Source organism: Rhea pennata, chromosome 14 (genome assembly GCF_028389875.1).
Source record: "Rhea pennata isolate bPtePen1 chromosome 14, bPtePen1.pri, whole genome shotgun sequence".
Taxonomy (NCBI): Eukaryota; Metazoa; Chordata; class Aves; order Rheiformes; family Rheidae; genus Rhea; species Rhea pennata.
This window is the reverse complement of record NC_084676.1, coordinates 12143073-12431430: the sequence shown is the minus strand read 5'-3', so window position 1 is coordinate 12431430 and position 288358 is coordinate 12143073. Positions and strand designations below refer to the sequence as shown.

At 41.2% G+C, this 288358-nt stretch overlaps 6 protein-coding genes and 1 long non-coding RNA gene across 12 annotated transcripts; 3 read left to right on the top strand and 4 right to left on the bottom strand.

The window, feature by feature from the left end:
• Positions 1-122193: 122193 nt before the first annotated feature.
• On the top strand, positions 122194-174952 carry CLINT1 (clathrin interactor 1). 3 transcript variants are annotated; one of them, XM_062587582.1, is made up of 12 exons: positions 122194-122374; positions 149358-149462; positions 150119-150215; positions 151672-151780; positions 152666-152830; positions 156148-156316; positions 161454-161691; positions 162835-162916; positions 167311-167388; positions 171443-171735; positions 172494-172698; positions 173198-174952. In XM_062587582.1, the coding sequence occupies exons 1-12, from the start codon at positions 122334-122336 to the stop codon at positions 173560-173562; spliced, it is 1947 nt and encodes a 648-aa protein (XP_062443566.1). In that variant the 5' UTR covers positions 122194-122333; the 3' UTR covers positions 173563-174952. The 3 variants fall into 3 exon arrangements, with proteins under 3 accessions (XP_062443566.1, XP_062443565.1, XP_062443567.1); XM_062587581.1 differs by having other exon boundaries at positions 156148-156322; XM_062587583.1 differs by lacking the exon at positions 122194-122374 and adding an exon at positions 122562-122708 and having other exon boundaries at positions 156148-156322.
• A 3213-nt stretch (positions 174953-178165) lies between these two features.
• Positions 178166-184103, bottom strand: LOC134146977 (uncharacterized). Of its 2 annotated transcripts, none has more exons than XR_009959933.1 (3): positions 184032-184103; positions 182138-182397; positions 178166-178272 (listed from the first exon to the last, which is right to left on the bottom strand). It is a non-coding gene; the product is annotated as an uncharacterized LOC134146977 (long non-coding RNA). The 2 variants fall into 2 exon arrangements; XR_009959934.1 differs by lacking the exon at positions 184032-184103 and adding an exon at positions 183143-183280.
• Positions 184104-190068: 5965 nt separating this feature from the next.
• LSM11 (LSM11, U7 small nuclear RNA associated) lies at positions 190069-205477 on the bottom strand. Its single transcript, XM_062587580.1, has 4 exons — positions 205033-205477; positions 200728-200867; positions 199883-199966; positions 190069-198282 (listed from the first exon to the last, which is right to left on the bottom strand). Exons 1-4 carry the CDS (start codon positions 205475-205477, stop codon positions 197878-197880), a joined length of 1074 nt encoding a protein of 357 aa, XP_062443564.1. The 3' UTR covers positions 190069-197877.
• Positions 205478-206073: 596 nt separating this feature from the next.
• THG1L (tRNA-histidine guanylyltransferase 1 like) lies at positions 206074-213603 on the bottom strand. 3 transcript variants are annotated; one of them, XM_062587287.1, is made up of 7 exons: positions 213456-213603; positions 212063-212239; positions 211446-211615; positions 210672-210760; positions 209863-209970; positions 208198-208560; positions 206074-206147 (listed from the first exon to the last, which is right to left on the bottom strand). In XM_062587287.1, exons 1-6 carry the CDS (start codon positions 213557-213559, stop codon positions 208399-208401), a joined length of 810 nt encoding a protein of 269 aa, XP_062443271.1. In that variant the 5' UTR covers positions 213560-213603; the 3' UTR covers positions 206074-206147; positions 208198-208398. The 3 variants fall into 3 exon arrangements, with proteins under 3 accessions (XP_062443271.1, XP_062443273.1, XP_062443272.1); XM_062587289.1 differs by lacking the exons at positions 206074-206147; positions 213456-213603 and having other exon boundaries at positions 206489-208560; positions 211446-211520; positions 212063-212221; XM_062587288.1 differs by lacking the exons at positions 206074-206147; positions 213456-213603 and having other exon boundaries at positions 206489-208560; positions 211446-211611; positions 212063-212121.
• A 938-nt stretch (positions 213604-214541) lies between these two features.
• SOX30 (SRY-box transcription factor 30) lies at positions 214542-223278 on the top strand. The gene is made up of 6 exons (XM_062587511.1): positions 214542-214932; positions 216143-216382; positions 217858-218033; positions 218496-218508; positions 219979-220459; positions 222560-223278. The coding sequence occupies exons 1-6, from the start codon at positions 214551-214553 to the stop codon at positions 222933-222935; spliced, it is 1668 nt and encodes a 555-aa protein (XP_062443495.1). The 5' UTR covers positions 214542-214550; the 3' UTR covers positions 222936-223278.
• A 6450-nt stretch (positions 223279-229728) lies between these two features.
• ADAM19 (ADAM metallopeptidase domain 19) lies at positions 229729-267847 on the top strand. Its single transcript, XM_062587427.1, has 23 exons — positions 229729-229799; positions 230013-230098; positions 233457-233527; positions 243283-243361; positions 244450-244526; positions 247675-247867; positions 248426-248491; positions 249832-249903; positions 250519-250685; positions 251885-251969; positions 252211-252350; positions 253927-254104; positions 254789-254878; positions 256291-256486; positions 257210-257318; positions 257881-258085; positions 258631-258711; positions 259936-260044; positions 260146-260281; positions 260511-260577; positions 261058-261273; positions 264219-264365; positions 265099-267847. Exons 1-23 carry the CDS (start codon positions 229733-229735, stop codon positions 265144-265146), a joined length of 2685 nt encoding a protein of 894 aa, XP_062443411.1. The 5' UTR covers positions 229729-229732; the 3' UTR covers positions 265147-267847.
• A 2258-nt stretch (positions 267848-270105) lies between these two features.
• On the bottom strand, positions 270106-278426 carry NIPAL4 (NIPA like domain containing 4). The gene is made up of 6 exons (XM_062587420.1): positions 278390-278426; positions 276283-276531; positions 273431-273487; positions 272322-272412; positions 271004-271164; positions 270106-270710 (listed from the first exon to the last, which is right to left on the bottom strand). The coding sequence occupies exons 1-6, from the start codon at positions 278424-278426 to the stop codon at positions 270106-270108; spliced, it is 1200 nt and encodes a 399-aa protein (XP_062443404.1).
• Between the last annotated feature and the right edge of the window lie 9932 nt (positions 278427-288358).

Here is a 288358-nt window from a genome sequence, read left to right as displayed (position 1 = left end):
ATCAGCTGTTTGTTATCCTCCTTGCTAATTTATTATCCCTTTTTAAAAAGTATTTACAATAATTTGAGAATAGTAAACAAACAAAGTCACTTTAAATGGGAGAAAATTGTGCATAACCCTTCTCCATGGGAAATTCCTTATTTTGACTTAACTGTTTCAATTCATCTGTCTCTTGGATAGCTAGCACATGAAGATCCTGCTAAAATGGGCTGCAGGAAATCACAGGAATATTACTGTATTTCCTTGCTTGCAGCTATCTTCACTGCTGTGGGGTTATTCTTTTCCTGTACTCCTACATGATTTGAAAATTTGAGCTGTTAAAAGTGATAGAACTGAAAACACACAGGCTAAAATTCAGAATTAAAACAGATGGAGAGACACTTTTGTGATAAGGTAGAGGGCAAGGACGCTACAGGATGGAGTTTGACTTTTGGTTTTGCCAAAAGCTCCTGAATTGACCTTAAATGAGCCATTGAATATGTCTGTGCTAATTATTCTCCCTTTCTGCTTTGCTTCTTTAGAACCAGATAGTTAACCTTTTGTCCCCATCAATATTCAGTTATTTGCACAACAAATGCACCTGCCTTTATTGGTAAAGTTATTCAGTTAATATTTTACTGATAGGAAAAAGGGCATTTAAACTAGAAATTCTTTAATTTTTATAGAGCACTTTTCCCCATGTAGAGCACCTAACACAAGGAAACTTAGATCTTGATTCAGAGCTTGCAAAAATCCCAAAATACAAATAGAAAATGATGATAGTACCAAGAAAAGACTGGAGAGATTTGGTCACAGAGGTTTGGTGGTACAGTCGGTTCTCATACCGCATGAGAATCCTGACTCAGCAATGGAAAGTGAGTTGCATGGTCACATCTCTCTAAAGCTTGCAGGTTACTCTGTGGTTTATTTCACATAAAGTTTGTGGGAAAATTTTATTCAGTTTCATGACACAAGTCATAGTGTTTCACTTCTCATGTTTCATTTTGGGCACAAAATGATGAACAGACCCAGAACCTCAAAGTGAAACTCATTGGAAACCACCACATTTCTCTGGTCTTTGTTACAAATCCAGGAAAATCCACAAAATACTCACACTTTCAATGCAAAACCATCAGCTGGCTTAAGGAAAGGTCCTAATCAAACCTGCCCCTGATTTCTGAGGGGAATTCCCAATTTATGCCATAGTAAGCAAGGAAGATTCATGTTGACAGCATCCAAGAACATTGCAGTCAGCCTGGTCTGGGTTTCATGTTCATAACAAAGCAGAGAAGTGAAAGTCAATGATTGAAACCAAGATATTTCTAAAACTGAGTGTCTTTCAGGTTTCGTAATGGGCATTTTTCACAAATGAAGTTACAGGACATTTTCTACTAAGCATTTATCTGCATTTCCACAAACCATAGTGGGTGCCAGAACACCCACTGGGATACGGAGGTAGGAATTCAGCGAACTGGCAAAAGTCTGAGGGTGTGCACAGAGCACCCAAATCTTGGACTTGGCTGATGAACTTTCTTTTGGTCCTTGACTTTCTGGAGTTATGTGTCAGCTCTGGAAATGCATGAACCACAGATTGGAAATGTGTATTTGTAGTGCTGCAATTTATGCACTTTATAAATATAAATTATAAATTAAAAATTATGCACTTTATAAATTTATGCAATTTATATTGCATATTGGCAATATAGAAGATACGGTCCTGCAGCACACCTCTGGGATGCACGGGGAGAGGCAAGACAGTCATTCTCCAGGCAAGCAGTGGTGGAGCTGCTTTTATCACCATTTGGAAAGCACTTGCAGAGTGGCTGACAGTAGTGTTCATATATGAAAAACATGTGAGGACACTGGAGTACATATGTGGCCTGGTTTGCACATTGCCTTGTCATTTTCTATTTTCTGGAAGACAAATGGAAGGAAGATGATGGATTTTTCACAGGCTGGAAAATTATTTTGGTGTTTTGCAATTGAGTTTTAACTTGTGGTGGAGATGGCACAGTATGGCATGGCAAGTGGGTTTGTATCAAACTTTTATAGCATACTCCTAAATAACCCTGATCTCAGATACCGATGCTAGTAGCATTAGTCCTAATCTTCCTATATATAGTGACTTATGGAAGAGAAAAGGTCTTGCTGTAAAACCGCTGCTGCTGCAAAATCACTGATGCTGAGTAATATGACCCGTGATATTTTATATTTACTAGAGCAGATCTACCTCATCCCTGCTCCATTTGATACTGCAACAAGAGAGATGTGTAATGAGTTAGTCACTGTGACTCACATAACCTCGGTCCTGATAAAGTAGCTGTGTTTCATGCTTTCTGTCTTTTTCTTAAAAAAAAAATAGTTCTAAGTGATTCAAGAGTAAAAGGAGGAGATGGTAGCAATCAGTTCCACCTAATGATTGATCAGTTTCTGAGGAATGCTGATCAATTCCAGATGTTGCATTCCAGCTTCAAAATGTGATCATCACTTCAGAACTCCCATCTGGCTTGTCTGACGCCAACGACTCAAGAAGTTTTCCAAGAAACTCTAAAAACAACTGTGGTCGTTGGGAGAATCTCTCTGCTCAGACCAGTAGATCTGCCAGTAGGATGGGGTAGAGCTCCCTTTTGCAAGGCTAACTCCTCTTGGTGTCCCCAAGTGACTGGTCTGTGGACTGTATCAGATGGAAAACGTTTGATTTTTGTCAAAGGTTTTGGAGGTATCTTTAGCCCACAAACTAACTTTCAAGGCCAGGACTTTCTGAACCCTGCTATCTCCAGCTGTGATGGAGGAGAACTGGGGATTATACTCTACAGTTAATGTCTTAACTCTCCCCCAAAAATCAGAAGATAATTTGATTCAGCCTTGCTGCCCATTTGCCAGATTGCACAGGAAGCAATGACTGCCAGCTCTTCATCAGTGTTTTGCATTTGCAAACACTTTGCAAATTCGCATTTGCCTTTTTTGCTTCCCCTATTTGTCACTGCCCTGCTTCCCCGATTTACTAACCTTCCTCATCCATTCTTTAAAGCTGTTGTACCTCTGGATAATCAGGTACCCAATTCAGTCCACATTTCCTGATTCACTGTTCCCAATGTCTGTGTATCCTCAAGATCAGCCTAGCTCCGACCCAAGTGTCTGTGCAGAAGTGGTCACTCCCATGCAGCAACGAGTTCCCCAGGGAGAGTACCTGGAGTGGGTTTGTTATCTACCTGAACCACAGGCAGGCAACGTACAGCCAAAATGCCCCTGTGAGTGAAGATGCAGAAGGAAGCCCCCCTCCTCAAAGCCACACAGAGCAGAAGGGGAAGGCAGCTACAGGAGCCCTGTGCACGTGCAGTGGTTATCTCCTTGCTGTGCTTGGCTGTGCCCCTGCAAACCAGATCTTTGGATTAAGTTTGCAATCACCTGCTTAAAGTTTAGACGAAAGGCAGGGCAGTCATGGTCTGGCATCCACATGCTTTTAGTCTCAGCTGTCCCCCCACAGCCAGCGAGCACTGGCACCCATCCTGCTCATATTGGGGCGAACGGGATGGAGAAATCAGAGTAGGCAAGAGCAAAATGCAAACCTTTCCATCAGTTTAACTACTTCCCTTAAAGGCAGAGGACTCCACGCAGGGCAAATAGAACCTTTTGCAACACCCGCGAGAGCCGGGTGAGAGCCGAAGCGCCGCAGGCAAGGCGCCCAGCGCAGCGTGGCAGCGCCGGCAGCCCCGCTGCCTGCCCAGCACAAAGAAACCTACAGAAAGGGGCCTGGGCCAACCAGCCGGGCTACTGAATAACCCGGGTAATTATCCGGGGGGACTTCAGCTGCCCACTGGAAAAACAGAAGCCGGGCTTGGAAACCAGTTGCATCATGACTGATAATGGTGCTGACAGTTTTAAAAGCACTCGGGGACTTTTTAAAACGCAGCTAACCAGTCTGAGAGAACCTTTCACAGGGCAGGAGCCGCAGCCGCGCAGGCAGGCAGAGCCAGCTTGCGCCGAGACAGCCGAGCGCTTTCGCCGGGTTGGGCCCTCCGCACGTCCAGATTTACTTCTCCTTGGGAAAGTACTGTACCAGGACAGTGCCCAAGGGCGCAGGCACGCTCGCAGGTCAGGGGAGGCCCCCAAAACGCAGCGTACGCTCCCTAAGGTAAAGCTAGCCGGTAGCAATTGCCTTCACTCGTCAAAGAGCGTCTTCGCTGCATCGAAGGGCTTCTACACGGCAAGGCAAAGGCAACGCCGGTGCCGAGACTGCCCGCGTGCGCCCGCACTGGATGGGTGCGTAAGGTTCCCCTGCACACTTAAACACCCTTCCCTGCTCAGTTCCCTGCGGTGCATTAATTTTTACTGATGGCTAATGGCTGCTTGGCTGTCACTAAGGCAACTGGCCCAGTTATTATTAATTTCCAGGGTAGAAGAACAACAGACACCCATTCACCAGCGAGGCACAAGGCAACTGCCATTTTTGGTTGTTGTTGCAAAGTATTTTTTAACTGTCGAAGTCCCACGCTGCTTGACTGCGCTTTGAGTCATTTCTTGACATAAAACGTCTTAACAGAGCAAACTCGGGGCAAGAATAAGAAAGTGAAATTGAAGCAGTGCTCAGGAGAAATTTCAGTCTTCTTCAGCGAATGAAGTGAGCGCAATTTTTCAGCTGTCACTGACCTATTTTAGACCCTCTCCCTGCCAAAAAACAGTCCCTAGGAAACTTCATTTGCCATAACATGATTTTCCAGGGAGATTCAGTAAAAAAAGTCAGAAGAGAAAGTTTAAATATAGGGTTCATGAGCTGTTATTCTGGACACAGGAATGGGGACAAGAAGAATAAATGGCCTTGTCGGTGCTATAACCATTTCTGTTTAGCCCGTAGGCCAGTGGGGAGAAAAAGCAACCCTGGCAAAAGTTAGTATGGCCTTAAATCTTTTCTAACATGCACTATCTAATAGAGGATCCTAAAATACATATACCCAGCTGGCTTTAAATGCATTCTCTTGTTTGTTTTGCAATGGAAATCTGTTGGATTTTGCAAACCATCGATTAGATATATTTTGGGGGACAAAGTCTCCACTAGCAAAACTATTCTGTGCCACTGGATTAATTCCCAAAGAGAACTGAGTCTGGTGTGTTAAATGCATGGTTAGCAGAACATAATCACGTGTTAGATTAAATTATTCCATAACACTATTTCTTGCCTTAGAATTGAGCTGAAAAGAAACATTTTACTAAGGACATAGTTGGAATGAACAGTGTTTGGGGTTACAAAATTCACTGTTCTAAGGCAATGTAGGGTTTTTTTTAAGAGTACTTAACTAAATATAATTTGTATGTTTGTTTTAATAATGACACTTATTACCTTGTGTCAGCTGACATACACAGACTAGTTTATAGTGTACAATATTGTATAGGATGGCGATATTTTAGCATAGCCACTCTTTACTAGGCTGCAGGATTTAGCAGTCCATGGGTAGTGCCTCAGATTCATATTTATACATAATTTTGCAAACTTGCAGAGGCTTCATTATTGCAGGGTGGGAACAGGAAACGCTGGGTAAGCAAGTGTAAAAGGCTATCAGAAAGTAGCAGGCTGCGCATTTCTTTCATTTTCAGAGATTCTAATGTGCGGATTTTTTTAAGTATTTTTTTGAAACTGTGACATTTCAGAAACTAAAGGCTAGTCTACAGGGAATGGAAGTGGCTAGCTAACTGTCACTGCTGATGCCCACTTGAAATCATAATTCTTAGTCTACCTTGAAATAATCTGAAGTATTCTCACATTTTTGTTACATTTCAAAACTCAGGCAAAAATGGAGAAGACAATCCAGTGTTTTATATTTTTTTGTTTTGTTTTTGAAGATGGGATATTAAATTTTTAATATCTCAAAATTTCAATGGAATCCAATTTTCACTTGTAAGAATATAATTTTTATTTCTAAGCCTCTTTCTCCTTTTTTTCAAACAAGTACGGATTTCCTATTCCCTTTGTTTTCTGCTCTATGTACTTCTGTGTATTCACTGTAAAATTGAGTTAATTATATACAGAGTGGTTTGTTTCGTTGTCAAATGCTTTGAGGAGCATTTGTTATACATGTTATATATGAAATTACTATCATTAACACTGATCTACTGGAGAACTTTGGGAATATTGATGTTGAATTTACATATTTAACTGTAATTTCAGTCTTGTTCATAAAGTTCTTCAATGTACATAACTTTGAACTGTTAATGATTTGCTTAAGTCCTGCACCAAGAAGAGACCTAGGTGAGACAGAGTTACAGATATAAAAGGGTTTGAAACTACGGGGTAATCCAGGCTTCTTTTGAACACAGTTATAATGCTACAAGGAATATATTAACAATCTCTATTTGCAAACAGCAGAGCCACTTTGCACAACATCAATGTAAGGTTCAGTCAAAACCTTTCTATAGCTGAGAGCATGTTTACCACCAGTGAAATTATCAGCGGATTCCAGTAGAAAAAAAAATGCTTTTGATACTACTCAGCACACATGTAATGAACCAGTTGGTGGTGGCTGAACCCAACCATACTGAAATTTAACCTAGAGCAATGTGTTTTCTTGTATTCGTCCACTAGCATAAATGCTCAAAACTCACTGCAAGCCAATTGCAAATTGTCTATTTGATTGTATATCACTCAATTTTTGCACTATGTCAGCCATGCAGGAAAGAGAAGTGATACTATACAATTTATTAAACTGACACAATACAATATATTCTGAAGTTTCAGTATTTGCTACAAAATAACCATGAGCTGTTCATAAAGGTAAAACGTCTCACTGTATAATTTAAACAGTCTCCACTGTTCTATGAAGAGTATACTTCAATAAACTTGCTCGCACATTCCAGATAACACAAAATGATGACAGAATATCCAGCAGGGCTCCTTAGGTTATTATTTGAGTATCTATATTCTCCCAATGTGTTACTTACTGCTACGCTGGGGTTCATCCTTCTAATATCTATGAGGGGGAATGAAGACTACTCAGAGTACTGATGCCTCATGCCAAGGATCTGGAAATCTTGACCAATTTAAGAATGCCCCACCAGACATGGGCAGTTTGGGGGGTTCAGGATGTTTTTCGGGGCTTCTGATAAGTAGGTTTTCCCCTGCCCCGTAAATTGTCTCTTCTTCTGACTCCAGTGGTGAAGGCATCCCCTTACTGCTCACCCCTCTCCAAACTCCCCATTTTCTGATGAAATAGCTCCCCGACAACTTTATAATCTCTTTCTCCCATCCGTAAAAATAAAGTTGGTCTGAAGTCCCATGGGTGATACTTTGTTAGGAAAGGCTTGGCAGTGAAAGGGGAGTTAAATCATTCACACTATTAGCTCCAGCAGATACTGCAGCTGGTCCAGCAAATGCCACCCCCCTCACCCAAACCTCAGTCATTTTCTCTGTTGCACACGTTCTGAATACTGAAACGAGAGGGTCTGCAGATTTATTAGCTTGTATATAAGACTAAATTGATGAAAACATCCTCTAGGCAACTTCATCCACTTTTCAGTTGGCATGTTCCCATGACAGTGACAACTTGTTGTGTTACAGCTGACCTGTCAGCCTCAGCTACTCCTTGCTCATCGGGGGCTGTCTGTCATGGGAGGGATATGAAATGGAAGGTGAGCAGAATACAACAGGCAGTTGTGCACGAATTCTCTCTGAGTAACATGCTTAAAAACTGGCAAGGCTGACAGGAGAGAGATTATTGTTGGACCTTCATATAGATTCATCCAACAGAAAAGTGTTCTTACAGACTAAAGCCATTACTGCAAACATTGTCACCTAGTTATAAATAAGAAAATTTCTTAAGCCGGTGGTCCAAAAATAACAGCGCTGGGCGTATTCTGCTTTTGCAAATCAGTGGTGAAAAGGGCATTCATTAGTTCCTCTTTTGCAGTTAGAAAGGTGACCAGCATAAAATCCCGCATCACGCAGCGTACATGTTCCTTTGTTATTGCAGATGTGTCAATCCCTGGAAACAAAAGAATCGACACCCGTCTAGGAACAAGCTCCCTATTAGTTAGCAATTCAGAATGACTTCCAAAAGCAATCCCTTAGTCTCCAATGATATCTGTCTGACAACTACTTAATCTCGGCAAGAGCTGCGTTAAACCAGCCTGTCATCATTGCTACCTCTCAGGTGTAGCTTGAAAAGAGAGAGAGAGAAAGAGAGAGATCTATGAGTTTCAATCACTTAGAAGAAATTATAACTTTTTAGAAGCCTGTATGCAGATAGCATTTACCATATTGAACGGAAGATGACAGTTACTATATAGACAGAGAGGTACAATGCAAAATGCCAACTTCCAGGTGATTCTATCCCATCTCTGAGGCTGTCGGGAGCTATCAAATTAATGTTGAAATAATTGTCACTTGTGAATACCTGCCAGTGTAACCAAGTCAGGTATTAAAAAAAAAAAAAAAAAACAATCCCAATTGATCAGCCTCACAAAATGTTCTGAATACTTAAAGAAAAAAGTTTTACTGAGGTGTGCCTCTGTTACATATTCATTTCAGCAGAAGGATTTTTTTCAAGAATACAAGCAAAAATGAAAGTGTTTAAGTTTCCTCTCTGAAGTAATGTTGATATCATCACTGATTCCTTGATTATTTGAAATTCAGCTACTTTTACGATAAAAGAAGCAAATAAAAATTAGCTAATGCCTGAACCCCTTGCTACTAGAGACATTTGCAATAAACCCTGATGTCCTCCTCTCTCAGTCTCATTGCTATAAAACTTCTAGTTTGGTGAAGTTCCCTTTTATCTCTGCATATTTTTATAGGGGTTTGGGGGGGTTAATAATTTTTCTAGGCCCTATTGCAGCAAATTGTTGAGTGTTCTTGGAGTCTAACCTAATAAAAAGCAGAGAGAGATCCTGTGTGTCACTCCAGTCCTATTCTTGTTAGCATTTGATAACAAATGACAGCATTGGGAACTGAGTTCTCTATTCATGGAACATATTGCAGCACCAGCAACAGCACTGCACATTTTCTCTATATTGACTTACCAATGTGCCTACAGGAAAGAAGAAAGGGATTCAGTTTCTGTGCTGTATCAGAATGCTTCCAGCTCCCACTGAAACCAAGCTCAGTACTTGGCAGGTTTGAATCTTTGACATTTCTTCTAAACCTCTTTAAGGCACCTGGTTTCAGTATTCACCAAGCACATCTTATTACATAGTACATGGCAAATGATTGCATCCTCCTCCTTTAGACATGTCTCTCACCCTTACATTCCTTTCCTTTATCATTTTGCAGAGGGCTAAATGCAGTGCACCCTGAAGCAGCTGCATTTGAAAGCTGCAATCAGTGCTCTATGGCCTGTGCTGGCACAAATGCCAGAAACAGTTTGGGGTCCCAGTGCACAACTACCACCTCTGAAGTCATTTGGTCTCCAGTTACCCAAGGAAATATAGCACCCTCACTAATAAAGCAACAACATGTTCAATATTATTTTCAATGGGAGGGCAATCAAATTTACTTCCCTCTTGCATAGGAGGAATATACGGTCCTCAGCTGAGATTTTTGATGAAACAGGAATTAGGCATTTAAATGTCTTTGCAGATTTGGATCTTGGTACTCTTAACATCAGACTGTTGCAGGGTAGAGTTCAGAGAAGGCTGAGAGCAACTGGTGTCTAAGCCTAGATCAAAGGGAAGCCAGGTATTATGAGAAGCGCTAATTCGCTCTCATGCTCACTGCTATCCAGTCCGTTGTTCTCTCACTTCTGTTTTTGACCTGAGCGTTGGCCGGACACGTCATGTCTTGTAAGCTGTTGGTTGTAGGAGTTTTAGTGGGCCATGAATCAAGTTACTGGATTGCACAGGTTACAGCCCATGTGCCAAATTACGACACAAGCTGAGATCACTGAACCATGCCAACAATCTCAGAGCCTTGCAGTCCTCTGATAAAGTTTCCCTGAGTCCCTTCACTTCTTACAAGCAGATCCCTAAATTCTGTTTTCTAACCTGGTAAACTGACTTCTCTGTATATATTAATTGCCAACCACCGGATATTTAGAGTAAATTAACTATCACTTCCCTATCTTGTTATATTTGCGTTAATGAGTACCTACAGCTATCTTCTCTTTTGTGATATGCTTAGATGTTTCTTATAACTCAAGCAACATTCTGATCTTCTGCATTCTGGAGCAAACTGGACTTGTTCCACATTTATACCAGTGTAAATGAAATAACGTATTGATCCTTATGTGTGTAAGTATGAGGATGGAAAAGAGAAAAGAACCTCTGCCTGCGGGTTATAGATTTGTGGATTTGTATGAAGTGTGTATGTATGCATACCCACATGTATCCACACGGTTAATACATGTTCTATTTGTTATATATACGTGCCTGTTTCTATGTCTGTTTACATGTATTTTATACTGTAACAGTGAAGCACAGTGAAGAAACTAAAAGGCACACTCAACATTTTTGTTTCAGGCTGTGTAGCTCCAAATTTTGGAGCAACCTTTGCCACGGGATGGGCGTACGCTTAGGTACTCTTCCCTTGGAAACTCTACCCCCACAAACACCCTGACGCTGTCAAGACAAAGACAGCAGCTGTTTTCCCAGGCCTTTACTGAATTATTTCAGCAGATTAAAATATACATGTATATATTTATGCCGACAAGAAGGAGAGAAAGTGCAACTTCTAGTCAGTGCCTAAATTTCCTGCCTCCGAAGCCCAGCTGGAGAGCAGGAGTTATAACAGAAAACAGCAGCACAATTAGCTGGAGTTCTGTAGCTGTCTGCAGCAGACTGCTTGCTCCTGTCTCTCTATAGGTGGTCTCCCAGTTCATCAGTTCATAAATAAGTAATTTGAAATGTGTTCCTGGGGGAAATTTTCCTCCTTCTCTCCTGAACAGACTGTACTCATCAGTTTTCCTGTTCTCCAGGTACCTGGCGTTCTCATTTATAATGGCCAGAGGAACTATGCTGTTCTAATTCTTGCTTCATTACATTTCCTAATGCTTGTTTTCAGCAGCTTCACAACTCCACATTTCTTTATATATTGATAAAAAAAACTCTTTGCATATATTATTTATTGGCACTTTCATGTTAGCTTTACTGCTGATTTAAATGGAATATTTTTACATACAAAGTAAGACTGTGAAGTTGGTTTCAGGTCTGAGGTTTAGATATTTTGATTTAAAATATGTGGGGAAAAAAACCAATCAGTGAGAGAAATCCTTGTCACTGGCCATTTCCCTCCGTTCCTCATCACTCATTATCCAGACAGATAGTTAGCACATACCAACGCATTAGTAGAAAGGAACATTTTGTACTTTAGAGAAAAACACGGAGGTCAGATCAAAAGCTTATGGAGCCAGTTTACAGAGGTCTTTAGGTAGTCAAGGATGCAGGACAAAACAACTTGTGAAGTGCTTAATCCTAAATGATCAGCAAAGGAAGTCAGGCACCTAATTCACTTAACTCTTTTGTAAATCCCTGAAAGCGCTTATTGCCAAGTGTCTATATTGTCTTGACAAGCTAGCTCTGTTGACACCTATGAGAAAAGCACAACCTACCCACTGGTGGAAGGGATAAAGATGTTAGTAAAATCACTCATACAAAACCAAGCAGTCGGAACCCCCAAAACGTGGCAGCAAGCAGCCAGGTTAAATATTTGGGGAGTTTTGTTGAATAAACTAATTATGTAAAAATAATGGCCCTTATCAGCACTCCCTGTAGATGAGCAATAGCTCTCACCGGTCACATCCCATTTTGCGTAGGGGATGTGCTAACGCCTGCTGGGACCACACACAGCCTTGCTGAAGACTGCAGCACTCAGGAGGACTCAAGGAAGAGCCGGTCATGACTTTGTCAGTGCAAAATATTGCACACAGATATCAAAACAGGCTACTTCACTGAAGCCAGAAGGTCTCCTGGAGATATGTTTCTGAGGGTTTCTGAGCTCCAGTTCACTTTCAGAGAGAGGGAAACCAAGGCCTTAGGACGCCACTGCCTCTGATGGCTGGAGATCTGAGGCCCTGACCTGGGAGGCTGCTTCTCTTCCGCGCTGCTGTGAATCAGCACCCCGGCTGCTAGCACCTGCGATGGGCTCTGCTCTGTGCACGTTACTGTAAATACTCTGGTTTTCATTCAGCAGAACAAAAGGAAAATGTCACAACCTCAAAAGCCTCCAGGAGATGGAATCATTCCTCCCCGGGAAGTCTAACAGACACTGAAGTGACGCAAACTAGGAGCACACCTCTGTCTTGCCTGGAATTATTGCGATTTTATAGTGTTCTTTTTGGACTTACTCAAAGACACCCATTGACTTCAATCGATGATCAATCAGGCTTCGCTTTTTGCTATATTACACTAATCAATGGCTCTAACAGATTAGATGGAACAGTTCATCAAATGACAGATTTAGAAACTATCTATCTTTCCCCTTAAGAAATTACCCTGAAAACATCTAATGAAGGAGCACTTATTAATACTTTCAGGTAGGCCAAATATTGCTCTTAATTAAATCAGTGGAAATTCAGAATCAAGCAGTTGAGTTCAATAATTGGCTTGTGAATTGTGGTGATAATTTTGATTTTTCTGTATTTCAGAAGCAGCTGGAAACCTTCACCAAAAAGATTTATTTTGTATAAGGGAACACTTATACTCAGCTTACCATTTTCTTTTAGTTCCTTGAAAAGTCTATAATAAATTAGATATATTACTGGTGCATTGGTAGATTGCTGGTCAGTTTATTTTTAAAGCAATATGAAAAATATTTTAACTTTTAAAAATAGAAAAGCTGCTCTGTAAACTGAACTGGGCAACCCTAAATAGCATGTTAGTATTTTTCTTTTGGTGAAAGACATCAATGTGTAGTTAGGCAGAATTCAAATCTTGTCCTTTTCCTGCTGTATTAGGCAAAAATCATATCACAATCAATGTAGTACTGTTAAGCTCAACTCTTCAGGCACCATGAATTAGGTCCTCAAATCTGATAAGCTTTGCTCAAAAAAGCATAATTTACAAAAGTTTAGAATTATTCTCTGCTTTATTTAAAGTCGCACAAGAATTAACAAATGTTTTTCCCCTCACGGCATATTTTCTGCGTCGCCACAAATGCAGGTATTCATGTGATGCCTGAAGCTGGAACTTTTAAGAAACAAATCAACCTTTGACATCTACGGTTACGGATTCTACCTGAATAACGACAGAAAGAACCCAAAGCCCAGGAATGGATGACAACCGCAATTTTCCAGTAGTGATTAAAATCATTCAGAGAGAGAGGTGAAGAGGGAATACTCGGTAAACTTTCTGAAAAATATCGTAATTAAAATAAAGTTCTTTTATCCTGGGATTTTTGATGGGGGAAGGGAATTTTGCCACCCAACTCATCCTGAATTTCAGTGGTAGCCTTAATTATGTGCTGCGAGCTGCAGAGCTTCGCAGTCACAACTGGGGCTAGACTTTTCAAAAGAGCTCCGTTCCCATTTTAGCACTTACAAGGAACTATACGCTATCGGATTCTGACTAAACTTGCAAAAATATTATTCTTAATGGGTACAGAAAAGAAAGTTGTTGTTTCTTCTAAAGGCTGAACTAGCAAGGAAAACAAACTCACAGAAAAAAGCGGGAAAGAAATGTTTTTAGCAGACTACTGCCTTGCAAAATGAAATCAAAACATATTCAGAGCTTTTCCTTGAAAGAGGTGGAGCGGGGGGAGGAGGGGGAGCAGGAGGCATAAAGACTCCAGCAAAGCCCGGCTGCTTTCTTCGGCAGCTCCCTGGGAACACAGCTCACTTGGGCCGCTGATTTTCCAGTTTCAGGGGCTCCCATATGACAGCGGTTCGACCTGTGCACGTGGGGCCTCTGCCAGCGAGGAAGTAAGACGGGCAGAGGGAGCATCGCCAAACTGGCACCCACCAAATCTTTCGGATCCCTGGCTCTGAACGCGGCGCAAACTGGCAAAAGCAGCAGTGCGAGCGGCGGCCGCACGGGCAGTCCCCTGGGCCGGCGGCCGGCAGCATCGCTCCCGCAGTTCAGTGCCGGCTCCTTGCTCCCCTCCTGCCGGCATCTTGCAGGCAGCGAAGATCCTGAACATCTCGAGCAGGTATACTTTGCTCCGGGAGCGCCTTATCTAAAGTCCTGCTCAAAAAAGGAAATGAGCCTATTTGCATTTTCCTACTGAAGCAGGGAGGAATGTTCCTCTTAACATTATACTGTAGTCTCAGGTTTGCCCCAGGCCTGCTTGTGGGCTAGAACAGCTCTGAAAACACCTGTATCCTTCCCATTTAAATGAACGCTTCAGACAAATCCTTTTGGAGGCTTTCAAAGGAGCTAGACTAATATTTTCCCATGCTCACATGTATTTTCTTTCTGAGGTCGCTGAAGACAGAAATTAACCACTTGATTCCCACCTCTCGCCCTTCTCTGGATAATTCATTCACCTGTAAAAGCTTTTCTTTAGGTTATACTTTGACTGAATGACTTCCTCTGCAGGATAAAAAGCCCTTGCAAATGCACCATAGCTCAGGCATGTCATACACCTGAATGAAAGATTCAAGGGGACATTTCTATTGGGAAAGACCTGGCACATTCCTTATTAGAAAATTCAAAATCCATTAAGCCATCCATCTCCTATGGATTTATTCTCTGTGTCGAAAACATGCTGAAAATTTATTACAGCAAGGAAATCTTCCACTTGAAATGTGGTCCTGGGCAGCTTCCCTTTGTGCAGGACTGTTCTTTACTGCAAAAGTTGCAGCTATCTTTAGGACTGGATCCCAACTGTACTGAAGTCAAGGCGACGATCCCCACATGAGTCCACGCACACCAGTCCCGAGCTGGCCAGAGGAGCAGCCTTTCTCTCTATGACTGATTGCAAACACCAAGAAATCTGCCTGGCTGAGAATAAAGGTGGCTGAAGCTCTGCAAAGGACCTGAGCTCAGAGATCAGCGATGCTGTTAATAAACAGTGCCCATGGAAAAAGCCAGGTGGTCTCCCCGCAGCACTGCAGGATGTGCTCCCCTGCACCGACGGATGTGCTGCCTCTCCGCACCTAGGAGACTCCCCAGGCTCGCCCGTGGCTCAGTTTCCCCTGATGCAAAACTGCAATGGTCCATCCGCTCCCTCAGACATACAGCGAGGGCTCCGTAAGCAGCATCGCTCGAGCGCTGCACACAGTTGTGAATATTATTATTTACACTTGGACTTAATTGCACGGTGTGTGGACGTGATTGTGCACGTGCACATGTGGTTACCTTGGTGACAGCTTATTCTGATATGAAGTCTCCATAAGAAAGCACCATAGGGGATTGGCAGGAATAAGTCCAAGAGGCAAATTAGTTCCCATCAGTATCAGCTAGTGATAGTCTGATGCCAAGTTATATAACAGGAGGTGAAAAGTCAGCGTTGCTTTCCTGTGTTTTTTTGGTAGAACACAAATGTCCCTAAGTCTTTCCTCTCCCACCACATTTTCAAGCATTTTCATTAAGCATAGAGAGAGGATTTTTCCAATGTGTTCAGTAATTTCTCTCTCTCTCCCCTAAACGATGATTTCATGTGTAACTGGCAGGAGATGAAATTTCGACAGATTGAATCTCTCTCTCTCTCCTCTGCGCGCGCACACACACATTCTTTCAGTTCCCCAGATAGAAACTGTAATTCTCCTATATAAAAATGGAGGAAAATATTTTTTTCTCCTTTTCAAATGTATAACATAGTTGTGAAGGCTAATTATAAAATAATGTTTATACCTTGGAGACCAAGATAGGAGGTTACGAAAATGCTTTAAAAGTCCCAGTGCTGCAATAGAAGAATTTCATTAACTGAAACAAAGCAGAGCTGGTGAAAGTTTGAAAAACAAAGTATGCAAAATATTATAAAAACGAAGCCAAATCTATTTACTGGTCTGGTACATATCAAACTTTCAAGGTTCATAGTGATTCTTTCACATTCCTAAGTGAAAAATGCAATTAAAAGGTTCATTTTGGTTCCTAAAATCTTGGCTTTGAACCACACAATGGGTTTTTCCTCTCAAGCCCCAAGGACGTGCAGCGCTCTCTGGTTCCCAAACCCATCTAGATTATCGCATCCCACCCTGCACCTTGCAGGATAAGATTCTGTGTCCCTCCAGCAGCAGCTCTCCCAGGAGATAATCCCCTGCCGTCGGCTCAGGGTGCACGCTCCGGGGAGCCAATCCTTTGCCCTGCGTTTAACAAGTTTGCCCTTCGTGACTGTCCAACGGACCTGGCGATGAGGTGACGAACCCTGACAGATGCGGTCTTTATCACAGAGTAAAATAGGCTCACAGCAGCGTCCCGCCACCACGAACGTCACGTTTTATGAATTGCCGTATCGCCTGCTGCAGTGAGCACTGCCTGCCTGGGCGCCAGACAGGCAGCAACAACTCATCGCGCCCCGCTCACAGCCGCCTGCGTCCTCCGAAAGCAGCAAACGAGAGCACAGCCATCAGCTTCTGCTTCTCCATGGACTCACCGTCCTGAACGTGCAGAAATAATACAAAATAATATGAGCAAATATAAACCATCATGGTTTAGCTTGGCAACAAGTGTAACGCAGGGCTAAGAGGAGGGAGCACGGACCCCAGCTCACAGTAGCACAAATCATGAAACAGAGAAGGGGGAGCTGCGTTCCTGTCCCCCTACCCACGGCACCCAGCTGCTCCCGCACCCCGGTTCAGCATGGTGCCAAAGACAGACGGGGTCCCATCAGTCCTCAGAAGGAAGATGGCATTAACATCACCTCCAGCAGCCACAGAGGGCTGAAATGCCATTCCAGTTATACAAAATGAAGATTGACTGGAGGCGATGAGTTGTGCTGACTCAGCTCTGACAGTCACTGCTCCATCATGTGTGTAACATCCGTATGCAAGACTGAGCCACCAGGGAGGGCGATGGCAGTGTTCACAGGGAGGCCTGCTGGTAACCCACCCTATTCATCCGTTTAAAGGATTCTTGAGTGGGAAAAGTGATCATGCAAGTCAGTGTTTAACTCAGTCAAGCCAAAGCTCTAATGCAGTGTGAGCAGAGGCTAAATCAAGCAAGAAGGAGAGGTTTGTTAAGGCATTCATTTAAAGTAGGCAAGCATCATTGTGTGATCAAATGAGGCAAAAATCTCGGCAGGGTGGAAGGCCTGGGTTTGTGTACGCTTCCACACAAACAATTCAGATGTGTTACGTTTGAAGTGGAAATAATAGTTTGGGAAAGACTTGAAAAATTAACAATGGTTGCATACCTTAAAGCTAGAAAGACCGAATTCAGCCTGAGGTGTCTTGAGAACGTGCTCTCCCTCAGCAATGCAGGCCCGAGGCACGGCAATATTAATAGCTGCTTAATGGCAGGATCATTCATGGTAAGGGAGCACTGGGTTTGTTGGGGGTCTGATGCTACTTCTCTTTTTGAGAAGCCTGCAGGTAAACTTGGAGCTTTCCTGGACTTCTTTTGTCTCTTAAATCACCTTTCCTACCTAAAAGAGAGGAAGTCCAACGGCTGGGGTCACAAGACTCTAAGCGCTGCTGTTCGTGCCAGAGAAGATTTGTGCTCGATGCCCTGCGCCACCATGGCCTTCCTATTTGCCCCCGAACCTCTCAGTTCCCCATCCACAGAAGAGGAAAAACAGCACTTTCTTAACTCCCACGGGAGCTATGAAGGTGAAAAGCACTGAAGCACGCATGCCATTCAGAGGCTTTGCAGCTGCAGTATCATAGATAGATACAGCATGGTACTATAAATGCAATGATGTATGCGTGTATACACACACACACACACACTTTTAAAAGTATTCAAAAGCATAAATCTAGTTTAAAATCTTGCCCTTGCCTTTAAGGTCTTTGACTACTGATTCCACCTAAAAATAAGTATTAGTAAAAGACCTCAGATCCCAAGCCAAGACAGTTTAAAAGTATTTAACTTCTTGCATATCAGAGAACTCGTTTTATTTTGGCTCACAAAGGACAGCCTTTTGACAAATATATCAAACTGCTTCCCTCTGCTAATCACAAGGGGCAGGCCGACCCATTAAAGGAGGAAGATGTACATCCATGTGACAAGTACAGTCGTTTTATGAAACCCAACTAACAAAGCTTCAAATCTCTAGCATAAAAGAAGCTCTGAATTTTTTGCTGATATATGAAGGGGACAAAATTGCATTCTTAATTCTAAATATAGTTCCACTAATGTTGAAAGCAAAGAAAGCAAGTTGTATGTTTTCAAAGGCACATTATTTTCCATACTTTTTTTCTGATACTTTTTGCTGATAATTTGATAGAATTGCTGAATATTTATTTGACATTAAAATTTGGGGTTTTTTTGTGAGAAAATTCAAAATTTGCTGGGGAAAGATTTTTGCTGCATTTCAATTAGTCCTTCGAACGAAGTTGAACACAGGCATTTTGCAAAGAGCAAAGCCAAAATCTCAAGAAGTTCAAACAAAACTTCTAGCACCTTGTGCTTTTAACATCTGAGGAAAACACTCTGGGGATAATAAAATATAAAGCAAATGGAAAAAAAGGTCGATAGTAACCAAACATTCCCATTCTTTCTACGAGAACTTTTAAATTCTTTGAAATTTTTATACTGTTGTCAGACATTACTTGAGCAACCATTTGGGTCTATTTGGATTTTATCAAGGCTACTGCACCTTACCCAAGTCTCAAGAGTTTTACCTTCTGTTCCTAAGGAGAGTACACACACCCTGGGAATGGCAGTGCCCTGGTGTCTTGTATTCAGACACTTGATTAATAAAGAAGAGCAAAAATGGTTTAAATTGGAGCATCTTATTTTGGGATCTGTGTCACATGAATGAGGAGAATTCTCTTCCTGAGCAGAGAATTTTCCTCCTTTTCAAGCAGCCTCCGTGACTTACTCCTGAGCTTACAGCAATTTCACATCCAGGCTACCTCATTAATACCTCTAGAGTTATTCCTAATAATTTACCTCTTCATCAGAAAAGAACCAGCCCTCAAACTGCCTTTTCTGGATACATTTGCTTTTGTATTCTTTCTCCTCTTCTACAAAATGGAAAAGCGAAGAGACATAAGAGAATTGTCCTCTGGAGAATGTGGCTTGGGAGTTACAGCTCCTCAGAGGGCTTGCACTGGAGTTCAATAAAACTTGCCATAGGCTTGCAGGCTACTGGAAGTATTATTTACAGTCAGAAGTGGGTGAACAACAGAATCCACCAAATGCAAGTCATTCCTCCCTTCCCCTTTCCACTTAAGAAAAAAATAAATAAATAAAAGTGAGGAAAAAATAAAAAGGATGACAGAGGGAATAATAATTAGTATAAAATACAAGACTGTGGAAGAATCTCTTTCTGCTCCAGTTGAACCGTGTGTCATTCATTTGGGCTAAACTGGGAGCTCAACGCCTACTGATTCAAGAGAAGAGAGCTCCTCTGGTGAGGGAAATGAGACATTCTCCTCGGAGATGTCTAGAGTTTCTTATGCAGGGAGCTGAGCAGGGTTTATATCACTTTGTGATAGGGGGCGTCCCTGTTATAGCAACCTGCTCTGTAACTAACTTGCAGTCCTCCTGCTAATTAAAAGCTTTTCCTTCTGACCCACCCACTGAGCTGCTCCTAGGCTGGCATGAATGGGAGAGACGGCTAGATTTCATTGGGGAGGAAGGACATTTACTGGGTTGGGCTTTGTCTGCTCAGTACAATTCCAGTGAGAAAAGTCATCAGCAGAAGAGAGGGCGAGTGACTGACACCCATCAGCGACAGGTCTGGCAAGCATTCGCATTCCTTCGAGCTCCCCACCCCTAACTGCACCTGCACAGCGGGGACTGCGAAGCCGTGGGGTTTTCACTGCCCCTGAGACCCCAGCCTTGGGTCACATGTCACTTCCAATCCAGATTACAGCAAACCAGGGTTTGAAGATTGCCCATAGTTGATTATTTGCTGATATTTCCTATTTAGCTTAAATCAACATGCTGATTGTATCAGCCATAAAGCTTTATGGAAGTTGGTTTATTCCCCCCTCCAAATGGACTGTTCTTCTCTGTCATAAAGTTAATTTTATAGTCTTTGTTCATTTTCCTAATCTGCAAATTACATCCTCCTGTACTCTGATAACTTACTATTGGAAAAACAGACCTTCTATATTTCCCTTCTGCTTCCAGTTTGAATATTCTTTGCATTATCTTGATGACCTTAATCTCTTTTTTTCCCCCCCACTGGCCTTTCAAGGAAGCAGCAAACGCACCAGCAACACTAAGTGTGTCAGCCAGAAAAAACAGTCTCAGCTCCTGCTCTGCGCTCAGTCAATCAGACTCTTTTTCCATCCCATCTTTTTCTTTCTTTTTTTCCCTCCTCTCCTCTTGCAGCAGCAAAGACTGTGGGAAGAAACGGAACTGTGGCAGGCAGGATTTGGAGTCCTTGTAGAAATCCTTCATTTCCTACTGGGAAGGAAGACAATTTCATATATTGGGAAACAAGGTATTAATCTGCCAGAATCTGGCCATTGAACAATTCTGCAACAAGCAGGTCATTTTCTATTTAAAGATACGTTCATTTTGTGAGAAGTGTAGTCATGCACGTGCTCATGAGCTTCTATTTAAAATGGCCACAACCCAGTGGCAGCACATGCAGCCCTAGGAACAAGAGGCATCTCATGGGAATTCACCCCGGGTACCACTCAGTCCTGCTTGAACCTCAAAAATAAGGCACATGTTATAAATAAGGCAAAAATAGGGCTTGCCTTAGGAAGGCTTGCCAAAGAACATTGTTCCTTGTCCTCATGCTACTTCTGTTCATTGGAAGAGCATCCCTAAAACAGATCCTGAGCTCCGGGTAGCTGTAAACCATAACAGTGAGCTTGGAGAAGGAAGCACTCAGGAGAGAGAACTGATAGATGAGGAGCTGTTACATGATGAGGCAGAAAGGGCACACGTGAGGGAATAAGAGATCTGCCAGGGAACATGAGCACTTAAGAGTGGTTCATCCCCAGCCCCCAGCTTTTCCTCACTGAGGGATACTATCTACCAGTGCTTTTCAACCTTGTTTTGATTGCAGAGTCTTAAAATTATTGCAGGGTAGGGCTGCATGTAAGCTGACTAGCAGTAGACTTGTTTTTCTTGATTTCTTTTTGCAGAACCCTTCGAAAGTTCCCGTGAATGCTGTGTGAGTCAACAACTGAGCGTCCCAGCACAACATCCATCTTCTCTATTGGACATAGCTACTCTTTATAGGCTATGAAGTGGGGAGAATGCACCACAGTTCTTACTGTCAAAAAGGTGCACCCTGATTACAGACCACTCTGCAGAGGGCATATCCTTCAGCATCTCTTGCAAAGCTCCCAATAACATATGAGACATTTGCCTTCAATGGAGACACTTGCATCCTCTTGGCTGGCCATATTGGGGCTATAAGCATAATGCCTAACCTCAGCATCTGGCCAGGAGGACCCCCCCCCCTCCAGCTCCTGCTCAGTTTTGCTCTTCTCTCTCCAGCTGCATTTCCCGCGCTGCTTGCGGCCGCCTCTGCTTCTCAGTGCCGTCCTCCCCCCAGCCAGGCTCCTTTCCTCTGCTCCCCAGTCAGCATCTTCTCCCTTGGGCTCATTTCCTCTCCCTCTTCTTTCCTCTAATCCCCTTTGCTCTTTTTCCTCTCACCTCTCCTCTGTCCCCTCTCTTCTGCAGACCTTCCCCTTCCCCAGAGGCTTCTTTGCATTTTAGATCCTTCTCCTGGGCAGTCTTCTCTCCCCGCCTTTCCCTCTCTTCCTTCTTACTCTCCGCTGTCTCTTTCCTTCCTGCTCCCTTCCCTCTTTGTCGGTGTAATACAGTGGGAGCTGCCGCTCACAGCCCTAATTTGCGATGCAGACGGTGGGACTGCTCATGTGGCCCTCGCTCACAAACAGCAGCTCCAGCCGGAAAAATAAGACACCAATTAATTCTAGCGGCCAACTTTCTGCTTAAAAACCTTGCATTATTTCACGTTAGAGACCAGCAGTCTCTGCCTGACTGCAGACTGCCCACTGCCAGGGACGTATTTATAGAGGGACCTCAGGAAGGGAGGATTTTTGGGTTCTCCACCACCACCCCGGCAGTAAACACAGAGATACGGTGATTGTTTCATTTCAAACGCATGTGCGAATTCTCCAGGGCGCAGCTCTAGACCAGAGCAGGAATGGGTCTTTATTTGTAAGCTGTTAGTCTTGGCAAGTCTGCAAAATGTTTTCCCCCAAATGTATTTTACACTCATAATTACTGCATGGTGGGTTTATATCAAATCCCTATAACTTTAGATGTGTGACACAATCTATTAAAACGTATACATAATTCACAGGCACACTTGAGGAGGGCTGGGGGGAGGCCTGCGAGGAATATGAAAAGGGGTTGAGGGTTCTTGTTGTTATTATTATTTTGTGGAAACGCAGAGGCTCCGGGGGCTGGGGCGGGCGGGCAGCAGCCCCGGTGGCCGGCCCGGCTTTCCTGGGGTGCCAGCGCCATCTAGCAGGGCAAAGCCTCCTCCAAAACTTCCCCAAAAGGCAGGGAGGGAGCTGCAGCTTCTCCACAAAGCTCCCTCACACCCAACCGACTGATTTCGACCCTCCTGCCCTCGCTCACGGCTACCGGGGCTCCCTAGCCGGGGCCCTCCGAAAGGCTGAGCCCGCGGTGGAAACGCAAACCCGCTCGCCCCGCCGACACGCGCCCTCGCCCGCGGCTCGCTCAACCCGCCAACGCTCAAGTATTTCCTAAGGGGTGGTTTTCCAACAGCCGGTTCTGCTCCAGCATCCGCAGCCGACATGGGCCGGCTCAGCACGACGGCTGTGTGAATGCTGGGAGCAGGGACAGAGCTCACATTTGATTCTCTTTTTTCTTTCCCAAGCAGTTACAGGCACAGAGGAACCAGCAGACTGATCAGACCTGTGGGGCCATCTGGTTGAGGAGCTTGTTGTAACAAATGCCCGGCGCATGCTGCAGAAGAGGGAAGGACAAGAAATGTCAAAGTAGGCACTTAATAATAAATAAAAAAAAAAAAAAAAAAAAAAAAAAAAAAAAAAAAAAGCCTTTGGACAACATTTTGCTTGACTGCTATCATCCAGAAGATGAACTGTGCCCTCTATTCAGATAAGGCAAAGAAGTGATTTTCAAATCATGTCAAACACCTGAGCCATCCCCCCTGAAGACAGTAAGGTGTTTGTTCATTGAGTTAGTGGGTTTTGGTGTGGATTCATCTGAGTACTTCATAATCTTTTTGCAGACAAATATTGAACAGGATGATTGAGGGGAGAGGAGGGAATTCATAGAAAGCAAGCTCAGGTCTCCCTAGGCTACAGAGCTGGGTAAGCTTTGAGAGGAACCACAAAAACTTTGTTAGCCATTTCAAATACTGAGTTGCCATTTCAAAAATACTTGCCTTAGAAATTAGAGTCACATTTTTAAAAAAGATATGAAACAATTGTGCAGGCAGTGACTTCCTTTCCACAGTCTGGCCCTGCTCTCTGGCACTCGTACCACGACGGAAGACAACACTTGAAGGCTTCAGACATCCTGGTTTGCTGCAGGATCCTGTGTGTTTTGGGGAGGGTGCTACAGGTCCAGAGCCACTAATGTAATCAGTTCCCATCACCTCATTGGGGTTGGGCAAGTTAAACACCTGAGAGCCTTAGAAAATGAGGCTCATGTCTGTGAGAACATCTCCTTTACTCACCACGCACTAGTGCCTTTACACTAACGAGTGGGAAATATTTAAGCATTGCAATGACAGAGCTGTTAAAGAGCCTTTGACAGATGTGTGCATTTGCCCATTGCTTTTCTTGCCTTTTGACTACAAGGTCTTAACATAGTAGTATAGCAAGTTAAACTGGCCTGACCTCCCATGCTTCAGAAAGCATTTATCAGGGATGCTGTTTCCAAGCTGGGTGCTACCAAACACAGTTGAATTTAACACATTTTCTTGGACCATTTCTCACCCTAAATGAAGGACACTGATGCAAATACTGGGACAAAGCTGATGTGGCTAGCACCCATTCCAGGCAGCATTAACACAATAACGATGTGGGAGTGATGGGTAAGCCACCATGTGACTGCCTATCTGCTTTGTCTGACTCCACTATAAATCAAATCATCTATACTTAGTATACTTTGCAGCCTGAAGAGACAAACAGGACATTTCATCATTTCTTGCTACAGGAGAGAGGCGCCCTATCTCTTATACTTCACTGGAGATAGCCAAAGGCCATGCTAGGCCTTGTGTGCATGCAGTGAATTGCCACGGATAGAAAGACCTTTCCAAACTCCATCTTGACCCTTGGAAACTAGAGATCTGGTAGCAGACAGAAAATTCACATTTGCTTGCTCCTTTTTGAAGAGACACATTGTCTGCAGGACAAAGTCCTCTGCTGAGAGAGTGGCCCTGAAACTCCTACCATCAGCCTCAGAAATAAAACACACTCACAATTTCCTTCCTGAGATGCCTGCTGACCTCTTCTCTCAAGTAACATAAAACTTTCACACTTCAACTTCTCTGGGTTTCTTAAAGTAACACTTGGAAACACAAACCAGTCAACACCTCGGGGAGCCAGGGCACTTGGCTGAGGCATTACACTGTTGTCATTAAGCCAGAACTCAACAACAGGAGCCAGATGACCAGGCAACAGAGATGCAGGACTTAGGCAGATAGGAGCTTCTTGCTAGGCAATACAACCCACACTTCTAGTGGCACTGAGCATCACTGCCTTCCCTAGGCATCTTTTAGGTAACTGTAGTTGAGTGTTTCACCTCTTCTGTGCCTCTGATTCCCTTGCAAACTTTTGCCTGTCCTGCTTATTTGCCTGTCGCTCCTCTCAGGCTTCTTCTCAAGTGAAGCCCAGAGATGCTCCAGTAACACTGCTGGCAGACCTACATGTGCCTCATGGGATTTACTTTGCTTTCAAAGACGTTGCTGAGCATAGATAACATAACTGGAGAAAATCTTGGAACCTGAGTGTCCTCAGCTTGCTAGCAGGAGAAAATGGATTGAGCTTGGGCTTAGCTGGGTTGTGATCAAAGTGCCTTGGCCATAGCTAGACCTATTATGAAAGATTATTTTGCAGTGTGGAAATTGGCATCCACATATAATTCTGAGGGAAATGAGAGTGAAAATATCAGTTGCACTGGGTTTCTGCATGCCATCATTTCATGGGATACTTCATGTGCCATGTCAATAGTGCTTAAATGGACAACAGAGCCACATGCTCAGTGGAGGAGGCACATCCTCGTCATTGCGTACGGTGCAGAGAATGCTCCTCCATGAGGGGACGCCAACGACGTTCCAGCTCTCCAGGGCTGGTGTAATTTTGTGGATTGCACTCCACAACGCCAGATGGGAGAACTGGCATCTGCACACACACCCCCACATACTTCTGTACAAACAAGGGACTGAATATTAATTCCCATATAACTATTTCATTACCAGACTTGTTTTTGATCTTCCGTTTCCTCATAAAGCCTGAATCCTAGCTCAAATCCCAGAATGATAGCTCTTACCAGCACTTTCAACTACAGCGAAAGTACAGTTTTGTTCTGAAAAGGTGCTCCAGAAATGCTATTACCAGGTTCTACATTTACTGTATCTTAGTGATTTTCCAGAAAATTGTCTTAGTTTGCACACAAAGGATTGCCTTTTTAGCTGCAAAGTAAACCTGAGATCTGAAAGTCACATTTAGTTCTTTCTGTCGCCACCAAGGATAAAAATTCTACAACTGTAGCTTTGTTAACTGTTCTGTTATTTACAGCAAATTAATTTGCTCGTATTTATTTATAACTACCAACACTGCACTCAGAATTATTCAATACACCAATAAAGACAGCCTTTGCTCTGGGAACTTTACAGATTTTGTATCTGCCTAGTCTCTACTGAACCTGCAAGGAAGGCAAAGGAGGTCAGGGCCTAATTCAGCATCCACTGGACTGGCATTAATGAGTTTTGGATCTGGCCTCTAAGAGATTAGGCTTCGATTAGGGAAACATAGCACATTTTTTAAGACAGTTTTTTATAAAGACCTTTTTTTTTTGCTGCAGTCCCATCTTTCTAAACAGGCAGAGAACAGAATTGGAAATTAGAAAACAAACTCCCTTAGCCAAATGAACTTCTTCCTTTTACTATAATTATGCCAGGACTGCTAGGTGAAGTCAGGTGAACAGTATATAAACACAGTTAATATAATAATGACACATGTGATTGTGTGTAATGTGGCAGGCAATTGTACACTAACCAGGAACATTAGTGGTCACTGCATATGATAACTCACTGTGACATCTCTTATTTTCCTGCTTAGAAAGAAAGAACACAGGATAATACACTTCCCCATGGCTCCCTGTATTTTTGAAAAAGCTTGTCATTAAAGAACTGTAATTTTCTATTCTGTTCTCAACAGACGGTTCTTTTGCATAAAATATTCTCTTGCTCTCTGCCCCTTACTCCCTAGAGCCTGGCTCCCAAAAGACATCAGTCCCCTTTAGAACAGCATCCATAGGAACAAGGCGCTCCAGTTCACCTAAAATTCAGGGATATCAAGTCTGACAGCTCCACAAGCTGAACTCCTCGTCTAAAATGCCCTCTGCTTTTCCAGAGCCCAAGAACTAAACTGTTCATTGACAAATTCTGGTTGTTTGCATGTTAAGAAACAATCAGAATCTATCAAATAAAATACCAATACAGAACTCTTTCTACTATAACTTATGTGTATGTGTATAAACATACCAGATATAAAATGTATAAAGCCTCACAGATAAACATTTTACCATGTATAACTATTGCTTAATACTAAAGAAATGATATATCTACTTACAGAGAAAAATAATTTCGTACAAAATATATAGTCTTTTCTTTACAGAAATATTTTGCACATACATTGAAATATTTGCAAGATACTCTTAATAAAACCAATCACCTTTTTTTTTTCCCCCCCAAAACAAAATTTGTCATTAAGGACTGTTAACTTCATTAACATAGCCCATTTTCCTTGTCACTCCTTGTGTCTGTTTCTGCTGATACTGTTATAAAAGGTTTGAGTAGAATTATGTTTCAAATTATTTTAAAATTTGTTTTCCAAATCCCATATTTTTCTCCTGGAAAGTTCCATAAAAAAGGAAAAAGAAACTTGAAAAAGGATTGGAAAAGGAATGGGAAAAGGAATTCCTGGAATTCCTGGAAAAGGAATGGGTTTTTTTTTTTCGAATATGTTGCAGAAAAATATTTTTAAAGATTTGGAGTATGTAATAATTATAAATCTAGTACTGGTAAACAGACAAAATACATCATTTTATACTATTTTCTTAAGATTTCTTTAGTTTTGACCAGTGCTCTGCATTTCTCTATCTGGGAAAGGCATGATTTGTTAGAACTTTTCAGAGCAGCTGTCATTTCACATATTATTGCTTTTTACAACAGCAAGGCTTACCTAGATTATTGCTGCTGAGAAATCACAAACACATTCATACAATAAGTGTTTATTTTAGTGCACCTTGTAGGTGTGCACATAGAAGAACATTCCACAGGAAGTGCACTCATAATATATAACTATATAATGCACTATATATAAAGCAATGCTTACTCATAGATAACTGTACATAGGAATGAGAGAGGCGAAACCCTTCATCTCTGTGCAATTTTGTTAGTGAAGGCTTTGCAAATGGAAGTTCAATATAGCCACCCTGACTGAAGCACAGCGCACGTCTGAACTGCACAATTCTTATCTCACCGGTGGCTCTTGCGAGGAAGATATGAAAGTCTCATTCTTTCATAAGAGAGCTGCATGGAATTGAGGATTGTATGGTTCTGGGAAGAGTTACTGTATAATATCAGAAATTGCTAGACATTTGAAGACAGAAATATTTTTCTCCTTTGAGTATTGCATCCTAAGTGCCAGCCAGAAATGATTTATACATGCTCATCCTTATTATGGACTATACATAATAAGGGCATGATAGAAATCATATCTGCATAGATTCAGGCAGTTCCAAGAGATCTGCTGCCAGTTTTGTTTGACAAGACACTCAATCAAGCAAAAAGGTTCAAAATATTTCACGAGGAACCTTCTGCATTTTTAAGACCCAATATTTGTATCCACATAACAGAAATCCTAAACGAGAGCAACATTAGTATATATTCAAACCTAAGTTGTATTTTGCAAAGAGGAAAATATTTTGAGCTTGGCTGCCAGCATTTTAAAACAAACATTTTATTCATTTCATCATTTTAATAAGATCCAATGTTTTCCTGTTACTTTTTTTTTCCTTGGAAGAATGTAAAATGGGATGATAAACACTGTGCTGGAAAATGGATCTCAGAACATATTTTATATATTATTTTATTAATTGGGCTAAGGGTGCTGCATTATACTTTTTAATGCCTCTACAGCTCTCTTACCTGATCTTTGAAATGCAGGTCATTTTCCAAAGAAACAGATGCATAAAGAAAAAGAGAGCACTTGAGAGAATTTTATGCAGAGAGAAATCACAGTGATGGGAATTCACATTCCTTAGAGTGCATCAGATTTTCCATGGAATGTTCCACTGCTCCCAGCAAGGCCCCGCTCTTCCAAACTTTAGAAATCCCACTACAGTCAATAAAATTACTCGTGTGAGTAAAGATTTACAGGTCTAGCTTCTGATGGACAAAATAGGAGGGCAGTTCTTATCCTAAAAGAGACACAAGTATCTCAGCCTGAGGGACCTGGCTTTACTATTTCTCCTGGAGTTAAACCTCTCCTTTGCCTCCTCCCTGCAGCTGAAAATCTGCAGATACACAAATTGTTAAGCTGCTATTATAAAACCTCTTGTTCTAAAGCAATGTTGGCAGCACAAAATGTGTCATGTGCAGGCCGAGAGGCTGCGCCATCGTGAAGCACTGAAAAGTAAAACATTCACTCTACCGGCACTTACTGCCCTGACAGTTTGATAGAATGGTTCAAGGCATAATGTTCAAACAGAGGAAGAAAAAAATTAAAAATGTAATAATAAAGTTAAATGTAACTGTTTTAAAGTATAATTCTTTGGAGAGCTCAGTTTTATGTTGGGCCGGCATTTGAAGTAGCACTAGTCATTATTAACGGGAAGCACAGATAGAGGAGATTTAAATCACTGAAGTAATAAAATCTGAACGAGGGCTAGCACCTTGAAAGGCTCTTGGAGAGAAGATTGCATACAAATGCAATTAAAACGATGCTTATAAAATACTAAGATGTTAATTGGGTTTAGTCCCAGAAGCCCCAGCAGTACAGTATGTCAGAAGTTAGCTGGTTTGAAGTTTAAAAAGAGTGGTTTAATTTGTACACCTTGTCCTAATTACGAAGCTTTCTGCAGCCTGTGTATCGGCATGGTTTATTGTAGCTTAGAGCTTTGTAAAACAAACACACACCAGTTAATTGGGTTATTGCAATGGAAAATTGGGCTGCAGAACTGAAACCTTCCTTGCTAGTGTTTTTTTACAGCTTGTAATGAACGCTCCAGCAATGTCAGGATAGACTGATTTGTAAGGTGTGCAGTTTACAACTTGGTTATACCGCTGCTCCGAAAAATAGGTGATACAGTGAAAACAAAGACTAGCACGATATAATGTTGCTGAGCTGGTGGGTTGAAGCCCCAGCTGGCTTATTTATATCTTCTGGTTCCTCCAAATACTCCACCAGGTCTGAACTCTACATTCCCACATTCGAGAAGGGACCGTAACAAGGCAGCGAGAGAATACCCCGGTTGTTCGAGGAGCCAGCGGAGCCTGGGAGCACCTGCTGGGGGTCCTGTGAGGTCGTGTGTTTTTTCTCATAATCAGTAAATAAATACTTAGAATACGAACAGAGTAATACAAAGGAAGTAGCAGAATGGGAGACATTACTGTTCAAGTGCTGCTCAGGACACTCTCTTTGGAGTTCATTTGTGCTGCTTAGCTGATACTCATTTCTTCTTATCAAGGAACACTTTGCAAAAGAAACTCCAGTCTCTCCTCTGCTTGCTTCAGTCCAAACTTCACAGAACTGGGGTCTCAGAGCAGGGTCTAGCAAAATCTTTACCCAGATCATGAGATCTCCAATATATGGTTTGCCATTATTTACTGTGGAACAGGGTATGAACCTGATTCGCCTCACATTCATGCTGTGGCAAATCAGAAGTAACTTTACTAGGATGAATTCATCCTAATGGAAAGCAGATACCAGGAGAGGAGACTGAGGCCCCTTGCAACCAGCTCAGCACTGAGCACCATCCGCCCGTCAGGGCCAAGCCCAAGGAAACAGCCTGGAAACCTCATGATGCCTCGTGTGCTGTGGGCGGTGGTGTGACAAGTTGACATGACTCTTACTTAGGTCCTCATTGGGGGGACTTCCCCGCAGCAAAGGAAATTTCCCCTCTGCCTCTCCACAGTAGTGCGCTTTGTGACTTTGGGACGTGCTTGTACTGAATACCAGCGAGCCGCTCAGGCTGAGGCGAGTGTGGACCTGCCTCGCTGCAGCAGGAACACTGAATTCAGGTCAGATCTTTTTCTATTCAGAGGAGCGTGGGAGTGTGCATGCCTAGAGGAAGCTGTCGACACATTGAGAAAGAGGAAGTTCTAGTTTCCTGCACATTTCCCAGAAGACTCGCTGCTTCCTGAAGCCCACAGCCCATCTCCGGGTTGAGGGCAAGTAAATACAACAGCAAGCCTTGCCTAAAGCCTCTAGATAAAAGGAATGAATGGTGCAGCAGGGACCTAAAGACACTGTACATTGATGTTTAAGTCCAGGCATAACAGAGAGAATTCAGTGTGTGACTAGTCCTACAATCAGCGGATTACGGGACAGAGGAATGAATGCACATTTGCACACCAGTATCCCATTTGTACATATTATTTAGGTGATTATGGGCACAGTTGGCCAGTTAGGCACCTAACAGACCACTTTAATGACCTTTCAGGTAGCAGATACATTGCTGAGAGTGAGGAACAACCATGCAATCAGAAATGTTAACTTTTTGCAGTCAGGATGGCATGACTGGCATCAACAGGTCCTACAAAAGGGGTCTAACCTTCTGCAGTCCTGACATACATCAGATGACTTAGAAAGGTGTAATGGTAAGTGCCTATGTGGATGAAGCTCTTACTATATAGAAAACTGACACTATTTATCATTCCCACTGATGATATTCGATGGGAAATGTATAGGAAAAGCAATGTGTTCAGTGGTAATTCCAGATTTTCAGGTCATCCTTACCCTCCTTCCCAGTAGTAGCCTGTCCACGTGGCTAGATATCACTTCAGTTTAAAGCTTTACAGAAACCTGCATTTTCCAGTCACAAGTAGTTGCCACACCAATTGCTGCATTTACATGCTAGTTAAGATACATCAGAGCATAATCTTACCTCATTGAGGAGGGGATTTACATACATAGTTCCCATTAGCATTTACAGGCAGTATGCTTATAACTCACAGCCTAACACAGAATGAAAATATAATTATCATAACCATTGCCACATTGCATGAGGCTTGGGCCATTCTGAGGCAGAGGTCTAATTAGCTCTAAGCTGCAGAAGATTTGAGTATAGTAGTTTCTTTTTGACTTACTGCTCAGTGCTTGATCTGAATATTCAAATGTATTGTTTCTTTTTCAAATAACTCCTTTGTGGCTCACTCTGTCATGTCAAAACTCCCCTATCTTAGTGACTTTTTGCAAAGGTCCCTGCAGGTGTATTCAGAAACATTTTTAGCCTATTCTGTTGATCTCTCTGTTCTTGCTTCATTGTTTATAAATGCAAGAAAATAACACTGCAATAGTTATACTTTTATTTTTTATTCACCAGGATTTGCTAGCAGTGAAGCTATGTAACACTGAAAGGAGAGTTACATATACTATTTCTAGACACTCAGAAAAAATGTTTTTTGTGTGTACTGAATCTACTTTAAAAAGTTTATGATATTTGTAACAACAGTAGCTCAAGTCATTATCACATATCTCCACCAGTTTTTACTGCGTGCAATTGTTAATCAATATATTTTGCTCCCAGATTCTTCTTACAATTCAGGCACTCCCCTAAGTTAGGAAAAGTCATTCCAGGCTTTCTGTGTAGACAAAGATGAGAGAGATCCACCTCCAGGAGATGAACAAGATTTTAGGTGGACTGAATGAAGCTCAAGAGGCTCTTACTTCTCTTCATAGAGATGAGAAATTTATCCCACCATCTAAGCTTAGGGACCTAGCTGATGTACCTAGAGGCCCCTTTAAGGAGTATAGATTTTAGGATACCAGATCCATAATAGTCCTGAGGTAAAAGGCCATGTTTGTGGGAGCATACATCACAGAATAATTTCCTGTAATGCATTTCTGAGAGGCAAATGCTTGTAAACTAATTTTTTATACCAGGCTTAGTCTCAAGGTCCTTCTTTAGTTTCTGTGCAGGCAAAATCTCCTCTACAGAATGAGGGGTTTGCCTGGATATGTGATGAATAATGAGCAAGACCTTCAAGGTTCGGTCCGTCCTCTACAAAGAGCCACTACATGTTTTCCTGTATTCACTAGTTTAGCTCAAGTGGGCTACACATTATGCAGAGTGTTCCCAATGACACTTGAACTCTGAAGTGCATCTCCATCCTCAAACACATTTGCTGGTTCAAAAGCCTGCAAACAAGCTTAAAACCTTGGGCTTGGTCTTTGCTACTCCTAAGGGTGCATCTTCACATTATGGCTGAGTTGGTCAAAAGCCCCTGTTAGAAGGAAGGTCCCACTCCAGCCTCTATATACAGCCATGTGCCTCTGCTTCTGCCCTCCATGACGAATCTAGTCATCATATAGCTATTGGGCAACCTGTTCCATTCCTGCATTCCTGCAAAATAAATTAGTATTTTTCTGCTGGGTCAGACACTTAAATCAACTCATCCCACAGACACATAATTTCCAATTCTTATTCAAAAGGAAATTTCTGCATCATGCAGTAGTAAGTTGTCTTCTTGGGCACAACTCTTCCTCAGAGCTGTTGGCTGCAACATGAAAACTCACCCATGAATCGTCAGGTCTGGGGTAGAAGAAAGGAGAGAGGTGATAAGGGAAGATGACCTGCACATACATACAGTATTAATCATCACAGTAATTAAGGGTTTCATGGAAGATACAAGTGGATGAAGAAATACAAAATTAATGGAATTCTATCAGGAATTAATTAGGAATTACAGAGAGGATGTTTGAGTGGATGTTTACTCTATCCCACTGTTTAAGCATTCAAAAAGTCCATAGTGTGGTATTTGAAAAGCTTGGAGTAAAGCACTAAGCAGTGCATGACTTGTTTATCATTTTGCACTACATTTTGACATCCAAGTCTTACATACTATTGAATTTTACTTCTACTTCCATGTGAAGTTCTTGGTCATTAATTCTTCTCTTGGGGAATTGCAACAGCATGAGGAAAATGGTACTTTCCTTTTCTTTAGTTGTTCCAGGTAAGAGAGTGGGAAATGATGGAAGCGTGTCATTGTCTATGCATGGAATGTGTTCGTTTTACTAAAAAACACAAATAAAAGCACGAGCTATCTCTGTGGAACCCAAGAAAATGAAAGATACCCAACAAATTCTTCCTAAACTCAGCCATGCAAGGCCCAGCCAGGTCACTACCTACAGCTTCACCTGCCAGCCACCCAGCCTTATGCCAGTCCCATATATTGAGGAAGAACATAGGAAATTCTCTCTTATTCGCATCATATCCAATGGTGAAGGGCCAAAGATTGAAAAAACAGAGTTGCCTAATGGTCTATTTTTTCATTCATCATTGTGGTGCAACATATTTTGCTACATCTATCTCCATTTTTTGAGACTTAAATTTCCTTCAGTTTTTGGAGGCAGCCATCTAAAAAGGCAGGTCAAATCTGAATTCAAAATAATTCAATTTCTGGAAGTTTCTTGCCTCTTGTATTCAATCATTCCAGGAAAAAGAAAGAACTTGAAAAAAAAATAATTTGATTTTTCACAAAACTTTCTGTTTTCACCAAAAGTTGATAGTTGGAGAGAAGTGGATGTGGTGGTGGTGGTGGTGGGGAGCTGAATGGGAAATTTTCAACTAGCTATTCCTTGAGCTGCCCGCTTCTTATATACACACTGAGGACTGGGAACTGAAACCATCCATCACGTCAAGTGGTGTCCAAACTGGAAGAGACGTGCTCCTAGAGCCAGGACCTATCTTGAGAGAGACAGGAAACATATCACCATCTCCTTTTTCATCCTGGGAGTGTAGGTAGACTCCACTGTATTAGCAAATTAACCGAAAAAAGCTAGACAGAACTTAGAGAAAAATCCCTCTACTGTGGCAGCAGGGCCACTTCAGTCAACATCTGACTCCTTCAGAAACACATTGCTAGCCTCTTTGTTCCACTTCTGTTCTGGAAGCAGGGGATAAGTGACACACTCCAAGTTGCTGAGGGCTTTGGGAAAGTCATCTTGCTGGGGAAACTGTAGGAGAAGTCTCCCTGGGAATAGTGGCTCATATTTAGCCTCCTCTACATCATGTCAATGTGAGTCTAGAGACAACAGGTCTTTCATTTTTCTTCCTCAGTAAGCTACCATATGTACCTCATCCCCCACTTAAGCTAAGAGATTGATGGCTAAATTGCTTAACCCTGGTGTTTTTAATTAATTAGGTCTACTTCATAGAAGGTTTAATACAGTAGTTTAATTTAGACTTTGCTCAGTACATGATATAAAATCCAGATTTATTACTATTTTTTATCAATTTTTATTTTTATATGACTCAGTCACTCATATAAAAAGACTACTGTATGTTATAGACTTTAAAAAGTGATTCCCTGTAGGTATTGTAAAGTATAGGGTCTATTATATGACAGTAGTGTGTTTATTGCTAAGTTTTGGCGCATTGTTCAGGAATCCATTGAAAGATGGCATATAGAAAAGACACTTTATTCTGTAAAATAGTAAGCTAAAATAGATGTTCTTTTTAAATATCGCCCCACAGTGCTTTTACATAATACTGAAATGTATGGGATACCCACTGACTTAAAAACTCAATAACAAAAATAAAATTACTTCGAATCTTTAAAGAAAAAGCTACAACATTTTGTTGATAGTTCTTTCATAAAAGACCTGCAGAGCTGTAATCTGGTGAAATCCACTGCTACTCTTGGTTAATGATCAATTTGTTAGTTAACAGATGTTGTTATTAACATGAGAGGTACCTGGTTTATAACAGTAATACTTAATCATGGAGTGGGGTGGCAGAATCATTTATAAGAGCCAATGCAGTGGCATAGTGGCAACAGTAAGTGCTGCCATGTGGGAACACAAGGTGAGGGGGTCAGATACCTATTCTGGAGTATGCATTTGTGCTCTGTTTGGGGGGATTCTGGTTGCATTGTGCAAAATTCCAACAAAAAAATGACTTTAGAAGAACTGCAAGCAAATGTTGCGTGGAGCCCATCTAAGTCAGGAAATCAAGTATATTCTTCTGGTTTGAATCAAGTATATTCTATTGTGTACATCTGGTCACATGTACTTATAAAGCATAAAAGATCTTACTGTACTGAGATGACTCAGGAATGGAAGTCACACCTGCAATAGACCTGGACAACAGATAAATTGATAGGCCCATATTTCTATAATGTGTTACTGCCATAAACTTTCAGAAAGTTTTAGGGTGTTTCTCTTTTATGGAGTACTTAGCTTCCAGAGCCTGGTTTTCAGATGGATGCTTTTTGCTGAGAGTCACGCTTCTTCAGCTATGTCTGTGGTGTAAAGGGAAGAGCCTGGTCAAGGAGCTTGTCAGCCTTAAAGCCTGAGTAACCCGCGTCGCTAGCTGTGGCCCAGGTTTAACTCCCAGTATTTCAGCTATTAAAGGTATTTCAGAGTAAGCATCCAAAATCATTATCTTCCAATTTTGGCCTAAAGAGCCCAGACAGTTCACTTCTCAAGGAAATTGCACCAGAATATTGCTCTACCATATTTTTCCAGAGCACTGAAGAAATAAAAGGGCACGTGTGTTTCAAATGAAACATTTTTTTTACTTGGCAAACAGAGGAAAAGGTAGGTGGATGAAGCCACTAAGGAACTCTCATAGTGTCCTTTCTGCCCAACTGTAATCATGTCTACTCAAAGCATGGTAACATGAAGTCTCTCAGGGCATACACCAAGCAAAACCAAGTAAATGAAAATAGAAAAAAAAAAAAAAAAAAAAAAAAAAGCACCAAGCACCTTCAAAATATTACCCTGATTTCAAGCAGAGATTTAGATCCAGAAAATCTGAGTTTTTTTAAGGGAAATTTAAGCCCTTCAAGGTGCATTTGAACTCCAAAACACAAGCAGTAACCAAACTTCATAACACAATAATGCTTTGACATTGTGCCTGTAAGCCCAAATATAAAATACTACCTAGGAAAATCCTAAGAAAGGGAGTTGGAACACTTCATGTCACCAGATTTAACATGATGACTGCAGCAAATATTCAGGAAAGGAGAATTCAAACCCTCTTGCTGCCCTTTACTTCCAGTTCACCAGTCATTTCTTCCTTCTTGTAAGTATTAGCTATCTGACCCAAGCAGACCTTCAGCCAGATAAAATTTTGTCTTGGAGTCAGTCCTCTCAGCCACTGCACAGGCCCTATGAAAAGAAATGGCAGCTTGATGCAGGTTATCAATACGCTGAAGATAGACAACAAAAAGCTAGACCTAAATGCAAACTTTCTCATGGTTTGTAGCCACTTGGAGCTAAACCTCCTGCTAAGCTGTCAGAAAATAAAATTTATATATATATATATATATGTATGTATATATTCTGAATATTAAGAATGGACCTATATACTCATCCTATGCCTCACAGGTTTTGTTTCCTATTGTTTCTTAGGTAATGTCAACTCAAAATAAGAGTCCATAGTATTTCTTATGCAAATGCATAAGAACTGCAGGGCAGTTGACCATAAAGGCACAATAAATAATACGTAGGTTGAAAAAAACTCTATTAGAAGAAGGAATACAAGCATAGGTTAAAAGGTAAGCTTGCAGCTTAGATTCAAATCATCCTATTGACTCAGCTTTACAGATCCCCAACCCAAAATGAATTCCACATGATAACTAAGCAGTTGCCTTTCAAAGGTGTTAAGCCTATTTGTGTTTTGTTTGTTTTGGAAAGGCCAATAAAACAGCTTTAGATGATGCCAAACAGTGCTTAGGCCCATACAGAGGGAGACAGCTGCTGAGATAAATACTCAAACCCCAAACCATGTTCTGTTTTGTAAGTCACCAAAAGCTCTTTGAAAAACCACTCAATACGTAGCTGGGAGCTAATGCCACCTCCTCACGCCTGCCAGACCGCTCTGGGCAACTCAGAAGTCAGAAGCAGGCAGCAAACCTGCTCATCAGGTAGAGCTTGTGATGATTGTTTCTTTCCTCCAAAAGAAAGGTATAGAACCACGTCATATCTTCCTGAATAGTAGTCTCCATGTTACATTGCAATCACTAAGATCAGATGCTGCCAGTACTTCTTGGATCATAGAAGTGATAGTCATGAGCATGTAAAAAGGCTAAATGGACAACTTAATCTGCCTGAAGAAACTTGCAGTCATTTGCAGTCATTACTTAGTTGGTTGCTATTGCCAAGCAACTCCCTCACATAGTGCCTTCTCTACATACGTGCCCTTTTCTTTGCTGCTCCCTTTGACCTGTAATTAAAACCCTCTCAGACTTGAAATGTACCTTTAGTCTTTTGTTTTCAGACAAACATAACTACTGCACTTCCATTTTAATAGAAAAAAATCACTAAGTAGGCCCTGAAGAGAGAATCATTCTGGAGCTACTCTATTTTTAATTTGTGCAATGGGAGCTCGACCCAGTGCTTATAGCTATGATGCCAATGGCAGTTAGGAGTAATGCCATAAAAGCAAACGAAATCAACAGAGCTGAGTGAGGAAGATGTTCTGTGGTCCCACATTCAGCCCCAGTGACCATATGCAAAACCAAGTAGTTGAGAAGCTGCTACTCACTCTACATGCCAAGCAAAACAACGCAGATGCTCTAGGGCATAACAACACTCACTTGTCAAATCTTGAGGCCTCGTTTCAAACCACTCACTAGGAGAAACAGTAACTCCAAGGGACTTGTCCTAGTCTCCTGTCTATCTTTGCTATACATTTGAAAAAGGGAGGTAGGGAAAGGAGCAGATTGCTGAATGAGTGTTATGTTTCAGGAAATTAGACAGGGCTGAGCAAGAGTAATGTACCAGCTGCAGCAATATTCTCCTGGGCATGGAAGAAGGAAAAGCTGCCCAGAGATGTCTGTGAAGAAATATCCATAGGTGGGCTTCTTGCAAATGCTTTATTCCAACATCAGTCTGAGTCCTTTATGGGAATGCAAAGCCAAGATTTCAGGCATAATGTACACAATTTTGATCCTAGATTGCTTCATGTTGCAGGTTAGGAGAGATGGTTGGTTAATGAAAATTTGTGCAGATTCATATCTCTGCCTTTCCTTCAGGGGCTTGAACAAATGCTTCAAACAAGCCAGAAGAAGCAAAGATGGAAAAATAAAAGGAAGAGACCAGTGCCTCCTTTGACCAAAGTGGTCTCTGTGCTGTACCTTATCCAAAGAGTGGATCAGAACTGGTAGGATTCCTCAGAGTAACTGAAAACCAATACAGTTACTTCTTTCTGAAATGTTGATGAGCAGTAGAAATTTTCAGAGAAGGTGAAAATTAAGGCAGATTTTTTGATGGCAATAATGGCTTCTTCAATGCAATACAATTGTTTGCTTTTTATAAAGAGGAGAGAAAGAAGGCCAACATGGCCAACACCAATCAAACCATTTACAATGGCTAAAAGCGGTGGAGCTGAGGCCTTCAAGTACTACAAAGAAGCCAAGTAGGGTAAGGAGAAAGATGACAAGAAGTTGGATACAAGTGTAAAATTATTTCCTTTCCATTCAACATAATAATAGACCTACAGCTGACCTTGAAACTTCCAAAAGGTGCCCTTGTATTGAGGCCTGGAAACAGTAGAAACAGCAGAGGGCTTCTGATCTTTAGGAACTTCACTCACTCACTGAACTTTTGAGCTGTCATTTCCAATAAACTTGGCTGCAGATGAACCAGAACTTTTTTTTTTTTAAAGGAAAACTATTCATAGTTTGAAAAAAGAATTGTGGGGATTTTTTTCCTTTGTCGTTCCATTTGACGTCCAAAAAAACTACAATATCCTTGTGGAGTAGAAAGTGAAATAGATGGAAGAGGAAAAGCAGTAAGAATAATGTTACAATGAAACCACAAGCAATAGAAGAGGAAATGTTAAAGACCCCAAACCCAAAGAGAAAAATCAAGCTAAGAGCACACCTTTAAAGCAAGTGAGACCCAAATGTGCTTAGGGAAATTAAGCGATTCCCTATACGAGCTACTTTCTCATTCTGAAATGGCTTGATAATCATTAGCAACCAACATATTAAATGAAAATCACTTTCTACTATCAAAAGTTTTAACGTGTCTATACCAGACTTGACTCCTAAACCTAAGCAGTTCAGGAAGGTGACCTCAGACGACAGCATATGATGACACACTATTGACTACAGTGAAGTAGCAGGAGGAAAGAATGTGCCTATCAATTATTAAAGAGAGAGAAAAGAAGGACCCAGAGAATAACTAATACATGGAAGCCTCCATCTCTGTGCTCTGTTCAGATTTTGGAAGCCTACATTTATGAAAAGAGAAAGCATTATTGTAGATAAAATTTAAATGTAAAATGATTCAAATGTTTTTATTCAATTAAATTGTCTTTAAAAATGTTTGCTGACAATCTGATGGAAGGAAATGCAATGTTTGGAGTACTAGGCTAATGCACCCCACATCACCCTGAATGGGAAACACAGATGACAATTACATCGACAACTGAAATCCCGAGTCATTGGAAATCTCCACAAAATAATTGGTGACAGTGCTAATGTAGCCAGTTAAGAAAATCACAGCTGATGAATGGGAAGAGAAACAGTACAGCAATAAATTCCTGTGTCTACTCCACAGTCAATTGATTTGTCTTGTAGTATATTCAAGCTGCATGCACCTTGTGCAGAGAGTCAATGCAAAATTTAGGTTACATTTAAGTTTGTGTAAGCCAAAGCTTTCCAAAGCTTCCTGAGTGTTTCCTAACCGTTCCCCATGAGTTCTGTACATAATTTTTCATTTTCTAGCAGAGAAGGATTGCAATTATTAACTTGTTCCAATCCTGCTCCCCTTCCTGTCATTCTGTGCCTGCTCTGCATCTTGTATATTGACCTTTCTGATGTGGCAAAGATTTACAAGCAGAACCACCTTGCTGAGGCCCTTTAAGTCCCAGAAATAGAAAGAACCTTGCCAGAGGTAGATGCATGCATGAAACAAGATAGTATATTCTACATCTGATAAAGCATTCTTGATTCAGCTGTCTGAAAATCATTACCACTGTCTATTTCTGTAACATATATCGATCAAAAAAGTGCATGCTTCTTACTGGCTCCTGCAAAAATAAAGTTTTAGCCAGACATGATCTGAACTGACATGTCTACCAAAATGGTGATGTGCTACAAGAAAGTGAAGGAAAAAAACCTCCCTTCCATGATCCCTCATAAAACAGATGAAACAGCAAATGGCACCAAATCTATTTTCTTTAACTCCTAGAACTATTTCTAGGATTAGAAGTAGAATTTCCTTAATGGCCATTATAACACAGAAGTGAAAAAAGACTTCTGGACACAGAACTGGAATGTGCTCTTTGTTATGACAGGATTAGGTCAGAACCACCCCTCTGACTTTGGTGGTGTTACACCAGCCTTTTGCTGCTGCATCCAGAACTCCCTTGGCATCAGAGGAGCTGCAGCATGTTTCCTTTGCTGTCTCCAATCCAGATCAGGTCATAAATCTCAGGTTTCTTTTGGCCAGGGTAGAGGACATGATATTTTTCAAGTCTAACAGGAGTTTGCAGTGGCAGTTTTTAAAAAGGCTGTTGATACTTATATCTATCTCAGATGCACTGAAAACAACGGCCTCAGTGTGGGAAGGACCAGATCTGCTGCAAATTTGTTTTATGGGAGACCTTTTACACAGAATTTTGAACGGAACTTAGGAAAAGAACAAGTCAAGGGACTTCAGATCAGAGTTTTTATTTCTGACCCATCCTCAGTTGCTAATAATGTGGGAAGTCACCTACAGCATTGCAAGATCAAACGCAAAAGCTACTATTCAACTCGCAAGGTGCTGAGTGCTTCCAAATCGATTTCAAATCAGTGGGAAAAAATGGCAGCTTGTGGGATTGGGCGCAGCAGGTGCTCGGGAAGACCAACGGCCTTCTCCAGCTCCTGCAAAAGGATGAGAGGTCCTTGGTCCCACCAGAAACCTACCAAAGACTGGGCACAGGCAGGGCAGTGTAGGGTCATTTGCACAGGGATGCCTTACAGAACAGTTGGGGTTTTAATAGCCTAGCTATTTTCCTAGCATTTGTTATTCATTGATGATAATAGATCCTGGGTTTACTTACTGTATTTGCTGTTTAGGTAGATGATTCATGTTAAGCCACAGGCATTCAGTAGCAAACATCATTAGTTTAAATCGTATGAGAGAAAGGCCCAGGAAGAGGAGTCACAATCTGGCCTGTATCATAAACAGATGTGTTTCTAAATCACTATTTTCAGGTTGCTTCCTGTAGTTGTTGGTATATACTGTACACTTAAAATTAGGCCTCAAAAACACTTATTAAAAATTTATACAGCTTATGACAGGCTCTTTCAGAAACATAACCCTTAACTAATTCATGTTCACTTACCCTGCAGTTTTCTATTTATAATACTTTACAATTTCTATGTATTTGTATTATAAATTATTCAATGACATCAAGGTTTTTATTTTGATGAGAGAATTTTTGATGAATTTGACAGAGTAATTACTTCAAATCCTGTTCTGGATTGCTATGAAAATATTTAATTTTATTTACTCCAATAAATAATTAAAATGTGAGAGTAGTAAGCATACTTGCAGTGCCTTATAGCCTGTGACTTCTGTTTGCTTCTCCCTAATTAAAATAGCAATGTTTATATGTATACTGATTTAAAAAAATAATAAATTACCAACTGGAGAGGCACATCTAAAGGAGGACAAAAAAGATTCTTGTTGCAGCAGATACAATCTTAAATACAGAGAAAAATTACTCAGAAAAGTTATTGGTCCCCAACATTGTTAGATGGAGGCTTTCAGTTAGCATGAAATGCCATCCTCTCTCAGGATAGAATCTCAACTACCACTTTAGTAAAATGAAGATTATTCCTTTTGTGAATTAAAGGTTTAAGAAAGGACAGGCTTTTAGTATGCTCCCAGACTCATTTAGCAAATACTTTAAGCATGTGCTTAACTTGAAAACATGAGCAGTTTCACTTATTTCAAGATAGTTCATGCACAAATTTAAATTTTTTACTGAATTATTATTCTGGAAGCAGCCTGGGCCTTTTGCTAAATTAAAGAATAAAATCACATGTTGTGGTTTGTGCTATGGTGGCTCTTATTTCTCTGTAATTCAACCAGAAACAAGTATTCTTTGTCCCATTGAGGAACTCTCAGGTAGCAGTGGTCACCAGATTGCATGCAGCAATCCTCTCTCTCTCCTCCAAAGTACAGGGTCAAATCTATCTGTAAGTCTCGTAAGTAATTTTACTGCTTTTAGAGTAAGGAGGTCAAAGGGAGCAAAAACATATGTATAAAAAGAAAGAAAGAAAAGCCCAAACCCTCAGAACCTCTTAATTGTTTTACAGCTTACAAAGAAGCATGCATTAGAAGTTTTTAGTTACATTGAAGCCATCAAGCATGCAACTACATAGTCATTACAATATAATAACAGGCTAATTACCCCATTACTTGCCTTTTCTCCCCCTACATTAGAACTTGTTCATTATTGCCAGGTACGATTGCAATCTGGTTACCTATAGGCTCAGAAATGACAGAAATAGAAATTTCTTAACAAAATGACTATTTTTATTTCATAGGTTTGGAGTGCAAGGAGTGGGGACAGGACAGCAGTCAAACAAATGCAGACAAAAGCAGAAATATTTTGCTTTTCTCAGCCATTTGCACGACTGAAAGCAGTAAATTGCAACTGATCCTAACTGGCAGTGAAGGACAGAGCTTTTTGGTGTCCAAGTTGCAGGTAAGAAATTGGTAACCATCCATAAATGCTGGATGAAAATCAGTGCCATCTGTCGGCAGTTCACTGGACTATATGCAAAATGAACTGGTGATATCTCAGTCCAATTCCCCCTGGACAGGTGTTCATATCTCCCCCAAACCACTAACAGATTTGATACAAACCAGAACTCTGGGCAGCAGCATCAATGCAGAGGATGTAATCTGAATATTCATAGGGCTGGTAAAGAGCAGAAAACTAAATAGCAAAGACTTCAGGACACCACTACTCTCAGTTACCCTGTAACTTCAGCAGGGCTCTATATGGGCAACCTAGCCATGACTTGCACTCCCTCCTTCACTCCCAAAATGCCTTTCACAAAAGAAATAGTTCATATGCTGTACGCTGCAGGAGGAGTTTTCTAATCCTAAGCACAGGACATGACAGTTTATATCGCAAAGTACATTGCAAAGGGCTGTGGACGTGGTCCCGCAGCATGGAAACTCGCTCCCAGCTCCCGCATACATCGGCCGCTCTCTCTGTCCCTTGCAGCAATCATGCACACACACACAGGCACACGCACACATATGCACACACACACCCACCGTGGGCTGTGATGTGACTTAAAGTCACAGACAGTAATAAATCCTTGCTGCTAGTATCCAGCTGGATTGCCTGTCGGTGGATTAATCCAATAGTGAACCCTAATAACATGACTTTCAGCTGGCTGCAAAAGCAATTTATGTGCAACGTGCCACATTTCTGTGGCAGTGCCTCAAGTAGCAATGAGTAACACGTTCTGTCACAGGCTGTTGTAAACACTCCGGCTGCTCGGCATGTACCATGCACAATTCGTCTGAGCGGAGACCTAAAATCTTACACCTGACTGTTTCACTCACTATCAAGCCTAAGTAAAGCTTCAATGGCAGAAGCAAGCAAGGAACATAAACCAGTTGTGACTGGTGCTCAAAGTCTAATGCTTAGAAGCAGAAGATGAGGGTTTTTGCTTTTTGTGGAGATTGTGAAAGTGGCAGCGTAAGGGAGGGTCTAGCCCAAGAGGGGCACCAACCACTGACGGAGCCCTTCCAGGGAGTAAGAGAGAAGGAACTGGAGTTCATCCTTTCAGTGATGAAAATCCCAGTGCTTGCTCTGCTATGGCTTTGGGTGTAAGATGTTTTTGAACGGAAGGAGGTCTAGTAGCTAAAAGGAGAGTGGAAGGTCTATCCACGGAAGGCCTATCCATCTTTCTATTCCTGGCCCTCTCATCGATCTGTTTGCAGTCTCAGAAGAGCCTTGTCTGGGCCACAGTGTTCTTGGATTGGAAGCCGAAAGTTAATTTAAGATAATGCATCTATTAAATAAGCTTCCTGATTTTTAGAGGTGATAGGTAGCATGCATTCTCACTGATATCAAAGAACGGAAAAAAAAGAATGTGGTAAAATATACCTCTTCTGTTAATGTTCTACTTGCATTCATTCAAAGACTTATATCTACAGAATGCCAAGGTCCATGACATGCAAAACAATCTGTGGCACCTGGTTTTCCCTCCTTTCCCCTTTCCTTTTTTTATTTATAGTGTACTGCTAACACTTGAGGATTCCATTTTTCCTTTTTAATGGAGCGATTGCCATTGACTAGCTGGTGCCTCTGTTTGCAGGGTGGGAAAATAACCCAAAGAAATCTACTGAACCTAAAAATAAAAAACCCCAAACAACACCAGGAGCTCTCTGTATCATGTGGTCCTGGAAAAGGAGTGCTCTAATTTGTGCAGTCTATCATGCATTACGATACATGATACTGTACTGTGCTGAATAATAGACCTGGGTAAATTGCCTACTCACTGCCCCACTGCTCTGGACAACTCCACATAAGGGGTGAAATGCATGACTGGCAGAGCTTTTTCATAGATTTTCAAATACCCCTGTTCCCATAAATTTTTAGAAGTTTTGACAGCCTTTTCCAAAGAGCCCCTGACTTAGTCTAGGTTGGTCACAAACTGAGGAACAAGTTCCAACACTAAAGCCATATTAAAAGTCTGGGGCAACTTGCAATTAGGCCACTAAACTCATCTGGGCTTGAAGTCTGGCTTTGAAAGCTTTAAAAGTTTATGAAATTTTAAAAACATAACATTTAAGAAGTACCCCTCAGTATCAAGTCCTGTCCAGTACCTTCCAAAATCCATACCAATAAAACTTTCTTTGACACAATCCCAAGAACTAATTTACATTTGCAATTACTTCGCAGTGTATTTAGAAATATTCTCACTTTTGCTGGAATATTATTACTATTTACAATCACTAAATGTTGACTCAAAAGGAAATAGGTGTATATGGTAAAATTTCTATTTCAACCCAAGGTCTTTTGTGTTCCTCCTTTGAGAATAAGGGTACTAACTACACCAGGACATAGACAGCACAGGAGTCTTAGCATTAAAAATAATAAAGCAAATTCTAAGCTATCTGAAAAAAAAGGAAAGAAAAGTCCTTCTTCCAGAAACTTCTTGGGTGGGAAGTGACATCAGTCATATTAGAAAGACAGGAGGAGCAAGCACATTTTATTGGAAAATAAAGATGTAAGTAAATCCACTATGATGAATATAAAATGCCTCTTTTGGATTTAATTAGGAGTCACCTTTTTAGGTGACCAGGAATGCAACATCTCTTTTAAGGGCACCGCTTTGTACCTGACTTTCCACACAGAAAAGCATATGGTGAAAAAGCAGGAAGTGGGGATTAAGGTACATTTTAATGGGCGGCATGTTCAGCCAGATGGCCTTTTCTTTGCTCCTCAAGTTCTGTATGCTTTTTTCCCCTCCACAGTTATTTTGATTGGATTCTTTCCCCCAAATTAAAAAAAAAAAAAAACTCTTAAATGTCTATATTCCATGCTATTTTAATGCGTAATTCTCAGCCCACCTCACATACCTCCCAGCATATATGCTTTTTAAACATAATGTGGTGTAAAGGTACGCGAGATCCCTTATAGGCTTTGTGGACAACATCTCCTCAGGCATTAAAGCCTTTTCCAGTGAGCACCGTCTGCCTTTCACTCGTAATCAGAGTGGAAGAAGTGATGGCATCAAGGTGATTTTACATAAAATGCTGAAAATAGCAAAGGAGGGCAGGAAATGGACAGGGCTGGTAGAGAGGTGTAGCGCTACTCCCTGACTGCCACAGCCATTGCATCTCCAGAAAGTTTGAAAAAGGGATAAAAATCCTGGAGCAATTTTCTCTGCCAGAGGTCACTTTGCCTTTGTTTCTCACCTGCCCTGGCAGCTGCTTGCCCATCCCTCGTTAATAGCCACAAATATTCCAGAGGTGTCCCAAAAGGTTCTCCTCTCCACCCAAAAGGTTGGTCAGGATGAGCAGTTCCCATGCCGAAACCACCACAGATGGTATCAGTGAGCGATCAGAACAGAAAGATGAGACAAAAAAAGGGAAAGGAAGAAACTGGCAATTAAACACATTTGTTTGGATTCTCTTAAGAAAGTGCAACCAGAGGAGAATTGTGGTTCATAGGAAAGTTATGTCAGGGCATGCAAAAACTGTCTACTCTTACTATTTAAAGGTAACAACTAAGCTTGGGATAAAACGTCCTTCAGAATTAACAAGGGTGAAAATAACTGTCACTAGAGTATTTTCTCAGTATTACTGAGAAAACCTGTGAAGCAGGAAAAAAGGAGCACAGATTTCATGCTGAGGTTTGGACAGTCCTAGAATGGGTCACCTGGCTGACATATCCACCATGATGGCAATGAAGAGACATTGGTACCATTAGACAGTTTTCAGCAGCTGGGTGAATCAGTTCTGTTTCACTGAAGCGTTAAATGGACAGGTACCCAGGTCACAGGAAAGCAGGAGCTAGAACCAACAGTTGTCTTGACACTCTATGTTAAAGCTGCTTTGGACTTCTTGCACGTGCTGAGAAGAGAAACCGAGGATCTGACCATCACTGTAGCACCCTGGAGCGGTACTCCAGGCAGAACAAAGAACGAAAGGGAAAAATACCAACATCCAGTAACATATATATAACAGCCACTGATATATATATGTGCCTGTGTACACATATGTCTGTGTGTGAAAAAATATGAAGTAAGCAAGCAATCCCATTTTAAGAGAAATACGCTATTTTTATGGCATACAGAAAGGGGTAATGATGATTACACTTCCTCAGCTGAAGCCTTCATGAATACAACGTAAATTGTATGCTACAAATGCAAGAATAAGGCTTCAAAATTCTGACAAATAGCTACTGGAGAAATTTGGATGAAATGTCAAGGAGGGAGTAGTGGGAAACTTCCTGTGGCTGGACCTGGACAGTGTGTAATGAGCAAAATTCATTACCTTAAACTTTTGGCTATGATGTGTAATTGTTAACCTCTGTCGTTAGTTCAAGGCTCCTTTCAGTAAAATATATGGTTTGCCATCAAAGCTGATTTGGATTAGGAGGCAAGCATGTGCCCTCACTTTTAGGTTGTATTAATACACCAAAATCAATAACATGCCATAGCTTTCAGAAGTGGTAATAAAACACCCTAAAATATTCCCAGAATACTTCTATAAATTATTTGCTCAATGTACTTATGTTAAAAAGGTTGTCAGTTACAGTGCTCTGAAAGACTCTAAAATTACAAGTCATCGTATTTGTATTTGATAAACCTCCTGCTGTTTTGGGTCAGAAAAGGCTCCAGAATGGGGAAAAAAATCTTTTTTTTCCCCCCCTAATAAATAAATTACTTTCCTATGTATCACTAAAGCCTGCCAGTATTGAGGGCTTAAATAATAAATAACAAATAGCTCCATTCATTTATTAATAATAATGCATCTTTTCTTCCTCTAACCATATTTGCGGGCAATGGATTGAACAGTAGTCAGGTGGAAGGACAAATAGTTGGGCCACTGGGAACATTTAAAATTTTCCAGTGTAAGGTGAACATGTCAGCACTGACAGCCCTTTTAACTTTGTCAGCGGTGTGGTGCTTGGGCTATGCACTGTCTGTGGCAGGAGCATTTGAGCTTCAAAACTATAAACCCCCTTTGAAACGTGATTAGCTAATGGAGTTCACACATCTGAGTATTTCTCAAATGAAAACCCATTTTCAATTAGTCGTCATGCTACCTGTTTAACCTTGCCCAACAAAGCCTGTAGATATCTCCCTGCCTTTGGTAGATTTAATGTTCATAACGCCTCTAGGTAGCAGAGCAGCCTTGCCCCTGTCCGTGTAGGTGGGAAACACAGGCACAGGGCAGGAAACGTGGCAGTAAGTAGGTGGTCAATCCAGAGACTAACCTGAATGCCAGACCATGGAGCCTCTTGCTCCAACCCAACAAGGCTTGACTTACTAATGAATGCACAGCATTAGAGGAACACATAACTAAGCTGCCATCAATACCCTGGAGTAAATGACCATGGGCTGAAGCACATTACTGAGAATCAGCTGTCTGGTGGTATCTTGTCTCTGGGTGTCTGAGAGGCTGCTGACTCCTCCTGAGGCTCTGCAGATGCTGTTGGCAACTGCCACTGCCTAGCAGCACCTTGTTCCTGTGACGGCAGCCTGATCCATGTTGCCAGCACCAATGCAGTGGGAACTATCAACTGCAGCACTCCCAGAAACAAGATAGTGGCTTTCTCTGCACGTTAAAGCAAAAGTTCCCAGATCTGCAGGAACTCAGCAAGACCTGGGTGTGCTCATCAACTAAACCTTCCTTCCCAAAGCAGCCACTTTCAGATCCAGCTGAGATCCTGGACATTTCTGCGCTGCAGCTGCGGGATGCAGGGAAAGCCAGAACATAGCTACCACTTGAGGTTCTGGATGGGGCAAGCCAGGGAGGTTGGAGAAAGGCCTAGGCGAGTACTTGGATTACTGGGTAGGAGAGCTAGTGACTGGGAATGGGTTGTGAAAATAAAGATACACAGCTCTCCTATCTTCAACTAATCAGGTTGATTAGTGTTTTATTTGTATATGTTCTCAGGATAAGATGCTCATTCCGTTTCTGATATAATCCACATCCAACTCTATTTGACCATTTTTAGCAGTCATTCCTCTTTAGAGCTCTTTGATTTAAGGAAAAATAAAATGTAACCAGTTTACCAGAGAGTTGCAGAACACGGCCAGTTTTCTCAAGCTATGAAATCTCCAGAAAAGTATCTTCCTCCTACAGACAGGGTACTGCAGCTGACCTGCCACTGCTAGCAGAGGCACCAATGAATCCTAGAGACCAAATCCTTAACATTGTGAGCATCCCAGCCCGTAGGAAGTGAGATGACTGGATGAGCACAGATTACAAGATCATGCCTTAATCTAACATCTCCCAGGGACAGCTATGAGAATAGAGATGACCACCTCTACTACCTCCTTTTCTCCAGAAGAAGAAAGAGGGCTGGAACCTTTGTGCTCATGTAGGTCATGGCATCATTACTCCTGGTAAATTAACTCCTTTCTTTATCTAAACACCTGGTGGGAGCAGATGGGATGTAAGCAGCATCATATTAACCAGAAAGTAACCTTTGCCCCATACCTGGAGGGCTAATCTTTTTCAAGGGCTAGGAGGAAAGCACTTTGCATTCTCAAGTGTCCCCAGAGCAACCCACACCCCCTTTTTGACAAATAAAATAGAGAACTAAGAAAAAAGAGAAACACATTGCATCCTACCACACATCAGGCATGCACGTGAGAGACCGTGCTGAGATCTAGAAGCTCATGGCCTTGACTAGGAGGGTTGCCAGTGTTCCAGCTTTTCACCATTAAGCAGAGCAAATATGGTGGTGCTCAGTCAGGATGCAGAGTCTTCAAGAGCATGCCCTTCTATCCTCCAAAAGAATTTAATCACACAGTCAGCTACAGGAACTTCACTTCTAACTACCTACAGAGTGCACATTTGTGTTTAAAGCAGACTATTTCTTACAGCCCTACCCACTGTGAAGTGCAGTTATGTTTTTCCACAAGATTTAGCTACAGGGCAAAAGACTTCAAGCATCTAAAAATAAAGATGAGAGATCCAGCATGATACCGCTGACCCAGTCTAATGGGACCCTTGATAGCCGGATGGGTTGGGTCACATCCTACCTCTGGTTTCCTTATGCCCAGAGCACCACTGGCTCTTTTGTGACCTAGGTAAATTGCTTCTTTTCTTCTGGCTATTCCTTGATCTACCCTAGGCACCAAGTAAGGAAAGTAAACACATGGCAAAGACACAATAGGCAGAATGGACTTGATCTTTGTTTAAAGCACAGGGTCAGTTCCTCACTGTGAGCAGATTTTCCTCTTTGGAAACAGGTTCATGTTTATGTTTCAAGTTCCAGCAACATGCTCTGGATTTTCAACATGTGCAGCACATCTGCTCCAGCCCAGATTTATGAACAAATCTGCATATAATTGTACTGGGCCAGGGTGTTGTTGTTGTTGTATTCCCCCCCCCCCCCATTCCCACCCTTTAAATAAAATGGCTTTGTCCAGGGCTGTATAAATCCCTGATTCCAAGCCATATAATTTTATGGACAGGAAAAAAAAAAGTCCTTTTGTATTGCACCTGAGCTCATTAAAACCCCCAAATTCCATAATTTTACACTAACATGTGCTGCATATTGTATTTAGTACCTACCAGAGTAATTGCTTACAGTCCTTAGAGTGAGTGCACATAAGGTGGGGAAATGATGGAACAGGTGGGATAGCTGCCCTGTGCTTGGTAGGCGCAGGTTTACACCCCTGCACAGCTGATGTAGAGCTGTGTGGATGAACAGTTCAAAAGCCTGGATTATGGTCTTTTGTTAGATCTGTAATGGATGCCAAGTCCCGGATGTCAGCTTCCAGTGAATACAACGGCTTCTGTAATGGACCAGATAAAGCAAATTAGCATGTGGGATGCAGGCTGCGAGAAGGGAGAAGCCTTGGGTAAGAGGGTCAAGGTGAAAGATCCAACATACCAGAGGAACGAGTGATTTAAACAAAGTAACCAAACATCCTCAGAGAAAATACCCCTGGAAAATTCAAGAGAAAGTGAGCAGCCTGAGAACTGTTCTGTGGCAACTTTCAAGGTTTCAATACTTGGTTTGGAACAAAACCAAAACCTTTTGTGCATCCTTTCAAAGGGCATGATATCAACACGGCTGTTCCTAAATCAAGGATTTTCACACTTCCATTCTTCAGGAGCGAAACTCTGTGAGGCTGCTTTTGCCACCATACCTAGAGCACACAAGGATCTGCTGAGGTGGAAAAAGGAACAGGAGGTGCAAGCAGATTTATAGTGTGGTCACAACATGTCCTGTTTTGGGTAGCTGAACTCTTTAGAGACCAAATTCTCCCTATCTGGTGTTAAGGGCTTGCTCAAGCACCAAATGAGGATCCAGTTGCATCAGGTCCTTTCTCCAGAGTGTGGAGACACTCCACAATCTGCCAAGGGTGACTGCCAACCAAAGGCTTCTACTGCTCACATCCTAGACATGTTTATCTTAGTCTATGGACTACCCAGCCATCGAAGGATGGATTTAGGTCTCCAGCCTATATGAGAGAGTTTTTTTAAAAACAATCTCTGCATGGCTTACTCAACACATAGGAAGGGTGGAGCACAGCAAATAAATTCAGCCAAGTCTCTCAAGTCCCATCCAAGTGCCATAACCAGAAGACCTAAATCAGAGCTGATGATACGCTTTGACTGATTTCGCTATGGTTGGAACAACGTAAGTGCTCGCTGCTTGAGAGTTTCAGGTGTCTTATCTGCAGCCTTCCTGTGTTCACAAAAAAAACGTGAACATGAGGTAACTGAAATTAGCATATGTAGATGTACACCTACAGAGACAGTAGGTCCATGTAAGTTTTGCTTACTAGTCTGGCTTCCTGAGACAATGAAAAACAAAACAAAAATCTCTTGAAACCATTGAAACCAACAAGTAGATTTGCAATGGTCAGAGAAGATTAATAGTTTGGTAATAGCAAACAGAAAGGCACACAAATCACACATATCACTCTTCAGCCTTGAATAGTGGGAAAGGTGGAAGCCTCTAACCTCAACACTAGGAAACTTTTGACATTTAGCATTTTAGAAATCTTTTAGCAAGGAACAACTTGATTCCATTTTTTTATTGTAATCCCTTCTCATTTAAAATCTATAATGAACGCAAACAGTCATCAGTCTGTAAATACTGGTTTTAAGTTCACTAGAGCTTTGTTGAGATATTCCTCCTAGGTAACAAGTCTGTGGCTCATTAGTCTCTCATTAGCAAGATAGAAATAAAGATGCAAAAGAAAAAAAAAACTCTCTCCAAAGATATTGTTTCAGTCTAATTGCCTGCAAGGAATTCTTAATAATGTTTACTAATGCCTTTTCAGCATTGCCAATTTTATAATGTTCCAGATGTGACGTTGCTGTTCCCTGCTGTGATATTACTAAGTCTGCTAAGGCACCTACAGTACTAAGTTTGGAAAGATTTTAGCCCCATCTTATGTCACTGACACGAAACAACATCCATTGGGGCTTTCCAGCATGACATTTGTACTTTCGAAAATACTAGTCAGAAAAATCCTGTCCGATCCATTTTTTATAAAGAACTAAGTAAATTCAATCACAACATATGCTGGCTGAAGCCAACAGCCTTACAATGGACATTAGCAGCAACAGCAGTTACACAAAGTTTGGCGACATTTGCTTTCTTCTTTTTTTTTCATTTTTAATATATTGTTTTAGACTTTGTGACATTAATTGGTCCCTTATTTGTGGAGAAGTATCTTTTGTTTGGAATATGATTTTATGTTGTAAGCCATATTTGCAAAACAAAACAAGCAGATGTTAGCAAAGATCTGTAAGCAAGACACACTATATCAACATCATGTTATCATCTTGTTTTACAGCCAAGCTAAGGGAACAAAGCAGTCAGCATGCATGCAGATTTTGAAACAATAGAGCTTTTAACCTAAACTGCTCTGAAGTTTTGGTGTTTTGGGATCGAGTAGGTTGTCCATCTAAGTCAGACTTCTATGGCAATAGAAATAGGCCAATAAGCAGGTCTTTTGAGCCTGTTTTACTAATGAAAAAAAGCTCATGAGATCATGTCTCTGTCTGTCATTCTCCCCATCTGAGAGCTTCTGTATGTGCTGGCCAACTTCAGCCAAACTGGAAAAGTGGTGGGGGTCTCTGGGATATGAAATTTCTGGAAAGGAACTGGCTTGTTCTGTGTTTTTGAGATCTAGAGTGCCTGAGTTCCTCAGTATCATATTTGATATAACCTGCATGGTGACCAATACATGGTGTCTCCTGGTAAACTGATCATTCTCTCCATGTTCCAGCTAAATGAACAGTCTGACTGCTACTGATGCAGGTTAAGATGTTACCTTCTTCAGCTGCTTTCTGCAGCCTTTCCCCAGAGGTACCATCCTTCTTATCCAGCTGCATGTATTGCCACTCTCCAGCCTGGCTCTGTCAAAATGATCCAGATTAGCTACACTTTTCATAACAGTGGGGGGAAAGGGTACTCAGGGCCATTTTAGGAGTAGGTCAGGGAAGAAATACACAGCTATGCCAGCAGATTTACAGGAAATGGGAACATGGAAATGGAAACATGCTGCTTCAGGAGAGCAACTAGCGCCTGTGTAGCAGATTCAGCTGCAGTTGAAATGACAAATAAGACTATGTCTTAATGTGACATCAAGGAATAATCTCAAGATCAAAGAAAGTGTTATTTTGTACAGTGAGGGAGAGAAGAAGAGCCATATCATAGATCTATGATATCAAAAACTGAATGATTAGCAAAAGCAATCTGCTATCCAAGTAGCTGTCCAACCTGCTAAAGCTTATTCGTAAAAATTTACAGGGATATTGTTAATGACTGTACAGCTCATGGCCTTTTCTTAAATTTATCCTATTGCTGCTAAAATTATGCCTCCCTCAATTTGTTCTTTCTTCTGTTGGGGCTGGGGACAGTGACTGGTCTGAGGGTACATTGTATTCTGCTCTCTTCCCAGTTTCAGAGAACAGGAACTTGCTGCAGTCTGGCCACCTTGGCTCATGATGTTACACAGCTCGTGCTTCCAACTCTGAAGGTCCCCGGTTCATTTTCCCAGTACGTCAGCCAAGACGGTGGTCCTCACATTTGCACTCTTCTAATAGTTCCAAGCTTACATCACATTTCCCTTTATTTACTCTTTTTCCAAGATATATATATCCTTAGCCTTAATCACTGTTCAGCCAAGGTTTCTTCAAGCAGACCCAAATCTAGCAATCAGTGGAGCCAATGGGAGCCTTTCTATCGACTCCAGCGGACTCAGGATCATAAAGTCCTGAACCCACAAACATCTGTGAGATCTGGAGGCATTCCAGTATGGATTCAGATTGGACATCAGCCACTCAAGCCCATCTTAATTCGTAAATCAACATACCCAACTGACTTTCTCTTCTCTGGATCCCCTCCAATTTGTTAATACGTTTCTGTTAACGAGGTGCTTAGAACTAAGCACAATATCCCCAGTGCAGTCACATGAGAGCTGTTACATTCCTACTTCATAATGTTATGTCTCCACATACCCTGGCCAAAATTGCACTGACTTCACTAGCTACCATGCTTTGTTGCTGCCTTAAAATCCTGATCCTGTCACTCTTATTCACTGAGGGTTGTACTTTGCTCCACAGGTAATACTGGCAAAGTCAGCAGGACTCCTCACAAAGGACGGATGATGTATGCAAGGAAAGCAGAAACTGATCCGAGAGAAAAAATTCATATCTAGATTTTTGAACTCAGACAGCAGAATAATTGTAACAATGCGATCCTGCTGCTTTCCTGAGCAATAATCTATTTTCCTCATTGGGATAAATGACTTGGCCATCAGTCTCCCATTTTATCCATTTGGGAACTGGATTATTGCTTCATAAACTGTGCAACGCACTCCTATTACTGTTTAATTGCATTGGGCAGAGAAAGGGGGGAAAAAAGAGATTTTGCAATTTCTAACAAAAATCTCCCAGAAGCACTCTCTTTCTGAGTTACTTTCCTCAATAGTTAAGGCATTGAATTGCATTTCAATCCAAAAATTTCCTCTAAACAAATAGTATAATTTTTCTTCATACACCTCTGCCAACACAGCTCCTCTTTCCAACATACTACTTTCCTGGAGCTAGACATTCAATGCTCCTTACCAGCTCCTGTAGTAAGATTGTGCTGTCTTCAAGGCAGACTTTTTCTCTAAAATCTAAATCATATATTCTGTTCTGAATCTGCATCCAGATTTCCTATCACTATCTGCAGTTGTCTTGCACTTCTTTATTCTTTCATCCTTTTACTTTGTCGACTGTAAATGCTTCAGAGCAATGACCGCTTCCTAGTACACAGAGATCATCTAGCACAGAGGCCACTAGGTACTCCTGTAATTTAGATATACCTTAGTGATATCCTGTCTCCTAAAGCAGGATAAGGGGAGGGAAAAAAGGCCTGGTTTGCAATTTTTCATTCTTAAATAGTGCAGCATTCATTCCTGTCTCTAGCATGTTTCCCAACGCTAATCTCCATACTTTGACATAGCATTGAAAAGTGAAGACGAGTTCACAGAAGCTCTGTTTGAGAAAAGGCTGCTAGCCAGACAGCCCCTGGATTTTAATCATCCAACACTGACACTTGTTTTCCTTTAGGAAACTTTGGCAAATTTCTTTTATTATTTTTTCTTTCTAAATTCACAAGTTGGTTGAAATGTTTTCACCAGAATATTTTTCATGAAAAATGCTTTTCCAACAAACATGGAAAGCTTTATTAGTCAAAGCATTCACCGTGGTTAGTGTTTGTTGCAGATTTTTCCCTATGAAAATTGATAACGGAAATAAATTATCATAATTTCTTGGTGAAATGTTTTAATTTAAAAAATGCAATGTTCGGTTTTCAAAATGGTTTCATAAGAAGTCTGAAAACTTGTACCAAAAGATTTATTTTCAAATTTTGATCACTATAAATTTCACAGTAAATATAAAACAAAAACAAAGTCAGGAATCTTTTCTGAGCATCTGTGAAAAGGAATAGGTAGGGCTAAATCTGTTTTGAAAGAGCTGGTTTTTTCCTCTGCAGGAGAGAAGCTAGGAATTCTCCATCTGAGACAGCACTTCTGTCTCACACAAGTCTGAGAAGCTGCAAGCTAACTTCTGCCTTAAGCATTGCCATGCATTCTCCCACACTGCACCACCCATTTGTACCAAAAAACTGCCCAATTACCTATTCTACAGTAAATCATACCTTATCATTTACTTGTGCTCAGTGCTTACAGATGGTTCCCATTGCCTTCTATTAAGCAGACAGCAAGCTGACCTTTCTGCTAAACTCTGTGTATTCCATTGCAGTAAGCTTTTTCCAAACCACATTTGCCCAATTTGTCCAATTCGTCCATCTCTGCACTCCTTGGAGGGAAGCCTGTAAGCTCTCTGGGCTGAGCCTGCTTTCTACGGCACCTGGCCAGGGAGCTCCTTTCACTGTGGGGTTGCATGCCTCGACTGAGATTCCCAAGTGCTCTTCTAATACCAATCAAAGAACAACAAAAACTGCTAACTATATATGCAGGAACTGGAACAATGGAGAACTTTAGCAGAAGAACTAAGGCAACTCACATTCTGATTTTCAAAGCTGGCAATGTCTTTCTGCAGAATATTAAGCTATTATTACAATGAAACGGAAAATATTTGGCATTGGCGGTTAATTATTGGCAGGCATCGATTTTACACCTTGAGATCCCTAGGGACCCCTTAGCCACAGGCACAGGGTCCTTAATCGTACATAACTTGGGGAAGAAGATCCCTCTGAAAGAAAGCCCTATATGGAGAGGTTGATGGCTGAATTGCTGATGATCCATATACAGCCTGTGCCGGTTTATGGGTGACAGCTCACTGTGCATGGCACAGCTCCCAGCATCTCCATGTGTTTTGGCTCCCTGTGTATATCAGAGCTCACTAGCAGGATGTTCAGCCTTCTAGGAAACATGCTGGTATTTTTAATTGGGCAGGGGGAGGCAGAGACAAGGACAGAAGCAGGTCAGATTGAAGGCTGGACAGGCCAAGTTATCATATATGCTTTCCTCTACAGGCCAGTGAAATTCTGGCTGGAGACCAATCATCAGACTCTTTTCTCCTCACTTCTTGCTGTCGTTTCTGGGACATGCAATCCTGCTTCCCGCACAACTTTGCAGTTTCCTAGGAGACAGCATGCTGCTCACCCCACACCTCGGCTCAGATGACCGTGTGACTTCACTCGGTCAGGGAGACCATAAAACATTGCAGCCAAAACGATAGCGCTGCAGTTTGACTCATTGCGATATTAGTGAATCCTAAAGGACATATGAACCTAATGATGGGTTGTTCGGTTTGCTTTTTCATTAGGGCTGTTATGATGAGACCTAGACATGGTGTCACTGCTTGGAGACAGCCTAAAGAAAAAAAAATCCTGCAGAATCACAGGCTTCAAAGAACCGATTCATGTTACCCAGTTTCCTGAAAGCAGACAAATATGACAAGTCAATTTCATAATTGCAGCAGTACAAAAATACACTAAAAATTCAACATTTAAAACATCAAATAAGTTGTCTCCTTCCCTGGAGATATTCAAGGCCCGCCTGGATGCAACCCTGTCTAACTTGCTCTAGGTGACCCTGCTGAGCAGAGAGGTTGGACTAGATGATCTCCAGAGGTCTCATCCAACCTTACTGATTCTATGATTCTATGAAATAAGTTCACACCAAGATCAAAGATTAAAAATCAGATACATTCCTATGAGTATGAAATCCATTAATAAAGGAGTGTGGTTCAGTGTCAGGAGAGGTGAACCTAGTGCCTTTCCTGGTTATAGACTTACTGAACGACTTTAGAAAAGTCATACAGGACACAAATTGCATTGGCACTCTTGTAAGGCAATACTCAACTTCACCTGAAAATTAGGTTCCTAAAGTAGCATTTTCAGACCCCAAACAATTTTGTTTAGGAATCAAATAGGCACTAGACAGCCAGATGCCTTTGTGAATGTAGTCTTTATAATTTCTGTGGCCTTAATTCTCTATGTCTTAAGTATGAGTAGAGTTTATCTCACCAGAATGTGGTGAGAATAGATAATTTAAAGTAATTATGAAGCACACACTACAGTTATGGGAGCAATAGCTAGATAGTAGAGTTTCTATTACAGAAGTAATTAGGAAGGAGTCCTAATTCAGGACCACAAGAGAAGGAAGCAAAAATAATACATACACAGCAAGAGGGCTCATAGGTGACAGCAACCCAGCCAATAAGGAATGCTGTGTGATTGGCAGCATTCATTTTTTTCATCACACTGGATAAATCAGTTACAGCCAAAACAAGCAAAGGTCACCATTTACCCTAGTAAAATGTACAGCTGGTTAAAAAAACATTTCAACAACACTTTTTTGTTAAAATGTTTACAGAAAAAAAAATTGCAATTTTGTCAATCCTTTCACAAAGATTGCCCAAAATCCCACTGAAAAATTCTGGACACTAAAGAAAAACAATCAATGTTTGCATACATATTTTAGTGGAAATTACATCTCATCTTTCAGACTCCATTAGCCAGTTAGGAAGATAATGTCATTGCGTTTATGCAGCAGGAACCACTATTGAATGAAGAGACAATGAATAAGTTTATTTGGAGAGTCTCTCTTTCCTTTCCTTCTACATCTAATATGGGAAAACTAAACATTCACGTTCATACATAACAAACATGCTACTCTCTTGCCATTCAGATTATGTCTACATCAATGTTTATAGTCAACTTTGAGGTCATCTTGCATCAGCCTTGTCCACTCTGACCAACTTCCTGATGTATGTAGTATCTCAAAGCCTTTGTCAAAATTATTCATATAGTGTTTCTTGTCTGCAAAGTAGAGGTCTTCTAGAAACAGGCTTATGAGCTACTTCTAGGTTTGTCTTTATAGGATTCCTACTACTGTCCAGCACAATTTGATGAGTCCCCAGCCGAAGAAGCAAAACAGGAGGAGTGAAGGGCAGAAGTTCAATAGCATTCCTATCAACCTGTCTTAAAAGAATAGCCAGTCAATGCATCTGGTCCTTGGGGTGATTTTCCAGTTGGTCCCAACCATTACCATAGGACTGACAGTGAGCTGATTGGGTAAATAAGCAAATACAACAATTTTGCAATAACTGTGATGGCAAGATGCAGGTCTCAACTGCTCCTAACCATTGAGGATGGAAACAGAGCCATCTGCTCCTTAAGAGCTGTTCCTAGGTCTGGTGCAAGCATCAACTCTAAATGAATGCTTCCTCCACATGTTCCATCCTGCCTGACTTTTCTCTGAGACATTCCAAAATCATGATTTTGGACAATTGCAATAGCACACGCTGGAGAAACAGCAGAACAAAGCATGTCTATTACAATCATTTCAATATCCCTTTACTGTGCCAGTAAAGGAGATAGTTATTATGAGATAATGAAGGAAAACTGCTTCCAACTTAAATAAATAGAGGGTTAAAGAGAAAATAAGGTGAAGTGAACTTTCTGCAATGACACAAAGATTATCCTGGAAAAATCTTTAAAGTCTTAATTTATTCCTTCTTTCTGAATAGATTCTCTTTTAAAACCTGCATCCTGTTCTAAAAGTAATAAAGAGGAAAATCTACTTCATTCTTCTGTGATTAAGGAAATGGTTAATGGGTTCAGCAAAAGGTGGCAGTCTGAATCCTGGGGAGCTCCATTTACTTTTATAGTGACTGACATAACCCTCTCAATTTGTTGGATGAATTGTTTTTTGAAGACAAAATACTTTTCTTTTCAGTCTTTCAAATGTTGCTCCAGGAGTACAGATTACTCAAAAAATGTGCTGGATGCATCAGATATTGCAGCCCCAGGAAAACAGCCCTTGATAGAGTAGATTTTGTCTCTTGCTGTTAAGTTTCCCACGCTTCTCAGCCAGATTCTGCTGGCCACAGCTCAGAGCCTGACTCTTGCTGTGAAAGCACGGGAAACCAGTTCATCCTTAGAGCTTACAGCCTCTGGATGTTTGAGCTGCAAAAGAAAGAGTGGATGTCAGAGAAGACAGAGAGATGATGTAGAACAGCTCACTGTAATGCCAGGTATTGTAAGGTCTCCAAACTCCTGGCATGCCGGCCACTTTACAACAAGTAACATATTTATCCCCATATTGCCTACGTGAGGAGGGAAGGTCCCAGAAACGTTACTGTCCAGCCAGAGAGCAAACACAAGGTCACAATGGAAAAGGCAGAAGAGGAATATAACCTTGTGGCTTTTAATTCCCAGGCTGTATCCAACTCTCTCTTCTGCAGATCAACTTGCTCCTCCTCTTCCATCCACAAAAATGACACTGCAACTCCAAAGGCTTACGTTCAGCAGGCTTTGTCCACAGCCGTCTTTCTGCTATAACCAGAGATGATACACAATATACTGTTGTCTGTTTATTCAGTTCACCCTGGCTCCGGAATCAGTTACAAAACAGCATGCCTTTTTAGAGCACTTACAGACACACCTGAAGTAGGCACAGAGATACACTTGGGTGCCTGACAGCCAGGAAAGAGTTTAGGGTATGCGATCCTTGTCCTGGCCTCTCTCTGTTTTCAAATTGCAACTCTGACTGTTCTGTGGAGAATTTAGTGGAATTTTGTGGAAAACGGAAATATATTAATCAACTGATAAGTTGTAGGTGACTCTGAGGATTCTCAGAGTTATCTGTGTACATCAGTGCTCTTTAGAGGTCTTACCATGAACTGGCATCCCACTGTGTGCAGAACTATGAATGGTAGTACAATGGAACAAACACTGGCACATCTGCAGAAGCAATTGTGGATACCATTTTTAGAGTAAACCTCACTTTTTTCTTAACTATCCCACATTGCATTCAAAATATTCTGCAAAATCCCACTTCATGTCCTGCCCCCATGGCAAATGGGAATATGGAAATGAGAGAGAGCAGGAAATTCCACTCAAATTCCAGCTGCAATCATTTCTGTGAAGAGGCAGGACAAGAGGAAGCAGATTTAATGATGGATAAATGTCATGTGCCAAAAGAGACACCCATCAGAGAACAGAGTCTGGGATAGGATGCAGGTCACACATGGAAATGGAAGGAGATAACCATGATCTTTGTCTTATATTTGGATAACAACACTAGTTAAGACTTGATTTTACATAAGTAAGACTAATATTGGTAAAGGTGTGTGGATGAGTTTCTTGTGTCCAAGGACAGCTGGACAGAACTTCATTTCAGGTTTTGAGAGGTGGGGGGGGAGGCTGCAATTCATTGCTAGCAAAGTTTTTCCTTAGTTATTACTACAGATCTTACTGTTATAGATACCAGTAAGAATGCAACCCACCTATGTTTCCTGAAAAAAAGAAGAACTATCAGTTTTGCTTAAAGTCTTCAGTGGGCCTTTCTTGCACTATGAAACTGTCCTAAAAAACTCAGTCTTCTCCAGAAGCAGAAAAAGTAAGTACAGGACTTTGAATTCGGTGCCAGCACAGTAAGATACATATTTTCTGATCTCATTAGAAGCCTGATTTAGCTCAGAAGATTACCCTTTAATGTTTTAAATCTGAACTTAAAAATATTTAATTTCCATTAGTGAGCATACTTGTGCAAGACAGGCAAGAGAATCAGCTTTACCCTGGAAGGGATGTCTGCATATCAGTCTCCCATGTTTTAAACATATCCCTGATTTAAATGGTGCGAGCTCTATGCCTAGACAGATCTAAGAGTGAGGAACCATCCTGGCTACTTTGGAGATGATAGACCATCTCTTTCCAGCTCCCCTAAGGCTGTTCCTTTGCATACTGAAGCTAATGGAATCACCACCACTGCTACTTTCCCATTTGGTTGGGGATGTCACTAGGCCTTTCTCTGCCCTTTCCCTTTTCCATCTTCCCTAGGGACCTGCCAAAACAGTACAAAAGAAAAGGAGTCAACATCACTCTGACAAGTTGTCTCCTGCTACATTGCCAATAAAAATGATCTTCCTTACACCACACTTCTCTGAATCTGACATCTGTCCTAAATCTCAAGTCATACATATCTTTCTTCCATTAACATGAGTCATCCTACAGACATCCTTCTGCTACTCTTACAGTCATGTCAGAAAGAATCATTGACTTATTGTCAGCAAATTCAGCCTACCATGTTAATGGTGTCTGCAGAACCCTCTTCGCTGATCATCTTGTTCTTACATTCCCAAAACTGCTATAAATTACTTACTGAGCTCTAAGATGTCAGGAACAAGGAGAGAATAGTCTGCCCCTGACTGCTACGTTACCTGGAGTATATGGGATCATTTGCCAGATTTTTGAGTTCTCTACCCTAATGCAGAGCAGAGAAACTGTCTCTTCTTGGGATCTCACAAAGCCTCAAGCTGCCTATGTGGGCTAGCTGCGGATGCTCTTGAGATTTTTCAGGAAACATAATTGCCTTTCTCCATGTGGATTATGGGCGTTATGTCTATAGGAATTTCCTCTGATGTATTTAGCACAGGAGTCTATGCTGAACACTGCCTAATTCTAGATACTTCAGGGAAAAATACCAGGACTTCAGAGTGAAGAGTTACATAAAAAAAAAAAAAAAAAAAAAAAAAAAAAGAACATCTTAAGCCTTGAATCATGATGTATTTACATCCCCTCAATCCTTACAAGCAATAGGCCAAATAAGAAAGAGGCTTTCTTTATGGGGAAGGGCCCACAGCAAGTCCTGCTAGCTGCTTTCATTATTCCATCAACTTGGTGTCTTGAAAGATTTATTAACTCATTCTTCTTATTACTCTTTTCTTTCTATTTTTTTAAAGTCACTAATATTGCCTCTATTCTTATGCACTTCACAATAGCCTTTCTGCAAAGTCAGTGAAGATCAATCTCAGCCTCTCTCTTGTCCACAAATGGGAACTGAAATGTTTTCAGAGTGTGGGGATGGCTGTGGTTATGCTAAGATCCAGAGTCAAATCATTGAGCCAAATCCTTGGCTAGTGTAAATCAGCACCAGGAGGGACAGAAACTCTGCCTAATTATTTATAGGGAATAAAGAAATCCTTAAAGGATCAGACTGAAGGTCCACATATCCCATTTTCAGCATTGAGCTAATTTTTTGAGGGAGGTGCACAGAACCTTCTAAGAGTTAATTTTCGTCCTGCATTACTTCTACTCCCAAATCTTTAATGCTTAGTGACTGGTTTGAATTCTATGGTTTGAGCAAGATCTCCAGCAAAACTGACTTCCCAGCAGAGCTGGCAAGGAGACACACATTGGGACAGAGCTTATGTAGGTATCACCCTTAGCCCTGAGGATAAGTGGGGCCAGCCACAAGTAAAGGGGCCTTTATTCAATGACTGCCCTTTTTGCTCCCAGGTCACAGTGTCTGAGAGCCTCAGCTGCTAGCCCTGGACTTAGGACTCCCTCCAGTTAATCCCGTTTTGACCTTGCATTACATTCCCTGTTACAGTCTGTTTTCTCTGAACAGCACTTCTAACTAAATTGCACTACCTAGAATTGGCTTGCCTGCCCATGAAGGCTGGAGAGGAGACTGGGGTAGGCTGGGACCAGAGAAGTGAGGCTGCACAGCCTCTTGGTTTGCAGAGCTTTGTAGGTCCTCATGTGTGCCCATTTGCCTTGATGAGCTACACTCTTTTCCACCTTCTTATACTGCAGCTGATTGGTCTGGAGACATAAAATGCCTTTTCTACAAGAGCAGTAAGTTACTTAGGAATATATTTGTGTCCATAATTCCTTTCAGTTAGAACAGCCTAAGCACCAGAAAACTCTAGTACTTTCTTCTTTCTCCAGCATCTGTGTTTTCTCCCCAGAGTGCTCTCTTCTCACAGTGGAGGATTTCACTCGCACAGTGAACTCACACTAGAAATACACACAATAATCCCGGTGCACAGACAAAGGGTCAAGGCAGGGCTGGAGTCAAGACACAACATGAAAAGCAACTGTCTAGAATCTCTGAGAATCACTCAGATGTGTCAGAAGAGAACTTTTCCACCTAAGAACAGTAGAAGAGGGGTTGCAGGAAGGAGGTCAGCTCAATGCCAGCTGGGGAGGGATAAAGAAGAATAACACCCAGATAGGATATACAAGTAGGGAAATGGTGGCGGGGGGGGGGGGGGGGGGAATTTGCCCAAGGTGTTTCAAAAATGTGCCTGGGGTGTAACTACAACCTGGGTCCCTGAGCTGACTCATGAGAAAGCTCAAAAGCTGCGGGCAGGATGGCTTAATTAACATCAACAAAGAGTTTCTCCTCTCTTCCTCTTCCAGTTCCTCTGATATTCAGGTAATAGGAGGAACAATTAAAAACTTCCTCCTATCAGGTGGCCAAGTATTAATTAACACTGCCATATATAAAGCTGCTGTGGGCTGTCAGGCCTGGTTTCTATTTCCTTGGGCTACAGAAGCTAAGGGAGAGGCACCTCTCAGCTTTGGTAGGTTCTGGAGGGAGCCAAATTCCTTTCCTTCCTGGAGCAAAGCCTGAGGCTGTGGAGAATGACAGAGGTGTAGAGTGCTCCATTGCTCACCGTAACTCATCTTTGCTTAGGATGCAACAACCCCTTACAGTCTCATCCCAAATGCAAAAGTATACGATTGGGGCAATCACTATGGCTACTTGCACGTAAAAATATACAAAGCTTGGTGCTCCGGGATGTGCCCACATCCCACTGTCATCCAGAGAGGAGAATAACACATCAATGAGGTTCAGATGAATCAGTTCATTCCATTCCATCATTATGGTGGACAGCAGACTGCCATGAAACAGTTCCATCTCTGAGACAGACAGCCACCTTGGCTATAATTAAAGCTAATTATTCAAAGGCACCCTGTTCATGTAGCATTGCTCAGAAGCTCCCTGCATGAGCATGTAGGCAGTAGGGCTGTTTTTCTTCATAAAAACTTATGAGGAACGCTGCGCAGATTAACAGCTTTAATGACAAAAATTACCGCTTACAACACTGACTTCAAATCAAAGAACAATATCTGCAGACAGATATTTTCATGGTTTTCATAACAATTCATTATAGGTGGCACCAAGGGATTACATTTTTATTTCCCTTGTGTCATTTCTCTCAGACTCAGGTTCATTTCTCTTAATGAGGCAGCGGAAGATAAAGGGCAGTGAAGGCTCCTCCAATGCCTCTGCAGAGTGTGAGGAGTTTAGGGGCAAAGTGATAACTGATCCTCCAAAGGAAGAGGGAGGGCTTGGAAAGGGAGGGGGAGAGGGAGAGTGATGGGGTGGGATGCTCTCTGCCATAATGAACTAAAATTAAGACATAAATTCTCCTACCTTTGTTCTGACCAGAGCTAACAAAAGGGATTTGGCTTTTTAATGAAGAAGGGATCAGCTGCAAAATTATTAGCTAATTAATTGTAAAGAGAAGGCAGAGGAAGGGAAAGAAGGGGGAAGAAAATCTTCTCCCTGAAAGAACAGGACCAAAAGTTCTCCTTCTGGGTTCACAGAAGAGCAAGTAAGATCCCAATCCAGGGAGCTCTACTTAGACAGCAAGGCCCTTCCTCATGCATAGTTTTGGATGGCAAGGTAAAGGTCTAAGTGAATCACAGAATCAGTAAGGTTGGAAGGGACCTCTGGAGATCGTCTAGTCCAACCTCCCTGCTCAGCAGGGTCACCTAGAGCATGCTACACAGGGTTGCATCCAGGCGGGCCTTGAAGATCTCCAGAGAAGGAGAATCCACAACCTCTCTGGGCAACCTGGTCCAGTGCTCCATCACTCTCACAGGGAAGAAATTCCCCCTCACGTTCAGGCAGAACTCTCTGTGGTTCGATTTCTGCCCATTGCCTCTTGTCCTGTCACATGGGACAACTGAAAAGAGTTTGTCCCCGTTCCCTTGACACCCTCCCTTCAGGGACTTATACACATTGATCAGATCCCCCCTCAGTCTTCTCTTCCCAGGCTAAAGAGGCCCAGCTCTCATTAGTGAGAAGGAGTAAGAATCAGGTAGAGCTCAAAATAGGAGTATCAGGCTTGTCTAGGGCTGAGAAGAAGTTTCCAATGCAGCTGGATGGAAACTGTCCTGTGAAATAGTTTTCTAATGGAAAATAATGTGGAGGCAACACAAAAGGGTTCCAGGGAGTGGGGGACTCCTGGCATGGCCTCAAGAGACCAGACAGCTGGTTTTTTTCTAAAACCAAAATTGTCAGCCCAAATGCTTCAAAGTTTTCTGAGACAAAACAAACTGAGAACTGGCATTTCTGATTCATGGAAAGTCCTCTCATTCTTGAGTTTTGTTCCAGCATTTGTTCTAACAATTTCAGTTTCCTGTGAGTGGGGTATTCTGAGTTTCAGCAAGCTCTCTGCCCCTGAGTCTGGAGTCCCATCGCTCCCTGCATTTGCGGCTCTAAAGAACAAACAATGGGAATCCAGGGCTTCCTCTATTTTGGGGATCACACTGGCAGAGAAAAAATCTATTTAGATTTTCCCAAAGTAAAACAAACCTGAATTTGGGTCTATCAAAAAACCTCCACTAAAGATAATCGCTTTCTTTGGGCTAACTCTAACTCATATCCTTGTTCTGTCTGCTCTTAAGTGGTGCTTTCATGAAAACCATCATTTTAAGCACTGCTGGAGTTGGGCAAAAGTCTGGGAGCCTGGATGGGTAACTATATCTGACAAGTCACAGAGCCAGGAGTCAAAGGGGCTAGACAGGGGAAAGGAGAAACCAAGGATAAACGAGATAAAGTTAGTGACATGTATGTACGTTCAGCTATGGTGAAGGCAATCCTGAGGAAGAGGAAAGAAGAACTTTTTATTTTAGCCTCTCTCTGTCTACTTATCTTGGCTCTCAATTTTTCAGCTAGTCTAAATGAAACAGGAACAGCCATCCTTTTGGGACAGATAGGCTAGATTGAAATGGAGCCTTTATTTATGAAGTAAATATCTCTAGAGTATTTAGCCCACCCCCCTTCTGCCTCCTTCAAATGATGAGGAATCCTTCCCACCACGGCAGGGGACCCGAGTTGCACACAAAGAGGTGCTTCACACCCGCCTGACTGCTCTGCAGCCACACCAGGGAGCACAGACTTGCAGGTTGAGAAATGCGGGACTAAGTGACTTCCAAGGCTGTCTCCGAAGAGACTGGCTCCAAGAAAGTACAAAGCTGACCTTCCTTCCCCCAAATGTTTAATACATACATATATTATATATATACACATATATCTCAAGGAGCTAATTCTTTGCCTTCTGCTTCTCATATTTTTTAGTGTTTTCACTTGAAATCAACAGGGCTTGAAACATCTCTCTCATTTAATGAAGGCTGAGCTTCTTGTGGACTCCCATGACAGCAGGAGGTGCTGCTCCCTGAAAAGCCCAGAATGGTGGGAGACTTTGATAATATCACGAGAGTTGGTAACACGGGCAGGAGACTCTGAATAAAGCTGTCTGACCTCCTTGGCCCACGTGCTTTTACAGCCAAGCAAAACAATTTCTCTGGACTCTAATGAATAGAGTTCTGTCGTTGTTCATCATAATAATGCCCCGATCCTGGCTAGATTACCTAGATGCTACCATCACCCTGCTAATAAGTGATGATTATAAAAACCACACTTGAGGAAAAGGAAAGGTAGAATTTGGATCTTTTGCCCCAGTCTCTTCCCAAAGGAAAGCAGGATAATAAATGACTTCTGACTGTGATATATGACAAAGGGCCTTACCACATCAGAGTCTGCTACAGCAAAATTCAGCCAGCTCACTCAGTTTTGTCCATAAAAACACTGCACTATTCAGTGCAAGAGGCCTGATAAGTGTGTATGTGTTGGGGGGGGGACCATACTGGACACTTTGTGAGATTTTTTTCTTTATTTCTGGGGTAAACAGCTGGAGACAGAAAAAAAGATTAATTATTTTTATGAAACAAACATTTTTTCAAGCAGCAAAACTTCCTTGTAGTACTACAGAAATATACGATTCTCCAATCATGGGTTAATTCCTATCCTTTTTCATCTAGAGACTTCTGTTTGCTGGCAGAGTCCATTACCAAGTATTCTACCCACAGGTAAAAACAAATTGCTTAAGACAGCAAAGCATGACTGAGTGGACTAGAGAAATGAAAAAAACATAAAGTGGGCTAATTCTGACAATTTTCCTTTGGAAAACAGCATGTGTGGCTGTCCCTGCTGTCCCTCTGACTGGATTGCTGTCCCTTGACTAGGGATAGAACTGCAGGCCAGTTATCATGGTCACAGTATATGTTTTTTTTAAAACATGGTCATGTTTTCTTGCTCCAGAATTTGGTCCACAGTAGTTGATGGGAGACGCAGCACAGCAGAGTTTCTCATGCTTGTTTTATGTCTTACTGAAGCCTAACTACTGTTTCCAATGCTAACATAAAAGGATGGCTTCATGCAGAAGCATGAGCAATGCGTGTTACACAGGTAAAATTCTGTGACAGCCTCTTGCAGTACTCTGTATCCTTAGAAGTGGGAGTCAAAATCTTGGTACGTGCAAAGAATAAAGTAGCATTAAGATTGTTTGAATGGGAAACCTCACAAGTAGCACACAACCAGGTCTGGGCAAATTTCAGCACAGGAAACCTTTAGGTATTCTTACAAAATATGTGTTTTTGTTGCACCCATTGTTATGGTAGCAACATACATGTCACTTTGTTTTCACACTAAAAATAGCTTGTGTGCAAGCCAGCATGAATTCAGAAAACCTAATATATCACCAACTCAGCTACCACCTGAGCTAAAAATGCCTTTATCTTAGGAACAGAGCCTTTCTCTTCCTACTGGATTACATTTCAGTGGGAGTTGGGCCAGGAATTTGCTTTTATTTATATTCTCCACCCCTGGCAAAGTCCATAGCCTCATTACTCCACTGATGGGCCAGCCTCACGATGGAAACTAGAGATGGTGCAAGCCACATTGCCAGAGGAGTTGCCATTTCCCTCCTCTCCCCAGGCTTCATCTTGCTCCCAGCCTAAGCTCACCTTCAGTGCCCTCTTTCCAAACCTCAGAGCTCTTCCCACCATCTCCATTCCACCTGGATGGCTGCAATCTTGAAGACAGAAAGAAAATATGGCTTCAAAATCCATGTACACTCACATCTGCTGGTCTGAAAGGGGAAGGACTGAAATTAGAATGTTGCCTCTGGGATCAGGCCCAAATAAACCTTCACTGTCTTAAATATGTAATAAAACTGCAACACAGCCTATAGAAAATTAAGTGTTACACTGTCTACAGTGAATCCAGGGAACATTGCCTCCCTTTCAGACCACAGTTTAGCTGCTTGCTGATCTCCTGTTGGAGGAGCTGCTACCTTCTCACTTCTTTTCAACACATCTTTTTATGTAAAAAGTGTTTTTATCTATGGACTTTAATACTGTGACCAGCTTTGCTTTGACTTTTGTTTTGCACATAATCTGTCTTGCAGTAGAGGGACCGTTAACCAGTCAACAATGTTCAATCCCAATAACATTATTGCTTAACGGGAACACAGCAAAGATTTCTACTAACTAGTGGGCAGTAAATTTACTCTTCTAATAGGTTCATCCTTTATTAAGTATATATTTCAGGAGGTTAAACTATAATTAGATTGTGTTAGGAAGATGAACTAAAAAAAAAAAAAAAAAGGAATGGAGATTCCAACCTGGCAATTTTTTTATTTGCTCCTTGGATGTCCAAAGAAATTCTCAGTACAATCTGTATTCCTCCAGATAGGGGGTTGCACAACTAAACAGCTCCAATGTTTCTGCCAGGAGTTTGCATTTGTCTTTCCTGTACAAAAGTTATTGCCAAGCTGTAATCTTTCTCTGAAATACAGTGTGTGGAGCCAACACTGAACCCAATTTACTGTGGCAGATGAATATAGCCAAGGTGGTGGTCTGAATGTTTGGCCTAAAGGCACAATCCAATTTTCAACTGTTTCAAAGCTATTATGTCAAAGGCTGTTTGCATAAACATAACAATAGCAGAGAGCCCTGGCAGAGCAAGGCAGGAGAGGGAAAGCCTGCCCTCTCGTGTCTTCTGCCTGCATGTGTCTGGGAGCAGATTTACAGCTATACGGAAAGGTTGCTGTGGAGTTAAGAAATAGGTAGTATTATCAGAGCACAGTAGGCATGCATATGCACTTATGTACCCACAACCCGTCTATGGGTTCATGCTTGCCCATGGTGAATGTATGCACATGCAGAAAAAGGTGCTATTCGTCTATATGGAAGTATATGCAAACACACAAACATCGTTGTAAGCTGCAGGCACGCACATCCGCATGCACAGATATTTTTTCACATGCACACGTGTCCACACTGCTGAGATGCTGGTAAAAAAAAAGAAAAGTGGATTCTGCCAATGATGGAAATAGGAGAATGTTAATGACTTTTTAAACTTTTCTCAAGCTTGAGAAACAGATGTGATTATTCAATTCATTACAAGAAAAATGTCTTGCAGCAGCATGCATGTGATGAGCTGACTGATGATGTGGGAACCTATGAGAAAGCTGTTTCCCTTATTAGAACTGGAGAATTTTCAAGTCAATGTTCAATTTCTCTTTCCCATTATGTACGCACATACATACTTTTTAAACAACAGGAATCCAGACAAATCCTTAGATCCTTTAAGTCCATAATGAACAAAACCAAAATACCAGACTCAAAGGTTCTGTAGCCTGCATGGTTTTACACATGGATCAGAAATTCTCCCAAATTTGCTATGTTCAGACACTATATAGACTAGGCCTGGTACTGAGACTCATCTCTGATTTAAAAGATGGGAAGAGGATACACTTATCATTTTTCTGGAGAGTAGCTGGAGCAGGAAAATCATTAAATGACAGAAGCTGACAAAATAAACATCCTCTGCTTTAAAAATCCTCGCTCTACAGAACCTCCAATGCAAAGGGTTTATTAAGACATCTGGCAAATTATTTTTTCTGATGAAGAGAATTCTCAAGGCACCTCATTTAAGTGGTGAGCAAACCTAGAATAACAGAAGATGTCAAAGCAAAACCTATTTCCAGCATTAAAGCCATGCATCCCTTAGCTACTTCTAAGAGTCCAAGTTCACTGAAATCCAGCAGTTAAGGTAGGATTGAAGCCAAAATCAAGGGAAGCAACCTCACAGCCACCCTGCTCAAAATAAAGTCTTCTTCATCCAATATCTGATCTCATCAATACCTGTCACATCCAGCATTGGATGACACTGAGGAAGATGCTAGTGAGAAGACTGATGCATGTGACAGATGCTGAGTAACCTGTTCCAAAATTGAATCTCTTTCTAAACTCAGAGGTCTGGAGTCTTAGACCAAGATACGCATTGCTCCATACCTTTTATTTTTGCATGAACTACTTTACAAGCACATGTGTTTTCTAGAGCTCTGACTGGACATATCTAGCACCTTTCTAAGACACGGCATAGAATCCTACTCCAGTTTTGGAAGACTACCAAAGTATGCCTCATAAAGGCCAATTCTACTACTAAATTATGAAAAAAACGCAAACTTGTAACTATTATCACTCTTTCAAATAGCAAAGTGATAATACAAATACAACTGTAAGGAAATAAAACCATTTATACAGTCAAAAATAATAGCTAATGACTGCATAGTGTGAAGGGCATCTCAGGAGCAGAGTGGACGTTACATGATGGCACATAATCAGCTGACAGAAGGCAGGCCTTGTCCTAGAAAGCTAGTTGTCTCAAAAGGGTGAAAAAGATCAAAGTAGAGCAATGGACAAGTAAGTATTAAGTTAGAAATAAGAAAACAGTTATTTTTCTTCATAAGCAAAAGCATGTCATACTTTTCATCATGTATTTCATTCCAGAATTAAGGCTTGTAGATTAAGGTTTAAATGAAGGTTTGTAAATCCTGTCTTGCGCTTCACAGGCACATAGGTTTATTGAGATCAACAAAATACTGGTAAAATACAGCCAGGTATCTCCAGGGTTTTCCTTGCCTATGAAATGGGACAACGACAACTGAGATAATTACTTTTTTTTTCACAGGACATCATAATGATTAATTAGGTGCAGAGGGAACACAACGTACAGAAATTAAGAAGTAGATATTTTTATTTGATTGAAAAATATTTTTATACCTATGCAAGCTCTGCCCAAAGTTCACAAGTAAGAGCAGCAACCTTTTGAGCTACGTCCTGAACACTGTTCTCGAAGAGAGGTCCTGCCCAAGTGCCGCTCTTAGCCTGCCCACATGCCTCTCCTTACTCCTTTCTCACAAATGGAAACCCATTGAGTAAAGCTGCTGTTACTCACCTAGGTAAAGCTGAGAAGGGACTCAGGCATTTGGGAGTTAGGAGTGGCAAGAACCACAGGACAGGCACAGAGTGACAAGGAAAATGTGACAGCGCCTTTGCAGAACTCAGTAACAAAGATGCCCAATGCCCAGTCTGGTGCTTCACCAACAAGGGCACCTGCCTTCCAGGGAAGGGCCATCTGAACAGAAACAACTAAGACGAATTGAAATGGCAGTGGGAACAGCTGAAAGAGGCAGCTGAGAAACAGTTTAACAAAATCCAGCTTTGTTAGATATTTTTCTGCATCTTGTTGTTTTAAAGATATATTCCTGTTTACATTGTTTCGGTTGCAGCTTCGTCCTTGGCTTTCCTGGGCTCGCTGTTAGATCATCTCGCCGACACCAGGATGTTTGGAGTTGTCCTTCTGTTGCTATGACTCAGATGTTAGAATCCACTTAGGCATAAACAAACCTCCAACCTTCAGAGGCGCTCCCCCGAAAGAGGGCTCTGACAGTCATTGAGAAAAACATCCAAAGCCTGTTCTCAGCTTAACCATGACGCACTGGGTGCACCAACTTCAAACAGGGCATGTGCATACACTTAAGAGTCATTCTCTGAATAGATGCAAGATTATTTGCAGACTGAAGTTTTGGTGCTGTGCTGAGTAAGGAAAGTTCATGCATAAGCGTTTTGCTGAATTGGAGCTTGATCGAATGCAAGGAAGCAAGAAGCAACTGACCTCAGGAGGCAAAATATAAAAAGTTGAATGTTGTGAGGCAGATATGTGACTCCAGACTGGCCCCTGCTCTCATCTCAGTCCCCTGCACTGTCCTGTAATTCAGCCAAGGGGACAATCCAGAGAAAGTGGAACAGGAGGACTCAATGTGTGCAAAGGATGTGGGGAAGCCCAAGAACCAGAACTTCTGTGTAATCAATTGTTCCGTTACAGTTTGCTTCACAGTCTCTGTCAAGTCACCTAACTCTACATTTTTAATACCCTTGTGTTTTTGAAGGCCCAATACCAAGCTTTCTGAAGCTAGACTATGCTTAGATCAGAGGAAGCAAGAAGATCTTTGAGCTCCCTTATACATGTGGGTCCTGCTCCAGTCTCACGTTCTGATTTTCAAGCACATGGGTCAAAGAAGAGTTAAGATACAATGCAACAGACTTCTCATCTAGACAATGCGAGAAGCAGGCCTTCAGAAGGGTTGTGGCCTGCACCAGGAGGTCAGTTTAACTTTCATAGAAACTCTGGAATGGTAAACAACGGGAACTTGTAGAAACTGGAGGACCCCACTATTCCATGATTTAAACCATTGGAAAATGAGGATAACATCTGCCAACGAGGTGCAGACACAGCTTCCTGTGTGAAGCCAGTGAGTCCTAGCTTTGTCTGACGCTGGTCTTGCAAGGCTTCCTTAACATTTGTAAAATGTTTTGAGATCCTCAGATGAAAGATGATACTGGACAGCAAAGTAGCATTGTTCATTATTGTTAGAATTAAGCCTGCGTGCTGACAGCAAAGTAGATGGAATGAAAAATGTCAGCGACTCAAAAAAATTGCAAACTTCAAGATGCATAAAGGGAATAGCCTGTTTCTCCCCCCCTCCCCCTTCTTCCCATCACGCTCAGATGTAATAACTTTCCCTCGTTCCGCGGCTCTCACATAGCTAATGCTGTGTTCGGTTGCTGGAGTCTTTACAGATGCAATGCATTAGCAAAGCCTGCCAGTCGGCATCCTGTTTTTCCAATCACTCTTCTGAAACTCCTCCACTTTTCTCAGAGGTTTTATCAGAAAGATGTTCCTCTGAAACATTTCAGCAAGGGGATCTGACAGCTCTTCAAACACCAGCTGAAATTCATTTGTTTTCCACTGCTTCCTGTTTTTACAAGTTCATTAGTGTTTCACTAAGATAGACTAAAGATTAGTACTTTCACCAGCCATCCTGGATCTCTGACATAAAAAGTCATGGGAGACTATATCTCTGTGTTACATATACAAATACACAGAAATATACGTGCCTGTGTGCACATATATACACATTTTATATTTAAGTATAAACATACATGCATATGGGAAAATATATTGCAGTCCCTCAGAGTATCTCTGCATATATCTAGGTATGCATGTAGCTGTGGTGTGCATACACACACTCAGCAACACACATACCTAAAGGCAGCAAACTAAAGGCCTCATTGTGGGCAGCCTGACACAGATCTTTTTTTTTTTTTTTTTTTTTTTTTTTTTTTTTTTTTAATGGAATTTGAGGCCAACAAAGTAAATAAGTGTCTAAGTATCTCAGCTGTGGTCCATAGGTCAGGGCTGCTCTTAGGACAAGCAGGAGGCAGGGAGCATGTTGTACACGTACATTCCTGAGGACTCACAAGGGCTGAGCGTTAAAGCTCAATGAAGAAAGGATTGTGTGTGCTCAAGCATTCAGGCTTTTAGTATTATCTGTCTGGTACATTAATACGCTAATTGTAAGAGAAGAAACATGTAACTAATTCCATATATCATTCATGTAAGAGCATCTAGGTAGCACCGAGATAGAGTTGTATCAAAACAGACACAGTCACATTGCTCTTGATGTATTCTAGAGCAGGACTACACAGTATGTTCTCCTTTTTGAATAGGTTAACCAGATGTTTAGTTACAACAGCAGCAACAAAAACTGAAATCTATTTCTAATTTTCATACTGGAGCTGCTTTCTCTTATATCCCTGAAATGCATCTGTGCAGCCTCTTCCTATAAACTGCAATTGTGAAGAAAACAGCAAGAAGGAAGAGAGGCAGTTTTCAGATTAGTAGATCAGTTCATTTCCAAAATCACAAAACATGATTCTGTTGTTCTTGATGATTTAAGAGTTGGCACTTAAACTATTCATCTTCTGTTTGGGAATTTTTATTATTATTTTCTCAAAATCTCCTATAATTGATCAATTCAGCAATTATTAGAAAAGGAAAAAAGGCAAAGGAAAGCACGCATGCTTTGGTCTAGTGATTTTAAACAAGTCTGATGTGTCAGCCAACAGAAAGTGCTGTTGATATAATCATGAAAGGCACTGGGTAACTTACTGTACTTTTACATTAAACTAAATTTGAATGATTGCATTCTGGAAGCTAGAGCTTTCTAGCTGACTGCTAAGAAAATGTCAAATAACGTCATATTTTTAAAGTGGGTTCTGGGGCTGGTGGTGATTTACAGCCAAATGTTTATGATAAAATCAAAAATCCTTTCTGTTTGCTTTTCTTGCAGGTCAACTTGCATATTTTCAGGGCTCTCTGTCACGTGAATTAGACCAGCCTAACTTTGAAAATGGTTCCCTGGATGGCCAAAATATCAAATTCCTTTAAAATTGTCCTGAGCCTTTTACACCACAGAGCCATTATTAACTTATTGCCAGAGACCATAAAATAGAACATTATTGCTTGGTTACACACTGTATTTGTTGATTTGTCTCTTCATTTTTAAGTGAAGTAAAGCAACTGCTCCAGACCTACTCACTTTGGAACTTTCTGCCATTTGATGCTATTATTAATAGCATTAATTTAGTGACTAATGAATACTCTATTGTTATTAAGCTCCAACTTCACTAGTGTTTGCTGATTTTTTTGTATTTTCTCTAAGGTCTTTTGGCCTGTCAGACAGAGCTGGAAACATAATCAGGTGTTCTCATGCTCTTTTCATTACTGCTCTTGCCCTGGATGAACCAGTACTGCTGCAAGAATATTTTATTTGATGTATTTCACCTTCACCTTCAAGGTTTTGTGAAGACCACCACAAAGGGACACTCGAGGGAAAAGTAAGTTAGCAGAGGTTTCCTAGGCTTTGGGAAAGAGAAGGTCTACTGGTCAGTTCAAGCAATGGACAAAAGTTCAGATCATCACTAAGTTTATAATAAAAAATAATAACTACCACCACCACCACCCATCCATGTGAAGTCTTTTGCATCCTGACATGTCTGAAAATTTCATCCTAACAGCATGGCCCAGCCACGTAGCAAATAGACCATCTAAGAATAAGATCTTTGGCACAGTGCAAGGTATGTGACAATATTGATGTTTTTGTTGGTCATTTGTTCTGTGAAAAAAATGCAGATGTCTAGCCTGCAAAGGAAATAGCAAGCTTAACCTTCCTACCTGTTGGCTTTGTTTAGTTCCAGCCAGAATACTTTAATTTTCCTGACCTACATAACACAAGCGCCATGTTAGATGATATATAGACGGGTGGAGAAGACACCAATACCAGAGTAAGTCAACTTCAATATTTATCTCATTCTGACTTCTTTTATGAAGTTCTTCAGAGGAACAGTGTGTTCCCCACTAACACAAAGAATAGGATGGGCTGTGTTTTGTGGGAAGTGCCAACAAGGTTACTAACAGCAAGAAATCACCTTCTGCATTGAAGTAGGAGATCAAGATCTATTCTAAAGTCAGGTATGTTAATACAAAGCCCTATTTGCAGTCTTCATCTGTTAATTAGTTATTGTAAATGAGAAATGCAGCATATTTTCTTACAGACAATTTTTTCTATCTTTCAGGGTCTTAAATACAAGTGCCACCTTGGTGCTGGTATCCTTGAGTCTTAGTAAAGGCAATAGGAACAGAGTTAAAAAAGGAGGGGGAATAGGAGGACTTGAAGTGAGAGCAGCAAAGTCAGCATGTTTGGAAATCATGTCTATTGTTTTCCTTTCAAAAACCATAGATATTTAATCTGGAATATTATGACCATATAAATTACCTTTTGGAAGGAATGAGTTTTAATGATGTGCTTGACAAAGGGGAAGCATGAGGGCACAGGAGAAGCCATCCGGGAGAAGAACACAGCATGGCTTCAAAGAAAAAAGCCAAGAGCTGAGAGTAGGAAAATTCATCAGACAACTTGGCCAGGGCAGTGAAAAGCAGTGGAAAGAGATGAGAGAACGGAGTCAAGCTTCTGCAGATCTTCCTTCTGTATTGTTTTTCTTCTGCTGCTGACCCCTCCACCTCCTTTTTCTCCAAGCTGCCAAGGCAAGGTGAGACTGTCTGTTGTCTGCAGCCCAATTTCCAACCCCCCAACACCATCTGTGAATTTGCATTCCTAATGGAATTTCCAGATGTTTGTATCATCTTAGTGTTTCTGTCATTCTGGGCCTGGTCCTTCAGTTTGGATCTCCATGTCTCTGCCATGGCACTGCATGGGCATCAAAGCTTCACAATGCACAGAATAAATCACAGGAATCCCATGATAGATAAAAATATGCTGTAGATAGGGATGGCTGAGCCTTCATTATAGGTGTGCACGCAAACAGACTAGTGAACAGGCCAGTCTTACAGATAGATGTGCTAAATTATCTGTATACCACCCCAGTTCCCTGTAGGCTTGAGAACCATTCAGCTTTCAATGCATACCTCAGTTATCACTACTGGCTGGCCACTGCTTGGAAGAGATTTCAAAAAAGTACAGAAATCATTGCATCAGGTACTAGAGGAAACACTCCTATTAACCTGTTGGAGAAAATTTCATCTAATAGATTCTGCCTTCAACTTGCATGCTGTACTCTGCAGAGTTATTCCAGGTAATGGTACTGTGGGGATTCTCCCTGAACTTCTACACACAGAGGGTTACACACCAACCCAAGAGGTAGACCTTAATCCCTACACAGCTATAATTAAATTTTACTGGATTTAAAAACAGAACAATCTCAAATCTGTTTCCTCAGACTTACGAAAATTCTCTGCAAATGCCATTCAGATGTATGTTCCCATTGAGCCCGTAACAGACTTGCTTTGCCCAGCAGTCATTTGCTACTTTCACCCTTCTTGTTATCAAAACACTGGCAAACTGTTTTGCAATAGGTTTGAAGTAGACATAGCCTACAAGGCCGGTTTTTTTAGAACTACAGGAGACTGCCCTAGGAGAAGCAAACACCTGATGATGTGTTTTGCTGAAAGAAAAATGTATTAACTTTATTCTGTCTTTTAAAAGACAACAAATACATTGCGGCACTTCTAAGCAAGTATCTGTTTTGTTCTAATAAGGACTTGACTACACAGCAAAACTAGCACAAAACAAAGAACTTAAAACTACAGTAGCTATTCCAGGAAGTCCTGAACCCCATGCACCCTTTTGTATAGTTTAAATTAATCCACTTGCAAAGTGGATCAACTTAAGTTGCACAAAGGCACTTTCGTACAGAAGAACATCCGCTTTGGGAATTAACACAGAATAGTTGTAGTGCTTTAAACATACCCCCAAACTTATTCTGTACTAACTTCCTGCTCAGATAAGCCCTAATAGTTGAACTTTCTGCTCCTGATTTTCCCTGTTAAGCTGTGAGAAACCCAGAGTGTCAGGAGCATGTGCCTTAGAGTTCAGGAGTCAGAAAGAGAGAATCTATCCAATTGTTTTCTCATTTAAATAATAATAATAAAAGAATTCCCTTAGACTTCCAGCCAAAGAAGAAAGTAACTTGGCAAACAGGCTTCCTTTGAGTTCTTTTCCTGGAAAGATTTATATTTTGCTCACCACAAATATACAGAGCAGACATATAGCCCACTGCATGTTTGAGAGGTCGCCTGTGCTCCTTGTAGCAGAAGTTTTTGGCAGTCTTCTCTAGGATAAGTTTTAGAAAATACACACTCCTGGGGGCAACCTGACCATTGTGAAAGCCAAGAACAGCTTTTAATTGGATAAGTTACGGATTCAGGCATTCACAGATTTTAGGCCAGAAGGTATTACTGATCACCTGATCTAGTCTCCCACACAGCTCAGGCCAGAGTGCTTCTCCAAAATGAATTCCCCATTAAATCCAGTAACCACAGCTGAATTCAAGTATCTTTTAGAAAGACATCCAATTGCAATAGAAAATTTTCCAGTAATGGAGAACACCCCACATCACTGTATGTCTGTTCAGAATTTCTTGGACAACCTCACTGCACGTGTTCAGCCGTGCTGCAGCACGTCAGAAACTTTCAGAAAGCATCAGAGCTGCTGCTCACACACAGCAGTTACTGCAGCCTGTGCTTGCTGAGCGAGGCAGAGCTGCCTTCAGATGAGAGCTCCCACATACCTAGAAGCCCCAGACAAATACAGCCAGCCCTCAGATGAAATTAAGGTAGATTTTATACTTCACAGAGAAACCTCAGAAGAAAGCAAGAGAACACAGGCCTGTAGCACCCTAACTACAACCCTTACTATCTCTAAAAGAAGATCATCCTATCTAGAAAAAACATCTTACAGACATCCTAAGGAAAGCCACATAAAAGCTAAAAGAGAAAGAAAACTCTCATTAAACTGGTATAGTTCAGGCAAAATCCTCAATCCCTTTCCTTTGCTTTTTAAGCTGTTTCTTCCACAAAGTACTTAGGCAGATAACTTCCTACAGCTGCCCCATCCCCTGCCAGCACTCAGGGCTCACAGCTGTGAGTGCATTTTCTAGCCAATGGAACAGGGTTAACCCTTTCTCCACTGACCTCGTAAGCTAATTCCTTCTTTTGGTTTTGGGGTACACAAAAAGCTGTGTAAAGCCTTGCAAGACGTCAGGTGAAAGCAAGAAGAAAAAATAGCTGTTCTTTGAGGCTGTGCTGTTTGTGGCAATACATTTGCAAGTTAAGGTGCATTTGAGTGTACCTACACTTAAAGAATCAAGTGCATGACCAAGATTTAATTTCTTTGTCATTCATCATGCCAAATTTTAGGGCTTCTCTGGAGACTTTATCTCATGCCCCAAGAAGAAGGACCTAATTCCTGTTGACCTTTGCCTGCTCCAAGGTACATACTGAAAAGTTTGTTTGACTGAGTGACAATCCCAAGACCTTCCACAATGCCTACTGATTATAAGGACTTCCAGTCCAAGGATGCAAATAACTTAGTATGTTGTCAAGGAGAGTCCAGTATTCACTTTTGGAAACGCAGGCTTTTTTCAGCTACTTCATGTTGGACAAGCAAGTCACATAGGATGTCTGTTCCAAAGGTGTCTTTCCCAAGAAGGGGGTCTTCCAATTCACTCAGTACAGGCATAAAACTACCCTCTGTCGGAATTGCTCTCAGCTTCCAGTGAGGGCAGAATAAAGGCAGCAGTACCCTCTTTGGAAGGAATCTTGCAGGATTTTTCACTCCAAATATCAGTTCATCAACATAACAAAGCATATTTCCACACTGCATCATTTTTAGTCTTCCTGTTCACATGTTATTGCAGGGTTATGCATGAACCCAAGGCTGGGTACGCTGACAGACTAGAGCTGTGGAGGGGCACCGGGGACAACGCACACTGGTGCTTGCCGAAAAGTTTGGCTTTTTTGATTTTTTGATTTTTAGAAGTTGCATGCACTGAAAATAGATCCTGGCTCTTGTAGTAGTAACACAATTGCATAGACCTTCTCCCCTTCATACTCTGGCTGCACCCAGCCCAGCTAAGTCATATGGTTTGTACTGGAGTTTTAGCTATAGAAAATAGAGAATTGCACGGTCCTGCCACACAGAAGGACTGCACAAGGTCCGAGGTACTGAGAATATCTTTTAAGAACATCTCTGGGAAGAAGTTATACCATATACCTTAGAGTGAAGCAGAATTAGGAATACGTCAGGAAAACAAGTATTTTTTTCTCTCATTTTATCCTGTGTTTAGAAACAGAAGTTTACAGGCCTCCAGCCAACTGGTACAACATCCATTATTTACTCCTGTTGGAGTGGGAATTTCAGCAATCCCTAACACCAGTGATCTGACACTAGCAGCACAGAGAGTGGAGGCAAGAAAGATGCTCCTCGATGTCCCCAACAGACTGCTCCTGCTGTCTCAGCCAGATGAGGAGCACTGTGTTGCTCCTGTTTGAAAAGAAAGAAAAAAAGAAAGACTATTTATTTATTTATCCACCAGCATCTTAGAAGATTCATTCCCTACTCAATGGGGCTGATTTTCCATTGTTTCCCTACAAAGAAATAGGTTTTTTTACATCCATGTTGCATTATTTTTGCGGTGATTTAAATGCTGTTATTTTAGAAAATGAAGTGGTATAACATTTACATAGAACAAAGAGGTCAAATACCCCCAGGGGCGTAAGAGCCTTTCCACTTTTAGCTAAGAAGTCAAATCTATCCCAGAAACACTTCTCCTCAAATATTTGATATGTACATCTCAATCTGCTAGGACTCACACTGATTTCACCGGGTTCAGCTGAATCTAAAATTTCCTTTAATAGCACAAACTCAGTCTTCAAGAAAAAGCTGAAGGAAATAGAAGATGATATAAAGAAAGAAGCCACTTGTCCACAGAACACTGTTGTCTGCTTCTGGTTTATTTTCTAAGCAACCACTACCTCTGCAAGCCAAAACTTCTGGAGAGGGAGAAGCTTAAGCCCACTTAGTGCCATAACACAGGTTTAAACTCTCATTTACACAGTCCTGATAGAGGAAGAGATGAGTGAGCATGCAATGCTCTCCATGCCAGCAATACCATGGACTTCTTTTCTAAGCTTAATGTTGGTGGCCTTATGCTGCAGCTGGGCAGGCAAGCAGAAGAGTAGAAACTGCACCCTGCAGAACAGCCCACATGTGAGTCGCAGAAGAATACTGCTATCCACAGTAACTCAAGGAACCAAACAACTGGTTGCCCAAATTGTTCCTTTGACTTCTTTTTCCAAGCCCACTCCACCTGCACAGTTTTCAAACTATATCTGGTTACAACAATACTTAGAGTTTTTCCACACAGCCCCCAAAACAAGCATCAGCATTGGCAGAAAATGGACTGCAAAAGGATTTGTAACCCATGGGTGCTGCTGCAAGGTCAAATACAGTCTCAGCTCCTACTGTAGGTACTGCTGTCTTGTCAAAGCACACAGATGCAGAAGGAAGATGAGCTCAGAACTGTGGTCCTGAGCCAAACACATCTATAACTGTAATCTAATCTCTGAGCCTACAGGAGAAGTGGGATTTCTCATCACTCCCACTCATCCCCCAACCACCCATCCCCTATGTGGTAATGTTCAGCTTTGGCCATATATAGCATGTAAATTACAGTACAAGCAAAAAGGCTCCATTTGCTATTCAAAGAGTAAGAGTCATATCCCTAGGAGTTCACAATACAAATAAAATGGATTTTAAAGTAAAGGTTTCAAAGTTTGGGGAAGTTTAGAGGCCCAATACTATCACCCAGAACAATAACTGTCAGAACCAGAAATTGAACCAGATTTCCTGAAGTGCAGAATCTTTATTTAATAGCAAAGTTAGTCTGGAATAGAGAGAAATTCAGCTTCTAGTCAAAACACTTTCATTCATGGTCCTCAGACCTGGAAGCCTATGGGTAAGTCCTAAGGGAGCCTCAAACGGTACAAATCAAAATTCTACTGTCCATGTGCAAAAAGTAAAATTCATGATTCCCCAAAAGTTTAAAATTTGCTGCTTTGGGAGAATACTATAAGAACTAAGAAGCACAAACCGCAAGCCGATAACAGTATGTTTAACAAACATATGTATCCAATGAGCTCCAGAGTAAATACTTTTTTTTTTTTTTTTTTTTTTTTTTTACCCTGGATATTCCTCTTCCCAGCCCCCATCCCTGCAAAGATTTTCTTGCAGAACATGTCATTTGTGACCAGCTTTGGGTGTTTAAAACATTTATAGGGGGAGAAAGACAGATTGATGCCTTTAGTGCAGCCTGCACTCATCAGGTCTAAAGACAGGTCAGGGAGATGACAGGAATACTAAGCTTAAGGTGACGGGCTTGGCGCCATGCTACATTTAAGCCGAGACTGAGAGTCCAGAATTCCTGGACATCATAAAGAATCTATTATCATTGTGGTCGCTTTCAGCAACACTGGTTTCATTACCATCTGTCTTCATCCTCTGATGCTTAGGGAATAAATATTAAATATGGAACTTTTCCTGGATTCAAGTCACAGAAAGCAGAAGGCGAAGCAGTTCTCTAGTAATATGATCTCAGAACACCTTCGAGTAGGTGGAGGAAGATAAAGAAATCAGATAAGATCATTAGCTCTGTCGAGTTGAAAATAAGGGTTCAGTTTTCAGTTGAGCAATAATTCTCTTTTCAAGGTGGGCAATATTTAAGCAATCATCCCTAGAAAATTGGTCATTACCACTGGCTAATAACTGATTTGTTAGTTAATAGCCCAAGGTGAAACCAAGGGTACTAAATTCTCTGGAAAACCACCACTGACTGCAGTATTAACAGATTTCAAGGGCATCATTGCTATTATAAACCATGTTCATTGATTTATAACAACACTAATATGTTTTATAAAAGAGCAGTCAGTGTTCTGGAAAAATTAATCATTTCTCGCTAACCCACAGCTGACTGTCTACTACTCTCAGCCCTGTAGTAAGCTGGATACTGTCAAGTTTTGTCTTGCTTAGACGGACGAGCACAAGAAGTGGACTGGAGGAGGTGTCTCTTCCAGAGTAAGGAGCACACATTTGTGTCATCCTGGCAATGGCATGGCTGCCTAGTATCCACAACTCACTCTTGCATGCTTCTTCCACGGTCTATCTGGTATCACATTCACACCCCCACCACCTGTTTCTTTCATGCCATCCAAAGAGCCATTCAGAGATGGGGCCTCCTTCCTAAAGCTTTCACAGCTATGCTCGAGAGAAAATACAGACAACAGGCTCAGGTACACATTCATGCCACAGGTTCCTAGGGTCTGCTGAACTACAAGCTCAGCACTTACAAGCTCTTAGTCATCATCATCTGTGACTTAACCTTTGAGAGAGGTATTTAAATTAAACTACACTTCTTTGCCATTGGCGTATGCTAGGATTGCCTGTATGGATGTTACTATAGCTCGGCTGATAGGTTTTAACTTAAGTCATCGTAACTCAGGCATATCACTGAATCTTTGGATTCTGTGACTGAAAGCAGTATCAAAAAGCTAATTATATTAGAGCAAAGCCCAGGACACTCATGAACAACACAGGGCTAGCAGGCTGGAAAAAAAAATGCAGCTTCTATTCAATAGGTGTTGCAGTTCCCCCCAGCAGTACCCTTCCCACATTTCACCTAGAGGACTGTGCGCTAGCATTGACATATAGGTATTATCCTTGTCATCAGTTGAAAGGAATCTACAGACCTGAGCAAATGTCCTGCCTGGGCATAATCTGTTTCATCTGTATGCATTTGACTCTTGTGATCATGGTGAAGAATTCCAAGGAAAACACTTTGCAGGAGTTATACCTCTGGATTATTGTTACCACCTGGCATATAGCTAATTCCCAGTGCAGTCACAGGCCCTATGCGAGTCTTGATAGGACTCACATAGAAAGAAGGACAAAAAAAAAATCTGTTTATTCTTCCATTTTGGAAAATACCTGGATTTTCCCAATTGTAGTAATGCATGAATGGTAACTAGTCAGCTCACATAAGAAAACTCTAAGCAGGACTATTCCTGGTTAAGAAGGATACTGAAAGTTCATTCATTCATCCTTCTGTTAGTAAATCTGTTCTTTCTGTCACCAGTGCCCATCAAACATGAAGAAGCCTCCAGGTTTTCAAGGGCATGATATGGCCATTCATGCAAACTTTCCCAAGCTGCAGTATGAAAGCTTTAAAGAGAAACACTTGAAGGAGAATGAACTCAGTTTGCTGACTTTCAAATAGCCGGGAAAACTTCTACAATTTCTAGTCAAGCAGAAGTCTTACCTTTAAGTAGGTAAACTACTTGAAGCTCCATTAGAACAAAAGCTGAGATGCCCAGCTCCTCAGAGGTACTTACATACTATTGATCAAACATTTCAGCGGGAATTTGGTGCCTAAATACCGTTGAGTTCTGGAGCAAAGTCTCTTAGCAGAGAAGGACTTCACAACCCCAGCCTTCTGTTTCCCAAAGCAAATTTCAGTCTGAACCAAGCTCTGCTAAAAGAGACAGATAGATGAGCTAGAGCTACTATATGTACATACCTGCCTGTATATATATTAATCATAATAAGGATCTGGTGTGGACATTTCAACCCAGTAATTTTAATGGAAATGAGGCTCTAAATCTGTATTATTGCACCAAGAAAAATGGAGCTATTTTCACATCTCAGTTGCCTAATGGACTAGACACACATTTTCCTTTGTCTTGGGGAATGAGCTGTAAGTGACAGCCTCTCCCCTGGTTGTTAATGGTGCTTTCTTCTATTGGCTGGTCCATGACAACCTGCTGGGTACGTTGCTATAAGAAGTACCTCCACTTTATCTGCCAAAGCAGTTTGTACACACGTGTTTGTGCATGTGGTGTGTAATGCTGCATACAAAAATGCACAACTCTGTGACCAATGTTTTCTGCTTCTGAAATGAAGACGTTTCATGTGCTGGTATTTTCAATTAATGTCTGAACAGAAGGTAACATTTACTTAATATAGTAGCTAAGAACTCCAAGACATTTTCAGGAATCAATCTTCTTACACAGAAAACCTGTTGATCTCATAATGAGGACTGTGCAGAAACTGAGCCACAGCTTTGGGATTTGTCCCAGTTCTAATAGTCATTGGAAATGTGTTTCTAGGTATTACACAGGCTCACTCGGTGATATATTCTAAAGCTGGCCCTGCCCAACAGAACCAATAAAGATTGTCGACTGCAATAAAATTTCTTTGACAATTTAGGAAGAACAATTGGAAACATAAATTCATGCTGTGGATACAGCACCTCAGCAAACATTTGCTGCTTTTCTTTTTTGTCTTTCCCACAGAATGTTTAAAAAAAAAAGAGAAAGAAAGAAGAATGACAAAGAATTAGCTGTGTGTTTGTGGTTTATTGGTTTTCCTAGAATTTATTGCGATGCCAGAAATTAATTTATGAATAATAGCAAGCATGGGATCACAACAAACTTCATGTGAAGAAAAAAAACACCTCAAGAATGTTCTAGTTGGCAAGAAAAAGCCCCTGCATCAATTTGAATGCCAAAAAAGGAGGGTAAACCTCACATACCAGCTTTGGAAATCATTAGGGGTTTGTAAATTACGAGACAATGTTACATTGTCTTCCCAAGCGTTTTTTCCCATTTACTCCTCTGTGTGCTCGCAGTGTCCTGGAATTTTATTGCCTTATGGCCACCAATATGCACAGATTCAGGAAAATGTCGCTTTCTATTTTTTTTCAAAGTTGCTCTTTCCTTTTCTTTGAATGGAGATTGCTATGTATTACTCATTCCCATGTCTCTTTAACAAGGATCATTACTTTTGTTTATTATAAAAAGATGCTCTGCATTAGTGTCATATGGTTCCAGGATTTGTTATTATAATGTTGCAGAGTCCGGAAATGGCACAAAACAAAGGCCAGTTTTGTTTGGCATATTTGTAATAGTCTTTCACTGCCAAACTCCTCCTTAGTTGCTTCAGTACAAGCATCTCTGAGATTTAAAATAGAAAACTCATTTTGCATAGGGAACTAAAGCATAGACCAATTCTCATTTTGGAAAAACAGGTACAAAATCATAGGAACCACATATGGTAGGTTAAATTTGTTCACAGCACAGTTCAGCTTCGCATCCTACAGCCAAATGCATCCAGTTGTCCAGGGTTTGTAGTTAGTTAAATCCCACGAGTTCCAGGAGCTGTGTTTGTCCATCGTAAAAGCCCACCTTAGGCCTGGCATCCTTCACAGAGCTCAGCAGGGAAACCAGTGGCAGGGGACGCTAGATTATGGAGCTTAGAAGAACGTAGAGGTCAACAGGCGAAACCACACTGAGTAAGGCTTGCAGGCAGCCAGCATGTGCACCAGACGACTCTGCACTGATATGGACCTTCCTCCATCACACAACCAGAGTTACACCTTGCACCAAGAGAGCATAAGGGAAGAGGAGATACAGTCTCCTTAACTCTTCCTTTGACTTAGTAAATTTGTCCCAGGAGAAAATTTTCCCACTGAGGTGTGGTTACGGAAAGATGTCAGGGTGCTGCACAACACTACTCAAGAAACATTTGGGAAAGATATCAGAATTTGCTGAGGGCTGAGGTCTACATTCTGAGAAAATGGTGTAGGAAAGGCAGGTTGGTTAGATAGACTGAACTGGTGGTTCCTTTATTGAGATGTATCAGTTCTATTTTCACCTAGACAGGACTTTTAATATTGGCAAAGATATTGAATTGATAAACAGATATAATAATGCTTACCTGTGTCACAGACATACTAGGATCCCTAGTTAGACAGAGTTTCTACAGATCTTTACTACTCCAGCTAAATACTATACTGCATTTGTTAAAATGGAACTTTCTCAAATATTTCCAGGTATGGCTATGGGCTAGTAAATGCAATACAAGTATTATTTTAAAGGTTATGTTGGTCCTAATTACTAAAAAAAAAAAAAAAAAAAAAAAATCATGCAATAGCGTCTTGACCACTTAGATGGCAATATGATCAAGGTTTGCAGCCATTGGGGAAAAATAAAATTGTTCAAAATATAAAAATGTGACAAGAAAAATCAACATTTTGAAGCAGTGTTGCATTCTGAATTTGAAAGAAACCTTAAAACAAGAACTCTTTGTGAACTGAAACATTTCTCATTTAAACCGCATAAAAGTGTCTTCCTTCAGAAAGGTCAAATGTTGTCACATAGTATTTCCTGCTTCATTTTGTTCATATAAGACATTGTATTGAAATTGAAGTGACAATTTGAACCTTCTTGGACTTAAATGTCTTTTTCTTATCAAAATGAAGCGTTTCAGTCTTATCAAAATGAATTCTGAAATAACTTCTGATAAAAACGTTGATGCAACTGGTGCATTCCTAAAAATACCTCGGTTTTAACCGTTAAATGGTTATTTTCCATAGGACTAATTCTACTGCATTTTCCACACAAAAATACCTTGCATAGTAAAACAGGCAAAAAATTGAAATTCTTCTGCTTTTATAAGAGTAAAACAGCAACTTTGTCAATTCCTAATCAAGTATAATTTGAGAGATGTTTGATTATATTCATCAAAACAGTTAAAATTGTATTAGGGAACGAAACAGAAAAGTTGTGAGGTTTTGCACAAATCTAACAGCAACTTTCAAACAATAGCCACAGAAAAATCGTCGTCGCAGGCTCACTTACTGCAAAGCCACTTTGAAGAGGGTGCCCATCAGCATAAGATTTCTAGGCTTGTTCTGCAAAATCTTCCAAATATGGCTAAACACTGACTCCACATGCATAAGGCTGGGTAAAAGACAGCTAGATTTCAAGCTCCACAAGGGCTGTGCTAGAGAGATTTCAGCTCATGAATCAAAATTAGGTTTCACAGGCTTGTAGTCAGTGAATCCTGCAGCAGCTCTGCGGATGGCTGCTCTGAGAGTCGGGGGTGCTAATGAACAGTGAGCACAGTTAAGACTTCCTACATTGGAAGTAAATGACAGAGGTGGTTTATCTTATTGTTTCCAATGGGTGCATTTGACAGGAGTTCAACTGGAGCAGAGAAGTAAAAGAAAAAAAGAAAAATGTTAGGTCTGGACCAAAATAATAATGCCTGAGAATCACAGCACTTTCCTTTCAAGGATCTCCAAAGAAACTGTCATCTTAAACAGGGATATGTCTTACCAGAAATGGCAGCTATATAGGTGATGTAAATATAAATACTAGCTATAGGGTCACTAGAGTATAAAAAACACATTGAAAGGAGGTTTTCATTATACACTTGCTTTTGTCTTCTTTTGTCAGGTTAGTGTTGAATTTGCTCTGTTGTGTAGTAGCTATGACTTTCATTGATTTGTGTTTTTTATACTGTAAATGCTCCTGGCCAGGGGCTGTCATCATTGCTTGACATGACTATATTCTGTATAATATTTAGCATGAAATATATCAATAAAAATAGTGAAGCCCCCAGATGATACAGCTGTGGAGTGCTGAGCATAGCCCTGACACATCTAACCTCAGGATTCACAAAATAAGGATTCACAAAGGAATTCAAAATGAATGTTTTGCTGCATGTTCCTTTCTGAATGTCTCTGATCTCTGTGCAGTGTGGACAAGCAACAGCTTTCAGGAATCACAAGTCAAGCCCTACACGATTATATCAGCTTTCTTTTAATCTGCAACTCTAAGAATTAGACATTTATTTAAAAGAGATGGAGATAGAGATAGGGATTAGAGACAATGATAGTGATAGAGGCAGAGATAGAAAGGTTCCTAAAATCCCAGGACCTCAGAGACTATTTTTTAAGAAAAAAAAACCCGTTATCACAAGACTGCTGCTAATATAATGGAAGCCAGCAATGATCAGCTCAGGGCTTCCCTCATGAAATCTCCTTAGAGAAACTTTTCATCTTTACTACTTCCTCATGACCCAGTTCAGGATTTTCACTGTTATTCTCTGAGGGCTCTTATGCCACTGCTACTTGTCTAATTTAGGTCCTGAGTCAGCAAGTTACTTAAATCTCTGCCTAGTAGCCCCACTAGCTGTACTGGGATTACTCCCGCATTTAAAAGCAGTATCTTGCCAAATTGAAATCACATGCCCTACTTAAAGTCACTTAAACCATAATCTACCAAGCCCAGACCCTCAAACCATCAGGTGTCTTTACGTAGCTATTACCTAAGATCACTCGTAAGATCAGCCAGAATATGAGAGTCCTATCTCAAGCACTAGCTGTATGCAAAAAATGCGTATGTTTAAGTTTATTGCTTTTCACTTTCAGGTCCTTGGGGTACAGAAGATGACAAAATTTTTCTGCCAGAAAGAAGAAAAGGTCTTAACTGCTTTTAATTTAAGAGATTTCAATTCATTTATTTGTTAGAGTGATGGAAGGGTAATGTAGCAATCCTGTTTTACCCAGAAGAATTTCCCATGACAAATGATATTGGCTCATCATCTGTGGTCATGATTGAATTCCAGTATTTTCCTTGCTCTAAAGCATGGATAGGGCTGTAAAGAGCTCTTGTTTTCCTTGGGACATTTGTTTCCAATTTTGCAAACACTGAGAATGTGGTTATTTTTGTAGTGCTGTTATGAAAGCTTGGCATTTTCTTCTTCATGTTGGAGTTAATTATAAATCATTGGAGTTGCACTGCCCACAACAAAGTTCTCAGACCCAGAAACTGAATCATTGCTGATCACTGGTCTCCCACCCCTGCGTTCTCTCTCACTGTCAGTTACTCTTTGAGGAAGGGAGGGGGCGTTATTTTAAGATGTTTTTATTGGCTTCAAAATATAAAGTGTCAGTTCCAAGGTCTTTTTTTCCCAGAGCAAGATAAACTCCTTTGGGTCATACATCATGGGGCTTTCGCATAACTTGACAGGACCTCACATTTAAATGCCTTTGCAATACCATATCTGATGACTTATGGGAGGGCTGTAGTTTTTCAGGGGATGTATCATCAAAAGCCCCTTTCAGTAGCATTGGGCTTAGTCCCAGGTTTGCTTCTTTAACACTTTCAATAGCATCTTTTTTCTTTTTCAAGAAAGAAAGTACACTCACAAGAACACTCACACACACACACACACTTAACACTGTAACAGGCTGGCTGTCTACGGACCTAGATTGTGGTTTTGTGTTTGGTTGGGGACAATTGTTTTGTTGCTGTGTTGCTGTTGTTGTTTTAAATTAACAGCTTGGTTCTTTTGTGAATTTTACTGTCATTTTAGGCTAAAGTATGTTCTTTAAAGCAGATTAAATCTGAAAATCCAGGTCAGAGAATCACATCAAGTTCTGTTAAAGGAAATTTGTTAAAGCTCCCCTCCCACTAACCTACTTAGTGTCAGGTCTGATTTGAAAGTAGGGCACTTATAAGAGGAAAGAGTCTAATCAGGTTTCCTTTTTTATTAAAAAAGATGAAAATACAGCTTCTTTTTAAAATAAACTGCTCAATTTTTATTTGGGTCTTGGTCAAGGCAGTTTGTGTTCATTCCTAAGGATGAATGCATTTGCAGGAGCTGGCTGGTGCAGACTTGTGAAAGGGAATTGTCTCTGGAAACAAAATAATCATATTTAACTTAATTGGGCCCTAGTTCAGCAAAGCACTTAAGCACAAGTATAAATCTAATCTTACTCAAGACAAGACTTAAACAAGCACTTCAACCTGAAGTGCTTAATTTCCAATAGAGTCAATGGAGCATTCCAAAATCATGACTCAGATCCTAGAATCATTAGACTGGCATGACATTTGGAAAAAAAAAAAAAAAAAAAAAAAAAAAAAAGAAAGAAAAAAAAAGAAAGCATAACTGGATGTTATTTTTCCCTGTCACTAAGATGGCTAGAAAGTTTCTTAAAAATAAAGCTCCTTCCTTCAATCTTCAGGGCATGCCTAACTGCAAGATTTTTTTTTCTTTTCTGAATTAGGGATACGAAGCACTACGTCAATTTACTGCAGTATAATCTCCCGTCAAAGGATGATCCTTCTGAGATGTGAGGAATATACCTGTCATCAGAAGATGAATGCTGTGGTATAAAGAGATGTTTGTAGTAGGCTTCAGTGGAGGTGGGGTCAGAGACCAGAACCATTACATGGAGGTTACTGTTTAGCACAGTCCCCCATGGTGACAGTGAAAAAAACATAACCACTCATGTTTAGACTGATGTGGACAGTGGCTGGGAATAATTTACAAATCCTGTCACTACCTCCTTTGAAATAAAAGGGAATCAATGTTGAATGCAAATACCAATCCAAAATGCATGGCTATAAATGGCGCATTAAGTTCCCTTTCATTTAAATGAACAGCTTTGTGTTTGAAGAGAGGAAGGGCTAAAAAGGCACGTCTATTTTGCAGTTGCAGGTATATTGGTATTAAAAAACACCTTCTGGGAAATGAGCCTGTCAGCTTGCATACATTGTATGTTACCTAAATAATATATTCAGTGTTAAATTACCTCCTGGCATAGTATGTAGAATTCTATTGCTGTCCATACAGTGTCATGCTCATTTACACCAGTGGGTGTATTGACCTTAGTTCTACCATTCAGCAGGCTCATTTATTCCTATTTAAAAAGCCCAAACTCATGACAATAAACTTTGGTTGTAGTAGTTAAGTCTTTTTCTCACTTTTCCACGAGCTTCAGACATTTAATATTTCAAGTGACACCAATACTCTGTGTGCATCTGGGGTAAATCAGCCTGATTCCAGTGAAAACAAAGACGCAATGGCAAGTCCCTCTAGCTGAGAATCTGGCCCACAGTGCCTGCTAACTTCTCTAGAGAGGCTAATGGGGAAAATGCCTATCATTTTGCGGCTTCTTTCTCTCTACAAACACATTTAAGACAAGTTTGGTCAATTATCCCCATGTCTCCTATATCCATTTAGTGTAATTCCTATTAAGTGCAGTTCCACCTACAGCACTAATGGGAGAAATACTGATCAACCCCAGGTCCCTCTATGCTATATTTAGCAAGCCTAAACGCTTGTGATTCCAGTGCATTGCCAGGGAAATGAGATTGTTATAGACTATAGTGTTTCCATTTGACTTCCCAGGAGGATAGACCAGCATGGGCGAAATCCAGAAGTACAAATACTAATAGGCATAAGTGACTGTAGGCTCTGCAGTCACAACATCCTGAAAGCCAGGCAACAGAGCTGAAATGACATTAAACTAGGCATCAAGAGAGCTGGGTTCTACTTCTGTCACTATCCTGTTGCGTGACACAGAGCAAGCCCCTTCATCACTGTGAGGCTCTCGATCTTATTTCTTTTCTTCTTTTGTTTTCACTGTCCTGTGTCACTGCTCAGGTTTGCCTGGGAGAAGTGGTTCGTGGCCTTGCAGAGAGCCTCTGGAAGGCCTCAGTTAAACTGGGCTCTGCGTGCTCTCAGGCACATGCAGTGGCCTTGTCCGCAGGCTTCACATGTGCGCTCAGAAAGTCTGGTTCTCTCTAACAGTAGTCTGTGCCCTTGCTCTCTCCATAGCCATTGGTGCCTGGTATTCTCTGTGGTTCTCTATGCTAAAACACTTCGGCATTACTTCTCCAATGATGGCAAGAGAAGCCTGTGTGCTATGGTGGCAAAGTGGGGGAAAGGCAGTGAAGGAGAACCAACCCTCAAATGAGCTCGTCTCCTCCCCAGAGAGCTCTGGCATGACCAAAAGCACAGCTTGTGTTTTGACCCTTACAAGTACAAGCAGACATGGGTACAAGGCACAAACAAGAACCTGCTATAAGGCTCTGTTGTGCAAAACCGCATGAGCTGGCTGCACCCCAGGCTCACACCACAGTCAGAAACAAACTGGCTGCTCATTGCTTGTGATAATCTGAGCTTATTAGCTCAACCAAGTAATTAGGTCCTGCTATACACACAAATAAGTAAGAATACTAACTCAAACACCAGTCAGCTAAATGTGTGATTATAACTAGGGAGATTTTAAAAGCTTTGTAGAGATCAGCAGTCAGGCACGTCTGGCTCCAAAAGTGGGATTTTATTGGGCAGGAAAAGGATGTGGCAGATAAGCATGCAAAATCAAGCCAGTGTGCAGGAGGGAGAGAGATAAGGAATCAGACCTCTACAAGGAATGCAATGAAACTGTGTTTTAAAAATTTGTCCCCATATCTGTATACTAGTGGAAGGCCTGGGCAGTCTGTTCACACTGAGATATCAGGAACCTGCATATTCATTCTACCGTAGAGACTAGTCCAGGGTAATGGAGATGTATGGCAACAAAAAATATCAACCTAGGTAGATTTCTTGCTTCTCTCTCACACTGAGCACAAATAATGTGATTCTCAGGAATCATATACATGTACAAACAGTCATACATCTGTAGGTATATGTTCTGCTTCACTCTTACCACTTTTATAGCAAACTCATTACATGCTCATACACTCCTTCACAACATTTCCTAATTCACAGAGTGAGCACAATGCTAGACCAGAAATCACCAGGTGGAGGAAGTCAGAAAACTTTGGACAATGTGTTGCTGCTGCTTTATCTCTCTTAATTTTTCTGCCAAGCAATGGAAGAACAAGATTTGAAATAAACAGAATAGAGGGATGGGCAAGACTATCATGGAATCATAAAACAACTTGTTTGAGGAGCAAAGCAGCTAATGAAGCCCAGTTCCCTCCAGCCCTGTGTTCTGCATCCCCTAAGCCCTTGCCATGACCTACAGTGCTCCCATCTCCCTCACAGACTAGGGCTGGAAGAGACCTTGAGATCACCAGTCTATCTGCCTGCCCTAAGGCAGGAGCAACCATACCAACATCAGTCCTGACAGATGTTTGTCTGGCTTGTATCAGGCATAGCACACGCGCTTTGGAGCGTGCCCAAGAGATGAGAAAACTAGCTGTCTTCAAAATACCTGGCAAGCTCTTCCATGAGCTTGACACAGCATTTCTTAGCACCTGGAAACCTGAGAACATCTGCTTTCCACACAGGGAGAGCAGAGCTAAGTTACATCAAACCCTACTATCCGTATTTTAAGCTTATGCAGCTAACTAAGCTACAATCAGCACAATCAGCTCAAGAAGAATGGAGTAAAAGTGACTTCAAATCCCCTGCAAATTTCCCTCAGTCCCTGCCTGTGTGGCTGTTCTTCCTTATACTAACTGCCAATGAACTGTACTCCATTCTGGCAAGGGGGGTCGTTACAGAAGAATACAATACCTGAGTGGCTCTGGTCTAATGTATCTACTGCTTCACTTCATCCATGCACTCTGGCCCCAAATCAGTTTAACATACCACAAGGCCAGTTCTTGTAATGGCTAGTAGAGAGTCTATTAAGCCACTCCATCTTCCTCCTGCCAGAACAGTCAGAGATAGGAGTTAGAGACAGAGGAAAGGAGGTTTGACTGGGCTGTCCCTGGGCTGATGTTGGGCTTTCAGCACACCCAAGAGAGACCACACACCAGGCTGCTCTGACCACCGGATGAAAGTAGCATCAGAATTAATGTGAGGAAAAGCTTCAAAAACTCCTTTTCCAGATTACTGACTTGCTTTTTAATTTTCTGTTCTTCTTCATCATAAATTATGTCTCAGTCCATTTCGATGCTTGACAATTAGAAACAGAGAAGTTCAGCTAGGACAGAGTTCTCACCACTTTTCTCATGGGTTGCTGTGTGACTGCAGATCCAAATTCAGTCACATGCTAGGTTGGTTAGGAATCTACTCCAGGTCAAAAGTCTATACTATACATATGGGTCAGCCTGCCATCAAAAAGTGACCTCCATAATGCCAGTAACTCAGTACATGTCAGAAATACTCCTGAGCTTACTAAAGAATCTCTGTGGTTGGAAAAGGTTTTCACTCATCAATCACCGTTTTATTCACACACGATAACAGGCACATTAAATCATATGAGATTTGCAGGAGATTTTATATGCTAATTTAATATCATTGTAACCAATTACACTAACTTTACACAATATTTTTAAACAACCAAGTGGTTATTGAATTAGCATGTACTAAAATCTCAACTAATTCCTAATTTAAGACTAGTGCAGTGATCAATCTGCACAAATCCTAAATAAACCCACCAGAAGAACCAGCAATGTGCCCCTGTGGCCAGGGAGGCCAATGATATTCTGGGGTGCATTAGGAAGAGTGTTGCCAGCAGATCAAGGGAGATTATCCTGCTCTACTCAGCCATAGTGAGGCCTGAGTCTGAAGTACTGTGTCCAATTCTGGGCTCCCCAGTACAAGACAGATATAGAACTACTGGAGAGAGTCCAGCATAGGGCTACAAAGATGATTAGAGGACTGGAGCATCTCTCTTATGAGGAAAGGCTGCAAGAACTGGGCCTGTTTAGCCTGGAGAAGAGAAGACTGAGATGGGGGTCTTATCAAAGTATACAAATATCTTAAGGAAGGATGTGAAGAGAACGAGGCTGGACTCTTTTCAGTGGTGCCAAGAGACAGGATGAGAGGCAACAGGCACAAACTGAAACACAGGTAGTTCCATCTGAATATGAGGAAAAACTCTTTTCTGTGAGGGTGACAGAGTGCTTGAACACGTTGCCCAGAGAGGTTGTGGAGTCTCCTTCTCCAGAGATATTCAAAACTTGCCTAGATGTGATCCTGTGCAGTGTGCTTTAGGTGACCCTGCTTGAATGGGGGGTGTGAACCAGATGATCTACAGAGGTCCCTTCCAATCTCAACCATTTTGTGATTCTGTGAGAAGCCATGGCCCTGAGACAATAGCACTGCCCAACACATAAGCAGTAGGGATACGATAGTTCTACAGGAGCTCTCTAAAACTGCTTCTCCCTCTTCACACAGGGCAGCCAGTATGTCTACCAGCACTATATACCTCTGCACCATTTGATGGAGAATCAAGTAGCAAAACTCAGAGTACAAAAGCTTTGGCTCTGATTTCACTTCAGCTGTCTCAGATCAGACTGGTAGGGTCTAGACACACAGCCTAAAGCAGTTTAACAAGTTTTCAACCATTAACAGAGCCACAGTAGTCAACTCTGCCCACATCAGTGGGGTAGTAAGATGTTCCTCACAAGCAGAGGACTCAAATGATAGGCAATAACTTGTTTCTATGGTAGTTTGACCAGATATTTTGAAGAAAGTCTCTGAGAAGTCCTCTAGCCCTGGACTGAAAATTTCTGGGGCAGTTCAAGGCCCTCCTGCCCTTTGCTCTGTGCCACTGTTGGAAGCCCTTGCCCCCATGCAGGGGTAGTAGGACAGTCATGCTGTCCCACTTCTTGGCTGTTGTGATTCACAGCTAAGTGCACTTGTGAAAACTAAAGCCAACAGTTGTGATGACTTGCCAGCCATCCTGCCTCTCTGAGTTGGGGCTGCCCATTCTGCAAGAGTCACTCGCACCTGAGATGCTGTGTCCTGACTGAACCCTCTGAGCCAATTAAGACAGCCAGCAAGCCACCTGTCTTGCCTAATAGCTCATCTCATTCAGGCTTTGGCCTCACACACTATTAGCTTCAGCGACTACCTTCATTTCTTAGGAGCTGTCATGCTCCCCTACTCCATCCTATCTTCTGAACCTTCCCAATATCAGAGCTCTCTTCTTGCTGCAAGAAGGAAAGAGGAATTCTGCATATGGCTGCCAGAAGCCCACCCACTCCTGCCATTCCCACAGCAAAGAGGTAGCAGATGTATTGTTATGACTGCTTTCATTCTGATTCACTTAATAACAGTTTTGCTCAAGCTTTTGCAAACTGTGTCCTAGAGAGCAGAGACTGGACACAATGGACTAGAAACAGACCTTTCTAGTGATACCTGCTCCAATGCAGAGGGTGGCATTGCAATGGGTCCTGGAAGGGAAGCAGGTCTGGAATCAGACCTTATATGGCTGGAGAGGGGCAGGCTGTGACCCACAACAGAGCTTCCTTCAGCTGAAGGCCAGATACACAGCACACACCATGCCTGTATGGCACATTGTCCCCTTCTTGTTCCATGATCTCACATGCCAGGAGCAGGCAGATAGTAGAAACGCAACCCTGACAGCCAGGGTCACAAGGGAAGAGGCTCTCAGCCTTACTGCATAAAAATGTCAGAAACATTCCTAGCTGCAGAAGTACATAAAGCAGGAGCTGAACAGATGAGTTTAGGCCTTTGTGAAGATCTGGCACACCTGTGGGAGGGCCACAACCAACCTGTGTTTTGAGTAGGCATGAACCCTGCAGACCCTACCCATTGCAGGGCTGTCTGGCCATAAGAAACTCAGTTTGTCTGTGCTTGATGATCAAGCACCACAAAGGCATAGCCACTAAATCTTACAAATAAAGATCCCTCTATGACCACAAGAGCAGCAAGTCACCTTTGCTGTCACTATCATCACAATGTTTTTAGCTCCTACACAGTGGGGACCCCAAACATTCAATAAACACCATTCCCAGAGCGAAAAATCACATCCTTATACAGGACAATTATGTGCATCGCTTTCAACTGAGCAGTTGAAAATCCTCCTCATATCTGCAGAATGTTTCCTTGCCTCCTTTCTCACCTGTGAAAATAGAGCATGGGTTGCATGTGCAGGCAGTTGTACTTACAAGTGGCACAGCTGTGTTCTGAGAAGCTGGGTGGAAAATTTAGCCCATAGCTATTTTGTATTTTTCACAGGGATTATTACGAGCTCTCCGACAGTTTTACTCTATAGTCTCTTGAGATCATGTCACATTTGGGTTTCATTTAATGGTGTTAATCACGAAGCAACTGTGAAACTGATGTTTGTCAGTGCTGCAGCTAGAAGACCATTCACCTAGCAGCAAAAAAGAGCACATATTCAGAGGAAAAGGAAAAAACAACTACCCATAAGGTTTGCCCTTTGTTCATGCTGGGGCTGTCTTCTTTCTCCCGCAGCAAATTCCTTGGCAATATTAAGTGCAATAAAATAAACCAGCTTAAGGTGGAAATGATTGCTCCATTGAACACCACAGTGAAGCAAACCCTTGTCTCTTCTGCTCAGCTTCTTAAATGCTTTAGTGCAATTGTTCCACTAGATGTCAGGGACGAGCATGAAGCAACCAGAAAAGACTAAGTTCATCCAGCTAGTCTTGTAAAACAACTGCTGTTCTTCATCGTCACAGCACTTACCGTCAGCTCTGTGTAGCCTAGGTCAGCTTAGAAGGAAAATCGCTCTTCATGCTGCTGAAGAAAGGCACAAGAAACCGGAGGAGGCTCTTCCAGGTTGTTGTCCTGTTTTCCTTAATCTTTAAGAAGAGATTTGCAAGGTTGATTGGCTTAGTGGAGGAAAGCAGAGTTAAAAGTGAGGCTTGAATGTGCCACTGCATTACTGTGCCACGTGCAACCTGTGACCTATGCATCCACCAACACTTGCAAGTGTTTCTGGAAGGTTACTAAGGGTGCAGCTCTGCAGCAGCTTAAAGAAGATCTAAAGGGGAATGAAGGAAAGGTTCCTGGGAAAAGCATACTTGGTATGATGTAGAATAAGCATCGTTCAGCTCCTCACTTGCGGCCACACAAAGCAGTCTGTGGCCTGTTACACACTGGAAGATACGTGCTGTGTATCACATGCCAAGATGGGGGAATGGACAGAGCTGTCAGCTGTGGCGTAGAAAGGCAGCCCTGAGAGCAACAGTGCATGGACTTCATTTCCCCTTTCCCTACCCTGAGCTGCTGTTCACATCCTCAGCTTCCAGGCATGACTACCACAGTGTAAGGTTGAGAATGTACATGGTGTAGACACAGTGCTGCACTGGCTTACCTACAGGTAGACATGACAGGGGATTCAGTCATTTGAGTCTGGAGATCAAGCCATGAGGTTTCAGCACTGGAGAATGGTGGCTCAAGGAGTCAGAAAAGTCTTGGGACAGACACTGTGAAGAAAGGCTGTCTGAGTGTCAGAGCCTGGGCGGGAGCTTCAAGGTGCTGGATGGGATATCAAAAGAATGAACCACAAGAAGGATTCACACAGTTCTCCCTGTAACTGCCGGCACCCATCTTAAGTCAGATCCTCTGAAGTCATGTTGGTCTTTAACAGCTTCCTCTGTTTGGACTGGGAGTTACTGGGCTCCCAGCTAGAATGACAAAAGAGCTCGTGGCAGTGTATGAGGTCCATTCTCCTGCTAAAGGGAGGGAACATGGCCCATGGTTTCATCAGAGACACTTGCCTAAAATGGCTGGACCAGGCCTGGGTGTAGGTGTGTCTCCTTGAATACATGAGCATGTCTTTAGAAGAGATGCAGACCCACCCTGACTGGTTAGACTGGCTTTTCTCTGGATTTCTGACAAATGCTTTGTATTCAAAAGGTTAGACAGCAATGGCACCTCACACTCTGGAGCACAGAATCATTCCTCACTGTTTCTCTCTGCTTATGCCTGGCTGCCCAAGCTTGCTCCATCTCCCCTGCATCAGACATCCAAACCCCTCTCAATGCAGGGGACATGCAGCCACTTCCTGGTATCAACTGTCAACTCAAATAGAGGGGAACAGCACAATGACATCAAAAATGTGTTCATGGATATTACCCCTTTACCCAAGTCCTGCCTGCAAATCCTACACAAGAGAGTGAAATTTTTGTTTTCCAGCAAGGATCCTATTCTTTTGGTGAGACAATAGCTCACAATCCAAATTTTGGAAGGGAAACAGGGAGGCTCTGTTACGGTCTTCCTCAAATCCCCTATTAAACAGCTGCAGTTCTTGCAAAAGATCCTTATTGTCTTTTGCACACATTTGTTAGACAGAAGGAAGCAGAGATGCAATGCTTAGAAGGTGGATATGCTCCTAAGAAGAGGACTCCTCCTCCCTGCAGCAATCTCTTCCCATGGACTGTATTTCATGCCAGGAAGCACCCACTATGTTTTACCTCTTTTCACTTCCAAGAGAGAAACATTCCCTCCTATGACCTGTTTTGATGACTCCCCCATTAGCAGGTGTGAAACTGCCTCAAGCAACCCTTTTCTCTTTGTACTGGCAACCCTGGGGAGTCTCTGATGACTCTGTAAGCAGAAGAAAATGCACTGGCAACTGTCAGAGACCAGGGAGTAGACAAGAAAAATAGATGTTTAAACAAAAAGACAAATACAAGTGTGTTTGCAATTTTACTGGGTAATTTAGTCCTAGAGTGAATGACTCAATCAGCCATATTTCTCATGCTGAAGTTCTAATACCATCAAAGCCATGCTAATAAATATTGAACTCTTGTGCATGCTCCCATTTCTTTCTTTGCATAGGCAGAGGTGCTCACTGGATCCCCCACTGCATGAGCCCATTGAGTGCACTGAGCTGTCAGAACACTAACCCTACAAAAAGAGAAGTGGGATTAGTTTCTGCTAAGCTGAAGTCTGTGAACCAGCTCGTGTTAAGAGCAGACAAATGCCAGTGTGGAAAGCATGCGCAACCAGGAGCTTGGCCAGTCTGAGCGGAGCTATTGTGGAAACATGTCCCAGGTGATCCTTACTTTTCCAACAGACTTGTTCCTCTACCTGCCTGACCACTCACAAGGGAGGAATTGAGAACATATGGCCAGCAACAGGGACAGGAGAGCAAAGCTAGCCTTCTTGGCATCCTACAGACTTAGATCAGTTTAAGATGATTCTGAAACTGTTCCCCAAGTGGAATTTTACAGTAAGTATTTCTATGATTTGATACTCTATGAAGAGTCCTTCCTAAAGATGAGGGAACAGTGGTTAGAGCTACACAAACGCACAACCGAGGCTCACTGGGAGCTAGGTAGCTCCAAATACCCATGCAAAGCTTTTAACATAATGAAGGCTTTCTTTATGAACCAAATTGATTATAGGCAAAGAAATGAAGGAGGATAACCCAGACTTCAAGTAAGAGGAATAAAGCTGCTCACCCTTTCTCCAGAAGACTGAAGTTGATTGCCTAACAGGAATCCAACCTAGACAGTTTATTTTTCAAAACAGTTGGCAGCTGGAGCCATTACACAACTGGTTTGGAGACACAAACTTGTTGAAAGAGGGAACCTTGCACCAAACTGTTCAAATGAAACTTTTGGCATCTTTCGTCATTGGCATTTTTAACAAAAAAACTTCTCATGCCTTTTAAAATATTTTTTCAAATCTTTTTGTCAAAAAATTTTTTTTCTCCGTATCTCCTCTACAACAGTGTTTATTATCCAGGCATCGAGGAGACAAAAATATTCATAATGTCTTTATCAGCATGTTGGTTAAAAATTTGAAAAAGAGTATTTGGAGGGAAGTGTAAGAAACCGAAAACATCTTTTCAAACTCTTTGAAGATAGATTTTTTTTCCACACGAACATTTTTATTAGATGACATAACAGTGCAAAAGGAGGCCTTTCAGAGTTTGGGATCAGATCCTACTCTCATCTGTATCAACATAAATAAGGAATATAGCTAAGCTATATTGGTATGTATGAAAAAATACTACCTGGCCATTGTCCTTTCGTGAGCTATCGAAATTTTGTCTCAGACTAAAGCACAACAGTATCACTGTTGTTGAAAACTGATCTTATTTGATATTATAATGAGGCTGTGATTTTTTTCAGATGATTATTTTATATGTATCACTGAAGGATTACAGTCACAGAGAGATCTTATTTATAGTTTCCAATAACTTATGCTAAAATTTAACACAGTACTTACAGATTTCAGCTGTGATATCTATCTGAATACCAAAGACAGTTATAAGGACTGACGCTATTACAGTGCATAGAAAATGAATCTGGAATGATGAGACTCCTCAGATAAATTATCACATGGCATTTTAAAATTGCCTTCATTTATCTTTTTTGGATCATCTTAATTGTTTTGTCATCTTCATTGGGTAAAAGGGACTGTAGAAAAGTTGGTTTGTGGGATTACATGAACTTGCACCAGAGAACCTCCAAAAACCTAGAGCTTCTCAATCCTTTAACCTTTTCTTGTCACAGTAGCTCTGTTCCTGCAGACATACAGGGCCATGTTAGGTCCCATTAGTGATGCATCTGGAAAACAAGAGATGCCAATGGCATTCCTACATAACTACTACTTGAAGGGTTCACCTAAAATTTTTGTGTTTTCTAACACATGAAATTTCTAAATCCAGGAGAAAAGTAAATAAATTAAAAAATAAGGATTCAGAGTATGATCAGACAAAACAGTTCCATATTGGTAGCAATTTGCACATACAGAATTGGCCTGATCTGCCTCTTTAAGGACTGAAATTTAGCCACTGGCAAAGTCCTACACAAACATTTTATTAGGGGTAGGGCTACCACTCCTGTCTAATATTACATCTAATTCTTGTTCTATTGGAGATTCATCAACAGTCACTTTCTTAAAATAGAAAAGATGCATAAGGTTCCTTTTAAAAAATTCCAGTTATGGTAATGGTGATCATGATGAATGGGTGAAATCCGCACTTTTCTATCATTCCTAGGCAAAGTTTTCATGGGGTTATGCTGTATGGGAGTACTCCACCATGTGTCTGGCTCAGGGAAAAGTAAACAGTCTCATTTCATCTATTCATCTCAGACACTGAGGAACACATGACATCGGATCATCTTTACTGCTTTGACTAGAGCAACCTAGAGCTGGCTAAAGATTGTGGGCTTTGAATAACTGGAGCAAATAAGTATAATGCATTCTTCTTTTAAAAAGACGCACTATGAGCCTCAGCTCAGCTCCTTAATAGTAGTCTCTCTGGGTTTTGGTAAAGCCAGTCTCTGAAACTTTTACAAATATAAATGTCATACAGGGTTGAAAATCATAATTATTGACATACTTCATCAGTAACAGTAATTGAACAACAAACTCAGCAGGCCTCCCTTAAATGGTTTAATGGCTTATTATGTCTCCAGGCTGCCAATCTATCTCTTTTTCTCTCCATACTTCAGTCACTTTTATGTTTGCAGTCCACATACAACATATTGCATTTTTTTTTCTTTTTATCTTTTCTCTTTCTGTGGCATCACAGTGTGGCCATCCTAGGAACACAGATTCAATAAATATGCAAATCAGTTCAAATACATTTCAAATACCTCTTTTTCAGGTGGGAAAAAGTGAGGAATATGGTCAAGTATCACTTTAAATTATCTTCTCAGTGAAAAACAACAACACGCTAAGGAAACAAAAAAAAAAAGGAGGAAAGTGACTAAAACTAATATTCTTTTTCTTAGAAATTTCTCATGACTTTGGTCACAACCAGCACACAAGGACCTCAGCTTCAAATTGGAACAGACTGGGACTGATCTGATGAGAATTACAAACACATTAGGCAAAATGTTGTATCTCCACATTTGTGAAAACCATGTAAAGCCAGAACAGCCCCACTGACCTCAAGACTGCCCCAGTGTAACTCAGATCAGATTCTCCCTCAGTGGGACAGAGGAGGAAATACTTTGCTAGTAACCTTTACTGATGTTCATTTTTCAGTTAAGAGATCAGATTCTGAGATCTTCCTATTGGCTCCTGCTATAAATGAAAGACAGAGATTGTGCCCCAGAGTTTAACGAAGGCCTCAGAGGAACTTAGTGGAATAACAGTAGTATGATTTAGAAAGCAGAAAACCTGCTAATGCTGCTGTGGAGTCAGAGGGCCCAATTCTGCTTTCAGTTACATCTGTGTAAATGGACAGAAAGCTCCACTCAGATAAATGGAATTAGTCCACATTTTATTAAGATAAATAAGCCAGCTCTTGACAAGTCATCTACCAAGTTGACACTCTGAAGATTTATTCTCCTTGATATTTAAATAAATACATAATAAAAATGTACCATCAGCACAAATGGGAACCGATAGCAGTGTGGCAGACAACTGGCTCCCTCTCTTCCTTGCCATAGAGAGGGTCAAGAAAATCCCTGGTGGGGATCAAGCTGCAAGGAGGCATCCTAATTCGCTGTGGCTCTGCTCCTAATCTGTTTTATAATTTTAGAAGCTTTTTTCCCCTCCGTACCTCTATCTCCTCTTTCATCATGCTTAGGTAGCCCGTCAGTTATTCCGTGTAATAAGACTGGGGATTCAGTTTAGACTGTGACCCTCCAAAACAACCTAATAAATAAGGCCCTGTGTAAAAATGGAGAGAGGTTTTTATTCCTGAGAATCTGTAAGCAATGACACAAGGCTTGGAGTACATCATTTTCAGCAATTAACGCCACAGATCCACCAAGTCTTAAAGCCAGCATATGCCTGCACTACCGCTAAAGGAAGTGGCTCTTCCTTCCCCTCACCCCAAGCCCACATTCCTCCTTTCTCCCTCTGCTACTCCCTCTCTTGCGCCAACACAAGTGTTCTTGTGGCCCTGCAGTGAACCAGATCAGGGAATTTATCCAGGTTAAAACTAACCTGGGGAAAAGGAAATTGTTTAGTTTTAACCTGGCAGAGTTCCCTGGACTGGTTCATTGCACAATCATGTATGTGCTGGTGCCAGCACAGGGAAAGCGGCAGCCCTGGTCCAGGAAGGAAGAGGCAGAGGAATGGGAACAGTGGTGGACCTCCCTCTGATAAAGGCTGTTGCAGGGCTGGCTTATGCCAGCTTAAGTGTTTGTAGAAATATGGCAAATATTTAAAATTTCTGTCTTCAAGGAATATTTGTCTTCAAAGAATTAATGCTTCCCAGGATATTCCAGCCTTAGGCCATCTGTGGAGCATTGCTTCTCCCTCTATCCCACCCCACCCCAGTATACTGGCATGGAATTAAAGCCCTGGGAAACATGAAAGCAACAGGCCTGGGGATTTTGTGACAAATGCAAAAATGTTCATATTTGTTAAACCATTAGCAAAGGGGTACAGCTGTTTTGAAAGCCTTGACCTCATGCCAAGTGCAGTCAGGCCTGCTTAAGGTTGCATGCCTGAGTCGTACTCACTTTGGCAACTCCCATTCAGTTCCCTTCTGCATCCCCATGACAGGTGCCCAGACAAACGCAGGTGACTCCAAATTGTACAGAGGCAGATTATTCAGGCTGCACCTCACCTGAGCCACAGATATTGGCTATGCGGCTCCAGCACTTTCAGCTGCATTTGCCAACATGGAGCCCAAATGAAAAAGCCCTGCCAGACAAGAGCCAGCTTCTATGGAGCCAAGCAGGGCAGCTCTGCGCTGTGTGACTCAACCCATGGCACTAAGGGCAGCGACAGCCGAGACCAAGCCCAGGCACACTGATGGCCCTGGAATTGGAGGCAGTAGCTGCAATCGCAAAGCTGGAAGAAGGCAAAAAGAAGTCACAGCCTTCCCTTGTTGGGTTGATAATGGGGTGGGGGAACAAGGAGCAACATTGAGGATGGGGAGGAAGAAAAGAGGAGGTGTAAGTTGGTAAGTCCAGTGGTGAGGACTGGGTTACAACATGTGTCTCTGTAGCACTGTTTCAGGACATCGTTTATTTTGTAGGTTCTTTCACTAACTGCATTTACCCTAAGAGAGCTAGGTAAAAACCCAAAGCAGAGATCTGATAGCCTAGGCCTGCTCTACTAGAGACAAGGGCAAGGCTGATATGAATCAGTCAGACTTACTGGCTTTGCATCAAGCTGATTGGTGTTCAAATTTCATAGCACAGAGCTACAGACATTAATAACTAAATAACATTAATAGCTAAACCCAAAGCATTTTATTTTGACTAATCATCCAAAGTTCAGGGCCGATTCCAATGTCTTTGGTCAGCAAATCTGGCTAAAACTGTCGTGCGATTTGGCCTCTACCAGATTCCCAGAAATTTTTGGGCTGGAAATACCATGAGGATTAGGCAAAAGTTAAATCCTTCTCTTCATTTATCTAGATATATTTGTCCCTGCTCAACAGAGCAAACATTTGCTTTCCATATTTGCCCATCAGTTTAAGGCTTTCATTTTACTGCTGCCAACTTTTAGCTACTTTAAAGCCTGACAAATCTTTCCTCTTCTTCTGCACCATGTTATGTCTACTGGGAGCATTGATTAACCCCTTACCACTCTCACTCTTCCAAGAGCAACCCACACTTTATTCCTTTAGGAGGAGTGGCTGAACAAGCCAGATAGAGCAATGTTTGAGAATGGGGCTGAGTACTAAAAATAATCAGTTCTAATCCTGGCTGGTTTCCTCATCATTTGCTGACCTTTGGTCAGATTCTGCTACTTTCACTCATTCTGAAAATAAGCAAATTTTTCTTATCTCCAATGTTTGTACTTTCACAGTACTCCATAGGGTGAGATGAGTGCTAAGCATTTTGTATATGCAGAATGTATACAGAGTGAGAGACACTGTCAAAAGTTCTACTCCAACCAGATCGTGAAGACTCAGGGAGGGATGTGAAGTAGAAACTGAGAAAGGTTATGTTATGACTTAAGCCAAGGGCCTTCTCCACCCAGCTGTGCTAGTGTGAGACACTGCCCCCAGCTGTGTGCCACTGACCTTCCTACGAGAGTTCACCACCTTTCCCTATTTAGACCTGCTGATGGAGCAGGCTCATGAGAGTGTGCTTTAATTTGTTTCCTGAAAAATCATTCATATCAACTCAAAAAAACCCAACTGCAATTCATTCACCCATCCATCCATCCACGTGTTATTGCCTGAATTTAAGACCACTTATGTGGGATGTTTCATTGGCAGACTGGCTGGGGCAGTAACCTCTGGCAATGTAGGTGATGATGACCTGCTGGGAATAGCATCATCTTCCACCAGCACAGCTGGATCTATCCACAGCTGCGTAAACTTTGACTAGCTAAATCCAGCTAGTCAAAAACAGACTCTCAAATCAATCCCAGGCCCCCTGAGCTAAACTCCAGTTGGGTGAAGCCTCCTCTATGTCACACAGTCCTTCAGCTGCTGGGAACAGAGCTCCAACAATTAAAAACTACTGAATATGCAAGGGGGAAGGAGGGGGCATTAGGCCTTGTAAAGCCTCATATCTCACTGTTCCCTCTGCAAAATGGGACATTGTCCTGTCTCTTACAGGACAATCTGAGTAAAAAACACTAAAACTGTTGCAGCGCTTTAGAGATCTAACATGGTCAAGAAATGGTAAGGTTGATAAATCCAGAGGCCCAGGCACAGCTCAAAAGCAAAGCAGAACTCTCAGGACAGGAGGTTCAAATGGCAATAAACAAGCAACTTTAAACTTTCCCTTGGCCTCTGCAGCAGTGGCTCCTTTAAGACCTCTGGGTAAGCAAGTTACTCTTTACAGCTACAGGTAAGCAAGTTTTTTAAATATTAATCGCATCACATGAATGTCAGATTTTTCCCTCGTGTACAGTAATTAATGTCTTTGCAGTTGGCAGTCAATGTGCTGTGATGTGCAGTTCAAACAGCAGAGGTGAGAGAGAGAGATGTTTCACTGACGTGCTTCTTCCTGCACATACATGTACACGTCCACATTCACACACACACATAGATTCAACTATGTGACTAGATCAGCAAATAAGCACTCTTTCAAGGACATCCCCCCCCCCTCCCCCCAAAAAAATTAAAAAAAAAAAAAAAAAGATTCAGGACAGAAAAAAACACAGGGAATTAAAACTATCTGGGCAGGTTTTCCCAGCTGCCAGCTAACTTTTCCTTACTAATTAGAGGAAGAAGTGGATGAAAAGAAAGGAGAAGAAAATAATTTATGAAACATTACAAGTCTGATGTTTAAGAGGCATTTTCAGAAGACGGGTTACAAACCTCTTGCTAGACAGGGGAGTTATTTCTGTAGCTGGTTAATCAAAACAGACAGAAAGTCAGGTAGAGTGTGAATTATTGCCGTGATGATTACCGAGAGGGAAAGGATGAAGACCAACTAGAAGCATTGCTTTCTCTATGCTGTGTATACACCTCAGTCAAGACTTTCTTGGAGTCACTAGAAACATGTCCATTCTTTTCAAGGGGTGCTGAATCAGACTAACAGAAAAAAAAAATAAAATAAAAAGAGAGAGGGAGAGAGAAATGGGAAGGAACAGGAATCACTAAGTAAAAAGTAAAACTCATCTACAGCATACTTAGGGACATCTGAAATTCCAGAGCCTGAAGGAGAGGGGTCATTTAGTGAGAACTGGTTTTTTTTTCACAGCAGTGCTCACCTACTATTAGGCTGAAGATTCCTTTTATTTGATTTCCTTTTATTCAGAAAATTAAAAAATATCTAAGAAAAATGTTGATGAAAGGAAAAAAAAATGTCAGTGAAATATTTTCCACTGGAAAAAAGGGAACAGAGCCATTTGTCTGCCGGCTGCTAGTTCTGTTCGCTCATCCCATTTGAACTAATTCTCTGTACCCACCTGATGCCTCTTCACTTCCACTGCAGACTGGTCTCCTAAAATGGCAGTGCAACTCAACCCCCGGCCTGAGATCATGTGGAGAACAACATAGTCTTTCCAGTCTGCCCCAGCTCCCCAGGTAATTTGGCAGAGTTTCACCAATGCAGGCCTTTTCACTTGTAGAAAAATTCAGGACTGGAAAACTAGAGATATTTGAGGTCAGAACCAAGCATGTCAGCAAAGCTAAGCTGAAAGGAATCTTGCACAATGTCTATGTACTCTGTGCCATGAAGCAGTTAGTTCTAATACCCCTGCAGTTCATTAGCATCAAATAGACTTGGAAGAGAAAAAGAAAAAAAGAAAAAAACAGAAAAAAAAGAAGCTTGCTGCCCTTATTCCTGCAGATCAATTGGCTCCTCTACTTCCACCTCCCCTCTCCTCTCTGTAATGATGTATTCCCCTTGCACCTAAATGCCATTGCCTCTGGCAAGGGTGTCCCTTTCACATGAGGGATTATACTGCTAAATTGCCTTTAGCTAGGAAAACCTAACATTCTGCTGGGTCTGCAAAGCTCCTTTCACATTCATCTCATCATCCTTTCCAGTGCAGCTGGTGTGTTTCTCAAGAGCCAGACTGGGCTGATCCCATTCTCTGGAAAAGGACACACATTGTTGCTCAGCAATGGGTGTGTTGAGAAGAAATTCCAGCTGTGGCAAGATTTCAGCAAGCAGTTATACTCAGCAGTAAAACTGAACTCAGCTGGCTGCAGCCAAGCCTTATGTGGGTTCCTGTGACTGTTCAGACAATCAGTCCCCAGTGCTGACTTCACCTAAGCACTTGCCTGTTTTAACCACTCTCTATGCGTTATTAAAAGTAACATTTGCAAAGATATTTTCAAACACTCTGAAGTTCCAACTCACTTTCTCTTTCAAGAACTTACTGTCTCTTCTAGAAGTCCTCAGCTTCCCTCCTTGTCCACTGTCCAATGAGACATGACAAACAGTTCATAATCATGTGCTTGAAGATGGGGGCCAGATTCTCAGCCAATTTAAACCATTTAAAATCCCACCTATTTTGTATAAGGTCTACTAGCTATGCGTATACAGCATGTTGGCATCTTGGTCAAGGAAACCACTAACTACATGTATTTCTCACCCAGAAATACATGTAACATTTTAAAATAATTTTCATTTTTATTTTCGATGTCAAAATATTCTTAATAAATGCAATGTTTATATTAGCAACAGGTTAATATAAATATTAGCAAAAAGCTAACATAAACAGGCTAACAGGTGTTTTCGAACTGCACTGATCTCAAAAAGCATCTTGTTCTATTCATATACATTTATGGAAACACTGGAAATAATCAGCATCTTATTGTAGCCCCAGACAATCTAGAAAACTGTCCCAGCTACTTCCTACCTGAAGCACTCACTCAGATCCTTTCTTGTGCTGAGCCGACTTTCACAACTCTGAGCATGTAAAATTAAGTGAGTAAACAAAGTTGGATTTAATGAAGTTTACTTCCTATGGAAATCAATTTTGGCAGCTTTTGAACAGTAATTTGGGTATAGGAGTTTTGGTTATTGTTTTGTGTCCAAGCCTGACAAGGAAAAGGGACAGGAATAGGCTGTTGTTTAGTTAAACTCTGCATTGCAGCTCTGTGTCTCTGCCTGGGTTGCCTGAGCAAAAGAGGAGAACCAAAGACTTCTTGTACTGCCCAAAGCTGTGAATTCTCTTCAGTATCAGATGGGACTTAATTCAGTCCGTGCAGTGGTGAGAAGATTCCAATGCTGTTCTTTGCAAGAAAAATGAAACCCTTTCAACTGGCTAGTCACAGCCTCTGGGCACTTACGATTTCTGTTTTCTTTATTACTTTGGTGTGGGTGAGCAGAATTTCCCTTCACCAAGAAACTCACAACTTTTACATAACACGCATTAAAACCAACCTGACCAATACACAAAACCCTCGAGAGTTCTCTGGACTAGTTGCAACCACACTACTGGTACGAAGACTGTTGCAGTAGCTTAGTTATTCTTTCCTGAAACTTCACATCTACAGCACTCATCCATGCTTGGGGACAGATAGTTTTTCCTAGGGAAGCTGCCTCTGAGCCTTCATGCCAATATCAGTGTTTTAGGAAATGAAACCAAGTATAATAATAATTCTATTCATTAAGGCTAAGGCTTGTAATGGTACTTAGTCATGAAAAGATGCAGCCAGTGGGATTTTCAAATTGTGTAAGTAGATTACACATCTAATTCCCATTGACAGCCAATGGGAATTAGGTCCCAAACTCCCTGAGGCACTTTTCTAAATCCTATTAGGTGCCTGTCAGCATCTTTGGGTGCTTAAATACCTTTATAAACCTGGACAAGGGTATGCTCCCATGCTCCAGAGGTTGTGTTTCTGGGTTTTGGTATAGCAATCCACCTAATGGAATAAAGTCAATGCCAGACCATCAGGCTTACTTTGCAGATCTCAAAATTTGGAATATGGACCACAAATTAGGCCTTTCCTACCTTTCAGACCTCCCAAGTTAGAGCAATAGACCTGCTCAGATGTGTTCAGAGGTTGCTCACTAGTGTTGACTCATCACTGCTGGAGAAACTCTTTTAGAATCAGCTGCCCTTCCTGTCAGCGTTGCTAGAACAGGTTAGAGAGCCCAGAGCAGAGCCAGAAAGCTCAAGCCTTGTGGCATTCAGCCAAAACACTCAAAGGTGCTTCCTCCTTTATTTCATCCTGCTTTAAATGCAGATGCAGGAGATTACGATGAAGATGCAATTGATTTGAATTTTGTTGTAGCTGCAGCTGGTTTCTGTGCTTCTGGCTGACATGCATGTGGAATTTGTGCAGAGTTCTAATCAGATTAAGCTGATTCTGTGGAAGCACAATGGTGCAATTTTTAAAAGAGCACAGCCATGTTTTTTCTCAGTCTTTGAGAGTGCATCCTTTACAGAAATGGCTTTGTCACAATGTGAAATTAAACAGGCCAAGGCGAAAGCAAACATTCCACTCTTCTGAAAGGCGACAGTGTGATCACAATAATACCAGCTGAATCCTACTCCAAGCTAGAGCAGTGCTGATGACTATTTAGAAAATAATTAATTGAACTTTACATGACATTCAGTTGTTTCTTGGCTCAAATACCCATCTATTCCTTTGCTGAATTCTAGGGATTCTGCAAGCAATGAAAAATATTTGCTTAATGACAGACTTGCAAACAATATTCTTGTTGTATTAAATCACAGTATTTGTGAAGGCACAATGTAAAAAGGGTGCTAGATACATAAACAATTTTGTTAGATAGATTTTGAGTGTGATGAAGATAGATCTTAAATATAGAACAAATATAGTGTGGTTTTAGAAAAAGGGGGTCACAGGCATGCTTTTCAGCTCTGGCAGGAAATACTTCAAAGAATGTGGGATTTATTTTGTTGAAATAGTATTGCTCATATAACTGCTATAAATGTTAAAGGATCTTTGGCTCTGATTACATCAGAATTGAAAAGTAGGCTTGAGAGAGGACTTAAGCTTGCTAGGCCGTGTGACCCCTTGCATTTTCCATCTGCACTGCTGGCTATGGATTGGGACAAAGCACCCATGTAATGCCTCGGAAGTTCTGGATACCTGCTGCTGGGCAAGAGTCACATTCAATAACACACTCATATCCACATACACATTATGAATAAAACATGTCCTCTGCCAAGATGCTAAACAGTTTTCTTCAGCTCTCAGGCTGGGATCATGTAGACTTGATTGTTTACAGAGTGCATGACGACTCTGGTCTTGACAGTGGGCTCAAACTTATGTCAGGCTTACTGTGTAAATAGACGTGCTACATTTTTCTGTGAAAATCTGAATGAGAAACGTGTTGCTTGACAGCAAGAGAGTATTCCAAGTCCAAATTCTCAACCCAGAAAAAGTGGAGAGTTTACAAAGAAACCTTAATTGACACAATGGGACTGAGAGAAGAAGACAGAAGAAAGAACAGCTAAGTCCCCAGGACATTTTTCCTTTTACTGATGGATGGAAATGCAGATGTTTCTGTGTGCACATGTACGTACATGTGTATACACACTGCTGGAACTGGAATTTCACATTTCTGAGGGAAACTGCATTCTGAACTTTCATGAAAAACTGGATATAAAATTTATTCCAGAGAAAAAGACATTTTCTAAAAATATCATCACAGACCTATCAAAACAAACATAGCAGAGAGCTAGATGGCTGGGAAAAGAAGCAAAGGTTTCAGATTTGACCACAGAAAATAGCTGGATTTCTGAAACACTTGCACCTACTATCTATGTTCTTAAAAGCATGTGCCAGTCACTGGTGCCTGTTTTTAGTAAACAACAGTTGCAATTTTTATACAAAGTGTTTCAGTTTCACAAAAATATTTTTGTTGTAGAACAAATACAGGTGTAGGTGCATTCCAAAGCAAATAGCTAGGATGCCAATTGTAAGGCTGGCTTTCATTTATGAAGCAGAAAACCAAAAGTGACCCAAAATGTGTCTTTCACTAAGAATGATTTATTCATGATCATAACTGTGGCTGTGTGGAAATCAAGAAGATGGCAAATAAAAAGTACACAGATTGTGTAAAAGATAATGTAATCTCAAAAGGGAGAGAGAGGACACCTAGGAGATATTGGCACGGAAAGATAAACTCAAAGCAGCAGCTGCATGCCAGACTCTTCATCATTCAAAATGGAAGACTGCCTTACTGACTTGGAGCTTGCAAGCTTCTTATTTAATGGAGCCTTGACTGACACTCTCTGGACTAAACCATTTAACAAAATCTTTTTAGCTTTAAATAGCTCCAAATGCTAGTTTCATAAAAATAGCCCCAAACACGAAAGCATCCTTCATATGTATTTAATACAAACTGTAACTGTAAAAGCTAAGTCAGACTTCTACTCAGCAGGGTTTCAGAAACTCCTTTGAGTGGCCTGTGCAGGATGTGCCTGCGCTCAAGAACAGCTCAGAATGGCTCAGCACTTCTAACCAGCTAGTCGAAGAGCCAAGCAGGTTCGTAGGGAAGTACACATCACTTCAAGCAGGTGCTCAGTGGCAAAAAGCTAAACAGTTTTTGAAAGATCTGATTACTAAACAGTTCCCTTTTACTGGCCATGTGCTTTCTCCATGAATGGATTCATTGGATGTGCAACTATAATTGAGTTTCATCCCATGGGAGAGGTCCATTTGGCGACTTAAGTGCAGTCACTTGTCAGGATGGATTTTTCCACAAATGTACATTTTTCAAGTTTGCATGTCTTTTGTCAATACCTTGGCTCTCCAAGGGACAGCAATGTCAAGTTCCTACACTCTTGCATTTGACTGGTACTGAAAATCCGTCTGTTATGGTTCTCTGAAGCCTGTCTGATGAGGAAGGCTTTTTGACAACTCTTGCCTCTCTAGAGCTCTTACCTCTTTGTTTTTGCTGTAGTCCTTTCCTTTCCCAGCAGAAACCTTGTATACAGGCTAGCAGCATTTACATTCTCTTTTTCCCTTCCCAGCCTTCTGAAATAGTGAACAGTTCAGAATTCAAACTGTTCATCAGTCCAAACTGTAAGTATGGACTTAGATATTTTACATACATTCCAAAAGTATGACACAGGGGAGCCAGCAAATAGAAGCCACACCAATGGAAACAATGGAGGAATTGAAACTATTGCAAATGAAGGAAGCAGTAGAGCAACTGGTAGAAAAGTAACCAGGCCACAACATTCTGGTCTTGTGCAACATACTTGTTTTACCAGGTGGTACTGCTTGAAAGGCAAAATTTTCAGTCGATCTGGCATGTATTCCAGAAGGAGGAGACAGACAGTTGGAAATGAGCATCATTTTGTTCTGAAAGCTTTCCTCAAGATCAGAGAAAAAGTAGATGGTAGTTCTAACTTTCTTTGCAGGGGTACAAGAACTGAAGGACTCAGTCATGATAACTTCAATACTGAATGTACCTCACTGAAGAACTTAGGAACTGGAGATTATCAGTCCATTTAATTCATTGTTTTTTACCTGAAGGTTGTCAATACCAAATAATTCTGAGAAAGAAATGTGTACTAAATGATAGCGTTATAAGGTTATTCATCCCTTCAAGAAAATGTGCCCTTAAGTTGCAATGGATCAAGTCTGGTTCTTGTAGATAATGCTTGAAATACATACTGTTAATTTATGCTATTTTTTCTTATCTGATATTCCTTCCAGCTTAGACAGCAAATATAGCTTCATCAGCTTCACCTCTGAGATAGATTTTGTTCTTTCAAGGTTTCTTTTAATTCACTAAAACATTTGGGTTCACTTCAGTAGCTTTTTTTGTTGGTATGGTTCTTGTGGTTTGCTTTGGTAAACTACTAATAGTCAACATCAGATTTTAAAGCCTTACTTCTGTAAACAACATAAACCAAAAGAACCATATTCCAAGCAACTGAAATGGAAAAGGATGAGTGAAGCATGAAAGGAAACGTTGCTGAAGCACCATTGCCTCTCTCAAATGGGAGTTACTCAAGTGGGAACCCTCTGTTCCAGGACTTGCATTTGCGGTTCTCCTGGTAATGAATATAAATTATTACCTGACAGAGAGAAAAGAAACTCACTAAACAGCTTGCTTTTTTTCTTTTTTTTTTTCATGTACAAAAATCAGCAGCACTTTCCATCATTATTTTCTTTTCTTTGGAACATGATTTAATTGAAATCTGTGGAGGGTAAAAAAAAAAAAAAGTATTTTAAAGCATCTTTTCTCCCATTTTGGGATAGAAAGATAGTTTCTCTGACTAAAATTGCCTCGATAAGGACGGCCTGGAGATTCCCAACCTGTCAGGCTGTGGAAATGTTTCCACTAGTGTGTTTTGATTCAAGTCCAACTAATCACTCAGAAAAAAAGGAATTCAAAAATTATCTTGTGAAGTGTTGCCACAGAAGTTTTATTTTCAGCAAAATAAAAATGAGAATAATTGTTGGCCATTCAAATATTATTTTCATTTCTATTTTGTTTGTTTGTTAGCCTGCACCCATAAAAATGGTATATATGACCTTCAAGCAAAAAAAATTTGCAGTGGTTTCATGGATCATGCTTTAATAGCTTATTAAGCATTAGTTGTTCCGGAGCACAGCCTAAAGATGGTACTGATTTGCCATTTCTTTTACGTGTTTAGGGGCTATTTAGTAGTGTTAAGGGGAGAATGTGACCACAGCTCTGTCCTCTGGTTGTCCACGGCTGATGGAAAGCCCTACAAAGGTCTTTATCTGATGTGACATTTAAGATATTTGTTATTGGTTATTATACAGCATAACAGTCAGAATTCAGAGAAACAAGGCCTTCAGCAAGCAGCTGATGGAAGGAAATCTGTTCTCCTATAGTTTTGTGTCTTGTGGTTGAATTCTCCCGTGCTTAAGAACATACAAACTCCCTCAGAAGCTGCAACATTGATAACAGTGCATTCTCAAGTTATTCATTGCTGTCTAACCGAACTCCCATTTCAGCCACTCCCAAGAGAGGGGCATTCATACGGTCTCCTTCTCTACAGAGCTGTGTATTTTCACAAAAACTATAACTGCATATCCTTACGCCTGCCACCCCTCTAGCTAAACAAATTTGGTTGAAATTGGCCAATGAGTCCAACAGTAATGACAAGAGGACTGAGAGAGAAAAACACATAGATGGCAACATCTCATAAGCTTTGTGTCCTTAGGAAATTAGGCAATCAATACTTTCCTGGCTTGGGATCTAGCACAAAGCTCAGTGACTTGGACTATACTCAGACAACATAACAAATGGGAACACTTACTGGCTGCAGCCATATCCAAGAATTCTGACCTCAGTAGTCTGGCATGTGCTTCTGGTTCAGCCCTGTTCTGCCTCCAGTTATCTAACCCTGGCCACTGTCACAGGAATTTTGAAACTTGAAATGCAGACTCCTAACCAAGACAAACCTGTCAAGGGCTGTGTGTTACAAAAACCAGACAGCAGCATGTCCTTTCTTCCTCCTTCTGTGTTGTTCAGATGCTAATAAGAGCTGGATTTTTGTCAGTGGACAAAATAACTTCCGGGAAGAGCTGCATTGCAGAGTAGTAAATAGCAACAATGATCCAGGCTCTAAATTCTTAGGATATACTGGAGATAAAGAAAAAGGCTGAGAAATCTGGAGATGAATTGCTGTAGGAAGGAGGATCATGGCTGACTCATCTGAGGGAAGTATATTATATTCTGAAAACCACTTCTCAAAAACAAACTCTTAAATTCCCCTTGTAAAGTACCACAACCAAGTAATGGAGATGTCGAGGGACATGAAGGAAATAGTTGTGACAACAGAGGTTTTTTTCTCCACATTTTGCACTTCTAACAGTGGGAACACACTTTCAAAAACACATTTCCAAAGCCTCCCCAAGTATTGGATAATGCTATTTCATCAGCATGAAGGAAAGCTCAGAACATCTAGTATCAGTCGTGAGCTGACAATCCCCAGACTCCACATTTTCGTCCTAATTCGAAACCCAGCACCCACAGCCAATTGCTAGTGCAGGAGAAACAAAAACAAACAAACAAAACCCCCAAGTAACTCTGTAAAAAGTGGAACTAATGATGCCTGCTTCCTTGGAGACATGTGTCTCACAGTTGATTGATTTAACAATTAAGCAATAATATTTTGGGAGCAGGAGTTCACTCCTTCCTAGACATCAGGGAATCCACACCAAAGAGTAACATCATGAATGCTGTAGGCACAGGAAAGCCAGAGTTTACTACTCACTGGACACCAGGGAACCCAGAGAAGATAGCCTTGATCTCAAATGCTTAAGGGCTAAGCTCAAGTTGCATTTGTCTTCCAGGAGCAATAGTAATAATAAAGTCTCTCCTATTCTGTCACCTATTCTCAAGAAGCCTGTGAGAATTTTGCAAAACTTTGTAATTCACTTTGAGAGGTTACCATCTTTGCCTAATCTAGGTAAAATGGGTTTGATTGTTTCAAAAGATTGTGAGGAGACAGGCAGCATAAAAACCACATGCCCACAGTATGGAATCAGCCTTCATTTCTTCAGGCCAGAAATGAGAACAGCATTAGGGCTGAATGTAGACTGAGGTTAATACTCAATACAGCCTCCCTATGGGGACTTTTCACAAAAAAACTGCTAGTGTTATGTTGGCTGTCTGAGTGGCTTAGAGACAAATCACCACTTCTGCACCGCACTTCCCATCTTTTGCAAGGATAGTATGGCAGCAGTTGCAGTCTTGGCTCTTAAGTTTAAAATAGGATAATTATCACTTCTTAGAAAACTTTGAAGAAGTTTTCTGCTTAGAACATTCCTTTATAATGAATCAGACATGTCCTGGGCATGAAACTGCTGTTAGTAAAAGGATATACTACCTCAGAGCAGGGGTGAAAAGGCCAGTGTTAGAAGGGATATAGCTGGAACAGCATACATCACTACCAGATTCTCCTTTTTATTCTCCTTATACTTATTACATGGAACATTCACATCTCCTGTTATTACCTGCACCCCAAGCCTCTCTCCTTGAGTTAAGGAGTGTGAAATGAGCTTAGGTGACGAGCATTAGAAGGTCTGCAAGCAGACTGATGATCATGGAAGTGACCAGAGGGTTTTGCCACTTCTGTTTGCCAGAAGCAGAATGTTTTGTGACAGAACAGGGAGACAGTTTCCAAAACAGCCCATCTAGAGGCCTTCCGTTTATAACAGTGTATGTGTATAAGTTTGCATGTATGGCATATGTTAAAGAAAGACAGAGATTTGGATTTGGAGAGATGTGACTGTTTAGAAAAGCCTGAGGCACTAACCAGTCTCAAATGGAGAAAATTATTTCAGTGTTTCTTCTGCGCTACCAATTCTTAAAAAAATGTATATTTTAGGAAATTCAGATTTCAGCTCCATAACTGGGTAAAAAGTGGAGTTTGATGAAATCATGAAAACAAATATTATTTAAGTGAAAAGTTTGTCTCAATCTCTGCCACTGCCTCTGTTCCCAGACCCTAATGTGTTTTCTCTTGATACTTCTCTTTTTCTTTTCATTTTAATTACAAATTAATCACTGACTTGGATATATCTCTGCTGTACATTAATTGGTTGAGATTAACAACAATATTGCTCTTCAGACGTTTGGAATGTGCAAGACATTTTGTGCACCAAATGGCTCATATTAACTTCTGTAATATCCAGGTGCAAACTCTATTGCAGTGTTCAAATTAGTTCAATTTCTCTAACGGCTCCTCCTGTAATTGATGGCTCAAATTATAATAAAATACAGTTCCTCTACATGATATATGTTACAACTGCTACCTGTTATGCTGAATATTGCATTGCTTTGAAACTGCATTATCCTCTACCTACATGGATCAGATCTTTCTTTAAAGCAACTACTTATGCACCAGAAAGCATCTTCACATCATTCAGAAATTATACATATGCTCATGCACTTTATCAGTAGCTGACAGAATGGGGATGGCAAAATTACTGTCAGTCATGTTGCATTCAATCTTACATAAAGACCTGCTTTTTACTATACCCTAAAATTGACAATAAATGCCGTTCGTCTCTCCTTGCCCCATTAGTGCATCCAGACATAGCTAGTAATGCTTAAAAGACCTGCACCTTCATCTTAACTGCTTTTTAATTCCAGCTTTATTTTCTTTCTTCTGCATATACTGTTACTCTGCTATGCCTAAAATACTATCTACTAAATCTAAATGCTAAAATACTCTCTCCCTATTCATTCTCTTTTTCTGAAGCATATAATTACAGCAGGACTTTATTTTTTTATGATGGAAAGAAAGATTTGTTAAAAAAAACCCAAACAAATTAATCAGTCAAATCCTGAGGGTTCACTGACCTCCAACTGTTTCATTCCAAATGTTAGCCGTGATGGAAAGAAAGGAGGGGGTGGATTTGGCTCTGGGACATGTGCACCTGCCAAGTGTGGCCAGAGATGGGTCCCTGCAAACTGCCTCTTGCAGCCTATCAGACCTGCCAATTCACGGCAGGTCTGTTCCAGCACTCAGGACTCTGGGAGCTGCCTGAAGCCGCTCGAGGAAATCAGCATGGACAAAAACATCAATTTCATTGCACCATAGCAGAATCTGGGGAACTTGCAGATCATCAGAAATATATTTAGAAATTTGATTTTGATCCAAAATGGACTGAAGCCAAATTTCAAAATAACAATAGTAAGTCAGAAACTTTGCTTATTAGCTACCTCCAGTTGAAATACTTAATTCTTCTTCTTCTCTCCCATTCCTGAAGACCAGTGTCCTTGGTTTATTCACAAAAATTGAAAGGCAGATAACGAAGAACAAGGGTCCTCACCCTGCTTTCTTTGCCAGGTGTTACCATGTGAAATTAAGGATCTTATCACTCCTAGTCCCTGATGGAAAGGCACATAGCAGAGGGGACAATGAGCACAGGAAAACTGGCACTGAGTTCAGTCAAACACAAAATTACAACAGCCACAAACAGCCACCATAGATGTTGTTTTCCAGTTTAAAATACTAGCTTGGTGTTCTGTAGCATTCAAAAAGGTAAGCAGCATTAAGAACTCTTATGAGGGGAACTGTCAACGCAAAAGAAAATATTATTAGGGTGATCTTTATATTGAATACAACATGTAGCGTTATTTCCTCCCCTTCAGTTTCAAAAAAGATACAGTAGAACTGAAAAGGTATGGTTAGCACAACTTTTGCACAACAAAAAACTAGGTATAACAAGAGTCACAGTCACAGAAACAATGAAGAAAACAGTATGGTAGCAAATATCATAAGATCTATCTTAAAAATTCACAACTGCCAAGAAAATGAGCAATAGGAAATTATTATACACTAATTCTCATAATACTTGAACAAGCAATACTATTAAGCAGAAAATTGAAGGGAATCATTTTTTCACACAACTCTATATTGTAGAATTCATTGCCACAAAATGTTGTGGAAGTTAAAAATATAAATAGGTTCAAAAAGCAATCAGTTAAATTCATAAAACCAAATTTAAAACCAAATTTTATCAAGTGCTCTTAAACATAAAGCTTTAGCACCAATACTCTGGTATCAAATCCCTGAGCCACAGAAAACTGGAAATCCGAAAAAAAACAAGAATGGGAAATCTGTACGTGGGGAAAGATCCATCCACACTCGCCACTTCCTACAAGTCTGGAAAAAAACATAGAAGTACCTATGTAAAAAGATATAGCAGGATGTCAGAAAGTGGGCAGTTGATCAGCTGTTTGCTTTTGCACCTTTTCCTGATTAGTTCAAAGAGCAACCAATTTTCAGAAGAATTCACTGTAATTTGATCATTAAGTGAAGTCACAGCTCATCTTTCAAATGCTGTTGTGCCTGAAAACATAATTAAAATGTAAGGTAAAAATTTACAGATATATGTCTTTAGGCAAAACACATTCATTTATGTTTTCTGTAATTTTCTTAAAATGAAACACAGGCTGGATATTAAAATTCTCTCTTACAATTTGGTCCATATAGTATGCCTACAAGAAGAATTGTAGTCCTACCTCACAAGCAAGAAATACACATCAGGAATGTATTATAGACTAACCATAATATCCAGGCACTCTGTTCATGTCCTGTAACTTGCAAACAGATAGCGGACTGACTTTCATCTCTTCTGAGAAAAAAGTCCCTCAGGACTAGTCATTCAAAATTCATGCTGAAAACAAGTTGATAGATAATAAAACTAAATGTATAATGAAACTGCCTGACAATCTTGATTATAAAATCACTTCCCTGGCTTCACTGTTTTCATTATACCAAGGGAGTTGTGATTCCTGTTCAATACAACATTTGAAGATGGTATTGTAACACTTGTTGACAAGTATGTTATAACAGTTACTATTCTCCTGAGGCAGCTTTAATGCATATGATTCTTCTTTGGCTTTCTCTCAGTTGACTTGATCTTTCTTCAGCGGCGGAGACAAGGTTCCTGCACTCGCGTTGCCCGGTGGGTCACGCTGCCCTCCGCACGCTTCACCCCGCCGCCGCAGCAGGCCGTGCCCGCGGAGGCCGCTGGCGCCCACCCACGGCTCAGGGAGGCCGCACGTACATCGTCAGCAGCAAGCAAGAAGTCATAAAGACAGAATTCTCCTCTTACACGAGTTCCTCATAATAAAAGTGGGGTATAAAACCATATTCAAACGTGATTTTTATGTCTGTGTTTTGTAGTTTAACCGGCTGTTTGCACTGACTCTCCCCCTCCGGTGCCTTTGTTGGCTGCGAGTCAAGAAGCTAACCCGGCATTAGACAGGGCCGCAAGGCGGCAGCAGGTCAGGCCGGGCTGCAGCCCAAGCCGCGGAGAGCAGAAACCTCGGTCCCAGCGCAGGGCTCGGGCCGGGCCGGGCCGGGCCAGGCGGCCACCGCGCCCCCCGGGCAAGGCCGCCACACTACGACTCCCAGAAAGCCTTGCGTTGAGAGGCCGCGCTCTTCACCGGGGACTAAACTTCCCAGCAGGCTCCGCGCCCCGCCGGCTTTCGGCTCCCAGCAGGCTTTGCGAGGCCAGCCCGGCCTCCGCGCCCGGTCGGCGCGGAAACTACATATCCCATGAGGCGTCGCGGCAGGGAGTCCTCCATTTCCGGGAGTGGCGCCGAGTGCCGCGGCTGGCAGAGGCGGCGGCCAGCCGGAGCGGGCCTGGCGCGGTGGTGGCTGCCCGGAGCGCGGTGAGCGGGGCCTCGTGGGGCCGGCGGCGGAGGGCAGCGAGGCCGGGGAGGTCTCCGCGCGGTCAGCGCCATGCTCAACATGTGGAAAGTGCGGGAGCTGGTGGACAAGGCGTGAGTACGGCGGGGAGCGGGCGGGGCGGGGGGCCGGGGCGGCTCGAGCCCCCTCAGCGGGGCCCGCGCTCCCCCCGCAACATGGCCGCTGCCCTCCCCCGCCGGGGCGGCCGCCGCCTCACGCCCCCTCGTGATCCTCCTTCCTCGCCCGCCTCTGTCCCGGCCCCTGCGCCCTCGCCGGGGTGGCTGCCCCGCGCGGCCCCTGCCCGCCCACCCGCCGCGGCGTGGGCCCCTCTGACAGCCGGGGCCTGCCCTGCGGGTGCTCCGTGGCCTTCCCGCTGCGGCTGGTCCGTTCCCTTCTCTCTCCGGCTCTTGTGGGCCCTGGCAGGTCTTGGTAAGCTTCTTTTGGGCACCCCCTTCCCTGCCTGGGTTCTGCTGGACGTGTGCCCATTCTGGGACTTGAGCCGTTAAAATCAGCTGGATCGCCGCCTGTCATGGCCACAGGGCTCCTTAGGAAGAAACAGGAGTGTCACACTAGAAAGAAGGAGGGGCGTCGGGAACCACCTGTACAGCAGTCAGTTTTTAGAGTGCTTCCAAAGTCACCACATTCTCCTTTGAGTTTTTTTCTTCCTCCCTAAAGACGTGTCCCTGCTGCAACCACGATTGACTCACTGCCCTTGGGCCTCTTAGAGGTGGAGCATGATAGAGGGGTGAAATACTCTGTCCCAGCCCTTAAACGTTTAAATAGTTCAGGTGTTTGCAGACTGGTTTCCTTGAGTAGAACCTCCTCCCACTGTAAACTTGGCAGTAGTGGTAATAATCATGATCACTGTGTTGCTCTGAGAACATGACATTATCATTTTGTTTCTCTGCCACTTCTTGATTAAAGGCATGAGGAAATTTTGTTATGGTGGCCAAAAAATATATATTTTGCCCCATTAAATAATCTTTGGATTATTTAATATTAGGCATAAATTCAGAACACTTTTCCCTGAGTTTGTGGACCTCTTAGAGGAATAACTGGCTGACACTTTGTAGATGAGTATGTACCAGATCAGATTACGTGATCTAATAGTTGTGCCTAGATTTGGAAGTTAAGGTGAGTCTTTCAAAATTGAGGTCCTACATTGATTTTTTTTTTTTTTTACTTTTTTTTCCCCCAAACAATACTTAAACTTGTATGTAGAATGGTTAGTTTAAGGGCAACAAACTGGAGAAAAATGATAACTTATATCAATCATGAATACTATCATGAATAACATTGCTACACCCTATCACTATGTTTAAAATATTTACTTTAAAAATATTTCATAAGTCAAACAATGCATCGAAATCTGTATTGGAAAAGACTTATAATTTTTAAATCAAGCACAAGAAGCGAGTAATTTCAAATGACGGAAAAATACTTCTGGACAGTCTTCAATTTCAGAGGCTAACATTATCCAAGGGAAGTGGACTGTATAGCATTTAGAGGCATCAAAATCAATAGTCCCAACTGTGTTCAGTACAGATCTGTCATAATGTCTTCTGTCTTAAAGCCTCGAGATACAAAATTATCTGTAGAAGGGGCTATGTCATGTTAGCCTCTTCTTAAATAACCGCAGATGCTGTGGCAGGGACATACTGAACTTTAAGAATGACTTTTTCTTTCCTTAAGAAAAAAAAAAAAAAAGAAAAACATAATTAAATAGTAGTTTTGAAAATGCAAATAGCCTTAAAATGTAAATTTTGATAGTTTGGGGGAGGGGAGATGGTGGTGTTAACTCTACATCTTGGTTTTGTATTCAGCTGATGCTTATCATAGTACTTCAGCTTGCTCATCTGTTTTCAATTTGCCATTACGTGGGCTTTTAGGTGGCTGTTAGCTTGGTTAGATTGGAGATGTGACAAGTTGGAGAACTTGTATTAAACAATTCTCGGATTTTTTGGTGTGTAAAAGTTCAGAAAACCGTAATATGATTAAGTCACTGTTAAGTTTGATGTCTGTGGGCAAATATGTGTGTATATATATATGCATGTATGTATGTATTTTAAAAAGAAGTAGAAACAGTAAGTGAAATAAGCTGTTAAAGTCTTTAGAGGTTTTATGAACCTAAAAATGTTAAGAAACAACTGCAAGGTATGAAATAAAAATAGAGGTTTGTAGTTGATATTACTGAAATTTTTAGTATTCATGCTTTCTTCAATTTAATAGAAACTGAGCAATCAAGTTTAGGTCAGTTCTGCTTCCTAGTTCTCCCACACTAGAATCACCACTATTACTTTTATTGTAGCATTTCCTAGAAATTCAAAGTATAGGTCAGCATCCTTTTCTGCATAAGATGTAATTATTTGTATTATAAAATCATAGCCCTTATCTATTTAAAATTTAGAAAGACTACATGATAGAGTATTAGATTTAAACTGTTCTAAGATGTGACAAGATAGTGTGATCTGTATTGTTCTCCCTCTTTTTAACCTCACTGTTCAATAGTTGATAATGTAACTAACCTTCCTTTTTAGTTTTAAAGTGCCTTGATTAGAATTTGGTGCAATTGAACAGTAATATCTCTCTCTCTCTTTTTTTTTTTTTAAGTTAGATATTGTGAAGTAGTTTGAGACTTAAAGCTTGTCTGCACCTAGTAAGAGTTGTTTTATTCTAACTTTATTCTTCTGGTTTCTAAACAAATGTCAAAGTTCTTTCTACCCTTGTTCTTCCTAGGTATTGCAATCTGCACAAGCATTCTTCTCATGTGGAATTAGATCAAGTTTCTGTCTGGCTAGCTTGTAGTTTAGAGGGTAGAGATCTAAATTTTCTCTTTTTTTCAGGAATAAACTCTGTATTTCACATTATTTTATGAATAAAGGCTTTTCACTTTTTAAAACATTCACTTGTATAGTTTCTTTTTTTGCCCAGTAGGTCAAAACTGAATCGGGAAGTAGACTGAATAAATGCAGCCCTCTAATGAACTTCTGCATGCTGTAGCAGTAGATTCTGCATTTTCCTTGAGCAGTGGCAAACTAAACCTATGCCACTTCAACAGTGTTGTGTGATGCAGAGATGGTGAGTCAGGTGGCAATTTTGAGTCATTGCTGAAGTAGTGTAGTAGACTTCTTGTTAAATTCTGTGTTGCCATAGGCTTAAGTTAGGTCAACCACATAAACACATAGCCCGTGTGGCTTAAATTGGCCACCTCCTGCACAGTGCTTTTCTGATCTCATGAGCTACATACCGCACTCTATGTAAGTGTGCCACATACTTCTGATAGCTGGTGGGAATATGAGTTCTAAGAACACTTTGCAGGTGGGAGGTACACTGCTATTGTAGGATGAATTTTGTAGCTTTGTCTCTGAGTGGCCAGGTAACAGCAGTCCTGGATATTCTGCTGTCTCCTGCAGCAGGGGGTTCAGATTACATAGGCGTCCCTGCTTGTGCACAGCCCTGCTGCTGTGATGCAGCTTGAGGGTAAGCCTTGTATTTGAGCAGCTTGCATGAGGCTTAAGAGGTAGGCTGGCCAGTCCTGAGCTCTGTAACCTTGGAAATACATGTCTGGTGTAGAAACAGTTTACAACAAAAATACCGTGTTTTTGTTGGTATAGGTGCATATGTGCTTTGAATGTCAAACCAACAAAGACTGCAACTAGCCTATTGTGTAATAACAGCTATGTTGGCAGAAGGTTTTGTAGTCCCTGACATCTAGTTTGGGAGTCCTGGATACAGAAGTCTAGAATTTTTGTGCACCTTGGAATATTCCTTCTTTAATCTTGTAAGAGAAGTATGTAGTGCTTGGATTCTATGTAGAATTTTTAGGGATGTTTTTCTGAAGAATGAAAACTTTTGAAGAAGAAACCAGGAAATATTAAGAAACCCCGTTAGAGTGATTTTTAACTTAACCATAGCACAGAGGTATTAACTTGGCTTTATTGGCCTATCTTTTGAACCTGGCATCACATCTCTCTTTGACTTTGAATATTCCCCTTTCCTTGAAGCAGAACCTGTTGTGATTCTTAGTTTATTTTCCTGAGTGAACTACTATTGCGGTGTTTCTGTACACTGTTACCCTAGCTCAGTGTTCTTATGCTGAACGTAGAAGACTGTGCATACATAGTTGGCAAAGCTGTTTGGAATTCTCTTAGAATTCCTCTGTCAGTAAAAGATGTTATAGCTTAATGTTTTGGCTAACTAGTTTCCGTCCCAAATATGTAGGATGTGCTGTAAGTAAGGTGGAGGGAAAAACTTAACCTTTGGACCCACAGAGATTAGATTGTTGCGTGTGTCACAAGGTGATGACTTTACAGCCATTTTCTTTAAAATTTCATTACCATACTTAGCTTTTGTGACCTAGAGTATGAGAGATCTTATTCTAAGCACCTTCCACACATTAGAGAGCAAAGAAATAGCCTAATTAAAAATCTGGTCAAGGTGATAGATGAGCATGTATAAAGGACTGTAATCTAGATGCTCATTTGAATTGGTTTAGGTGAGTGAAATAGTTGTAGCTGAGTTTTGGAGCTTCTTGGATAAGTATTGAAAAGAAGAGAGCCTGTGAATTTCTTTACAGTGTTAAGAACATGACAGCCATCCTACTATTTTTCCCTACCCCCTTTCAATTAAGTATGGTTAGGGTTAATTTGTCCCTATAGCTATGTCCTAACTTCTTTGCTGATACTGCTCTTGAGCACAGCTTTCTAGTACCTGAGCAGGAATGTATTTGTACTCCCTTATAAGATAGAATGGGATTTTTGTTACAGAGCTATATTTTCCTACATTTTGCAAGGTTGATGAATTGTCCGAATATTACATATTTTAAGTTATCTTGAAATGGAGACCAAGGTGTCTTTTCTCAGGTTAAAACTGATTGTAATGTTTATACACACATTAAATGGTAGAAGCACTTATTACCTTATTACCTTTGAGAATCTATATTCCTCGGGAATCTTTTTTTTTTAAGTTGGGCACTAGGGTCTTCTGCCAATTGTTCTGATGTTATGTCTGTACAAGGAGGAATTATTTTGAAGTAAGTGAAAAAAGAAGGATTGAAGCATTATAATCAGCTCTAATACAGCAAACTAAAAGAGAAATGCTTTTAGTTAACAGGGTATATTTTCCTTAGCTCATACCATTAGAAGCACTGTAAAGAGAAGGATAAATTCTTGGCAAAGTAGGGTAAATTACTGCTTTGGATAGTTGCAGATTCTAGCTGTTGTAGTTTAAAGCATAGCATGCAAACTAATCCATGTACTTCTGCTGAGGAGTAGAGATTTCTGGATTAGCCCTACTTCACCGATGTTGAAAAAGAAAATTGTCAAGTGAACCAAGTTGCAGTCAGTTGGTGAAGATTAAAACTAGATTTGCTGGCTTGTGGTCTCATGTTGTTGTGTGGCAGCTCATGTTATGTCTACATTGTGTTTATTAATATGGTAAATACATACTAGTAGTTAACTCTACAGTTACGTGACTTACATGTAACTTTCAGTTGCTTACTGCCTGTTGTATGCTTATGTTTGACCAATGTGTAAGTGGGATTATACTTATTACCCAGCTAGAAGTTTTAAATCATCTTGCCCAGCTACTTTCCTCTTTTCCAATGTGCTTGTAATTGTTCTTGTTTACAGGCACTTTTCTTTCTGTCCAGGGACCAAAAGTATCGTATGGTTTGGCTCAGTAATAACAGGTATAGTGGTAAATCATCTCTCTCCTGATTTATCCAGCACAGGGGTACATTACTGTCTAATACTAGTTTATTGCTGCCTGACCTTACTGTAAACTCATTTGCTCCTGTTCCAGGATCATTTAGTTTTCTTTGTATTGAAGGTTTATTTTGGTTTGCAAAAGCAAGATCTTCAGAGCAGTAAGCCCTTTCATTGTTTTATGTAAGGGATAGTTAACCTTCACTATCCTCCTGTTGCTGCTTAAGAGATGTCCTGCTGATAGCTGCTCTAACAACAGCATTTTGTATCGTTATTATGAGCAAGGTCATCATTATTATCTCCAGTCCTGTAATGACTTGTCCTCTGCTCAGTTATCAGGCAGTTTGAGAGAAACAGTACTCCTGGGAATGCAAAGAAAGACTATTTGAATGTATCATTTGGCTCTGCAGTAGTGTGTAGCTGTATCTAGTAAGCCACTGCCATAGCCCTTATTTCTTAGGGCATTCCTGCTTCACTTAACTTTGAAAAGAGTTGCTCTAACTATTTCTTTAAGAAGGAGTAAAAATAATTGTAGTTCCTAGAGCATATAATTTAGTATTGGCGATAAATATCTTTGAAATTATTATGCTCTGTTATCTCATGTACATGGATGCACCATTCTCCTGTTTGAATATTCAATCAGTAGAGTAATCAAAGTAAGCTAGTAATATAAGTTGAAGTATAAGGAAGTTGTGACCAAATACACAGGCTTCATCAGCACGCTCCTTGAAGTGGTGCTTTTGTTTGAGCTTTTTCAGGTGATTGTTGCCCTTTTACACACTATAAAACAGTTAGTATATTGCATAATACTAGTTAAGGCAATGGTCACGTGTTTTTGGAGAAACTAAATGGTATGTATCCTAGAACATTTATGGATTTGAAGTATTTTAAAATTTTGTGTCACTTTACTAGAAGTAAAGCTAGGTTTCTGCTTGATAAGAGCTGTACCTACAGCACTGTGTTCAGTTGTGGTCAAAAAGGTCAAAGTGTTCAACTCTCAGATCTCTGCTAATTTCTCTTGGTTGTATTGTGACGTACAGTGTATTAGAAAATACTAGATTATTTCTTACCCCAGATATAATTACAGAAGACAGTGGTGCATTTCACAACACTTTGGAAGTAATCAGGATTGCCTATTTAAAGAAGTAACTGTAACAGTAGTGGTCATAAAATATAATCTTTGATATTATAAATCTGATTCTTGAACTTCATTTATACCTCCATTTAAAGTTTCAACTAAATTTTTGTGTTTATGTAAAACAGCTTAGCTCTTGTAAGAACAGAAATACAAGATAGTGGAGAATGAATTAAGCTCTTTGCCTTGTTTGATGGCAGGTTTAGAATGCACAAATGTGGTGTTCCTTAGGAAAGTTGTGTGCTTCATTTTGAACTTCTCTCCTTTAATCTGAAGTTTGGGACATGGTTTGTCCACAAACCAGAGTACTAAGAAGCTCCATTTCAAGCTGGTAAACTCTTAACTTCTGTAGCATATTTAAAGCAACTATTTTTTCATATGTTCCAAATACTTTGCTAGAGTGCTGTTTGATGTATAACCCCAACTTCCAAACTACCGGTGTGTGTTCTGAGCTAATATTAAAACAGTATCAAAAATCTTGAGAATCCTTGACTTAAGTGAGTGACTTTAGAAAAAGTAGAGCAACTACTCCCTTTAGTAGCCTTTTTTCCTAAAACAAAGATGTATATAGAATAAATCTGTTTAAAGTTCCGTGTTTTACAGGCTGCTTTTTTTGTTTACATGCTTACTTCACTTTTTTTTATTCATAATGCAGAGCTAATACAGGGGAAGAAAAGGAAAGACTAAATTAGTAGCAAATGTACCAAGAGAATAATGTATTCAGTTTTGCAATTGATTTTTCTGCAGCTCCTTGTAGTATGCCTCATCTTCTGGGCATAGGTCAAGCAGAGGCACAGTTATAGACAAAGATTGATAGTTGTGGTCTTCAACTTGGAGCATGAGCTTTATTTACCCACTCCATTAGGAATAAACAGCTGCAGTGTAGCGGAAGTTTTATTTTAAGGATTAAGGATGCTCTTACAGTCTCTCTAAAGAGAACAGCACAACCCTTTCTTGAAGAAACAGTCCCTCTATTTTGCCTCTCTGAAAAGTAAGCTTAAATTTAGCTTGGGTACGTATTTAAAATGCAAGTGTTTGTGAAGATAGTTGTGTGAAACTATTAAAAAGTTGTTAGTTTGCTGTTTCTAGGAAGCTGTTCAGGCTGTGATTCTTCAAGCATTTTTTTTGGTAACGATATTAGATTAGATCTTCGTTATTTATTTATTCCTCTATCTTTTGCTATTAAGTATTGGCAATTTGGGTTGCCATGCAGTTAACTGGTTAGAGGAACATCCCAGAAGGATTTCAGAGTTTTTTTGTTTCTCAGTTAGACTGGTTCCCTAGTCTGGTTTACCATGCAGCTGCGTGTGTGCACCTGAGGGGACAGTGTCAAGGTGTGAGGGGAGAGAAGAGAGAGAGAGCTGAAGCTGGCATAACTGGAGGACACATGTTCTTATGTCTGAGTCTCCCTTCTTGGTTGCCCTGAAGTCTCAAACTGCCTCAGCAGCACTGTTGGAAATATGAAAACACAGCCTGAGCGATGAAAATCTTAGGTTATGGTTTCATAGTCAGTGTAGGCATAGACTGATACTGAAAGAGATTTCAGTCTGCCTCCTGCCACAGGCTGCACATTTCCACTGCCTCCCTTTGGCTGGCACTAGCATACTTTCTGCCTGATCAGAGAATATCTCCCCCAGACTAACCAGTTGTTTTTGCCAATTTAGTTCTCAGCTGGAACAGTTCCCTGGTATAGTTGATTCTATGGTCACACAAATATTTGTACTGGCATAAAGGAAGGAATGGTATTTGGGTAAGAATAAGTGGCTGAGGGCAAGGGAGGGCAGAGACAGGTTTAGCAGTTGAACTACACCCTTAGGATGTGGTTTCAAAAGTGGATGAAGAAGCTCTAAGATTATTCTGCTGTTGAAAAAAAAAAAAAAAAAAAGTCTCACTTTCATACCTGACCATTCAATGTTATTCCCTTCCTTGTGCTTCTGTTGTGTAGCTCAGTATTTGCTTTTACTAGCTTGCTGATACAGCCTAAAAAAAATCCTTTTATTTTGTATGGTTAGTTTACAAATGGATCTGCATGGTGCTGCATAAGCAGCTGTTTGTGGGGCTGCAAGTGCTTGCACTGATAACAGATAAGATAAGATGGGCTGGGACCATTTTTGATGATTATGCAATTTTTGGTAGCTTTAAGTCAGTTTTGAAACTGTGACATTAATGGTTTGTTACCTGCAAAAATGCTCTTAAAAGAAAATCACAAATTCTAAATGTAAATTTCTTAGTTGTTCCTCTCTTGTATGTCGCTCTATTTCAGGCTTATGAGCTAACCTTCCCATGTTCATATCATTGTATTTTCAAAGCTGTACATTCTGGTTTAATTCTCAGGTCCCTGATTTGTGAGAAAAGCTATAATTTGAAGTGCATAATTGTTTATCTGGCACGGTTCTACTTTAAATCTTTCAGGTTGAAAGTAGTCTCAGGATGCAACAACTATGCAGAACTGCAGTTACTCTGCAGGGTGCAGAGTAGCTAATTATACTAGAAATACTGGGGGCATTTATTTCAGATATAAAGTGGTAAAAGTGGTATTCTGTGCAGGGTATTAATTTCAAATAGATTAAATATTTCTAGATGTGGTTGATTTACAAATAAAAATCAAACTAATGAGACAATGCCAGCATCTCTAGTATGCGTTTGTATGTTTTAAGAAAATTGCATGAAAACTGCCATACTCACCCTTCCCTTCATCCAAATAGTGTGTTGTATAACCGGTTAAATACTGACTGCATGCTTAATAGATATTAACTGGCTCATTTGGGATACAATTAGAAATATTAATGTGTATCCAACTTGTTTAATGAGACTGACCTGCATGTTTTTTTAATCGGTTGTAATAATAATGAGACCCACTGGGAGTTAAGTATGTTGTTTTTTCTCTTCTCCATCCCAACTCATAACAATAATACGCTTTTGTTGGTGGTTCTTTCCCTCCCTCCTCCTGCTAGTTATCTAGAAACATCTTATGTATATACAGTAGATACTCAGTGTTTTCTCTCATGATAAAATTTTATATTTAATAAACAAATAAATCCCTGTGATCATTGGAAGCTGTTCTGTGTTTCATAAGACCATTTAGTTGAGGGTTTCTCTAAGTCCATTTTGAACTTAAAAGGCTTTTGATAACTTTTGGTAATTTTGTTGGAATTAATGTGGGTGGATTTCTGAAAAGTAAATTTCATTCTTGGTATCTTATTTCTGTTATTAGAGTTGATTTCTTAATGATTGCTGTCATCTTTAATAATTCTTCCTTGTGTTGATTATTTATTTTAATTACTCTTCCATCTGATCATGGAAAGAGGTGGAAAAAATTCTTTCTGTTCAAAGGTGTTTGTAGTGTCTAAGCGAGCTAACTTAGTAAGATGGCAGTTTCTTTGTCTCACCAAAGACATTACTGAATTGCTTTAGAGAATTTAAACTTAGTGTTGGTAGAGTTCCGATTGGAAAGTGGATTCTCTTAGCCTTTAAACTGCCAGCCTCAGTTTTTTATGTACAGAATAACTATAGTCTACTTCTATAGTTATAGACATTAGACTGTAAAAATCCAGTAACCTTGCTGTTAATCAGTGAGAAATACTTTTTTTTCTGTATTGAATCATACTGAAAAGTGCTTTGTGGTAAATTCATTGTTTAATTTGAAGACATCATCTGTATGTGGACAGAAATTGGAAACTGGGGCTCCTAGCAAAAGGAAACAGCTCTTGTTACCTTTTAGGCCTGAAGAGTTACTTGATCTCCTGGAGGAACCAGTTTAACAAACAATACCTATGAAAGGAGAGGAAACAGTGGGTCCTTATCATTCACAAATAAACATTGCTTGGCATTTTGAAAGCTAGTTTGTATGTGATTTGTCAGACACTTCCTGCAAAAAAGTGTTAGCTTAGAGTAAAAGATACGTTTTTGTTAACTTGCAGGTTTTTGCCAAGCTTCCCTTTTTATTTAATGTAAGCTACTAATCTAAAAATTTTAATAAAATATTGAATATTATAATGATGATATCTTGTTTCATGTGCCTTAAGCTTCATCTCTAATTTTTGTATCAGTTGAACTACTGTGATTTGGCCAAAGAGAATTACACACTTAAATAATCAAAGAAATAGTCCTTTTTCTTTCCTTTCATATGAATGCTATTGCTAAGATTTGAAAGTCTCCCTTACTGTTACAGCCCATCTTCCCAGCTGTGTGCATGCGAAGTGTCAGTGTTGTATCTTTACTGACGTAACTGAAAAAGTACATTTTTGGTGGCTTGCATTGTAATCTGTCCATGGAACTTATCTAAGCTCACAGGACCACACCAAAGAATTGAGTTTTCTGACACTGTTGGACCAGGTTAGGTACTTGCTGAACTTACCATTGCATAGTTACATGCTTAGCCTATGTAATAAGATGCTATAGGAGAAATGGTGGGAAACTGCTGATTGCCAGAGCTCGTTGTCCACATAAATTTGGTATAATCTTAATAAAGTTACTTGATCAGGAGATGCTAACTGATGTAATTTCACGGGAGGAAGGCCTCAAGCTTATAAAGAAAGAAATAATTCTATTGGGCCTATTATAAAAGATAGGTGTCTACAAACAAAAAACGATCTTGAGGTTAGGACTCCTGGTTAGAGATCCTGGGTGTACTGTAGGTGTGAACAATATAGTCACAAACACATTATTTATGCCAAAAAAAGACCTAGAATAACGGCTTGCCTGTTGCACAGGAAGATGACAGACTTTACAATGTACTTGGATAGGCTTTTAGGAAGTGTTGGAGAAAAGCTACTACTAATTTCAGTCTATGTGAGTAGCAGTGTCATTGGCAAGAGTAGGAGTGAGGTTCTTGAGCTCTTAGGCAGGAGGATAAAGATAAGAATTTAAGTGCAAGTAGTCTCGGAAATAATGCTAGCGATGTGTGCAGGATCAAATGGAGGAAAAACTGCCTTAATATGTGGTTAAGAAAATGATGTAAGCAGGAGGGTTTCAGATGTATCAGGATCTGTGGAATGGGGGAGTTTGTACAGGAAGAAGGAGTTGTATTGAAGCCAAAATGGAACCAAATTGATAAGAGGTTACAACAACCAACATCTTGAGACTCCTTTTGTGGATTCAAGTCACAAAAACTGAATCCCCCAGTAAAGAGGAGGAGGGGAAACTAAGGAGTCAAGTAAGGAACAGTTAGAAGATAAAATTTAAATGGGTGCAAATAGAAAATCTAAACTGACTGTGTGTTCATTTCTACACAAATTTTAGATTGAAGGATAAGGTAGATGAACTTAAATACTTTCTTTTCAGAAAACTTTGGATAGATCTGCTGTGACGGTGTCCTGTTTTAAAACAATGTGATTAGTGGGACTCTATCATATGCTGGGTACAAAATAACACAGGAAAGGCTGAAGAGAGAAACAGCAAGATTTGCTGTTAACCAAATCAATGAACAAACTGTGAATAAGTAAAGGTTTCTATGAACTGAATATTTGGGGCTAAAGGCTTTGGGCAGAGAGAATAGGAAGAGGGACTGTATCACTTGATATCCTCCCACCCAATGTGGCTGGCAGAGAGGCTGTGTGGGCAGGAAACACGATAGCGGTGAGTGACTTCGTTTACCCCATGTAGGTTAAACAACATCGCATCTGTGCATTATATTGAGGCTAAATATTTAGATGATCATCAGTTGCTTCATCGGACAGTTAGTCAAAAAGACGAAAGTAGAAAGACTTGACTTGATCCTGAGCAGTACGCTTATTCTGGTTTATGTTAATACCATTAGAGCTGCTTTGTAATAGTGAGCACTGCACGTTTACATTAAAAGTTTTTTTTTTTTCCTTCTGTTAGTCATGAAAAATTTTTGTGTTTCAGGACTTTATTTCAGAAAAATGTGAAATATTTTAAATAAAAGTTCTAAAAAGGCATTCAGAATAACGGAATATTTGCAGTGACATGCAGATTATGAAAATACTATGTTCGTGGCTCATAGCAAAGCTTTTAACACTGAAGTCTTATTTGCTGTTATTTTTAAGCTACGGGCTTTCTTGTTCTCACTTGTTAGCAAGATGAGGTGCAGGGGAGGCTTTAGCTTCCTTCCTAGGAAAAGTGAAATATTCTTGGAGATACTGAAATACAGAAGGGTCTCAGTTGTGTTCTTTTTTTATGGTTGTGTGGAGTAGAGTCAAGAAATAAGGCTCTTGGATCTGGATGTACTCAGTGCAGTCTTGCTTTAAGACCGCATCATTCTAAAATTGTTTGACAAGTGTAGTGGTCTTTTCTGGATTAGATTTTGGTACTGGCTGTGAAAGGAAACATTGACCCTAGATGTATTTCCGCTGGAGGGAATAACAGTTAATGTTCCATGGATTAGAGCACTACAATTCTTGCATTCAGCTTCTAGCTGTGAGTAAGCAGTAGACTGTAAGCAGTCAATTTTGAGAAAAGCTGATCAGTTTCTCTAGTGAGATCAATCAGCTCTAATTCTCTTAATTTAAGTTATTTTCAGGAAAAGGCCTGAAATCAGGAATGCTGAAGAGTTGAGGGGAAGGGGGGCTGTTTGTTTTGGCTTCTGGGGTGTGCGGTATGGCTTTTTCTGTTTTGTGGATTTTGTTTGCTTTTTTTTGTTTACAAACAGCAGGAACTGTGGAACTAAATCCATAATGTCTAGAAATAAGATCAGTAAATTACATATTTGTTTTTTAGATGAATACAAATACTGAAGAAATTAGTCTCCAGTGTATCTCTGTCCTACTGAGTATCTACTGTATTGCAGTTCTGCTGAAAGACACTCGATTAGATGAAGAAAAACAAACTAGTTATGAGCCTGTAATTTGATAACTTTGTGTAAATTATTGTCTTCTCCTTCCATTCTCCCACTCCAAAAAGTCCAGTGCATTATCTGCCTCTCTTTCAGATGTTTTCCAGGACATGAGGCTGTATTAAAACAGCTGCTGTAGGTTTTTGATTTTTGGTTGCTTCACTCAGTGCTCGAACCATACTTCTAGACTCTGGAGTTGATGAGATGCACGTCTCTGATTTTCTTAGGAAATACGACACTAATGCTTGACTCTGCCTCAGAGGAAGTTTGAAGCTGTACAGAGTCAAACCAGATTGAAGGCAGAAGGAATCTGCAACCCCTTTGGATCTGGTCTGGATGCTTAGGTTACAGTGCAAACTGCGTTGTGAACTCGGGAGTGTTTGGCATGTGTTGGGAGGATGCTGCTCTTCAGTTTTGACTCCTGTGCCGTCTCCCTGGTTGCCTTAGCCTAAAGGGGCAGGGAGAGGAATTGAAAGGAATTGAAGCCCTCATGCAGGCTAGAGGGAGCAAGGCTAGTGATTTTTAGGGCTGGACTTGGGGCAGGTCTGGTAAGCTTACCTGTATCTTGCCTGTGGATCTGATTGGAGAAGTTCTTGTAACAGATGCTTACTCTTTGCTTAGAGGTGTTATCTCTACTCAAGTTTATTTTTGTTGAGATGGTTGCAGAGGAAGTGTTCGTATTGCAAAATGCTGGGGCGCACTAGCACCAAAGTGATTACACAGAACAGAACAAGTCAGTGTGTTAAAAGCTTTAGCATTTGCGTTATTTAAACTTTAAACAACCTTCCCTAGTAGAACAGCTAGCTTATATTTAAAATGGTACTTAATTGATTTGAAACTCAGGCAATGTTTTAATGGTACTCAGCCTGTACTGAAGGGATAGCTGAAACTACAAGAATCATTAAGTGTAGTCCCTTTAATGTGAGGGTATTTTTGGCAATATTAAAGCCTGTATTGTTGCATATGCATTCCTTTCTTCTGTCTACACCAACTATTCTATCTGTCAATAAATACTCAAAACCAACTTAATTCCTGGAGTAAGGAAAGTTTGGATTATTTAGAATACAGTCTGATTAGCAACACCTAATAGTTTTGCACTCTTCATAGGTGAAGTAATTATCGAGTAGTTTTTCCTGCTTTTCAGAGTAAAATCTCTTATCTGTAACTATTCAGCTAGTATCTCTCAAGCATGTATGGCTTCAAGACTTTTACTTGACCAGCTGTGGTACTGTGAACTAATAATAGAAATATGACATGCTCTTTTTATGGTGTTAGAAAACCCTAGTAGGAATTTTGTAGTGAACACATTTCAAGTGAATAGTGACTGAACTGTTACAAATAGCTCAGAGTTGCAGTTTTGGAATTGAGGGGACTTTCTAAAGGAGTTTTTGTGTCTGTGAGGTCATTCTAAAGTAGTAATGGCAGAGATTTTTTTGATACTCTGAAGAGTAAGGATTTTTTGAAAGTAGGAGGAAAATGGTTGTGTAATGAGCTCTGTACTTAAGATGTTCTAGAGTTTTGGGAGTGTGATAGCTAGCTACTGATAGAATATTCTTTTCACTGATTTTCTTCTCCTCTTCTTCCTCTGTCCCAAGATCACTCCCAAAATTCATTATGGTCAAGAAGAGGAAGTCTAGAGTACGCAAGTGAGCTGAAGTTTTATGCAGCCTGAAAGTTTAGTGTTAGCTCAAAAATAAATGTTGACTGTAAATACAACTTGAATGACCTCTGAAAAAATATATAATTTTTTACCTCTTTATTTTTTGTTCTGAAAGGAGGATAAGGCTTGTCATAATAATAATAAATCTGTGCCCTAATCCTGAAAGCTCATGGACTGTGAGTACAGTCTTTTTGTCTGTTGGTTTTCTGTACGTGCGTGAAACACTTGAGGTGTGGGCTTGAAAATGGTATCTTTGTATGAACAAAGAAGGAAGTAGTATTAGATATTTTATTCAGAAAGTGGCTTATGCAAGTCATTATGAACACTTGAAACTGGAGCTTTTTATTTTCAGGGAAGGTTACTGCTGAAATTGTATACAGTGCAAGAAAATACAGACTAAAAACAGTTGATTGAATGCAGCATTTGGAAAATATCTAGTGATTATGGCTCAGTTTTGAAGGAAGTGAGATCTGACTGAATTCTATAAGCAGATGCAACTAACTATATTTTTTGTTAATGGCAACTTTTTACAGAGTAAAATATGAAAAATAATGAGCAAAGCAGGTGAATAAGTCTGAGGGCTGAGCAGAAATAAATGTCATCTGGTTGCAAAATACATACGGTATCTTTAGTTCTGCAATTACAGAAAGTTATTCAAGTTCTGTAGTTCCACTTTTTGATCAAATAAATGCTCTTGTTTAAACATATTGTCTCTCAACTCTGGGAACAGTTAAATCTAAAGGAATAGGGCCCACTAAGCAGTGACTTCAATCTAATAAGCCAGGTGCATGTTCACATCGGTACAAGGAGACAGAAGTCTTGCAGAGGACCAGAAAAGCCTTGCTTTTCTGTCCGGAAAATGGTTACTGTTTTAGCGTGTAATTGTTCCACCAAAGTGTAAAAATGTTGCCTTGAAAAGAGGAACTTTTGAAAGGCAGCTGTTTACATTTGTTTGTGAAATTGTTGTTTGTGCTTAAGATAACCCTGATTTCTCATAAGAATGATTTATTTGTACTCTTAATTTCAACTACATTTTGATTGATTCTACTTGCTAGCATAACAAAATGTTAAGTCACCTTTATAAAGGTTTAATATGAAGCATAGTAAATAAAATCACACCACCTATTAAGCCTCTAAAAATGAGGCCTGCTGAAAGGTGTGTTTGAAGTGAAGATTGTCTAATCATTAGGGATTGAAGAATGTCATGGATATGCGTGTTTGGGACCAAAAATCCCTCTAGGAATGGGGAAATAAACATAAGTTTTAGATGAAGAAAAGCTGTTTATAGGAGTGGTCGAAACCTCTATTGATAGTATTAACTTGGCAAAATTCTGTGTGTTAGGGAAGTTATTTGCCACCATATATTGGTACCCTACAATTGTTAACACATTCACATATTTAAAGCAGTCATGTATCTGTTGGTGTAAACCATATAATATGGTTTTATATAATAACTTGAAAGTATTTACAGCACTTACAGGGGTTCTGTAATAGATGGAACCACTCTTGATAAACTATGGAAAATTTTCTTAACCCAAATACGCTTTAAACCTACTGCATAATTGGTCACCTCATGTTCCCAGCATCTGTAAAAACTACTCCAACTATAGCATAGCAATTTAAAAAAGAAATTAAGAATATAGCAAACCACAGTTGGGTAATTTCTGATGGAGAAGAACTTTGAAAGGGAAGACTTCAGCACATGCAATGGTAACTTCTGAGTAACAGATCTTCTGAGTGCTGTAACAGACTGCAGTTCTTACAGTCGCTGTCCTTTTTTGAAAGTGTGTGGTGGATTTTAGGTTATCTTGTTTACTTGGTACTCTTTTGTGATTAAAAGTTGTACAGTGCAGGAAATAGCTTTATAGTTCCTTCCTCCCACAAGTTATAATTCATTTGTGGACATCAGGATGTTTTTCTTGGCTTATCTTTTTCTGTGCAGTTTGCCTTGCACATCTGCCACAAATTATGAAACTGTTAACTTGGAAAAACTGCAAATGTATTTAGGGTTGTATTGTACTGCAATAAAGGTGATAGTATTGGTCAGAAAAAAGTGTAATTGTAACTTGCCTAGAAGGTCTGTAATACCATGTATTTAAGTACTAAGTTATCTGTTGTGCTATTTGTAATACTTCTGAGCACTTTTTTTTTTAAGTAACTTTAAATGGTCAAGTATCACTTAATGTTGAGCTGTTACCTCAGTATAACCTGTGGTATTTTAGCAGATGGGTACCCATCTGTTTCTTAGCTGAATGTGGACTACTGGCTTCATATTTGGTATCCATGTTTCATCTGTAAGACTCTAAATCTAAGCTGTATGTTTTATAACAGAAGTGACAGTACTGACAAGAGCAAAATGAAAATGGACAAAATTTGTTACTTTTTTTTTTTAGTTAGTTTCCCTTTGCTAAGACAAACAGTTGTTGACTAAAATCTAGCATCTGAGTTAACTGAAGGGAAGAGCAACACTGTCTTTATTTTGTGGATGATTAGTATCTTTTTCTGTATAATTGGCAGTAACATTAGGTACATTTCTGATTTGTCATTATGCTATTTGGGAAAACAGATGGTTACGTGATGTCTTTCTTTCTGTCCTCTATCCATGAATCAGTCTGCTTACTGAACTCTCTAAGGTAGTGACATGGAGTAACAGCAGGCACTAACAGGGTGGTGCTGAGATGCATCTTCTGGATTTGGGTTTGTTTTCAGTATTAGATCCTTTCATTTTCTTGAATCACAAGTCTGAATCAGTGATCAACTTGAATCTCTCAGAGTTTAAAGCAAATGATGCTAGTAGAAATAAATGTAGTTGATGTGATCCAACTTTTTATGCAATGTTTCTTGCATGGTGTGCTGGCCCCTAGCGGTTTGTGAGGCAGTGCTCTGAGGATCTGAATCATTTGTTTTTTGGGGTTACCAGTTCAAATGCTCTGGTAAAAGTATTTCATGCCCTGATAAGTATTAAATGACCTTTTTTTTTTAAATTGGCAAATAAAAACACTTCTAGAAATTAACTAACTTCATAGATACTGAGTATTCTACATCTGGGAGTGAGAAAGATGTATCCTATATTCAAATGTTTGGGGGTATTATTATTATTATTTCACTGTGTGCTGTCAGCAGTTAAAACCACCATAAGCTTGAGTCATTTAATATTAAAAGAACTTTTAAAACACTTTTGGAAAGCTTTTCATCTAATTCCACTCCTGCAGTGTAAGAACCTTTTAATTTAAATACTAAAAATACTTTAGATGCATGACTCAATGTGAATGATGGAGGTAAAGGTATGTTTCCCCTCTCCAAAGGCTTAATCTTAAATGCAAGTATACATATTGGCTAGGGTCTTTTGGATAATTACTTATTGTCAAAGTGTTATTGGTATCTGCGTTGTCTTCTGTCCAGCTGTTGAATGTTCACTTTCCTTGCATTATTTCATAGTGTTTCCATTCATTCTTTTAAAAAATAAATATGGGTGCTGCAATCCTAAACTTCTAAAAGCAAAGCTATATACTTCCCTCCTCACCACTTCTAAGTTTTCAGCCCTGTACGGTGTTTTGGGAAATCCAAAAACCTGCTGTTCTTTTGTTTTATGAACACTATCCAAACAGACACTGTGTATCAGGTAACAGTACTTAGTTGATGCTGTCTAGTCTTATGGTGGAAGACTACCAGCTTCTCATATGAAAGACAACTCAACATTTAGGAGGAAAGTTGTTGCCGTAAGAGAAGATATGCATTTTAATTGTAGGAGCAGAGACTCAGCTCAGCCTCGGACAGAAGTTGCTGCTGGGTTTGTTCAGTGGCTTGCTTTGAAGTTGCTGCCATACTGGCAACAAACCATCCTTGTGGAAAAAGTACTCCTGTTTTTATGCATGTACCTCACTGTAAAAATCTTATTAAGATTTGGATGGAGGTATTGAAAATGAATAAATGACCCAGCTGTGTATGTCTTTCCTTGTTCAGTTAGATTCAAAGCAAACTTTTCTTACGCTCTAACTTCAGGATTTCTTTACTGTGTATTTTTCAGATGCTATCATTCATTGTCCTATTTTGATTGGGAAAAGCAATCTTATTTGTTATTCAGTCTTGAGAAGCATAACATAGAGGTGTGTTAATATATTCTGACTGGGTTTGTGGATGTAGACTTTGAGACTGTTACCGTAATATCCTCCTTCACTATATCAACAAGTGAGGTTATAAACTTTTTTTTTCCTAAGTCAATGACATTCTGTTATGGACTAAATTTAAAGTTCATTTTGTTACTTTTGCTCAGTACTGAAGTCATAGGAGATGCAGAGAAGACTTTCTAAAAATAAAGAAGCTGCTAAGAAAATTACAGATAGCATGAGATTAAAATATTAGTATGTGAGACTGTTTAGCAGTATTAGCTTTTTAATAGGCACACATAGTAATCACTTAAAGGATAAAAATATTCTAGCTTTTAGTTATTTCAGATACCAAAGCAAATACAACATAATTTTATTTCTTCAAGACTTTCGTAGTATACTAGTACTGTATAGTAACAGCCCTTCTGCTGACCCGTGCTCATTCAGAGCACTCTCCTTCCAAGAGATCACAAGTTTTTACCAAAAAACAGAAACAGCAAAAAACCAAAACCCAAATACCAACATTAATTTTTTTAAAACAGCATTAACATTTAAGCTGTATATATGAAAGGTATGCATGTGAGTAATGCTCTTTTTTTTTCATGCTTTTAGTCTTTAAACAGGTATTTGCAGAATGATCTCTCATTGCAAACTGTTAATGATCGTAAAATGTAGAAAGTTTCTCATCTCAGTTTCTAGTGTTTTAGTGTTCCCAGCTGTAGAATTAAAAAAAAGGAGAAAAAAAAAAAAAAAAGGAAAACAGAAGGTGCCTAATCCAGTGATATCCTTGGAGTAATAGTTAAAGGCATAATATTATGCCTTTAGTATTCCCATGTATACATGGTATCATAATTGGTTTGAAATATACATTCGAAAAAAAAGAAAAAACTAACTGTGTAACCAGGTTTCTTGTTCCTGCTGCTCAGTCCCTCAGCACAGTGGGCAGCTTCCCAGAGGTTTGAGAAGTGTTCCTAATTAGGCTTACTCTGTCCAATCCAATACCTTTATCATTACTATAAAGAAACCGTTGTAATGTACCCTTTCTGTGACTTCTGTTTATTTTGGTTTTCACAAGATTGGACGTGGCATTTCACAAATCTTCTGTGGATCTAATGTACAGAATTGTACTTGTGTCCTCAGTGACACCACCCACATCAATAACAACTCTAATCCTAATGATGCTTTTAATGGAGTGGTCTGACTCTTGCCCTGGGGCATATTCAAGGCTTTTAAGTTTTTGCAGAAACATTGGCTAAGAGTTGTTAGGCTTTCTGATTCCTTAATATTAAAGTTCCATTCTGAGTAAATGGATATATTTATTTATTTATTACTCTTTCATTACATTTAATATATTAATATGTTTTTCTCACAGCATTTCTGGTATTGAGGTTTCTTACCTTTATGAAAATCAATTAGTAGTAGTAATTCACCATATTTTAGCACAGATGAATCTACCTTTGTTTACATAGAAGCAAAGACTGCCAAGTAACATATATGCTGATTGAAATGTACAGTAAAACTAAAACCCTTGTTTTCTGTACTTCAGGGTTTTTATACAAATGCTGTTTAAACTTTCCAGCAGGTTGAAGACTCTGTTGCTCTTTGAGCAGTGAGTGTGAATTACTCAGTTTGTCATTCAGGGGGTCTGAAATGTTGAGCTGTAGATATCTGTTCCCTGACCTGATGAACGTGCTTATTTTAGCAATGCTACCTTCAAAAGAACATTATTCCCCAAATCTAGCAGCGAGCTTTGAGCAGTGATTTCACACACTTGAATATATAGGCAGAGTGGCAGAAGAATAAAATGCTACTGACCATGGAAAAAGCTGAATAATACGAGATGCTGGGGACCATGAGACAGAGATACCTACCTGCATGAAGTCGTTTTGTGAATATTGTGGGCACTGAGCTATTTACTCTTATCAGGGTCATATGTTACATCCAAGGTCCTAACTAGAACATTTAATCAAGCTAATGAATGCAAAAATTGTTCTGCACCTTTCTCTTTAGCTGGTTTGCTAGAACTATGTATGAATCATAGTTATGTTTTTGTTGTTAGTTTGGCAATTAATTTTAGTGTTTGGGGAAAACTTTAGAATGGAGATGAGCTGAGAAAATAGATTTGATTCCCTGCTGGTAACTTTTCAGACCTGAGTTTGTCCCCAGTCCTGGGTCTTTTTCCATTGCTGACTATGTTCAGAGCCTTGTGCTTCCACATTCTGTTCAAAGCGTGCCTAGTTCCAGGGATGGGACAGAGATCCAGATTTTTCTGTTGTGGAACCAGCAGTGACTGAAGTGGGATAGTTCAGGTGCAACCTTGTATGAAACTGGCTGTAATGTTACCAGTCAGAACTTGTTACTAGAAGTAATATAGTTAATTTATGTAATACATAAGTGATGATAAGCTGCTTACAAATAACTGAGGAATCTACTTCAGTTACAGCACATGAATCTACAGAGAACATCTTATGATCTCATACAATGAAAAATGTTCACTCTGGAACAAAATGTTCAATATTGTGATTATTTTAAAAATTATAGGTGTGTGACTTTTGTGGTGTGTATCCTTTTGTTAAACTTCGTGTAGAAATACTGAGAAAATAGAATCATTGTGTATTGAAATTGTTTTTTTCCCTCCTTCTACCCTACAGAAACTCTTAAGTATTTGTTTTATGACTGTTTTATGGAAAAATACTTTGAAGAGGTGGTGATACATTACTGAGAGTGTAGTACACCTTAGCTTCTCTAGCACTACCCCTCTGAGCATTAATAGCTTGATTGATATGGTGCTGTGTAATGTGAGAAACCTTAGCAGAAGAGCCAAGATGCAGCTATCAGAGCTTTCTCATGGAGTACATTGAAATCAAGCATGCATATAAGAATGTTTCTGCAGGCAACTTTATTGCTCTTGGTAGTCTGTTTCCTGTGTGAACGTTGTAGGCTATGTTCAGCATCTCTGATGGGGGTGGGAGGAAGCCTATTAAGGTGCATCTTTTGTATGACATCCTGTGAAGTGGTCCTGCAGTCTGCAAGCCTTGCTTTTCGAGTAGGCAGTCCACAAGCTGTATTTCACTGGCATAAAGGATAGTGTTCTGAAGACTATCTCAGACCTATAGGGTTTTTTTCTCCTCTTATCCTTGAAAGCTAATGTGGATCCTTGCAACCATACAGATTTTTGGATGGACCACATCGGTTTCTCTGATCCCCTTAGTTTTGTATGACTAGTGTAGGCCTTCTTGTTCCCTCTTCCTTGCCTGCTCAGTCTCCCTAACACTAAATTACAGTTTTGCTTCAAATCATAAATTTGAGTTGCATACTGTATTCCTCTCACCACTCACATTTGCCCCTGCTTCTTTCTTTCTTTCTTTCTTTCTCTCTCTTTTTTTTCTTTTTTTTAAGAACACTATAGGATGTGGCAACTGGATCCAGATGACAGCTGTATCTCAATTTACAAATCTCAAAATGTAACTATTAAAGGAGTTTGTAGTTACTTACAAATTGTTGAATCCTTTGAAAGTGAGGTGGGTTCGCCCCATTGCAAAATGCAGATGAGATTTGGGTCAAACTAGTATGTTGAGAATGTTTTATCTATGCTACATCTATTCTATTGCAAAATATGTTAATATAATTTATAAGAAGCATTCACAACTATTTCTTTTAAACACAGGAAGAATCTCTTATTGTCTGATCTAGTCCAAGATGACTGCATATTTATAACTGTTGACCATTCCTCACTAATGTCTTTTTATACATGTGGAGAAATTTAGTCTTCACACTTGAGCTAACTTTTTAATATTGCTGTAAATTGTAGATGTGAGCATTTAATGTTGAGCATTCTCTTGCTGAGAGATTAAAACCCACCATTTCACTCACCATCACCACTGCTTATTGTTTCACAGAGATGTGACAGTGCCCCCTCTTGGCTTTTCTGAAATTAAAATTATATATATAAATTGAAACAATACAGATATAACTTTTTAGAGTATAATCAGGAATAAAAAGTTCATCAGTGCTTGTTGACAGTAGTCTATGATTTTAAATAGACTAGTAAATGTACCACAAACAGAAATGAATGTGACAGTTAAATGGATTGATACTAACATTGATTGGATATACCTTTATTTTGGGTGTAACTTTAAAAATACACTTTTTTACGTACACTGTCTTCATCGTGCCAAAAGTTCCCGCAAATCTTTCTGTTGAAAGATACCTGTTATGTAGGGTTTAAATTCACAGTTTGGGGTAAATCCAAATGTAGTCTGTTGGATAATAGTTTATTTTAAACACTGACTGCTAGAATAGCTTCTGCCAGTCTTAACTATTGTATCTCCATTTGTTTGCAAAGCGGACTGTGTCCATGAAATCCAGCACGATTCCCTGGAAGCTGCCCAGTATAAACTAATCAGAGAGCCCCCCCTGGTGTCTGAAAGTGTCCTCGGATATTAAATTTATATCAATCACAGGAAGTCTTGGCAATCAAACTAGTCACTTTTTCCCTTCACATCTGGACATAAATTATTTTTTTTTGTTGCAAAGGTCACAGGAATCATGGGTAGGGCTTGGAATGAGGGCCATAGAAAACATGGGAAAGGAAGAATAAAACTATATTTCCACCTTTTTAGAAACGGTTATTTTTAAGTGACCTGGAGTGGTGCCAAGCTATACAAGTTTTTCTTTTTCTTGAAGTTTACATTTGTTGCTGAATTAAATGCGGCTTAAAGATACTTTGTTTTGGAACGCTTTGTGCCATTAGATCTCATCTTGGCATTTATAAAGAGATTTCTCGTAGTTGAGAACAATATCTTTAATGCAAGATAGTTTTAAAAATACAGCATGTTTTCCTACTTAATGGGATTTAACTGCATCTCTTTTGAGGGGAGGAGGGGGGGATGCAAGTGGGGCATTACTTAATTTCCCTTGTTTCCCTTCAATTTCCACCTCTCAACCCCAATGGTGTTTTAGCCGTGCACTTTGAGTTCCTTCATAGCTAATGTTGGTATTTTTGCAGTAAGTTTGCACCTTTTTTTTTGTAATTTCCAATCTTAAATGTTTTTACTTAAGAAATGAAGGAAATGCTTCACTTTATAATCGCCCCCCACACCCTCCCTTCCCCCCCACCCCCCCAAATTCTCAAACAAGCGCTCAGGGAGTGGTTATAAAAACAAATAGAACCTTTCCATTGAACTTGCTGGCTTTTCTTGCCTTTGGATAAGGGAACTAGTGTGCTGAAAACTGCAATGCTGCTGAGGCCTGGCACCTTTTTTTTCCCAAGTTCCATGCATATGGGAAGTAAAGTTTACATCTTTATGCATAAGAAAGAAAATGTTGGTAACAGAAGTTTGAAGTTCATTTAGCATAAATTAATTTATTAAAACCTTAATAGCTGTTGTTCATACCTACTGCTGTGTTCCTTCATGCTTCTTTTGTAATAAATTCTGTTAGCTTGCTGATCAATTTTTTTAGTCTTGTAGCTTATACCCTTTTATATACAAAATTGAGTAAACATAATGCTTCAGATCAACAGCTGGAATTCTCATGCTGAGCATCCAAAAACATGTCCAGGAATTTTATTCTGTTTTAATAATCATCATCTGTGTCCCCTTTTGGACTTAAGGGGATCTCATTCTTGTTTTTACTGTTTAATACATCCTGTTCCAAGGTGTTTGCTGTGCTTATGCCTTATAAAGTTGAATGCTTGTTGTTTTGAATGCTGCTTTGTGCCAGCTCCTGTATGAGCAGAGGGATAACTATAAAGCATTCTGAAATGCTTCTAGTACTTTCAGGTTCAGAGGAGGGTTTTAAACACTGAAACCCTTCTCAACATGATATCACAGGATCTCCTCTACATTTTAATCATTTTGGCTTTATAGAATGGTTTAACAAGTTGACAACAGTCATTTTGCAGTGATGATGATGTTCTAGCTTCTGAAACTAATAGTATGATATACCTTAAGAATTAATTAACTCTTGATAGCGTAGGTATAAACAAGTAATTTGTAAATGCTTCATGTACACTACAGCAGATGTAGAGAAAGTAGAGACTACCAGGCTTCCGTTTATTGATGCTCCCTTACAATAGTGGGCTATTTCATTGTGCAATACATGTGAGTTAGAATTCCATTTTCCTGGTGATAGATTACTCCTTTAGTAAAGATCGGATTTTCTAGCATTCTGTGTTTGAATGGAGATGTAGACAAACACACTGGTCCCTCTCTCACCTGAACTTTTAGGTCATGACATTTTGTTATCAAATGTATTTGGATGTTTTTCGAAGGGCAAATAGAGTAGCTAGGCTTGTGATTGAATGTTACTAATTTGGGAGAGGTTCATTAAGAAATCACGTTTTGACTGTTCTAATATATCTGATACTGGAAAATCATGCTTCCTCTTTCAAAGTTACATTTTTCTATGAACTCTAGAAGATGCTTGAACTCCTCTTATTTGCATTGCTTTAATCAGCATGCAGAGTTCTGTAGCTTTTCTTCTTTTTCTGTTTTCCCTTGATTAAATAAGTTCAAGCTGGGAAATATACTTTTTAGTGAATCCCTCATCTGCCTTACTTTAGTCTTCTATAAGCATCATTTTGCTAACACCTGTTTGGTAGTGATACTCTTCAGATTTTGTTGCAGCACTTGTGATTCAAAAAAAAAAAAAAAAAAAAAAAAAGTAGTATCTGCTTCTGACTGAGTTATAAAGCTTCTTGCAAATAACTGTTCAGCAATGTGCCCTTTTGGCCAGGAAGGCCAATGGTCTCCTGGGGTGCATTAGGAAGACTGTTGCCAGCAGGTCGAGGGAGGTGATCCTGCCCCCTCTATCCAGCCCTGGGGAGGCCTCATCTCGAGTACTGCATCCAGTTCTGGGCTCCCCAGTACAAGAGAGACGTGGAGCTACTGGAGAGAGTCCAGCGCAGGGCTACAAAGATGATCAGAGGGCTGGAGCACCTGCTCTAGGAGGAACGGCTGCGAGAGCTGGGCCTCAGCCTAGGGAAGAGAAGACTGAGGGGGGATCTTATCAATGTGTAAAAAGTACCTGAAGGGAGGGTGTCAGGGGTATGGGGACAAACTCTTTTCAGTTGTCCCGTGTGACAGGACAAGAGGCAATGGGCAGGAATTGAACCATGGGAAGTTCCGCCCGAACGTGAGGGGGAATTTTCTTCACCGTGAGAGTGACAGAGCACTGGACCAGGTTGCCCAGAGAGGTTGTGGAGTCTCCTGCAAGCCTGCCTGGCTGCAACCCTGTGTAACATGCTCTAGGTGACCCTGCTGAGTGGGGAGGTTGGACTAGATGATCTCCAGAGGTCCCTTCCAACCTTACTGATTCTATGATACGAGCCTGTAAGCAACCCATATATTCTTAGGGAAGCTACCACTTGACTCTAGTTTTGGTATTTTGCTTTGGTTTTAATTTGACAAAAAGCAGTTTTTACTGGACTGAATTCCACTCTAATTCCTAGTTTCTTATCTGTATTATTGAAGGCTAATGGAATAGTAAAACCTTCTTAAAGATAACTTAAATACATTATATAGTGTTCTCAGGGTAACTTCTGCACTAAATATGTTTTCTTTCCCACCCTGTAGAGGTATCTCATTAAGGTATCCACTAGCGTCAGTATTAAGTTTTCATGTGTTTCTCAGTTTTGATGCTAATCTGTGTGTGTGTTAATTCTTTTTCCTTTGCAGCACCAATGTGGTTATGAATTATTCAGAAATAGAGTCTAAGGTTCGAGAAGCAACCAATGATGATCCATGGGGACCTTCAGGGCAACTCATGGGAGAGATTGCCAAGTAAGTGATAATTTGACTCGGTGGTGAAGAAAAGAATATACATACATGCATACAGGAATGCAAAACTTGCTGCTAGATAACTTTGCCATATGCTGACTGACAATGCTGGAAAGTTACTCCAGATCAAAATTTTTTAATACATAACCTTATAATTTATTAAAAATTCTTCAGCAGAAAATGTAGTCAAAGTATCTTTAATTCTTGATTTTTATTGTAGGTAGTCTAATAAGGCTTTTAGTGTATCTGATTTTTTGGGGGAGGATTTATTTGCAAATTGCTTTTTCAATGTTTTCCTGAATGGAGTCAAACAGGTCAAATTCTTCTTTGGACTTTCTTTAAAATGAGTTTGGAAGTTGCACATTTGACTGGTTGCTCTGGTTAGTAGACTACTCATGTTAAATAGTGTTTTCTTCATAAACTAGTGGAGGTTCTTTCACTGCCTCAGACTTACAGATTTTTTTTTTTTTTTGTACTGCTGGTATGCAGATTACTTCTGTGTGAGTAAGAAATACTGATAGCTTTTCACTTGTAATTTTATCAAACTTGAACAGACTTAGATCAAGCCTGCCATCTACTGTCAACCCTAACTCTTAACAAGCTGTCATGGCAAACCATTGTGAATATAAATTCTTTATTCCTTTTGTTTAATTCTTTAGGGCTACGTTTATGTACGAACAGTTTCCAGAACTTATGAACATGCTTTGGACTCGAATGTTGAAAGATAATAAAAAGAACTGGAGGAGAGTTTATAAGGTATGTATTTATACAAACTGGATGTATTCAAGACTTTATTGGCCTAAGGGCATAGTTTTTGCTTTGTTAGTACAACATTGTGATGTAGTATCTTCTTCAGATACTCCTATACCATTTACTCCACTAAAGTTTATAATTCTTTTTCCTAACCACCTGCTTAATTCTCTTACTGAAGTCAAAATTGTTTTTTGAAAGCTGCATATGGAAAAGCAAAACTTCTGGGTTTAGAAATCTTTCTAAGATGCTATTTAATGAACATAATAGGGCAATTATTTTGCTGATATTCAAGTATTGAAATAACATTCGCATTTTGAACCTACCCAAAGGAGTTCTTGCAGCGCTCCAAGAGAGAGACATGATAACATAATAATTTATCAGGAAAATGTTTTTGAAAGGATTTAAAGATAACTGAAATAAGATAGAAAGTAATCTGGATTTTTTTTTCTTTTTTCCTGACAACTCATAATTCTCTTTAAGAAAAAAGTGGATTTGCTTCTTGACTATCAGGGAAATTTGTGTTGTATGAGGCTTTTATTTTATGTCCTATTTGCATTTTTCTTGGCTTTAGCTAATTAGTGTAGTACAGAAACTTTTTGCTTAAGATTATCATGTTGCACTTCAAGTGGTGTTCAGTGTTCACTGAATAATGCAAATATAACCTCATTTTTTAGAACTGGTCTATTACATGGACTATGTTGTATTTTGTTTTTCTTGATGCTGGGATTGTAACAAGACAATTCTAAGGCAAGGTTTGTGCTTTTCACAGGTGCTTGATGTTTTGTATTCATAGTAATTGTTTTCCCTGATGTACAATGTAAATTAATATTTAATGCTATCACACATACTACTTAATGTTATAAAGACTGCTTGGAATTGCTTATCAGCTTTGAATAGGTTGCAATATAATGATACTTAGCTGATAAAGGCACTACTTTGCATAGAGCATTTTTCTTCTTTAAATAAAAATTATAAAGGAAAAAAAATTACAACTGAATTACGTAAACTTCATTTTTTGTAACTTGTTTAAAATTGTCCTGAATTGCAGTTTGGTATATCCATTGTATCCTGCAGAAGGCTTTATGTATTTCTGTAGGACTTACTTTTCAGTAAAACACTTAAGAATTATGCCTTACAAAAAGGCAAAAGAAAATGTTTCACTTCACTGTGACTTTGCAACTTTCTGTAAATTGCTGCAGCCATGTTTTAAGAGATAAAGGTAGCTGCTTGTGATGAGTAATAATTTGTTATTACTAGAACAAATACAATTTTGATATTCTAAAAAGGAAAAAGAGGGGGGAAGTATTGGGGTTTTTCTAGGTGAAGCCATATAGTAAACACTTAGGAGAAAATTTTATTATTTTCTAATTTGGTGGTGGGGGAGATCTGGTTTTCTATTGCACTAAAAAAAAAAAAAGCTTTTGTTCATGCAATCATAAGGTGCTTTGTATTTTTATAGTCTTTGCTGCTCCTAGCTTACCTCATAAGGAATGGATCAGAGCGTGTTGTTACAAGTGCCAGAGAACACATTTATGATTTGCGATCCCTGGAAAATTACCACTTTGTAGGTGAGCAATAGAAAAATCTTATAAGCAAATTAAAACAGTAGTTGGAGTTGTCAGTCACCTGAACCAGCTTAGAAGCTTCCCCAGTCTAATTAGAATGTGACTGTTGCCAGTTGTGTGAAGAGTGCAGAATCCAAGACGTGGGACCCTAGAGTATTAATTAGTGAAGACAAGAACTTGCAGAAAAGACTGGCTAATAACAACAGAACCAACACAACATGAGTGTTCGGGTTTATATTAAAATATGCACTAGAGACTGGTCCCCTGTGGTGTCCGTAAAGGAATAGCTTTAATCATATGGGAAGAAAAGGTTAGAGCTCCAAAACACACACACATCTGTTTGAAGCTGGGTTTCTTTCCTCCCACCAAATAATATTTACAGTGCAAAGGCAGCAAGGCCAGTGTGTGTTTTGAATGTGAAAAAGGCTGGGAAAGCAGCACGTTTAGCTTGTAGTGCATCCTAACTGAAAGCGTTTTTTCAAAACTTCAGTTTTGCAATGACAGGGAATTCTAGCAATTAAAGTTGCAAACACCAAAAAGACTAAGCGAAAGGGTTATAATTTGAAGGATTAAAATACTGAGGTGATGAATATAATTTCAATCTCAGTTGTCTTAATCTTCAGTGCTTCAGCAACTTTTAGATGTTTCTAAATACAGCGTTCAGTGAAAACTGTCTCATTTATCTAAGGATGAAAACTTGTGTGGAAACAAAGTATTTGGTTCCTTTTAAACAAATGCAGTGGACCTCAGTATCCATATGACCTTTTTTTCTTTACTGCTCATTATTTTTCTGTTGGTTTGTAATGTTCAGTATTACTGCCTCTGATTTACTTTCTTCATCCATTTTCTCCCCTTTTCCATCCCTTCTATCCTGCATTATCTATACAGATGAAAATGGCAAAGACCAGGGTATAAACATACGCCAGAAGGTAAAAGAAATGGTTGAATTTGCTCAAGATGATGATCGTCTTCGGGAAGAGAGGAAGAAGGCAAAGAAGAACAAAGACAAATACATTGGGGTTTCTTCGGACAGTGTTGGAGGGCTCAGATACAGTGAGTACTTGGTTGTGTTGGTCAAGGGTTAATAATCTTCACATTCAGCTTGGTTTAAGTGTGTAGGAAGAAACAGATAAACTGTTCAGGAATTTCCAAAATGCTCCTTTAGATGCTTTTCCTATAGAAGTCTTTAGCCGCCAGGATTGATACTATTGGTAAATTTATTTTGTCCTTTTTTTTAAACCTACATACAAATTTAAATGAATTACTTCAAATTTTTTTTTTCTTTCTAGAAACTTATTTAAAAGAAAGGACACTGATCCATTGGCTTAGCTAAAACTTTGCTATTTCATCTTTACCTGTAGATAGCATGTCATTCCAAAATGAATGCTGTTGTTGCAGAAGTCATTTTTTTTTAAGTTTGTCTAACTGCAGCTGCTAGTGAGGAGGTCGCAATTAAGTTAACAACATCAGAAATTTCTAAACTCTTTTTAACAAGCCAATTATGAATGTTTAAAATAGTGCAAAAGATGTGTGACGGGTCCCTTGGCAAGTCAAAAATCTATTCCCTCATCATTGTACAAGATGCTGATCTTGTATTCAACGTGGTCCTGGCACTTTCAATAGGATCTTCATCGCTAAGGCCTTTTATAGGGCGGTGGGGGGAAACACTTTAAGAACACCTTTCTGAAGACCTTTCTATTCTTGGGTGTCTTAGTAATTTAACTGAAGCATATTTATCTGTAGTACACTTGATCCGATGTGCACTTCCTCATGGAAGTAGTTTCTCCAAGTTTTTGAGTTACCTCTGCAGTGCAGCATGTGGTTTTGTCAGATCTGGGTTTTAGAGGATATAACACAACAAATTTAGAGAGGGCACAGCTTTGTCTGACACCCTTGGTTAGATAAAGGCATACAAACGGTACCATGTGTTTCCTTACCAAGTCCAAGTGTGCAGCTTCCTGCTTACTCCCCAATGCCTGCCGTAATGTGGAGCAGGGATCTGAGCTTGAACTTGCTTTTATGTCTTCTGTATCTCAGTGTGTTGTCCATGATCCAGCTGTCAGTCTTGATCTCTATCTGTGTTTTGTTTGGCCTGAACCTGTTTGATCCCTTTTATCAAGGGATGAATTCTCATATTCACAATGGCACAAGGCTCTGGTTTGCTAGAATCAGTGCAACTTTCTTGAGAGAAGAGTTTGGTATGAGATCTGTATAAGAAATAGCACCAAAGAGGGAGAAGTGATGGGTATGTGAATGTGTATATATTATGTATGTTTTATGTCTTCCTCTTCTGTGTGAGCCTTAGAAATGTAAAGATTTGGTCTCTACTGTTTTTGGCAGTTACCTTTCCATGTTCTTCTATTTTTCCTTATATGCTGTATAGATAGAAATCTCCATCCCCATGGCAGGATAAGTCTGTCTTATTTTATTATATTCTTTCAGGCTTATGCTATCTGCTTGAAAGTTTGGTACTTCTGTTTTAGGAAATACTTAAGCATCACTGTGTCAGTACTTTATGTAGGTCTCCCTCTGACTTTCTCTGAGATCTCCTTTTGATTTTTGTACAGAGTTCTGATCCATCCTCTGTGCTGGGTAGGTGTCTTTCTCCTTATGCTCTTTAGCTATCATACAAGTTTTGAACATAAAGGACTCGTTCCTTTACCATAAGAATGAAATACAAGATAAAAGTTTTCATTATTCCTTTAAGTCCTTAAACTTTCCAGCAGCCTTGAACAAGTTTTCTTTACTAGGTCAGACTTCTAAATTAAATTGTAGTCATTTAAATAGAGAACGTTTGTATTCTCACAGTTCTCTAGACTTTGTATCCTCAAAATACTGAGCTCTCAATTTTATTGTCTTTTATTTAAAATATTCCTAGTGCATAAAGAAATTTGTTAATAAAAGTGCTTGAGAGAGCCTGACATAAACCAAAATAAGACCGCTTCACACTCCTGTAAAAATTAACACTAGTACATTTCTTACCAATTTCTTCTTTCTCTATGATATCTCACTGAGTGTCTAGCTGATGTCTGATAGGTGGTAGACTTTGAATATGTTTCTGTCCTTTATGGATCTTAAATGCAAGTCTCTTTTTTTTTTTTTTATCCCTGATTAGAAAAATCTGTCCTCTGATACATGATGATATCAGACAGATAGTTCAAAATCTGTACCTTGCAGTGCTGAAACACATTTCCCTTTTTATTAAGGAAGACTTAATTGAAAGAATTTTGAACATTATCTGAGCCGCAATAAAACTTTTATATAACTTGAAGTAATGATTTTTTTTACTATTCTTGTTCTCTGCTGTTCAGTTTTACTCTGCTTAAATAGTAGAATTGAACTCATTTGTTTCCTGTTCATCAATAGTACAAGGAAAAAAAAAGGTTTCATGTGTATGATGTCCCAAAATATAAAATGTTCATGCCTAAAACTGTTACCTAGAAACTGAATCATACTGGATTACTTTATTTTTAACTGAAGTATGGTTTAAGATTACAATACCAGTCAGTAAAGTGTCCTGTAGTTCTAACAGTTAAGATAGAACTGAAACCAACAGTTTTAGTAGAATTTAAGTGCTGTTTTTTCTTCTAGATTATACTCAGGCTGGGGTAGTGTTTAAATAAACCCAGACTTAAATTCTTTATCAGTTTGCAACAGCAAATGTTCTAGTTTCAAATAAACCTGTCAGCTGTTTATAAGCTAAGATGTCAGTAGAGAGGTCTTGACACTGGTGTTCAGAAACATGTTCGGAGTACTTGATGGCTGTGGGAAAGGTAAGTTGCTTTAGTACTTCTTCTTTGGTTCATCTTTATAAAATGATTTCAAAATCACGGTGTGTAGAAAGGTACAGAAAGTCATTACCATACACTGAGATGCTTTTTACGCTTTTGTCCCAGTATTTTGGTATAGCTATGTGTTCATGAGTGTCAAAATGTATACAAGCCTTTGATTTACATTTTAGCATATAACTTGGCCAAGAATGGAATATCATTCATTAAGTGACTGTTAGTGGCATGTTGCATTTCTGGTAAGTTGTTTATACAGCATATATTGATTGTGTCTCTTGTGCTTCTCCAGCAGAGTCCAACAGTATCCTGATCTTGCACTATACTGTGCGCTGCATTAAGATTGTGTGATTATCATAAGCAAAAGTCTTTGAATCTGCATTCCTGCCACTTAATGATTGACATTACATGCTGTGCTGTGCTGTAATAGTGTTGATTCAGCACTGTGGGAGTTTTCGGATTGCTTTGAAAATTTGTGAGGTTTATGTATATGTGGGAGAGGGGCTTGAGAGGATTTCCAGAAAGACTACAGGCACTTTTTTTTGCTGCTACCTTCATTATTTCTTGTCTTAATGCCTTACACAGGTGAAAGATATGATCCTGAGCCCAAGTCAAAATGGGATGAAGAATGGGATAAAAAAACTGCGTTTCCATTCAGTGATAAATTAGGTGAGCTAAGTGACAAAATTGGAAGCACAATTGATGATACTATCAGCAAGTTCCGAAGGAAAGATAGAGAAGACTCTCCAGAAAGGTACAGGTACTAGAGCTGTTTTGATGTGAATTTATTCGGTAAAATTGTTTTTATAAAGCCCTTTGACATTTCTGATTGCTAGTTAGTCCTCTGCCATTCTTTTTCTCTGTATGGAAATGTCTTGAGGGTCAATACCTGGTTTCTGGACTTCTACGCAGCTCTTACTGGCCTTAGAGAATAACATAGCTCTGTTGAGAGTTAACTGCTCTTGGCTGCCTTCCATGACAACCCCTTGCTTAGAGGACTGCTGGTGAAGCAGGGAATTTGGCTGAAATTTCCTAAGCCCTTGCTTGTCTCAGCATTTCAGTGGTCTGTCTTGTGCCAGTATACTTGAGGCTGTCATTTCATTGCTACAGTTACTCTGAATGCTGAAGTGCAAATAAAGAAGGAGATATAAAACTGCTTCAGTCTACTTTGGCACCTTTTATTCTCTGTACTGCTTCTTCACTGAGCCCATCTCAAAGAACAGACTGCAGGTGATTTACTTCAATACTAAGAAAATAGTTTAAATTTCTGCTGAACCTCTGAACAAACCTGTCATATTTCACATCTGGATATTAATTATTTTCAGTATGGAAGAAAATTTGTACTGCCTTGCCTGCAGAAAGAACTTTAAATGCACTTTACTTCAACAGGTGCATTGAATTTTATTAACTGGAGATCCAGTCCAGACTCAAGAGAATCTGAAGTTGCTGTGGAGAAAGAGCCTAAGTATATTGAAATAATTCCCTTTTGAGAAGCAGCTTAAAATTCAAATTTGCATTGAGATTTGATTAGTATTTTTCTTCCAGTAATATGTTAAATATAAAAACATGTGGGGATACATATACCTATGCGCACACGTATGTATGTATGTCTACGTGCACACACACACACACACACACATATATATCAAAAAATAATCCTAATAGTAGCATTTCTGAGAAAAAGGCAATGTGGCCTTCTTGCTAGAACATTAATAAATCATAAAACTGGTACTTTTGCACACATCAGGGTTTCCTCTTAGAACTTATTATCAATAGACTACAAAGAAAAAGGATCAGAAGAAGAGTAAACAATTTCACGTTTAACAATGATACATTGCTTTATACTCTTCTGTACTTATCTTTCAAAGGCAACTTGTAATGTAAAGTCTGTAAAGCTCACTAGCCATATTTCATGTAAAGGATGTGCTGTAAACAAGTATTTATCTTACTTCCTTTGCCTTATGGAATGGCTTTTGGATTTTTGCTTGTGCTAGTAGTCTTGCATTTTCCAGTGTTTTAGACTATCCTTTTTGCAGTCTAATCTTTACTAACAGCAGATTATTTTGATTTTCCTACTGTACATCTCTACTTCAAGTTATATTGATCTTTTTGACTGACTAAAACTGCTTTTTTTTGGGGGGGGGTCTCAGTTTGGGTTTTGTAACTTTTGTTCTGTTTTCTTCAATTTTTGGAAGATGTCCAAAATGTCAGGTGCAGTGTTTGTCTTTGGAAATTGTAAAAGATCTGAAATAATAAACTAAGGATTTGAAATAAAAGGAGATTTTGAAGGACATGAATAAGCAAGAAGGTTGTTGGGAGTTGCAGGTTGTCCTGCTATAAGAAGGAATTCAAGATTGCTGTAGTATGTCTATTTAATACTGCTTAAGGTACAAGGCTGAGGGGTCCTTCTGGCTTCTCTTGGCATGCCGATTAGACAATATAGAAGGTATTTTACTGGGGAAATTGGAATTTGTGTGTCTTCCTACAGAAGGCCTCAGTTTGAGGTGTTACCATAAGGATCTAAGATGATTGAACTCTAGGTTATAGAATGTCTGTTTATAGATAAAGCTGCTATAAATAACAAACCTCAAAATTCATATTATAATGTATTAGCTGAATACTATATTTTGTACAAAGCTAAATATTGAAATTGTATTAAATAGAGAAAAAAAGTTAATATCTGACTTGAGCTCACAACAACATTTTGTTGTAAATACTTTATGAAATCCTTGTACTTCTGTTCTTTCCAGACTTGCAGCAAATTTGTTTTTCGAAAAACAGTGTCTCCAAAACATTTCCTAGTTTATTTGTAGCCTGCTAGTATGCCATGATGTTTTGTATTACTGTGATGTCTTCCTAGGAAAAGTGACTAAATGGTGACGCTCGCTCATCTAGCAAATCTACTTGTGTGTTCTGTTGTTTCTAACATAATGGCTTTATAAATCATTATTTCTTTAGTCCTGCAAAGCCAATAAAAGTCTTGAAGCACTAAGACAGAATAAACCCGATTTGCATATATTTTGAATGGTTAACAGAATTCAGATGACAGTCTCATATATATATTTATATATACATATACATATATATATACACACACACTAGAATTCTGCCTAACTTCTGCATTTCTAACTCTGCTTGCAAAGCTGGGAGTTGAATAGGGAAAAAAAGCCTGAAGTAACTCAACTGGTGATGTAGCCGGTATCAGTTTACAGCAGATTTAAGTGAAACTGCAGTTCACACAACTAACTGTAGAAACCTAATCTACAGTTTCTCATAGAAGAAAAATGTTTGCATTGCTGTGAAGGACTGAAGTCCTCTTCCAGTAATGTATCCCCTTGGAATTAGAGAAGACCAGGAAATGATACTCAGTGGGGAAGGAAGACCTCTGGTTTTCTTTCTTAGTGCTTGTTAGTTCATGGTTCTTAGACAAATAAACCAATTACTGGCCTAATTTTAGCCTTGTGTCTTGAAATTGTAGTTTTTAAATTTTTTGTGGATACACAGATGTGCTTATGAAACGTTACTTTTTTTCGTAACAACTCTTAAACTCTCATCAATCTTTGTTTTTCCAGTGTTCATAACAGTTAATACAGATAACAGGATAGAAAAGAAGCAAAACATTTTGTGGTACTCCTATAAAAGGATGCAACAGCTGTGTTTTTTTTTTTAAAGGTGACTTCCATGTGGAGCATTAGCTTTGCAGCAGGTTACATTTTAGATGGTCAAATCATAGAATCATAGAATGGTAAAATGGGAAGGGACCTCTGGAGATCTAGTCCAACCCTCAGCGTAGCCCATACGGGGATTGAACCCACAACCTTGGCATTAGCAGCATCATGTTCTAAGCACCTGAGCTAACCCTGCCCCCATAAATTATCTGTAAACTACTGCTTTAAGGAATGCTGTTCAAAACAACAGTTTGTAGCATATGCTTGGTACAGTACTACCTATAACTTTATTTTTTTTGTTCATTCTGCAATTCCTAGATGAAGCACTGCAATTTTACTATTCTGGGCATAATAAACACTTAAAGGGAACATTAATCTATAATGTTTCATTGCTGTTAATGTGACCATTAAAGAAGTGGGGAGGAAACACACGACAGATCTCCTGAGACAGTTTTGAAGCGGTACAGCTTGTCAGAGAAAATTGAGTATTGTAATGTTTGTCCTATATTCTGGCATACATGTTTAATTTCCTTTCTCAAAAGCTTTTAGACATTTTGCTGTAGATCACTAGAGTCACTCTCATTCTTACATTAGTGAGATTAATCGCTACCAGTTCTGTCGCAATAAATGTATTGATCAGAGTTTGATGCTTGTCAGTCACTTCCTCAAGCCACAGAATGCGTGTGCTGAGCAGGCAGCCTCTGCAGTGATGACAACTATATTGCAGCAGGTTTTAGGGGCTGAGTTTTCAATGCGACTGCCCTGGTCTTTGCCTTTTAAGAACGTGAAGTACCTTCCATCCTAAAAGCCTCAGAGGAGTGTGGGATGATGTACTTTGCTAATATGATGGGAGCTTTTATTAAAACCCTGATGTCTCAACCAAAATGTTGTTGGGGTCCCATCGTATTTATTTGAGCGCATAAGCAGTGAAAGTCTACGCGCAGGAACTGAGAACTGGATTAGCCTGTTAGCAAGTCAGGGTTGAAGTGCCTTGGATGTATAATGTTACATGGTGATGTTTGAGTCCACTTGTCTATGGCTGGCTCAAGCTAATGTTAGTAGTCACTCGGTTTGCCTGCAGCTGTACTTTTTCCTTTCTTTTTCTTTTTTAACAAATGGGAACATTGGGCATTTATATTCGCTAATGTTAATGAATTGAGCCATCCCCAGTGATGAGTAGGTAATATGCATAGAGGAAACAAGACACATGCAATGTATTCCAAAAAGCCCGCTATTGTTAATGGAGAACAAAGGCTACCCTCCAGAGTATATTGCAGTTACTGACGTATTCCTGCTGACAAAGGGACAGCCTTTCTTAAATTTTGCGGTTCTAGTATTCTGATGCATTATTAAAATAAAAAAACTTCCATTTTCAACTGTGTGCCCAAAAGGGAATTGCTATTTCAAAATAATTTTCAATATATTTTAGCTTTCTCTACAGCAATTTTCACTGTTATGTACAAATCTCATCCTGATGATAAAAGGCAATATGACTGTTGGGGAGTTGGGGGAGCATTGTGCCTTTTTTGTGATAAACAGGCTTAAAATGTAAGAGCAGAAAATTTAACAGACTAAACAAATATTACTCAGTGGTATCCAAAAAGTTTTCATGTAAAATGGTGATGCTTTTGTTCTTTTACATTCTAAGAATAAATGTGTGTTCTCTGGAAACTGAATAGCAGCATTGCCTGATTCTGTAAACACTTTTTCCACAAACATTCTAAAGAAAATAAAAGCCTGCTTACCTGAAAAGAGAAATGAGTTGGAATAGGAGTGGCTTTCTTGAAATTTGAAGGATAGTACCTTTTGTCTCACTGCTTTCTGTCTTGGTGCAAGTATTCAGCAAACTTGCCGACTTTACTTTTTATCTCTGAAGTGTTATATAAATGTGTGGGGGAGCTCCTGTCAGATGGTAACTAAAATAACTAGATTTAAACACTGATTTCCTATTACCTTCTGGCATGGACTTGCTGTGTAACACTGAACAGCACACCTTATTTCTTTCCCTTTATGTGTATAATAGGTGCAGTGCTATATTGTCTTTATGATGCATGATGGAAGGGTAAAACATTATTGAATGTAAGAAGTATTATTTCTTCTGATTATGAACCATCACTATATGGAACTACAGTAATCAAAACTCTTGTGACCTAATCAGAATTGTCCACTGAATTAACTGAGAAGTAATGAAAATGATTTTTTTTATTGCTTTTGTTTTTCTAGTGACAGTGATGAGGAAAAATCAAGAAGAGGTAAGTCTCCCAAAGCAGAATTTAAGGATGAAGAAGAGAGCGTAACAGCCAAGCATATCCATATTACACAGGCTACAGAAATTACTATCAGACAAAAACGCACAGCAAATCCTTCGAAAACCATTGACTTGGGAGCAGCGGCACATTATACAGGGGATAAAGCAAGCCCAGAACAGAATGCTGCTCATACTGCACAGCCTACAGGAAAGGTAAGGCAGCAGGAGAGCAGAATAAAACACGACTTTGGAATCTATTTTCTTCTAAACTCGGAGACAATGTTAGAAATACTTCCCCTGAATGCTTCATAGCAAAATTGTATTTTATCAAAAATAGTAAGGTGGGGTTCTTCAAAAGCTGTGAGATAATTATATAGATACCTCTTCTGTGTTTTAAGATGTAGCACACCTTTTTTGCATTTTGTTTTTTTTAATAAAGGCATTACCACATTTACTCTTTAGCAAAGTGAAAATCTTGGCCTTAACTGTGAAAGATTGCCTGAACCTGCAGACTTACTGCCAAATTATCAAGCTCTTCAGTTATCAGAAAGAAGACTGAGCCACTGGTTGTGTTGATCTGGATTTTAGGCAGGCTCCAGTGACTGGTTTCAAAGCCAAATCTGCCATCTCTCAAAAAAACTTCCCAGAAAGTCATTTAAGATAAGCGATGTTTGTTGGTTTTGTAATAGGCAAATACTTGGATTTCAAACTTCGTATTTCACAACAACTTACAACTACGTACCTTTTAGACTGCTGTAAGTCACTGCAAGTAATACATCTGGCATTTTAACAAAGTCATTTTGAGTTATCTGTGTAGCTTTCTGAACTTGTTTGAATTCAAACTTCCGTTCAGCATATCTTAATTACAGATATGCCTGGATTATTTTCACAGCATGTTTTGCTATGCTTGCTTGTATTAATCAAGTAGTTTTCCACTCGCATATATTTAGATATTCCAGGGGTTTTAAAACTATCATCAAGTGGAATATTCTGTCCTACTTGAATTTTATCTGCTTTTTTTTCAGGAGAGATTTAATCTTCATGATAGTAGAATAGATAAATTATTACTCTTTCCTCTGTTTCTTTGCACTCTTCTTAATCCTAATCACTGTGAGAAGAGCTGTACAAGTGCTAAATATTTTTCTATGGTCCTGTTTTCTGAATGGGAGAACTCTTATCCTTGAAGAAATGATGTATAAATTTAGTTCTGGATTTTTGATTTTTCTTGTACAAACTTTGGGCAGAAGTGGATGTGCAGTTTAAATGGCAAGCGCCAATAAAGGATGCACCAACTAGATTTCTTTCTTTAAAAGAGTTGGCTAGGGGTGAGAAAAGATTGTGCCATTTCTTCTTCAGGCTTCTGTACCCTCTGGCAGCAAATCATCTAATGACCTGGTTGATCTGCTGTTTGATGGAACCAGCCAGCCAGTCTCAACAGGTAAGCTGATTTTGGTTTTACATTCTTAATGCATATTTTGATGAACTAATTCTGAGGATAAACTTACTTTATCTGAGGAAAACTATTACATAAATAGAGGAATAAATAAATTGAAAAATCAATACTCTAGAGCTGCCTAGAACCTTTTGTAGTAAGCATTCTTTGTGCTGTTGCATGGGATTAAAGCTAGCAGCACAAAGATTAACTGCCTGATCAGTCTGTCAGAAACTGTTTGTAATGCAGTTATTCTTAATTAAATCTAAAAGCAAATGCAATCCACCTAGATTTAAGCATTCCTTATAGTGCAATTAAAGGGCTAGGCAGCTGTGGAAATGGATGATTTTCATATAAGCCTTCATCTTAAGTATAGACTTGTTTCTTTATCTTGTGTTATCTTGGCCATTGATTGATCCTAACCTTAATGCCAAAATAAAATTGCTGCCTGAAAGTAAAACTGTTCACTGTAAAATACTTTTACAAGTATTTTAACTCTTTAAATATAAAGCTGAATTTTTAAGGCTATTAATATTCATGTCAGCTTGCCCTTCAACTCTCAAACTGCAAGAGTTTTAGGAGTTTAGGTTTTGGTGTTTTGCTTACAGGATTGACAATGGATTTGGGGGAGTTTTTGCTTTTAAAAGTCCCAAATTTACAGACTTGTTACTGTGCTTGCATGTCATTAATATCAACAGTTTTATGGCTAGTATGCAACATTAAAGGTATTCTTTCATGCCTCTGTGATCTAATGGCACAGCTGGAAGATAGGTAACTGTGGGCAGAATCTTTATTAGAAGATTACTTTGAATAGAGAATTAAATATGAGTATGTGCCTTTTTTAGATAAGAGACCTATTATGTAACTTCTCTCCATTACAAGTAGCAGCTTCTATTACAAGGTATAGGACTTTATTCATACTGTTGGTAGAACTGCATGTGTGTGTTTATTGGATGATAAATACTCAAATCCAACATTTGTTAAGGAAAATCCAAAATTGTGTGAGATTTTGTACCAAAAATGACAGTCGAATGGTTTCATGCCAACGTGTACAAAGGTGGCTGAATTCATACATATGTAAAGACTACTTCTATCCTAAGTTATGTCACTTTTTGGTGTACTGTAGTGGGAACCCCTATAATATATCACACTAGATAGTTTCATTATAATGCCTGAAAAAAGGCAACGTTATGAGCATCTTAGGCAATGGGATTCCTTTCATTACTGGGATACCAAAATACTCTGTCAATATTTAATAAAACAAAATATATCAAAACCCTGTTGCTACAGGGGGGAGAATGGTGGGTGGTGCACAGGAGAATTATCATTTTAATTATAATTTGTATCTCAGTACCAAATACTAGCCTTAATCTTTTCTTTCCCATTAGATTTCTGGTTTCTGGCAGAGCCTTCAAGCTTTGTCGTACTTTATTTGGGAGAAATTAGATTAAGTTTATGTCTGTGGCTTAGAAAAATAAAATTTATTTCTGAAACATCAGGAAATAATACACCTCATGTATCTTGTTTTTTATGCTTAGAGAAAACACCCCCAAATTTGAAGAAGTTTGTGTTGTTTTTCTTTTTTTTCTTTAGGTTCATGTGCAAAGGTGTTCGTGTACATTAGAGTTACTGGAGTTCCATAGAATTTTAAGATCCAGGATCAGAATTGCTATCCCAAATCAATTCTGAAACTGCTCATATCCAGTGCTTTTGATCCCTTCTTGATTAGGGAAAAGCAGAAATGGGAGCCTCTTCTTTTTAAAGAAATCGCACTCAGAACAGAAATTTTCACTTCAAATTGAGCCTTCCTGTTTGTATTTCATACAAATAAAGCTAAGGCAGCTTTCATATTTCAGTGTATTTGAATCTTTGATCAGTTTGATTCTTTGCTGTAGAAAGCCTTTTATTATTTTCTTTGCCTTCACCCTCTCCTCTTTTTCACAGCAACATTTAGAAATAGTGTTGAGAGACGCATTACCAGCTGGTCCTGCTAAATAACCTCTTTGCTGACCTGGGAAGGCAGATGGAAAGGGTTCATTTATAGTGACAGATCTCACATGGGAATCTTTGAGGATAGCTCATGTTGAGAAGATTAGCACTGTCCTTCACGTGCAGGTCACTCATTATGACCACTGTTCCTTGCAGCACAGGGTGTGGGAACATTCCCAGAGTCATGCAAGACACAGGGAAGGGGTCAAATGCAGCCTTTGATCTATCCTGTGAAGAAACTGGCAGGGAAGTACTATGAATTCCAGGAACTCAGAATTTGTTCATCTATATATATTTTCAGGTGCAGAGATATGAATGAAAGGTGATGAGGTTTGGGGGTTTACGCATTACTAAAGCAACGCAATTTGTATGCGAGGGAAAAGACTGGCTACCATAAAAGCATAATTCTTGCAAGAAGATGCAGAATCTGTAATTAGACCTGCTGGAAGAAATTTTTGGTGATATTGGGAGATTACGTTCTCAGATCTTATCTGATGATACCTTTTCTTACAGAATTATTGCACTTAGATTATACTCTGCCACTTTCTCTGGATCTCTTTTTCATTTAAAAACAGCCAAATAAGAGATGGAGAATAAAGTTGCCTAGGCTGAGAATGTTAGGGGATTATTTTACGTTTGAACCTAGTTCTGGTTTCAAGATTAAATTAATCCCTAGACACTTTGACTAACAGCCCAGGAATAATAGGCATGCTATGAGAACGTTGATTTTGAGGATGTGGCCTGATAGAATTTGAGACTGCGGCATCTTTGCTCATTGTGCATATAAAACCCCCAAACCATTAACCTATTTTGAGCCCTGTAATAGGGATGCACACGAAAAAAAGCTATGAAAATGTTAATTGCACTGGACAGAGTAAACATAATCAACACAGCTTTTGGCTTAATATTTCACTGGCTTATCCTACCCTTTTCATTCTTAGGTTGTACTCAATGTAAAACTTCTATGTCGATTTACATAAGGTACTTATTAAATCACTTCAGAAATTATTATGACAAAATTTTTGTGTGAAATACCTTCCCTTTTGAAAAGGTGGTTAAAAACTACGGTAGTGATGTATCTCTGAAATTCAAGACTGTCCTTGCATTCCCTTCTCTCGTGTTTTATATCATATGCTACACACACTGCAAGAAAATGCCATTTCCCCTTGGAAGAATAGTCGCCTTGCTGGCACTGTCTACAGTAAAATAACATTAAAAAGAAATACAAGTACACATATATTAGAAAGTGAATGGTTCCTTTTATTACTGCTAGCCATTTATTAAAAAGGAGATGGTTCTAGTTTAATTAACCCAGTTGAGAGGAGCAGATGGGGCAGAATGTCTTGCAGCGATAAGACAATTCAGAAATGGCACCAGATGTTGGAAGCTGTCCCTGGTGGTGTTTGAGTGCAGCACAGATGTTCCAGTCCCACCTGGCTAGTTTCTAAGCACTGCAGGCTAAGCAGCTGTGATGTAACCTATATAATGTACGCATAACACTAAAAGCAAAATAATTGAACTGCTGCAGCTTCTTCTAAGGGTGGGGCTGTTTGGAGGTTAAATCTTTGAGGACAACAACTAAGGTCAACTTTTCTGGCTTTCTCAGGTCAGTGGAGTATCTGTTTAAAAGCAGTAGTGAGAATAATTGACTGATTGCTGTCAACTCTGTTTTAGGTTTAAAAAAACAGTGTTGTTTTCCAGTATATAATTTTTAGAGGAGGTTTTGCAGCTTGGCTTTTTTTTTTTTAATGAAAAAATATTACTATGCTGTATTCAGAAGTTAATAATTTATTTGCTAGTATAATAATGTTCCTGCTGTGGAAAGGAAGCAAACTTATTTAGGGAAGGAAAAAAAAAAAAAAAAAAAGGCAAAATGTAAATGCAAAGCTGTCCTTAAAATCCCAATTCAAGATCATTCCAAAATCATTCATGCTTTTAGTAACGTAACTAAGTATAAGACGACATTTAATTTTTCATGATATAGCAGCATAATAAATTAATGGTTTTCCCAATAAAGGTGTTTGGCTTTTACCTATTACACTTCCAAAGTTTTAATTTCATAAACTGCCACACTAGTGCCATTGCTATCTAGTTGAATCTATGTTAACCTTTTCAATCTTTCAAAACGTATTTTTAGAGGTAGGTAGCACAACTTGTATCTTTCATTTTTTTCCTAGGGGAAAAAAGATCCCAACTGTTGCAATACTGTTGGGAATAATCCAGTTTCGTGGTGTTCAGGCATGTGTATATAAAATATGGTGAATAGGAAAAACAGTGCAGACTTATAGAGCAGAATCAATAAATCCATTTGCCAAATACAGGACAGGTTTTCTTCATGAATCCCTCATGCACTTACAGCAGTGGATCTTTGCACACTCCTGTAACAGCAGTTCACTTCCTTCTGTTTCTAGGTGGATCAGCTGACCCATTTGGAGGATTTGCTGATTTTAGCTCAGCTGCTGCTTCAGCAAGTTTCCCATCATCACAAGGTAGGATTAATTTACAGATTGAAATGCTGTTTAGGGGAAGAAAGAGGGAGGGGTTGCAACGTGGCATTACTGAAAGTCATTTCCCTTTCTGGGGCAAACTGTTTTTCACATAACTGGCCACAGGTGCTAAATTCAGTAAGACCTGTTGTGGGGTACAGCACAATGTGTCCTGTCAGACCTGAAGCTTTTTCCAAACTTTGTCATAAAAATATATTGGTAGAAGTTTAAAATATAACCTTGTTCATATGAAGGCATATAATAAAACATAGCTCCAAATCTTACTTTGAAAAGTACTGAAAAAAGATGTGACTTCTAGGGTGAAAAAGTTACTAAAACTTGAAATATAGTGTGGATCTAAGTGCTGGCTGAAGAGTACTCATTACACAAAGTTTTAAAAAGAGCCTAATGCTTTCATTGGCATTCTACAGTATGATGAATGCTTCATGATGACAGTATTTGTGTTTCCAAACTGATTGGAAAATTGGTGATGTACTGATAGGATTTTTATATCAATCGTAGTCTTTGTAGTGCGTTATGTAAGGTTGTTCAACTAAACTGTTTGCAAGGAAAAAGTAGTCTCTTTTTCTAATGCTCCATCTGACAGTTTGTAAGGCTTTCAGATACAAGTAGGCTTTCTTAAAAAAAAAAAAAAAAGACTATTTGCTTTGTGGGATAACAAGACTTGCATGAAGTGCTTGGTAGTCCATTTTGCTTGGTTGTGACAATGCTGTGAACTGAAAAATGTTCAGAAAGGCTTTATGCTGCTGTTCATAGTTTCCAGATGTGTACAGAGGGTTCAGATTGGCCTTAAAAATTTTAATGATATTGGCCAGACAGTAAATTAAATAGTGATGAAAAATAGCAGTGGAATTTTTTGACTTTAGCTAAAAGTTCAAATTAAACTCTTGTACTGCTGGAAGCATGGAACCAAATCATAAAATAATTGCTTACTCCTACTTGCCGCCCATCTCTAAAAGTTGAACAAAAAGACAAGATCATGAGCAATGGGAAGCAGCAGTCCACCTGTGCTAGAAAAATGATAGTCCCTGAAGATAGCCTCAGATCCCACCTATTTCTTAAAAGAAAAAAAGAATTGTAATAGTTTAAAGGGATAAAATTGTCAGCTTTGTCAGAGGTGTAACGAGGTGAATAGACAAACTGTTTCCAAAGCTTCCAGTGAAGCATGGGTTACTGTTGAAGGCCTACTATGGTGCAGGGGGAAGTATTTCAAGTTACGGCTTTCATATGCAGTACAACCTCCCTGAAATGTTTTGAATTTACGTATATGCATCTGGGGGATGAAGATGACCAATACTTTCTTTTAGCTTGGCTAAATAACAATTTTTTTACTAAATTCTTTTCCCTTTTAAAAGAAACCTAGTAAGTGTATCTAGGTCTTATTTCAGTTAGATATGGACAAGTGCCTGCCAATCACAGAGCGAGGCTTTAGAAAGGCTTGTTAGATCAGTACTTAACCTGTACTCAGCTGGTTGCATGGCTCCAGTTCAGAGCTGCCATGTGTCCAGCTGGTTGGCTCTGTGCATGTCCAGTCACTTCGCATGCAAACATAAGCTATTTTGTAATCATCAGCACTGTCTGCCGAAAAATAGCATTTGGGCAGTTTCCCTTAAAATTGGACTTAACAGATTCTGAGAAGCTACCTAAAGTGATTGCCTTCCTATTGGCCAAATGTTTTGGGAACTTGCAGAATTACCCAGATAGGACAGTGCTGCAAAGGAACGTGGAGGGGAGGGGGGAAAGCTGGCTGCCATTGTGAGCTGAATTTGAGCAGTAGTAGTGTTGTGACTGGGAGTTCTCAGCAAGTGTAGGATTAGGTCTAGAAAGAGAAGAGAATAGTGAAAAAAATTATCAGCAAATCTACCTGCGAACCAGCTTTTAGTCAGCATGTTTGTATCTCTCTCTCGCTGTGTTAGGAAAACTATATCGGGCACTTATTAGTTAATATACCTTTAATTTGCTTGGCAGGAAAAAAAGTTCTAATTTTTTTACAGGCTTTCTTGGACAAAACTAAGTTGCTTTGCAAACACAAAGCCGCCTACTATGCAAATAATTTGTGTGTTAATACAGCCTAAATTGATACAATCCTTTATCTGCATTAACATGATTAATCTATTCCAATCGCCATTATGCAAGGGACAAGGAGTGCTGTGAAATGATTAATCATTCTTGAACAGCGTAAGCCCCTCTAGAAATCTTTTCCTTCTTGATTAATCATCTTTGAAGTTCTTCTGCAGGGGCAAAACCTTATCCTTTTTACCCCTGCTTCCATTAGTGCACAGGTTTGAACGTAGAAGCAGCATACTCAGCATTTACTTATCTATCAGGAATATTTAAAGTAGGTTTTAATTTTTAATATGTAATACTAATTGAAATACTCTAGTATAGCCCTTCTTTGTGAGGGAGATCAAAGCAAATATTCTAGTTAAGCCCAAAGCTAATGAATATTAGTCCACTCCATGTATTGAAATTGTTGGCAATACTTGGATTTTTGTGAACAGATTTACTCTCCTACTTCTCTATCTTTACCAGTGCATTAGAACTGAAAGATGACTAAAGTTGGTCTAGGCAGGTGTATGTTGGTAAGTATATAAATAGAGTGTAAAAGACTACTACAGCTACCTTTTGAGTAGATAAAATACAGTAGAAAATTGCCATAGATGACCATTATAAAACTAGTCAGTGTATAGATTAGACATGAAAACTGGCACTGGACTCAACTATCCCAACTTTACGTGCTTGAATCTTCCTTTGCTCATCTAAAGAAATTCAAAGGATGATTTAACTGTTCATTAGAATTCAGTTTACTTCACTGCAGTGATGATATTACTTCTGACTTAGTCATTTGAAGTGTATTGATACACAAGTGTATCAGTAACATAATCAAAAAGCTGACCTGTGCAGTGGCCCAGACTTGAAACAAGATTCATAATCTAGCAATGACAGCTCTGTGTTGCTTTATTCTTAGCATTCCCTGTGAATGCATTTTTGTAAGGTTCTCCTCCCTATCACTATTGTGAATAACACTTTTTAGTAGAAAAACAAGTGGGTTTTAAGGGAGATAATATGTATTCTCATTGACTCAAAGGTTGTGACACATTGGTAGTTAACTGTTTTGTGGCTGTGGACATCTGTTATCTTCAAGTAGGTAGCATTGCAGCTGTGCATATAGATATATACAGCTTATACTGTTAGGTGCTTCACAGTAGGATACAGATAAAGCTTTAAGTTGTGTTTTGATTTAAGCACTTGTTTAAAGAAACCCTAGTATATTGAAATGAAGCAAAGTTTTAGTGATGACCTAAGAGTACAGTGAAGCAACTACTGACAGATTTCTTAGATTCAAGATGGAATTTTTTCTTCAAGCCAAGAGATTTAGTTTAGGAATCCAGTTTGGAAAACTTATGTTTTACATTAACACTTAACAAGATGGAAATAAATTATTCCTTATTGCCTCAGATAAGAATTCTCTGGTAACTTACTTTCAAAGTTCTGCTTCTATTCCTCTCAATATTATTGTTTTATACAAAGAGCTTACTGATTATCTGTAGCCAAGTTTGTTTTGAACTAGTATGTTTTTATGATGGAATTTGCTTTCTTAACAATTGTTTTCTGAAAATATTAGAGTTCTGAATGAAAAAAATGGTAAATTTGGTCAGCTCTGTTTTTTCTTTTTTTTTTTTTTTTTTGACTAGAGCCTTCAATCTACTCCTAAGTAATCTTTCAATCATATTTTGATTAAATAAAACCTGTCCCTACTTGTCTTACATCTACAGGTGACATGTTATCAAGCATCCTTTTTCTGTCTGTGCGTGGGTGTTGCATATTTCCTTTGCTACCTTGTTAAAATTGTTGGAATATTCATGAGAGGGAATGATGTCCAGATGGAGGTTCTACCTGCAGATGTTAATCTGGACGGACACAGATCAGCTCTCATTTGTTTCAGTTCGAAGAATATGGCATTTGTTCTGTGCTTTGCTCTGTCTTCTACCTTTCTTTGTTATTGTCTTTCCTCTCACACTGTACGCTTTTTCAGGCACAACAAGTGGAAATGGAGACTTTGGTGACTGGAGTGCCTTCAACCAAGCTTCTCCTTGTCCCAGTGCTTCATCTGGAGAATTCTTCAGCAGCACTGCACAGCAGCCAGCTATAGAGCTCTTCAGTAGCTCACAGCCAGCTTCTGCCCAGCCTCCAGCTGCTTCAAATTCTACTGATCTCTTTGACTTGATGGGCCCATCCCAGGCAACCATGACCTCTTCACAAAGTATGAATTTCTCTATGATGAGCTCTAGTGCTGTGGGCATCAGTTTACCCATGTCAAGGTCACAGGTATGCTGCTGCTGTTACACAGTTTGCTAATGACTTTCCTGATTAATCTCTTGCGTTCTCTCTAATCACAACATTGAAATTGGATCCATCCCACTCTTTCTGGAGTCCATATAAGATGTTCTGATCAGTTTTCATAAGAGTGTTTTGTCCAAAAATGGTTTAGTAACCACCTAAAAAGAAAAGGTGTCAGATATTCTTGGAAAGTCATCTTTTATTAGCTAGTCTTCTCTGACATGGTCTTCATGGCTGTCTGAAGTGTTGCTGATTTGTTGGGGAAAAAGTGGTTGATGCTTTAAACCTTACAGCCATTAGTCACAGAATGTTATAGGTTTCTAACTTCAGGCAACTTTGCAGGCAGGTGGCTATGAGGACTGGTCTGTTGCCCAAAACCCAGAGGAGCTTGCTTCAATGAAGAGTAACTGGCTTTGGAAGCCAAAACACATTGACTTGGTGTTGGGCTTGGTGTTAGAAGGTGTGTGTGTGGGGAGTTTCTGAAGTTAAAACCTGTACTGCAGATGATCCCTTAGCTTGCATCCTGATACAGGAGCTTGGTGCTAGCTTAAGAAATGCTGTTTTAACCATTCTAATGGTGTATCAGCTAATGTCAGCACTGTTTTGAAGGAGTTGAAGTTCATGGCTAAAGATCATTTCTTTGGCTTTTTATCTTCTATGAAAAGATAAATTCTCATTGTTGTAGTCCTGAAGCCCACAGGTTTTGAGCATGTGGTATCCCAATAAACTTTCTTTTTCTCTTTTAGCCTCTGCAAAGTGTGAACACTATGATGCCAAAGCCTAACTCTCTTTATAACCCAAGCACAGAGATGGTCCAGAAAAATGCAAACAAAACTTTACCCTCAACTTGGTCAGATCCCAGTGTAAATATCAGTTTGGACAATTTAGTACCTGGGATGCAGCCTTCCAAACCTCAGCAGCCATCACTTAATACCATGATGCAGCAACAAAGTAAGTGATTGTTGATACATTCTTTTGCTTGCACATGGAGCTCTCTAGGGATTTAGTAGGTTACTCTAAAGATGGAATGTTTTGCTAATTACTGTTTTCCTACATTTAGTTAAAATTCTTAAACTACTATGTTAATGTTTCTTAAAATACTGTGGTGCTTCTGTCAAAAAGTGGTCTTTTGTAAATAGCTGGATACCTAGCTTGTCAATCTCTATGTAACTCTAGAGGGCTTTACTGTAGAACTTAACACCACTCCCGTGTCTTGATTTCAGGTTTCGTAATCCCTTGAACTCTTAATATGCATAGTAGTATGTGTTGCTATAAAATATGTTTAAAGGTTTTTGTAATGGCAGAAAACGTGGAAGTGAGCAAAATAGCCACATCCTTGACCTGCAAGTCTTTGAAAGATGCTTATGTATTTTAAGTAATTACATAAATAATTGCTGTGAACAACCAGAACCTGTTGATTAAAGTTTTTTTACATCCTTTGTTTTTATAGATATGCAACAACCTATGAATGTCATGACTCAAAATTTTGCAGCCGTGAACCTCAATCCTCAACCTAACATGATGCCTGTTCGACCCCAGACAAGCCCATTGATGGGAGGGTCCATTCCTGTGGGGATGGGAATGCCCAGTGTGATGACAGGTACAATGGGGATGACCTCTGTAGGACCTACACCTATGATGAACCAAGGAATGATGGGAATAAATGTGAACATGGGAGTGCCAGCCACAGGAATGGGTTTGACAGGCACAATAGGAATGGGGGTACCCAACATCACTATGACCTCTGCTATGACTCCGGGGACTGCACAACCCAAGCAAGATGCCTTTGCAAACTTTGCCAATTTTAGCAAATAAAGATTGTAATAAATAACAGGCAGACTGAATGAAGGATTTTTAGCTGCACAAATATAGCTGGGAAGGGATGGAAAAAACACTGATCAATACTCTTTTTCTTTTTTTTTTCCTTTATCAGTTACTTTAAAAGTATCTACGCAAAGAACCAAAAGCTATTTTCTAAATGTTGAAATAACTAGTATTCAAATTCTGGAGAAATGAAAGGTTCTTCTGAGAAATGTGTTAAATGATTTTGCAAAATAATTTGTATTGAGACCATCAAAAGCCTTTCCTAGGTAGAAGAACCAATTTTAATGTTGAAACTTGATGGAAGACTGGAATGGGGGTTGGGTAAAAATGTTTGAATCTAATTTTATACTTTTCTTTTTTCTTGAGGAGTTTGACTTTCTTTTTCCCCCTCTCCCTGATTGCTTTGTCATAATTGGATTATTCCTTTTACTACCACTCTGAATCGACAATTGAAGTCAGTCAAATACTATGATCAGTTTTTTATAAGAATATATATTTTTGTCCAAAAAGGCTTACATATGTGATTATGGCTAATTCAAAGGGACCTGGAATGTACATACACTTTTTGCTAATGTTCCAGCTACACTGCTATATTACCCAAATTTTTATTGTAAAAATCCTCTTTCAGTAATTTGGTGATCCATACGTTTCTGGGGCTCTACATGCCTCTACTGTTATAACTGATACCCAGTACAGGTCTGGGAGAAGCTTTATCCAAGACTGCTGTAAGGTTTCCTTTCTGGAAACTCCAGAAAATGCATTTTCATTTCTTTATACAGTGGCACTGAGCATCCTTTGTAACACCAATATCCCTATGGAGTCACTGATTTACAGTGTCAGCAGCAGTCAAATGGCAAAAATATTCATTTTTTTGCATCCTTACAAAAAATAACATGAATTACATTGTGTTAAGTTACATAAATCTATAACTCTACTTAATCCAGCAACATTGAATCTTAGCTTTTATACAACATTTGATGATCCTTTTGTGTAAATACGGCATTAGCAGCTGTGGAATCCAATAGAGGAGTAAAATATATATATATATTATTAAAGGAAACCTGTAGCAGTCACAGATTTTACTGATTTAATGAAAACAAAAGATTGAATTAAGGCTTGGGGGGGGGGTTGGTTTTTCCTTCTGTAATTTTGTGTTTAAGTTCACATGAATCATGATTCTAGAATCTGGAATACAAAGACATTGTTCTATTCACAAGCTGGGAATATTACTAAGGATAAGCACTATATTGTAGGTATGAAATTTATTGCCTCCCTTTTCTTATGTTGGATTTCTTTTTTATTATTAAATTGATAAAACTTTGTTTCCATTGTATTCATAATGTTCTGTTATATATAACATTAAAATGTTCATTAAAATCAATGTTGGGCTGCCTTTCCTTTCATTCCATTTGACGTTTATGAGAGCATTTGGGGAAAAAAAATAATTATAATTTGGGCAAAGTAATTTTTATAAATAATTTAAAATTGTTTAATGACTTCTTATCTGAAGCCTTTCCTATCTGGCTCTACTGTTAGGAATTAAAAATGAAGCAGGCAAGATATCCTGACCCGCTCCAGCCTTGCTAATGCTCCATCTACAACATTTCTAATTAGGCAGAAATTCATGTACTTCAGCTAAGTGGTAATGAAAAGTGATTCATTTGCTGAATAAGAGATGAGAGTGAGTGTAATTAGCTGACTGCGGTTTTTAATCTTTCAACAATTCAATGTGTTTAATTTAGTTTCAAAGAATAGGAGCTTTCAAGTGTTGTTACATCAAAGTAATCAAGGCAGGCTTTAACAGCCGAGTATGAGAGATCGCTCCGGTTCCCATTCTGAAACCTTTAAACTTTGGAATAATCACCTACAAAACCTCTAGTTCTAAATATGGAAAGATTTAACCTGGTTCCAAATATGCAAAATCATTAGAGGTGGCCAGTTGTGGAGGGCGGGTGGTTGGCAAGGAAAATTGAACTGTTAGAGCAGACCTGTAGTCTGTCATAAGCTTAGTGATGCTAAAGGGGCACAGATCCTTCTATTCGTAACTGTCCTTTTAAGCTAAGTTTAGCTGGCTAAATAGTTGGCTTTCAGTTTAAAGATATTCTTGTTTAGGTTGTTCAGATCTCTTCAGAGGAACTTCCATGACTTAGCTTCCAACCAAGAGACTAATTACAATGAAATATAGGTGTCAGGGTTTAGACTAACTCCAGTAAGAAAACATTTGGTCATTTTTCTGTGGTGGTTGACTAAGATGTAAGGGACACAGTGCCTATGGTTATGGACCAGTTGCTGTAGTACTGAACAGATTCATTGCCGTATTCATACATTGTTCTCATGAACCAATATCTTTAATTATGAAAAAGGTTATATGGCTTCTTAGAGCTTAGAAGTTTCTTATCCAACAAGCCTGTCTACAGGGGGGAAGAGAAGGATGTCCTTTAAATCAAAACAAACAAACAAAAAAAAAAATGGAGAGATTCCTGTGGAGCATGGGCCAAGTGCATTCCTGCTAAACTTCAGTCTGCAAAAAAGGGAATCCAGTTGCATGACAGTTTTATTTTTGCGTGTTTAGAGGAAAAGAATGTGATTCGTGTAGAAGGCACAGATCATAGGCAAAGGTAGTGCTTAGCTATAGGATAATCTTTAGGATAAAGTCTGGTTTTAAAGTGGATTGCAACTACTTACTTAAAACAACATTGGTTTTAATGGTCCACCATTTAAGGTGGACATCATAAAATGTGTAATCAGTAATCTTTCAGATATGAGCAAAATAATAAATACAGTAGAAATGACTTTCCAGGATGAAAATGAGAACAGGCTGCAATGTGAGTAGTGGCAAATTGTGCTGCCTAATAAAAACTGAATCTACAGCCTCAGTCATGCTGCTACATTAGTTAGTACAGTTAGAAGTCCTTCCCTCATTTTTGAATTTAAGTCCAGCTAAACTGCAAACTGACCAGAAGCCCAGGTGTGGCTGGCTAGTGTGCTGCGTAGTTCTATCATGGGCATGCATCTGGCTTCCTCCCATCACCCTATAGCAAAAATCTGGCTTTCTTGTGCTTTACCTGGCCTGTTCACAAGTTGTTTTCTGCATTTCTTAAAACTAGTATCTGTGTGTTCATATTATCATGGTAGTGTCAAAGTGCTCAAGGTTTAAAAACACAGGCTACCAGCACATTTCTGAAAGTTTTGTGACAAATGCCAGCATAGCTGCACGGTCTTTACACACCATACTGTAAAGCAGCAGCTGTCATGGGAGTTTTAGGTCTACAGGGAGTTATTTATCAGATGGAATTAACTCTTCTTGTCTGGTTTTAAGAGGCAAACTTTGCCACCTCTGCATTCAGGAGCTTTTAAACTTATTAAGAGTTCAGATAAAATTACGGAAATGCTTTGTAAAGGATGTCTGTACTTATGAAGAGGAGGAGGAAAAGGCTCTGAATTTATCTTTGCGTGTTTATGGAATCCTTTAAAAAAAATCTTAATGCTGTGTACAATAGAGTAATAAATTTCAGCACAGGTGCAGGTTCAGTGATAACTTGAGCATTCACTATGTTCTACAAAAGAAATTATATTCAGAACAGTTAAACAAGGGTATTTATAGCAGCATCTGTTTCAGCTCTATCTGTCAGCTAAGAACAGTCTGACACAGCTTAAGGGAGGTGGGGGAGGGATTTATCAATGAAGTGTTTACATAATGCAGGCAGGCGTTGTATGCTCAAGGTGATATCAACTATAACAGGATAACAAATATCTAAAGACACTTTTATTCTCTGAGGCCTTTGCTCCAGGAGTCACTCTACAAAATTGCCTCCACATTCATCTGTGTATGACTGTAAATACTTTTATAGCATATGACACTGTATAGTACCTTCACTTTGTTCTAATTCAAGGTTTTAATGGAAATGTGACTTCTTTTTGGTTTTCTTCAAAGCAATTGCTGAATACAATTCAGAATTATTTTAGGCAAACCCATACAGTCTTAGTGCGTGTTGAAACACTTTGCTTTGGTTTAAGCAAAATATTTAATTTGATGGCAAAGGAAACTTTTTCAGTTAATGTTCAGAACTGCCAGTTATTGTATAGTTCCAGTAGTTCCAGGTACAGATCTGACTGGCCAAAAAAAAAAGAAAAAAAGAAAAAAGGAATGAGATACTGCCTGTATGTTTCCAATTATTCCACCCAGGTGCTCTTCCTGCCACATCGGGTCAGCAGTTGCCCTCTTCTTCCTATATTAATAATTGGAGGGCAGCTCTGTCTTTGGGAGAAAGCAGCACCATATTGACTACTCCTTAGAAGCCATAGCTATGGGATGAGATGCAGCTTAAATTACCAAAAACCAAACGTATGGATGTGGAGCTGACCTAAAGTTTTGGACAAATGTTTCAGTGGGAGAATAGTTTCCTGGGGGTTGTGGGGGGAGATGGTTATGGTTCTAGCAGCACTCCTAGAACTTGCTTCTTAAAGCTCTAAGGGAAGAAAAATGAAAGGGGAAAAAAAAGGTGCAGAAGCAACTAAGTGAAGCCAGGTAAGACTGAAAAGCATTGCCTGCGGAATTCCTAAATTAACCTGGACAGCTTATTTAGGTGATCAGGTTATCATTTTATTTAGCTGGGGTGCTGTGGAAATTTTCTCTTCAGATACAGCAGCCTTTAAAAAGCAGAACCATTGTTTGTTTTCCTTTCTGATGTTCTTCTGTGGCTGCGGATTAGATAAGGAAGGAGAAGAGGTAAGACAGAATTCTGCAGTAGGTAAAAAAAATGAAACAGGTGCCTTTAACAAAACTTTGGTGTAGCTGAGAGTTCTTTACACCCACAGGAGTAATCTAAGTCTCTGCATGTATGTATGTTCTGCACACACACACAGTACAGAGAAGTGTCAGCTCATCTCTGATTTAAAAAAAGAAAGAAAAAAAAAACAGTCTTTACTCCTTAAAAATTTGCAGGATTTTTTTTTTTTTTTTTTTTTTTTTTTTTTAATCTTGTGCCATAAGGTACTGGTTCAGTAATTAACTGGCTCTTTAATAGAGCTACAATTACTTTGTTTCATGATAAGGAAAAAGAAAAAAAAAAAAAAAAAAAAAAAGCATTCCAAGACAGCGCTACTTTCGACATCTGGGAACCTCCTAACAGCTGGCTATCTAATGAATATGCATCTGCTTAAGAGGCTGTAGTCCATTAATAAACCAATAGATATAAAACAGAAACAATCTTTGTCAGCTTCAAATGAGATTGGATGCAATGTGCTGTGAAGTGTCACTGTCACATTGAATCGAGCTGGGGAGGTTAACAGTTGACTCTCTGGTACCAGTGTCTTTGTGGCTGAGAGGAGCAAGGGCTGCGGCTTTACAGGAAGGGGGATGGGGAAGAAGGCTGAAATCACAGCGCTTCGCAGGTGGTTTCTGCTGCGTTTTTGCTTCCCTATTTCTCCTGGTACCAGTTGTATTTGAGGCACTGGTGACCTTATATTTGCAAGTCCAACTAGTCTCTCTTGTTCAGTTTGACAAAGAAGGTGTGTTTTTTCCTACAGAAATGATTTGAGAAACATGATTTTATCATGTGCATAAATGACTGGGGAGACAGTTACAGGAAGCTGATAAAAATGCACCTATTTGAGAACTGGGGCTTTCTAAGGGGATTAAGAACAGTGAGAGCTGTGTTGTACAACAGGATTGTTGTAGAGTGAAATAAACACTCCTAAAAATCATGACAACGACCCCATTTGGCTGTATAAATATCTCTGACCCCTGAAGAGTTGTATCCATGCTTGTTCTAAGCTATGTAGCATCGTACATTGGCCCAGTCTATAGCAATTTTTGCATCTTACTATATTATCCTGCACCTTTATGTCCTGTGATGGCTGCTGTAAAATGTGGATTTAGCATTACTTTAAGCATCCAGATCCCCTTTATGGAGCTCTCAAATCCAGCAGGGGTTAGTCTAGTACCTGCGTCTTTTCAATGGTAATCACACTATATATTAGCCTCGTGAAGCAGTGGTAATTATTTCTGATGAAATGTGCTAACTAGTTGGAATTCTCTTTAGGGAAAAGTTAGAATTTCATCTTCATTCTCCTCTGTGGCATAGGTATGTATATCTTTTATTTCTGGTACTGTGGACCTGAGGTACCAATCTTGTACTTCGTGTGGCGTCATGCCTTAGAGATGGAGTTAGGCCATGTAAGTTTTAGTTCTCAGTTACTCTCTCTGTAAGTTGAAATTTAGACCTTTCCCTCCCACCCACCCTGCAGCTCTATCCATCTATTGTAAATAGTGGACTTGCATTTAGCAAAAAAAGATCAGCACAGGACAAAGCACTTTTTTTTTGAGTTATGGTTTTTGGTTAAGATAAAAAGAAGAAAAGTTAAAAGGGGAAGATAAGTTCTCTGTAATTACTGCAGGTTTTTTCTAGCAACTTCTCCAGAGGGAAAACTATTGTTCTCCCTCTTTATCATCATTTTGATGTAATTTCAGCTAAAATCTGTTAAAGAGATCAACTTAATTCCTAGAATAATATTCCTCATGCTCTTATTAGTAAGTTTTAGAACAGAAGAAAAATTCAAACTGTGTCCCAGAGTTGCTGCCGTACTGGTGACAAACTCTGCTTTTCAAACCTAAGGCGTTGCACAACAGGCTGGTGCGTACCAGAGGTGTAAACCTCTCTACTACCAGACAAGCATCTTTCTTTCTGGAGTACAATTTGCTATTCTTATTTCAGGTGCGGGTGCTGCTGCAGTGTCACGGCCTCTATTTCTGGCCAAGAGAAGCTGCTTTTCGGCTTGAGGACTAGCAGCTTAGGGAACCAGTGCTGGACCTTTGGTGCGTTCCTCTGTCATCCCAGCTCACAGTCAGCAGGCAGCAAAGACTGCCCCGCAACAGGGCATCTCCTTGCTTACAAAAATGTCCCAGTGGCACGTTCCACTGCCCTGCAGCAGTGGAGGGAAAAATCCCCCCCCCCCCCAAAAAAAAAAAAAAAAAAAAAAAAAAGTTCACAGCAAATGGTGGTAACAGTGGGGTTTGTTTTGCCAAGGTTAGGTTGCAGATTACGAGGTTAATTATTTTGATAGTGAGCTTAGATATATCCCATCAACTAAGCAGAATTTAAGATTGTTCAGGATAGGCTTTTAAGAGAGGTCAGGCACCTACGGCCTGTCTCTTGGTACATGTTGGGTTTTGCTGTCAACCGTTTCCCCCAGAATAAGAAGGAACATGCCCAGCCTCCAAACTTCTGCTGCAAGAAGGTTCTACCCTCCTCTCCCTCATCCCTCATTTTGGGATGCTCACATGGGACACCTGATCCACTGCATGTGTTGAGAGAGTCTGGACAGCTGATGCACAGAAGAGCCTTTGGAGGTTTTTAGAACCTACACTAGACTGACAGCATCCCTAGACAGGCTAGCCTAGCTTTTTCCTATTGGCATCAGGAGAAAGATTTTTTTCCTAAAACTCGTCAAAATCTAATCCTTGCCTTACCCCGACATGGAGAACAGGTGAATCTAGCCAGCAAAGTTCGACTTTCTCATGAGGATTGGAGACTGGCCGTTTTTGAATACCAGCAGGTAGGTCAGTGATTAGCAACCCACCTTCCTTCCCTCAGGAGCTCTGCTTTTCATCCCAGCATTAGCAGGACTAAGATGCTCTGGTTTTATCTTTTTTGAAACAGACAAAAGAGCAGGCTGTAAAGGAGGGCTGTCCTTTTAAATACTTTACTTTTCAAGGTCATTTGTGGAGCTTTTATCAATCAGAAAGCTAAATTCATACAAAAAGCATCTATAATGAACCAAGCATATCTTGAACCTTACTCTCAGCTGAATATGAATTAGGTAGGAAGGTACTTCAGTGGCCATATTCACTGAGTTCAGCATCCCTGTGAATGTTGAAAAAGCAAGCCAAGAAGCCATTGCAATTGTGGTTTGGCATCTATCAATTTTTTGTCTTTTTTCTATAATTGATGTATTAATTATAGTATCTTAATGATCTATTTAAAATAAATAAACCATTTACACCATTTCAAAGGTATTTTGTGATGTTCAGCTGATATTAAAATAGCACCAGCCTTATGTGCTTTTTCAGCAAGTGACCTAATTAGTTAATAAAGTAATTGAATATTAAAAAGGATGTTGCAAGTGATTAAAATTTAAGAGCCTTCAGAACATTATTAAAGCTATAAATCATACATCACTGTTTTAATTTGCATAGCTACAGAATTACTAATGGTCCCACATGCATAAGCTACTTGGCAATTAGTCTTTTAACAAACTGTTGGTGATACTATGAGGTTACCAAAATCTTTGCCTGTTTTTGATTTGCAAACAAAACCCAAGATGAGAGAACAATAAGGGTTAAATTCCTAAAAGCCAGGAAATTAAGTTCTTTCTTTTACATGTCTTTCTGCAGAAGCCTCTGTTCACTCATTGTCCCTAGCCCTTCCTGCCAGAGGACCACATCCTCTAAAATCATATCTAGGTGTAAAAAGGAGAAGAGGAAGTCTCTGTCTCCACTTTGAACTTCCTTGACTAACACTGAAGTGTTTTTCCAGGCTAGCTCAATGTGCAGGAATTTCCCTACCTGCTGGGACAGTTTCCATTTTTGTCTCCTGCAGACAACTGTCACAGTGAGACTTTTCTTCCTCATCACCTGTACTCCAATTCCATTAACAGCTCTGGTGGGACTGAGTGGAAGCAGAGCGCCACCAATGTGAGGTAGTGGGTTTTTTAACTTTGGCACATGGACATCTTTGGGCTGTGAGAAAGACAGTCAAAACCAGCTGTTTGTCACCTTCCACTTCTTAAGCCAGGGCTTGCAGCCTTTTTGGAAGTCTTAAATATCTGCAAAGAAACAAACACACACAAATTGGGAAAAAAAAAAAAAAAAAAAAAGATATATCACTAGTCTGGAGCTACCTGCTCTGCCCGTGTCGCTGGGTAGAGCCTGTTTCCTGGCGCATTGTGCCTCTAAGGGTCAGCCAGCCACAGCCTGTGTTGCACTTCTTGGGCTGGCTGCTGGCAGAAGGTAAGACAAGATGACAGCTTTGAACTTAATTAGAAGCAGACTGCTTTGGCCAAATGATCTCCCTCCGCCCTCCCCGTTAACCAACGCCCAGCATTTCCAGGCGTCAGGAACACAGTCCAGCTCCCGAACTCCAGTGGGATATGGGCACACTGCGCAGCGCAGCCAGCAGATCTGTCTCTATCTTTAGGGCCTACAGACTGACAAGAGAAAAGGTGGTGCTCTGGGCAAAACCAGCCACATACCAGTGAAGGACCGGGTGCATGACAGAGCGCAACCTCAACGTCGCTGAGCTAAACAGCGACAAGCTGAGGCAGCCGGAGCTATGGGCACAACCCAGGCAACCAGCAAGATCAGATCTCAAGAGAGGCTCAGCAGCCTCCTGCACCATAGATCAGTGCTGCACACTGCCTCCTCGCCCAGGGCTAAACCCCTGAGCTCAGTCTGGCCCATGCAGGACCTCAGACCCAGCAGGAAAGACCACAAAGATTGTTTGCTTGTTCCCACTCTATGGGCAAACTGACTCACAGCAAAGGAGGTGCTGGAGCCTCCACCATTTCTCACCTTTCCTTTGTTAGAAACGGCATCTTCTCTCCCCTTGGGGAGCTGGAACCTCAGTGGCCCAGCTCTCTCCAGGAAGGCAGGGACTGGAACCTAGGGAACTCCGGCTCTCCCATTCCTCCTTGCAAAACGCCCTGCTCATTTGCTGCAGTCAAACTGTTCGCATAAGCTGATATGTTCATCTTGTAAGTCACATGTCCTTGTTTTGAAACAAAAAAGATGCTGCAGAACAGTGTTTACATGTAAAACAAAGATGCCGTTTCCATCAAGGCAGCAGAAGCCTTGATGTAGTTTTAGCTATGAAAGTGCTCTGACTGCTACATTACAGAGAGAATTTCTTTTTTTGTGTGCGTGTGCTGCAAAACTTTGCAGGAGCTTTCTCTGAAGCCTTTATTGAGGTCAGAGGCTGCAGCCTATTGCAATCTCTCCATGTCAGCCCACAGCACTCTTTGAAAGCCCTTACACTGGATATTGTGACAAACGCCAGGTCTTTGTTCATTAGTTTACACTTGGTAATAGATGTGAGGCAGGGGGAGAGATGGCTCTCAGCAAGCGATTCACAGTCTGCTGCACTAACATTTACCATGTCTTGAATAGTTGGAGACAGCGCAATCCTCTTTTAAGGGTCTGTGTAATTAAAACAGCAAGCTAAGGAATGGATGGCTTCAGAGCATTTTGACCCAACAAGGAATGACAAGCACATGGTTGCTTTTAAAATAAATTAATTAATACCCACTATCTTACCAGTATAAGCCTGTCATCACATGAAAAGTGTATGCAAAGCCAGCTGCAAAGTAGTTTTGTAAACCATGCTACGAACATGCAAATGTTACTGTGATACAAGCAACACATTGGCCATCAAAGATGAGCTAGAAAAGAGTGAAATACATACCAATTTGCATCATTTGGCTGGTTTTAGGGCAAGTTAAATAGAGAATCCATCTCAGTGCACCTGGATTCTACCACTCAATTTCACTTCTGCATTGCAACATTACACAACAGTGTTTGCCAGCTGCTGGCAAGCGCTCAAAATGTCAACGTGAGAATGTGAACAAGAGCCCGTTCTGCAGTGTCACACCAGATCAGCTGGTGGCAGGTGTGCCCGTAGGTGGAGGCTAGGACAGGCATGTTCTGCACAATTAGAGGTTTTAGCTTTTAAACATCCAGTTAAAAAAAAAAAAACACCGAAAAACATGTGCAACCTGAGAAGCAGATGCAGCTGGTGCACCAGGTAACCCTTTCCCAACCCACTGTCTTCCTGATGAACCCACCAGGTAACTGTTTCACACACCATGTGGGATCCTAGCACTTCATTATGAAAAAAGTCTGTTCCATATAGGACCGTATCTCCCCGCGACAGTCTTCCAAAAGAGGACAAATCAAAGACGATTCCTTGCTCTCAGATTTAAACAATTCCATTTTTAGTGGTGGTTGCAAGAGGGCAAGTTGAGAATGTCCTTACACATATCTATTTCTGTGGCCCCAGCTCACATTCAGGCCTTAGAAACAGCGAACCCCAGCTGAAAACATTCAGGAGCACCTGGGCTCTAAGGGATGTCTGCTTTTTAGATTTGCCCATGCAAATTTGGCAGAAGGTTTTTAGCCACGAAGCTCGAATCCCTGAATGAGGTCCAAGAATAGCCCTGCCCACTAGACAAAACCAGTATTACATATACAAGTATCATTTTTTCAAGTATGCCAAAATACTGATTCAACCCAAAGACAAGTCAAAATGATACTGTAAGAGACTCTTTCCACAGCATCACTTCCAACAGCATCTGCACCAAGAACCTTAAGTTCCAAAAAGGACAGGCACATTCCAACCCTAGACATAATCACAAGGTGTTGCAGCAGCTAGCAGGAGAGGTGCTGCTTTGTCAAAGCATATTCCCTTCACTGTTTTTTGAACTTTTTTATCCAGGGGTTTGAAACTGCCTCCCAGCAAGCACATGGAGATTCTGCCAGGCTTCCCTATTTTCCTTCAGCATCCTATTGTTCTAATTTTGGAGCCTCCAAGCAACTAAAAATAAGTTCTCCTCTAGTCATTTCTTCCATCATTTTCAGAACTTTGTGATGTTACTTAACATTTGCCTGATGTTCCCCAGAAACCAACAAAGAACCTTTCTTCCCATCACAGAAGTGTAAGATCTGTATCTTTCTACAATACTTTCTGGTTCAGCTTTTTCTGCACTTGCAATACAGACTTCAGCTGACTCGAGCCTTCTCAGCCTCAGAGTTGTTTTGTATTCTTTCTGCCTAATGCAGCATAGTATCCTGTTTGCCATCCTTCCTGTTGCTATATGCTACTAGCACGATAGTATCAGTTTTTCCACTCAAACTCCCACATCCTTTTCCTGATCAACATGTTATATGATTGTTCCATTGACCACACTCTGATGGGAAAAACTTACTCCACTGGAGCCTTGCCCCCAAAAGGGTAGCACAGACTCCCCCCTAGGGAAGGGGGCTGGTTTCTTTCTTCAAGGTCTATACTGACGTTTTTACAGAAAACTCTATCAAAGCATCTATATCCTGAAAGAATATTGTCCTATAGCATTTACTCCGCTGTACTGCTCGCACATAAATGATACATGATTTCAGCCTTTAAGTAAACAAGCTATGGCCATACACGGTACACTAACTCCTACCTATTTTACAGCCGCAGGAGCATCTGCTCACAGTCTCAGTTTGTAGCTACTTTCCAGTATGTCTACCACCGTAGCAGTGCTGACTCCTGCTGCCCCACATCCCGTGTCTCTTTTAGACAGTGCCATCATCCACGCTGGGTGGCGATTGGACTCCCTGCTGCGGTTATCCCCAAACCAGTGTATAACTCCTACTGTTAGGAAACATACCTGAGACAGCCTTGCTGGCAAAGACCATTCCCCACTGCAGCTCCCTCCTCCACCTTGGCGCAGTGATGGCCTCCTCCACTAAGAGTTGCCTCCCAGAGAGGTCTTGGATTTCTGTCTTCACACATTCTACAGAAAACACAGTGATATTTTTCCTACCATGGTCTTTCTTTTGTGGGCCGTGCTGTAAGGTTCAACAGCCAGTTTGCAGAGAATACTCCTAAGCCAAAAGACAGCAACAAATTTTGGGTCGGTTCCTGCCAGCTCTGTTCATAATCCCCTGACCCAAAGGAAGAGGCTCTTTCACAATTACTTCAGCCATTCAGAACTATTTTTGCAGGGGAACTTGATCTATCCAATTGAGCTGGAAAGCGGCGTTTTGGGGGGTCTGCCGTACAAATAACATACAGAGTGTTGTGTCTGACACACACTCAAACTCTTGGGCCTGAGCTGTTTATTGGGCCTGCACACACCCCACAGAAACATTCAGGATTTCTGACTGCTCCGATATCACTGCCTCCCGGCTCCCAGAGCCGCAGGCAGGATCTGGAGGACACCTGGATTGGTTACTCCATCCATACTGATCCAACCACAGCAGTCAGGGAAAAGGGAAGGTGGTGAGACCACACCATGATTTGCCTGCACTCTTGGAGTTGGGCAGGTTGCACAAATTCCACACTAATAGGAGAGAGCAGCGTTGCAGCGGGGCTAGTGGTGCTGCCTGTGCCTTTCTGCCAGGCTCTGGCTGCAAGTGTACAGCACTGATTGCTGGTCGCTGGAGAACTCGTTCCCCAGCCGCAAAGCACACACGAATTTCCCTTCAACTTACTGCCACCTCGTGGAAAGTGAGCAGAGTGTGTAAGGGGGGAATATTTGAACAGGATCACAGTAACATTTCAAGTTTTTCCCTTGGTTGGAATAGGGAAAAGGAAAGCAAGCAGGTATTTTGCAATTGAAATTAAACACACTGCCACTGTCCTCCAAACGGCAATGAAAGTGCAGCAGAAGTATGTTCTCTTCATGTGGAAGCAAGGCTTCCTTCAGCCTTTTCTCTACAATCACCTTGAATTTATTTAACACTCCCTTTTCTTGGGGGAAACATCAACAGATTTGCTGCTCCTTAGAGCTGTCACAGGGCTTGGCAGGGTCGGTGAGACACTTTGCCATCACTGATTTTCCTCTGCTCAAAGGGAAGGTCTGGCCAATAAACTCCCCAATAAAGAGCAATCAAGAGCGGTAACATACGGGGGTTGTCTGAACAATCAGGGATTTAGTGCCCATGGAGGAGACCAAATTCAGAGCATCTGAAAATTTCTCCAGTCCTTTCCTACAAGACAGGTACAACATACAGCACCAGGAGTGCACTTATGAAGTCCCTTGCTGTGCCCGTCTATCCCCTCCTCAGGATGGGTTTCCCAGGGTGAGTGCTGGGGCTCTGTGCTCTCATTTTGGCCTACTCAGATTGCCAGTGGCAGGGAAAGATCTATAGGGTTTGGACACATCCCAGAAGAATCCAGACCATCAAAATTGTGCCATAAAAGCTGCTGGTAAATTAGCACAGATCATTCTTTACAAATACAATCTGGATTTGAACTACAATCAGAATCTGAACTGTTCACTCTCCCAAACCACCCTTAAAAAGAGGATCTGCACAAACAGCAATATCCAAAAGGGTTGGTTCTACAGCTAGACCTGTGAGCTTTTTGCGCAGTGTAAGGTGGTAAGGTGCTTGGGAAATAACCTATCCAGGCCTAGACTTACTTCTGCATCCAAATTTCGTTTAAGCATCAGGCAGCAGTGCTGCAGAGCTGCACTGAGCGAGTGACCTAAAGGACAGAATCATCCCAGAAGCAGCTACTTTTTGTAATGACACAAAAAAGCAGATGGAAGGGAAGCAATGGCAGAACCAGCAAACAGTGAAACAGAGGCTAGCAAATTAAATGCAATCTTAACTGCAAACCCCTCAGCTAGTCAGAGAGACTAATGGGGATGACTAGCACACAAAATAATTTTTAAGGTGATTCAGGAAGTTGTATTAAACATTTACTTTTACATTTGCCACATATTGCAAAGGGGGAAGGGGAGGAAGCTGAAAGCGGCCAAGGCACTAGCAAAGTGGAGTTAACTCCTCAAAGCTGCCAGCAGCCTCCAAAGAATTACCTTCTTCTGTTGAAAGCTGGAGGCTCCAGCCCAGCTGCTATGAAGGAAACTCATCTTGCGAGATGCTGCTCTCCTGATGAATCTTCACAAAAACTACATCTCCATCAGCAGAACTGAGGTAGACTGGTATTATCAGAAAATCCAACCTAGCTGGTGTCTTAGCAACTCTTCAGTTCATATTCATTGTCCTTTAATTCAGAAAACCAACAATACCTGTATTTTAAATATTAAAATATTCAAATACTTATTCAGATTCCAAACAGGCTATGAGTGTCACCCGGATTGATCCATAAACGTAGCACATGAATCAGCAACATACTTATCTGTATTATTAAAACTTCGTTTTTTGACATACTCTTCATCACACAGACTGTTTAAGAACTTACAGACCATAAGGGGCTGTGGAGAACAAAATCAAACCTAAAGATAGTCCCGTGTTATAAAAGATGAGAGAGAGATTCATAGATGCCAAGATGAGAGAGCTCTCCAAGGAGCATAAGGAACTGTGGGAAACAGGCTATTTGCTTGGCATAAAATATCACTCACTACAAGAATAGCATCAGGAAAATGTTGCCTCGGTATCACCAGGGAAGAGCTAACTTCTTATAGCTAAGAAGGATGTACCCTCCCCAAAGTTTTTCTTTTTAAAAACATCATCTCTTTTCCCAAAACAGGACAAACAACATCATAAACAGGAGGTATACGCTTTACAGAACTCCAGGCTACTAGCTACAATCAGGACTGGAATTCGTGACTGTTTCTTACCACTCTATCATTTTTGATTAATTTGAGCAAGTAGTCTCACTGGATATGACAAAAACAGTAGACAAAATTGTCTACTTAAATGCTATCAACTATATGTCATTTGCATGCAGAAAACCCCAGACTACAAACGACACTACTAAAGCAAATACCTCTGCTCTACAAAACAGCTGGAGCAACTTCAGAAATTATTGCACTTACAGTGGAGAAGGTGGGAAAGGCTGGATGAGCTCTTCACAACCACCTCAGGACTTAACCTGTCAATCTGACCTCACCCACTATACCAGAGAAAGTACATATATGCTTCAATCTGCTACGTTATCACAGAAGACTGAAGTTTCCAGTTCCGGTGGTATCATGTTTTAACAGGCTTTTTCACACTAGAAAACGTGTACACTTTTTAAACTTATGGGTAGAAAAACAATGAAGAAAGCTCAGTAAGTTTTTTTGGCAGTACAGAACTTGTCTCTCCAACAGCCTGACAACATAGCCATTGCAGTTTAATCAACTGCTTTGGCTCCAATTTGGGAAAGTATTTGAATGCATGCTTATCCTTAAGCACTTGCATGAGTATCAAAGAACAATTCATGTCCTTTGCATTTGTAAATTAAATGGACAGAACTGCAGCCCTGAAAAAAGCAAGAGTCTGCTGCCACATTGACTGTAAATCATCTTGTAAGACATCAGGCAAAAATCAGGCACGTGGAAGAAAGGGCAGACTCCTAGTGTAAAACAACACTTTAAAATGCAAATGAAAGTCAATGGGTTGTAGACCTCTTCTGTGAATTCTCTGTCTGATCCTTCTCATTACAGGCATCTTCACACTGCCACTCACAGCTTTACATTGCAGATTTTGTTTTCAAAAAACAAACATAATTAGCATCCATATAGTTAGCATCTCTGATTCAAATGCAACAAACATTATCAGACATGTATAATACTCTTATTTTGTACATTAACAAACCTTTGAACACAGATGAGCAGTTTGCCCCAAATCATTGACTAGATAGCAATGCCAGCATTCAAATCCTGCAGTCTCTGCATCCAAGCATCTGCCCAAACCACCACAACAGAAACTTCAACACTGACAAAACAAACATGTTGACAGAGCACAAAAAAACATGCTTTGAAACAATCTGTTACATGGATGTATTTATTGCATTGCAGTTTTAGCACTGTTAAATATAAATATTTATATCTAGAAAGCAGAATATTGCAAATTTCATATTATTCAGTGTGTTCATAGCAGCATCAGCTTCCTAATAAACAAAATATTTAGGAAGACAAAGGAATTACAAATGAGTTACACTCCCATTTACCACCATTTGTCCAAAACATGGTATTGCAGCTGTGAAACAGATATTGAAGTTACCAAATCTGACCTTGAAGACACAAGTAATTTCAAGACTCAAGTGTGTCATTGTACCTGATATTCTGCACATTTTAGTGTGTCGAGACATAAGGCTAACAGTCAAGTGCCTGAAGAGGGCAGATGATCTATGTATCTGCATTACCTGACGTATTATACTTTTGATAACAACACGTAGCGTTTTTACAGCACTCACTGCTCCCTAGAAACCCTTGCACAACAGGCAACGATTGCTCTCAGATGTGTTACAGCTGTGGAGCCTCAGGGAGAGAGAGGGAAGGTGACTTCCAAAGGCCATACAGTGAGCAAGTGGCAGTCGGGAGGTCAGAATTTGTCAGCACCTGACTCCAATCCCGTGCTGGTCTGGTAGGCCATGCTGTCCTTGGGTGTTTCATCTAGGAAGTTTTACAAATTACTGATCAGTTAACGAGTCCCAATCCATACAGCTATACTGGATGCATGCACCACCTGGAAAGAGGTCAGCACAACTACTCCCCTCATAATGCCCATTTTAGTCCTAAAGAAAGTGAACACTTCTCTCATTTTCTCATCTCAGAATGATCTGTCAAGCAGAAGATACAATGATACAGCTGCACTTTGCTCTGAAGCAGTGGAAATCAGAAGCAATCGCTAAAGGAGCGGGAACAGCTTTCATTTCTTTCCTGAGGGAGAGCACTGATCTTCTGAGAGGAAAAAGGATGGATATGTTTTTACATAAGCTGATCAAACCACTTTTCATTCTAAACGAATACAAGACTGACTGAAAGTCTCAGGTGTACTAATTTTCTTCAGCTAAGTCACCCAATGTACACTATGAAGCTAGCAGCTAATGAAAGAGTTATCCAGGAACATCAGAAGCCATCTTCCTTCCCTGACAGGCCTTCATTTCTGTCAACTGAGAGCATGAGCACTTAGTGACATCTAACAGGACTTGTAAACATCATGAGAGAAGCCAGCTCTGACAGTCCTCCACTAAAGCAGTCCTTTCTCCTGCAGTTCCTGTTTCTCCAGGAAAGGAACAAGGATAACCAAGCCTCCTACCATCACTGCCTCAGAAGAGGAAATTTGCTTACTCGTTTTTTCTCCCACCGGGTTTCCTCTGCAAAACAGGAGAGGCAGGATCAAACACACCAGTTACTAGGGACGGAGCCTGGCAGTGACTCTGCGGGCACACCTCGCGTGCTGTGAAATGCTCACAAAATAACGTATACCAGATCTGTCTCTCTCCATCCTCCCCGCGCCATCTGTGCGGCACAACAGCCCAACGCTGGCTAAATTACACCGAAGTGTATAGCAAAACCTCCTCACGAGCAGCTTCACCGTTCTGCCCAGGCTGCTAATGGCCAACAAGGGTGGCGGCAAGAGCTGCTTTTGAACAGTAAGCTGCTTCCTCACATCACTTCTGCCATGTGACCATGGATGCTTTTTTCCTCCTGACACATCGGCAAAGCATGACAGAAAGAGTTGTGAATTTTTGGCAAGCGTTTGTCCTTTCCAAGTCAGTTTTAAGCTATACCCAGCTCTTGCTGATTCCATGGTGGCTACAGAGGCAGGACAGAAGAAAAGGTTTTTTCCTTCGAATGACAGTGGCTTTTAAAAGAACCTTTTTAGGTACGAAACGCACGTTACTGGCTACATGAGGAGTGCTGTAGTTTTTTAAGAAGTTGTAATGTTTATCTGACAGTGAGATACAGGCACTGCTGGAAAAAGTCTGAGCTACAGTTTCTGAATGAAAACTTAAGTGCATTTTTATCTTTTGGTCCAAGTATACCCTACCAGGGTATTAATATTTTTGGTAAATTAAAAAATAAGCTCAATGGGACAGCACTTCACGAGTCCTCGAATTTGCCATTTTGTTATTTGTGACGTTAATACCAAGAAAACTGCATGGAGCTAGTGCTGTAGACACCTGAGGACTGTAAACTCCAGGTGCTTCTTGCTAGAAACCCTCATTGTAAAGTTAGATTGTTTACACTCAAATCTGCAAACTGACCTGTGTCTCCTTGAGCTCTGTTTTTCTGTATGTGCACAACTGACCTTGGTCCATGGCCTGTTTGGCTCACTTGCCATCAAGTATGGGAGAAATAGCTTTGAAATGACTATCTCAGAATAGACAGATTACCTCAAATCTTCCCCTTCACTGGAAGGCAGAAAGTATTTCTTTAGCCTCTCTTCTTCCTACGGTGGCTTCATACATTTCCACTTGTGCATCTTGATAATAATCTTTTGAGAATAAATATAGATTTTTTGTTTGTAATATCTTAATTACAACAATATGACCTTAGTCACTGTATCAGGCAGTATCACATAATTCCACAAATTCTGTAATCCTTTCAATTTTCAATAACATTTCTAGTAAGTAATAGCTTATCATCATGTTTAACAAAGGTAGTCTTAGGATTGCTATAGTATAAGCTTCAGATATTGAGGCCAATCCCAAGAAGCAAAAGCATGAACGGAAGCAGTTCTGGGCTGTACTAGATGCATTGTAGCATTGACATTTTACACTTTGCAACACAAGCAGAAGAAAAAAAGTCTTTGTATTAATTCACAGTACTTTGCAGTCATGCTTTGAAGCAGACACCAACATATTACTCAACAGCTTCTCAGAAAAAAACTTCCCTGGCTTGCAGGGATCACTGCATCGCCTCTTAAAGGGCATAGCACTGTGCCTTGCAATTTTAACCAGTTGAAGAGCTTTCAGTTTAAGCTGGTGATTATAATTCTGATCCGTTTAATCAAAGACAGAAAGTTTATCTGGAGATATACATCTTCAGAAACTTAGTGTTTTCACAGTTTGCTATCCTACTGCATTTCAAGACTCTGGGTATTATCAGTGTTTCCACCTGGCTCATGTAGGTCTATCACAACAATTTAGGGCCTTAAGTCTGGGTTCTAAAGTCTACACAGAAATTTCTTATTCCAGAAGAACAACAGAAAGGATAATAATGTGTGCAGCATGTTGGACAGAATGTCATACTCAACAAAAATTAGACACCTTCTGTCTTTGCATTTTTTTTCCTGGAGACTTCTTCTGCTAGGTGCAAATGAATGCTTACAACAGCAAACTAGGAAAATCCAGAGCTGTAGGACGGAAAAAAGTGAAAAATCAGTTTACTCCAACAGACCCGAGATAAATAGTTCTTGTGACCAAATACTTAATTTCAAAAGTCTGCCAACTATTCTTGCAGAGAAACGTATGAATTTTAACAATTGCCTACAGCTATCAGGATGTAAAACTGAACTAGGTAAACTAGGTAACATTCGTTAGGGAGGAATAAAAAGTTGGCAGTCAAGCCTACTCCTGCTGAGAAACCTGCCCCTGCTTCCAAATGCTACAGAAGGGAAAGCTGCATCAGGAACAATGAATCCAAGAACTGAAAGACAAGAAACAGATGGAAAACAGTACTCACGGACTATTTCAGTAACAGCCTGGTGAGGAGATGCTAAGTACCTGTCTCTGGATCAGTGAAAACTTTCAGGCAATAACCAAAAGCTGGACTAGCCAGTTGAGAGAAAGAACAACAATCTCATTTTCTACAAGCTGTTTATTTTCCTTTGGCCTTATTTATTCTACTACCACAGGCCTATTTAAGAAGTGTTTGATAAAAATGAAGCACCTGTGCAAAAGGATTTCCCAAGAAATAATCCTATTCATGCTATCCATAACATAAAGCTATCACAGCAATTCTCAGCCCATCACCACTCAAATTTTTTTCCCTACTTTCCCACAGCACAGATGGATTTTACGCCATGGTCCCATGAACATCTCATTCAGACTATATTAGAAAGGTCTACAGAATTGTATCACCATACAAAGAAAACAGACATTCTTAAAGTAATCATGAGATTTTGCTCCCCACTGAACTGTGTTGGCAATGAAAAGATAACTGATGACACAGTAAGAAATAACTGACATCACACTTCAAGAGTATGTCATTAAGTCATTTCTGCAGGTGTCCGATATTTTAAAAACGAGTCTTAAAAATTCTCAAATTTTCACAACCCTTCTTTAGAGATAGTTCAGAAGATTTTGTTCCTTGCAATAACTTGGTACATCACAAGAAACATTCTTTAGGAATCACTGCTGTCCATCAGGCTGAAACATGTCCCAGAAATACTGAACAGAATGCAACCAGTTTATCAATCCTTTCCAGGAAGTTCTTTATACTTAGCCCAAAGCTTTTTTACTTTTACACAGTTCTTTGTTTCTTAAGACTACCTCTGCTGTTTATTCTTTAATGCAATAACTTCAGATATCTATGCTCCCATCATCTTGCTTATGACACTGCTGCAATAAAGGAATGGCAGCAGCAAACAGCTTTTTGAACAAAGAACTTGGATTTTATGCTGAGATTGGAGAAGGAAAATCAATGAAAGAAATAACCAGGAAAAAAAATTGTTTCCAAGTTTTTTTTTTTCCACAGCTTTACACGAATACTTAAGTGAGGTAGAAGACTTCATTCCAGAATATCACATTCACTTTTATTTAAAGAGCAACTTTATCTGAAGGATTAAACATGCAAGTGACAAAATACATACAAGCTCACTTGCTTAGTCACAATCAAATACTATGCTTCAAAGAGACAAATATCATAAAATAGCATTTTGAAAATGGGCTTTAAAATGATACGTCAGAAAAAGCAGGGAATAGGAAGACATGTCCAAAGATCCGAAGTTGTAGAATGGGCTGTATTTAGGAAGCAGTTTGGAAATAATGAGAGAGGTAGATAGGAAACTAGGAAACAAAGGAAGGACCATCAAATAAAACCTTAAGTCTAAAATGGAAGACAGAATTTTAATCAACTCCACAGGCAGATGAGAAAACAATGAGAAAAGAGGAGTAGTAGTTTAATAATGAGGTAGAGCAGGAAAGAGTAGACAAACTGTACAGTTCTGAACTGGATTTGCTAATGTAACCATTTTGGAAGAGCGGATCAGTGGTGATATAAAAATCAAGGCACAAATGCAAGTCTAAGCACCAGCAATTTTCATGAAACTTAAGAAAAAAACTTGTAGATGTGAAACAACATACACATGCAAGACTTCATGTTGGGAAGAGCAGAGAAAAAAATGTTCTGATGGAAGGAAACACTGAGATTTCTAGTAGCATCTGAAAACTTTCTGAAGCGTCAACTGAGAGGGAAACCAGGCAGTGTAGCTGCAAGAACACGTCTTATTTAATGCCCAAGGCAGTAAAATGGTGAGACAGAAAGAGAATTAAGAACATGAGGTCAAGAAACGCAAGAACTCACTTCGATGTCACAGTATGATGGGCCTAAGTGATAATACGACACCCTTTGGTCAAGTGTGAAAGAAAGGGGAGGTGTCAAAAGCAGTAGCCTTTGGCATACACTAACAGAAGAGACAGAGATGGTCATCCCAGCAACCGAAACAAAAACAAAGCATCAGAAAGCAGAGGGAAAAAAAACCCACAACCAAAAACATGATAAAAAAATGCTCCTTTGCAGTAAAAGCTGGTAAGTCAAGAGGAGAAATAAGTCCCTTGTTTCTAGCTTCCTAAGTTTCTAGTAATTTATGAGAGTCCTGGTCAGCTGATGACCGCACAGAAAGCCAACCAAGCAAGGTTCAGAAGGCCAAGAGAACTAAGGATAAATAAAACAACAACCTTCCTAAACCAGATTTTAGAAAGGAGTGTCCTGAGGACACAAAGTACTGAAGGAGGGGAAGTAAGGGGAGGGGGAAAGGGAGGGAAAAACAGCGGACTACACGAATACCCATAGGAACAGCCCAAGGGAGAGGAAGCAAGAGCCTCCAAGGGAAGAGACTTTTTGGTGCCTAGTTGTATTTCAGAGTAGGAAGTGATTACAGCAGTGAAGCTGTACATAGTAAGAAATTATAGATATTTATATTTATTCTACTCTTGATGGAACTGTCTCAAAATTACTTTTTATTTAGGCACTTCTTTCCCATGGTGAACTTGGGTTTGCAGCTCAGTGGCTAAGCTGATCAGTCACCAGGCCCCTAGCCATATGAAATGCTGACATAAAAGTTTCAGGCTCCCCCAGAGGCATACATCTGCTTTGTGTGTCCAGAAACTTGTGCTAAATGATTTCTGTAATTCACCCAAGCATCAGACATACTCCTAATGACAAGCAAACAGCGTGCTGCATTTGCAACAACAGAAATACATGTCATTGAAGAGTCCAGTCATTCAGTTTGAGGACTTATGGCATCGTTATGCAGTACGTGACATCTTACAAAGCATCTAAAAAGTTGTTTTACCCATTGCCAGTTCTAACCATTGCCCTAGCAATTCCTAACTTCATTTTAAACACAGGAGCTAATGCAAAGCTTAAGATAACTGAGATGAATATAACAACAGAAGGGTGAAATCTAGTGTTATTTGTTGTCCAAGAGGTCAGACTAGATATTAACAGCTTTATTTACCCTCAAACTTGGTATGTAGCTCTTGGAAAGCAGTTTGTACCTGCAGAAGCCTGGCCTGATCTACAGTACCTTAAGAGTACTGCTAAAATAGAACCACTAATGAGCTAGGCTTGACTTAAAACTTTTATACTTCGAAATAACCTCAGGCACACCTCTAAAGCTCAGTTCAACTGGAATTAGAAGACACATCATTTACACAGATAGGAAAGACTCACAAAGATTTCTGCTCCGTGAGAACCACTGGAGAGGCAGCACCTCTAGTTTCAACGGAGGGAAGTTGAAAGGCGCTTAGATACAATACAACCGTGCTTAGCACAAACACTCATATCTGAGAAAACCTACCTCTTTGCACACTTCACTATTACACCAAGTAGTAAATGGATGAAAGACAAAAATACAAATTTCAATATGCCTCCACAGCATTCACAGATAAAGTCCAAACATGGAGGTCCCTGGACCAGCTACATTAGCTGCTTGCTGGTGATACAGGGCAAAAGCACACCAAATAGGAGCATAAGCTTTGTCACTGAAAAATTAAAATCTTGCCATCATTCAGAGAAAAAAAACAATTTTCTATTAAAAGGTTTTCTATCATGCAGAGCATTACAGAGCTAACTATGAAGAAGAGGCTAATAGCCATCAGAAGTACATCATCCCACTTTTTTTATATACTATTTCAAAATTACTACTGGAATTACATCTGGAAAAAAACACATCCCTGTAACAACAGTACATAAACTGTTGGTTTCATCAGTAATCTTCTCTTGAGATTACTCGGAACACGTGAAATATACAGCATTATTGACTCACTTCTGGTGAAGGTCTAAATTTATGCTCCTTAAATACATGCCACAATTAGCTCCTCTAACCAACTACAGCAAAACTCTCTTCCAGCTCTCTTCATTTAGGTTTCTTTCCGGGAGCGCTGGGATCTGTGCTCATCTCCCTCATCTCACAGAAACAAGTGTGTTGCGGAACTTGTCCTGAGAACCACCCCCAACAAAGACCGAAGAAGGCTGCTTTGGCAACAAGCTCAGGATGCCCCAGTTCAAACCATCTCCCCTACCTTGTTATGGCAATGGGAAAACAGTCAGACTACCATGATATTTAACAAGAATGCTAAATAGCAATGAGAGCTACAATTCATGCTATCAAATAAATACACTGAAGAAGGCTCAGCCAAATCAGTGCGCTAAATGGACAAGCAAGACATTCTCTCCTCGAATAAAAATCTGGTTTATGTGGCGCGTGAACACCTGCTGATAATCCACCTTGGGCCTCTTCTTTCTCCGTGACTGGCTTCTTGCCTGGGTGCCACCAGCACTGGCACTCTCTGTGTGGACAGCCCCGCTACCCACATCAGCTTCACCTCTGATAGCCAGATGCAAACTGTCACCTGGCATCTTCTTTTCTCCAGCTCTGCTCAAGCGTTTTTGCCTCTCGTGCTCATCTTCTGTTCTCCCTCGTGCTGATCCCGCTTTCCATCCAAGCGTCTGAGAGTCATCTGTCAAGACTAGCTCCTCTGAGACAGTCTTTGAGTCAGCTCCCTTCTTTACTGAAGACTCCTGCAGTCTGAGTCTGTCAAACAGCTGTAAAGGAACATTTGTGTATATGACCACACTCATAAAACAAGCGAAGCCTCTTGTTCTGCACTTCAACATGGTGGTTGAATATATAATCCTGAATCAGAGGTCACAATACAGAATTAATGTGTTGTGCACTAGCAAGAGCAAAATTTATTACACTTGCAATAAATACTACTACTTGCCAAAGTCAGATCGTGATGTAAGGTGAATGGATCTCTTGCACACGCACAGGTATCTTTTGTGAGATCACTATGGAATATAATGTGGGGAGCAATATAGATGTCTAGTAGCATTTAACTTATGGCAGGAACAACAGAAATTTACCAAATTGCTTCATCAGTTTTCTTTCCACAACTTTCTTATAATGTTAACAGATAGTACTAGAGAGATTTCTCTCCTTTACTCCTTAGGCAGGACACAAATCCTTGTGAAAAGGAGCCTCCGTCATCAAGGAGCGCATACTGAGAAAATAATAGATCATTTGTGCTCCCTAAAACAAACTAAGGGAGGCCTTGAGGATATTCTGGAAGGTGAGCTGACCAAAAACAGTAGAAAAAAAATAGAACAGCAGATCCAAAGCATTATGTGAACTCATTAATCTAAGAGTACATGATGCTGATACTGGAAAAGAAACTGCTTTTATTCTGTCAGTAGGCAAGGTTTTTTTTATGAAATACTGACACATGGAAAGGATTCTGAGTGAGCCTGTCTCTTCCCAGCAACAGGATGGAAAGCCAGTCCTGTGAGAGAGGGCTAAAGAAACAATGACAAATGATTATTTTTAATTAATCTTTAAAAAAGGAGACGGTAGGCTCCATTAGAAAACAGATTAAAGTGGTATGAATTTAAAATCCAGTTCCTAACAATGAAATTGTAAATGTTTTTATGACGCTTCTCTGATTTTCAAAAGGCCCAAAGCTATATCATTCAACAGGCACAGCCCTGTCAAATTTTTTTATCATTTTATTGTTCAAAAGTTCTTCTATCATGTCTTCAGTTTTTGACTTTGTAAACATTGGTTTATGCAGCTGGTCCTAGAGAGTATCTTGCTTTGGAGCAGCAAAAGCTTGGTCTTCACAGTACTTAAGACACACTGTGTCATTGATTAGAGACAAACACCGTGGTTCAGATTCATGCACTGCCAAATCACCTCTCGGAACAAATTCGAACCAGCTCGCTCATGGGCACAAAAAAAAATCATTTGTGCCAAATTAGCTACGACACAAAATACTGAATTTACGCTTGGCTATGGGAAGAACGAAAACAGTTCCAGCTAGACAGTACAGAACGAATGCATCAAAAAGCATAAAGTGACTTTATAAAAGATCAGCACATTGTACTAAGTGGTGGCAGCAACTGTGATCTGATATTAGGAACCCTGAAAGTCAGAACTTTTATAACACTGAACTATGGCCAAAGTACCTCCAGAAAGGCCAGAACATTATTTTTTTTGTTTTTTTCAGTTCAAGCCATGTTTTAATCTTCTGTAATAAAAGCAAGTAAAACATTTCAAATGTAAATATAGCTTTCCAGTCAATGTTCCTCTTTTATTACTCTGAAAAATTAGATACTTCAAAAATTAAAATGGGAGATGGCTACCTACCCTGGTTAGAGTGAGCTGAGGTTCAACATAGAAAGCTTTGCCCAGTACTGGTTTCCTGTATGTCTCATCCACATCCGTCAGGGCCTAGAAGATTAAAAAAATTAAAAGTTCAAAATTAAAATAAAAGACATAAAAGGCCTTCAGACCAGCTTTGTGTCACAGCATTGTAAATTATGCTCTATCTCAGGGACAGTGCATCTCAGGAACAAGCTGTGCTTTGGAGCTGGCTTCTTAACATCTAAATTATAATGAGGTATAAAAGCAACAGAGCTGCAAAGCTTAGCATCCATTCTGCATTACTTGCAAAATCTCTGAGCAATGCCTGCAAAATCCTTCTATTTTTCCATCTATTTCCAAGTTTTTCACAGCTCCAGGCTCACAAGCTTTAATAGCTACTTTCTCCATCCTTTGTCTGTAAAATCTTTGTAAGATAGAAAAGAGTGGAAAAGAGACAATCCTCTGCTTTTATCTCTGACATGCAAGTGACTTGTTAGTGAAAGAAAACTGGCTACCGCTACGAGAAGTTTGGATTTTGCAGAGAAAGCTTTAGAAGCTTCTGATATTCTTCATATTCTACCTTGCTGGGTTCTAACCCAAAACCTTGAAACTATCAGGAACTCTTCAAATTTCCCCCTTACCCTCACCTAAAATCTCCTCTAAGATGGTTAAGCATTGCTAGGACATTCCAGTTCTACATCAGGCACTATTTAACTCTGAAACCCAGTGCTCAGTGAAAGGACAAATTAGCTTTATGGGCCACAATATCACACTCATTTTCTTAAAATGTGATTTGCTTAAACCTGTTGCAAATTCCTGTGTAAATCAAGGGCTGGAGCAATAATTACCATATTCCAGAACTTGTCAAATGCAACCAAAAACCCTGTGCAGACTCCACGAAGCCCTTTGAAAGTGCGGATATGGACATTGATTTTCACACCATCTCGGACACAGCGATGAAGCTCCCCCAGTGGGCTGCCTTCATGAACTAAAACAGAAAGAGAATGTCACCGTGTCACTTGTTTTCAACAAAATGTATTTCCATAGAAAGTATGTAGAAATCTGCTTTACTGTACAACAGACCTTGGAACAATGCTTGCTTTTACAGTAAAAGAAAACAGAAGCCCCAAAACACAGTAATGCACTGTGACTGTCATTACTAGATTACCAAACCGCTTTTACAGCAAGGACAACAAAGACTGTAGAAAATATTAAGGTTTCGCTTTGCATAACAAATAGCCAAATCAGCCTTAGCATAAAAATGTTGCTATATTCAAAAAGTATTCTAGGTAATCCTCATTTTAAATAAACATGGTTCAGAGGAAACAAAAAACTCATGGAGGCAGAGAGCGGTTTCCAGAAAAAAGACACTATCTAATTAAGAACACCCCAAATTAGTTATGTGTTGTTAAAAAGAATAGTATCGGATCCATCACACAGATGTGCTCCTTTCTTTACAAGGAGATTCTGAAACAACAGATGACTAGGACTTCTTCTAACTAACTAAATTGGATCATTTTAAATTGATGAAAATGTATTGTTTCAGTTAAGTCTTTGAGCAGCCAGCACCATGAAAACACATCCTTCAAAGACAGGCAATTCTTTGGCAAAGAAATATAAAGACTATAACCAACAGACACCAATGAAACTATGCTAAATTGCAGAACAGTAACACTAGTAACACTTTTAACCAGGATAAAAACTCAGTAACTTACGTGGTACAGACAAGCCCCATCTACACACTATAAATCTTTGCATATAAATTATCTAGAAAGGTAGATACCATTTACGTTACAACTTCTACCCGAGCCATGGTGAAGTCATCTCAGCGATAATTTTTAGCTACTGGAAACACAACCGTGGAATTGCACAGCACTTACTGACAGTTGAGCAAAAGTATTTGTCTGAAACACGCCTCACACAATTCTTCAAATTAATAAAAACACCTGAAACAGGGATGAACTCTCCCCTTATGCTTTAGGGGCTAAACATTCAAGGTTTTAATTTGCACATTAGAAAATGCATACTGCAAAGCTAAAATGTTACTGCACGACAGCTGATCTGCATTATTTGGCTGCATGGTAATATCTAGACATGGCATGGAAATATAAAGCAGCTTCCTCTGAAGTAACTTATGTTACATTCATTACCTGCAATGCACAGTCTACTTTCCAGCTCTCCCAGCTGGAAAAAAAAATGCTTTAACACAGTGTATACCTCCCAACTTTATCTAGGGTGGTTATTTCATGGGTCTCGGTATTCTCTTCAGCTTAACTGATACTGAGCTCATTTTTTCAATTCACAAGCCCTCCAAAGAACTAGAGATGACACTGTCACCATATCAGATGGATGTTTTTAATCAGGTACAGCATTTTGCTTAAATCAATCTCGAGAATTTGCAGGATCATTTTAGACTTGGGTAAATACACTTTTACACTGGAAGTTTATCTAGTACTTCAATTTTACAATAAGTTAAATCTTTATTTCTGTCTGTGCCTTTGCTTATTAAGCCCCTATAAGGCCTAGTAGAAAAACATTATCTTTATGGCCCTACCAAATCTAGGTAACACATGCTGCTCCTACTTTTCCTTACTGTGCAAGGCTCCAACTTTACCAGATCAAGAGAGTAGAACACATTATTCAAGAAGCCATTCAATAATCAGACATCTACTTCCCAGAAAAATAAAACCAGCAATGTGAGTAATTTATCTCTGCAACATACCTCTTCTGCAAGCATTAAAGCCTGTTATGACCAGGCTCTGCATGCAGCCAGATTGGCCTGTAGCTTTTGATGCTGTAAATATCAGTGTTAATTTTTCAATCTGCAGGAAAGTTAGTTTTTCTCTATTTGTATGAGATAAACACACATTTAATATTTGGATTCTGAAGAATTATTAGGAAACTACTGTAAGCCAGGGGGCAAATACCTCAGGAGAGACTAAATAAAGATCCAAACTCTGGTTAAGTTCAAGTCCTGTCCTCAGGGTAGATTTTATTAAGAGATAAGATTCAAAAACAAAAGCAAAGCAAGTCAAAGCACTTGAAATAACTCAGAACACTATCAAATGTCTTTCTAACTGCTCCGCAATAACCGCTTGCACAAAGGTTCTTTACCCCTTGGTAAATTCAAGGTAATTTGGAATAGCTTCTGCTGTAATGAAGCAAAACAGGCACTGCTACAGTAGTTTCATTTTTACTTCTATAGCTGCACGTGAGACATGCATGTTTCCCCTTGTGACAGGCAAAATAATCTTACTCCATTCTACACCTTTGACACCCTGAATTTAAGAAACACAGCACATTACGTGTCGTACATACTTCTAGAGGAAGCTACCACCTTAGAGTCCAAGCTTCAAGCACAGTCCCATCTGCTGCGCAAACAGAGCCCCTACTTAGAGAGAAAGCACACAATTCTGGGTATAAGTTATTCTTAAAACTCTCCATACAACCGAGCAGCACTTCACACGCCAGTTACGGCAGTCTTCCTCAAAGTCCACATTGTTCCCTCACTCATTGCTCAGACATGCAGAGATTAAACATGTGCTCTGAATGGAAGTACCAAATTTATTTGCTAGACCACTATTAAAGCTAGTTCTTACAGAGTTTTTTCTAAGTTTCAGTCATCTAAATGTGAATTTTTTATGTGAAGATCCTAAATCAATATTTAAGGTCAATTCTTTGGGGAAGCCTACACAAACTGATTCTCTGCATTTGTGCAGAACCCCAAGCTCACACGATGAGTGAGATTTACAGTCATGTAGCACCTGTGGCAATGAATATATTACATTTTGGCATTTAAGCATAAAAAAGTTCTGCTTTGGACATTCAGACCTGAACAGTCTTGGGCTTTGCTTTTTTAGAAAAAGAGTATTAAGGCAGTATTGGTGGTTAGAAGAGATACTTGACTCCAATAAAGACGTGATATTTGTAATTAAGTGCACCTAAGTTACATCTCATTTGACAGCCGTATCATTTAGTTCTTGGTATAAGTGCACAAATTACACCCTTTAATATTTATAGGCTATTACCCTGACTGTGTACGTAACTTTTATATATGAAACTTGTATCGTCATCACAGATTTAGCAATATTTTATCTCCCTCCCACCTCAGTCCACTGTTCTATCATCACGTCTCTAGAAACACCAGCACTCTATTTATGTCCCCAGGATGTACAGTTAGCAAACCTAGATTTTTAACACTGCACTACAGACTCATGCTGTGGTTACGATTTAACTACTAGCTGCATGGGTTGAAATCTTGGTTTAAAAACAGTACTTTTGAAAGCCTAGCAGTTTATTTTCCCCTTTTCCTTGAAGTCAAGGGGATGAACGTAATCAGCCAAGTAACAAAGGAAGTCAGTATAGCAAAATCAGAGCCGCCTCTGAGTAACCAGTTCTGTGAAATGTGTTGTTGCCATTTCTGCGTATAATTTGCCCGGCTGCTCATCACTCATCGCCGCACAGTTACCATTTTCCAGCCAGGCTGCTTCCCTCTCCCTATCCCATCCGCAGAGCACTGTCACCCAGCCGCTTTCCTCCGGCCATTGCACTGCTTAGACCTCCAAACCCCACATTCCCCAGCCAACTTCTCTGCAATTCCAGGCAACTCCTCCGGATCTCAGGAAATCTCCCAGTCCTCCTCTCCCCGTGCCTGCCCCAGGAACCCCAACATCTCCTTCCCTAGCACTCCCACTTTACACCTTCTTTTCTCACCGATATCCACCTTCCTCTGCTACCCCAGCCCACGTTTTCCAGCTCCCACCTCCCATCCTGCAGCTCCGTGATCCACACACTGCTTTTGGGCACCTGGCCCAGCCGCCACCCTAACTCCACCACGTACCGGCCCCCCTAGGCCAGCCCACGGCCCTGCACTGATGCTGACCCCCCTGCCCAGAAAACGGCCCTCCCGCCGCCGCCCTGCTCCACCGCGTCCCAGCGCCTCTCCGCCCTGCTCCACCGCGTCCCAGGCTGGACCGCCCTAGCCCGGCCTGGGCCTCCAGGCCGCTCCCCAGCCCCCCTCCCTCTCTCCAGCCTCTCCGCACCCCAGCACACGGCCTGCCCCCCAGCCCGCCCCCCAGCCCCTCCCCAGGCCCCCCAGCCCCGCGGCCCCCTCCCAGCTCCGCACCCACCCCGCCCGCCGCCCGCGCCCTTACGCGGCATCCTGGTGAGCACGTTGCGCGGCGCCCTCCTGCGCCGGGCCGCCGCGCCGCCCTCGGCCGCGCCCTGCTCGGCGCCCGCGTTCACCATGAGGCTGCGGAGGCGCTGGATGCGCTCGGGGTCGGCGGCGGGCGGGCCGCGGCGGGCGGCGCGGGCCGCGGCGGCGGCGGGGCCGCGGCGGGCGGCGGGGCCGCGGCGGCCGCGCGGGCGGAGCAGGCCCCGCTGGAAGCTCTCGTACTCGGCCAGGTTGTTGAAGCAGGGCGCGCCGGGGAAGGGCAGCGGCGTGCTGGCCGAGTACAGCGCCAGCAGCGGGTCGAAGCGGCTGGAGCTCACGTCGAGGCGGCTGGGGCTGGGGGGCCGCGCGGGCGGCGGCGCGGGCGCGGGGCGCCGGTGGGGGCGCCGCGGCTCCCCGCCTCCGGCCACCCCCTCGTCCTCCTCCATGCTCGGCGGCGGGCGGCGGCGGCGCCGCCAGGGGCCGCTGCTGCCGCGCCCGGCGCGCGGGCCGAGCGGGTTCCGGGCCGCGCCGCGCCGCCCCCGCCTCGCCGGAGCGCTCGGCCTCGCCGGCGGCTCCTTTCGCTGCTGCATCTTCCAGTCACTTCGCGCCGCACCTTTAAATTAAGGGCCCGGGGCAGGGCCCTGCCCCTCCGCTCCGCTCCCGGCGGCGCTGCCCGCGGAGCCGCCTCGCGCTCCCTGCCGGGCCGGTGCTCCGCAGCCCTCGGCTCCCCGGGGGGGCGGCGGGGCCTAGATGGAAGCTGGGCAAAGGCTTCTGCAACAGCCTTTTCATTTTCCTCCCTAAAATAACATACAGGGCAGAAACGTTTCTCAAGAGCAAAGCAACACCGTGCTGTTAACACTGCAGACTACCTTGTTCCTGTTCATAATTAACCTTTTACCGTTAACCTCCCATAACTGGTTCCTGAAGGTCTTGTGATTCCTTCTGCGGAAACGTAGCATCAGTGAGAGTTCTCTGACCACCTTGAAAGGAAATACCTATTTCTTCGCTGGAGCTCAGAACGGGACTTTTCCAGCTACAGAAGGAGGAGTGTAAGCACCTGGCTGGGACATGGGTTTAGCTGCGGGTGCTGCTCCACTGCCAGTCCACATCTTGACCCTTGAGGGGGAAAAAAAATGTTTTCCCATACAGGTACTAGCTTATTTTTATGACCCTGTGCAAGATGACAGTGTGCAAAGTCCATTAAGTTTACATGGAGTTGCTTTTTTTAAAATTAAGATTAATAAAAATTAAAAGCCATAGCTGAAAACATATTCCATATCCATGTTCCAAAGTCTCCATCCACACGTTAACAGACATATTTACTTACTACATATTGTGTGAGGATGAATCAAATGGAAAACACTCCAAGGATGTAAGACTTTATATATACATTTTAAAAAGGAAGTCTATATTCATAATACACATAAATAGACATTTATCATAGTATGTATGTATCAAGTAGTCATAATATAGATATGATTAAAAAAGCTACATAATACTTTTCAGGCAGAAGCAGAATCATATTTGCTAAAAAAATCTTTTTTTATCTTTCCTTACACAGCAAAATCCAAGTATTACCAGCTCTGGAATGAAGATCATTTGTTCTATATGTAATGCTCTATATGCTCTTATGCAATGTCCAAAGTCAGGCACCATAGCACAGCAAAGTCAAGTGAAGTATATTTGTCTCACAGGACAAAGAAAGCCCATGTACAGTAGTATCAGGAAGTTCTTATTGCTAAATGACTACAGTATAATGATTCATTCAGAAACATCACTTCACAGTCCCTCATAGCCTCCTCCTGAGGACTAAACAGCCCTTTCTATGTACTAAAAGTAATATACATTCTCTTACCGCATGTACTTGTCTGCTCCGTATTAGGACACGGTAGTGGAGAGGGATTACTGTGCTTTTATAAATACAAAGATGCATTGTTCATTCTCAGAAAAAGGAAGAAACAGCCAAGTAGTATTTTACATCAATACCTATTTAATACAGTTTTTCAAATTAGATCTGAGTAAATAACTAGGAGGAAAGAAAAAAGAAACCACATTGCTTTAAATGTATAAATTCTTCCTGTGGGAAGAAAAGTATGAAAGCAGAGAGGAAGTTGCTTTGTCAACAAATGAGAGGCTAATTCCATGCTAATCTTCTTCAGTCACACTCAATCCTCTCTATATTTTTATGGCTTGTCTCAACTGTTGAGTTGAAACTTTCCCGTAACAACAGCTTGTCAGCTAGATTACTGTTTCTTTTTGAAACCAGTATGGTTAAAGCAGTAATAATATAGTATCATTATAGTTGCATTTCTATAATGATAGGTATTTATAATGAAAGTTTATTTCCTTAAAATTCCAATTACAGGGGGACAAGCCCCTTAATATTAGCAGAGATATTTCTGCTCTGAAAGATTGTATGATTTAACTGTTTTGTCAAAGAGTCTTCAACTGACACTTAAATGAGGCACACACATCCCCATCATACTTTTCTCTCTAACTATCAAGTATTGTCATCACTGCTATATCTGTATCAACCGTAACAGAACCAGAGACCACCACCACAAACTGTTGCTAGCATCCTCTCTGCAAGCACCAGGAATGTTCCCCTGTGTTGCTACTTTTCAGTCTACTGCACAGTATGAGTCAGATGGTTTCCCAGGCCACAGAAAAATGACAGTACAATGTTTACCCACGTCCTAATAGAATTCAAGTCTGTACAATGAATGTCTTTACTGTTAGCTTAACTATTTGAAGCTTCCACTGATTACCAATAAAAGTCACCATAACAAGAAAGTCCAAATAATAAACATAGGGAAGAAATTATTACTTTTAAATCTTTAAAAAAAGTATAAAAATTCTGTACAGCTGACAAAAGCTTTTAAATCAGTTGTAGGAAACTGACAGGCTACTCCAGAGGCATTAGGTAGTCAAGTATTTTGTCACTAACTTGACTAAACACAGTGGCCTTGAAATTTATTACCAATTGCCCACTGTAATAACCTGATCTGTCTCATAACTCAAAAAAAAAAAATATATTTTTTCCCTCCACTTTCAACTGTTCAAATACATAACCTTTTATACAGTCTTTTTGCAAATATGCATTTACAAGGAACAGTCTTTCAATTTATAATGAGTTCTTAACATTCAAAATATAATATGATTTTACCTTTTCCATATGGACATATCTTTTTATGTCAGAAAAGAGACCAGTGTTTGTTTCTCAGGCAACAATGGTGGGAAAAAAAAAAAAAAAAAGTTGTTGAAGAGGGTAACAAGTTAAACTCTGCCAGCCACAATCCATATTCCTCACTTTGCAACAATCCTAGCAGAACAAAACGTAAACTGCCAGTTACACCTGCTGCAGAAATCAACTATCCTCAGCCAGAATCTCAGGATATTCCTCCCAGAACTGGTCCCCTATAATGTCACAGTGCAGAGGAACAATTTTAGTCCTAGTTCGATTTACTTCAACTTCCTTTTCTTCTGTTTCCTCTGGCAGTTTTATTTTCTTTGTTATGACTTCATTAACCTGAAAATAAAGTTGTCACATTAGTAGACTTCAGTCACCTTTCATAAAGGAACAACACAGAAAACTGTAACAAAAGTAACTATCGTCCCTAGATGTACTAAGTAATTTGAATACTGAATCTTCTGAAAGAGAATCTATTTTATATTCAGTGGACTAGCATGACTAGTTCAAACTGCATGTCATCATCACATAGCTTGAAGAAATCACCTGCAAATTCATTAACTGATTACAAGTATTCTTGAATAAAATACAGTATTTAGATTGGAGCTATTTAAATCAAATGGGAAACCCTGCAAATGTCCTAAAAATACCAAGAAAAAAAATATGTAAAAGGAACAACTGGAATATAGTTCCAGGTTTGAGCTTCTAATTGTTCTAATAAGTTCAAATGAAGTAAAAAAAAAATCACTAACTGAAAAAAATCAAATTTTTCTACACAGAGAAGTCATAAGGCTGAATAAACTACAGAGAACTCTCAGCATAGACTAATCGGGTCCTGATCACTAGCAAGGTGCATATTTCTAACTAAAATTTCCAATATGGAAGAATACTAAAGCTAGAAACATTTATGATTTTCTGGGGTCTCATCTCATACAACACACAGGCCAGAAATTTCTTACACTAATTATGCATCAGTGATATAATCCTAGAATGATGAAAATTCCCACATTATTATTAAAAGAAATTCCTCATTAACAGCTGCACTCCTAACTACATTCCTTTACATATGAACAAAAGAGGATGGGCTGAGCTATCTTACTGAATGAAAGTTTATAATTATTTTGTCATGCAACCACTTAGGATCCAGTCCTGTGAAGGGTCTAGCACAGGCCCTAATGATTACTGAATCAAACTTTGATAATGATCATTAAACATAATTTTTCAGGAAGCTTCTTCAATTTTCAAAGCTGGTAGCAATAGGAGAACAACTGAATATTATTCATTAAACAAAGAATAGTTAGATACTTCAGTTAGTAGATACATCAGTCTTGTAAAATTCTACGTAAAATGTATACAGTCATCCATTGTTACATATACTAATGATCATAATTTATGTTTAAGCCCGACTTCAGAGACTAGTTTTTACACTATGTTCATAGACAGATACCTCAAAAACACTTCTAAAATAATCAGTAAATGATACATCATTATAAGGAAAATATTGTTAGTTTTAAAAGTTATTTATAGATGATGTCCACAGAGTTTTATTTCACATGTGGTGTTTTTACAGTACAGCTTGTATACTATTGTGAACCGTTTAAAACATGACCGTGAAGCCTAGTGTACTAATATAGTTTTTACCTTCTGCCATATTAGGACAGTTCCTTTTCTATACATCAAAGGCTCATTGTTGTAGTTGATGTTGAATTCAGAAAACAAAATTTCATTCTTATCTCCAGCCAAAGTTCCCTGATAGAAAAAGAAAAGTACTCTTATAGAAGAGGGGAGGGGGAAAATTTATATATATATATATATATATATAGATATATATATATAGATATAGATATATAAATAAGAAAAGGCAAGCAAACTGAATCTCTAGCACAAATGATAGGTAAATACTGGAAATACGAGTGGCATTTTACAGGTATTTCACCTTTAAGTTACTAAGTGTAATTACCTCTCAACAGAGAAACTATTTCCAACTGCCAAATGGTAATATTACAAGAGTTTCTTTCAAGTCAATTTTTACTTTTTTTCAAAAGAAGAGCAGAAGAAAGTCAACAGAATCCAGAAAAAAACAGATATAACGTGCTCAAGTCTGCAAAATCAGTCAGAACACTACAAAAGGACCTGGGTATCAACAGCATTTGAATCCTCTCATTTTATTTCTTGTTCAAAGATAAAATCAGACTTTATATAAATATCCATTAAGATTTTTGAACTCATTAATTATGAAATGAAAATCCTATTAACATGCCAGCTGAAATGCATATGCTAATCATCTTAACATCTGTACAATTCAAGAGGAAGTTGCTGAATGTACACCCATAAAATTATTACAATAAGAGCAGAAAAGATAGCCAGGGCTACTAGGTAAGCAAGATGTAGTTTAGCAAATTGTGTGATTCTGTTTGTACCTAGAGCAACATGACTCAAAAGATTCTTACCTGAAGTCTATCCTGTGCTTGTACTGGTGTCAAACCACTTCGTTGTACGAGCATCCAAAACACTGTATTATAAAGGTTATTAATATGGCCTACAGAAAAAGAGGGAAAGAGTGCTTACCAAATCTGAGCGATTACTCAGAAAAAAGCAACTTTATTGCCACAGTCACATATAAGAAATACTCAGTAATAAAGGAGCTTTAATAATATCAGTATTTGCAGAAGTTACAATCTTTATATGCAGTTCCTTAAAACAATGAATCAGAAGAATGACTAGAAGATTGACATTGTGCGAACAGAGAGAGAAGGATATTTATGAATACGGGAAGTTACCTTCATTTGACCAACAAGAGCCATCTATTAACAAAAGTCTAGAATAGAAGTCTAACAGCATGAAACATACAGTGCTCATGACTGCTCTGATTTTGCTACACAGTGAAGTTGTATTCAAGCATTCATATATCTTGGTTAAAGATTATCTTGGTTAAACACAACAGCATAGACAGTAACAAATGAACTCTATTAACAAATTCTAGTGTTTCCAGTGCCAAATTCACTCCCGGCACATGACGAATATAAAGTAATCTGAAGTCTCAGAACTTTAGGCTAAATTCTTGCATCCATACAAATCCCAGCACAATTTTAATAGTTTATTTAAAACTATGCCTTCCCTACCTGCTGTTCTTTCACTAATAAAATATATGCATACACTTGCAGTAAGGGCATCTGTGTTCAAAAAGAACAACAACTCAACTGTAAATTAAAAAAAAAGCTTACAATCTGCTTGTCTCCAGCTGAGGTAGTCCTTTAAGTTTTGGTTGCTGGGATACAACACGATTCGTCCATCAAATCCTGGTGGATACAGAAGTTGCTGGTCCTTAAAGTAATCCTTCCAATAGAAAACGTAACTTGAGGCAAACTGGGAGACCACATGAGTCATGAACTTACTTGCAAACACAAAGCAGAAAGAAAAAGAAAGCAATACATCAATATGATTATACTGTGATTATCTGGGCTACGAACAGCAATAATTTGGGGAAATGGCAGAATTTCTTAAATAATGGTCCACAGCAATAGCACAGAGTGTTTCGAAGAGTAAGAAGTATTGAGAATCATGTGACAGAGCTTGGAAAAGGAATCATTTTGTTAAAAGCAGTTGTGTTTAATCAAAACTTTTTCAAAACCCTGGATCAGTGAACATGTATTCCAGAAAGTTCACATGAAGAGCCTGAACGCTAATTTGCAGTGTATACATCCAAATACAATTCTACTCATGGCCTCTGCATATAGGTAAAGGCAAATCTAAGAGCGAGCAACAAATTCCAAGTTTAGAGAGAAGTATTAAGTGAAGTATTAAAAGTGAATACACTTCTTAGTATCAAAGCAGCTGTTACCTTGCTCTTCGCTTAAACCATCTACTCTTCTTTTTGAAAACAAAACTGTATTCATCGCTTTGTCCATAAGCAATAGCAATATCCTCCAATTCTTGCATCACTGTCTGGGCACACTTGGTCATCAGACGAAGAGCACGGTCATCATTTGGCTTTTTGAACTCATGTTGCTCAGCAAACCTTCAAAGCAAAAATAGTTGAATAAGAACTCTTTAAAAAGCTACCCATTAATTTTCATCACATTTATTTCTTATGAATATTGATTTCCAGTGTCCTGTCAATACTGACAGAATTCCCTCCAAGTATGAACAACAGTAACAACAAACTGTGCTTATACATCCCAGATAACCCATTCTCTTTCTCATCAGTATCTCATCCTAACGATATAGTCCATCAAAACAACTGCTTTCCCTATTTTACTTGTAATAAGAGGATAACAAATAATATTTTCTGCAATCTCACTTTGCACTAGGGTGCCTTTTACACTCTCTCCAAAGGTAACATTTCAGTCAATTGTCAAAGCTTGAGAGCTTTACTAGAACCAGACTTCACTAAACCACCATCCGGAAGAGCAACTTTCAGAGCCCAAAACCCCAGGAAGAATATGTGCCATCTTCCACTCTAGCGAACCACGGCCTATTTATCCTGAAAAAACCTGAATATCACATAGATATTCATGCCATACACAAATTAATATGCTTGCGTACCAGTTGCAGTCCTTCCCTCAACCCATCCAAGCCACTGTTATACCATTTACCTATCACACCACAGAAGCCACAGACCTTAAGCTGTGCATGGCTCAAAGACAAACACCAGTAGCAATGAGAAGCTCTGGAGAAGCTGAGTGAAAGGATTTTGAGGGCCTAACCACTGCTCCCATAGAATTCTCACAGCGCAAGCAAGGAACCGATGTGCTTCAGGAATCCATAGACATTTGCATGAAATCAGTTAGGACATCAGGGATCCACGTGCTTTGCCCTGGAGCCAGCACCCTGCTCCACACTGCACCCTGCAGCCTAGCACCCCTCCAACCACTGCCTAGACATGCCAGGGTGCCAGGCTAACCTTGGGGCCCAGCACCTCGCTCTGCACCGCTCTCTGGGGCCCAGCACCTTGCTCTGCACTACCTCCACGCTCCGGGGTGTCAAGCTAACCCTGGGGCCCAGCACCCCGCTCTGCACCGCTCCCTGGGGTCCAGCACCCCCACACCACGGCAGCACGCCGGGGAGCGCCCTCCACCCCCAACCGCGGGTCCAGCACCCCGGGGCCGCGTCCGCACCTCCACCAGGCCCATTAGGAGGAGACTTCCCCCCCCCCCCAACACGCATCCCAGCCCCTTCTCCTCCCCTCCCACTTGCTGAGGCATCATCGCCTGCCGGCCCGGCCCCGCCCCTACCGGTGGAAGTTGCGGCCGTCGAGCCGGACCACTATCCAGCAGTTGGGCAGGCACGCGTCGTCCGTCTCGAAGTCCCGCACGTACTCGAACTTGCTCTTCGCCATGGGGAGGCGGTGGCCACACAGACACCTCGCACCCGCCACCCAGATGGCCGCTGCGCTGTGCCAGCCGCGCAGCATGGCCGCTGCGGAAGCGGAAGCAGCGGCGCCCCCCGAGGGTGCAGCAGGGAGCCTTTCTGGGCCACAAGGCGGACCTCTCCATGGCTCCGATGGTCCTCCAGGCCGTGCGGCCGCAGTGCCGAGGCAGGGCTCGGCGCCGCGGGACCGGCGGCCGCCAGGTCTCCGCCCCGCGGAGCGAGAGGCGCTGTGCGGCGCCGGCGAGGCGTGTTTGTAGACGGGGAGGGCGCGGGCAGGAGGGGCTCGCAGCCCCGAGGGCCTGTCCCCTCAGCTGTGCCGGGGCCGCCATGCCGGGGGCGGGGCGGGGATGGCCGCGGCGAGCCCCGATTCGCGGTGTTGGGGGAGCGCAGGGCCGGGGCGGGGCGGGGCGAAGCGCCCGGCGCCGCCGCGGGCCCGCCGGGAGCGCGGGCTGCGGGCAGAAGCGTCTCCACGGCGACCGCATTGTGAGGTGCGGGGCGGCGCGCGCGGCCATTGGTGCGCGCGGCGCGGGCGGCGCGCGGCCATTGGCGGACGGCGCGGGCGCGGGAGGGCGTTGCGAGCGTTTGCGCACCAACCGCAGGCGGCAAACGGCCGCGGCGTCATGGCCATGGAGCGGGCGGCGGCGGGCGGCGCGGCCCGCTCGCACTGCCGGCAGCGCCCCCTGCCGCCCGCCTGCCTCGGCGCCGCCCGCCCGCCGCCCCGCGCCGGGCACCGCCGCGAGCCGCCGCGGCAGCCGGAGAAGGAGGAGGAGGCGGCGGCGGCGGCAGCCGAGGGGCCCCAGCAGGTGCTGCACATCAAAGTGGAGGAGGCCGAGCAGGAGGAGGCGGCCTGCGGCGGCAGGAAGAGGGGCGAGCCCAGGGGCCCCGCCGCCCCGTGGGGATGCGGGCAGGAGGCCCCCGGCACCGCCGCAGGGGACCGGGAAGGCCCCAGAGAGCTGAAGATGGACGGGGGGCCTGGGCCAGCAGGTGCCGTCAAGGTGGAGCTGCGCGAGGCAGCCCCTGAGGCCCGCGGCGTGAAGGAGGAGGCAGAGGCCGACGCAGCGGGACCCCTGAGCGGGGCCGCCCAGGGCGGCAGCGATGGCGGCCTGGCTCTGCCCCCCGGGGCCTTGGCCGTGCACCCCCCGGACCTGGCGGTCCCGCTGATGCTTCACCCCTTGCCGTCTGGGACCAGAATTCAGTTTCAAGGCCCTCCGCCTTCCGAGCTCATCCATGTGACTAAAGTGCCAGTGACCCCAGTGCCTCTTAAAATGCAGTCTTTACTGGAGCCGTCAGTAAAAATTGAAACTAAAAATGTGCCCCTCACAGTGCTGCCCTCCGATGCAGGTATTGCATTGTAAGACTGCTTAAAGTTTGCAAGGTTTCCGTAAGTGGCACACAGCTAGCAGGTTTTCTCAGATAGGAGAACACAAGTGTCGGAGAACTCGCCCTTTGGATACACTGTAGTTTGCACAACTTTTGTTTGGTTGTTTGGCTTAAGGTGTAAACATACAGGAGCAAAAAGTTCGCTAGTGGTCCATTAACATTAGGGCAGTTTTGTCTGCTCACACCCCATTTGTTTTAAAAGTCCTCATAGCTGGTTTCAAAATTGCAGTGAATAGTGGTTTCAAGTTCAGTTTAGGCATCCGCTTGATTTTTAAAGCTTTGAGCATTTGAACACCTCTCATAGAGAAAATTAGGAGATGTTAAATGATGAATACTTTTTTTGGATTAGGAAGCTTTTGTTTTTAAGAAATACAAGTTTTTAAAATTAACTGCAAATCCTAAAGACTAGTAGACATCCTTTATTGACTATGTAGAGGAGTTCATTTCTAAGTTTTTTTCATAGAGGAACCTGATTACTCAAAGTTCAGTTGTGAAGGAATTAAGGTTTATGTCACCAGCTCAGTGCAAATCTAGTCTTTGGTTATAAGGACCTAAAGCTGGGTGTCATGCAACAGTCATCTGGTGAAACAGGTTCCTCCAACAAGCGGGCATCTGAATCTGAGAAGAGAGGGGGGAAAAGAAGAATAAACAAAAGAGCAGTAACAACCTCAGAGAGGTCAGGGATTGCAAAGATGTAGGACTAAATGGCCATATCATCATCAGATCTGGTCTCTGCATTTAGGTCTCTTGCTCTGGGTTTGGATGCATAGTTGGAATGGTGATAAAGGATTTGCAGTGATATGGTCTGTTCTATATTATGTTTAATTTATAAATACAGAGGTATTACAGAAAGCAGTCTAGCCAAATGAAATCCAAACCAGTGTGTTTTTTAACAGTCATTTCTGTTTCATATAGAAAAGAAAGACTGTGACAAAAGCCATGTAAATGATTCTTTATGCAGTGTTTCAGTGGAGGCCAGTCTGATACTCCATTAGCCTTAGTTATTTTTCTAGGAACTGTTCTCCAAGTGTGCATTGAGTGTTGTGTGTTCCAAGGCTCTAATGATTCTTCTGAATATTGCTAAATACCCTTTGGAAACACTATATTGAATGTAACCTGTATTGTGTATGTTGCCTGGCAGATGATCTTCTTTCCTCATTTTATTACCTAGGGATACCAGATACTCCGTTTAGCAAGGACAAAAGTGGCCATGTAAAGCGTCCAATGAATGCGTTCATGGTATGGGCTAGGATTCATCGGCCAGCTCTAGCCAAAGCTAACCCAGCTGCCAATAATGCAGAAATCAGTGTTCAGCTTGGACTGGAATGGAACAAACTGACTGAAGAGCAGAAGAAGCCCTATTATGATGAAGCCCAGAAAATAAAAGAAAAGCACAGAGAAGAATTTCCTGGTAAACATATATTTATTTATCCAAATGCTTTAGAAGTGCAAGAATTGCAGGATAAAAAGTGATCTCTTTCATTAGAGCAAATAATAGAGTTGGAAGAAGTAATAGACTTTAAAGTATTTGATCCTTTCATTAGACTGAAAGCATATTCGTTTTTCTAAGTTGTCCATAAATGATGTTTCATCCTCCATAGTCTCTGAATTTCTTACATTCTTAGACCACCACATGTACAGCAGCTCTTCCAAATGCTTTACAGATCTAATGGCCAGATACACAATTTTGTGTGAATGTAGCATGTTGCAACATTTCACAGGCTTCAAAAGGAGTTGTCCAGGTGGCCTGTGATGACACATGCATCCACTCCTATAAAAGCAGGAAAGGGAAATGCCACAGGAAGCATGAGTGCCATTGTATCCTTTGGGACTCCTCCACTTGTGGCATTAGGATTCCCAAATCAAGATGTGGAAGAAAATGTTTCTCAGCCCTTTTTCCAAAGGGTTACGGATTTGCATCCTTAACGAGTTTGTTTCCCCGTAACACTGCAGTTCAGTTAAAAGGGCGCTACCGAAGGAGGAGGTTTTCTGCGCGTGCTCTGTAAGCGCCGCCGAGACGTCGCGGGCAGCCGAGGCGTCGCGGGCAGCCGAGGGTCGCGGGCGGCCGTGGGTGGCGGGCTGACGAGGCGTCGCGGGCGGCCGCGGGTGGCGGGCCGCCCTCCGTTCTGTGTGTAATGTCATCAATCCGCGAGTTCGCGAGCGCGAGCGGTTCGGGGAGGCGAGAGCTCGCTCGTGCAGCAGAAACAGGCAGGCGGGCAGAATCACTCCTTCTGTCTTTTCAGAGTTCAAAAAAAAGGGTTTCTTTAAAGTAGCCTAAGAGTTAGCCTGCCTAAGAAAACCAAGCTACTTGGTCCAAATTCCAAAAATATTTCTAGGTCTGTTAGTGTTTGACTAATGTTGTAAGTCAAAGACAAGTGTACTCCTTACTGCCAAAATTTAAGTAGGATTTCTAGTGGATCACATTTTTCATCATATCTTTTAACCTCCAGGTATAAGTGGGATTTAAGGGGCTAGGGAAACAATCAGGAAAGATCCACGTTTTGAATACTGTTGTTTTTCTCCAAACCAAAAGCCCATGGTACAGTATCATGTTCTCCTTTACATGCTTTCCTTTTTTGTGCAATGTCACTCCCCACTGTTTTGTGGTTCTTTGTCTCATAAACACTTTTGAATGGTGACTACATTGGTAACCTAACTGAAGTGGTAACAAAACAATGCCCAAACATGCTGATTTTAACTCTACCTCTGGTAAAATGCCCATTTGCTAGCCCACTGAAATGAATAAGAGTTTTGCCATTGAATTGTAGAGCAGTTTTTGGACTCATATTTTTTTTTAGATACTTCAGAATTACAAATATTTTAGCTTTACAGAAAGAAAGCGATCATCCCAAAAATGGGAAGTCTGCATCTTTCTCATCTCAACAGGTTGGGTTTATCAACCACGACCAGGCAAAAGGAAGCGTTTTCCATTGACTGTCTCCACTGTATTTTCCGGCACTTCTCAGAATATCATCACTACAAATCCAGCTGCCATTTATCCTTTCCGATCACCCGCTTACTCCGTTGTCATCCCCAATGTTCAGAACAATATTGGACATCCTGTCTGTGAGTTTTTAGAACTCTGAGTGAATGATTTTAAAAATATGGAATCTACCTATTATAGTAAAAGTTATGCACACGGTAGTGTAGATGTCGTTAAGATATGATTCCTCAGTCTTTTTGGACCCTCTGTATCTGTCAGTCCTCATTGACACTGCTGACTCGTAGTCTTTCGCCTCCTATTTCCTCAGCCTTCTCTCCCTTTGCTGCCCTTAAATTCTTCTGGCTACTTCTTTACTCTCCTACAGATCTCTGTTGTTGTCTTCTTATCGCCTGGTTCCCTCCTGCTATCTTTATCTTTCTACCTTTTGGGGGTCTCAGTTACTTAGTACTTGCTTCCTATTGAGCTAAGCTACAGCTCTCTTGTTTTTTTTTGTGGTTTTTGTGTTTTGTTTTTTACCTTGTTCTGTCCCCATCACAGACATATCTTACCCCACTGTTGCTGCTCAACCCACACTGCTAAGCCTGGCAAAACTTGTTAGCTTAGCCCCTGGCACCTCTCTGCTCCTGTGTTGGTGTGCCTTTCTAGTGAGGGCACCTTTGCTTTATAGCAAATGCTCAACAGCTTAGACTGATTACAAGAGGGAGCAGACAGAATTGTCAATAAAGGTATCAGAAAGGCGGATGTTAAGTAGGGAGTGTGTGGGCTGCAATTTTAAAGCAGTCTTTAAAACTGGAAGAGGTATTTTTCACTTGCACATTTTTCTATGATCATTACTTAGATATTTATGCCCATCTGAGATAGTTCTACGTGTATTTCTTCAATTTGTGCATGTCCACAGTTTGAACCCACAAAGCTCAGCTTTTATACGCACAATAACCTAGTTACAGAAGAAATACATTTAGAAATTGCACTTAACCTGGAAGGACCCTCCTTTTTATAGTAAGTCAATAATGTGCAGTATCATAGAGGGTAGCGTAAGAGCCCACCGGCAAATACAATGCCTGACTGCAGTCCCTCATGTGTCGTGATGAAAGAGCTCTGGCTCTGTCAGTGCATGAATGGTGGGTTTCAACAACAAAGGGCATAGATTCATTCACTGGCATTTTCTGTTTCAGGGTATGAACATTGGTCTTCAGGGGCTGTTCTCTTTGTAATGAGGAGAAAAACCTAAATGCTCGTTTATGCTCCATAGTAATACTTGGAAATATATAAGAGATCATTCTGCTTTGATTTGGCCAAGTTCTGAGTTAGCAATGCAATCATTTTCTAAGTCCCTGTGCAGATTTGATTAAATAAAATATTCAAAATTTCTTACTCTAATGTATCTTACAACATTATGGTCTCCTCACATGCTACTATGTTTCATTCTAGAGTTTACTATCTTTCTATTATAGATTAAGTGATTGTAAAGATTTAGAAGTATTGAAGTCCCATTAACATAGAATTTAGACTCTTAAATCAGGTAGTGTTTTTTGAAAATATTAACCTAAAGCGTTCTGAAATCTTTCTGTATAAAGGCAATCCTGTTAACATATAGTGTGATTTGAAAGTGCATGTCTGCAAAGCATTTCAAAGTAAATTGGCTGGTGGGTATGTTCATTAGTGAAACAAATGAGAAAACATGTTTGAGGGTAGGGTATTGTAGCTATTGCTTCTCCACCTTCACTGCTGCTTTAGCACCATGCAGGTTACTTAGGAAGAATTTGGCCATATTGGGACAAGACTGAGCTGTTACCTGCCTCATAGCCTCAACCCTCACCAAGTACTTCCTGCCTTACGTACTCACCCACCCTTGGGTTCCTGTAGAAGGGAGCTTGGGTATGTGGGCACCAAAACTGTCATATAGCCCAAGCGGTGTGTGACTGAATGCAGGGAAGTGATGCTAGAGGATGTTTTGGAGGAAATGGTTCTGGCTCTAGCTGTTGTCAGCTACATGGCTATTTTTGAAATCTCATGCGCTACTCATGACTGATAAATACCTTTTGTATTTCCTAAAGGTGAAGCTCCTGCCATCCAGCTGTCAGCCTCTTCCATTCAACATCCAGGTCCAATTACACTTTTCCAGCCTGCTATTGCAAGCACCACGTCAGTGTCTGTTCCAGCTCCAGCTCTGCCTCTGCACTCTGTAATTTCACCGCAGCATTTTGCTGTACCTACTCAGACAGAAACTCATGTATCACCTGGACCCAATTGCTCTGTGAAGAGATGTACATCAGCTTCTGCTGAGAGCTCCAGTAGGAACCCAAGTAACACAAGCACTGCTAATGCTAGATTTTCTGTCTCTGATAATCAGACTCCAAAGGAGTATTCGGAGATTTCTACTTGTCCTAGAAGTGCAGCTCTTCCCCAAGCTACCCCTCTCCCTCACTCGCATCTCTATGAGCCTTCTCCCATCGGTCATCCAACCAGTCTGTTTGGAGCCCCTCCACGATTTTCATTTCATCACCCTTACTTTGTGCCTGGACCTCACTATTTCCCTTCAAGGTAATGCAGTCCTTCACTTCAATCCCCATGAGAATGAGTACTAAAAAGCAGAGTCCTTTCATTTTCAGAAAGCAGGTGGACCATTCAGCTCTTGAGATAAGAGCTCTTCCCTGGGAGGGAAAAGCGCTCTTATGTTCCTATCGCAGTCCATTTTGGTGAGACCCAATGTCCTGAGGTTACTCGTAATGTATGCCCAGTTATTGAAGACTCTGTAGTACTATTTTAGTAATTGACACTCCCAAGCCTACAGTAAATAGAAGTATTTTCTCTCTGCTTCATGCACCTAAGTGCAGTTGATTTCTACAAAAAAAAAAAAAAAGTAGAAATAGTGTAAATACATTTTGAAAATGATCAGATATAATTAAAGTGGATGTTTGGGATTTGTCCCAGATACTCTGATTGCATCTGTCATAGCCACTAATATTTCTGAAATCTAACCTGATGGGAAATATCCTCAGAATTTTTATATAAATAGTAAGTCTTAGTTTATCCTTTGCAGTCTTGGAGTAGTCAGTCAGAGATCACCTGATCAAAGAATTCAGAAGCTAAACGTGGATATTTCTTAAGCTAACCATGCACAGAAAGGACCAGTGTCCTCCCAGCAGCTAGTTCTGAGGCATGCAGATGTGCTGCTCAAACACAGGAAGTCTGATAGCTTACTGATGTTCTCTCATTTCACACTGCAAAAACTCATGTCCATGCTTATTTGCTCTAAGGCACTGTTTTTCTTTCATGACCATGCAAACACAACAAATCATGATTTTTAGACTCATATTCTGACATTATACACTACTTGTTCCTACTCATAACAACAGCCGTTGTGTTCCTAAGGCAATAAGGCTACTCAGTCATAAATTAGGACTAATGATGACTACTGAAGCTTGCAAGGCCTTAGTAAGCAGCTAAGTGCAATAGAAGATACTGCTATTTTTGCAGTCATTTAATGAACACAGGACACATCTTCCTAGAATTGCTAAAGATGAGCTTTGCTTAGGCTCTTGGTATCAGACATTAGACAGTTCCGTGAGCTCTCTGAGGGAGGGAATTGTGCTTGTACTGTAAGACTGTTGAGATTCAAAGATAAATTGGACTTCTGAAGGTTGCCAGGTTTGCTAATGCCATGATCTTTCTAATACATTGACTTGTAAGTTCTTGTTCGTATTACCTCATTTCTTGTGTACAAAAATCATCATTTCTAGGTAGCATGTACAGTGCAAATGAATGTGTGCAATTTTATACACTAAAATATTAAATGTTAGTTGGAAAGATGAATGGTCATCTTGGAACCACGATAGACAGTGTATCAATGTCTTTCTGCTGTCAGCACTGCAGAACTCTATTACTTCTTTGCATACTATACTTTCTTAACAATGTAGTTTATTTCTGTAATACTATATTTCTATTACAACTGTATAGTCTATAATACTTCTTGCATCTTGTGTTCTGGATCAGAATAAAAATTCAAACTCAGGACACTGAAGGAAAATAGTTATATTTTGGTACAGTAACTTCTTACCATCTACTATATATTTTTTAAAAATTATCACTGTAAATTCTTTAAATGAGTAACATTGACAGCCACATATTGGGCACACGGATTCTCTGTCAAGCCTCCTGCTAATAACAACGTAGTAAATGGAAAAGATCACTCAATAAATAAGGCCATTTGTTTCCCATCTTTCTGACAAATTTTGGCATACAAAAACAACACAAACTGACTTTTGATGCTTTGTTTTACTGTTTTGAGTATGTAGGTTAACATACTGCAGGCTTATCATGTGCTGTTTTATCTGTTACATCGTTTCATTAAAAAATACAATTATTTGGGTGTTTTTTGTTTTTGAAGCAACTTCCTGTATGTGTGGAGTGTAAAGGAGTGCATATGCAGGCCTTCTTTGCTAACACGGAATCTGTGCATGATTCTTCTTACAGCCTCAGAGCTTAACTCAGGCATATTTTTATGTTAGGTGTATTTTTGAGTATTTCATCGGGATGAACTGACTAACATAGAACATTAGAGCCATTCTGTTTTTCTTGCCTAAATTGAAGTTCGAGCAATCTGGACTTGTATAAGACTATTTTCCATCTCTTTCATTGCAGCACGTGCCCATTCAGCCGGCCACCATTTGGGTATGGGAATTTCACCAGCTCAGTGCCTGAATGCCTTGGCTTTTATGAAGACCGGTACCAAAAGCATGAGGCGATGTTTTCGTCTCTGGACAGAGACTATCCCTTCAGGGAGTACCCAGAGGAACATGCACAGAGTGAGGACTCCCGCAGCTGTGAGAGCCTTGAAGGAGTGTCTTATTACAACAGCCACAGTGAGGAGAGGTATTTAAGCCCCATACCACAGCTGGACATTGGTGCATTGGAGAATGTTTTGTCAGCCACCCCATCTACCCCCTCCAGCATCCAGCAAGTTAATGTGACTGACAGTGAGGAGGAAGAAGAGGGGAAGGTGTTGCGAGAGTTGTAATTTTTAAAACAAATGATAATCCAGAGAAATATTACAGAATGTGAAATAAATGTTTTCCTCCAACACCATCTTTTCAGTCGGTGTGTTCAAAGGGAAGTCCATGTAGCTTGAGTGACCTGTGCAGGTCATTTTGAGAACTCTGATGATCTGTTTGTATTTTGAGAAATCAAATACAGACCTGGGGAGGTCCCAAAGGCCCTGGAGTTTCACCTGCTTCATCAAGGCATTGTTTGGGCTGGCTCAGGAAAGCACTTAGACAGGTACTCTGTTCTAAGTATGTGATAATGTGCTTTCCTGAGGAGAGATGTATTTAAGCACATCCTTTTAATGCTCTTCTGAATCAGGAAATTGCCTTTCTTTGTTCATAGACAACATTTTGATGGAATTTGCAATAATTTCATAGGTTTTACTTTAGGAATTTTAGCAAGTGAAATAATTCTGTTTTATGACTAAAATGTAACAGTTGCTGCAGTAAAATACTTTGAGGTCTTGAGAGTGAAGTCAAGACTGATTTTCCAATGTTTTATATTTTTCCTTTGATATAGAGAACAGTTTTAAGCTTAATTTAATTAATTTTTTATTGTAGGCTGCATTTGTGATACAAATGTTACGTAATGCACTGAATTTAGGTCAATTTCTGTAATATTTTATTCTGCAACTAGTTCCATTAATGAGAATGGGATTGTCCAGACGGTATGGTAGGACCCAGAGAGAGGAACATTGGTGGAATCTGGCTCTGTGACTTACACAAGTGGACTGTGACTTGATCCCTGAGCATAGTTAATACTGAATTCTCTAGAGAATACTGAAGGTGGTTGAAAGGGAAGAGTATCTGTGCTGAATGCAAAGACTAAGGAAATACAGATTTTTTTGCCAAAATTAGTAATTAATGTTACTAAACTATTTTTTTTCTGTTTGATGGGAAGGGGTGTCATTTCTTTCTGGGAATCCTGTTGTTCTGCTGTTGTTATATTTAAATAAAATCACCTGAACAATGTACTTACCCTTAGTGTTTCATTTTAAGCCATGGATATTGAGCTGAGTGGGAGCATGTAAATCATAATTCATATAGACTTATTGGGCGTGCACAGCGCAGCTGCACATGCCTAACGTGACTAGTTTAAGTCACTTTTTCAGAGAATTTGGGCTGCTAATAGAGACACGCATGCACAGTTATGTATGTATGTTTATGTGTGTTTCTGCCTGTTACTGCAGTAATATGGGGAAAACTGTATCCTCTGCTTTTAATGGGGGACCTGAAGTTTGACCATCTCATATAGGACACCCTGTCTTCTACAGGTTATCACACTGGATCTGGTGTGTTTTGAGTGTCCTGTCAAAATCTGAGGCCTGGGCCTTCCGTATCTATCCATTTAGTTAGTGTTATTGATAAAGACAGATACAAATACAATTTCCACATACTTCAAAAGATAGTCCTAAGTCAGTGTAAATGCGGTAGATGTCTACTGAGTTCTTTGCACTTTGTTAGCCTTATCAGGTATTTTTAAGCATTTCTGCTGCAGTGGGCTCATAACCTCATTTTCCAAGTATACAATCCCTTTTAAGATCAAAACCTCTCATTTGATAATTACTGCATTTTGTAGTCGAAAAACACAATTAAAATCAAGGGTAAATCTCGTCTACACTACACACTGCAGCTGTTGCTAACAGGCCCTGGCTCCACTGCATCTGCAGTGCAGATGAAACATTAAGAGGAAAGTCTTATAAATAGTAGAAAATGCCTGTTCCTAAATTATCTTCTCACTGCAAGCTGATCTGGCTTGTAGGAAAGCACGTGGGCAGATGTACTAATTCCTACACAAGTATGTTTCAGGGTGTAAAACAGCTGCTTGTGGGATTGTTCTCTAGATGTAATTTTCCTCTCCCCTTTTCCTTTTTGTACACTACGAGGTTGGATACAAGACATATTGCAGTGCGCCAGAATCTAGAACAGTTGCTTTCCAAGAGTAATTCAAATTTATTTCCTCCCATGTCAGGGGGTTTGGCAGTGTTTGAAGGGAGGTTCCTCAGAGCTGCTGCATTGTACCATGGGCTTATTGTGACCCTCAGCCCAGGCCCTTTAAAGACCTTTGTGTCATGTCCACTCAGAGCAGAGAAATAGGAGTGAAAATTATGGAAACACCTGATCCACCTGCTTCCTCTGAGGCATTCCTTAGCATGCTCTGCAGCCCAGCGTGGATGGACTTCTGTTGTGATAAAAGAGGCCTGTTGGCTCCTTTTCCTAGGTGATTTCCAACCCACATAAGAACTTACCTCCTAAATGCAGATTCCTAAAGTGCCAAATATCTCTACTGTTATTTCTCCTGTTGCAGTGTATAAAGGGGGTTGTAGACAGGGCCAGTCCTGTGTTCAGTGTATGCCCTCCTGCCATCCCGCTTCATGGCAGAACTAAGGGTATTTGACAGGTGAGAGAGACATATTCTACTCTTTTATAGAAGAAAATACATATTTCTTTCTCTGCTGTTTACTTTACTCTAAAGTAAAAATCACTCCTCCTGCTTCTGAACTTTAAAAACAAAACAGATGTAAGTTTTCCAAATCTGCCTCTGAAAAAGTCTGAAGACATGCTTCCTGTGGCTACCCTTTTCCAGAGATAATCTTCTTCTCCATTCTCTTTCTGCTTAGAGAATTTTACGGATTGTTTGTTATTAAAACTTGCGTCATTGTACCTGTTTCCCTTCTCTTAGGGGAATAAATTACTTCAGTGTAATCACTATGGTATGAGAATAGCTTGTACTAAATGTGGAGCGCGCTATGGTGCTTTAAATATACAAATACAGTTAAAAAGATGCAACAGTTGAGTATACACAAGCTTCTGCCATTAGGTTCACTTTTCTGTGGAAGAAGTAAAGGAAAAGCCACAGCACTGTCACACCCTTGAAGAAAAGCGTGGAGCGTGCTTTGATGTTATTTCACTAGCAGCACATCGGGACCAGCCTGTGTCTGATACCTGATCATCTTACAGCATTTCTCCCAGTTTGGCAGGACAGCTGCTCTAGGGCTCTTCCAAGTATTCCCACTATTCTACATGGATGGTGAAAAACCAAAGCTAAACAGAAGATTTGGGGTCAGCTGAAGCTGTTCCCAACTGTTAAAACTCAAAATAATGAAGTTTGCTGTCAAAACACCCGTTCCCTTCGCAGGTTTACAACCTTCCTCCTTTGATCATTTCAAATGATTTAACGGAGATAAGTATTCTGAAAAACAAAAGATTTCACATACCATTCAAGTCAGCCCAACATAAAGCCCAAAATTTCTTTCATCGGTGCAAGCAGAGGTTAGACAGGATCAAAAAAAAAAAAAAAAAAAGGAAAAAAGAAAATCTACCTTCTTTTTCTGAGACTTTGATTTTTGATAATATTTTCTCCAAAGTTGGTGGGAGGTTTTTAACAGCAGTTCATTCAACAACCTTTCCTAATTCTGAACAGAGTTCCGATGTTCCGATGAAATATTACAGAGCTTTTAGTCTGATATATGTCCCAGTCATTCTCTGAAGAAGTCTATTTAACAGGCATTCTCATCTGTAGGTCTATCTATTTCCTTCTAGGCAGGTAACTCCTAATTTACTATGAATGTAATAGGAGAACCATCACCTTTTGCTTTCCTGCCTGTGACAGTAGTTTTAAATCACCTTGCAAACTCTGTGTGGAGTTAAGTGCAGAAATCCAACTGCATAAGCAGTCTCACCAGCTTTGCAGCTGGGGAAACTGAAACTCCTAATTTTCAAAACCTGTTAACGACTGCGTACACCCATCCTCCATGTGGGTGCTACAGGGAAGCTGAAGCTCAGCTGTGTATCTTTGCCTTCATCACAGGCTATGCAGTAGATAAGGGAACAGAGCACAGATTTCCGTCTTCCCAGCTGAAGAGTTTTAATCAGGCAATTAGGATCCTGGAGGAAATGAGCCTAAGTCTGTGTAATTCCTAGATAACTTAAAGCCTGACTTTGCTCTGTGATTTAGACAAGTATCCTTATTAACTTCAGTAAGTTTTTTTTTCCTTTTTTTTCTTTTTAAAAAAGATGGGCATAAGGCAGGAGCTGACTGATCCTTTGCCAGAGGCAGGTAGTATCACAGCCTATGAATGCTGTTAATAAGGTTAGAATACCCTGAAACTTTCCATTCAACAATGACTGAGCAGTGTAAGTGATATATATATATAAAACTACATATAACAACTGCACAGCCTGTGATTATATTTTTATAGAGGGATTTTCTGGTGATTATAAATTAAGATATCAATTCTCATATTACCAAAATCCAATGATGAAAGTACTGCTGTATAACAAATGTGACTATTAAATGTGTTTTATTTTTAAAATGATAAAAATCACAAGCAGCTAGTCTTTGGCCAAAATAGTACAGTGATTTGAAGCTACTTTCATTTTACTATATGCTTTTTTTAAAGCTAATCTTCTAATAGAATAATATGTGAAGCAGTCACTGTGAAGGTTTGTTGTACTGGGAAGACTGACAGTCTTTCAGCGCAAACATCTTTGTTTCTTCTCAAAGTACTTTCTTTGCTTCTTTCTTTGTGTAGTCAGATGCTTTGTGCAGAGATAAAAGCAGAATAATCATCTAAACTTGGTGTATATTCTTGGTTTATTATAAAGGATCAGCAATAGTGCCATTGTTTTCTCTTATATTACAGGTAGCTATAAATAAATGGGAGAATTCTCCAGAGAAGACTCAAGGCTTCTGTTCAAGATGTTCTACGTGCCTAGCAAAGAGTTGAAATCTGGACCCTGGATTTGGGTCCAGATTGGATTTGGGATCTGGGAAATAATATTGATATAGTTGTGTGAAGAAAATTCTTGACCTGTTTGTAGGTTAAGTCATTTATAGCCAGTTCAGTCTGATGATTTCATTGAGGTCCCTCCAAGATGCCCTAACTTCCTTCTGCTATCATGATATCAAGAATAAGCTGAATGTGGCAAGATTACAAAGGTTTCTCAGGACAATATGTGAAATGCTGAGAATTGGTATATGCTACCTGGCAGAGAGGGGACAGATAAAAAAGTTGTAAGCCAGGACGGCCTTTACAAATGGAAACAGTTACGTTTTCTTTGGGCTCAATAGCAAGAGTCTGAGCTCTTTTACTGAAGGCCTTTCCAGTGATTTCAATAGAATATACAAACCTCTGGACAACATCCAAAATCATTACTATTGTCTAGCAAACCTTTATTCTAAATGGAGCATTAATTTCCTATCAGTCTGATTTCCTGATACACTCTGAAGCATAGCCAGGTGCAAATTCTCACTGTCTTTTAAAAGTTGTTTCCCTTGTTGTTCACATACACGGGCACTTTCAGTAGAGGGATGAATGGAAAAGGCTTTATGGGTAATGCAAATCAATAGCTGTCTGATGAGCATGACAAAGAGGCAATAACTTTGCTTGTCCTTCTGGGCCAACGCCACAATGATTGCTCTTCATGCATGTGCACAGCCCCCTTGATCCCTTGCTGGTGCATCTGCAGTTAGAGCTGGCTGGCAGTTTCAAGAGAAATAAGCTGAAGCAAAGAAGGGGAGCTACCTTGCATGGATGCAGTGTGTGCAAGGCCATCAGAGCACCTATGCCACCATAGAGGTCAGGGGCTTGCAGCTAGCAACCTTTCATTGGCCCCAATAACTTCTGCCATCTTCTCTGAGTGCTGACCCTGAGACACCTGGATGTCTAATCCCGCAGGAAGGAACTGCTACTGGTTGACTTCCAGGCACTCATTTGCAGTGCTAATCCCCTTACACTGTCTCTGGAGCAGTGCTGAGGGGGGGCTACCAGGATCTTTCACACAGGTGTCCCTGGACCACAGTGTCTCTGAGCCTGGGAACACTTGGAAAAGTGCTTATCCCCCCCGAAGAGCAGAGGACTAAAGAAACGATGCATGGACTGCAGGGAACAACCCTGAAGGATCCAAGATGAAAGAGATGCTCCTTTGCGAGCATCCCAGGGTGAGTGGTCACTCCTGAAGGGCAGTGCAGGGGCTATAGATGCCCCTGAGCCCTGCCCCTGCTCCAGCCCCTCTGTCTTCCCTGGGGGCAGAGGGACAGAGAACATCTCTATTTTGCTTTTTCCCACTTACCCCTACCCGCCTGCACGGCCGGTACGTACCCCAGCCTGAGTCCCTACAGCAGTCAGGGACAAGGCGTTTCCCAGGAGACAGCGGATTGAGGATGCTTCTGGAAACGCGGGTTCAGGCATGAAGGGTTTGATGAGATTAAATATACGTGTATGCATCTGCATAAAACCAGCACGGCTCCTCCCGGGACCTCTTAGCAGCGATTCGGCTATTCAGCTCTGCATGGTCTCCCCTCTTGCTCGCTCCGAGGCAGAGCGGTTCGTTTCTGCCCCGGCCGGCGGAGCGAGCGGCGGCACCGGCGCCCCACGGCCCTGGGGGGGCGCCCCACGGCCCTGGGGGGGCGCCCCACGGCCCTGGGGGGGCGCCCCACGGCCCTGGGGGGGCGCCCCACGGCCCTGGGGGGGCGCCCCACGGCCCTGGGGGGGCGCCCCACGGCCCTGGGGGGGCGCCCGGGCGCCGCCCGCCCCCGCGCCGGGGGCCGCGGCCGCAGCCCCCCGGGCAGAGCCGGGCTCGCTGCTCGGCGGGGCCGCCCCGGGAGGCGGAGGGGGGAAGGAGGAGGCGCCCGCGTCCCTCCCCGGGCAGGGGGCTGCGGGGGCGGATTTGGGGCCGGTGGTGGGAGGAGAAAGCCGGCCCCGGCGGTTTTATACCGCGGCGCTGAGCCGGGGCTGCAGCTCGGCAGCGCCGTCCCCTGCCCGGAGCCATGCGGGGCCGGGGGCTGCTCTGCGGCATCGCCCTCTCGCTGCTGCTGCGCCCTCCGCCGCGGCGCGGTGAGCCCGGGGTGGGGGGCGGCAAGTGGGTGTCCCCCCCCCCCCGCAGCCCGGGTGCACCGGCCACAGCGGGCAGGGTGGAGCGGCACTTCGGTGCGGGGGGCTTAAGGGCTTTATGCTGCCTGAGCCCCTTTGGGGGTGGAGGGAGGGAGCGCGGCCGGCGGGATGGGGTCTGGGGTCCGGGTGACGAGCAGCCTTGTCCCCCTTCTCCAGCCGCAGGGGCTGCCGCCGGTCTGGAGCTGCCGCACCAGGTGGTGATACCGCACTGGGAAACCCTGGGGAGCCCCAGCAGTGAGAAGGTAGGTTGTGCATGGTGCTGGGGCCATGAGAGCTCTATGTTTTGCTTTTAAAAGTGCATCATTTTCAGGGGAGGGACATGTCTTGGTTAGTAAAAAAAAAAAAAAAAAAAAAAAAAAAAAAGAGAGAGAGAAACCTTTTGATGTGCATTTCAGTCCTTTAAACTTGGTGACAAGCTGTAGGTACAAGGCAAAAAACCACCTGCAGAACAGGGAGCTGGTACTTCTCTCTAGAAACCAGAGAAAAGCTGGCAGAAGCAATTATCAAACCTCAGGTACTGAGCATGAGACTGCTCCTGGCCACTTTCATTTGCACAGCCCTGCAGTAACTCTTGCAATCACTTTGCCTCCATCCTGCATTAAAACCTCACCTTCAAGCTCACCTGATCTGTGTGTTCCTCACTGGGGAATGGAGATAATATCATCAATGATATTTAGGGAGCAACCTCATCCTACTTAAGGAGAGGAAGAATCATCTGTGAAGGTACTAAATAAGCCAACCAGCAGCTTGGATGAAGGCAAGTGTGTTTTAGATGCCACGTGTAGCTGTTTGAATCCCCCCTCTGCTTTTCTTATGCATAAGGATTAAGGGCTGTGCATATAGTCTGTGGCTGTTCTGAGAAGTCCTGGGATGCCAGGTTTCAACATCAGCCACAAACGGCAGCTCAGCTCCCCAGTAGTGGTGTTGCCACTATCAAGAAGTTACCAGTTGCATAACGAAATGAAAGAGGAAAATCCACTTGAATTGTCTGTGAACCAGAAAAAGGGAACCCATGGCATCTGTCTGTGGGGAAAAACATGGCATCACCTCACAAGTGTTGTTAGTTCTGGTTTTATGTCCTCTTCAAATGAGAATTTGTAAAATTCGTTTATTCTGTCATATAAGGAAAAAAGTGGTGATGATTTTCTAGTGCTGTTAATTCTCTTAAAAATGTTCTTGCAGTGTAGTCTGGATGTCTTGAATCTCTTCATTATTGATTGTGATACAAATACATCTGGACAGCATTTGTCCTTACATAAATTTGCTGGGTCTCAGGGGTCTTGCTTGTTTTGTTTCAGGCCAATTCCTGTTGGCTCCAAAACCCATGTTAGCAAAGCTTGCAAACTATTACAGCTGGGACATTTCAGCTGCAGTAATCGATGGATTACAGAGTAGTGGGATTATTGAAGGAAAGGAGAAAGCAATATCAATAACAGTTATGTTTGCACAACTTCATGAAGAGATTTGTTGATGGAGACCCTCAGATCCCCCAAAGTTATGGGCAGGACAACTTCCATTGCTATTGCTTGCGTGTTAGCAGAACAGACGAAACCTGAGACAAACTGAGCGCCTCCAATTCAAGTAAGCCAGAAACTAGCCCTGGGATTTGGCCATTCCTGCATATGCTAGATGTATGAACTTCTTTTGCATCATCTGCATGTGCTTGATGCAATGTCCTGGAAACTGAAGAAAAGATGGACAGAAAAATAGAATATCAGCAGGAAGCTGATGAAAGGAGAAGTTTGTAACTGAACATGGAATTGATGAAGTGACACCCAAGCATGCCCATGGGCTGACTTATCTTTTAACAAAATGCCTTATTCAGTCTGTCTTGCCTTAATTTGCTTTCAGTTGATTTGTTCTGCAAAATCCATTCCAACACTGAATAAGGGAAATAGCATGGGTTGATCGTCTCCCACCATTTTTTTTTTCTTGGTATGCAATTTCAGCTGAATAGAGAAGTCTGTTCTTATCAAATGGATTCTTTCTCTTTTATTTATCCATTTCCTTTTTCATAAAATGCTCAGACCCAGAAGTCCCCAGCTGACCTTGTCTAGTAGCCCTGCTTTTGAAAGGGAGGTGAGTTTAGAGACTTCCAGAGGCCCTACCATTTGGCATTTCTGGGATTATCAGGTTATTGCCAGCCTCTTGAATGTTTTTTCTTTTTAATGTTGGTTTTAGTACATATATTTGCCATTGTACTAAGACAGTCATCATTTTGAGGCATGGGGTATTTGGTTTGACATTATCACTTCTATTTTTAAATTGTCTCTGTCTAGTGCTAGAAACAGAATATTTTAATTCCTAAAAATTTCTTCCAGAAAATCTATACTAATACAGGCTCTTTAGCTAAGTACATGGGCTGAAAACACCAGCCACAGGTGCATGTTCTCATACATCATTTTATGTACAGCCATAGTAATGTATTTTATTAAATATCTGTACAGGCATGGAAGCTTCTGTACTCTGTAAATTTGGAGGTACCCTGGGTCTCAGAAGTCTTTCAATGTTAATGTAGATGATATGTTAGTGTCTTCCTGGAGATCCAGGCCTGAATCTGACTACAGCAGGGTTCCTTCATGCTTTCCCCAGGCAGTGCATGTATTTTGCTCTAGTATGTGGAGCAGATCAGTTGTTTCAGTGGATGACCAGTTGTTTTCCTGAACATTTTAGTTTTCCTGACTATATAGAAATTCCATATGATGGACAGTTATATTCAAAAATTTCTTTTTGTCTGTGAGCTGCAAGGGCTTCCCTTGAGGCAAAACCATCTCTCTAGTGCTTGGAGTACTTTCTGTAAACAGCAGTAGGACATGTGAGCCAGCTGTCCTGTGTCCTCTGTAAGCAGCCTGCAAGCCAGGACTGTATCCTGTGTCTTGAGCACACTAGAAAGTTGTTGTTCTGTTTTCCAGTCCCTTTGTAGCCTGAGACTAATACTAGAGCTGCTGTGAAGTACTATTGGTGGTGTATGTATTGACATTTACTCAGAGTAAAGGAGTTATTTGAAAATCTCTTAGAGATGTGAGTCCTCTTGTCCTGAGCTAGGTTTCTAAAAAATGCCTTTTGTTGCTGTGACAAGAGTTGAAGCTTTGGCTTGTATTTGACTTGTAAACCTCTAGGGCAATTTGGGATGTCCTCTAATATGGTCCAGACCTGTATTTCTAGTTTGAGACCAAAGCCCCAAGCCTTCCCGAGGTGTATAGGAGAAGAAGAGATACAGATGTATCCATCCAGCTGTCCCTGAGGAGCTCTAGCATTGAGGTTTAATGCCACATCAGAGCTTGTTGTGCACTTGAAGGAGCAGGGTCACTAACTCAGATGTGGTGCCTCACCAGTGTGGCTGTGCTGCATGCAGGCTCCATGGTTGTAACCCTGCACCGTGCGGCCACGGCAGTGGGCTTAGAGCCATGGTGATCCAGTTTCTCTTCCTTGGCCCTCTGGTTCCTTGAACTCTACCCACCTCACATGTGCTGAAGTGAGGCCCTCACCTGAGGAGGACAGTGAAGAGCTGTTTAAAGACAGTTCCAGTTTCTATTTTCCTGGCTGTTTCTGTATTTATGATGACATACAAGTAACAAACACCATCTCTTTTGCACACAGCATCCATTCAGAGCTGAAGTCAGGATAAAGGCAGAAGGACAAGACCTGATTTTAGATCTAGAGAAGAATGGGTAAGTGTGCTTGTGCACTGTGTTCAGACTTGTGTGCTTGCTAGAATAATGAATAAGGATCACAGTCAACAGGAAAACCTCCATTGACTTCAACAGGGTTTTGATAAAGACAGGATGAGGAAGTCCTTTTCTGGATTTCAAGGTTATTCCAGGTCTAAATCTCTGCTGCTGTTAATCAGAGAAGAAGCACTGGCTTCAACAGAGCTTTTTCAGCAAAAAGCAGATAGTGACCTGGCCTGCAGCATGTAAACTTATTTTTGCACCGCGATTCTTACGCTGACTGGAAAACGTCACTCCTATGAGGTGCAGTATTTACCAAGTGGCTCACTGCTTTAGAGTCAGTGCAACTCTAACAAGGAATTCATTTTCTCTGGTCAATAGAGGTTTTGCTCTGTTTCCTGGGACAAACCTGACAGTTGAATTCCATTAGTGCCCTTCAGGCTATAGTAGACCAAAAAATGCCTTTGTATTTACTGAAATGCAATCACCTCTCTGGTATGATAGAGCAATACTCTATGTGCATAGGATGTGATCTGTGTTGAATTCAGCTGAAAATGCGTGGGGATAAAGTAGGTGGGATGATTCTTGTCTGAAGGCTTGCTCTATCCCAGGTTGTTTAAGTGGATTAACTTCCAGTGATGGACAGCAGCTAGAAACCAATGCAATAAACTCTTCCTTGCTAAGCTCTCCCCTCACACTGTTTGGTTCTTTTTTGATTGTTTGTTTTCAATCTCTCTGAAGATTTTATATATGGAAGCCAAACCAAATATTTGTCTACCAGAACCAGCAGAGGGAATAATAACCCTTGTTATGTTCTAAATGTATTGAATGGACATCCCCAGACACCCAGAACTTGAGAGCTCAGTTTTCTTCCTACAAGAGTGGAGTGAAATACCAGAAAATGTTATTGGTTCTGATGGTGATACGCAAACCTAAACGACATTCAGGGTATCTTTGAGGAACGCCAGATTTTTCTTGGCACTCTCTGCGGTAAAGACTGAAATCGGATGAGTGATAAAAGATAAGTATATCCTACGAGGCATTTTCTGTAATAGGCCATATAAGCTACCGGGCATTTCAGAGTAGCAGAAGCTGGATATATTTCTCAGTCAGCACCATGTTGAACCAAACAGAAACAGCCATAAATTCTCTGTATTTTGGTATTTCTGAGCTGAGAAAATAGAGAAGTGGTAGAAGAGACCAGGTAGTATAAGAACTGCCTAAAGCAAGAAAATGAGCTGTTACTGTCAATAGTTGTCAAAAATGATAGTCTCTGACCCGAACCTGCAGGGAACTTAACTGCTGATGGGAGTCTCTTCCCTAGCAGAAAGATTATCAGGTCTTGAATACTCCACAGCAATTGCACAGAGGTGAGTTTTATTTCTAGCACGGTAGAAGCTGGCAAAAGCAAGGATCCTTGCTGAATTAATTTGTGCTCCAAGTGTGATGACATAACCCCCAGGTGCCTTCTTGGAATGGTTTTTCCACTGCAGACAAACTCATTGCTTGTGTTAGTAAACAGAATTATAATAATAGAGGGCTTCTATTGTGTTTATTTCCTGAAATGTGATTTCATTCATTGAGATGTACACACTCAGGCTTGTGTGCGCGCGCGCACACACACATACATGTCCACTGAAGGGTGAATTGCCTCACTGGGGCTGATGAAATATAGCAAGTGGTTTGAAGTTTTTGATTGCTATCTATGAATCACTTCTGTTTTCCACCGAGAGCAGTGCCTCAAGTGGGAGTTTTGCCAGGCTTCAAGTCCTTGCTCAAGAACGGCAATGGCACAATCCCAAAACACAGGTCTGTGAATTTCGTTAGATGAGAGCTCTAGAGAGCCACCACTTTCCAGAGACATACAAAGGTGCTAAAGTAGTTTATAGACACTCAGAGTAAAAAGAGGAATGATGAGGCAGATGGGGAAAAAGAAAAGTTGTTCTTGGGAGCTCTGTGGATGACTGTAGTAATCAGCATCTGTAAAGCACTTCTCACTGGAGTGGATGAAAATGGCATCTTCTTGCTGAAGTGTGCAGCAAGGCAGAGACAGCAGCACAGCAGCTCTGGTTCACAGCCCTGCACTGTGGGAGGCAGCTCCCTGCATCCACGAGCATGCTCATACACCACCACCTAGTAGTACTTTTTAGCAGAACCTAAGGTCCTAATCTGAGGTCTTCTACACAGAATAACGACCTTGTTAGATGATATGTTCCCAGCGGGTTTGTAAGGCTCCCAGAGAGCGTTAGAGAAGGCAGAACTGCCTTTTCTAACTTCTTGAGTAGGAAGTGCCTCTTCCAAGCAAATTTGAAACCAAGACCAGGCAGGTCCCAGACAGCTTTGGACTGGATAAAGCAGAACTACGACTTTAAGGAAGATACTTGGGGCTTTTTAAATTCAAACAAAGCCCAGAGTTCTGGGTCATTTAGTTGATCAGCTTCACAAAGCAGGAACCTTTGGAAACCAGCTCTGCTGAGGTTGGTGCTCTGCTCCAGGGACCAAGTGCTGAGCGAGTGCTGGGGTGTGAAGATGCCCCTTGGACTGTCATAACCACCTTACAGCCTTCCCCCACTCAAAGAAAGCAAGTAACAAGTGAGATAATCAGGTCCTGGCTGGCATCTGATTTACTGAATGATCCCAGGACTAGAAAGGAGATATTCCAAGCTGGAGAAACTGAGATTGTCATAAGCAATGCCCTCGGGATTAGGCAGCCTTGTTGCACACATTCAGCAGTCCTTACAGAGAGATAAAGATGATGAATGTGAACTGTGCTTTGAAGGAGGTTGAGAGGAGAAAATTATAATCTGGAGGGCTTTGGTAGAGGTGTAGAAGCTTTGAAAGAAATAGTCTATTTCCAATATGCGGAAGAAATTTTCGTAAGCATGTAATTTCATATTCCATATGAAAAGGACATTGCGTTCATCTGCAGAGGTAAAAAACAGAAATAATTGCATACACTTAGAACCCTGCACAACTCTCTATTTTGTAATACACTCAGCACACATCTGAGTTTAGGCTTCATGTGTTTAAGAATACAATTATTGCATTAGCAGCTAACATAATATTGCATTATTTCCTGTTTGAGTACTTAAGAAAGGTGGAACTACAGCACAGTTCCAGGCAAAGTTAACAACACTATATAACATTTCTGAGTAATGACAAAAGTATATTCCCCAAATGATTCAGACTTGTTTTAAATGACTCAAACCCATGTCCTGCAGCTGCAGGAGTGGAAAACTAAGCTGCACAAACAACAAATATATGGAGAGAAGCCTATAAAACAGTTTTAAATTTGGCTGAGGCTTAGTAACGGAAGAATGTGAGTTGCAAACCTTGGATGAAAAGTGACTTTTTTTTCCAAAGCATTTGCATTTGTTAATAAAAAGCAGCTTTGGGCCAAGCATGGAGGAGATGCTGGGACACTGTAGAGAAGCTCTGAATGTGTGTGGCAGAGCTGCCTGGTGAGAGTCTTCCCTTTCTAGCAAAGGGGAGAGCTGATGTTTTCACAGCAGAAATCTATGTGTAGTTTTCTCATCTGCAAGCAGGACAAGTGTCCCCCAAAAAACACCCCACCCCCTCCTCCTCCTATTCGTGCCTCCTATGGGGGAAAGCAGACTCAGAAAAGGTCTGGTCTCCTGCAAAGGGCAGCAGAGGATCCTACAGGAGAAGTTGCAGCTGAGGGCCAGGCAGGGAGAAGAGGCACCAGGCACTGGAGTGTGATGTTGGTCTGGACAGGGCATGTGAACTGAAGAGCTGTTAGGCTGCCACATGTGGGCTTGCAGGTGTTGGGTTAAGAAAGCTTTGTCCCTCTGAAGGGCAAGGGATGCCTTGAGCGACTTCCATCCCTTGGAGTCGGTGCCAGCTTATGCAGGGCCCCGGTGGTGCCAGTCGAGGTGTGTAGCAGTTAACTGAGGACAGTGAAAAGACAGCCCAGAGCTCATCTGATTTGAGCCCCTGACCAATTCACATAGTTATTTTTAGGCAACTGAATCTGATAAGGAAAAGCATAATTTCCAGTCTCCTCAGGTCGCATCTGTATAGCTGCCAAGTGCTCCGGCCCTGTTGATGCTCTCAGCTCTCTGATAACTGATCTGCATGTCACTTGTGTTTCACCGTTTCCTGCTTTTTCTCATTTCCAGTGCCTCTTTACTCAACTGAGCAAGAAAGAGGGGAGGTTGCTGTTCATCTCTGGGCAGGAAGGATATCTGAGATTATTCCACCAAAGGCCTACACATTATCAGTGTCTAATAGGCTTCCTGCACAGGGAGTTGAAGGGTTATGTAATGGAGAAAAATAGAGTTTATCCTGCTCTACTGTTTCTTAGAGTCATCAGAAAAACAAAGTTGGAGCCTGGAAAGCCATAGATGCTCTTCATCCTCCTGATTCTCTTGGGATGTTTAGCAATTTCTCTGTGTGGGGCAGGGAGGAAGAGTCAAGGAAATGGAGTCCTTTAAATTGTTTTCTCTCTGACTCTTATTATCAGCCAATTTCCTATTCATTTTCTTTCCTCTTTCCTCTCCAGGTGACTTTTATAGTTCCTATTGCTGAGCCTGGGGCTATGTGACAAATTTTGCTCTGTAGCACTGGTACTGTAAGATGATTCACACACCAAATGTCAGAGATAACCTGGATAGCTGAGGGGGTGGAGAGTCTTTAGCCTGTGATATTTTCCAAGGCATTGCAAATAGGTAGTTTAATTTTGCCTCCATATCTGGAAAGCTACTTTTACCTTTCAAATTACTATTAGAACAATAAACGGTCCAGGACATACCAGTGAAGGCTCTTGAGGAAGTGAGTCTAAGAGCTCCAGGTTTGCTCTGGACAAGACTCACCAACACCAAGAAAAAGATCTTGGATTTCAGTGACTTAATGAAGTGCTGGGTTTTGGCTTGAGGATTCAATCAGAGGTGGAATCTCTGATTTCTCTCTAGTGATGGATATAGAAAGCAAGCCTGCCTGCTTACTGTCAGCGGTCACATTTTCGTAGTGTTCAGGCTGGGGTCATCTGATGTTCTAATAATAAGCTCTTGCTTAATGTAAGATTTAAGTGAATGAGAGGTAAGAAGTCAAATTCCCCTTCTTACTCTAATTGGAAAATGTTGAAAAGCCACAGAGTAGGACCACAAATCATAGATGGAAATTTGATGTCTAAACTTTCTTGGGAGAATCAATTCCCTCCACCCGAGATGCTGGCAGCCAGGGTGGATAGATTTATTGTGAATTGAGGAAAGGGCCAGGGAAAGAGATGTAAAAGATTGCAGTCTGACTTCACTCTTCTGGGTCCCAAGACTAAACAAATTAAGAGTTGATATTTCTTACAAGAGTGTTGTGGACTATTTAGCTTTTTTTTTGAGGGGGTGGGTAAAAATATGTTTGTCTCCTTGTTACTCACGAGTATTAAACTGGCAGCTGTCTATGCAGCTAGCCCTTCTGCAGCATCAACCCAGACAAAGTTGCCAATGGGACGGAATAGTATTCCTGACTTTCCTTATGCTGTTTGTCAGGGCATTTGGGTGCCTAGTGTGGCTACCTTTGCCTCTGGTTGCTTCTCCTTTTCCTTTGGGTAGCTGGATGAGCAGGAGGCTGTGCTCTCACCATGTGCCACGTGGCAGCTGCCCACCAAGAAAGCTGAGTTTTTGCCCCATATGGGCTGGCCATGCCCCCAGCCTGTCTCTCCCGTTGGCTCATGTGTGAAGTATGCGACCTCCCCAACGCGACGCCTTCACACGGCAAACCATGGACACCCTGCCTTAGTGTCAGCTTTGCGTGGCAGGGCCTGCTCAGAGAGCAGCACAACAGCATGGAGAGGAGGGTTTTGTTTCAGACAATGATATCATTGACAGGCGGGAGTGGAGCCAAGATTGCTCCGTGTTGGTCATCAGCAGAAACGGTCTCAAGCCATCTGTACGTTATGGCACGGAGCCACCCTTCTTTCAGTCAGCTTCCTTGCTTGTACTGAAGCCTGGTCCCAAGGCTTTCTGCTGAGGGGTTACTGCCAAGAGCAGGCTATCACACCCAGCGTGCACACCCCGGATGAGAGGGCTCAGACTTGCAGAGCCAGGTCTTGGGGAACACTCGATCTTGCTGGAAGTCAATCACTATTGCAGAAGTGGGAGGCCTTCTCTAGGACATCCTGAGCTCTCCTGTAGTTTAAACTGACCTCAGAAAGCCTCCCACAGCTGGCAGCTGTGACCAAGATTTAGCAAAGGAGATTGATCCTGTCCAAAGACCACTTTTCCTCTGGCCTCATCTGTTCTTTGTGCTGATAACCCATCTAAACGTTTGACTCCTTGCTGCCTTTTATTCAGATGATATGTGCTAGCATTCTGCCAGCTGTATGACACTGTATCGCTGAAGCCTTTAAATGGTATTATTTTGCCTCCAAATGTTACAGGCATCTGCATCTTTATCTAGAGCTGCTGGAGAGGTAGACACTGAGCTGTGCAATGTAACAGGAAAACCAACAATAAAATCTTGTACTTTTTTCCTGGATTTTCGTCTTCCAGCAAGGTGCTGAGCTCTGTGCTCTGATGGAAATGGTGAATGTGTCTGTCAGTGATCTTCAGGGCTCTCCTGGAGTCAGCCCTTTACTCAGTGCAGCCTGGCAGTGATGCTCTGAGTCTTGAGATTATGTTTCAAGGTGTGTGGGGGGTGTGTGTGGGGGAGAGAGATGAGATTGGCTGATAGCTCTAATGCACTCTAAAACAGAAAGAAAGCTTCTTTTCTATTTATTTACAGTTTGGTGGAAAACTTAATGTGAGCTGAAGAAGTCAGCTGGGCTGGGAATGAACTTTCACAGGCTCTGAAGTGAGATAGCACCCCAAGTGTGTTGCAAAATGTTGTTGTTTTTCCTCTTTCCTCTTACCTTCCCCTCCATGTAACATGCAAAGGACTGTGATAACTCTTCTCAGCAGTGCTGCAAGAGCTCCAACACTAGAGCAAAATGGGGCTGTTGGAGCTCAAATAGAAGCCTGGGCTCGTGCGTGGAGCCCATCACCTCTGGCAGGAGTCAGCTGGTGGAGAGAGGATCGAAGGACTAAGGACAATCCTGGGCAGCCAGATGAGCCATACTTTCAGCTTGAGCTGCACAGGTACCTTCTGAAATCCAGACGGACCTCTTGGCCCCTCCATCCATTTGGAAGGGGTGATAGTCTGAATCTCCAGACTAGTCTCTGCTGTGACTGGGTAGGAGCAGTGGGCTCAGAGCAGCTTTCTGGGCCACCAGGAGACAAGCACTGAGGAATGCAATGGTAGCTGCTAAGGGTAAGAAAAAATAGCTATTTGTAGGGGATGCTTTCCAAGAGTAAAGGAGCAGGAAGAAAACACAAGCTTGCGTGTTTGTGAATGAAACAAGTCGGCTGTGCAGGCCCCAGCTCCTGGAAACCCTTGGGCCGGTATCTAATTCTGACTTTAGTAGCATTAGACAGATTTGCACCAGTTTAATGTCTGCTCTCAAGATGACAAGCTTTTACACAGACCAGATACCTGCCTGAGAACATTGCTCAAGGCAATTTCCTGTAAGTTAATGCAATCTGTTGATTAAACATTTGTTTCTTGCAGCTTCGTGCTGAGCAAGCTACTGTAGTTGTGGAGACTGAGGGAGTCATTTTCTGTGGTATGGCATTTCTGTGCTTATCTTCAGTTTACAAATTCAAAATAGCTGATAGCAGCAATCTTACTTTCTGGATCACCAACAAGATACCTAGTGATGAGAATCAGCACATCAGAAAAAAAAACGTAATGAGCTTTTCTGGGATACAGTAAACTTTGAAAGAGAAGATAAAAGCTGTTGTGTTTGTAACGTCAAATGGTATCAGATAAAACAGTGGCACAGACACAAGCTAAGTCATCGTTACTTGTTCAGATGTCTGAGCCTTTAAACTCAGGATGGGGGAAGCACTTCTAAACATTACAAGAAAAAGGTTCGTTTCTTTCCAGTCACTGAGGCCTAATTCGATTAGATCTCTGATATCAAAAACATTCAAGCCCTTATTCAAACACAGGGTCTTTCAAGGTAGATTAAATGCGAGTGTCACATATCAAAAACCAAGTCAAGTGGAAAAACCTTTAGTTTTGCATCTGAAACAGATTAATCTTTCAGGCCTTCTTTATTCAGCCTAAAGAAATCAAGTAGAGCAAAGAATGACACTTACTGCCTTCTTGCTATCTTGCAGGTCATATTTCAAAAATCCGCTACGTGGAATGTATTAAACAGCAATGTGGCAGGACAGAGTTGTAGCTGCCGTGTTGCCAGCTTTGCAATGCCAGTGCACAACATCCTAGTGCCAGTCAAGTGTGATGCTTTGGTAGCCTAATAACATCATGCAGGTTGCTATACATATGATAGTGGGATATGCGGTATGAACCTCCTCCCATTTTTTGGGGGAAATGAGGCAATTAGTTTAAAAAATTGTGTTTTAAAACTCTTAGTGCATCTGAGGTTGTGTGAGGTTGAAAGACACAGGATGTGACTTTCTTGGCTTGGCCAGCATTTGATTTGCTGTGCTTTTTTACATCACTGTTTAGCAAATACAGATGTTTGGGAAAGGAGGAAAGATGTTACCTCTGGAATAAAATCAGAATATTTACTATACAGTGGACAGGAATGCTTTTTATAGACTTTTGGCTGGTCCTGGGCTCAAGACAGGGAATCCTGGTATAAAGATGACAGGATCAAACTGAAATTGGGGAATCAGCATTTGCCTAGAACAAAGATATGATCTGGCTCATTGGCTGAACTTGAAATATAGAGTCAGACTGGTTTATAATTGTTTTCTCACACACAAGCTGGAGGACTACAGAGAGTCTAGATTTAAATGTGAATTTGCACCAGTTGCAATGCCCAGTGGTATCCTGGACTGGCCTTTGGTATGCTGGGCTTGGTGTGCTGAATCTAATCCCGGTACATTTGGACATAACTTTGCAGTAGAAAATGAATCCCAGAGATCTGTAACCATTAGGGAGGATGCTACTACAGGGTTTCTGGGTGCTCTCTCTCTCTCTCTCTCTCTCTCTCTCTCTCTCTCTCTCTCTCTCTCTCTTTTTAAATTCATCACATAAAAATTGAGTTGTTTACTTGAGGCTATAGCAACTGAATTTCAGGACCTGGTCAAACCTGGGGATGGGCTCTTTATTGTCCTTAATTTAATTTAATAAATTGCTTGAAAGAGCACTCAGGAAGATGACTAGCTGAACCCTTTTGGAAGTGAGTATATGGCATGGCATAAAGTGTGCAGTTTCTGTGCATAGAATCATAGATCGGTAAGATTGGAAGGGACTTCATATAGGTGCATGTGAAAAGGTCATATATACTTCCAGCTTCCAACCATCTCCCATTACAGCTCTCTGCACAGGGAAACACAATATTTGGGTTTTACAGAGCCTCTAATTGCTCCTGTGCCCTGAGCAAGCCATTAGCCTTTACCTCCCTGGGGAAAGTGTGTTAGCAAGTGCCTTGCAGATGGAAAGCACTGATTCAGAGCAGCGTGCAGAGACTCAGCAAAGTTCTCCGTGAATGTCTCCAAAATACCCATCTTCTCCTGGCCCTCTGCACATTTCGTTTTGGGCTGGAGGGCACAGCTTGTAATGAACAGTGACTGTCCTGAGTCCTGAGCCGTAGTTCACATCAACAGGAATATTTATACTGACTTCAGAAAGAGCTGGATCTAGCAGATTTTCTAGCACACCTGAGAAATACAGTTCCAGGTCTAAAGAAAGGTCTTACTGTCTTTTTTTCTTTTTTCCTGTGTCTGCAGAAACCTCTTTGCACCAGGCTACACTGAGACTCATTACAGCAGGACTGGAAGGCCCCAGACTGTGTCTCTGCCCCACACAGTAAGTACAGAGACTGCTTTCATTCCTGCAGTGTGCAGGGAGACCAGGGAGCTGGCCCAGAGAAGGGGGTCAGCTTCTCTCTCCAGAGCCTTTCCCTGGGGCCAGGGCTCCCCAGCTTTATGTCGAAGTGCAGGACAGCCTGGCTTCCTAAGCTGGGGGTTTTCAGCCAGAAAGCATCTTCTTTACCAAAAAGAGGTAAAAAATGTCTTCATATTTTGCCTGAATTCTGTTATGAGAGGTGAGGACAGCCTCTAGCATTGCTCCCCTCTGAGTGCTGGTGAATAAAGAGCTTATTTATTCACCCTCCTGCTCATCCCCTTCCTTTTGATTTTTGCTATAGGGTACTCCACGCTGGGGAAGTTCCCGGTCTTTGGAAAGACTGGCCAGCATAAACTGGCTCCTTTTCAGTAAAAATCCCATGAATTACTGATCTCATGCAGGCTCTCCACTGCAGTGGCACAAAGATATGCATTGGTTGTGGTTTAAAAATAGGAGAGAAAAAACTCATGAGATCATCTTTGCTGCTGCTGCCTGCTGCTCCCAGGCCCTGGGGCAAGGAGAAGGGACGCAATGGCATATGTCAGCATTGCTGCCCTGTGATCTCCTGGGTCTTGCCAGAGGCTGCCTTTGTCTTGCCCAGAGCCTCCAGATAGGGATTTTCTGCTGCGTGTGGTGTAACCCTTCCTTCCTAGTGTCAACCTCCTTTGGGGTCTGACCTAGGGCCAGTGGAATTGATAGGCAGCTCTTATTACATGCAAAAAGCTTTGGATGGGGCTTAATGCTGTAGCCACCTGAGTTGCTTCCTTGGGAATTCAAAGCTCTTGGTTTTTACTGACAGCAAGGAGCAGTTTCGTGCACTCCCACAGGCCATGAAAGGCAGCTGAAAGGCCAAATTTCAATACATAGACTCATGGAGATTAGTTATAATAGTCAGGTGCTTAATGAGGTGGAAGGTGGACAAATATTGGAGTATTGATACCTTGGCAGTGCTCAAATGGGACTCAGTGGCACCTATATGTAGCACACGTCCATCCTAAGACTGAATTTCCAGCCCTGCTCTCTGCGACCATGCTCTCTCTGCATTGCAGGACCACTGCTTTTACCATGGTGTTGTGAGGGGCAGGGAGCACTCCAGTGTCACGCTCAGCTCCTGCAAAGGGCTGCGGTAAGTGTCTAGCATTGCTGGTGGAAGCATTTGTTGCTGCAGGAATACTTTTGCTTTGCTCTTGCTCTGTTCCTTGCTGTGTCATGCTGCATGCAGGTTCTGCTCCCCAGCAGTGTGGCTGCCGTATTTCTTTCTGATTTTCCCCAGACAGAAATGGGAACAGCTGTGTTTGCCAGCATTGGGAGATCCTGGACAAACAAGCCAATTCTTAAATCCCACCCAGCCAGAAGTCCTGGGCACCAAAAGGAGTATGTCAGGGGAAAGCCAGAAGTTTGGGAGCCATTAGTAATCAGGGCCTCCCAGGCAGCACCTAGACTACTTCATCTGTGCTGGCAACATGAACTCATACATTAAAGGAGTTTAATTCATGAGTCCACTGGAGCAAAAGGTGCCTCCTGTTAGTGTCTCAGCACTATATCCCGTATGGAGATAGCGACAGGACTTGTGAGGTCCAAGACTAGTCCTCTGTACACTAAAAGAGAAACCAACTCCTTCTTCAAGCATCTTACAACTAGCATATTTTTATGTGCACTTTGGAGCTGTGTCTTCAGATCTGAACTTCCCTCTAGGTTGTCAGCCCTGCTTCCTTTCCCTTGCTCTCTGCTTTCTCCCTGGGTGGTGCAGGGATTGTATGTATTATGCCTTTAAAACCTTAGCTTTGGTAGTAATGGAGTCTTTGGCAGAAAAAGGATGATTGTATCCTCAGCAGGAGTAAATTAAATGGTTCATTGAGACCAACGAGCTACAATCATTTACACCAATTCAGCATTTGTTTCCAAAATGCCACGTATACTTTATTGACATTAGTGGTTATCTGCACTTGAGAACTGATCGGAAGCTGGGCTTGATGGGACTTGGTCCAACCAGGAAACGGGCCTTGCCAAAAAAACCCTGAGCACTCTTAAGTGAATGTAAAACAGGCCAAAGGACCTAGTGAGATAAACAGGGCAGTGTGGCCACCTGCAGTTTGTAATAAATAATCCAAAAGCAAAAGCAGTCACAGGTGTGCCCTGCTTCTGTCAGCTTGCATTTTCCTAGGCTCTCCAATCCTAGCAGCAGAGTAGAAAAAGATGTCTTGATGTGCACAGGCAGCAGTGCTCCTGCACCCTAGAGCTGTCAGACTGTGTGCTAGCCACTTCTTGACATCGTTTTGTAATTACTGGAAACTCATGGAAGCTGAGCACACACATCTGTTTTTACTATGAGCATTTGTAGGGAGGCATGCTGCCCTTCAAGCCACACATCTTTCAGCAGGCATTAAACACAGAAGCTTTCCAGCTCTCATGGCTCTAAAATGCTGATTGAGAAAAACAGAACCATATGGCTGTGTGCAAGTCCTAGAAAGACCCATACTTCTATCGCTCCTGATTACCACTGTGAGTGGTAAGAGACATCCTGGAGCATGGTTCAAAAGTGTGCACATGAGGAAAAGCCCTTCCATTATCAGCTTTTGCATTAGAAGTTGTCTTCCTGTGGTTTTCTTGTATGAGAAATATCTACTGCTGAGAAAGCAACCAATTCTTGACTCTGGATCACAGCAGTACTTCTGGCGTTACAGCCCCACCAAGGTTGCCTGAGTCAAGACCTGGCAAAGGGAGCACCCTAATGGCTTTGGACCCCTACAGGATACAATATCATTCATACAGTAGCCAGCTTTTTTTTGAGCAAAGTGTCTCTTGTTTCTACAGTGCCCGGCACCAAATCTCCTGTCATCCTGCAGCATTTACGCATAATAAGAGCAAGGTGTTCCTCAAACCCTGCAGGGAAGGGTCCATGCCATGGAGTAACTGCATGGACTTGCAAGTTAGGATTTATGAGAGCCCTCTGGGGAAGAGGTCAGTGAGCAGCCCAGCACAAGGGGCTGCTGGACCCCATACGCAGTATTGGGAATTCTGAGGGCCCCCAGGTCAACTCACTGCTTAGGCCTTTTGGGAACAGCTGCAGGAAAAATGGGGAAATGCTTAACAGCAGCTTCCTGGTCTCCTTGAGGCTGCACCGCTGGAGTGCTTTGAATACTTGCTTCACTAAGTAGCCACTGGATGGAAAAAGCAGGCTTATGAGATGTGGATAATTTATCTAATGTCTACCCCAGGGAAAGTGCTTTGAATATGATCCCAGATCGCGAGAAAAGCACTTTCCAGGGCCACATGTATTATTTATTGCTCCTTTTATAACTCTTTGTTGTCAGGCACTTACTGTCCTCAATGTGAAGCAGTTTTCCTTTCAAAGCAATGCTGTGCAGGGTGGCACAGGAGGAGACAGGCAGCTGGAGGAAGGTGGAGCAGAGAACGGGCTATTTGGGGAATGGAGACAATGTGCTTCAGACCTGGGCTGTCTATGGGGAGCGCAGCAGACCAAGGTGCCCAAGTCTCTGGGATCCCCTGGGCAGCTCTGATGTTCTCAGTATATGTGATACCATAAATAGCAAAACATATGATTTTGATTGCTGACTAGAAGTAGTCAAAAATGGTATTTTCTGAGAGAGAAGAAAAGTAAAAAATGGATTCTTAATTTTAAATTTGTTACACAGTCTTTCTTTTCAAGAGATGGAACAAAAGAAGAAAATACCTGGGTTGTGGTGCCCCCCGTTACTCATTCACGTGGACATTTTTATTTTCTTTCCTTTTTTTCCTACTATAAAATTGAGAGACGGAAAAGTAAAAGGAGACAGGAATTAAAAATCTATGAAGGAGGCAACAAAGACCCATGTCTTTCCATTGAAAAGCAAAGCCTTCACATTTTTTATTATACTAGTTCTATTAAAAACAAGGTTCTTCAATCAGTTGAAAAGCCTTCCCTCTCCCCTCAGCCCTGAAAGAAAAAAATGTGCTTTAAAGAAATCAATACTTCTCAGGTTAATTTGCACTATTACAGTACCTGCTCCAATAGCCTCTGTATTGAATGTCTGAGTCTATTTAAATACATTTTAATATGTGCAAGCTCAGTGACTCCCCATTCTGAGCTGAAAGTATTACTCTATTTATCTATTTATTTATTTATTTATTTTATTTTTTAAGTGAGCTGAAAGGCCTGGTAAAGATAAGTGACCTGCCAGGTTCAGCCAGGAATCATGTAGCAGAGGAAAGATTTGCCTCCTCTCACTGTAACAGTCAGTGACCTTCCCTCTCGTTGACTCCCATCTCAACAGAGGACTCATTGTACTGAGCCACAATTCCAGCTACGTCCTAGAGCCAGTCCACAACAGGCAGAACGAGCACTTGGTCTATAGGCTGGAAGACCTGAAGTTGTGGAGAGGAGCCTGTGGCTACCAGGGCACTGAGGCCATCGCTGGAGACTGGCTTAGGGGCTTCCCCCCTGAGGAGGCACCTGCTTATCACAGGGTGAGCAGGGCTTAGATGAGGGTGCTGGGAGGCTGTATGGGGTGCTCCACGTTTCCCACCACTGAGCCTAAGGAGCCTGCTGCTCTCTGGGATCACGTCTCAGAAAGGGAAAGGAAAGAAGATATCTAAAGAGGGTTTGTAGCAAGCTGGTTGCCAAACAGTGGCTCCAGCAGCGAAGCTAAATAAGCGCTGAGTAGCATGTGAGTTTGGGTCATGGCAGCAGAGCAAGTAAGAGCACCAGCTCAGCTGAACCTGTTCCTGCACAGGTTTGTGCATCTAATAGGTGAGGGTTGAACAAACCTGTCTTCAACCCCTTGCAAAGGTTTAAGCTAATCATAAGTGGTGTGGGCCAAGGACATGGCCACGGGCAATTGCAGTAGCTAAACTGGCTTGCAATACTGCATTGCTATAGCTCAATCTCTTCTCAAGGTCTATGTGGTGATGGGGTGGAGTGAATGGCTAGGGAAAAACAAACTGTGGAAAATGACCTTCACATATGTTTTGCAAAGAGTTTATTGGGGAATATTGGGGAAATAACTGGTGTTTTTGCTGCCACAGGTGAAGCGTGAGACTTTGCAGGGTACAAAATATGTGGAACTTCTGCTCGTAGCTGATTATGCAGAGGTAAGAAAAAAGATCATGTTTACATCAGCTATGCATGTGCCCAGAGCTGACATCCCAGGCAGGTGGAGGGCAGCCGAAGCTGGAGTTATTTTATTTTGCCATCTCCACAGCCATCGAGAAAGCTGGGAGTCTGAGTCACGTCTGTCCCAGCAGCCAGGACCCCTCCACCACCACCAGTCACTATGCTAGCTGTTGCTCAGGGAAGTGATGTAAATTGTGATTTGGATGAAGGATTAGGGTTGGGGCTCAATTCTTACCTCCCGAAGTGCCAGTGATCCATAACTGAAAACTCCCACCTCTTCCATGAGCATTCAGGAGCCTTTGGTCCCTGCCATAGTGTCCTAGTTGATGGCAGGAGAGGTTACTTTCAGCCTAGGGTGACTTGGGGTTTTCAAGAATGATCTAATTCTACCTCTACACTTTGTCTCTAGAGAAGGTAACCAAGAGAAGGTAACTCTGCTCTAAGACGGTAAATTAGGCCTTCACAACAGAGGTACCTACTGACAGTGCTAACTGTTAATATTTTATTGATCATCTAATCACCAGCACAGACTGGAGTTAGGCTGGTCCTATCCATAATTTACAACTTGAAACTCAAATGGTGAAAGCCATGTAGTGCTTCAGGTTATAATTTATTCTGAACAAAGGCAGAACCTGTTTCGTTCTTCTTAGTATCAGCAGGATACTAAGGAAACTATGAGAAAATGTTAAATCTAATTGGCAATTGCCAGCTATTTGTCACCGTTTCACTAGATAAGCTGGGTAGACACCCTTGCAGTAATAGTTGTAAACTGTCCTTACTTTCTCTCCCTCCCCAGCAGAAAAATCCCAGGTTTTGCAGGTTTCACAGTGTATTTAACAAAAATGTAAACATTTTGCAACTTAATTCTTTGAATCAAATGCTGTTTGCTAAAATTTATTCATTAATTATCAGGTGATTTAAATAAACAAATTCGTTCTTTTTGTGTTAGTGAAATGTATTGTCTTTGCTGTCTCTGGCAGCTGTGATCTCAGACATGAAGTGATGTTATTGTACATTTTACTTGATAAATTTGTTGTTTTTTTGTCAGCCCCAGACTCTGGGTGCTTTGACTTAGGGTGAGTTTGAGTTGCTCCATTCAGTTACTAATATCACTCCACATCACCTCGGTGTGATGCCAGTGAGGAATTATGAATATCGACATGTTCATATAGGCTTATAGTCAGATGTGAAATGAAGGAAGGCTTGTGGACTTCACCTGAGAGTTACTTTCTTATTCCCAGAATAATGTGACTTGGTTTAATGAATTTCATCTCTTCCTAGTTGTCCTTGTGCAGCCTGACATGTTTATTTTGTTCAGTTTCAGAAGCATCGCTTCAACATTGAAGAAACACGGCTTAAATTAGTGGAGGCGGCTAATTATGTAGATAAGGTGAGATCCAGGTGTCCATGAACAGAGGAAAGAAAAGTCAAAATCATGAATTAAGAGAATTAATTGTGACAGAGGAAGATTGCCTTGGGAGAGAGAACAATGTAGTTCTTATCAGAGATTTGAGGAATCGAGAACGTTTCCCAAACAATTCTGTTATTTGAACATCAGGGACAACGCGGGGGTGGGAGTCTCTGCTCCTTACTGAGGAGTCAACAGGAGCATCCCTGTATTTTAATACCTTTCCATATTAATTATATTCCCTAAATTCTCTCCCTCTTTTTTATTTTTTGACAAAGGCCAAGTTTGACATATCTGAAGAATGACAGAGAGAGCCTCTAATATTTGTTTTTCTGGAAATTTTATCTCTGCCATTCATTAAAAAAATGAAAGCTCAGGATCTCTAGTCCAGTCCAATTTAGGCTTGCACGTGGTGCTCTACTTCCAGAGCAGAGGCTGTTTAAGTTGTAATGTATTTCGAGAGAGAACATCTTCCCTGGACATGTGTGTTTGTAGAAGCATCCAGCAGTGTTCATAGACTTGGTTTAAAATGCTGTAAAACAAGCATTACTTACTGGTACTCAGTTTGTCATCTCTTTCTTCTTCTATATCTTTTAGTTTTACAGATCCCTGAATATCCGAATTGCCTTGGTGGGGCTGGAGATTTGGAGTCACAGGAATAAATGTGATGTAACTGAGAATCCCTACTCCACCCTGAGATCTTTTCTGGCTTGGAGTAGCAAGGAGAGAGTGTACAGAAAGCATGATAATGCCCAACTAATTACGTAGGTTTATTTTTCCTGAAATAATCTATTTCTGCCAAGTGGATTGGTTGATTGGGTGGGAAATCAATATGTAATCAATATTGTTCTAAGATTTGGTGTGGCAGATTTATGTAATGACTGCTCAGCCGGGAAAGTTCTGACTTTCAGAGTACAATCCCTTTAGGAAAAGTGCAAGTCCCAGGCTACGCTGCGATCTCAACTCATACGCATCAAAATGTGTATCAGAATCAAAAATTAAGTGCAGCTAGCGTATGCGTGTGTGTATCAAAAGCAACTGCACATACACTTTTACCCTTTCATTTTTTTGTACAACTTCATGAAAATCTGAACTAAAGGGAGGATCTGTAAAGGGGAACTGTGCACTTGATAGGAGGCATTAATTCCCAGCTCATCCTGCTGAGACATGGGGGACACGATGGTAGGATCTGACTGATGGTGTGAGACTCATCCTACTGATCTCATTAGGTGCAGTAGCTATGGCCAGCAATGCAGATGTCATTAGAAGAAAAATCTGCAGCAACTCATAGACCTCTTTGCCTCTTCCATGACAATTCATCCACCAGTAAATAGTGGTGAGTCAGAGAAGGAGCGTGTAGGAGCAAAATTTAGAGATAAAATATCTTTTCACTTGTGTTCTCCCTGTAACATTATTGTATTTTACCTTGATCAGGGTGTTTTGCCAGTCTCATACTGCACTATAACTCAGCACTATTTCCAGGGCTCCCAGTTAAGATAGTTCAGATATCCCATCAGGAACTGTGCAGAATTGCAGCTTGCCAGGTGGGAGCCACGCTGGCTGCACCATGAAGGTATTGTCTGTCACTCTGTCATGTCCCTGAATCCCAAGCTGGAAAATAGGTAAATTAAGTATTTGCAAATAGTATCCAATTAATGATTCAGAAATAATCTTTTCTGTGTTTGTTCCAAAGCTCAGAGGGGCGCTTTTTGGCACTAGACTTTCATGAAAAATAAGATTGGCTGGTTGGTTCATGAAGCAAAATACTAATCCAAGAAAAATAGGTATTAAGACTTGCAACTCTGCTGTAAGGCCCTGTACTTGTAAATGTCGCTAAAGAAAATGTATTCACCTGACATTCTGTACATGTATAGAGCCGTGGGTTAAAGGATGCATTTATTCCTCTGCCTCAGCTTCTCAAGATCCTCGGTGCCACTTCATGGTCTTTCTGGGTTGTTTTTAGGGGTGTTCCATTCCAAGGTACCACGGTTGGGTTGGCTCCTGTGATGGCCATGTGCTCTGATTTCCAGTCAGGAGGAGTAAACATGGTAAGTCATTGCTAATACCTGATAAGATGCTTCTGGTCAGCGGCAAATAATACATAGTATAAATGCCTCCTAAAACCTAGGAAGAAAATGTTTCCCATGAAGGCCTCTAGCTTGCCTGCTTAGAGGCAGGAATACCTTCAGTTGATATTTTCTGCATGTAGCAATGAGAAGTACCAAATACTTGATTGAGGTCAGGACTGGCATGGGTAAAATGCTGACACACCTTTTTGACTTTGCGCAGGATCACTCTGACAATGCCATTGGTGTTGCTGCTACCATTGCCCATGAGATGGGACACAATTTTGGCATGAATCATGATTCAGCTGGCTGCTGCACAACCAGTGCTGAGGATGGAGGCTGCATCATGGCTTCTGCAACTGGGTGAGTCCATTTCACAGGGTCTTCCCGGGAGAAGCAAAGGGCTTCATTACAAGAGGCTTGAGAAAGTAAAAGCTAGAAATGCAGAATGAACATGGATCTGTTGCTGCCTGTTATGCCCAGTGTATTTATAGAGAAACTACTGCTGGGCAAACCCTAGCTCATTTATCAGCAGCAGTCTGGTAAATTCTCATCTAAACTTATGCCTGAGGCTGGGCTTAGATAATGAGGAGACCTGGCAGCATTTAGAAGTGGACCTCTAAACTATCTGGTAAAAAGGAAAATCTGTCCTGAGCAACTGTCTTGAGGACCCCTCTAACCCCACATCTCTGAGTTCCCACTTCCTCCTGCGTTCTACCAAACAATTTGTCACCCCAAACCAGGCTCACAACTTCCACTGCGTACATGCATGCACCTCTCCAAAGCCTGAGGTGCTAACTGCTTGCAAGCACGGAGAAACAAAACGTGACCTGAACATGTCCTGGCACGTTGACTTTGCTTGTAGAGGTTTAAGCGGGTTTCATTACTGTGTTGCATGTGAAATGTACAGATAGGTGATATGGTCTCTAAAGCATCTCCTGCAAAAGACAATGTGCAATAGAATGTGCTAAAGAGGGGAAGAGGATTGCTCCTGGAAAAGACTGCTTTTGTTAAAAGGCACGGCAATAGGGATATATTTCTAAATCAGGAGACATGATAATTGTTCCATTCATTGCTTATTGTCTTAAGAATTCTGCTAGACTTCAGTGAGCAACTAAAAGCCTGCATTTAAAGGGGAAGGAAAACTGGCTTTGAGAGAAAGGGGAAGCGAAGAGCATCTGTGGAAACCCACAGGGATTCCTGAGCTCATTTTGCATGAGGAACCACAACAGCTTCCATATTTCAGTCACGTAAAAATGCCAAACCCATTCACTTAAAGCCACATGCCTTTCCTCAAGCCTTACTGTTTGGGCTTTTAGCAGATTTTTACAAAATCATTTCCCTAAAATGTCTTCCTTTTATGTCAATGATTTCCTCCAAGTAAGGAAAAATTTTCATGTGAAAAGTGAACATATATTGGCATGTATATAGAACATGTAACATGTAATATATCTATATGCATGCATGATCATGAACAGAGTTCAAATTCAAGCACTATAGCAAACAAAATTCATAATCCATGTAAAAGAAAATATTCAAACCTATTGTAATGAGACAAGAGATAGGAAAAATGAAACACTTTTTATCAGTTAAATTCACAAGCAGTTATTCACAGTCAGAGTTGTTCTAGCAGAGCTGCACATAGGCCACAACTTTAATAATGAGCAGGTAAGGACTGCCATACTTTTAAGCTGTCAAAGTTTACATTTTGTTTCAAGATTTTTTTTTTTTTTTAAAGCCCTTCTATTAGTAGACCTCATTTCCAAATGCAGTCCGGATACAAGATGGATTTGATTTTGAATAGGCACATAAAATCACGATCTGCTTGAAGCAGCAGTGCCCTTTGGCACTTGTTAGTACTTGCATGTGCTTGTATTTTTGTACTCTAAATCATTGCCCAGTTCTGTCATGATGTTTTTCTATACCTGTCCATATTCAGGCACCCGTTCCCCAAGGTGTTCAACCAGTGCAATAGAAAAGAGCTGGAGAAGTATCTGCAGTCTGGTGGAGGGATGTGTCTCTCCAACATGCCGGATACCAAAAAAATATATGGTGGGAAGAAATGTGGAAATGGCTACTTGGAAGAGGGGGAGGAATGTGACTGTGGAGAGGTGGAGGTAATATTTGTTTAGATCCAAACATTTGGGGTTTAGCTGGGACACAATGATTTTTGTTGCATACTCTACAAATAATATTATGGGATACATAAACAGCTTTGGTTTGTGCAGGAGATATGCACACCTGCTGTGCATGTAAATGTATTGCAATGTAAATCAAGGTTGTAAAGTATCATGTTTAGCTAAATTTACAGTGCCTAATTCTATGCATCCCAGAATTCAGGGATGGTGTAATCCGTGATTCAATACAGGCAATGACAGTATCATTAAAAAAAAGGATCTTCTTGCACGTTGTATTTTTGTATGTCTTTAACTTTGCTTTAACTACAACTATATTCTTGATAAGGATGATGCTTCTGTTAGAATCTCATCTTACTTTTCCATGTTATCCACATTTTGACTAATCAAGACAAAAAGGAGCTGGAACCAGCAGCTCAAATTCACCACAAGTGATGAGCACGACCTATCCTATCCAGTGTATTTAATAGAGGGTACAACTATGCAGTAGTGTAATCTGGCACATGCTGGGTGTAATGAACATATTGGAGAAGGAAGGATGATACTCTATTCAAATGTAACTCATCATGTACAAGAACAGATTAGGTTCACCTGCACACCTGGATGGTCACCTGGCACATCTTGAACATCTGCTTTCTAACTCTGCTGCATCTCACTGTCTTTCAGGAGTGCAATAACCCCTGCTGCAATGCCAACAACTGCTCACTGAAGCTGGGCGCTGAGTGTGCCCATGGCAGCTGCTGCCAGCAGTGTAAGGTGAGCGCTCTGGGTTTTTCTAAAAGAAGAGAGGGAATAACAGGGTAGTGGAAGCGTGAGACTGAAAGATAGAGGCAAAAGGGGAGCAAGTGTAGCCAAACACATAGTTTAGCTCGCTACCTCCAAGCAATGTGGTCTGATTTTTATGAACAACAGCTGTGAGTGTGATCATACCAATGGGATCCTTTTTTTCTAACTCTGGCTGTCTAATTTAAACTAGTTGTTTTGATTCCCATTATAACCTAGGATGAACAGTAAATGCTGCTTGAGTGAAGTCATGCTACTTCTTAAACAGCATAGGATGGGGTGAATCATATTTCTCTCATTTGGCTCTACAGGATATCTATACAGTGCTTTTAGAGTGAACACTTCCTCTCAGAATTAGGCTGGATGCTATCTTTGCTCCTAACCATCTTCTCTGGAATGAGGATGAATTTCTTTTTGCCCAGGTGCTTGCTGAAAAAATGTTAGCAAAGAAGGATGCATGTGTGTGACAGCTATCATTTTATCCCTTGGCTTTCTAAAGGGAGGCTGGGCCAAATAGTTCCATAGGTTTAACTCTTTCCACGTGTTGGCACAGAGAAAGGGGTAGGTCAGATCTATGATCCCCAAGTTGTAACTGTGTGGAGTAGCACAGGTGCAAGGACCAGTCTGTAGTTTGCACAGTGCTTTTGTATCACTAGAATTTGTGAAAAGGTTTTCCTGATTTTGGAGCCGAAGATTTCAAGCTTTAGCTACAAATTCTCTCAAAAATAAACATAGGCACACATTACCTCTTCAGCTCCTTTTTATGTATGCACATTGACTGCATGCTCTTATCAACCTATCTTGAGTATGTGAAAATCAGCAGGTTTCCTGAAATCCTCTGGTTTTCCTGAAATCCTCACCCCTTTCTCAAGAAAGGATAATCTGCTACATGTAACTGTGCAATGTCTTTCTGTTCTCCATCTTGAGGGTGGACAAGATAAGAATTAAAGTTGTAGGAAGGGAGATATAAATTAGATATTAGGAAAGTGTCTCTAGCAGACAAATCTGAAACAGACTTCCCAAGCAGGGAGGTTTCTGAGAATAGATTACACAACTGTCAAAAATTGTTTAGGTAAATCAGATCCTGCCCTAGGGCAGTGGAAGATTGAGCAGTATCCCCTTCAGATTTGTCAGCCTTATTTTCTGTGCATCATCTCATCCTTATCTAGGAAGTGACTTAGCCACTAATTTGATTCTACACAGCTCTCTCAGTTAATGAAATTACAGTGTCATTTGGATCACTGCTGACCTCAAAAAACCTAAGATGAAATGGTGAAGAGATGAATGCAAGATTGTTTTCCTTATCTGCACGGAAACATTGTGCAGACATGAAACCATCAAGAAGCCAACCAATATTTCTGTTTTTTCTTTTTGCATCCTTTCAGCTGATGTCTCCAGGAACTCTCTGCAGGGAAAGATCAGGACTTTGTGACCTCCCGGAATACTGCACTGGAGAGTCACCATTTTGCCCGCCCAACTCATACCAAATTGATGGGACTTCCTGTGAAGGAGAAAAGGCATATTGCTACAGTGGCATGTGTCTCACTTATAAAGACCAGTGTGTGCAGCTGTGGGGACCTGGTAAGCACACTTCTTGCAAAGAAACATATTGTCCTTTGAACAGCCAATATTATGTGGCATCCTACTATCATTCACTCTATGTATGACAATAACACCTTGGAACTGTAGAGTGTTTGTGCATGGTGCCGTCATGATATGGGACAAAGTCTGAAGAGCTTCAGCCTAAATTGACAAAGGAGATGAAATAGGAGGGATATGGCATGGGAGCAGTCACAGGACAGCAGCAGCAAATCAAAGATTAAACTTAGGTCTCCTAGACTGGACAAGGTGCCATCTATTATACCATACTATATCCCTAGAACTTTTCTCAGAGGTGTCTGAGAAAAGCCAACTTTATTTAGGGTCCCATGCAATAGCTTGTGATATCTTAGATCTCCAGAAGGATGAACCATGGTGTTGTGAGCATCAGGACTTTGACCTCACCACAAGGCCAAGCAGGAGCTAAGTGAGGTGAGAGGAAGCCCACAGCGAGCTGTGCTTTCTGTGTGTTAGCAGGTGACAATCAGAGAGTGCTAGCACTGCTCAGCATGCCACCCATTTGCATAGCCGTTATTGATGATGAAGCCTAAGGAGAGCTTTCTCCTACTGTGCTTGCTTGGAGGAGACAGAAAAAAATTCCCATGCTCACTGTTTCCCAGAAAAAGAGCAATCAAGTGGTTGGAGTGGGGTGAGATAGGCTGCCAGCCTCTGTAGGAATCAGTCATGTGAGTCTCTCCCACGCAGGAGCAAGGCCAGCACCGGACACCTGCTTTGAGAACGTTAATGCTGCTGGAGACATCTACGGGAACTGCGGGAAAGACATCAATGGCAACTACAGGAAGTGTGATGTGAGGTAGAAAGCAGACTGACAGTCAAGAATTGCTAGTTGGGGAACTGATATTTCTACATATCTATACTACATTCTATACTACAAATTTATGGGCCAGGAGATAAAACCAAGTCATGCACTCATTTCACTCCCTTTCTCTGCCTCCTGCAAAATCAGTTGCATCCTACTAGGATTTAGAATCCCTACAACGGAAGCATTAAGTTTATCATTTCCCCTGCCTCTTGCATTTTAAAACAACTAGTTGATATTTTTTTAATTCCAGCATAAAATAGGATTTTCAAATCTGTAAGCTCAAATGTGGCTTTCTAGCACACTAATGAGACAATTACTTTTTTGTTTTCTCTATGATTTTGTTGAGTCTGGCCTACTCAATGGGAACAGGCAAATGGCACCATTAGTACCCATCAAACAGTACTGCCTGGCAGCGTTCATGGGATGTGCTTGCCTTTTTTTCTGTTGAGCAGTGACTCAGTATTGCTGCTTTAGTTTACATATAGAGCTGCAGATGTCTGCAGAACATTTACCAGGCCAGAAACATTCACTTTAGCCTTTCTTTCAAAATTAGAGATGCTAAATGTGGGAAGATCCAGTGCCAGAGCTCTGCTTCCAAGCCACTGCAGTCCAATGCAGTTGCCATAGACACAACTATCCATATGGAGAGGATGCAGCTGAGGTGCCGTGGGACCCATGTGTACAGATCTGAGAGTGAAGAGAAGGAGATGCTGGACCCTGGCTTGGTGTTGACAGGAACAAAATGTGGGAGCCATCATGTAGGTACAGTCTTGCCCATAATGGTTTGGGGAAGTTCAAGGTATCCCACCTGGTTATCCTCCTGTGATTATTAAGCCATTCATTTCTGATGTCCAATGCCTTTATAGGGGATTTTTATGCATGTTAGAAAATTAACTTAATAGAGGCTTCTGACAAGTGTTGGAAGAACAAGCACCAAAGGCCATACCTTAACTCTTTGCCCTGTGAAGCCCAGGGCTGATCCTAAGTTTGAGTTTTGTAAGCTGAAGCCCTCTAGTTTAGAGGGGAGCCACACAATTAGAGGTCAAGGCACCAAAGAGGTCCCCTACTGATTTGCTACATGAGTTTGACTAAGCTATTGACTTTTGAGCTCCCATTCCTCTCTCTGATGTGTTTTGTCTGGGAGTTACGGGATGATTAAATATTTGCTCAGGAAACACCATTAACTTTATGGCCCTCTGTTCTGTCCGTGGTATTACCTGTATTGCTGAGATCTCTGGGAGCCTCAAAACACAAAATAAAACAAGACGATAAAGTAGCCCATAACGCCAATCTTTCTCTGCAGGTTTGCTTTGAGGGACGCTGCCAGAATACATCCATCATCTTTGAATCAGAAAGCTGTAACAAGAAGTGCCATGGGCATGGAGTAGGTATTTTCTTTTTTATATCCACTTCAGGCTGAGGTAGGGTGAACTATCTGTGGATAGTTTTTCAGCTCAGTTCTGATACTACTCTTACATTTGCTTCTGAGTTCTGCTTCTTAAATACTAATTTGCACCTCCCTTTCATGTTTGACGTATTTCCTGCTCCATGAATATTACTTTAACATAAGATTTTGCTTCTGGTAGGGGATTAGAGAGACAGAGAAGATCCAAAGGAAGGGATGAATGGCAATAAATGAAGAGCAAGAAGAAATAATCTGACAGAAAAATCCTCTGGACCCAGTTTATATTCAATCCAAGAAATAAGATTTCTTAAGGGAAAAACATACTGAAAAGTCTCATTTAGAACAGTTTATCTCAAACTGTGCTCTGCTGTTTGTCCAGGAGGTGGAAAGAGGAGGCTGCTAAGAATGTTTAGCTGTTCTGTTAATATTTCCAGCATAAAACATCAGCATCTTTTCATCTCCATGGTCTAGTGTAGGCATTGGAGAAGCACATAGGCCTTTGGCAGCTTGGAAGCCCTGTAGCACCCGCAGTACAGGGAGGGACTCACCCCACTTGTCCTTCCAGTCTACTTTCTCACTTGTGGTCCATGAGGCTGTAGCATGTGATCAACAACTGTTACACAGAATCAAATTAAATACTACAATTAGCGCGGGACATCCCTGATTGGGGAGGTTAGGGGATGCACTCAAGTGATGAGCATGCCAGCCCCCTTCAAAGTTAGGGCTTCTCTGAACATCATAAATTATGGTCTGTTCCAGGCTCCTCACTGGCAGGGTAGAGCTGCAACTGCTCCAGGGGTTGCCTAAAGGGCAAAACATGGAGGCTCCTTTGGCACAGAGCCAGGCAATAAAGCTCTGCAGTAAGAAATCTTCCCTGTATGGAAGGAGAGAATCCTGTCTTTCAGAGTGTGGATATAAAGAAAGGAAAAGAATTTTTAAATATTGCTTTTCTCCTGGTTTGGTGGCCCATCAGCACAAGCATCCTTGTCTTGTGGAGAGAGGGAGAATTTCCAAGGAAATAATAAGCACTTTCACCCCTGGAAAAGGAAACAGCACTTATCTCCTAGTTTGTGTTGATCAGTGTCCTGTGAAGCTTTTTATCTACCAAATATTTGGATTTGGGGGGGGGGTTGTTTGTTTGTTTGTTTAGCCTGCAAATTCTTTAGGACCTGGTGCTTAGCTCTCTGAGTCTTCCTATTCCAGGTTTGCAATAACAACAAGAACTGCCACTGCAACCCAGGATGGGCTCCCCCATTTTGCAACAAGGAGGGGATGGGAGGAAGCTTGGACAGTGGCCCCCCAGTATCAGAAGGTGAGGGGAACCAATTTTATCTTGGTGGCACTTCAGAAAGCCTTGGGTTAGGTTGGGAGCAGAGATTTTCCATTTGACTAACTATACTTTCTTGTCCTCAGGCTTTTCAGTGTTAGTGATAACACTAGCAATCCTGGCTCTCATTCTCCTTCTCATTGGAATTACGTTTCTATTTTACTGTCTGAAATGCCGGAATAAATTTGTTATCTGTTCTCTAAAGAAGACTCCACAGTTCAGGTAAGTAATCAGAGCTGTACTTTGTTTTCTTCCATCCACCCTTTTCAATGTCAAAACAGAAGAAAAAATGCAAGAGCTATTAGAATACAATTAAATAGGCTTGTTGGTATAGTCAATATTTACTTCTAATTTTTTAAGTAACTGTTCTGTTAAATTGTAGGAAAGAAAAAGGAGAAAGCATATCAAGAAAATAACATTTGCTCTTCCCTTTTATTTCTCTGATTGTCAGCGATACCTCTGGAAGCGGCCACGCAAACCCTGCCTTCAAGCTGAAAACCCCTCAGGAACAGAGGAAGGTAGAGGCAACATCACCTTACCCCTCTCTAGGGAGAGATGCAGTTGCCCTGCTAAGTGGGATTTGGTTCCCTCTCACTTTGTAATTAGAGGATGGCTTTTTCAGATGATGGGGAAAATGCAGATGTGCCTCCTGGCTGAAAGTCCTTAAATGCAGGAGTTGATGAGCTTGTATGGGCACTTGTTTCTCCAGATAGATTCTGTTCTGACATATCCTGCTCTCAGGAATGTAGAAACTGCAAAATGTGGATTTACTTGCAAGCTTTACTTACAGCCCTACTACCTGACTTTGTTCTTTTTACTCCTATTTTTGTCTCATGATCCCAAATTGCCTCAGACTATTTAATTAGGGCCTACAAGATTTACGTAATATACAGGTTTTAGCCAGTATTTTGTGATTTTGTGAATCTTAGAAGTGTGGAAGAGAATTAAAAAGGTGGCAGAAATAACTAAACCCTGGAATCTGTGGGTCTTCTACACAGGCTATTGGTTTCCCTGAAATCCCATCAAAACCTCCTCCCCAGCAAGCTCCAGGTCTCCAAATAAATACACAGCAGCCACCTACTTTCTCCACTGGCTCCAGCTGTGGTGTTGGGAAACCCTCACGGCCGGTGCATCAAGTCGTTGTGAAGGACATCGCCAGAAGGACACCTCCAAGCAGGCCAGCACCTCCTGCTCCCAAACCTCCAGTCTCTCAGGTAGGAAGACACTGTGCTGTCCCGCAGATGCAGTTTGATCAGGGAGTTTGTCCCGAGTGAGGATGGTGAAGCCTGTTTAACCCTGATTGCAGCATAGGTGTGCTCAAAGGCATCATGTGCAGCCAAGACTGTCCCCAGTGCCTGGTCATGCATTTGGGCTGTCCCTGAGCAGGATTAAGTCCAGATAGACAACACTGAGTTGGAAACAGCAGCTCTATGAGAGGGACTCCCCTTCCTCCAGGGGTTCAGTGCTGTACTGCTCTGATTTAATCTTAGTTTGGTATCCTAATGGGAAAGAGGGCATGAATGAGCTGAGCTGCACCACCTTGTTCCCCAGCATTTACAACACCTCTGAAAACCACAGAATCCCAGAATAACTGAGGTTGGAAAGGATCTTTATAGATCATCTAGTCCAACCGCCCTGCTCAAGCAGGATCACCTAGAGCAGGTTGCCCCAGACCTTGTCCAGACGGCTTTTGAACATCTCCAAGGATGGGGATTCCACAACTTGTCTGGACAACTCTCAGTAGGACAATTATGAGTGGTCCTCCTTGCTTTATACTGTAGCTGATAATGACTGTTGGATGCGAGTGCACACATTTTCCACCAAACAAGCATAGCATAGCTCTTCTTACCGTTTGCACGTATTTTATTGTCTGGAAACAAGTCCTTCTGAGATTACCAGTAAATGTTCAGTGCTGAATACAGAATCTCCATTCCTTGGACATGAACCCTACACAGAGATGTGCTGTGTACTGGCCATGCCTGGACTACAGCAGCAGTTTTTTGCAATGATAACTGAGCCTCAGGCACATCAGAGGTGTTTCTTTTTCTCAAATCAGTACAAACTCTTGCTTTGAAACTATTTACAGTTCTTTGAAAGTCCTTTTGTCAGTATCAGCAGCAAACAGAAATGTTGTTTCACAAAAAATATGTGGACCAAATGTTCTTTTCAAATTGCTGGAGAACAAAAATTGGACGTTTAACATGTTGCATGGGAAGCATAAGACTTAACTGAGAGTGACCCATCATACATGAGTGTCCTAACCACCAGGTTACCTTCAGGGTTATAAGGAAAGGGAGTGTTGATCTATTTCCCTCACTAGATATTTTATTTTAAGCTTAGTAAAAAAACCCCTCACATTATTATGAAAAAGATTGTAAATCAATCTGTTCTGACCTAAACCCTATTTACCAAAAATTTCTCAACCAGTTTTATTAGGTTAGTGCCAGCCCAGAAGGAAAAGGCACATGTTGCAGAGGACAGCAGCCGGCTAGCTCCCAGGCATAAAGTAAAACAACCGCATATAAAGGGTATAAGGGAAAACAACCACAAAGTGTTTTAGTGAATAGGGTTTGTTTCTAGCTCCATTGTTCCTGTGAACAGGGAACAGGAAAGAAAATCAAAACAAAAGCAGGAAGCAGAGTCTAATCAATAAGGAGTAGATATCCTTCCCAGCTGTTTTTGACAAGTTCCCCACAATCTTCACTGAGGTCCCTCTCCAACACATCCACTCTCTTTATATCAGTTAGACATCCTAGACACTTGCTCTCAGATTTCCAAAAGAATCCTTACCATTTCTGGGCTGGAGAAGAGCCATGAGATCTAGATGATACACAGGAAGTCATTAGTTTCACTGTTTGCCCGTGTCAGTATCTTCCTAGACAGTTGTACTATCTGCCAGATTCACTCCCTTGCTGCTCCTATTGGCGCTCCTTAGACCCTGCCCTCAGTAGGACTTTGTCTGTCTTGTCACTTCTGCAGCCACAGAGGCAGGGTCCTGGGGGAGTGATAGATCCCCAAGCATCAGCTGAAGTAGCCATTGAGCATCACATTTGCACATATTCTAAGGAGACTGCAGGGTGTTTGGGTGCCCTCCAATTTCTGAATGCAGCTGTGTTTATTAAATCAACACCTGTAAACCAATGACTTAGCACAGAAACTAAGCAACAACACACAGTTAGTACTTCCTTCTCCCCAGGGGCATGCTTTACACTGAAATTCATTAGACAAATGGAAAATATAATGCTCAGAGTATCCCACTAGGGACAGCTGTGTGCACAAACAAAGCAGTAATTGATGGTAGGCAGATGCAGAGGTGTGTGTGTGTATGTTTGTGTAAGCACACCACACGTATATGAACATGGCGTTTGCATGCTTTGTGTGTGCAGTCATGTAAGGGAGCATATGCACGGGCAACTCGCCCCAACCTCAAATGCGTTGATGAGCTGGATAACTGAGAAGCAGTAGAACATAACTTCCCTTTTCCTTGAAAAAATCAGTGCTCATCGAACTTCTGGATCCATAGTAAGGGGGGTGTATCATGCTTTCAATCTGCAGCTCCATTTAAGAGTCAGGGCAAGGTAGCTGTGTTACCTTGGTTTGAAGCCTGGTTTGAAGCCAGCTACCCAGCAGGCTAAGGCTGTCCAGCCTCAACAAAGGGTCAAAAACCTCTGTGGATAAAAAAAATCTCTAGATGTCAAAATCCCCATGTCACCTGCATAATGTGACAAGCAATAGCCACAGTTACCTGTGCTCCTAGTCTGCTTCAAGGACAGATTTTTGTTAAGTTATTAGGCAGTTTGGTTTTTTGCCTTTGTCTCTTCAGACTTTTGTCACAGGGAGAAATGCTACAAGCTGAATTTTAACAGGGACTCCTGCCCAGCCTGTAAGTTCTCTCCTGTTGTTCACCATGTTCACCTCCAGGCAGTCCTCAGATGGTAACGTTACTGAGGCTACCTGCAGACTGGAGACCTAGAGGTGAGGAGCAGCCTACCCTGCCTGCTGTCTCAGGCTCCCCAAAAGAACAAACCCAGGAGGTCTGAAGGACCTGTATCCATACTTTAAACCTCACACTATGTGAAGTAGGTGCAAATATTATCTCTGCTTTCAGGTTAGATAGCTGTCCTGGATGAAAATTCACATCTGTTTCTTTCTTTCTTAGGATATTTCTAGGCCCCGGCCACCCCAAAGAGCTTTGCCAGCTAACCCCGTCCCAGCCAGACCCAGAACCCGGCCAGGGGATGGCCCTGCAATTCCCCTGCCCCCAGCTCATGGGAGAAAACCAGGACAACTCTATCCAGCAACAGAGGTAGGCTGATACATGGTGACACAGAGTATGGCAGCATCCTCACACCACCAGGAAACAAAACTACCCCAAAGAGGGTAACTTTGCTATCGCATTGTGAAACACCTTCATGCACAGTCGTGGCTAATGGACCTGGAAGGGTTGTTGAGTTGATTCGCTTTATTGTGGGGACTTCTCTTCTCTCTCTCTCTTTTTTTTAAAAAAACCTATTAAGTGTATACTAGGTTAAACAAAGTATCTGACCCTAATTCTGCAGAATAACTAAATAACCCTAAATGAAAACAAGTACACAGCTGGGAGAAATGCTCAGGGTGGGCATATACGCAGCCCTGCTACGTTCTGAAACAATTAACCAATTTGATCCTCCACATCCTTGAGCACTTCCTAGGTTAGACATGAGTGGTGCTGAGTAATGACGGGGTGGATGTGTGCGTGACACAGAGTTAGCAGACTGCAACCCTTAAGAGAAAACACCTCCACTCTATACAGCACTGACGCTATCTCCATCCTAGAACATACTTGAAGTCAACTGTAAAAAAAACAATAAAAAAATCTGTTTGAGCTCTGATGTGCTACGGGGAGAGAGAGAGTTTTCTGTGTGAGGCGATAGTGTGGGAATACATATGAACCAAGGCAGACATCCCTGCCTTCTGCAACGCCGGCTCCAGGGGAGGGAGCAGGCAGTGTCTTCTTCCACCAGTGCTCACCTCCCCCTCTCTTGTTACCTGTCTTGCAGAGTACAGGAGTCGGGATGGCTGGAGCAGGGAGTGTCCTCAACGGGTGACACCACCATCCTACGGACTCTTGTGAACCACAGTTTGGTTCCTTACTGGCCCAGGACTTCACAAGGGATTGAATGACCTTTGTCACCCGAACAAATGTACATGGCCCCAAACAGTTTCTGAACACCTCTCTTCTAGATCTCTATCCGACTTGAGAAGCTACAGTCAGGTTTGGCAAGGTTATACCCAGGAACTGTACCGGTACATGCCAAGCTGAGCTCAACCACTGTGCTCATAGCTTTTTCTGTGTAGGGATGACTTGTGTATATGATATTTAAATATTATTGTGCAATATACAATGCAGGGATGGGGACGATGGGGGCTTCATGTGTTTTTATCAGTTATTTAAGTGTTTCCAGGAAGAATGAGCTGAGAGTCCAGGTGCTAGCTTTGATGGGTTTTTATTTAAGAAACAGGCCTGTTTGCTTCCCTCGGCCCATCCAAGCAGCTGCAGAAGCATATGTTGGTGCTATACAGAAACCACTGCGTCTTGGGAGAGCAGAACACAGCCATTGATAAACTTCAGTTTATTCTCTGTTTACAGTGGCTGGCAAGCTGGGCCATGACAGAGAGCAAGCACACCATGGAAATATTCCTGGTTGAAATAACTGGCGCGTCACTATGGATTTTGGTTAGTTGTAATAGAGCAGATTAAGCGTTTCCCCAATGTGACCAACTTCAGCAAGATCTTCAGAACATTTGTGTGCCCCCCGCCCCTGGCACTCAAGTGTCTCACCACGGTGCTGTAAGACCTAAGAGCGCTCCCAGCATGGCCTGCAAGCGCTCATCGGTGGCACTCGGACACAGATACGGTACAAGAGAGAAACTCTGGAACCAGGATACGGAGCAAATGGCCAGAAGGAGGTTTAGCAAAGTGCTGAAACCTTCTCTCCACAGCATGGTACTGCCGATAATCAGTAGACACTTTGCATGTCTCTCTCTCTCTTTTTTTTTTTTTTTTTTTTTTTTTTTGCCTTCAGCTGGCTGTTGGCTCCCCATATTATGAGAAACCTAAATAAATTTGCCCTATTGGTAAAACAGCAAAAATGTTAATATGACACATGGTGCTTTTGTAGGACAGCTTATTTCCTCCAGGCTTTTTTTTTCTAATGGAGAGAGCTGTCCATGTGCACTTTAAGCAGCTGATGGTTCTAACCCTGAGGACCTACTGTTGTGAACCTTTTTTTCTTTTTTCTTAATGGTTTGAGATTTCATACATTTTGTTTTCTCTCAGGATTTTAAATGAAGACCTTTTGCTAAGTTGAAATTATTCTGTTTTCCTTGAAAGTATTTCCTAGGAGAACACAGGGAGTTCTGGAGGAGAGGTTACACAACTGTCTTGTGTCTGTTCTAGCATGGACAAAAATCTTCCATGTAATTGCTGCTGAGCAATCAGCTGAGAAATCATAATACTGGCTTAAAGAAAAAAATATTTTTCTGGTGAGTTTGTTTCCCTAAGATCTACTCCTTCAAAAATGTCAGATGAATCTTGAGCACTCAGATTAAATTTTTAGTTGTATTTAACAGTAATTCTGTAGGATGACTTAAACCAAATGAGTTTTTGCAACACTACTACCTCTTTCTCCACAAGGAAACAGTACACACGGTGTATCTTGAATTTCCAATTGATTATTCACAAACTTGATCATTCTGGACCTTTTATTACCTTCTATAGGCCTAGAAACCAAATCGGCCTAAATTATTCCTTTCTGAAATAAGGGATGGCAAACAAAAGACATCAACGTTTTAAACTTTATTTATCTTTTTCTATATTTGGGGTCACTATCTTCAAAGACTCCTGCTGGTCTTGGTGCTTTGGTGCAATGATAAAACCAAAGGGTTTGTTCAAGTCCTCCTTGGTCAGCCATTTTCCTGGCAAAAGGATGTGAAGGGAAGCTGATGAGAGGGAAATTGTCCCTGCATCCCCTTAACCTTGAGCATTTTTCCCTCTGGTGCCACAGCAGCCCTCATTACCAGCTTCTCAACATTGAGATTAGTCAGCATCTGCCTGAGATGCTAAGAACAGATCCACCTCAACCTCAAACCACTAAATTTGTCATTCCTTTGGAGTCAGCTAAAGTGCCTGTGTAACAGCATGTTTTGCCGCTCACAGGTAGAGGTCTAGTTTTCATATGTGCTGGCCTCATAGAGCAGTTACCATAATATAGATTAAACCACTGTAACCTGATCCTGTATCTGAGCCCTCACTGACTTCTGAGGACAGCAACATACTTCTGCTACAGCCCTTGATTTTTATCACATGAACACCAAAAGCTGCTAAGAGCATTTTCATTGAACTTCATGTGAACATGGGCTCAGGTTTTTCAGAAATGCTCCTAGATACATAAAGCTCAGAAAACTGGACCTGCCCAAACCCTAATGGAAAACTTTAGTACTGGAATATCATAAAGCCTCCAAAAGGTAGTTTTAGTAAATCCTTTAAAATTCTCATATGTGTGCATGTTGGGTGAATGAGAACAAAGGAACTAGGGGAAGAGTAAGAGGTGACAGATGTGATTTTTTTTTTAAAGAAGACTATATTATTTGGGAGAACATGTATAAAAATATGTTTCACTTCCATTACATCCATATGTTACTGGTTTACAATAATGCTCTCTGTGCATCTATGCAAATACTTGAAGAATGCAATTCATTGTGCCTTCTGCCTACTTTTTAATAAATTTATCACTTGTCATTAACAAATATGCTGTCACTATGTGATATCATTACAGCAGTCCAACCTTTCTTTTTAAATGTGGCATGTCCATGCCTGGAGCTGACAGCTTCATGGAGGAATGGCCTTTCTGCAGTGCAGTTCTGGGCAGCAAGAATGCTGAGTCCAGTCGGCATGCTATTTCTAAAATAACGCATAAAGCAAAAAACCCCACACCTATTACGATGCCAAGATTTACTTGGATTATTTTCTGCTACCAAGGGAGGGCGCTGCTGTTTTACTTTCGGGCCACAATGCTCTCTTTGCAGCACTCAGGTTTCCTACAGTTTATTTATCCTTTACAGCTATACTAATAATACCAGAGAAATCATAAAACAAACAAACAAACAAACACTTTCAGATACACACTGAAATCTTTTTTTTTATAAAGAAATTCTTTATTTCCCTTTCCCATTTGAAAAAAAAAGTCCTGAAATGTTATTAAAATGAAAGATTGCAGCTTCCTCCCCACTCGTTAGCTAGACACAGAAACACTTCACAAGGTTGTTCTTGTTTCGCTCCTTCCAGACGTAGATAGTGGAGCTGCACTGTCTCAGGCCACGTCGGTGCTCACTGGGAGCCGGAAAGGCACGCTTACAGCACAGTCCGATACACGGTGCTAACAGACCATGCTGGTGGCAGCTCAAGCCAGGACCTGGATGGCAGACAACAAGTCCAGCTCTAAGTCAGGAGTTGCACAGCCACTGGCCTCTTGAAGGGTTTATTAGTCCAGCTGAAGCTCGAGGTGGCCCAACCAGGGCTACTTCCAGCCAGGGTAGCCCAGTAAAGCCAGCCCAGGCTTTGCTACTCCCCATTTGGGTCTTACTGTGAACGAGTGGGCTCTGATGTCCCCACGGCCCCTTCTACAAGTCCTAGCAGCACAATGGGATGAACTTTAACTGACTTAATGCCTTTTTTTCCCCTTCCTTCCCAGCTCCACATGTTAGCTCTCTCATCCTTCCATCCTTACCTTTAAGGCAAAGGTTGTTTTGAGGGTGAGCTGAGAGCAGTGTAGTTAGTGCAAGTACCATGTCCAGAGAGATGGAGAAGGTTGAAAGGGACCATTCTCAGATAAACTGCACCTTTACAGCCGTGCCAGGCTTCACTCATTTATACCCACTTTTGCCCCTGCTCAGACCTCCTCTTAAAGAAAAAAGCTTTGAGGCTTAATAACAACAAAATAGACTGTGAGAATGCTGACTGGCACTTGTGAATGCAACCTCTCCGAGCCAGGGACCCTCCAAGGTCAAGGCATTTACTAATAAAAGCAACCTTAATGCTTATAACTACTTGGTCTTCCAGGCTGAAAAGGCTTTCATAGACCACCAAGAAGTTTGGAGGAAGGTGGTGATCATCATGGGCAGAGAGCCTGTTTCTTCTGACATTTGGCTGACACTGCCAGAGCTCCCCTGCTTGAGCAGAGGCTGCCCCTCAGGTGAGGTTTGGATCAGGCCCTGCGGCTTCACCAAAACTGTTAGCACAGTCTGGGCACTATAGCTGCTATGGGAAAAAAAGAATAAATTTCATTTTAAACCAGTTAACACTGCTGCAGGAAAACTCTTGCACATCACAAAAGCTTAAATGATTTTCTCTGCCACAGTCCTGTAAAAACACTTTACAGCTTGGTCCTGCCGCTCAGCCGTAGTGGGCTTTTATTCCAGAATTCACCATATTGCCAGGTAATTAAAAAAAATGGATGAGCAGAATTTGAATAGCAGGAGTACACCATTCAGTCCCTGTCTTTCTTCACCATTTGTGATACTATTGTATATTTTAGATTTCATACAAGTGTCTAGAAAGGACTAATAATAATAATAAAAAATCACTAATCAATGAGTCAATCAATTAAAGTATTGATGTATATATATATTGATGTATTCAAGTAAATACATCAATATTATCTGCCCCAGGGGAAGAAGCGCAGAATAAACATTAAACTTCTCAACAGAGATCAGACTGGGCCTCAGAAAGGAGTTTTGTCCCAGCAGTATCATATTTCAAGAGGATTTTCATTTTCAGTAGATTAAGTCCAGTGATGATTAAACATAACCCTTGCTGACACACTATTATAATGACCCAATCCAAAGCATGGTGAAAGACTTCATTGACTCTACTAGGCTTTGGATATGATACTGTTGATTTTATTTTCTGCATCTCTTTTTTAAATTGCTCGATAGCATTCAGTGTACTAAAATCAACCCATTCAGAGCAGCTTTTACCCGGCCTTCAGATCATTGCGTATAATGCACTAGCTGTAGATCATGAATACTTTGGGTTTATCCTCTGGAACAATACTGGCGTTGTCCACATCTATCAGAATGTTCTTATCATCTTGAGTGACTGGTACCTGCTCTCCACTCTGGAGGACCTGTGGCAGGTTCCCTAAGTTGACATCCATGTCTTTGAAGGCATGGAGTAGAAAAACCCCCAAAATGATGGTGAGGAAGCCACAAACTGTCCCAATGATGTCCACTAGAGTCATGGTCACCCACTCCTTAAAGAGGATGATAGATGTTGTGATGACAATGGTGGTGAACAGCACATAGTAGATGGGAAACACCAAAGAGGTGCTGAAAATGTCTAGAGACTTATTGAGGTAGTTAATTTGTGTTGTGATGGATGCCACCAGTGTGATGACCAGGATCCAAGTCAATGGGTACTTCAGCACAGGTCGGCCAGCAAAGAAGCCTTTGATGGCAATACCCAGGCCTTTGACTGATGACACGGAGAAGGCCCCAATAAGAGAGCAGATGGTGAGGTAGATGAGGATGTTGCTCTGGCCATAGCGAGGAGCAAGGTAGAAGATCAGGAGGAGGCAAACTGCCAAGAGGATCGCAGCATAAGCGAGGAAACCTTGAAGGAGGAAACAACAACTTGAAACTCAGCTGAGGGCAGGGGGGACAAAGTAGAACACACCGTCCAGCTCAGAGAGAAAATACCAGTTTGCATACCAGCCAATGGCCAGATGTAACTCAGTGCAAAGCAGTAATGCACCTTAGTTACACAGCAATAGGTTTTTCCAAAAGCTGCCAAAGCAGAAGGAGGTTTGTGGATTTACTCCAGATGTGAATCACAGATCTGATAAAACCAATTTTCCCCACTAACTAGGCTCCATTCCTGGGTGTACCGCTTAGCCCACAGCATACCTGGCTCTTTTAGCTTTGAAGTCATTTCATCCAGAGTTGTCACTTCCTCGTCCTCTGGGGCATGGATCACCATCACCGTGCTGCCCACAATGCTCAACATGCAGCCTAGTTTTCCCAGCAAGTTTAGCCGTTCTCCAAGTAAATAGGAAGACAGGATGGCACTGCACAGAGTAGAAAAACAATGTCTGCTGGTGCTTTAAAGTTCTTGAAAGAAGAACAGCAGCTAAAATAACAGGAAGAACAACCTTGCTTGATGTAAGGACACAAATCTGGAGTAAATTGATTCAATTAGTATGTATTGCATTATTATGTTATTTGTATGTTATTAGTTGTTTTTACAATAATTTGTATGTTATTTCAATTGTACGTTATTACAGATTCACATTCCAACTACTGCTAGTTGAGTCTGCTAGAGAGGCTCACGTATAGGTAGGATGAAAAAAAGCTCAACACATTAACACACCTTCAGAAATATTTGCAGTGCTTCCAAAGTCACTCACAAGCTTCTGGTATTAGGAATTCTTTAGTACTCAAAGAAACGAATTCAAGGATCAGTGTAGTAGAGAAACACAGAAACAACAGAAGTGTTGCATTAATTTTAACTTGATCTCCAGAACTATTAAGCCCAGAGAAATTTTGAAAGGAAAGGAACTGTAGATATGTCTGCAAAATCAGCTAGTCATTTTCAATAAAAATAAAATGATGTGAGGCAAGACATCACAGCAATCTTTCTCAGTTTGCTTGTGTATTGCACAATAAAAATCTCTCTATAAAATCTTAAATATCTAGAATCATTTTTTGAATAGGAATCTCCTTTCTCAAAATAAAGTAATAATTTAAAAACAGGGTTTCAGCTCCTCAGGAACAGACAAGTATAAAAATACAACACTAGAATATCCAAAAAGCCCAGAAAATAGAAGACAAATACAAAGACACAGACAAAAACAAGTTTGCTGATTTTTTTTACACTTTTAGATTTTTAGCTCTGTTCACTTAAAAAAAAAAAAAAAAGTATCCCTTTACTACCTGAAGAAAGTAAGGATAAAGGAAGGAAATAACACTGATATTTTTAATAATTTAACTTGAACTGTATGGGACTGCTAATCACGTCCATATGCAGTATTTCCAGAAGGACACACTATTTCGTTTAATGGTTCCCAATCCGTCCCCAGTGAGGACGGCAACTACTGGTATATTTTTTAGAGACTATCAAGACATTTTTCCTTTAGACAGAATAAATCATGTCAAGTCTTACTACCTGCCAAGACAAACAGGCAAACAATAAAGTTAAATTGCAAACCAAAGACACTTAAATCACCTTATGAGCACACTCAGGGCCCCCAGCGGTGTGACAATAGTTGCAGGAGCAAAGGCATAGGCAGCAAAGTTGGCAGCTTCCCCTCCACCCACTAAACAAACACAAGAAAAGTAAACAGCCAGTGAGTTACAATATGCTTTTTATGTTTTCTCTTGTACGCTTGCAAAGTAATAACAGGTCCACTGGGGAGGGGGGTTTTACTAGGGACTTCTGTGGTGCCTCAGTACAGGGTGTCAAGGGCTGGGCCATGTCACAGCTGACTCACATGAGCTTGTTAAGCCCGAGTAACTCAGGCACCTCTGCAGCACATGTCTGCAGTAATTAATGAGTTAGTGAGTGGCAGCTGGGCTTAGAGAGGCTTTGTGGCTTGGAGTGTGTGGGTTGCTCTGGACCTAAAAGGTGCCTTCTTCATTGGCTTAGTGTCTCTCTTGGCTGAGCTGAACTTTGAACAATGAGCACTGAGGGCTTGCTCGAGCTGCTCCTGAGCAGTTGTGTTATGGTTGTTATGCAGGAAGAGCAAGGCTCTGCTCCAAAGAGCTGAACAGTTAGAGCAAGATGAGGACATCTTGAGCAGCTGCTGCTGCTGTGGGCAAGGCTGCTCTGCAAAACCCTGCAGTGAAATCTGCTCTTCTCTGCACTAGCTGCAAGTCCAGCTCTGGAAGACTTGTGTTACAGCACGAAAAGGAGGAGCTGAGGTTCATTCAAAGCAAGTTGTACTTAAAGAAGCTGCTACCAACACCTCCTTGTTATCTACCTTCTGGTGTGAAAGTAACCTTTCCTGAAGCCATCAGCAGCATGGGAAGCTGTTTGCCCTGTGCCTGGTGCAGAGCCAGAGCAGGTGGCTGCCTTATTACAGCTTAACATTTCATGCTTTTGATCATGTAAAACTGAGCTAACAAGTTCTACCAGCTTTGCAGGAGGGCTGCAACAGGGTGGCAAGGGAAATCCTCTGCAGCTTGGCTCATTGCCTTGGCTCTCCTTGAGGTACCTCTGTAGAGGACGATGGACCCCACCAGAAATAATGCTTTGAGACACTAGATGCTGGGCTCCTTCCACAAATGAGATGCAAGCATTAATACTGCAAGTCTAGGCAAGTGGTTCCTACTTACTGGTTAGCAACCCAGCCCACCAGAGCCAATCCTTCAGGTAGCCATGACCGCCATCTCCTGAGAAAACAAAGCATGTAGATATTTAGGAGTAAACAAAAATGTTCTTCAGGGCAAGAGATGAAAAATTCCTCTCTGGAGAAGGATAAGTTGTAAGGAGAAGAGAATGATGAAGAAAACAGTATGGAAGGACAGAAGACAGGACACGTGCCATCCAACGTGGGAGGTATGTTGCATCAAGGGATTAGCAGAAGCTGATGTTTAGGGCTGGACAATGCAAAGCAACAGAAAACAGTTGCTTAATCCTGCTTGGCAATGGGAATGGTACATATCACCCCAAGCAGCAGAGACCATCAGCCTGGCTTCCAGGGTGCAGCCTGCTCTGCTGCAGCATGAAGTTCAGCACTGCGCTTCAGTGCCGAGACCTGCAGTTGTCCTTGCTGGTTAGTCTGGTGTGACTCAGCACCAAAACTGTCAATAGGAGCCCAGTAATAAACCCATCACTGAAGATCCATTGGCCTTGTGCCAAAAAACATCACTGGCCATTCATCACTGCTCCTCATGGAGGAACTGGGGGCCCTGGAGCAGATGGATGAGGGGCAGTGGAGCTCTTCCACACCTAGCACTTCTCCCTGGGCTGCTGCCACCCTGACCCTGGCGTGCAAGGCGACTACCTTCATCTCTTGCTGTGGAAACGCGTGTTGGTGCTAAGGTAAGGTCATGAGCTTTTTCCAAGTATAGACCAGAAACCTAAAGCAGGTTATGGCTTTGCAAGAAGGGGACTCAGATCAGTTGCTGGTGCGGCTATGGGGTGCCCTGGGTGAGGGGATTGGGGCGCATGTGGAATATGTGGGATGTGGTCCTGGATTGAGCTGTGCCACTGTGTGACTGTGGCGAAAACTGCCTGCACCCTGTTCCAAAACTATACCTTTTTCCATGTGTCACTGTGCATTGTAGGCTCTCAGAGCCTCAGCTGCCAGAAATCTTAACGTCATCTTTATGTGGTTTAGTCGTTTTGTGACACATAACTTCTAATGGAAAATGATTCCTAATATTAAAACAACTCAGTGAAAGAAAATGTGCATATAAATAAGGGAGCGTGGCAATAAGATGTCAGGAGCTAATCCAGTTCTGATATTAGTCTACAAGCTGTTATATGAAAGGGATTTGACTCTTAAAATTGTGAATCCTGATTTTGCTGGGTCTGAGAGCACTATTTTATCACTTAAGTCCAATCTGACAGGAATGATCCTGTAACAGCAGGATTTGACCTGCACTTGAAGAAAAGGGATGTGCTCAGATACTATCAAATAAATAATGAAATTGAAAGATTAGATAGACTGTGCAAGGGGATATGAAGGATTTGGATGAGAAGTGTTCAGGATATGTGGGAGAAAAAAAAAATCTCTTGCCAGGACCTTAAGAGGACAGTGTTTGCTTCTTAAAGTTCCTCAAGAAGCTCACAAGTGCTGAAGTTCAAATATTGTATTCTGGAATTCCTTAGAAATTGCTGTTCTGTCTCTCTCTCTCATTATTTTATTCTTCTTCTCTCAAGAACTCTTTTTAGTTGACTGCGTTTTTTGTGATTAATCTTTATTGCTGGATAAAGCACCCTGAAAAATAGGAGGGGGGGTCGCTCTTTCTCTACTGGCTTGGCTCTGTTTTTGAAGGAGATCGTGCAGGAGAGAAAAACCTGAAACAATACTAAGATTTTTCTTGTGCAGAGATAGTGCTGAAAAACAAAACCATGCAAGTTCAGCTGTTGTACACAATCAGCCTAATGACATGGGGATGGAGATGGGAGAGTGAGACTCAAATGTGGTCTGTGGCTCTGGTTCTGTGAGCTTTGCTGCTCTGCCTGGAAAAGTTGCTTCATCTTTCCACACCTCTGTATTTCTGTGTATAAGGTGGTAACAGTGATATTGTTGTCCTTTGACAAATGAGAATTATTGGAAAAACTACTAAATCAGAACAGGGATGTAGCAGTATATTCCTATTATTTCATTTCCTAGTTATGCAACTAGGCGAGCTCCAAGGCAAGACTTAAGCTGCCGCTAGAGCGTATGGCTGCAGTGTCAATGGGACATGTTGAATTCAGCAGTGCGATTCATCCATAAGCTATATTCCTCCACCATTCCCTATCCATATATACGTAGATTTAAATACCTACCTCACCCAAAGAGCTTGGTGCTAGAGGAAAGCTATCAATGAGCATGCTGTCACTGAGCAACACACCTCAGGTATATCACTTCTACAAACCACAAGCAGAATTCAGACGCACACACAAATCCCAGGCATGCAGCACAGTTGTCCCGCATTAATACATGGTCTCTTGCTAGTGCAATTAAAGCACATGGGGCCACATTCTGATCTCAGAGGCCTGGTAGCAAAGTTACGTTACTACTAGTTATAGGGCAGTTGTGGAGTTGTGCTGCTCTGCCTCAGTCTGACAAGGTGATGACTTTCATCTGTGCGAAGGCAGCAAAATCTCTCAGCTTTTTTTCTGACCCCATGTTATCCCATGCAAGGGCTGTGATGGGCATGTGTTAGTATGGTGGTGCATGTCCGGTCATTCAGTGTGTGTGACTCTTACTATCTGTGGTGCAAGACTAGGGAATGACTGAGCCCTTCCAATGCAGGGCTCCGTAAAGTAGCTCCACAGCTGCAGTCCCTTTGCTGCTGCAAGTCCCATACACAGAAAAAAATATATGCACAAAAGGTCTTATATACTTGGCTGAAGGAAAGCCAAATGTGTACCCAGAGGAATTCCCTTGCCTTGAGTGGTGAGACTTGGATAACGCATTTGGTCCTGGGAACAGATAGAACTTCTCATTCCTGACCCCCAAAAGCCTTACCTGCTCTGGTGCCTCCCTTCTCCACCAGTCGTAACAACCCCTTCTTCTTGAGGATGACGCTGCTTCCAATAAGAAAGCTGGAGAAGACAGCCAAGCCCAAACCAATGTAGAATCCATAATTGCTTTCCAGCTGAGTTACCCAGAAGTCATCTGAAGTCCTGTTGTCATGGTTGGAGGCAACTAGGTCAGCATCATTGACCACCTGGCATACAACCCGGTGAGAAAGGCAGGAAAGCGTGACCAGAGACCCTGTGAGACCACCATGGAGAGAAAACAAAATTTTTCACGTGACTAACAAGTCTGTTTCTATTGGTATACAGACTCCTTCAGCCACCTCTTCAAACGACTGCCTAACTGATGGGATGCTGTCTCTGTAACAGCTGATATCCAAGCTCCTTGCTAACTCCGTATGCAGATCTCAAGCTTGTACACCTAAACTAAGCACACCTCCTTACTGTCATATGGAAATGGCAATGTTGTTAACGACAGATTTATATAGTGATTTCCAGAATGGTAACAATCAAGCAGCTTATTACAGCACTTTGACACTGAATGTATCCGCCAGCTTACACACCACGAATTGGAAGGCCAGAAGGACTACTTTAATAATCCAATTGAATTTCCAAATATCTCTGCCATAGTCTCTCCATCAAGATCCAAAATCACAAGCTATTGATTTCTATCTTGCTATCCTGCAGTCTTGTAGATTCAAAGGTTTTTGTGCTTTTCAGTCAACTAATCCCAACAGCAGCCAGCTAGTCTACAACCTACTGCTTCTAGTCTAACACAGAGTGACTCCAGTATTTTGTAACTATGAATTTGTCCCAGCTCTATATACCGAAATTCATCTGATTGTTCATAAAAAAGCAATAAGCTTGTCTCAAGACCAAAGTTTCCTCTCTACCCTGCCCCTACTGTGCAATGTTTGTTCTACCTATTTGCTGAATACCCGAGTGCTTGTAAAGCATATCAGATTCTGAAAAATAAAAGCAGGCAAGGTTCTCCCCTGTTAACATCAAAAATACTAATACCCAAAGTCTCTCGCCAAGGTGCATTGCTGCATGTTGGTGGGAAAATTGCTGAGTTTCTTCTTATCCTCCCACTCCTACCACACCCAACGCATCCTTGCACTGCAGCCTTACCTCTGGGTGTAGGAAGGGCAGTGTGACTACAAGGTTAAGAAATAAAACAGCCAAGTGGAGTGTCACAGAAGTCTCTTATTAAAAAGGGTTTAATTTTCTGCCTGAGTTCATGTCAGAATTGTGCAGCAATTATCTGCCTTACTGCAAATAGAGACGTGTGATGGCTAACCGGTCACAGGGCTGCTGGCAAGCTGGGCAGGGCAGCTGGGCAGAGACATCCCACCTTTCTCCTAAACCAGGAGCCCACCTTAGTTCTTCTGCAGTCTCACTCACTGTCTACTATATGCGTAGCTTAGGATTTGGATACAGATTTTTTTTTTTCCCTCAGGGGAAAAAATTCTAATGACCTAGATGAGTTTGTTTGTTGAGATTCTTCCATGGATTCTTTTTTCTTTTTCTTTTTCTTTTTCTTTTTCTTTTTCTTTTTCTTTTTCTTTTTCTTTTTCTTTTTCTTTTTCTTTTTCTTTTTCTTTTTCTTTTTCTTTTTCTTTTTCTTTTTCTTTTTCTTTTTCTTATTGGAAAAAATTCCTTGACAGGGGAGACTTTCCCAGCAGAGCAGGGAAAGTCTCACCACCACCTCAGCTGGCTAAAAGGCTCTGCAGCATGCTGTTGGGACGAACAAAAGGTAGTTGGGTAGGGTGAGCGATCCATTTCTTGTATACTGAATTTAGTCTCTAAAGGAAAACACTCCCTCTTCCCTGCAACTTTTGGGTGGCAGGCGCAGCGCTTGGCACTTGCAGACCCGGCTTCGTGAGGCTTGCTCCTGCGCGGAGCCGGGTCCCTCGAGGGGAGCGGGGCGGCAGGTCAGGCCCACGCCGGGAGGGGGAGCCGGGGACCCCCGCGCGGTGCGCCGCGGCGCTCAGCCCGCTCCCCGCCGGCGCCGAGCCGCCCCCGCCGCCTCTCCCCGGCGGGCGCGCAGGGCCCCGGCTCGCCTTCGCCGCCCTCGCCCCGCGCTCAGCACCCACCGTTGCTGCAGCTGCCGTTGGCCTCCAGCGGCTCCATGTCCTGCTCGTGCCGGGGCGGGCGGCTCAGAGCATCCCGCTGCCGACGGGAACGGCCGCTGCTGCCGGCGCTGGGCCGGGCTGCCGGCGCACCGGCCCCGCCGGCTCCTCCTCCTCCGGGCTGGGGCTGTCCCGCCGCTGGGGTCGGTGCGCAGGGAGACAGGGAGTGGATGCACATGCAAGTCTTGCACGCCCCCGTGCAAGCCATCCTGGGTGCAAGCCTTGCATCCCTTCGTGCAAGTCTCCCTCTTCCCCTTCCCCCCTCCCCCAGCCGTGAAAGCCATCCCCCGGGGCAAGCCACCTACCGTGAATGCGGCCCCCCTGCACCGTGCAAGCCCTTTACCCCCAGGCCTCATGTCCCCTGCCTGATTAGGGTCTGAGAAGGGAAGGAAGAGGGTAGGGTAGTAGCCACAGGCAGGCCGAACAGCCTTTGCATGAATTTTGGACTAGGCTCTTCTGACTCTGCCTGGACTAAGCTCGGTTGATGGGCATGAATTTTTCCTCTAGATTTTTTTTTCCTCATTGCAGCGATGGGGAGCAATAGGAGAGAGAGGAAGAAGTTGCCATGAAGGCCAGAGATAGCACTTCTGGGTAGCTGGTGTGTGATTGCAGTTCTAGGCTAGTGTCTGAGGCTGTGGGACACATAAGCATATGCTGAGTGAGCTGTGTATGCTGCAAAGTTGTGGACTTTATACTCATGCAGAGAGCAGTGTACAGAAATTAAAAGTAAACAAGAAGAATTAACCTCCCAGTCATGTTTGTAATTCAGAAAAATTCTCTTCTTACCAAAAGAGGTTATAAGTGCAAGTATTCCTATAACTGGGAAAAATTTCAGAAAGTGTTCTATTGATTACTGAATCAATAAATACCAATCAGTGGTATTTATTATTCTCCACTTAGTACTAGCTGTGTGTATATTTTATAGACGTGAAGGGCAAGGTTAGGGCAAGAGAAGCACGCAGAGGACTAGGGAATATGGATATGTCCTAATGGAAGTTTTATGGCAGAAGCATCATATAATCACTGTGCACCTTTTCTGCAGAGGGTCAGGCTAAATTTCTGTAATGGCCAGTCCTGGCCTTGGAGTCAGAGAGGGAAAAGCTCTCAGCAAAGGCCCGAAGACAAATATCAACAAAATGTGAGTGCATAATTACCAGGGCATTTTTCTGCTGTAAAGTGTTACGCAGCACAAAATTGTAGGTACAAGACACAATTTTACTAGTAGCAACTGTGATTTAAGACACTGCTACTCTATGCCAAATTCCAGCCCTGAGAAGGTCAGCTCCAGTCCAGGGGTCCAGCTGTCCAGGGAATAGTTGCTCTCCTACCTGCACAACTGTACTTACAGGGGTTGTCTCTTTGCAGGGATGTATGGGCTCCTCCCTCAGACTCACTATGCATCCTTTCATTTTGTGACTGTTTAATTGGTAGACCTCATCATAGCCATGTGGTTCAGTCTGTGGTGTAGATTTACCTGAGGTCAAGGGCTGTAACTATGCCATCAGCTTCCTGTCCCCATTTCCATTGTAGCTGAATCTTCTCGTGCTAATCATTAGAGTGAGTGTAAATGTTTCCAAGCCTGTTGCACAGGAATACGCTCTGCTTCATCTCCACTCCTCTCTGCTGACTTCCTCCCTCCCTGTGCTTGTGCACTGTGTCCACGTGTACACAGAAAACTACTGTGAGATATGAGAGCCATTTCATTAAAGCAAGATCCATTAGTTAGATCTCACTGGAGGTCTATAGAGATAAGTAAAACCAACAGAAACTGTTTGGTTTTTCTTCAGCCAGACCAGCTCTGCAGGTAGAAATATCCTTCATAAGGCAATATAAAAATGTAAGATCTGCAGGTCTTCTGGGCCTGCAAATTTGAGGGGTTTTTTTCTGTAAAACACACTACCTTTGCTACAGAAATTGTCCTTAGGCCATCACACTACAGCAGCACAAGCACTGCCTGTGTTTTTTACTCAGTGCACTCATCCTCTGTACAACTATTTCATCGTTTTCCCCAGCAAATGTAATGTTTTGTGAGTCACTTGATTTTAATCAGGTCTGCTCATCACAGTCACAGGCCTGCAGGTCACTGACTGGGAAAGATTGTGGCAGCCAAATCAAATATCCTTTCCTTTCTCACCAGACCCAGTTGATAATCAATCCAAATTGCACAGCAGTGGTTTCTGATGCAGAGGAAGAAATGTGTGTTGATTTGTCAGCGGTCTGGGAGCAACTCCTGCTGCTGTCACACATCACACAGGCAAATTGCATCTGGGCTAGACAGTGATGCTTGAATTTGACCTTTATTTAGTAAATTTACTCTGTGATGTTGGTTAAGAGCTATTCATGCAACATGTGAATATTCATGCAGTATGCAAATATGAGGCTGACTGCAGAAACCTCAGGTGATGGCTGCATGGGACAAGTATGCTCGCAGGGCTCGATTGCCTGCACTTCTGTATATGGTAGTATTGTCCTTCATTTTCCCATAGGCTGCTCAGCCTTGTTGAGTTGCCCATACTCAGCAGCAGTGTTTGTCTCTTCCCTCATGCTGGACATTGTCCACCACTCTGACGCCTTGCTTTTAGCAGTAAAGTCCCATCAGTGCTCTAGTTACATTGGTTAAACTGTGTCCAAAATTATTTTCAAGCCTTTCTGGGTAAGCATTGTTGATAGCTGTACAGATCATGGCTGTCCACTGTATTCAGAAAACAAACTTTAGAGAGCAGGTAGGAAAGAAGCAGTTTTGTAGATCTCTTTGTGGCAGGGATCTGTGACTAAAATACCCCCTCTCCCTTTTCCCCCTCCCTTTGAAGAGCTGGATCGATTCTTTACCTGCTTCACTATAAAACCCCATAAATAACTGTAGCGCCACAATAGAGGGGGAAGCACAGTTGAAAGCAAGGGGCACTTAAGGCTACAGCTTTAACTTTACCTCTTAGCCTGACTTCCTAAAGGAACAAGGCTAACGTGTCTGTGCCTATATATCTGCCCCTGCCTTCCTCTTCGTCCCCAAAGACATTTCCCCCCACAGGCTAATTTCATCAGATTTGACAAGGGGTGAGGTCTCAAGGAGGAGCACTTCTGAGTTCTATGAAAAGAGGAGATATGAAAGGGAAGAGGTCTAACCAGTGTGCGAAAAGGAGGAGAGGCTGCAGAGCTTGCTCATCCTATTAGACATCAGAGAATCCACAGAGCACCAGCATGTCGAATTGACACTGCTGTGGGAAAAGCTTCAGTCAGATTTTGCAATCAGCCATGAGACATAAGTGTGTCATGTATTTCTTTCTCGTATAGAGGCTGTGGGAGTATGATGTATAAAATCACTAAGTAACAGGAGTTGCATCAAATGGGTTTAGCAAGGCTGTGTATGGCAATACAGGGATTTACAGCTATGTAGGATTGGCATGGAATTGCTTCCTTCACTTAATCAAAGACAAGTTCCCACTGATAACATAAAGCAGCAATGCAACCAATGCCTCTTTTGTTGGTTTATACCCTCGTTTTAATGAGAAGGTTGTAATTAAGGGGATTAGTTCCAAGCTATGACCTCACTGGCTGATACTCACATCAGACGTTTCCTTAACAATAATGTCCAACTCATGAGAAAGCAGGGAATCTTCCTAGTGGCTTATCTTTAAACAATGCGGTTCCTCCTGAAATACTGGTTTACAGGCCAAAAAGCTTGACTGGAATCCAGGGGATAGGGCAAGACAGCTTTGTGTGTAAATAACACCTTCAGCAGCATCAAAAGGCTTTTCTTTTCCCTGCCCTTCCTTCTCTCCTCTTCCGGTCTAGAAGAATGATGGAAAAATACTGGGTATCAGTTGTGCTGGGTTATAAAGCTGCTGGAAGCATCATGTTTAAAGATGGTGGAAGCTTTTGCCCTGGAGGTCTGCTAGGTGCCGCTTCTGTGCAAACTTTCAGAACAGAGTTGTAATATTACTGTAGCTTTGTATATTTAGAGGACCTCAAAGAATAGTTTACTGCTTCAAAGACAGGATAAATCCTTTTCTTTCTGGCAATAGAAGGGGTTAAGGGAATTGCCTGGTATTTAGATGATTGCAGCTCAGTGACATGAAAGGATGCTCAAAGCATGAAAAAATGGACTTACTCAGCAGACAGATTTTAATTTAGGCTATCTCAAGGTAACCACGTTTGCAGTGGCTGAGGCTGCTATATCATGCTACCTGAGTTTTGATGATGACACCATTCAGGGAGTTTGCAAGCCCATCACACCCACTGTGTGTTCTCATGCTTGTACTGCTGTGCTTGTGCCACTACAAGTATCTGCAGGTCTGTGTTGTACAGCAGAGGAGCACCCCAACTCGCTTTTGCAGGGTTGTTATTTTTTTTATCTATATCAGTTCAGTGATCCGGGTCACTGTGGCCCCATAAACCGCATCTGTGTGTATGAGGAGCGGTGGGCTGATTAGGGATGTCAGGTGGATGTTCAGTGGGCTGCAGAGGCCTTGATGCACCACATCAGGAATGGGTGCCACAAGGCCAAGTGACATGTAATCAACAGATTATTTGTTTGCAGACCTCTTATCTGTGAGATGTTTGCATCAGAACTTTAAATCAAGCAAAAAAACATGTGAAAGTCATTTTGGCCTTGCAGAAGAGTGTCACAAAAAGTCATTTTGTTATACTTTTGAAATAATTAAAAAAATCATTAATGAGCTACTCTTTGCATTGGCAGAGTGCCTTTAATCTGAGAACATAGAATCATAGATGAGTATGTTTAGAAACATGAGGAAGAAGAAGAAAACTGTGGGCCTGTATTTTCAATTACTGGTCCCTTAAGGTTGGTTGTTAAACAGTCAGACTCTTGGACCCTGCTACTCAAAGGAAGTATTGCCTCTGGCTCCAGGTGAGGCCAGCGCAGCCTGTGAGCTCCCAGCACTCCTGCAGGCTGACAGTCTATACTGGGGAGCAGCTAAAATTAATTTAAAAAAGGCCAGGGATCTCGAAGTAGGGGGGGACTGATGGGGTAAAGGATTAAAACCAAGTGACGTGCCTAGTATCAGTGTCTGAGTCAGGAAGAGAGTCCCACTCTCACCTCTGCCATTTTCTGCTGCAGAAACATGTTGAAATCCATAAGCAATTGGGCAACTTTCACCCAGCAAGCAAATCATCTTCCACGGCAGCATGTTGCACATGAAGCCTCAGAAGTGCATCAGGTGTCCAGAGACTTAAAAAGATCAACAGAGCTGCCTACTCATGGTGTAAAGTTCATTTTTAATTTTACATGGAGAACCAATGCATTATTTCTCTTGAGCTAGGAAGCCATTCCCATGAAGAGACCTTGGGAAGAAGATACAAAAGGGAATATTGGTTATAGCATTTTTTTCAAGAGCTGATGAAGCATAGATGCTTCTAATCCCATAGATCTCCACCAGCTCCTTCTCCACAAAGCCATTTTCCCTTCATTTCTTCTTACTGCTTGAGCTCCCCATAGGAAAGACCAGCTCCCAGGAGGCCTTTGTGTCTTGGTCCCCACTGCTCCTTCTGCAGTCAACAATCACCTTCACTCCTAGGATGCTTCTAACAGGAACTGAAGAGTGCTTTCAAATGGAAATTTGGGGAAAAAAATTTAACAAGGAGAGGCCCCTGGAATAGAAAGGCCCCTGTTGGACTGGCAAGGCTGTGGTAATAGAGGAAATCAGAGCCTTAGTTTAACTTTGAGTAGGACTTGTAATAAATTTTATTCAAAACAGAAACAAACCATCAAACTTCCCTCTGCCTGCTCGCTTACACTGAAAGAAGTTTTCAAAATTTGTGGTAGGAGCATGTCTCTCAAAAAATCATCGACTTTCTGATAGGAAAATTGGCTTGCTTGTTTTGTTGTAGGCCACAATTTTCACTTTTATTAGATTCTGACAAAGGCTTGGCCTTTTATAGCAACAAAATACTGTTTTACCTTTTTCCTTTGTGCTAGGTGCAATCAGAGGCTCTCCCCAAATAATTGTAGAATCATAGAATCAGTAAGGTTGGAAGAGACCTCTGGAGATCATCTAGTCCAATCTCCCTGCTCAGCAGGGTCACCTAGAGCATGTTACACAGGGTTGCAGCCAGGTGGGCCTTGAAGATCTCCACAGAAGGAGACTCCGCAACCTCTCTGGGCAACCTGGTCCAGTGCTCCATCACTCTCACAGGGAAGAAATTCCCTCTCACATTCAGGTGGAACTTCCTGTGCTTCAATTCCTGCCCATTGCCTCTTGTCCTGTCACACGGGACAACTGAAAAGAGTTTGTCCCCATCCCCTTGACACCCTCCCTTCAGGTACTTGTACACATTGATAAGATCCCCCCTCAGTCTTCTCTTCCCCAGGCTGAAGAGGCCCAGCTCTCGCAGCCATTACTCACAGGGCAGATGCTCCAGCCCTCTGATCATCTTTGTAGCCCTACGCTGGACTCTCTCCTGTAGCTCCATGTCTGTCTTGTACTGGGGAGCCCAGAACTGGATGCAGTACTCGAGATGAGGCCTCCCCAGGACTGAGTAGAGGGGCAGGATCACCTCCCTCAACCTGCTGGCAACAGTCTTCCCAATGCACCCCAGGAGATAGTTATCACAGCCACGATGACATGACAACATGAAGTTTGCCCATTTCATGAATGGGCCTAATTTTTATTTCGCTTCATCACAAAATTCATCCAACGCTTGTTGGGCACACTGTTGTTTGCTGTGTTATGGGACATACCACCACGTATCAGATGCTTTACTCTTACAGAAGCACTTTTTTTAATGGAGATGGAAACTTCTGTTGGCTGAATTTTAGAACAACAGCAAAAAATAATAATACAAACCCAAAATATCATCTTCAGCTGCATAGCAAATATGGATCAAAAATTCAACACCATATCAGATCACGAGCGTAAATATACCCCACTATAAATAAAATTCATCGTACAAAATAATTCAAGCAGCTCTCCATACAAATGTGGTACATTTGACAAGAGTTTCTGAGAATATTTTCTTTTTTTTTTTTACACCTTCAATTATTTTCTCTTGTTCTTAAACACACATGAACCTACCAGACTGGAGTAATGCAGGCAAAAAAGGACTTACGTGTCGTTCAATGCTAACAAGAAGTGCTGCCAGGGTTAAAAAGGAAAACCACTGAGGTGCAGAATTTGAACTGGTTTGCTTCCCCTTTCTATTATACCATTGAAAGTCCAGTGTAGCATCACCCTTGACTGGCATGTGCACTGCAAATAGTCATATTTTATCGTGTTTGGGCAAGAGAAGCCATTACAATAATCTAGGCTGACTTCATTCATTTTACACACCATCCTTTTTTTTCCCCCTACGTAATTCCTGTATTGAGCCAACATCTTGTCTTTGAAGAAGGCATTCCAAGTGGTAGTTGGTAAATCCCAGGAAGCTGGCAGACTACTTCAGAAGAGTCAGAAAAATGTAGGTAAAAAGCAAGCACAGGGTTAGTTGACTTAAATTAGCTGTACAGGGGTCCATGATTTCCTGGAAAAAATTAGGAGTCTACAGAACATAAAAGGCTGAAGACCATGGGATTAGAACCTGTCTGCACAGAAGACATCTAAGCTTGGTAGAAAGTTTGCAAATATGGAGAATTTACCACACCCCTTGGCAAATCATGACCATTGAGTCCTCCTGTTACAAATTTGCTCCCTATTTCCATTAACAATTATTATATTAAAAAAGGGTATGAAGGAGAAATTCTATTTCACCAAGGTTTTTACAGACCTAAACTCGAACCTTTCTCATATACAATCAAGGAGTATTAGAGAACTGAAGCTAGACTACTTAAATCCTTTCGATAATAAAAGGACAATAACATCAAATCTCAGAAATGAAGACCATAAAATTATTCCTAGCTGATAACTCATACTGCTTGAGCAACAAGGCAAAACACCTGCATACACTCGAGAGCCAAAAAACAATTCTTATCTTGTTCATGCACTTTGGACATTCTGCTCAAAACATTTCATCCCTTGGAATCTGAAGAGATGCATTTCGCCAGCAAATCTGGGGACAACAGATTTCATCTACATGTTCCATTTAAGTACGCTCAACTGTGTTTTTCAGATTTTCACAAAATTATTATGCCAAAACTACAGTAGAAGAATGCAAAGTGATATTTGTGCTTGGGTAAAATATCTCATGACTCATGCCAAACCTAAACACATGAAAGCAGGCATTTACATTCACCTATACCCTATCTCCTATTTTGCCTAGGTAGCTGAAACTGGGCTGCACGGTACAGTTCATCCTTCAGTATTAATTTCTTGCTCATACTGGTTTCTGTCAAGGCTCCAACAGCCCATAACATGTCAGACATAGTGGGATGTTTAATTTCTGCTGTGCTCAGAGGTGACTCTGAGAGCCAGACAGGGACTTGTGCCACCTTTTCTGTAACACTTGCATACCAAAATAACAAGCACTTATTATTTAGGTCAGGAAAAATAGGATATTAGCAGGATTTATTTTCCTCATATCTTGTTTTCCACAAAAAATAAAGTGCTTGATTCTCCTCTTCCATTTAAAAATATATATCTGTAGATCCCCTGATTCCAGTAGTTTCAGCAGTATAGAAGTGTTGGAAAAACAGAATTTACATCCTTTGTGGAAGAATAGACATAGCGTAGAGCCTTTCAGTGTGACTGGGTCTGAACACTCTTCTGCTGCTTGTCCTCATGGCAAGAAGGAAATGATCTCACCTTCCCAGGCTGGTTCCTTCTCTTGCCACTCAAAGATTTCAGACAGACTTCCTGAGATTTCATTTCACTTTCAGATAGCTGTGCCGCAGAATTTTCTCACCGCAGTTTAAATGTCTGTCTCAGCAATTAAAGGAAGGAAGCTCGAGGTGAAAAATGTCCAGCACTTTTCATGTGTGGAATACATTGATTATCAAGGAAATAGGTGCAAATTTCTGGGAGAACAAAGTTATCTCACACAGCATGAACTCCTCTTGCTAATAATACTGGGCTGGCTGCTGTTTCCTAAGACCAAATAGTCCAGCTGGGACATTTCTACTCATTAATTATATGCTCCCTTTGAGAGAATAAAAGCCCATGGCCTTTTTTACACCTGTAATAGTATGCAGTTTACAAGGCATGATGAAATGCATGAAAGTATATACATTATCATATCTGTATACTAAAACAGCAATTATCTGCTGTGACCTGATTAAAGCTGAGGAGTTAAAACTTCTTGCAGTAGGGAGGCTAGCATCATTTTCTCCTGCTGTATATGGTTTGGTCTCCTTCATCTTCTGGTACAAACTTTTGTATCGCTTCGATGATATTACTGTGGGGAAGTAGGGAAGACAGTGAGTTGTAAAATCCCTCTTGAAGTTCCTACTGAATTTGCTTTCAATATCCAAGGGTATTAGATGAGCTGAGCTGGAGAAGACTCCAATGTTCCCTCAGAATGCCTTTGAGCCTTCAAAATATTGTGTTTTTTAATGCTTTACCCAATGTTTTACCTCTTTGAAAGAATCATAGCCTTTCTGCATGAGTTGGAGTTTATTATATCCTGCTGAAATTAACTATTTTCTGAAGACAGACAGATAGAGGCGGTGCCACTAGGAATTCATCTAGAAAAAGGGAAAAGGACATCCCAGCTCTCATCCTTGCCTGGCGATGAAAGAAGTTCCAGCTGCTTCCTGTCAGGATCAGTGATTATTCTCTCACCTGCTAAGTTAATATGCTCAAGAGCATATTCAGGTGAACATAAACTCTTCTGCACTCATTAAAAAATTGTGTTTACTCTATGCAAGATATAACTTCAGAGGAGAACTCTTTGAATTCAAAGAAGTGGATGTCCCATAGCAAGGAAAAAGCCACGACATTTTTGCTTCCTCCAACTCTTTGAAATGCTGAGGAGTTATTTGGCAACTTGGTCATTGCTGCTCTGAAACCCACATATCAAAACTCCCTTTGAGCATCTCCTATGAGA

Excerpts from the sequence above, each read along its gene's own strand:
- THG1L (XM_062587287.1), bottom strand. The coding sequence starts at position 213,559 with ATGGCGAAGAGCAAGTTCGAGTACGTGCGGGACTTCGAGACGGACGAC. Across the intron at positions 210,761-211,445 it reads CAGCTGGAGACAAGCAGATT|GCCATATTAATAACCTTTAT; the intron begins GTAAGCTTTTTT and ends CTTTTTCTGTAG. Across the intron at positions 208,561-209,862 it reads CTGTCCTAATATGGCAGAAG|GTTAATGAAGTCATAACAAA; the intron begins GTAAAAACTATA and ends CTTTATTTTCAG.
- CLINT1 (XM_062587581.1), top strand. The coding sequence starts at position 122,334 with ATGCTCAACATGTGGAAAGTGCGGGAGCTGGTGGACAAGGC. Across the intron at positions 150,216-151,671 it reads ACTGGAGGAGAGTTTATAAG|TCTTTGCTGCTCCTAGCTTA; the intron begins GTATGTATTTAT and ends GTATTTTTATAG. Across the intron at positions 172,699-173,197 it reads TACCATGATGCAGCAACAAA|ATATGCAACAACCTATGAAT; the intron begins GTAAGTGATTGT and ends TTGTTTTTATAG.
- SOX30 (XM_062587511.1), top strand. The coding sequence starts at position 214,551 with ATGGACGGGGGGCCTGGGCCAGCAGGTGCCGTCAAGGTGGAGCTGCGC. Across the intron at positions 216,383-217,857 it reads GCACAGAGAAGAATTTCCTG|GTTGGGTTTATCAACCACGA; the intron begins GTAAACATATAT and ends TCATCTCAACAG. Across the intron at positions 220,460-222,559 it reads CCTCACTATTTCCCTTCAAG|CACGTGCCCATTCAGCCGGC; the intron begins GTAATGCAGTCC and ends CTTTCATTGCAG.
- LSM11 (XM_062587580.1), bottom strand. The coding sequence starts at position 205,477 with ATGGAGGAGGACGAGGGGGTGGCCGGAGGCGGGGAGCCGCGGCGCCCC. Across the intron at positions 200,868-205,032 it reads CGTGCTCACCAGGATGCCGC|TTCATGAAGGCAGCCCACTG; the intron begins GTAAGGGCGCGG and ends TTTCTGTTTTAG. Across the intron at positions 199,967-200,727 it reads TTGACAAGTTCTGGAATATG|GCCCTGACGGATGTGGATGA; the intron begins GTAATTATTGCT and ends TTAATCTTCTAG.
- ADAM19 (XM_062587427.1), top strand. The coding sequence starts at position 229,733 with ATGCGGGGCCGGGGGCTGCTCTGCGGCATCGCCCTCTCGCTGCTGCTG. Across the intron at positions 233,528-243,282 it reads TTAGATCTAGAGAAGAATGG|AAACCTCTTTGCACCAGGCT; the intron begins GTAAGTGTGCTT and ends CTGTGTCTGCAG. Across the intron at positions 257,319-257,880 it reads TACAGGAAGTGTGATGTGAG|AGATGCTAAATGTGGGAAGA; the intron begins GTAGAAAGCAGA and ends TTTCAAAATTAG.
- NIPAL4 (XM_062587420.1), bottom strand. The coding sequence starts at position 278,426 with ATGGAGCCGCTGGAGGCCAACGGCAGCTGCAGCAACG. Across the intron at positions 273,488-276,282 it reads GAAGGGAGGCACCAGAGCAG|GAGATGGCGGTCATGGCTAC; the intron begins GTAAGGCTTTTG and ends TTGTTTTCTCAG. Across the intron at positions 270,711-271,003 it reads TTCAAAGCTAAAAGAGCCAG|GTTTCCTCGCTTATGCTGCG; the intron begins GTATGCTGTGGG and ends TCCTCCTTCAAG.